Here is a 288,358-nt window from a genome sequence, read left to right as displayed (position 1 = left end):
GGTCCGTGACGATGCGAATGTTGAAACTAATAGGGCGTGTCAACACTTAGAGGTGATTTGTCGTCTACGGCGATTTCTCCCCATCGTTTGTTTTAAACAGGAAAGGACCAAGAGAGGGAAAGGGAGCTGTGGGGATTATTCGATGCTTACGCAACGTTGGGCGCAGCGGGTGAGCTCGTGGAGTAGGGGGCTCGCTCTGCGCGCACAGTTGGCCGTCCGAAGAGTTTTTAATGTCGACGTCGTCTTTAATGAATGTGCTTGAAGGTCCGAAATCATGTTCCGTCCAGGCCGTTCACTTTCACAGGTGCTGCTCCTGGTACCTTGTCGTTTGATCAACGGCTGCCTTTACTTTGTTCCTCTCCACGAAGGTCATCGTCCGACCTTTTATGCTTGGAACGAACCTCGCACGGTTTGCTCAGGGCAATGTCCTTGACCTGGTGCACATTTATGCTGTATGTTGGCAAGCGATCCGGGGAAAGCGCTGATTTTTGTGGGCTTGGATTATTTCCTCAATTATTTTTCAGCTACCGTGCCCTGTCGGAAAAACAAGCGTAAGACAGATTTTTTAGATAATTTTCGTGAAGAGCACCCGACAATCGACCATTTTCACACTAATAATGAAGCGATAGAGAAATGCGCAGTATGTAACCGAGCACTCATAGATTAGGAGAAAGCATTTGACTCAGTCGAAACCTCACCAGTCAAGCAGGCATTGCACAGTCAGGGTATGGAAGAGCTATATGTAAAAATAAAGGAATATATCTATTGCGGTTGCACAGCCACCAGAGTTCCCCATAAAGAAAGTAATAAGATCCCAATAAGAAAGGGCCTTAATCAGGGAGACGCGATCTCTCGAAAGATATTCACCGCTTGTTTACAGGAGGTATTTTTGGAGACTTGGATTGAGAACATTTGGGGATATGAGTTAGTTTAGAATACCTCAGTAATCTGCAATTCGCTGATGACATTTCCTTGCTTACTAAGTCAGGAGACGAATTGCAAAGTACGATAAATGACCTAGAAATCCAAAGCAAAACGGTGTGCCTAAACATTATTACGCAGAAAACTAGAGTAATGTTGAACAGTCTCGAAAGGGAACAACAGTTTGCGATGAGTAACGAGGTGCTGGAAGTGGTAAAGGAATACTTAGGGCAGGTACTGACTGCAGGTCCGGACCACGAGAGTGAAATAACAGAAGGATAAGAATGTGGAATGCAAAGACCTCGATATTCTTTTTCTATCCTAGCATTACTCCAAGAAAGCGGCTTCTTAAACTTGATTAGGAAATTTTTTTTTCGCACAATTTTGCACCACTAACAAGAATTTTATATTTTTGACACGAAGTGGCATCACTCTTCTGTGATTTTTTATTATAGATTTTTATTCAATTACCATTGCGTATATCTGTTGCGTTGCCACATCAAAGGGAAATATTGACGTGAACAACAGCAAAAAAAAAAAAAGAAATGGTATCTTAACCCCTAAAACTTTAACTATTATCGTGGCGTCGGTGGAAACTTATCCCAGTCTATTCAAGGTCAAGTCTGAGCGAAAGGAACTGCGAAGCGGAGTGCAGCGGAGAAACATGCATACCCGCAGGGTGCATATAAGAAGGAATGCATGTACAAGAGAACCAAGATTGGGCAGCGTTAATGCCTGCCGCCGGTGTCCGAAAAAAAAAAGGGGGGGGGGGGGGGTTCAGGTGCTGCCACAGGAGGACGCCGAAAAAACGAGTTCCGTTTTCACATCTCTCCATTCCTCGCGGCCCCTCTAATCAGAAGGCTGCATTAGGAAGGGGAAATGGCGGTGGACGGCGCCTCTGTATAGTAGGGTATGGTGGTCGGCATGAAGTTCGCGCATCGCGTAGTCGTTATCGCCGAATATCGGCGCTCGCCGCACATGCCGCACTCACAGTCCGTTACAAACATTCGTGTCGCGTCTCTCCTCGAAGGCGACTGCAGCAGCGGAGACGCACACGGGTCCAGCGCCAGTATCGTGGCTGTATGAAGTTGTTTTACAAGATTGTGGGGACCCGGGGACGCCGGGAAGCAACGTACGACGGCAGCAGCAGGAAGCAGTGGCCAACTAGCCGAGCCGAGCGGTGTTTCGCGTGAATGATTTGCGGCCCGAAGCCGACAATCCAGGAAGTGAATTCTGAAAGCAAAGCCTTCTTCGATAGTTCGCGCTTCTTTCCAGCCCTTCTTTTTCTTTTATTTCGCTTCCCTCTGGGCGTTTTTTTTTTTTGCTTCTTCGGTGTGCCTGCGCTTGTGTGCGACGCCAGCTCGTCGCCAAACGGGGTGCGAATTAGCTTTCAGTTCAGTGCGAGCCGAAACGATCGACCCTCGACGTTGTCGCGTTCCTGGCCGCCTGCATGCGTCGCCGTTAAACCGTCAAGACTCTCCACGCAGAGTGTTTGCGGATGGAGAGGACGTTCTCGGTGCTCCGGTGAATACACATCGAGTCTATTCCGGGTGTTCAGTGCTCTCGTTTTCTTCTATCTTTTTTTTTGATGCCCCTTCGTCGTTGCTTACGCTCTGCACTGCTTGTTTACGTCGCTGCAATTTAACGGCATTCGGCGACATCGGTACTCTTCTGACCCGCCGAGTGGTGGCGTGCCTTCGAAACGAATGAGGTGGAAGCAATAAACAAGTCGACTTGTAGAGAGACGCCCACACAACGCCGGGAAAAGCAAAGACGAAAATAATACGCAGAGGAAAGAAATACGTGGACGGAGAGGTCTTTGCCGAGGGCCGCTCGTTTTATTGCTGTCTCCTGAAGTAATGCGGCACAGTGCCAGGATGCAGTGGTCTGGATCGTGAGCTTTCTGCATGAGCTAGAGCACTTGCGCGTTGTTGGCTCCCTTGCCCTCTTTCTAAGCGACTCGAGCGGGTCATGAGAACAGGGTGAACTTGCTCCGGAGCATGCCTGCATTTCGGACTGATCTTTTATTGCGTCTGACAGTTGTCGCTTTATTCGTACGAGGGAGTTGCATTTCTCTGCGCGGTTATATGTTTCCTTCAAGTTTTCCCGGTGTAGGTGCCGCTCTTCGTAAGATAACTGTATGACCATTTGTACCGGTAGGTGCTCTCTGCTGACTCGGGTCTACTCGAGGTAATCAACGTCTTCACTGCTAGTGGTCACTTCCAGAAATATCAGATTAGTAAATAACTGCATAATAAAATCCCCGTGCTTTCAATGAAATAATTCCATGTATAACAGTACAGGATAGAAATTTTCACCGTACTTTTGGCACAGCGAGCAGCCAGACAGATCGCCACAAACGCTGGCGACGCTTCTGACAGCAATTATTGAAATTCTCCTCCGATGTAAGATTTCAGGTCTCGTAAAGGTTTTTTTAGGAAGAGTTCGTTTTGAATTCAGTATAACGACCCCCAGGACAAAATTACTGCGTTGAACCCCGAGCGCAAGGCTTGCACGCAGTCACGGGGCATCGGACACCCCGTCCCATGGAACACACTGCGCAGTGTGACGCCAGATCGTGGGACAAACCCAGGGAACTAAGCGGTCGGAGACCAAACTGACGACTGGGATTGCGTAACAAACAAATACGACGGGAACAAAAGAAACACCGGAAACAAACAAGAGATGGCGCCAGGGGACAAACGCATTCCGCGGCTTCCTCTTTCGTCTCGGCCACGCATCGGCTCACATCGGGGCGAGCGTACACACAAATCCAGCCACACACGTGGCTCGGTTCGCACGCGCACCAGATGCACCGCTGCCGTACACGCGCGCGCATGCCGACCTACAGAAGCGGAATCAGGTAATAACGACGCATGCATCGAGCTCGCCGACAAAAAGAGTAAGGAAGTGCGGAAAGAGCAACCACCACAAACACCCCCCCCCCCCCCCCCCGCCCCTCCCCTTCTTCCCCCAACGACACACACAAGGAGGCTGAAAGGGGTGAACCAGTGAAGCCTTGATTCGATGAGCTTCTCCTAGCAAGGAAAGGACGACAGAACTGTGAGAAAAAGGGGGAGGGGAAGGAAGAGGGTGTAACAAACTGGACCGTGACCTTCGGCACGTATGCGTATGCGCCCTGCTCGGATCGCTCGGCGCACTAATCGCGTGACGATACGTCTCCGCACGAGATGCTGCGTCTAGACCTCGCGGCGCCTCGCCGTCTCAAATCGGAAGGGCAGGCCTACTAACTACAAGTTGGGAAGCTCACTCACTGCGGGTGGTTTTCGTCAACAAGCGATTTATTTTGTATATCCAAGGCATGCCGCATCGTTCGGAAATCAATTGCTAATAAGGAAAAAAATACAGAATGATTGGCTGAGAGATAAGGGTCTAAAGGTAATGTTTGCTGTCGGACAACTTCATCATCTTTGATGCTTTGCATTGCACACTGCACGTCACTCATGGACATCGTGCTCTCATTCTCCGTGAGCTTCTTACGCCGCTACTCCTTATCGTTACTTTTTATTTTTTTGTGCAAAAAATAATTTGTAATGCTGCAAAAATGGAGAGCGGCGTCCCGACGAGCGTGTCGATGGCAATTTTTTTTTCAGTGACTCGTTTTGTTAAAGCAAATCTTTGACTTCTCGGAAGCGCTGCCAAGACATTAAACTTCTACCTATGCGGACATAGTCGACATACCGGTCTTTTATGTCCTCATGCAGACACTTCGATTGAACATTCTTCGATTCAAGTTGAAGACGTCAGTTTTCTTTTTAAAATCTGTCGTGATGGGTAGGTCCGGGAACCATAACAAAAAAAAAAGAGTTCAGAACGAAACAACCGGATGAGGAACGGAGCGAGTCGAACAGCGCTGGCTTAACTCATTCCGTCCGAATAGCATACCATTCTCTCTCAGATTCCAAAACTTATTTATATTTTCCTTTCCGCTGCTTGTTGTCCAGCTCGGAGCGTTCGTTCGCCTCGGGGTCGTAGGCAGTAATCAAACGACACCGCGGCGTCGCGGACGAACGGATGGAGGCTCGCTTCGCAGCCGGGCCAGCCCCGCTATTCCGACAGGCGCCGGAATCGGCTCAGTGAACCAGGCTCTGCGTCCACCATTTCGACTCTGCTGGCGATCAGTGTCGGTGGGAGGGAAGAGGAGAAAGTTTCGAGCGAGCGGTGGGCTGCAAAGAAAGAAAGAAGGAAAGAAAGAAAGAAAGAAGGAAGGAAAGAAAGAAAAAGGCAAGAAAGGAAGAAAGAAACAAAGAAGGAAAGAAAGGAAGAAGGAAGGAAGGAAAGAAAGAAAAAGGCAAGAAAGGAAGAATGGAAGAAAGGGAGAAATAAAGAAAGGAAGAGAGAAAGAATGGAAGAGATAAAGTGGGGAAGAAAGAGAAGGAAAGAAAGAAGGAATGGAAGAAATAGACAAAGAGGGGAAGGAAGAAAGAAAGAGCGAAAGAATGGAAGAAAGAAAGAGAGAAAGAAAGGAAGAACGAAAGAACGAAAGAAAGAAAGAAAGATAGAAAGAAAGAAAGAAGGAAAGAAAGAAATCCAGGGAGCAGAAATGCCTAAATAGCTAGGTGCGAAGGTGCCTGTACAGCTTCTAGCCTTCATCGGTGAACCGAAGAAGCACCTCGCGGCGTAAACCCTGGCGACAAAGGGGAAAGCGGTGCTTTGCTGAGACTGAGTTGCGCTTTCCTTAGTGTGCGTTCTTGTGTGCACTTGTATGCGCGTCTCGCAGTTCTATTCGTTCTGCTGTTTGTATTGAAGCCCTTATTTTCGTCTCTAATTGTGGATTCGGAGCACACCCACTTCCTGGCCGACGAGACAGAAGAGCAGGGCTGAGAAGAAAATGAAGGGGCGAGGCTCGAGAGCAGGAAATCGTTTCTCCTCATTTTATTTGCTCGGTTCTCGCGGTGGGTTGAACGAATTTTTGTTCATGGTTGAGAAGTCGGAAGTAGAGAGGCGAGGAGTTTTGTTTGAAGTTGCCTTAGCTGGTAAGGACGAAACAAGTGCAAACAGCACGAAGCTAGCGATGCGAATCAATAAATTTCATCCACGTGACGGGCAAAATGTAAATCCGACGTGTCAGTAAATGGCCCCAAGAAAAGAAGGAGTGATATTAGTTGCGAAGGTATGTATCATTCCAAAGGCTGCCGAGGCTGGCGCCTCCAATATTTCGATGAGAAAAATTGCCCTCGTTATTATTATTATTATTATTTATTAGTACCTCACAGGCCCCGAAGAGCATTGGGTGAGGGGGGCAAATACAGATGTACATAAAAAAAAAACCATAATATCGGTGCAAGAACGCGGTACAAGTCAAATACAAGAAAGGAACACGAAATTTATACAAAACCGAGTTAAAATAACATCAGACACGAAACAACGTTAAGAACAAATGAAACTTGTACATTTCGAACATCACTATGGCAATAAATGTATACATAGATGTTTTTTAAACTCACCAGGATCAATGAAAGAGGTTATGTTGTCAGGAAGATCATTCCAGAGTTTTATTGCTCTAGGTAATGCAGAGGAATTAAACGACAGGGTCTTCCCATATATCCGGTTGAAGCTGAGTTGATTGTGTAAGCGTTGTGAAGAGCGGAAAGGTGATGCCAGAGGTAACAACGAAAGACGGGTGTGAACATATTTATGGAATAAACACAGAAGTGAAATGGAGCGACGAATTTCAAGTATCTGTATGTCATTAAGGTATTTAAGCTGGGATACACTTGCGAGGGGACTATAATTGCTAAAAATGTACCGGGCAGCTCTGCTTTGAATGGACTCGAGCATATCTATGAGATATTTTTGATGGGGAGACCATATAGGTGAGATAAATTCCAGCTGTGGGCGAACAAATGTAAAATATGCAAGTTTTCGAACGGAGCTAGGTGAGTTTCGAAGGTTCCGGCGTATGAAACCTAATGTCCTCGACGCTTTGTTGCAGACTGCAGAAATATGAGAAGACCATGAAAGATTTGGTGTGAACTGAATTCCAAGGTATTCGTACGACGTAACCCTTGATAGAGAGGTATTATTTATAGAGTATATGAAGTTAGAAACAACATGCTTGTGGCTAAAAGTCATTGATTTACATTTATTAGGGTTAAGAATCATTTGCCAGTTTTGACACCAATCAACAATAGTGCCAAGGTCATTTTGAAGGGTCAGGTGGTCAGTCTCAGAAGCGATCTTACGGTAAACAACACAGTCGTCTGCGAAAAGGCGTAAACGGGATGAAATGTTAGTGGGAAGGTCGTTAATGTAGATTAGAAAAAGTAAGGGTCCAAGTACGCTTCCCTGTGGTACGCCTGAGGTTACGTCACATAGGGATGAGGAAGAGCCGTTGACAACTGTGAATTGCTGACGTAATGAGAGAAAGTTTCGAAGCCAAGATAATGTGAGGGAATCAAGGGAAAGGGTAGATAATTTTGTAAAAAGCCGGCCATGGTCAACTCTGTCAAATGCTTTTGAGAAATCTAAAAAAATGCAATCTGTTTGCTGGTTATCATCCATGTTGAAATGCAGGTCAGTAGTAAATTCAAATATCTGGGTATCACATGAGTAGCCTTTCCTAAAACCATGCTGATTTGAAAAGAAGAAGTCATTCCGTTCCAGATGGTTGTAAATGTGAGAAGCGATAATATGCTCAAGTAATTTACAGCATATGCATGTTAACGAAATAGGCCGATAGTTATCAGGAGAGTTTTTGTTACCCGTTTTGAAGACAGGGATGACTTTGGCTTTTTTCCAGTCAGTGGGCAGTTCTCCGGAGGATAATGATTGCTGAAATATATGACACAAAATCTGGCTGGAAATTGAAATGGTGCTTTTAAGTATCTTCGAGTTAATGTTGTCCACTCCGGCAGATGATGATAACTTTAGATTTTTAATTAGTGATGCGATACCCTCAGCACTAATAGTGATGGGCTCCATGAATGGGTAGTCAGACTCGAGAACAATTGGCATACTGGAATAATCTTCCTTAGTAAACACTGATGCAAAAAATCTGTTGAACGCGGTTGGACATTCAGTGTCAGCTAGCGGCAAGTCATCAGTATTGTGTAGTTGTATGAGGTCATGTTTACTTTCGGGAGATATAGTCTGCCAAAACTTCTTAGGATTAGTCTGCAAAAGTGACGGCAGATCATGAGTGAAGTATTTGTTTTTGGCAGCGGTAACAGCAGAACAGTACGCTTTCAAACACAGCTTATATCTTTCCAACGAGGTTGAAGAAGGAGCAGATCTAGCTTTTCTGTATAGGCGCTTCTTTTTATTCCGTAATCGACGGAGGGTCTTGTTGAACCATGGATTTTTTATGTCATTAGCTATTGTAATCAGAGGAACATGTTTCTCTATCAGTGCAGATAGTTTGTGTTTGAAGAGCAACCAGTTTTCTTCGGTAGATCGTTCGTTCCTTAGCGGGAAAAACACCTCATTGAAAAATGAGGCAAGTTCCGTGTTAATTTCATCATATCGTGCTTTACTATAATCTCTAATTTTTTTAGTTGTAATACCTGCAAACAAGCTCGGAACTAGAATATCAAACTGCAACATCTTATGATCGCTAAATCCGTCAAGATACATAACCGGCCCTATGGTATCGGGAGCAGTGGATAGAGCTAAATCAAGAATGTTAGAACCGCGCGTATTCTGGCTAATCACTTGAAATAAATTGAAATCTAGTGTTAGGTTGATGAATTCTGTTGCAGCATGACTAGTTGAAGACAAACAAGGCCAATCTATTTCAGGAAAATTAAAATCACCCAACAAGTAGATGTTGCTAGGTGAACTGTGTTCGACAGCGGCAGCAATGCTAGACCGAAGATCATGAATGAAAGAAGTCGTACAATCGGGCGGACGGTAACACACTCCAAAAAGTAAATTCGAAGATATAGTTTTGCAGGCAGCCCAAACTATTTCGAGGTCTGAGTTAGAATTGATAGCAGTGGATGGTAACGTTTTTTTAATACCAAGAAGCACCCCACCCCCTCTTTTATCTGCACGGTCATGTCTGTAGATATTGTAAGCATGGGCGTCTGGAAAGATTTCATTGTCTTTGATACCGGCGTGCAACCAAGTTTCAGTTAAAGCAACTATATCAGATTCACTGTCTTGCAGAAAAGAGCAGAGGTGATCACGTTTAGGCATCAAGCTTCGGATATTAGAAAACGAAAGGGACAGCGTCGGAGCCTGGGGGCATGACGTGGACTGAGGACAATCACGCAATCTAGGTGCATTGCCTAGCTATGGTGATACTAATATGACCGAATCAGTAAAGGTAAGCTCCACTGTCGAAACATTGGCATCGGACATGACGAGTGTTCAAGTTACTTTAAATCTGTGTGAAGTGTCTAATTAGAAACGTAACGTTTCGAGCCGCAGGGCTGAAAACAGGTCGCATGATGGAGCAGATCCTCGACAGCACTCATCTGGTCGCAGCAAAGTCGACTGTCCTGTTTTGATGCGTTGCGGTCTCATCTTTCATGATATAACTGTGTACGGCGTATGACTCGTTCCGTCCGCTCTCTTCTTTTTGTTATTAATACAAGCTCCATGATATCGAAATGCGTCGTCGGTCATAAAATTATCTTATTGGCAGGAGGGAAGTGGCGTCACTAGACCGGAGTATTCCCATTGGCCGGAAGGAAGTGACGTCACGAGACTCGAAGTGACGTCACTTCGGGTAATGGCATCAACAGCTGCTAATGATATCGTATTGCCAACGCATAATGGAATTAGGTGTCCCTGTTAGTTTTTCTCTTCTTTTAAGTAGATGTAAGCTAATCAGACACGCCACTTTAGATTTCTACTGCCAGCTTCCATGCGAGGTAAACAACGGTCGAGGTGAGCGTCGCCGCCAATGACGTCAGCGCCAAATTACGCGACGTGTTCAACAGTAAGCTACGGCTCATCATACTTTCAACGCAAAGCGGAGAAAGAAAGTTGATGCGACGACCACCGCCGCGTAGCCCCCGCTCATCAATCTCAGTTCCGCGTGCCCCTCGGCTTTCATCGCCGATTGCGCCTTCCTTCACAAAAAGGCGCGCGCGAGAGACATTGCCTCGCGGCAATTGTTCGCTTTTATCCTGCTGCTTCGGTGAATAGCAAAAAAAAAAAAAAAACTGGCAGTCATAAACGCGCATACGCGCCGAGGTAGCGCAAACTTAGAACTCTCAGCTTTTTCGCCGTGCTTCTGCCACTCTCTTTCCTTCCTCCTTCTTTCGCTTTCTCTTCCTCGTGCATCTATCTCTCTTGGCGGCGCCGGTAAATTTCGGGCCAACGCGCTTTCGTTTCTCCAAGACACGCACGCGCACGCCTCACATAAACGTTACGGTCTTTCTATCTTTGCTTCTTTCTTTTCTTTTCATTCTTCGGTGACCTTGTTTACCCACTCGTGGCTTGGCTACTAAGGCAGCGCGGAAGGCTCATCAACGCCAGGGAAGCTCGCGGGAACATTTGAGAAATGTGGCTATTTTCGCCTTTCCGCGTGTATATTGATGGGAACCGCTGGTCTTCCTGAAAGCGGACTGGCTCATGTACTATACGTGAGACAAGGCATTGTTCGTTTCGCGTGCGCTTTTCGGGTCTTAATAACAGCACGTTCAGATGAGACCTCGCGAACGCTGCAGGGAAGGCATTACAAGACGAATGGACTTTGGGGTACATCGGTTATGCAGGCAAGAAATGAGAGGTTCTACAACCGTGTATGAGTAACGTGCTTTCGCGCAAATTCTGCGATGCGGGCGCGCAGGTGCTCGCGGGCAGGGAAAAATAATTATGAGTTTTTGGCGGAAACGTCCAGGTTTCCGAAACGCTCACAAATTGATGCTATTTTGTTCGTTTGTTTGCTTGCTTGTACGCTGCCTCTTTACTCTTTGGTCATGCATGCTCCGAGGCACGAAGCACAGAAAAGTCGCGGAAGAGAAATTTTTTTTTGCTTTGTCCCGAATATTGTCTTTTTCATTTCCCAACAATTCTGGGGAAAAAAATTGAACGGGCGAGTTTTTATGAATGCAGTTTTCTCATATATTGTGAGATTTCACTATACCAATCAATATATCCTCTCTTCAACCACCGACAGGCTTGCATTTTTCTTTTTTTTTTTGCTATGAACGTTTTTGCTATCGTCAAAAGCGTTCCTCTTTGGTTTTATATGGCAGTGTTAACTCAATTCAAAAGGTAGAAAAACTTTAAAGGAAAGACTTTGCTACACATCAGAAGAATGGACCATTACCTTCAATATTTCCATAACTGTACTTTATAATTCTCCAGTATTCAAAATTTTTGCCCGAGAACGTTGAGAATGTTGCGCCGATAATGTGATTTCATGAAAGACGTGTGAACTTAAGGTTCGAACGCTGCGAAAAACGGTGTTCTGACTTTCCAAGAGCTTCATGCTACGACATCCCTGGCCAAGCCTCAGGTCAGAAGGCAGTGGTAAAAGTACGTGGTTTGCATGTGCACAACACTTTTGCGCGTAGTTTCACAAGTTTCTGAGAATTAATAATGTCAGAGACCATGCTTTCGAAGCATGGAATAGTCCTGCCGTTAAAATTTGTTAACCAAATGAGAAAAGAATACTACACTTGCAAGCGAACCTCATGCAGGTTTAACTCACACCGTGTGAAACATGCAGTTGTATGTACCCCCTTTGCCAAAAGTAACCGAGCAACAGGTTTTTGCTTCTCAACCGTATAACGGAGCCTTTATGGCACCCCAAAAGACTTAAAGGTGTCAGAACGTGAGGACAAGGGCTCACCTTATTGCATACAGATACGGAGCCGGTTACTTTTGGCAGACGGTACATTCATCAGAGGTTCTCAGACTGCATTCGTTGGACTTTCCTTTGGGGGCCGCAGCAGCCAATGGCCTGCCACTGTCACTTTTCATTCATTCATTCATTCATTCATTCATTCATTCATTCATTCATTCATTCATTCATTCATTCATTCATTCAAGTATCTGCCTATGTTTCATTTATGCACTTATCAAGTCGTCATGCTGGGACACTTCATGATTAAATGAATGAGTTGAGAGTCATTACAGCACATCGACGATATTTACAGTTAACAATTTGAAGTGTGCTAGATTAGTGCATGGAGAACAGCTTTCGCAGGGCGGCGATTCCATTCCTTGGCTGCCTGAACAAAAAAAGCTTTAAGCTTCATTGTGGGAACGGATCATGCCGTGATTCTTCACAAGTGACTGCTTGGACGCTACGGCTGATCATTTTAATTCATTTAGGACATTTTCGAGGGTTTCACTCGAATGCGCATCTTGCAGGAGGGGACAAAGGCAAGGGTGCAGAGGTTCCTTAACACCTTTCAAAAGCCGTTGGGGTTATAGAGACCTAGATGTCTGCCCCCCCCCCCCCCCCCTTGACGTGGGTCACAAAAACAAATATAATGGTCGTTTCGCCCATCCATGTCTGATGACTCATCATCGTCCGCTGACGCCATCAATATTCTTGTCAAGCAGCCTACAACCCTCTTGAAAGCTTTTTGCCGGCTACAGCCCGACGTTCACTTCGCACTGGGGACAAACAGTCTGCGACGCAGTTTCCAGCGGACGCATTAGTCATGAGCTGCGTTTTAAAAGCCAAAAAGAAAAGAAGGAAAGTCGAGTGAGTATCCGGAAACCCGAGCACACAAATCCGGCACCAAGCGCTGTTCGAGAAACGAACGAGCTTAATAGGGGCGCAGTGCGTCCTTCACGATCACAGAATGATCACGATCGAAATAAATAGGGAGGATACGCTCGAAGTGGCGTCGACGGCATGCCGTGCCTCAAGTGGTCCGAACAGGATGCCGCCGCGCTATGCGTGAACGTCGGCGATTGCGACATGGCCCGATTTGGTCGAGACCAATAATACTTATCACGCCTTTCTCGGCGATGACTTAAGTGCGCACCGAAGAAAGACCTCCTCCGCGCCGGAGCGTCTGCCCCTCCGGTGACCATACGCTTCGCTTCAAATACGAGTGTCGCGAGCAAATTAAAAATTACTGATCATTAGCCCTTTTTTGCCATAGAATAAAAGATGATGACTAATACTCGATTTTGTATGCGTGGTTTAACGTCCTGAAGCTACACATGGGCTATAAAGAAAGCCGTAGCGGAGAGCACTGATTTAATTTCGACCACTCTAGTTTCTTTGTTGGTATGCGCTGACATCGCGAAGGACCACACGGGATTTTTTGGATTTCATTGTTATTGAAATGTGGCTTCAGCGACTGGGATTTTATCGTGCGACCTTCGGTAGGAAACTTCCGCGTACGCGTGGAAAGGATTTTCATCGATTTGTGGCCTTCTACTTTCGTAGGTGAACTTTAAGAAAAAAAATTCTAAGCACGATTACGCCTTTCCCTAATGCGAAATTTGAGCGCAGCTCTGTCGGTGTCTGAGGCTCTGTAGGCTCATTGTTTTGCTTAGCTGGTTCGCCGGCACGTCAGGCGACGCTATCAGTTCGATGGTAGGATTAGTTGGTGAAGACGACGATCTGCAGCGCACAGCGCGAGAGTGTTTTGCAGTTTATCACGATACGGGATCGGCTGCAGCAATCATGCAATGGACATTAAAAAAAAGACAATATGACGCCGCATTCTGTACGATATCTCACTGCACTGCCATTTGTGGATGAATCCTTTTACATGCTATATTTAATTTAATTACACATCGTGTGGAAAACGAGCATGATGGACGGACATTGTGAATCTGTTGTTTCTGCCAGAGACCATTTCAGTAGAATGATTGTGCACCTAAAAGAATTGTATGCCCACACTGAGTTTTAAACGGAGTGGCACTCAATCTTAGTGCTGCGCTGTTCATTGCCTTTTTTTGTTCTTGGTAGCTTAAATGGGTCGCATTAAGACGTATTAGCTACGCATTCTGCATTGACTCTCTTATCGTGCTTCATTGCTTAGGCGTGTCGATTTGCCACCATGTTAAAAAAAAAAAAAAACCGGCGATAGCCTAGTGCTCGCATGCAGTGGCCACTGAAGCTGATCTGCTTGTATGCGCCGCGGGTTTTGAATTCCAGTATCGGTAGTATTTATTTATTTATTTATTTATTGGCTCGGTTACGCCGACGGCGGAGACACGGCTCAGCCCACAAACGGGCGCTTAAGAGCTCAGCTCTAAAACTGACGAGGTGGAGGCGACACACAGTGACAGGTACAGACACAAATGCATGTATGCTCTTTTTCTCCCTCTCACGCACACACGCTGTGTGGTTCTTGTCCATTTGACTCACACTGGTGCTGGGAAACTTTAATGTATTTGACTATATTTTGAGTGATTCTCTAGTCAATGGCCGTAGGAGGCTCACTTTAATTATCGAGGTCTGAACGCGCTCGCCGACATCCACCCATCTTCGGCCTTGATAATTGGCTGTTGGCGAAAGGAAATGGCGGCGCAGTATCTGTCCCATATATCGGCGGACACCTACACCGCGCCATAAGGGAGGGGATAAAGGAGGGAGTGAAGGAAGAATGGAAGAGAGAGGTGCCGTAGTGGAGGGCTCCGGAATAATTTCGACCACCTGGGGATATTTGACGTGCACTGACATCGCACAGCACACGGGCGCCTTAGCGTTTTGCCTCCATAAAAGCGCAGCCGCCTCGGTCGGTTTCGAACCCGGGACCATCTTCGACCTCCGAGTTAAGTTTCTGGAGACGCTTGCTCTGACATGAGATGAGGCACGGGCGAAATTACAATACCCAGCGCAGAAGACACACCTCGCATGATCCTTTGCTAGTGCGCACCGAGCCAACTAGTCTGTCTCACAGCCTGGCGGCTCCAGTAGTGTCAAATCAGAGGCTAAGTGCTCGAAGCTTTTCGCATGGGGAACTGGCGCGTGATTGACGCGCACTTTCAGTGTTGTACACAGGGCCAATCACGATTCTCGAAGAAACGAGAGCAGGGCAGCCGAGAACCATCCTTACACGTACAAGCACTCTTAAGTATTCAACCTCTCATTCGTTGACGCCAGCTGCATATCTTACACTGTTAAAAAACGCTGTCGAAACTTTGCGAGAGAGAGAGAGTGCAGGGATTATAAAGTCGACGCAAAGAGTCCTTCATCAAAGCTTCCGCCTCTTAAAACGCAGTGTGCTCCATTCATTAACGAATCCCCACATCACTTTCAACACAACGAGAAAGTAAAGAGACGCGGCTGCTTCACAAGCGTTCCTTTCTTTTTCTAACCAAGGGAGAAACAACCAAGCTGCTGCTAACGGCGGATTCGCCCTCACTTAAGCGCGCACACAGGAACGCACAGCGCACAAACGAACTGAGGGCGAAAGGTGACTCGTTATCAAAAGTGCGCGAAAATTCTCCGCCGCTGCTGTTGCGAATCGCTCCTAAGTGGCCGCGCGCCTTCCGCAAAGTAGCGGCGGATGAGCGGAGAACCAAACAGGCGCCACATTACGCCGGCCACGGTTATATGGGAGTTGATTACACTCTCATTTTCCTAGAATGACGCTGGCTCCTTCACGCAGCGTCTGGAACGCAACTGTGCGCAAGTATGAGGAGGAGGAGGAAGGGTAGTAAAGAGAGAGAGAGAGAGAGAGTTGGCGGACGGTGGTGGGCAATTCAGTGGTGAGGAACGCTGGTGACCGCGCGAGCGCAGGCACTCACCCGCGGAGAGAGACAACTGCCGTGCCAGTGGCGGCGTCACCTTCGTCCGCGGACGACTCGGAAGCGGACGACCAAGTGGAGGGGGGGGCGCAGTTCGCAGCCCGGGCCTAGTATATAAGTCGTAATTGCTCATCACACCGCGGGAGCCGAAGAGAATAATGGCGCCGCTCGAGACGCGACATCGGGCACTTTTCAAGGCCACCGGCTGTTGTTCCGGGAGCACGGCCGACCAGTGGCCCCTTCCGCGGTTGAAAACTTCTTTTTGTTGTGTACGTTGCAGCTGCTGCTGCTGTCATTGTTGATGATGATGATCATTATGTTAGTCTTGCCAGTTTTGTTGTCTTCACCGGTGGTGTCGCAAACAAAAACAAGTAGTGTTACTGATTCATTAAAAAAATAAGGAACGGCGGAGGGGTTTCTCCGCTAAAAGAACATAGCGGGTGTAATTATGTGGCTTGAATGATGTGTTACAGCCTGTGTGAGCTGGTGCTGAAGCACACCGTCCAAAACATAGTACTATCCTGCTCATGTGTTGCTACCTCATGCCTAGGGTATGCTGTGCAGGCAGTAGTTGACTTAAAGTATGCTCGCATGTTATGGTGCCACCTGGACCAAAAGTATTCTGCCGGAAGCATACTCCGCAGAAATTGAGCTGAAACTAGGCTTCGAAGTTGTTAATTTGACAACCTAAAGTGAAATTATGCTCCTGAAAGTACTTTCTACAGGGAGTAAATTGATAATTTGCTATGAAGTACGTGCCAGCCTTAGATGGCAGTTCCATGAGAACAAAACCCGCATGTATAGGACGGAACTTTGATCTGCTCGTCTTAATGGACGTGGTGTGAATCGCTGATGTTTTTGTGTCTTCTTAATCGCTTTGCTTTTTTTTACTCCGCGTAGAGGTTTAATGGCTTCGCCCACGGCCCTCAATTCCTGCGCCATCACCATCATGGTCTCCCTCGTCTCGAGGTGACAAACTTGGCCCGCGAGTGATTTTCTGCGAGCGGACAAGTTAGCGCGTGCGCGTGCCGCTCAATCCACCCAAGCGTTGAACCTGCAAAATGCCGCGGATTCCTAGGCAGGTAGCAAAAAAATAAGAGAAAAAAAGCTAATAAACGACCAGTAGGAGAAGCACCAGCCCTGCACACTGAGCAGAGTTGGCGGACGTTTCGTTTCCTCTTGTTACTCTTCTTCCTTCCCCCTCGACGGCGAAAATGTCCGCGTCGAAAAAAAAAACAAAGAAAATCCCCTCGCAGCCTTCTCCCAGTAGCGGCGTCTTGGGCGTCTCTCTGGCGTCTGGACGAGGTGGTTGTGAAATTCGCTCAATCGTCAAGACGTCAGGCAAGCCGGCCGGAGCAGAGACAGGTTGGGAAACGGGCTCGGCTCCCTTCCTATATAATCGCGGCAGAGGCACCTCCGGAATGCCGACTGCGGAACGCCAGCGAGCAAGTGAGCGAGCAAGCGCGAGCGCCGGCCGGATTGCATGCGAGACGCGTCTTCTCAATCCGTCCGTGGTGGTGAGGCCGTGCATGCGCCGGCACCAGTTCCCTGCATGAGCCAAGTGGCGCAGCTTGCGCTGCCCTGAAATGCGGAAGGCGCCGCGGCCCACTGCACTCTGTCTGGCGGCGCTGTGACTGGACAGTTCGGTGCACCGGAATACGGCAGCTGAGGGCGCGTTGGGGACTGGGTCTGCTGATGCTGCCGCTGCAGATGAAGGGTGGTAGAAGGTAGTTTGGTTTGGCTTACATGGGTTTAACGTCCCAAAGTGACTCAGGCTATGAGAAACGCCGTAGTGAAGGGCTCCGGAAATTTCGACCACCTGGGGTTCTTTGACGCGAACTGACGTCGCACAGTACACGGGGCTCTGGAATTTCGCCTCTATCGAAATTCGAGCGCCGCGGCAGGGATCGAACCCGCGTCTTTCAGGTAAGCACCCGAGCGCCATAGCCACTGAGCCAACGCAGTAGAAGATAGGAAGGAATGGTTGGTTATCAGGAAATGAAAGGCGCGGTAACTGTCTCGCTTCTCAGTGGGCACCTCAACCAAGCCGTGAGGGAAGGGAGGAAGGTGGGAGTGAAAGAGAAAGAGAGAGGGGATTACAGTAGTGGAGGGCTCCGGAATAATTTCGACCACTTAGGGGTCTTTAACTTACAGTCAATTGCAGAGCACACGGACGCATTTTGTATTTCGCCTCCATCGAAACGCGGCCTTGGCGGTCGTGTTCGAACCCTGGTACTCCGGATCAGTAGCCGAGCGCCTTAACCACTGAGCCGCCACGGAGGGTAATAGGAACGAATATGTCCACTCGTTGAAGCTCGTGCTTAGAGGACCATATAGGAAGGAATGTGGTCCTTGAAGCACGAACTTTAACCAGTGTAGGGGGGAAGCAAGCCTTGGGGGGTGGGGCGGAATTGCACTATGATCCCTTCAGTGACCCAAACATTTGCAGCACAAGCCGTCATCCAACCAATACAAGATGTCTCCCTCACGAACTGCCCAACGCTGTATGGTATATTACTGTATGATATATATCGAGCCCGGATGCGTAGAACCCGGATATATCGATTTATTGTTTATATAAAGCAGCCAGCACACCCTATTGAAAATCTCATGCAAATGTATAGCACTATTGTTAGCATTTATCGAACTTGCGTTTAGCGGCACATTCGTTGTATCGAGCGGCACGCTTTGCAAGTGGCGCTTCTCTATGGCGTTCTTCGATCCCTTTTCACGCGCTGCTGAGACAGGTCGGCTTCGCGACGTTGGTCACCTGCTGGCAGCGATAGTGCTGCGAAACCACGTAACGAGGTAAACATGGGGTGTGCTTGAGGCTGGCCGCCGGTCTTTTGTGCTCGTCTCTTGTACTCCGCCACATCTAAACACGCAACAATCCCGAATTATTCGTAGATTCGAAACCAATGTAGTCCTCATCACGCACAAACTTTATTTGTTCGGCTTCCGCGGTGACCAAAGCTGTCCCAGTTGTCCTCATCACATCGCAGACTCTGTGCATATTCTGTTTGCTTGCAGCCCAAACTACACCTTATTTTCCCTATGCACCACCCACAACCTGGAGCGCTTGGCTAAACTCAGAGTAGCTAGATAGACAGCAGGCTCTAGCCGAACAGGCGACCCACCTTCTGGGGTCTTAACATTATCCCAGACGTAAGTTATTTCGTCTTTACTTGGCCCCCTGGAGATCTTTAACGTGCACAGGCATCGCACATACATGGGCGCCTTATGAAAGGCGCCCAGGGAAGCGATGAAAGGAGTGAAAGAGGTGAGTTGGATAAAAGTGCAGTGGCTGCCTACCACGCAAGGCGATAGCTGTGTTAACTGCGCAATAACCGTAGTAGAGATTATTCTGTTCGTCATGATGTCGCGGTCATGTCGCTGCGTCGACACAAAACCAGGCAGAGTGAGGTAATTGCATTTACTATTTTGTACAGTGTTGAAGATGGACAACATACGCCGCAAACTCCGTAGACGGCAGCCGTAACATCTTGTAGGAATGAAATAAGGTCTTTTGATAAATCCCGCTGAAATGAGTGAACTACCGCAGTGGTGGCCCTGTGGGTTGAGCATTCGCCTCGCATGCGGGAGGTGCAGGGTTCGATACCCAGTGCCGCCGGGTATACCCACCGGTCGTACAATGGGTAGAAGCTTTCCCCTGGTCTGGTGCTCAGCTTATTTAGGGTGAAATTCTTGGGAAACGGGTCTTTGACCCCGCATTGAGTAGAAGAAAATACCTTGTGCCATGGCGCTCTTTCGCCACAGATGTCCTTGTGCCATAAAAATCTATCATCATCAATGAGTGAAACAGCACCTGTTAGCATTGACTGACAGATTGAGATAGCCGACGACACCATGTCAATGGTTTAGCGTCAACGTTTGGTGTTGAGAAGAATTAATTGAAATAAGCTCATTCCTCGGCACAGCCCAAATGATCAGCATGAAGATCCCAAGAATCAATCAATGAGAAGCAGGTTGCTAACTTGTGCAGGCCAGTGCGGAGGACATCCATATATAAATAATTCATTTCAAATGGGATGCGTACTTTCCCTGCATGTCCTGAAAGTTTGGCGCTACGAACTCAGCCTCGCCTTTCGTGCCTATCGTCCGGAAGGCAAGGCCAAGCTCGTAGCGCCAACCATTCGGTCACCCAAAACTTTTTAGAAGAATTACGGAGGTGGTACCGAATGTACCTTCACTTTCATCCCACGAACTCGACAAAGTAAGCTGGAGAAGTGTCATAAGACAAAGGTAACTCGTAGTCATCTTATTGCTGGCTGAGAGCACGCAAAAGTCCACTCTCTCTGGTTACCCGCTCTTCAAGGAAGGTTCCTGCCTCGAATATGAGAACACGTGCCCAGCATTTCCAAAATGCGCCGGCACCGCTGAACTGGTTAAGAGCTTTAGACCCTCTGCACATGCAAGCGTTCCCCAACTGTGACCTTTGCTCGGGAGTTTCTGGCAAGCGTGACGAAATGCGACGACTCCGGAAGGGGTCATACGAGTAACGCCGAGTGATATGCGTACAAGTTTCTTGCAAGCTTCTGTTAGTGTAGTCTTTCGGTGCCTGTTTATACCCTAGGTGGTCCTCCGGTGCCTCTGAAGAAACCAGTACATCTCTGCTTGCCAGTATCTTGAGCAATAATCGTTACTTACGGTTTTGTTAAGCCGAACTGTTGACACTTGGTAATGTAGGTTTGAGATATGATCCACATGATTCACAAACCATATCGCGTAAAGTATAGCTCTGTTCTTGGCCCAAGCAATAACGTAGCTAAAGCTCCCCGATACCTAGCGGTCAGGTCAAGGATCCATCCGGCTTTGTGACCCAACCGGCTCTGTGCCGAGGCGAACGATCTCGTGAGACAAGCTACATACACAATGGACTCTGGTAAAACGAAACAACACAAAACGTAACAAAGAAGCGCGCCGATGCGAACTTACGACTCTAGGCCGTTCGGCGCCGGGCCGATTAGATTCACTGCGCGCGTGACGTGAACAGTGAATCCGAGACAGTGGGCAATCGCAAACCGATTGCCCGCTGAGTGGTATCTGTCTTACCGCTAGAGGATTGGTGGTGGTGCGGTTCTCTTGTGCCTCGAGCTCGGAGAGGATGAATTGGTCGGCGAATAGGGGTTCGTTTTCATTCGCGGATGACGTGCCGCGGCTATTGAAATCATTTCCGCGCGTGCTCGGAGCGAGGCGCCGATCCTTAAACGATGTTGCAGGAAGTGGGCATGCGGTCGATTGGTTGCTTTCTCACCGCGAGCTAGCAGACAAACGCATCCGGACTGGCTACATGCATGTCGCCTTGTACCTCCATGTCGGCTGGTCTCACCTCCGGATCTTTTTTTGTTTTGGCCTGCACGTGCAGGCTTTTAGATCTGTTAGAACTTAAGTTTAGTCCAAGTGTTCAGTGCCCAAGGCAGCGGTCAACCTGCAAACGGTTAAAGGTTCTTTGAAGTGTGTTCATTAATTAATTAATTATCCTGCAAGAACGCTGTGAGCTTTGAGACCTGCCTAAGGAGAAGGTTCCGGATTGATTTCGACACCCCGCGGAACAAATTATTTTTAGTGCATGACAAAAATACCCAGGTTAACTGAATATTTCTAACGAAGTGGAGGTTAGACGCCTCAGGTGGTCAAAATTAATCCCTAGCCATCTACTACGGCGTACCTCGTAATCCATGCGTAGTTTCGAGACGTTAACCCCTACATACCATATATACCATACCATACCATAATATAATCACCAGAACAATCTTCTTCGTGATGTCTAGTCTGGTTAGAAAGTATTTCTCTTAATTATAATCATATCAGCCGGATCGCCTGAACCGGATCAATTAATCACATCAAGCGGGAAGCACACCGGATCAAGAAAGAGAAGGAGATAATAATATTATCAGACTTCACCATCTTCCTCTAGAATCGCATGACAAAGCATATATCAATGCTCACATCGGTCAGGCCGCAGTGTGACTGCACGAATGACATTTTCGAGAGCGTCCATCCCCCGTTCTTCCTCAGGAACAGGGCCTAAAAGATCTTGCTGCTAGATTAGTTGCTGTTCTTCCTCAATATTCAATGCACCACATATACGGAAAGGACTTCCGATGCACTGTCCAGGACAGGGCAAGAGGATAGCACGTCTTGTCCGTGCGTGTCCCTTTACATCGCTTGTGTGGCGCCTTTGATGGTCCGCATGCGAACACGCTAGTTTCTGGACATGAAATGCTGTTACGTCTTTCCGGTTACGCAGAGAAATTACTTCATACAGTACTCGCTCTAAAAATATTTGCAGGCATCACGCTAGTGTCACAAAAAAAAATCTGCTGTTGTTTTACCACGTCCACTCGGAGATATTGCCATCGACTAATTGCCATCAAATCGAGATATTGCCATCGACTACCCTTCCTTTGTTAGCACGGAACGGAAAGTGGGGACGCAAGATATACCGGAAAAGGGCTCCATTCTTCTTGCTGCAGCTCGACTTTATGGTGCACCGTGCACATCACTCTGAGACCGCGTCATCATCCATCTATCCGAAATGAACTTGCAGCTGCGGAACGGAGACGAAGACCTGCTGCTAGATGTACGGAAAGCGACGACCGGCTAGACGGGTACACCGCATGTACGGGATCAGGACAATAGAAATCGATGACCGCGAGCATCGTCAAGGAACATCGCTTCAAAGACACGTCCGCGGGACAATGGAGAACGAAAACGGCCGTAGCGTCATTCATGGCAACGATTTCCTCCAACGCCCCATCCCTATCGACCAGGGCACGTTAGGATCATCCGCATTCGCCAATGGCATCGAACAGCAGCAGGAGCATCAGCAGAGGCAGCAGCAGCCAGTTGCTTCTTCGTCGGTGGTCGGGCGCCCCGGCTCTCGCGAAAGAAAAAAAAAACGAAACACAAAACAAAACAAAGAAAGCGCCGCACAGTTCTCGCGTCGTCCCCACCCGACTTAAACCAAAGCAAGGATGCGCGCTTGCAAGGCATGCAGGCACGCAGAGCGTCGCACGCAGAGACTCGCCGAGCGGATTTGCGGCGGGGTCCTGTTATCCTTCCTTCCTCGTAGCGGCGGCGGCGGCGGCCTGCCTCTTAAAGTCGGGCAAGAGCATCTCTCACGTCGCATTCGAAGACAACGGCGGCGGCGACGCCAAGTTCAAGTTCGAGGTTAACGGCGGGCTAACTGGCTCCGCGGCGTCCGCCGCTCAATCGCTCTCGCTGCTCGACCCTCAAGCCGGAACTTTTCTTTTCGGCGGCCCGTTATCCGACCGGAAGTCTGGTGCGGCCAAGTTGCTCCCCCGGCCACTTCTTTTCTTCTCTCTAGCGAGATGTCGCCCTTTTGTTTTAAGTCGGCGCTGCGCGCGCTTTTGTACTCGCGCTATCGGCGCGACGGCGTATGCACCCTGCAGCCGCCGTGAATGCATGCGGCCCACCGGTCTGTGGCGGGGGTGCCGGGTCTATATTGCGGCGGTGATGCCGGCGCCATGCTCTGAAGAGTACCGAGTCGCCGAGGTCAGATTGCGTCTTAACGGATGATAAGCTGACTGTTTTCCGCGCTCATTTATTTCTTCTTTGGACGCTGCGCTGCCATGTCAGCATTTTATTTTTCAGCTTTCCCATGCTTTCTCCTCCTAAAGAGAAGCATGAACGACCAACGGCTCAGAATCGAGTGTTCTTTTTTTTTGTTTCCTTTTGTCTCAGCTAACGGGTTAGTTTCAAATCTTCCTTTCATTATGTTTTCACGCAGAAACGGAGGTGAATTGGGGAGGGGGGTGATGAAATACGAGCGACCCGGACAGCCTGGCCATAACTGAACTGAACTAAAGGTGAACTTTTCTTTCTTTTTTCTTTAAAACTCTAAACACAAGAAAGAGTCCCAGGGATGTTTTTTGTTTCTCTGCCTGTGAATCTCACATTTGAACGGTGAAGTGTTTGCGGTCGCTCTCTTCCCCCACAAGGAGTTGCATGGGCGGTGAATGACCAGCCACAGCTACTTAAGATAACGGACCGCCGGTCTGCTTCGCGGTGGCACGCGCTTGCATCGCTGAGCCTAGCATTGATATGTTGTGCGGCGAAGGGCTGGTGTTTGGTTAGAGGAAGTGGTTGCCTTTAACCCCTTGCGATGCCGGTCTAGCTGAAGACCAGTTTGCTCTTTAAACTGAGCGCTGAAAATGTTACTAATCGTGCGCACGCTTTCGCGTACAGCACATGTTATCGATTTGGAGATCGAGCAAGAGTAATACGTGTACGTGCGCCTCTTCCAATGCATGCAGTAACGCAGAAGGGTCACGACCGTGTGCCTATGAAGACAAATACCGTAGATTCTTTCATCGTCATCTTCCTTGTCGTTTTTAAGCACAAATAAAAGCGCGAAATGGGGCCTTTCTGTGTCAATTTCATTTTTGATCTCAGTGGAATTCATGGATACAAAGTTTCAGTAAAATATTTATTTTTCCTCACAAGAGGGCTCCACGGTAAAAAGGGTGAATGAATTATTTAACGAGAAATCAAACTTTCAGTCGTGTTTTAGGCTTCCTCATGCACAGTCTTTGCAAAAAGTAGCCAGGCTGCATGGCTTGCTTCTTGTTCGTAGAGTAGAGCCCTTACGGCTTCCCCGAATATCAAAAAAATTCTCGGAAGGTGAGGACAAGGGTTCTCCTCATCACATATCGATTTAGAGCTTGAAGGCTGGCATGAGAGCTTCAATATACGACTGAGAAGCAAACCGTGCAGCCTGGTTACTTTTGGCAAAGGCTGTACATGCAGGTACTAGAGACAAGGCGAGTGAGAGAGAGAGAGAGAGAGGATAAATTTTATTGAGAAACTTGTCTTGTGAATTTCTTGACGCTCAGATGGTTGGGATCCTCATTGCAGAACTCCAGTGGCCTTAGCTGCTTCACGGACCTGGTCGATGAGCTTTAGCTGACCTTCCAAGGATACGCAAGTCATTTCAGCCTTCCACTGCTCGTAAGACGTGTGTGTCGTCTTTGAAGGTTCGGGCTTGTCCTCACACCACCACTAAACGTGGAGAAGAGCGGGACTTGCGTTACACCAGGGCCAGGTGGCATGGTATTGAGTAGGATACAGTTTGCTGTATTTATATATAAGTTTCGGGATAAGTTTGTCTGCATTTGGCGCCAGGCTACAGCGTGTGGTGTGCTTAGCTTTTTGTGCGGTGTAGGGTATTCCCTACGGTTAAGACGTAGTGTTTCTAGTCGCTCGCTATATGTGGACGCAAGGGGTGTGAGGTGATGATAGGAAGGACCCGCTCGGTTAATGAGTGCTCTGGCTAGGTAATTAGCCACCTCGTTGCCCTCTTTAATCCGGCATGACCCGGTGTCCAAGTAATTCCGTGATCTTGTGAAGGGGTAACCGCAATGAGTTTTACTGCTCTTTTGGGGGGTCTGTCGGCCATATACTGTTATGGGCAATTATACTATTATAGGCTCTTGCAACATGTTCAGAACCAGAAACTTTACAGCGCAGCAAACCCCGCTGCAGCCTCGGAGTACTGCTTCCGCGCACATAGCAGAAAAATCTCTATAATCAGGACAAACTACAGTAGGCAACACGTACGTACAGTTCCAGATACCGTCTCTACTAAATCGCACTGAAAAGCTACTTGATTTCAGCAAGCCAATTCTCCAGAAGTTCCTTAAGAATGTAATATTTCAAGAAAACATTGAATTCATTTGATTTATTTCTCTTGTTTTTTTGCTAGCATTTATGGCATTTCAGTTGCTAGTTTTGTCCCTTTTGTCCCCTAAAGAGAAATCAGTTGTTAGCAATTGTAGTTCTATTTATAGTTCTATATGTAGTTCTTGTTTTTTTTTTTTTGCTACCATTTATTGCATTTCAGTGTTGCTTGTTTTATCCCGTTTGTCCCCTAAAAAGGGAACAAATTGTATGTTTCTGATGCCTGTCTGCTGACTGCATACGGAGCAGAGTCCTTTGCCAGGCTTCTTGCCTTTTGCCTTTGCTCCGGTTTCTGTAAATCAGATTGAAAAAAATAAACTGAAATATTATCACCGCAGACTTGCTTTGAGTCTCTGATAACGTGGGCCGTTTCACCGTGTCTGTCTTGACGTTTAATAGCAATAGCCACACCTACGGCTTCAGCTGTGGCGGGGCTTTCTGCTCTAATGAAGTCTGTTACTAGTGGTTTGTATGCGTGGTATACCGCAGCAGTCGCAAATACGCCCTGTCCGGATATGCCGCAACATCCACGTGGCATACATGTCATTCTGGAGTTTTTTTCGCAAATGCTCCACTCGTGCCTTGCTCCTCCCTACGTGCAATTCATGGTCCATATGTTTAGGTATTGTGCAACCATTAAGTCATCTCTAATGTGGTGCGGTAGCGTTTGTTTGGCTTCCTAAACTTCCCAATCCCCCGGGTGCTATTCCTGTGAAGGATGGCTCGGCCCGCTGCTGTGGATTGGATCTTTGTGTTCTGAGAGGCGAGAATCGCACCTCTGAGTTCTTGATAGGTGTTGTGAGCGCCGAGGACGTTTAACCGCTCGTTTCAAGTTGTGGTAGGCAGGCCCAGCGCTGTTTTGTTGGCTCCTCTGATGATAGCGCTAATTCCTTCTTCGCTTCTCTTGAGGGTGTGGTACGGTAGACCCTGCTAATAATTAAGGCTTTGACCAGTCTAAGAGTGTCCTCATCCCTCATGCCGTGGTTGTATCAAGTGATGCGAGCGATCTTGGTGGTAGCTGATTTGAGGGTTTTAACTGCATGCAAAGCCCGCATACTCCCCGCATCTAGAGCCCTAGCACCCGAACTTTGTCCGGTTTCATATTCTTCTGACCTTAATTATAGAGGTCAATAGGGCCGGGGAACTTGGAGCCACGGCCGCGGACTCTTATTACTTCGAATTTTTCGGGTGCACAATAGAGTCCACTCCTTGCTGCGGATTCCAGCGTTGTTGCTGCCGTTTGAGGGATTCTTTCTTTTGTTTTAAGGAGCCATAGTTGTTCAAATAGTGGTGTCATCTGCATACAAAGTGCAGCCGATATCCAGTAGTGTTTAGTCTCGGCCAAGGGTTAACATTGCAAGGTTAAAGAGGAGCAGATATATAACGGCCCCTCATGGAGTACCTCTGTTGCAGATGTTAAATTATCAGAGCGGGTCTCGCCAATTGCTGCCGTACTAGGAAGGCGTCGTGAGCTGGTGGGAAGCCGATGATGGTATGGAGTAACAAGTTGTTATCCTCAAGGTAACTTTGGAGGCGAGTCTGGACTATTCGTCCATAGAGCTTTACCAAGCAAGACGCGAGGGAGGTGGAGCGCAGGGTGTCAAGAACGGGGGGCTTCCCTGGTTTGGGGATATTGACGATCTCCGCGCGGCGCCAGTGGCGCAAGGCGAGGTTTTCTCGTGTGGAAGGTATGTGAGAAAGCCTGCTTGACGGGTAAGCAACGTCTCGCAGCTTTATACAGCGCTTGCAGGCTGTGGTGGCAGTCGCTGTGCAAAATACGACAATCCTCTAAATAGTTGAATGCTGGGGCGGGGGGTGCTTAGGTAAGGCAGTACTGGATCGAAAGTGGCACTTAAGCTTCTCGGCATTTCCTTTCTAGGCAGACGAATTTCCTTTCAAGGCATGAATTCCCGGGTTAAATCCCGGTCACCGCAGCCGCATTTCGATGGGGGGCGAAATGCAGAAATATAAAGAAAAAAAGTCTGTGTATTGAGATTTCAATGTTCGCTAAGGAAAACCAGGTGGTTGAAATAAATCTGGGCACGTCGACAACGCTGTGGTACATCGCCCACGGTAAAAAGAATTAAGGACATGAAAAGAACATTGTACTAATCAAGACGTACTGACCAAAGAGTGCCTCACTATCTTTCTTTTTCTACGGCTTTCTCTCTCGATACACGCACAGAGTATAAAGAGCAACAGACCCCAAATTCTTATCTCCTTTTTCTTTCAGCGAAAAAAATCCTTGCCTTCCGCGCCGTTCCTTCGGTGAGGAACGATCGCGCTTTGACACAGAGAAAGCAGGCTGCCTGCCGGCTTCGCAAATTTATTTTTTCTCCTTTCTCCTCAGCGTCGGTCAGCTGCGCGATACCGCTCCCATCGATCATGAGAACGCTCTCCTCCGAGCCACGGTTTCCCGCGGGCCAGCTTCCCGAAACGCGCAGCGAAGACTAATTTACGAATCACGACCGACCGACGAGGCATTCGTTCTCACCGAGGGTCATTGCTCACCGGTCACCGCGCAAAAGGGCGCGCGGTGAAATAATGCCGACAGGTCGACGAGCCACGCATATATGAGACCGGTGTCTGTGTGCGCGCGGATCGATTCCCGAGTCGTGAGCGCATACCTGCTTGCGCTAGAATAAGTGGGCTTCCCTCGCAACAACACGAAGTGCCCTTCTCCTGTGTGTCCTTCACTGCGTCTTGACTTAGGCGGGGGGAAATTAACAACAAAAATAATGGAAGCCACTCCGATGTTCGAAAGAGCGTGAAGCAAGTGAACACGGTCAGGAGGGAGCCAGAAAAGCGGGAAAGAATAAAGGATTCGTTGAAGTAACACAGAACTTCTGTAGCTCTCTCGCTTTCCACCTCCCCGCCCCTCTTCCACCGATATTCCGCCCTCAGTTTCCAACCTCCACCCAACCCCTTGCAATGCTTTCTACCGGGAAAGGGTTGCTGGGAGGACGCGCAGAGAAAGTGTACGGGCAGGCATCGACGACCGTGGGGTTAAGCTGGCGGGCTTCCCACCACCACCTGAGGGGGAGCCCCGCCCAGCGAAACGATGATTGCGCACGCTCGAAGGCGCAGCAAACAGATATCACTGCGCACTGTCTTTGCCACATATATCGGCCGCCGACCGACAAAGGGTGCGCAAACGGAGAACGCCTCTCGGAACGCGGCTGTTACTGGTTCACTGGCCTACAAATGGACACGATGCGCGCGGCTTGTACAAGTCGTTCGAAGGGTCTGCCGCTAGACCTACTTTGCATAACACAGCCACGCATTACGCACGGATGAACAAGCGGGAGCAAGTGTACGTGAGGGGGGATGCGTTGGTCGGATGGCGGGGCATCGGAACGTTTTATTGATGAGGTCAGGCGTTCTCTTCTTCTTTTCTTCGCGCTTTTTTTCTTCGGTGCTGGAAGAGGTAGCAGAACGTGTCCTGGGATCGTGACAAACAGCCCAACTTCCCTACTTGAACGTCGCCTTGTAGCTCGCGGCCACCTATCGCTGCGACACAAAAGTAATGGTTATTGATAAGCCTCACGCCTCCCGTGGGTTAGTGATACGAGATCGCACTGCAGCGGTCAGTGTACCAGGTCGATTTTGCCGTCTCAATGACCCCCTGTTCATAGGGTGTGGTCGCATGTGCGATGAGGTGAAGCGTGCGTGCGGGTGATGCTGCACCCGGAATTTCCAAATCCGTTCAAGCCCCAAAGGTCATCGACATCGCGTCCGTTTTCGCATTGAATTTTAGCTGTTTTCCGGAGCCGTTACTGCTCATGTCGAATGGCGTTAGTCTCATTAGCATGATGGTATAGATGCTTCAAATAGTGTCGTGCTGTCTTCACTTCCCATCAGCTTATCGCGCTTGGTTAAGGGTAGAAGAAAAAATTCACGGGGTCACTTCATTGTATTGTGCGTTGGCAGTGCCTTAGCAGTGTCTAATGCCTTTTGCCGGAAGTGGCGTCACTTCCGGTCCGGGGACGTCTCTTCTCTCCATCCAATGGGAATTCTCCCGTCTCGTGGAGTGACTTCCTTCCAGCCAATGGGAATGCTGCGGTCTTATGACGTGACCGACGACGCAATTTAAAAACATCTTTGTTCACAGGCGTACTTGCAGCTTGAATGCACGAAAGATTTCAGCCGACTGCATTGCAAGGCGACGGAAAGAGTGTTTTTTTTTTTCCTGCAGGAATCTCTTTTCGCTCTCCTGCACTAAGTGGCGAAAATAAGCAGTATTCTATCCTATTTCTTAACCTGAACTGAACACTAAGCGCAGTGCTGTAGAGTATCGGTGGCATGCATACGTTTAACGCAAATATGCTATTTGTTTTGTAAGTGTAATGAAAAGCCGTCGGCGTAGTACTAGTCGGCACCGCGTGTCGGAAATAATCGGGGGGCTGTGTAAAAAAATCGTATCACGGTAATTTGTAGCTTTAGTGATTGATGATTGATTGTGCATGATATGCAATGACGAGTTAATGAAATCATTGTATTGGTCAATTCAGTCATTAAAGGTACTAAAAAATGAGAAGAGGGGGGTCATAGGTGCCAACATGCTCAGAATGAAGAAGGGAATGTTTGATTATGGTAATTAAGAAAATTTAGTGTGTAATTGATCAGTTAATTATTTGAAACAATTGAAAAAATGAAAAAAAAATGCTTTCTAAGGTGCTTCCAACGTGCAAGGTGTCGCGCCGAACGGGCGATGGCGTTCCGTGGACTTCCTGGCAGCGCTGCAACACACTGTCTCGTTCCACTCGTAAAGGCGAAGCTTAAGCGTCCTCCAAATTTTATTCTTCCAGTTCTGATTTCCATTTTCGTTGAGCATGCACCACCCGGCTTTATCAAGCAGGTAATCAATTTTGCTGCATGTTTCCCTCTTTCGTCTACATCTCACTTCCGCTGTACTCTACCTGTCGTGCCTATTTATGCCAGTTAAAAAATAAAGCGATAGACAAGATGCACGCTGCATTGCCCGACGTTCGAAAGCCTGACCTGACCCGCGTTGCACCTGTCTAGTGCAATGTGGTGCACCAGCGTTGCAAGTTGGCCTTGTCTAGGCACTGAAGCAGAAGCGACCACGATACTTCAACAGATATACTTCGCGCGTATGCATGTCCTCAGCATCTTCGTTTTGTTTTTAATTTCTTACGAGATATCCCACCTTGTTATAACGGCTCAGACCGTTTCCCAAACCAGCCTACAGAGCGTTCGTTAAAAGGTTTTTCCAATGATCCCGCAGTATTTGCAGCGCGCGCGGTCAGAACCGGTGAAAACACGTCGCTGCGTTCAGGTTCCCCGCTAGTTTTATCTCACGAGCCTTCGTCCGCGACCTTCCGCTACGTGCTCAAATTTCGTTTACGTTTTCCTTTTTGCTTCTTTTAAAGGACCTCGTTGCTCCAAAGCCCGAAACCACGTGACCCGATCGAAACCGCGAAGCTGCGTAGCGTTCTCTGATAGAGCAGTTTTGATGTTTAATAAAAGCCTCGCAAGCAGAGATGCCCAGCGTTCGAAGCCACGCCGCCGCCGCCGCCGCGCCTACCTCTGGCACGTATCTCTCTACGAGGCGAACTAGGGAACAACGGCGGGTGTTTCGCGACGCGTTTTCAATCGCGCTCGGAGATTAACGCGGCCCGCTGCATGCAACGGACTCTCGCATGCGAACGTCTTCCGTGTTCGCGGTGATCCGTCATGGGCGCATTCAACATCGCGCCCCCTGCGTGCGCTCTGCTTGATGTTGTTGTTGTCGTTGATGATGATGAGGATGCTGCCGCAAGAAGGTCCCCCCCCCCCCCCCATACCTTGAAAAAGCATCGCGAGCATTTGTTCCCTGCTGTCTCCCCCCCCTCTCTATGTTTATTTTGCGTGGCCCTCACGCACGCATTGAGCATACCTCTGGAGAGAATCTCTCGGGGGTGCCGCTAAAGAGAAACGCTCCTTCCTCGCGCCGGGCGTTCAGGGCCCCGCTCACGTACGCCCGATGCCGATCCCGTTGGAGATCGCATGACGGAAGCGAGCAGTGTATTTCAAGGGCGCGGGCACGAACGCCGCCGCAACCGGCTTGCGGTCGGAGAATTCGTCGCGCCCATCGTTCCTCGAGAGCGATGGGAAGAAACGTAGAGCATTGTAGTCCCGGAAGAGTGCTTCAAGTATTTCGATCATTTATGGCACGACTAACGGCGCATGTACAACCGCGAGGTAGTATGGTTCAGTGCGTACGAGTAGGACTTGTCCGCGCGTCTGTGACCTATACTTCGCGATTGCTGTGAAGGCGCTTTAATTAATACGCGCCCGTCGCAATTTTTCCCTCACACCACTGAACATTGCAAAGGATTATGAATGGCATGTTTTTAATGCTGTAGCATTAGAAGCCCCATGGGCCATGCGTCGTCGGTCATAAAATTTGCTCTTTGGCTGGAAGAAGTGGCGTCACCAGACCGCAGCGTTCCCATTGGCTGGAGTAACGGACGTCACCAGACAGGAAGTGACACGTCACTTCCGGTAAATGCGTCAACAGCTGCTAATACTAATGCATTGCCAACACGCATTGGAAACGTCCCTGGGATTTTTTTTTTTGTATTGCAGTATGGTGAAGTTAACGGGTCTGGCTAAGTGCAGTGTAGATCAGTGCAGTTGCGCAGGATATTGTTGCCATGTCCATGAGATACGTGTCGCGTAATCTGCACATATGTATGTGCAGCAATTCTTTACAAGCCGTTAGTAAATACTTTCTTGTTTCTACAGAGCAAGATGCATACTACTTCGACAATGCAAACTTTTCTCAATACGTCACATATAAAGTTTTGTTCGTTTACTTCATTATCCTACAGCTGAGCAGCAAACTGACACTGAAATTGCATGAAGAGGTGAGAGGTACGAAGCATCACCATTTTGCTGCGCGAAAATACTTCTTTTGAAATCCTTGAATGCTTTCTATATATTGGATTCAAGCTGTTCCAAAAATTAATAATTACCAACAAGTCTCCCTGAGCGGAGCATTACGGCTACATAGAAAAAACTACGCTACGCAACATAGGAAAGCAATACCTTGGCATTTGTCTCAAATCTATGATACTTTAGATATTTTCGTTGAAACACATTAGGCGATGCTGGCACCATCGTTTCCGAAATATGCTCATTCAAAAATTTTTGGAAAGGTTCGTCAACAAGGGCGAAGTTACGTGTTCGGGCAACGCTAGAGACGCATCTCAGCGGCGGGGTAGAGGGCAGGTTTAGGCGCTGAAGCCCAAAGGTTATCGAAACTTTGAGCAGAAATAAAGGTAAAATTCTAGGCAAGAACTGTTATAAGATTTAATGAATGAACAAAACTTTATTGAAAGCGGATCTTAAGGATGCGGTTGAAATCCCTGTTCTAGGACTACATAAATACGAAAGCGCTGCTTCCCTGGGCCAAACCCAGCCAAGAATCTTGTGGCTTGCTTCAACTTGCGGGTGCAGAAATGAATAAACATTGCCGCGACTGGGATTCGAACCCGCGGCGGCTCGAACAGATCAGCTTCGCTGGCCACTGCACGAGAGCTATATATGCTATCGCCGCAGTGTGGGCATGTGCCATGTAACTAAGACAACAACATGAATCGATCGCGCCTCATGTTGCTGTCTTAGTGACGTGGCACGTACCCACGGTGGGGGGATTGACCAGAGTTTGGTGCAGATCCTCGAGTTAAACTAGTTGTTCTTGTTGTTAGCCTTTCAAAAGATGGCCCATACCCACACTGGGGGATCGGCCAAGAATCGGGGGGCATAGCTTAAACACACTTTGTTGTTGTTGTTGTTGCCTCAAAAACAATACCCATGGTGAGGGATTGGCCAGAGTTTGGTGCAGATCCAAACAGGAAAAAAATCATCCAGGTTTATCTCAAGCGGCTCATAACTAAGAGGAACTTAATAGAAAAAGAAAATCATGAATTCTGAGAGATCTTGAGGAAATCAGAATGAAAATCGAGGAAACAAAGCGCCGTGGGTTGAATAGCTAAATTTTAACACACTTTCACGCCGTGGATTGCACATCGTCGTCTTCATCAACTTTCATTTGAGAACAGATCATATGAGCTTAAATTCGATCAGAGCTTAACGTAAGTCTAATATCGTCGCCAGACGTGCTGCCGACTACCCAGCAAAGCAAAACCATGATCCAGTCAGGCTAAACACATGCTTTCGCATGTCTACTCGGTTTAACTGTGTTTAAAATCCTACAAATCTTTTTAAATATTGAAAAAAAAAAACCTAGACAGGCTGACGGCACTGAGTGTACACGTCTTTCCCATACACGAAAATCCATTAGTAAGATCAGTACAGCTTCTCCAAAAGCGACGTCTTTCTCACGCGCTGCCAGCGACCCGCACAAGGTCAGTGTCTCCGCCAGCACTGGCGGTGGAAATTCCAGCCGACCCTTTCTCTCTGCTCGCAGTCAAGGCAAAAACAAAACAAAAAATAAATAAAGAAGAGCGTCTGGCGCACCGACATTCCCCGCGCGGGCACCGGGAATATGATTGACCGAGTCTGCGATGCGCTCTGTTGTCTGCATACATGAGCGCGGTTTGTTCCCTTTCGATCCCTTTTCCGGGGCAGGGTGTCTCAAGGGCCGCCGCCGCCAAAAGTGACGTTGGGCGCGGGCCGCCAGAGGGCGCGTCGTTAAGAAAGCAGCGAGACGCTCATTTGGCTGTGATGAATTCCTCGCGCCCGGAGCGGCGAGGGAGGAAGCAAAAAACAAAGCGAAACAAAACGCGACGCATTCTCAGCAGCCGCTGGGATTCTCTATACGGCACTGCAAGCCTTCGCATGACCACGCCTTTACTAATAACCACGACATGAAACGCGGATGAACGGCTTGCACTGCAGAGACTGCCGCTCGCCGCATGACAAGGAACCCGTTTCCGGTTGGTATCAGACGGGTTTAGCATACCGTTAGGGCGTTATTATGCGTTGTAGCCGGCGTGTCATGCGAAGGTACAACCGCGTCATCCGTGCATAACTATGGCGGTCAGACACTGGCGGTGGCATTAGCGCGGAGATGGATATGCTACGCGGAATTAGTCACGCCATGTTATGCCACGCTATAGCGTACCCTGCTACGCACTACCAGTCTCCTGCACAGCTGTATATCGCGCTATAGACTATTCATTGCGGTGGAGTGGCTCACAAAAACGATATTGCGTGGCAGATTGGGGCTTGATATATGCCACGGCATGGTGTGCTTAAGTACGCAGTTCACCAGTGAGTACCACAAGGTATTATGGTGTGCATATTTATTTATTTATTTATTTATTTATTTCGCATACCCTCAATCGCCGCACCATTGTAGAGGGGAGTGGGTTAAAAAATCAAAAACAGAACATAAGACCAGCAGGTATGTAGCACAAAATTCAAAATAAATCAGATAGTGTGAAAGGTTAAAAAGCGAGAAAAGGAATATAATTGCTCTAGAAAAGTAGATCGAAAAGCAAAACAAGACATGAATAACAATAACAACAAAAAACGGCAGAAGAAAAAAAGGCATTAATAAACACTTAGGTGATATCCCAAAAAGGAATGTACAATGCTTGCCTGAAAAGAGCGTAATCTGATATAGATGCGATCTCTGTGGGAAGGTGGTTCCATTCTTTAGATGTGTTTGGCAAGAATGGATAATAAAAAGTGTTAGTGCAGCAATTAGGAACAGCAACCTTGTGACGATGGTTGACACGTGAGGAGTGGTAGCTAGGCGACATGATGAATTCACGATGTAGGGACTCATGGCAGTAAATTTTACGAAACAAGCAAATGCGAAAAATTTTACGGCGCAAAGACAGATACGGCAAACCGACATTACACCTCATTAACGTTATGCTGGCTGTTCGGTTATAATTAGAAAGTACAAATCGAATACCTTTATTTTGCACCATTTCAACAGCATGAGATAAAGTGTTTTGATTAGAATTCAAGATGGAGGCAGCATATTCAAGTTTGGGTCGGATGAGGGTTCTATAAAGAACAAGCTTTAATGAAGTAGGGGCTTTACTGAAATTACGTCCTAAGTATCATAAGGTGCGATTGGCGTTGCTAATAATTTGGTCAGTGTGCGCTTTCCACTGACCTTGATATTGTTACGTGACGGCAAGCCGAAGAACTAGACGTGACGACAGATGGCGATGATATGATTTAATGACGGTGGGCCTAGCGCGAGCGCTTCATGCCGCGCCACTGTCCATTTTGTCGTCTTCTAGTTTGTGACAGTACCATTCTACACCTCGAACATACTGTTGTCCTGTTTTGATAGGATGTCTGGAGATTGGGACATAAGCGCTACAGTTCATTCCACATGAGTCAATCGTCTGTCACAACTTGAAATAGAAAGGTTTCTCTATAATCGACTACGTCTTCCATCGAGCTTGCTGAAATTCGCCCGGTTCACTTTTGTTTAAATCATCAAGACTGTACGGGGATGCTCAGCAGGGTGCTACTTGTCAGGAACTTCGACACCCCTCGCAACATGACAGCTTACTATGCGTCCTCGCGAATGTTCAATTAGCTACATCAATTTGATTTCTGGGATGTTTCATGCAATTTTTCCATTCTTATTTTGTGCCATCCCTACTCTAACCTTCTATTGCTCGTGTCTACTGCTGACGCGTTAATGTTGCTTTCCTTATACATGAAACCCAAGGTCGCAAAAAGCCGACCATGCCGCCCTCGTCTTGACTTACAGTCTATGTTAATGTTTTCCACACTGGTCCCGCATGCTGCACATATATCGTCTCCCCGGTGCCCTGCCGCATATATCGTGTCCCTCAGGCAAATGCTCACGTGGTGAATCGAAGGCACATCATTCCGCCTCCGTGCCTCCTCTTGACCAGTTCAGACAGCGCCACGCTACGGAGGCCATCGACCTCACCACCGGACGACGGAACCCGCGTCACGAGCAGCGGCCGTCCATCCTAACGGGAAGACATAAAAGTGCCTCTCCCTGGGGCCGTCGAATCTTCTCCTCTCTGGACAAACATTGCTCGCCGCTTTCTACCTCGGCCACTGCGCCGGGGCCAATTCGCGAACGGCTGCGCACTCGGCAAGGTTTCGGAATGCCGTCGGAATTGGTCGTTGAGGCGACGGAGGCAGCACCCCCCCAACCTTCGGCCCCTGTCGACACCGCCTCCTTCTTCATTGCGCTATTCACTTTTCTGTTGTTCCGGGTGACGGCCGGGCACGCTGGTGCTCGTGTCTTTCGGGCGTGCACGTGCGCTGTGAATCCAGCGATGACCGCCCCGTAGCTCAAAGCCCTTCCGTCCGCACGCCGCAGTATGCACGGTGCGCACGAATTTTGCGTGCACTGCGGCTATGTGTGTATACGCGGCTGGAAGTACGCTCAGATGCAGTGCGCAGGCGGGACGAAAATGTACGGTTATTCGAGAGCAGAGCACGTCAACAACAACGTGAAGGGTAGTACGTTGGAGCGCCTCGAGGTCGAAGAGAAGACGGAGCAAGGCTGCCTGCCCTGACAACTGTTGCAACTCTGTGATGATTCGTGCATGTCAGCGTTGAAGAGTGCGCGCGCGGCCAGCTGCTGCTGCTCTCTGACGGCCGCCGCTCGCATTTCTGAAGTTCGTGATTTCTCGAATCGTTGAGGGTGTGCCGTCCGTGCTACTGCGCTTTCTTCCTCTCTGCCCCGAGAATCCGGAAAAGAAATCGGGGTTGTTATTACACGAATATCGATACGTTCACTCATGCTTTCTTTTCGTTTCGTCCTCTCTCTTTCTGTTTCTTACTCTCTATGAATGATTTAGCCTCTAATATGCGGGCCACGCCGCAAGATCACATGGCTGCTTTTTTTTTTCTTCAAGACTAGCGTCGTCTGTAACGGACTTCAAAGCAGACTGGCAAAGAGTGAACGGTGAACGGAATTAAAGGTGCATTAAGTACAACCCCATCAAATGTTTACCCTTAGTAAACATCGATTCTGCAATTGTTCGATGGCCTAGTGGTTTGAGCGTACGCTGCGTATGCTAGAGGTTCGGGGTTCGATCACCCGCGCCGCTGGTTGCGCACTGCTTTGCAACGGTGACAAATTTCTCCTTGGCCTGGTGCTCGGCTTCTCTGGGGCGAAATGCTTGGGAAATATATATTTGACTCAACCTTGTGTAGACCAAAAACACCCTATGTCATGGCACTCTTTTGCCAAAGCTGCTCTAGGGTCATTAGATTAATCATAAGCAATAATCACCATCGTACCCACCACCACCGCCGCCGCCGTCAGAAGTATATTCTGTTGCTCTTTCTGGCGATACTGATGTTTTTCCTGCAGCAAAAGGCACATTTAGTGGTGAGGAAATTGGATTTAAAAACGTAACTTTTCTTTTCCCCCACTCAATTGAAACTCGTGATGTCAAAAGAGAGAAGACCTCCGTGATCACCGTTTTGGAGTATACTGCACTGTGGCCTAGCCTCAGGGATTAGGGCCACAAACAATATTCGCGTTACAGTAGGTTTACAGCAAGTAGCTTGCAAAATTGGCAGGTGGTGGCGACATCTTTATGCCTAGGCCTTCTCTATAGGTGGCAAAAGCTCCGTTTTCGTTGAAAGTAGTCCGTCAGCAAAACGCAGCGATATTTCGATACAGGGCAACTTCAATTCGTTCTCAGTGCATATTTATATTCACCCAAGACGGTTCATAAGAATTTGCTGTTCATATATTTGGTTTTATTGCACCGTCATGTCTTTCATCATAAACGAATGAACAAGAGAGCAAGCGTACGCTGGACTTACGAAGAAAGTCTTGTACGCGTTTTACGGCGTAACAGCTCTACACGAAATGAATATGCCGCAAGAGGAGCGCTTCTATACTCTCTTGAATGCAAATAGTTGCTTCTTGATGTCTCCAAATTAGCCACCATCATCATATGAAGTAATTCACTGTCCAATTACTGATGTCATCTTCACCTGTCGATTATTGACCTTGAATATTTGCATTGCATCCCTCCAGCTAGCCCGTGAAGGTATTCTTATTGTACAAAAAATGCCCTGCCTTTGGTACGGTATACAGTGAACTTTTATATCAGTTGTAGCACAGGTGTTGACAAATATGGAGTGCAAGGCTGGGGGGGGGGGGGGGGGGGGGAGGGGGAGTGATTTTTGTTCTTGTTTTCAAAGCAGTGAGAGGCGCCTTGGCAGTTATTAAGGTGCTTAATTCGCCAGGGTCAGTACACCCTTTAGTACACATCATTATGGCATTATGGGTGCATTTTTTGAACACTCCCAAACTCCAATGAGACAAGGTGTAGCGAGGAAAATTACACGAAAGTTCTCCGCATTCCGCAGAGGCAGATTTACTGCTGTGAATGGAAATGACGCGTACTATACACACACGGCCCGCCAATCCAGACGAACACAACAAACTGAAGGAATGCTTCGTAATCCACTGCATTTTCTTCCAGGTTCAGGATCCGCGGGCCGAACAGCAGCCGCAGCGGCAGCGGCAGCAAGCTCTGCTGATGGGGCGGTCATCGTTTTCCGTGCGTGGTACGGACAACGCGTAGTACATGATCAAAATTTGTGAAACTCTCTTATTAAGCTCTCGCAGGGATGATGCATGGCGCATAACCACCTTGAGCACTAAACCAAAGCTATAGCCTCCCCTTTCGCTCTCTCCCATGGCCCGTCCCCGCTTCGCTTCTTTTCTGTATATTTTTTTTATTCTTCGTAGTTCATCTTCTATTCTGAGTTAAGGGGTCGAGAGGTAATAGCTGTCGGGGAACAACCTCTTTCACGTAATCATGCCCGGCGCTCGTTGTTTCTCGCCTTATTTCGTTCTTTCTTTTTCCTTCTTCCTTCCCGGGGCTGGCTTTGCCGCGACAGATGAATTATGCATCGCAGCCAACGGCTCGTGCGCGGCCTTTTATGGAAACTTTGCTCGGCGTGCGTCTCTCGGCCGCACGGGTGCCGCGTCGCGTCACGTGTACACAGTCGCGCGGGTTGCACCGCAGGCGAGAGGTAGACAGTGAAGGAGAGAGAGAAATGCAGAGCGGGCCGGGGCTACTGCGGCTACTGCTGCGGCTACCGCGCGCGCGCGCCGCTCGCGTCCAAAAGAATGGAGGGCTTTGTCTCACGCTTCCCTGATTCCGCCGCCGCGAACGCGGAGGGAGCTAGCAGCGCGCGGCCTGTCATCTTCACGTCGACGTAAAGAGAGAAGAAGAGGTGCTGGGCGAAAGCACTCGCTCTCGAGCCATGTGGGAGGGATCTGCATGCATGCGGTGGCGGAGCACTGTATACAAAGCGCGGTTTTTGTTCTGGCTGTCGTATACAACACGTGCTTTGTTCGCTGCCGGCTGGAAGCCGAGGAGCTGTCGTGGGTTGCGGCTGTACAGAGGGTAGAGGGTTATGCAGTAATGAAACAGGATGAGTGCTGATCAATCAGGGCTCATTAGCATGTTGCATAGCGCAGAGCTGACTTGGAAGGGAACACAGTAACACGCGTTGTCGGTTTGAGGTGGTTAATTCATCGAACATTAAGGCCGAAAAAAGAAACAGGCATCTCTAAAGCGGATGGAATGCCATGGAATGACTAGTTTGTGACAGAGAGAGATGAGAAGTGGCATCACGCGATAAAGATTGACGGAAAGTAGTAAACAAAAACTGAAAGGACGATCACTCAGCGACAACTGAGAAGGGGGCTCAGTGTCATGTGCGAGAGGTTTAGTCGGTTACATGACCCGTTAATCATGACCAGTGCGTGAAGTGACAGATTTTTGACGTCACCGATGTCGTACGATCACATGGTAATGACGTCATTTCTTGCTAACGACGCCCTCTCCGCACAAGTGCAGTGCACACGTCCCCAGTGATAGTTCAGCTCCAAGTAGGCAACATTGTTTTTGGTGGAAAGTTTTGACTCAGCAGTTACCGTCATGGGCGAAAGTTGGCGAAATGCGGATTTACAAAAAAAATTATTGCTGTGTGGTCAGCCACAGCATGTCAGTGATAAGAAGCACACGAGGAGACATGCATTTTCCACCTGCTAGGATAATGCCATATGACTGGCTAGCGAGATAACGTAGATATCATTTTTTTTCGCTAATCTGCATCCGCAAACTTTTGTCGAGGGCTTTATTATGCGAACGGCTATGCCGTCTACTAGGACAGTTCCCGTAATATGTGAATTTAATAATAATTGGTTTTTGGGGAAAGGAAATGGCGCAGTATCTGTCTCATATATCGTTGGACACCTGAACCGCGCCGTAAGGGAAGGGATAAAGGAGGGAGTGAAAGAAGAAAGGAAGAAGGAGGTGCCGTAGTGGAGGGCTCCGGAATAATTTCGACCACCTGGGGATCTTTAACGTGCACTGACATCGCACAGCACACGGGCGCCTTAGCGTTCTGCCTCCATAAAAACGCAGCCGCCGCGGTCGGGTTCGAACCCGGGAACTTCGGATCAGTAGCCGAGCGCCCTAACCACTGAGCCACCGCGGCGGGTCAAATGTGAATTTGCTGAATTAGCAGTTGTGATGCTTACTATAGTGACTGACCATTCGCTCGTTCGCACTTCGCTGCTATATTTTCGGCAGCTTATTGCTAATTAAGTGCTTATGTTGTATTAACTTCCAGCAAAATCCAAAACAAAGGAAGAGTTTTTAAAGTGAATTTTCCCACAGGGAAATAATACAAGGAGTCATATCCAGCAACCTCTCGCAATAGTTGCAAGAAATATTACACATCCATTTGGAGAGTATGATTTGTGTTAGGCAGTGAAGAGCTGCATATGACTTCACTTGTCACCTACTTTTGTAGTGTCTAGTGGTTTGGGCAATGGAAAACTGCATTTATAAACTAGCGAATGCACCAGCACTGAATTGCGGTCACCTTGCAATGCGGCGCTGTAAGTACGGCGTCTAGTCCACAACATGACGTCGCGTGCAGAGTAGGAAAACTCGATAGATGCTTGCATCTGTTTCCTTTGACGCACGAGAGTCCTGTCAACGGCGGTGTTACTTTTCTAGTCATCAAGCAACGCTTGATTTAAAAACAGATACGTTGGTTCTAGAAGCAACGATGGAGCCTTCCCACTTTAAATATCTAAGCAGTGTATCGTAACACACCGCTGCTTAGCTGCACTATATAAATTGTGAACATTTACTCGATGAAAACTGACCTTAAAAGGCAGTTGCACAGGTTTTAGAAATCGACGAGCTTAAAGGGGACTAATGTGTGAAACTTGAGCGTAAAGCATGCAGATTCCTCTTGGGCTAGCATTTGAAATGGTGGCGTAATCGACGAATAAAATCGTGTGTTGGGGGGGGGGGGGGGCGTGATGACGTCATCGAAGGTACCGGTGGATTTCCAACGCATAAACGCTTGCTTTGACAGAAAAAAAAAACAACGCCACCGGAGGCAATGCCCGCTGAGAATTGTTTGGCAGCATCAAAGGAGGCGCGGTGGGGTGTTGTTGACGGCAGCGATAATTTGATAACTTACATTCCGTGACGTCACACCGAGCTTGCTCGCAGTCTTCCGGTGCTTTGAGGAGAAGCCTAAAGTTCAGTCTCTGATTATGTCACTATTTTAAAAGCTAACACTAAAACATTTGACGTGCTTTACCTACAGCCTATGTAGATTTTAATGCTTGAATTTCGCAGTATCCTCGAAAAGTGGAGCAGTTGCCCTATAAAAGGAACAATCGGAGCACATGAATATTTCGAGGCTCTTTTGCCGCGCACAGCAAATTACGTGCCGCGTTCCTAGCCGCATACCGGCGAAGACACTGGGTCCGCTTCTCGCCGAACCTGCTTTGTAACCTCAAGTCCGCGATAAACTAGCGCTCGTCCAAAATTTAAGAAGTGCGCCGCAGACGCGTGAGGATCCCGAAAGCTTGGCGCCCCTCGGAACTGGAATATGCGCTCCAGATCCCCTGCCTCCGCCACGTGTCGAGGTACCGTACACCCTAATTTATGAAGTCTTGAGCTTTTTTCACATTTCTTTAAATATATATATATATTTCTTTCGGTCTCGAGCACGCCTTTTCTCCAACTGGGGTTGACAGTTGCCCGCAATTTTTTTTGTTTCAGAAGTGGAGGCGAATCAACAATCTTTTTTTTTTTTCAGCAATAGGAGTATCCTCCGCTTTTAAGCGCCAACATTTAGTTTATTTTAAGGCCAGAATGGTGGAGTCTACTGCAATGGCCGCACATTCTTCCAGCAAAAAGAATGCAAGCTGTGTTGAGCATCGCAAAATCATCCGGGTGCTCAATAAAATCATAAGTGTTACAGCATTCAGTGTTGTCACAATTGGCCATTCTGTGCGTTCGCGAATGTGTTTGGAGTAATCGATAGGCACCCGCCAACGTATCTGTTGTGAGAGCTAGATTTTAAATAAAATATTCCTGCTGCCTACAACCGCGCTTCTCTGGCGAATAATGACCCGCAGCGGTGGCTCAGTGGTTAGGGCGCTCGGCTACTGATCCAGAGTACCCGGGTTCGAACCCGACCGCGGCGGCTGCGTTTTTTTTGGAGGCAAAACGCTAAGGCGCCCGTGTGCTGTGCGCTGTCAGTGCACGTTAAAGATCCCCAGGTGATATAAATTATTCCGGAGCCCTCCACTACGGCACCTCTTTCTTCCTTTCTTCTTTCACTCCCTCCTTTATCCCTTCTCTTCCGGCGCGGTTCAGGTGTCCAAAGATATATGAGACAGATACTGCGCCATTTTCATTCCCCAAAAACCAAGTATTATTATTATTATTATTATTATTATTATTATTATTATTATTATTATTATTATTATTATTATTATTATTATTATTATTATTATTATTATTATTATTATTATTATTATTATTATTATTATTATTATTATTATTGTCGCATTGGTAGCAGGAAATTCGCACGTAGACCATACGTAAGCATTTCCTTTCCACGCCAATCGGCTGCTTATCAGTTTCCAGCCCTTTTGATTCCTTGCGCCACCCGCTGTTGCCCTTTACATTTCTTATTACTGAGCCCCAACCAATCTTGTAACCAGCAACCTTATCAGCCAATACACTTGAGAGCAATATTAGAGGGAACAAAGCTTGAGCACTCATTTATTGATTACTACGTAATTGTTGTTGTTGTTGTTGTTGTTGTTGTTACGTTCATACAATGGCACTTGGCCACATAGGGGGAATGGCCAAGAATTGGGTGCACAGAGAGTTCTTCAGGTAAATATTGCCTGGACGAAAATAAAATGAATAGAAAGGAAGGAAGAAGTAAACAAAAAGGAACAACGAAATGAAACGGGAAAGGCATAACGCACGCAGGAGATCGAGACTGATGTTTATAGCGGAGTTATTAAACAATCATGATAATTGTGAGAAGAAAAATATTATTGAGAAAAATAAAAAAAAATAAATCAACAAGGTAGTCGACTTGATTCCATTAAAAAAATTTGGACGGCGGTAAAAACAGACTTGTGGCTGTACCCAAGTAAGGTGGCTCCAAACAACAATATGACTGGGCTGCTCAAACAAAGGCCAAACTGTTGTAGAGATTTCTCTAAAAACCGTCTTCGTATCATGCTTTACCGGCTACAAAACAACAAAAAATGGTCTATGGTTTCGTGCTCATCACAGAATACACAGACGGGATTAAGCGCCAGCCCATACCTGTGTAAATAAAAATTCAAGGGTGGGATCCGGCAGCGGAGCCTTGATAGAAATATCTCAACCTGCCGTGAATGGCATGGTTGCCTGCTCCACGAATACTTCAGGTGCAGGTAATCATCAGATCTTAAAAGAGATCCAGCTGTCATTCTTCACAAATTCTGTCTCCGAAACCTAACTGTATGTAACAAGCGGACTACGGCACTTCTTTCATCTTTCGTTCTTTCGCTCCCTCCTCTATCCCATCCCTTACGGAGCCGTTCGGGTGTCTACCAAGATGTGAGACTATTACTGCCCCATTTCCGTTGCTCAAAAACCAAATTTTTTATTTAACAGGCGTAGTTTTTTATCTGTTTTCTAATTAGTTTTCATCTTGACATTTAATATAAAAATTAATTCTAAGATTTAGTGGTGAAATAATCGGAAAATTTGTAGTTTCGTGCAAAAACTTTGTTCCCTCTAATAATGCTCACGAATGCACTTATTCAGTCAATCACAATCTCCACTCGGTGTATCATATTAGTCCTTCCATTTTTTTTTTCAATATTGTTCTGGTGAATTTACAAACCTCTTGATTTCTCCTCCCTCACCATCTACGCCTTCATCTCAACTTTCTCCGCCCCGCACGTTCCCGCGGCGTTGCATCAAAATGAAAATCTGGGAGTGTTGGACGACGGGACAATCTCTCCAACCCCCTATGGTGTAGTTCTCTCAACAGAAGAGTGGAGTCCGATTGCACCTGGAATGGATATTTCGAATTCTCTCTCACACCGAACAGCGCTCGGGCCACTGCGTTGTTCTAAACCGATGTTCTTCAATACGGACTAAGTCAACTTAGTCGACCTGTTAGCCGGTCTTCTCTTTCCTTATTCTACGAAATCTCGAAGCTGGCGAGTTTGACTGCGCCGGCACATGCTCGGAAGGTGAGTTCCCTCCGGCAAATCACGATGCGTTTGTGCTTATACATACCCTGCCAGGTAGCGCAGGCGTGCATGGACAGCCGAAACCGATCCTTAGCTCTATTGGGAAATCTCCTGGAAAAAGCTCTCAAGGACGAGGCCGCTGCGGCTGCCACAGTCGGTCCCTCGGTGCGCGGCCTGCCGGATAGTGTTCCTCCCGTGCGCTCACTAACACTATAATTTGCATCCACGAGGGCGCATACCATGACGTCATGATCAGTCTCGCCGCTTTTCCATCATAATCTTGCGGCCTCCTCTGTCTGCGGATCGCGGTCTCTCTCCCCCCTCTTTTTATTTTTTCTCTGGCATATGCCGGTATTCCCCCCCCCCCCCCCCCTTTAATTCCGCCCTAGCCTCCTCACCCCATGCCAACATTCGGGCTCTTGCAGGACAAAAGCGCTGGAACTTTTCTTTTGCCACGTGTTTCTTCACGCGTCTGAGTTCCTTTTTTTTATCTTTGTTTGAACTGTTTTTCTTTCTGAATCCTTCAAGTAAGCTTTTCTGGAAAGGATTCTCTCTCGGGTTTCTCCGTTTTTGCTTAGCTTTCTCGAAAGGAAGGCGCGATGCGAAAACAGGAGAAAAAAAGGGTGTAGACTTCAAAGAAAAAGAAGCATGAATCGAAAGCAAGGCGAAAACAGGCCTCAAGACTGAGGCGCTGTGGACAATTGAAAGGATGTGTCTCGGGCGTTACTCCCGCCTTGACGAATGGAAAACCTGCTATTAGAAGAAGAGATCATTCGATGTTCTATGCTGTTTCGTTTCTCGAGCTTCCTTTCTGAGTGCTTGGTCCTCTTTCGTATAGGCCACGGCATCGCGGACATCAGTGTAGCCGCGGCTGGTTTCGCGGAATTTCGTGATTCCTCTAGACAGAACAGCTTGGGCTTGTGCGTGCGCGTCATTTTTTTTTTTTTGCGGATCACTCGAGCGTTCTCATATCACGTGATAACGCCATTCGGTACGCACTTTATTGGATCACATTCCGTACTAAGCTGTTTGTTTTTGCGTTTCGCTGGAGTCTTCTATAACACGGCAGCGGAACGGCGTTGTTATGCTCTATTTTGTTTACGGTTAAACCTGGCCACGACGGAGGTGTGATCGCCCGGTAGAGGGGAAAGTGTCCAAAGATATTCGGTTGGCTAATTAAGGTAATACCATTGTAACAGGTAAAAATTGTCATCGTCTATATTGATTTGCGCTTTTGTTCATTAATCGGCTCTTTTTTTACGTTGCTGAATTTTTCGTTTTGTAAATATTTTTTTACAAACACACCGGTACCAGTTACTTCCGTTATTGCATGCATTACTAAGAAGTCTGAAGCAACTCTACTGCGTTATAATGCAGTATGCAAAGCACATGTACACTGCGAATCAAAAAGTCAGCGTTCAGACACACCTAATCCTTATTTCAACCCTTGAAGGTCTCAGTACCATCACTAAATAGAGTCATCTTCAGCTCAGGAAAGCGAATTTCTTCAATACCTTTTATGCAAAAAGTGACGATTATCATCTTTTCATTATGACAATAAAGGTCTAAGTAGATGGTTAAAGCGAAAGCTAATTCCCACCAAGGAGCTCGTCCTCAGGGAAAGTACCTGCACAAAAGCTGCACCAGCGTATAATCTTCCATGGTTATTTCCATGGGTTCTCCTGCTTTTTTATTTCTTCTTGGCCACTTGCGTGTTTCGTTCCTTTTCTCATGCACTTGTCCCAGTGGGTAAACCCCAGCGACCGATCGATCAGGCACGTTATTTGCCTTCAGGCTGAGAGGAGAGTTGACCTGAGCTCTTCTTTCGAGCAAAAGTGTACGCGCAGAACGCGCTGTTAATGGGCGCCGCAGCGGTGGCTCAGTACGTGGTTAGAGCGCTCTGCTAACCAGGCCGTGGCTGCCCCCTTTCGATGGATGCGAAACGCAAAATGTGCCTGTGTGCTGTGCGATAATAATAATAATAATTGGTTTTCTGGGGAAAGGAAATGGCGCAGTATCTGTCTCATATATCGTTGGACACCTGAACCGCGCCGTAAGGGAAGGGTAAAGGAGGGAGTGAAAGAAGAAAGGAAGAGAGAGGTGCCGTAGTGGAGGGCTCCGGGATAATTTCGACCACCTGGGGATCTTTAACGTGCACTGACATCGCACAGCACACGGGCGCCTTAGCGTTTTTCCTCCATAAAAACGCAGCCGCCGCGGTCGGGTTCGAACCCGGGAACTCCGGATCAGTAGTCGAGCGCCCTAACCACTGAGCCACCGCGGCGGGTCACTGCTGTGCGATGTCAGCGCGCGTTTTAAAGATCCCCAGGTGGTCGAAATTACTCCGAAGCCCTCCACTATGTCGCCGCTCTCTTCCTTTCTTCGTTCACTCCCTCCTTTATCCCTTCGCTTACGGCGCGGTTGATGCGTTTACCGAGAAATGACACAGTTTCTGCGCCATTTCCTTTCCTCAAAACCACTACTTTTTATGAGCGTGGCGAGTAGGCGCCAGTCCAGGCAATGTCCGCCCACGTGAACACCTGCGTGACTTCTCATGTATCGGCGCGAACAGAGAAGCACAGCACATAGCTCGCGCTGAGCGGCGCATAAGCTTCTGCTCGGCATCTGTTTGGCTTGATGGTTAATTTGCAGTTAAAGTGTTAGATTTGCGAGAGGGAAGAAAATAAATGTGCGGCGGCAACGGGCGTGGTAGCGGGCCAGCTTATTAACCACTGCGCTTGAAACCGCGATGTAAGGTATGCTTTCGTGACGAATCATGAAATGGCTGAGGTAACCGGATAGACGTGCGCCTGCCATACCAGCGGAAGATGATGATGATGATGGCCTCTGGCTGAATGGTACCAGCGAAAGCCTTCTAGAGTTTCTTCTTCTTCTTCTTCTTCTTCTTCTTCTTCTTCTTCTTCTTCTTCTTCTTCTTCTTCTTCTTCTTCTTCTTCTTCTTCTTCTTCTTCTTCTTCTTCTTCTTCTTCTTCTTCTTCTTCCTCTTCTTCTTCTTCTTCTTCTTCTTCTTCATCACTGTTTATACGAAGTCCACCAGCTCCTACCCGCGAGCCACTTCATTACCGGTTCTGATGATCATCATCATCATCATCATCATCATCATCATCATCATCATCCTGACTACGCCCACTGCAGGGCAAAGGCCTCTCTTATGTTTCTGCAATTAGCCCTGTACTTTGCCAGCTGCGGCCGCCGTATCCCCGGAAACTTCTTAATCTCATCCGCCCACCTAACTTTCATTCAACCTAACTTTCCTGATCATTGGGAGGCTCTAATGCTCAACCCCGTACGGGGACACATATCAAGCTCCTCCAGCTGGCTGAAGAGGCCGCTGCTGCCCAAGGGATAGCGACCGTCGTTTAAGCGGGGAGCTGTTTCGGGTCGCTCCTCTATATATGCTGGTAATACAGTTACCACCTCCACCGTCATTGAATCGGGCAACGGCAAACAAAGAAAAAGAGGATTTGGAGCTAAACATGCATGTGGGTTTAGAATCGCACACATGTAGCTGTAGACGTAGCAGCTGTAGCTTACATATACTTACACCAGAAAACGCTTCAACTGTGGGTATAGGGCTGATACAATCTTGCTTCCTTTGAGAAAGGCGTACACGAGAGCAGTGATTTATCCCGTGATCAACGTGGTAGGAAGGTGAGGATATTATTAGGAAAGGAAAGGCTCGCTAAAAGCCTCCCTCTGAGTGGACGTATAAAAGTGAACCCCGTGATGAGGGAAGGAATGAAAGATGGTGTTGATGATGATGATTACTTTTAATGGCGCGAGGGCAGGTTAAGGCGCAAGGTGTTTTCGTCTACTCAAGGTGGGGTACCACGTACCGTCTAGGGCGTGCGCAGTTTACACTACCCTAGCGATCCGCTACACAAACTAAGCACGCTAGCAAAAAAAAAAATAAGGAATACAAGAAAAGACGCACCACGTACACGTATGTGTACCACAACGCGGACGTCTTGCCGTCCTAGGAGCAGAAGGGTTGGCGGGGGAGGGATACATATTCTGCAAAAAGGGGCGCAGGGCAGGCAGCCAACCGAGAGGCTGACCGGCAAAACGCAGTCGGCGAAAGTTTTGACGCGGACCTTCCTTCGAGCGAAGGCAGGCGCAGACAACGGGTGGCCGACGACGGTTTCGCCGCAGATGGGCTTGGCTGTCACGCAGATTACGCGATGCTCGACGCACCACGCATCAGCTCGTGCCTCGTGGCCCGTGAATCCCGTGCCTCTCTCCCCAGCTGGAGGCTTCTCTCTCTCTCTCTCCGCGCTGCGTCCGGGGCAGACCCGAGTGTTACAACCGCACGGGCAGTAAGTACGTCGACGGCTCCGCGCCGTCACGCCCTTCGAGTGACTGCGTGCGCCGGAGACGGAGCGACGGAAGAAAGAAAGAGTTGTCTTTCCTCCGCCCATAAGCCTCGCCGCGTATTATGCCTCGGCCTCTCGGTACGACTTGATCAAAGAGCGCAGCGTCGCCTAATAGCCGTGCGCAAAGCCGGCAGGCGGTCTGCCTCTACGAGATACAGTATGACCTCGACTACGCGGCGACCGTTCGCCTGTGCCGTATAGACTGAAAGGTAGATACATCCCGTGCATGTTCAACAGTGCCGCTCTCGGCACCAGGGCAGCGGATTTAGAGACCGCTGCGCCCGAAGATTTAATCTCGGCACTGTCAGCTAATCTTCGATGGTACAATGTGTACGGTGACCCTTACCGTTAATCCGCTGCGGCCTAAGCCTGCTGTTTATATTTTAGAACTCTAGCATTAAAGGCCCCATAGGGAAAAAAATTGGTGTTGCTCACAAAATTCGCTCATTGGCTGGAGGTAAATGACGTCTCCGGATCGGGTAATTCCATTTGGCTGAAAAAAAGCAATGTCGCTTCTTCTATAGCTATCGTCACATAAACGTCACAGCAGTATAAAGCAATTGGGTGTCCCTGTGAATTTGTTTATTTATTGGCTAGCAGACGAAGCAAATTCTACCCACAATGCACCTCGTGAGTGAAGCTCCACGACGTGTGCTATAGCTTCAACAATCAAAGAGTCGCGGAGTGATAATAATTGTTTTTTTGGGGGGGAAAGGAAATGGCGCTCTCAGCTAATCTTCGATGGTACAGTGTGTACGTTGACCCTTACCGTTAATCCGCTGCGGCCTAAGCCTGCTGTTTATATTTTAAAACTCTAACATTAAAGGCCTCATAGGGGAAAAAAATGCGGCGTTGCTCACAAAATTCGCTCATTGGCTGGAGGTAAATGACGTCTCCGGATCGGGTAATTCCATTTGGCTGAAAAAAAGCAATGTCGCTTCTTCTATAGCTATCGTCACATAAACGTCACAGCAGTATAAAGCAATTGGGTGTCCCTGTGAATTTGTTTATTTATTGGCTAGCAGAAGAAGCAAATTCTACCCACAATGCACCTCGTGAGTGAAGCTCCACGACGTGTGCTATAGCTTCAACAATCAAAGAGTCGCGGAGTGATAATTGTTTTTTGGGGGGAAAGGAAATGGCGCAGTATCTGTCTCATATATCGTTGGACACCTGAACCGCGCCGTAAGGGAAGGGATAAAGGAGGGAGTAAAAGAAGAAAGGAAGAGAGAGGTGCCGTAGTGGAGGGCTCCGTAATAATTTCGACCACCTGGGGATCTTTAACGTGCACTGACATCGCACAGCACACGGGCGCCTTAGCGTTTTTACTCCATAAAAACGCAGCCGTCGCGGTCGCGGAGTGCTCCGCTGAGAAACTAAAGACAATTCCTAGTCGAAACACACAACAGAACGCCGCCGCGGTGGCTAAGTGGTTATGGCGCTCGGCTGCGGGCCCGAAAGACGTGGGTTCGATCCCGGGCCGCAACAGTCGAATTTCGATGGAGGCGAAATTCGAGAGGCCCGTGTACTGTGCGATGTCAGTGCACGTTAAAGAACCCCAAGTGGTCGAAATTTCCGGAGCCCTCCACTGCGGCGTCCCTCATAGCCTTGAGTGGCTTTGGGACGTTAAATCCCCACAAACCATAAACCACACGACAGAAGTTTCTTTCGTCACAACATATTTTCTGTAATATTGCCGACCAAAAACTTGTAGTACCAACAGAAACTTTTGTAGTAACAAATGAATGTTGTATAGTCACTACATAAAATTACTACAGAACTATTAACTGCAGAAAATTACAACAGAACAACAGAAACAACTGTCGTTACGACGAAACTACAAAATGTTTTGTCGTACTTTTGCACGGCTTTGTCGTTTTTTTTTTTTTACTGCAAACCCACTGCGAATGCGCATCTTTCGGACGTAACATCCAGGCATGCTACACCGTGATGAGGCTGTCCCTCTGCAGTTCGCCTTTCTCCGTCGACGTATGCACTCGCACACGTGCTCACTACTGCTAAACGGGCTGGTCGCCTCCTGACGGTGACGTCATAGCCCGTGCAACAGCTGCACGTCAGTGCCTCGTCTAACCGACGTTCACTGCGCCTGTCAATCCTGGCAGAGTGCCCGTTATTGCGAAAGGGAAGGAGAAAGGGCTTCCAAGAAAGCGCCAGGCAGGGATCTTCAGTATGTGAAGACGAGGGCTCCGTTAAGAAAAAAAAAAAACGACGAATATCAGTGATTATAAGAAGGTGCAGAGGAAGAAAAATAGTGGTGCAAAGTGTGAAGCTTTTCGTTCTCAGTATGTTCGCGTGCAACACGATGTCACGAGAATAAGCTTGCTCCTTTCCTACACAGGTCGACGGCTTAGCATGACTTAGATCAAGTTCAGCTTATATCTCCTGTAGTTTGAACAGATTCTACAGGACCACGCGTTTATTTTTCGAAAGCATAAAACTCATCTCCGCATGCCTTGCTGCGCATTGGTGAGTTTGTTGTTGTTTATTTCTTCTTTTTATACAGAATTTCAAAAATGTGGCAAGACTTTTTACGTAGTTAAAACGAGCAGACGTACGAAAGCATGCGTTCATTCTTGCCCTCTTCTTTCAGGCATCTGCATGCGCACGCAACCACGTTTGTCGCTCTTCCTCTTCACACCTTCTCTCCACTCGGCTGCAGCTGGCGCGACGCCCTCCTCTCAATGGCTGCAGCTGGCGCGACACCCTTCTTCCATTAGCTGCAGCTGGCGCGACGCCCTTCTCCCATTGGCTGCAGCTGGCGCGACGCTCCTCCGAGCAAGAAATGTTGGGCTGATAATTATTCATTTCATACAATGTATGGACTCAGTCATCTCTTACAGTTATTAGTTTAGCCATTCGCCAAGTTCACCATTGTTCTTCCGATAAGGTTTTTGACGTCACCCACGTGACGCATTCGATCTCGCAGCTCTGTTTCGGTTACCTACTATTTCCTGCTTTAGAACTTATTTCTGTTTTATTTTGAGCAAAAGAAAAGAAACACTGGAACGGATAAAGGGAAGTCTAAGTACCACCATGAACCTGTAGCGATATAAAAAAAGAAAGCTCCAGGAGTTACCCTATAATATATTTAACAGTACGCAACCTTTTTCACCGTGTCTGCCTTTCAGCTTCATCCATTCCAAGAGAAAAGCGACTCCATTGAAACGCCCTCAGCAACCCGTGCCGAGTCTTGTTTCGTCTCTCATCGGCAACGAGCCGTAAGATTCGTAAAGCACGTTTCAGCCGATTCGGACATTCCCCGTCATCGAGCGGCCGCTACCGAGCCCAGAAGCCACCCGGACAGAAGCAAGCGGGCTGTCAAATCCGATAGGCGACAGGAATGCCTTGACATCTCGCTGACAGGTTCGTGCATAACCAGCGTTGCGAAAGCCCCGTTCCATACGGCGAGGGAGTTGAAAGTGTGTCCGCATGCTCGGACGGCGGTTTGCGCAATGGCGCCAGTGAGTCAGCTTGCCTGTTGTAGACAAGGAAGCTTCGATCCAGCCTCAGCTCCGCAAGGTCACGGCCATTCAACGCCTCGGCGCGCAGTCTTTCCCGCGCACGGGCGAGCATGCTTGCCACATTTTGAGAAGGACCTTGCAGCTAGGACGCCTCGATTTGTCGTCCCGCTTCCGGTTTGGTTTGTGAAAGCCGCTGGAAGACGGAGCGAAGCCATTCAGGCAGGAGAGGTTTGGTGTTGATTTCTAAATCACTGGGCATGATTTTGTGTCGTGCGTTATATAAATGGAACAAGAAAATGGCAAATATGCGAAAACGACAGTCGCCGTTACGAGAAAACGGTACAGTCTCAAAAACGAATAGCTCTACTTGTGAGTAAAAAGGGAGTAAAATGTCCTCTAGCACGCTCACTTTTGTAAAAGGGAGTGCGTTAGAGTACAGCTTACTCTCCTATTACTCCTTTCTGTTTAGAGTGTACCGTCATTCGCAGCTGGCGTTTTGGGTCCTTAGATGTGGTGAAATTTCTTAAAAAATCCTTTAACCGGGCCACAGTTTCACCTCTTACATCAAAACGTACTTCTCTCACCTGCTGACGAGGAACATGAGGTTGGCACCAATTTGGAGAACACGCCCATTACGCGTAAGCAGCGAAACGTTTAGCTCTCAGTGGAAGTCATTACTCAACAAAGGAAGCGAGCCAGCTTGTATCCGCTCTCGCTGTCGTTAAAGCGCTACTGCGCGCAAAATCACGAGCGCTGCTCTCGTAATCGGTACCCGCCGCGTGGCTCAGTGGTTAGGGCGCTCGACTACTGATCCAGAGTTCCCGGGTTCGAACCCAACCGCGGCGGCTGCGTTTTTATGGAGGAAAAACGCTAAGGCGCCCGTGTGCTGTGCGATGTCAGTGCACGTTAAAGACCCCAGGTGGTCGAAATTATTCCGGAGCCCTCCACTACGGCACCTCCTTCTTCCCTTCTTCTTTCACTTCCTCCCTTGTCCCTTCCCTTACGGCGCGGTTCAGGTGTCCAACGATATATGAGACAGATACTGCGCCATTTCCGTTCCCCAAAAACCAATTATCTATCAATTATCTCGTAATCGGTGGCTCAATCCCCGCGTGCCCGTGAAATGAGCTCTCGGCGTGCGCTACTAAACAGAGCAGCTATAAACTAGTTATGAGTTCCCTGTGAACTGGCTCTGCTATACTTCTATAGGGCGGGTGAACAGAGCTCGCACTAACAACCGGGGTGTCACGTAATGGTTTAGTAAGGAAAGAACAAAGTCGTGATTTTTTGTTCTAAAGTGAATGCGGTCTATGTGTGGTCGCAGCTTAAATTCATCCCATTATCGTGCACCTAAAAAAATTGGCAGACGCTTAACGAGCTTAACCTCCGCCTTAAGAGTGAAACGCGATAGCGTTCCCTCGTGGTCGAGCACCACCCGCTGATTTAGATGGCACATCATCATTCAGGGAAGTTGCTGACCCAGAAGATACGCGCGCCATCTGCCGGGCCAGGGCCTGCATGGAGAAGGGGGTTTCAGTGGGTGATACAGAATGGCGCTACGACTGCACGCGAAGCGCGAAGGAATTTTACTGGCGAGGCGTGGCACTAGCTTAATTCCGACATCTGTAATTTACATGCTCATAATTACTCATGTATTCCTCAGTATTGACCTCGCATATACGTTTCTAAGAAGCCCGTGCATTCACCAGACGGCCTTTATTCATGTTCGAACGTCGAGCTGTCGTGGCGGAGTGAAAGCATCTCCGTCTCGAACGCCAAAGGCCCTGGTTCGTTTCCCGGCTTGGATGCCGATTTTTTTTTTTGTCATGAGTGCGTGCCCTCCGATTTTTACGCAACCCCCGAATATCCCTTGCACCTGTTGTGTTGCGCATGCGCGGTAGAAGGCTGTGCCAGGCACAGCGAAATCAGCTTTACATGTCGTAGTGAAGCTATCGCATCGGAATCCTTTGTCAACGCAAATGCATGCGTTCTAGAACCAGCACGTAGCTGCGGTCAAGGAGGAACCCTAGATTTCGTGTCCGGCGTTTTGCCCATCAGGCCACTACCACGCAACTTGTCAGTTGTGCGCATTGGGAATCAGCAACCAGTTAGTCCCTGTTTCATAAAATGCACAGTTCACACCGGCCTCGCGACCGAATCATTTGAAACAAGATGGTGGTAACAACAGTATTTTAAAGCAAAAAAATATACGAAGACCCTTAAGGGTGGGCTCCTATATTAGTCCAAGAGTCTACGGGCCTGGGATTCAGGGAGAACTCTGTTCACTAGCCATGTTTGGCCAGCTGGTTGAGCAACTCGCACAGCGGCCTCCCACGAGGAAAGCGGAAGTGCTGGGAACTGCCATGGGCTGGGGGCATTCCCACAGCAAGAGGGATTAACTTGAACGTTTTTGTAAATGTCGTTTCAGAGAACAGACAGCAGAAGCTGTGCAGGGAACTACCGACACATTTCGGAGGACGCACTCAGGTGTGCCATCTGGCTCCAGACGTTTCTTATGTGCCCATTGTCGCCCTCAACAGAAAGCTTAAAACATGTCACTATTCAGAAAGTGCAGTTGTTGCTGCATGGCTCTGGCGCACTACACTAGAGGTTAACTAAATCAGACGACTAGCCAGCATGGTCGAAGGAGTTGAGAATGGGACATTGAGATTTTCCTACCTCCCCGATTGAACTCATGACAGAAGATGATGGCTACAAGTGCCATATGCACTACGGTTTGCGGGAGCTTGCTCAATGAGACCTCGGGCCCTCAAGCTTTCACTGCGCTCTCATTAACTTTTCATTAGTACCATCTTCCCCCGCCTTCGCTTGCTGAGAGCAATAAAATTATCCGGTTATATCTTGAAGCGATGTCGAGTTCAACCAGAAAGCGCTTTCAAATTTTGCAGCATTGCGTTCTTCTCCAAACGTTTCATGACTTTCCGTTTTCATTCCTCGAATTGGGTGGGTGCGTGAAGGTAGGCAGTGATGGGGTGGGTAGGTGGATATGGGGTGGGAGCGAAGAGGTGGGCAGCCCCCATCCAGGAAGGTGCACTGGAGAGGTGCATGATGGATCGTGCTTCAGGTGGATGGAGCCTTCACTGAACTGGCTTCACACACACAAATCCGACATATTCGCCAAGTGCCACTGATATTGAGTAAAGATATCTCTACGACAAAGGTTTTCAGACCAAATGGAGACGGCTTATAACAATGTGTTAGCGTGGAAAAAAGACATAAGTAGGGGCAAAAAAAGCTAACGTGGACGGCAAATTACTCACGTAGTTTCTCGTTTCTGAGTGCAGCTTTCAAGCATAGTTACCCCCAATCGCATTACTAATTATCCGTCGGAAATGGTCTGGGTCGGTGTAGACTTCTACCCGGGACTGCTACCAGGTGATAAGACTACCACTTGAGCTCCGCAACCACCCATCGCGAGTAAGTTTAGCCTTGGTTGCAGTGGACCCACTACCTTTATCACTGCACTCAAGGCATAGGCTGCGCTCAAAGAAAAGTCGCCATCTGAGCTGGCTCTATTCGCAATGGCTGTCGGCAAACATTCAATAGAAATCTCGTATAAGCACAACCACAACGTTCACGGGTGTCAGACAGTTTTCACTTAACTCACACAAGCGCAGTGCAAGACTGAGTGCGCCTACGTTGGTTGCCGGTTGCGACGTGTTTACAATCGTTCCATTACACGTACATGCCAACGGTCTTACCAAACTCTGAAGAGGCTATATCTAATTTCGTGCTCGCCTTCCTCCAAAATTTCCCAGAGAATCTATGCAACACACCGCAAAGGGAAGCTAAAATGCGGGCGATATTCCTTCTTCGCTGTGGTGCTGTTCAAGTATCTCTAAACAGGACAGAACAGGCAGGACCTATACACGAGGAAGTTATTTGTCATCTAGTTCGAAATCTCACATCCTCTCAGCCACTACAGCATAATGGATGTGCATCAAGTGACCTTGCTTTATCACTTGGACTCATGTATTTCCCTCGGAATCGAGAAATTCCTGTTCCTCGCCTGCTTCAGTTTGCAAACGACCAGGTCCTTTTTGGTTTCAAGGAAAACGAAACAGTCGCTGCCGCCCGTCGTCTTTAGACCACATGGGACGAAAGGATGACACGAAAGGCGAACCAAAGACCGGTAATTGGTGGCCTCCGCTCTGAGAGAGAGAGAAAGACATAGCGAGAGGTAGCACGGCAAGTGACAGGATCGCCAACATGCAACCCGAATGTTCATCACCACTCGGGCCCGCCTCTAGGCTGTAGAGAAGGATTACTGCCAAAGCTCCGTCCCACCATCCACCATCCGTGTAATTCCCTCTTTCACCCCAAAGAACTGCGTGCAGCATTCTTCGTGCTCTGCAGGCTATACTTTGGAGGCATATGATCCCTTTCTTTATCTTATCCTCCGCATGGGGCTTGCGACGCCGGTCAGGCGCCCCCCTCTTGCTCGCTTCATATGCGCACCGCCAAACAAGGCACCAGACGAAATAATCACAAGTTGGCGTCCTCGCCCTTTCTCTGTCTCGCAAACAGGAGCAGCCTGGGCGAGGTCAGGTTCACGGACAGTGGCCCTCCGGCCGGCCGGCCGATCCCGAGTGATCGCCGCTGCGGCACCGGTCGTTGTTCTTGCTGGTGCTGCGGCCGAAGCCGTTGCTGTCGATGAGAAATGCACGTCAGCGATGCCCGGGGCGCTGGGGATGCCTGCGGAGGAGACGCCGGGACGGGGCGAGGCTCAAGAGCCCCCGCCAGGGGTGAGGGGGAATGAGAGAGGCGAAGAGTGGGAAATATAGTGACCGCTTGTGGCAGTGTTGGGGCTCTGTCGGAAAACCCCGCGCTTGATAAAGCGAGTTTTTTTTCGAGTTCGGCGCATCTTCTTGGGGTTCGGGAAACAAGGTGTTACATGGCGGCCTGGCAACTTCCGCCGTCCTTCTGTGGACAAGCGTGTTGTGCGCTTAAGTGACCCCCAGCAGGGGGCGCTGAACGGTCAACAGGGTTCTTCCTGTTCTCTCTGCGGGCACCGTTTGCAAATGCTCCTAATTGACAGCATAACGATGGCGTTCCCCTTTCTGCAATGCTTTGGAAGGCCGCCGTCGTTTAGACCAACTGTGGTACGGCGCACCGGAGTGTAGTAGGAAGGGAGGCTTGGATAAGGGTGGGGCGGCCAATCCCATATGGGCACTACACCAAACGGCAACTACGTCGAGTGCCTTCAGTGACGTCACGGAAAAGTCAGTGCTCTGCAGCTCTCCTAGGAAAGCGTCTGGCCAACCTCTGGTCGCCTCCGGCGAAGAGTCGTGCCAAAGGTGTGACGTCGAACACGCGGCGGCGTCTTTGCTTTGTACTCTGCTCAGAAAAGGCGCTTTGTGTTGCCGCCGGCATGTCAGTTGTTTTGCTGTGACGTCGTCGGAATGGGTGAGGGAGTCCATCCTACTTGGAAAAGCGTCTCGCTTTCTCCCTTGCCTCCTCGCCCGCGAGCTGGACAGAAGGCAGCTGTGAGTCACTCAAGCGAACGGAAAATGTCCGGCGTCGGCGATGCGCAGGCAAGGTGAAAGGAGTTCCGGCTAAAAAGGAGTTGATCATGTCCCGCTGGTGGCGCACGCTAGCGGCCTCCGGCGAAAGCTCGGGGATGGAACGCGCCCGTTGCAGCGTCTCCTTATCGGCTTCTTCGATCACACCGGACACTGCCAAAGAGAAACAAACCTGCGTCTTTCATCCTGGCATACTTGCGTCGTAGTTTAGTGCGGCGCAGTTGACACTGGGACGAGCTTGAACACATAACCGCGGTGTGTACCGCAGGAAATGCCTCTATGCACGTCGGCACGCAATATTTGAGCAGATTCTGAACGTATACATCACAACCTGACGGCTCTTAGCGAGGCCTTGGATACCAACTTAGTGAGATACATTCTTTAACCTTGATGTCACATCCGTTTTCTGTACCCAAGCAGTCGAATTCGTGCAGTGTTTGCACTTGCCCTCACAAGCACAGACACCATTCTGTGACGTACACCTGTCTTTTCAAGTCAACATGCATGACTCAATATTGCTTGGCTTCAAGTTAGCATAACTCCACTTTTGATGCAAGTACATGCGAAAGATACATTCTTGTCCTCTTTTTTGGTTTCCGGCTAAAGGCAGTCAAATGTCTTTTCTGCTTCTAAGCTCTGAACTTCTGTGGAAGCGCTGAGCTTAAAAAACTCCTGATTCGCGAGCCTCGGATGATAGCAGCAATGATAAGCAGTTTTCTCTTCATCATCACTAAGCGTGGGTTTCTGCGGGTGATGTACGGCAATGACTGTCACCGTGACTGAGTGAAATGGTGGTTGGCTCTTAAAACATACCTTTAAACACGATTTTCAGACCGTTTGGCTTCGCCAAGCTAGCTAACGCGTACAAATTAAAAATAGATCATTGCTACCTGCGGTTGAAAGCTTTATTCATTGGCACATGGCACACCCCGTGGTAACTATATCTTAGCTCCCCAATTTTTTTTTTCACGTCACTGCTCGCTGACTCATTAACATAGTCACTTCACGAAACCCACAAGCATCGAAACGACCCGCTGATGCGCTGTCCATAGGCCTAAGTAAACAGCTAACGCTATGCTGCATGGAACTAGCGCAGTAGGCGTCATCGAAGGATCACGCGAGAAAAAAAAAAGATAGAAGGAAAAGCGCTGATGATAGGTGCACGGTTAGGCGGCCCTGCTCGCGTGTCGGCGTCGTTAGTGTGCGCGAAAACGTGCTGCGCCTCATTAATGATTATAAGGCCGGTGCGATGGACGCGTGGGCAAAGTGATCAATGCCCGGAGTTTAGTGGAAAGCACACATCCTGGCCTGAGTGAAGGCTACGCTTGTTCTTTCGCTCGACGGAGCGCGGGGATCGTGCAGACATGCTTGTTGCTGTTTTGATGGATAACCTGATGGATCACCATGGTGATTCCCACGCGCACCCGTCTTCGTCATGCCTGCGGGTCAACGGATGCGATCGCCGCCTTGGCGCACTGCTTTGCTATAGCCACGCTGTGAGGTAGGTTAGCTATGCGGGGTGTAACGCCCCTAAGATGCATGGGGGCTATGAAATTACGCTGCAGTGGAGGGCTCCGGCTTAATGTTGACCACCTGAGATTCATTAACGTGCCCTGACATGGCACAGTACACAGGCGCTTTTTGAATTTCGCCTGCATCGAAATGCGGCTGCAACGCCAAGGATTCTATCCCGCGACGTTGTGAATGAGCTGCCGAATGTTATAGCCACTGAGCCGCTGCGGCTGGTCTGTATATGCTAAGAGCCTGACAGGGCGTGGCTTTGGGCAAGTTGGTATAAGAGTAATGAAAGATTTAACAGCGTGTAACCGAGGAATGCAAAGAAACAAGAGAGGCAGCATGCACTCGAGAGCTGACATGCAGCTCAGCTAACTGGCCCGCTTAGGCAGTGAATCCGGGTTCGAACCCCGGACCAGGACAAATTTTTCTTGAAATGCTCAGCTTCTGTGAAAGCTGTATGGCTTTCCTCTGTAGCCGCATGGCTTCGCTTCGGTGGATGCTAATGACTAATTGCTCTTTTATCACAAATTCACTTACCTTGGGGGATTCCCCTAAACATGTTGGACTAACTCATTTTATAGCGGCACTTATTACTGGGACTACCAAATTGAATTCGCGGCGGCGGCGATGCAACGAGATACTCGCCGAATGCAGGGAGAAGGTGCAAATACACCGGCCCAGTGTGCGGGTATTAGACTCCGGTGGACGTACCCGACAATGGGTACGTCGACGTGGCCAAGCAAACTCGGCACACGCATGCCGGAGTTGTCATCTACGACTTCGTCAAAAAGGTGCGAGTGACGTCAAAGCGCAGCTCTTGAGAACCTGTACTTCACGCCTTCGCAAACGAAACCGTCGAGGGTGTAGTTCGTGACGTCCGCTTACGTCTCGCTCGACACCCCCTGCTCGAACGTTGAGAACTTCCTGCTCTATAGAAGATCGTAGTCGTTGCGTGCGCCCGTGAAGTGCCGCTACTGATCACCTTTTACCTAAATGTAAACTTCGTGCGTAGCGAAAGCGAGTGGATCTCGTCTTGTACTTCTTCAGCGCAGAACTCGGCTCGCTTGTACAACTCCCCAACGTCAATCAACCCACCACTCGTAACGACACGCGGGCACTCAGTTGCGCAACGAGTCCTATGCGCACCTTATGGTACCGCAAGGCCTTGCACAATATACTGACCGATGGGCAAAGTGGTGCAATGTTGGCTGATCGATCACGCCGCACCTGTTTAGGTTGGGCGTCTTAGTACTTATAATAGCCGGCTCGACACATTCGGCGAAGTGTTAAGAGAGGCCAGGTTGCCAGCTGCTTTAACGCAGCCACGATGCTGGTTCGCGGTGCGCTCTGAAGAACTAACATTCCCAATATGAAGTAAAGCTATAGATAGATAGAAAAGGCATTGACTGCGCGACGTATACCTGTTATAAGTAACAGCTCTCACGTGGCAGTAAAACAAGGTGCTTTGTTGTTGGAACATTGTCTTTTTTATGTATAAGTAATAAGCCACAATGCAAAAAAGCTTGAAAAACGCGAGCAATAATGACACAGCGTTGTCCAACATAATAGGCTCGCTCAAGTGGTGTGAATTTATGACGCCATGCCTGGCGTCAGAAATTCGCAAATTCAACCACTGTGGCCTCTATACCATCGCGATTTCTACAGCTAAAAAAAAAAGGAGGAAGTTTCTATGACTATCGAATGGACATAGCTGCGAGGATCTCAGTTGTTCGACTCCAAGAAGGAAATTGCGCTTTCAGAAGTTCAGTTTGGAATCCATCTTGTGTCTGGTGTGACGCCAGAGCTTTAGGATTTTGACAATTTCGACGGGGATAGCTTGGCACGCTTGGTTGGCTTCAGAAAATCTCAGTTTTCCCGAGCTTGCAGCCAGTCAGCGATGCGGACTCGCTAGAGGTAGTAATAGCGATATATTGATTCACAACTGAGCTGCAGAGGTGAAAACAAACCAGTATGCACAGTCCCATGGCTATGGGCATGACTGGGCAGTCTTGTAAAATGAGCACCTGAGTCAACCGTAACTGTAGCGAATACTAATATAAACGTTGTTTAATTACACGACGCGGTTAGCGATGGAGTGGAGGCTACGAGTGCGAGGCGATTGTTTTCACAAAAGCGCTATTCTTACGCGTTGGCAAGCCAACCAATACCGGTCGGGAAACCGTCTCCTAGCTCTCGCTCGTAACGTGGTGAGAGGGCCAGTATAAGCACTGCGTCGTTTATTTATGTTTTAGGCATTATGTGGTTTAACGTGGTTTAACGCCCCAAAGCGAATCACGCTATGAGGGACGCCGTAGAGGAGGGCTCCAGAAAATTTCGATCACCAGGGGTTCCTTAACATGCACTGACGTCGCACAGTAGACGGGTCTCTAGCATATCGCCTCCATCGAAATGCGACCGCCGCGGCCGGAATCGAACCCGCGTCTTTCGGGTTAGCAGCCGAGCATCATAACTACTGACTGAGCCACCGCGGCAGCACTGCGTCGTTTGTACAGATGAGTCGAAACGTCTGCTCTGTGCTGTTTTGCGGACACATCACAGAATGGCCGCGCTACTATGCATTTCCTCTGTTCTTGCCTACTGTGATGAAAACACAACGGTTTTCGCAATGTACTATATACAAGTACTTTATAGAGAGCCTCATAAATGCGAGGCACTCCGCTCATTCTCAAATTCAGTTTTCTTCAATGCATTTGACAAGCGTAGTGGCACAACTGCTCGTTTCGCAAGTTATAATTGTGACTTGGCTGCAGGCCCGGAACACCTGTGTGTCATGGAGGCGCTGTGTAACCTCTAGAAATGTGATACTCCCTTCCTGCGGGATCTCGTGCGTCAATTGCAATGGTTGCGAACATTCCTGAGGTGTTCCTCGCTTGCCTACGACGTCAGGTCCTGAATTAGATACTGTGTTAACAGCAGCGCACTGTAAGTACCCTTGCAGCTAACGCAAGATATTACTGTCGAGTGAACGGAAATCCGGCCTTGCTGCTCCTGATAGTATGCAAACACTGTCTTGAATTACCTAGTCACGAAAAAAAAAACAAGGAGAGTTGCAAGGCATCACTGCCTGCGATGATTGAAACAAACTCTCCATACATCCTCTCCATGCAAGCAGTTGGCTGAGCACACGTAGTAATCCAAGACGATGTCGCTTGTTTTAGTTTCCTTCGTCGGGCGCTGAAAATGACTCCTAGGATTCAGCTGTTAAAAAACTGCTGATTCCTTCACACTGAAGACTTGATCAGTGAACTAAACTCAAGCTGAACTAGAAGTGGACCGTTTTATGGCAATGCATTTGCAAAAAAAAAAAAAAATAAGTACGGTGTAGGAAGGGCCAGAATAACATGAGCAATCGGTGTGACTGTTATCCCATTGTTATGATTTGAATTTCGTCGTTCCTCACTGACTAAACCAAAGCCTCACCCTCGCTGTTGCCGGGATTTCCCAGTCTGGGCGGGGGATTACAAGAACAGAACAAAATCGGAAATGAAAGAATCGTTTAATTGAACCGAACCAATTGTACAGAATTTCTGGGAACGGACTTGTTCTTTCGCACCTTGTTTGTACGCTTGTGTAGGTATCTTTCATGGGCCTAAATATCAAGATGCCATACAATCCCTACACACACCGAGCCCACCGCTCCAATCCACAGCCGTCGAGTTGCTCGCAAGGGCGCCTCTGTCTCCTAAGAAGCGACTGGATTCATAGAACAATGCACAAAATTTGACTGAGTAGCGTCGACCTATTTGTTTACTGAGAATCACACGACTCACTGGCCGCTTTTCACCCCCGCTTCCCTCACTTCTCCCGCTATTTTTTCTTTCTTTTTGCCTATGTGGCACTGCGGCCACGGCGTTCCTCGCTCTTCCACGGGAGGAAAGCCTATTTCAGTGTCGTTTCTCAGTTTCGTGAACGCCACGAAATCACCTATCGCCGAGTCCTGGGCTTATTGGAAGGTGTTTCACTTCCTGCCCTCCAATTCCGCTCAGTGCTCCCAATACCACGACAACGACATTCGGCCAGGCATTGACACGAACTTTGAATCTGCCGTTTTGTTAAATTCATTAGCGCATAGCTGGCTCATACAGTAGGCATTTGCACCACATTTACCGCTCATTCCAAGTAAACTCAAAATTGAAACGCGCGCTCCTGCTACGCTTTAACGCGGGTCTTCCACATCAGTTATGAGAAAACATACGAGGCGCTTGAACTTGCTTGGACCAGATACTGAAGTCCCAGACAGTGCCATTGCAGATAAGGGAACCAATCCACACTGCAGGTCTCAGTACAACGTTTCTGTGAATAGAAATAGAGAGCATGAAACTTTCCACTTAACTCTTTTAAACTACAAAGCAACGTTTCGCTTGCTTTGAACTACTTTATTAACGCGATATACTTAAAGGTCCCGTTGCGCAGAAAATCTGGCGTTGGGGTTGTCGGCGTTGTGTGTGATAAATATGCTGGTTTGGTTTGGTTTGGTTTATGGGGGTTTAACGTCCCAAAGCAACTCAGGCTATGAGGGACGCCGTAGTGGAGGGCTCCGGAAATTTCGACCACCTGGGGTTCTTTAACGTGCACTGACATCGCACAGCACACGGGCCTCTAGAAAGGGTGGCGTAGATAGGGTGGCCCAGGCAGCCACCCACGGAGAAGCAACCTAAGTGGGCTACGTAGGTCACGTGACTTTCTGGTGACATCATAACCTACCCACAGGATTGTGAGCAAACTAACCATAAAGAGGTTGCTCAGGAAGAGCAACTTGGGTCTCACAAGACCCACCAGTGGCAGCACCTGTCATCGCAGGACAGTGGCACATCGCTTAACCGCTGCACCACTGCGCAAAGAGCACTATGACGACTCCCAGGGACATGTGAGTGTAAAGTTGAGAATGACCAATTCCGCATATATGGGCATTAACTTATTAACACTATCGCGTCATATCCTTAAGGCGGAGCTTAAGTGCCCCCCCCCCCCCCCCCCCCCCCAACTTTTTTCTCAGAGGCCACAAGCGCTATCTATTACGCCACATGTGTAAAGTGGCCAAGAAATCATCTGTGCGCATTTAACATGTGTGAGGCATAGCTAGCTGCTTGCTTTTTACCCGTGAACGCCCTGTGTGTAGATGAGACACCTTGTCACTTAGGTAGCTGCATGTCTATAAGTGTCAACGTGACGCGGCGCTCTTATTATTTCTGCAATCCAACGTGATGCGCGACAAAGCTTTGTAAGCTTTCGAATCCTCGAAGTAGCGGGCCTCTGATTATTATGTCCAATCTCATCTATACTAAAATAAATAATTTTTCCTCAGTCGTCATCATTATTTCTCCAATGTTCGCGAGAACACAAGTGAGTCTCCCTTTAAACAGCGTCTGTGTAAGTTAAGATCAATATCAACTTCTGCGTCTAAGTTTCGTTCAGGTGGCTAGTTAAGCTGGTTGTTGCGTACAAATTATATTATTGCAGCCGGGATACGCAAGTTGATTCATTCTCCACTAAACGGATAGACGACAGATAAGCTGGCAGATGTTGCGCTTGGTAGGTTTAAGACATGCCAGACGGTCAACTTCGGTGAACAGGAATTGCTCATCAAGATAGCTGAAATTCTAAAAATTCAAGGCTTTAAGATTCTGTTCTTGGTGACTAACGCGCCACTGTAAGCTTTTATAGTTTTAACGAAATCCTCCGCATTTGAATTTGCGCGTGAAAGGTTTGATCGTTTTTTTTTATCTTACGTTCGATACTACGCAGGTATTTCTTCGAGTGCCGGTCATTCCACAGTTTTAATGTAGGCTGATTCGAACAGCCTTTGGCCTTGATGAGTCGCTGCCTCACATGCTGCATCAGTCCACGAATCACCTGCGTTCATTAGTCATGCGCTTGGCTTCTCGGCTAGCGAGGAATCATCATATGTAAATGAGTTTATCTTTTCACTACATCATCGCCGGCGCAAAACCACAAACGTACGTGATGTTTGTGAGCTAGACGAAGCCGGCGAGTATGACTTGGCTGCCGTCCAGCATATCAGGAACGTGATGGGGCGTTAATGCGTTAATTACGGGTGCACCTACCGACGAAGCATTTCGACTGATTACTTGGTTCATTTTATCCAATTAATCGACTTAGCGCCTTTTAAGGGTTAATGTGTCATTTTATATTAGATGCGTAATTGAGGACATTTGTGTAGCGTCAATGGCGACGTCAGTTCGCGTGCCAAAGATGTTGCTACATGTTATTAACCTTAGTATGACTTAATACTCTGCTATCCACCGTAGCTGACGACGAAAAGAAAAGGGAAGTAGATAGCAATATTGAGGCTAAGTAGAGAGCTGCCAAGTGCCTTCTGAGCGAGCCAGCCAAGGCATGTACAATCTTTATCCTGTTCATTTTTTTTCGAGATCGGTCACAATAGCCAATTCGACTCCAGGAGGAAATTTTCTACGCGGGCACAAACGTTTTGGTGGATTCTTTTGGTATAAATATAACAAAGCAGCAACATTCAAGCCCAGGACAAACTGGGGGAGCATCGGTTTGCAAAAAAAAAAGAAAAACACCTAACTTTCTGTCCTTTCCTTTGGCTGAGAGTCGAAGTTGTACTTCAGCAAAAGAAGCAGCAAGAGGCGAGTACGCATAGCAATGACTGCTACTCATGCCCACATTAGAGCTACCGTTTAGGTAACAACAAGAGTTTCGAGTAGGTCTGCCCAGTTGCCGTAGAAAGCATCCAAGTTATGTGGCAAAGCCGCAGAGCGAGGCAAGCTTTCTGAGCCTTTTACTCGGTACAACTGTAGAAATCAGCACTGTTCACGAAAAATAAATATGAGGAATGGGATTGCCGAAGGTAATCGATCACTCGATGATTTCCCCGCCCGAGTTGCGTCGTATAACGCCTCCTGCAAGCGTGAAGTGGGGCTTGGCCGCATAACTTGTATGCTTTCTGCGGCGACTCGGCAGACTTGCGCGCAAATCTAGGTACTTACCTATGCAGTAACTCTGGCCCACATCAGCGACTAGCGCAGTCTGTTGGCCGCCATTGTAGCGAACGCAGTGCAACACAATGGGGAAATTTTCAACTTATTATTTTGAGAAAAATAGAAAGTCCCAAGAGATTGTGCTCGAACATTGCAAGTGTCGTCGTCGACTATTTCCCCTCGCTACAAAATATGACGTATAAAGTGCTACCTGCACCCACCCCAATTATTTCCAACGGCCATAGAAAGTCAATGGGATGTACCGTACAATCCAAATTCCCGCGGTGGTTTTGAGTGTTTAGCGACACTCCGCACCTGGTGGCAGCCGTGCGAACTAGAAGCGTGTGTTCAGATTTTCCTGGGCGTGGCTCAGCAATGTTTTCATGCCCTCGTCACAAATAGCTGCTGCTGAAGAAATAAGGAAGGACGATTTTCGTTACTCTGCACGCAGTTCCACAAGGTAGATGGAAATAAAATCAGTCAGCCGCAGAAGAACACTGTGGCACTCGAACTAATAATAATAATAATAATTGGTTTTTTGGGGAAAGGAAATGGCGCAGTATCTGTCTCATATATCGTTGGACACCTGAACCGCGCCGTAAGGGAAGGGATAAAGGAGGGAGTGAAAGCAGAAAGGAAAGAAGAGGTGCCACAGTGGAGGGCTCCGGAATAATTTCGACCACCTGGGGATCTTTAACGTGCACTGACATCGCACAGCACACGGGCGCCTTAGCGTTTTTCCTCCATAAAAACGCAGCCGCCGCGGTCGGGTTCGAACCCGGGAACTCCGGATCAGTAGTCGAGCGCCCTAACCAGTGAGCCACCGCGGCGGGTGCACTCGAACTACTGGAAACGTTTTCTATCCGAAAAAAGTCTGACACGTCTATCAGCGACAATTCAGTTTGCTTGAAATGAAAATAACATTTCTTGCCGACACGTGTGGAAGATTGTTAATATCTTGATATGATGAATGACTTTATGAGTGTATATATGTACGCGCATTCTTTCTGAATAAACAGTTGTGATTTACCACCTGTCTTGTCCCCTTTATGTGTAGCGCTAAAGAGTATTCCGCCTTGAAGCCTAGTCAAAATGCTGAAATAAAAAAAATGAAAATTGGTTGTTGGGGAAAGAAAATGGCGCAGTATCTGCCTCACATCTCGGCGGACACCTGAACCGCACCGTAAGGGAAAGCATAAAGGAAGGAGTGAAAGAAGGAAGAAAGAGGTGCCGTAGTGGAGGGCTCCGGGATAATTTCGACCGCCTGGGGATCTTTAACGTGCACTGACATCGCACAGCACACGGGAGCGTTTTCCGAAACGCGGCCGCCGCGGTCGTGTTCGAACCCGGGTACACCGGATCAGTAGCCTAGCGCCCTAACCACTGAGCCACCGAGGCGGGTCTGAAATAATACCTCCATTTGTCTTTTACGGTGCACTATACGCTAGGAAGGCACCGGATGCCTACTCGTTCCCTATTGTTTCTTCAGCGCGTCTATAGGCGACGTCCCTCAGCTGCAATAAAAAGCAGGAGTCAGCTGCATGCTTGGATTCCTCACGTGAGAGCAGTAAGTCCCAGAGCGGCGAGGTTATTATACTCCAGTACGCGTAGAACAAAGCGCCAACAGAGCGGCGAGGTGAGAACAGAAGCAAATCTATCAGCGTCGCGAATTCCTGAGCAGCGTAGCCGTGTGCACCTGTCAAGGTTAAGGACCGCTACGCAAGCGTGTCCTCACCTCTTTTTCTCCGTATAGACGAGCGGACGCATGGTGGTCAAGGCGCGCGCTGCTGCCGCCTCGGTCACTTTCTCAGGCCCGCACGGGTCAGCCAAGCGGGAGGCTACGAGGGAGGGCCGCGGCCTTGTTTATCTTACTGTCGGCAGTGTTGCTGCTTTCTTCCTTTCAATCGCTCATTTTCATCGAAGCTCTTCTCACCTTCGATGGAACCTGCCGACGAGCGATCAGAAGCACCGATACGGTCTTTCGCGTACAAAGGAGTGCCCGATTGTGCGCGCAGACGACGAGGAGCCCGGTCTGGAAAAAGCAGCAAAAAAATTAATAACAAAAAGGCATGTGGGCGTCCCGATGGCTCCTTCACGCCTGGCAGCCGCAGACGCCAGCCAGCGAGCAGCGGCGCAGATGACGGCGTCGAAGCGCCCTCTCGCCTCGGCGCCAGTAATAATTGCGAGCGCGGCAAACCCGTTCGCCCTAATTGCAACAGATAGCTGCAGCCGTGCGGGGCGTGGGCAACGCTGAGTCAAGACGCGAACGTTGTCCGAGCGGTCAGCACCGCGTCGCGCGAGAGAGTAACGTCCGAGCAATGAGGGCCCGCATTCCCGGAATGATCGCGACGCGTTCAACTGGCTGGCGTCTGCTGCGGCGACGTCGACTTCTGCGAGCCTCTGTAATGTGTGTCCGCGTCGTCGATGCGGGCGTCCCCCGAAGCGTGGATCATCGATTGCAGCTTCGCTATGAGCCGAAGCTATATAGCTGCAACCATTTCTCTCTCTCTCTCTCAACGAACCGGTATGCCATACGTTTCCAAGACGAACGTCAACGTTTCGTTGCTCGAGAGGATAATTTTTCCGGTGATGTTGAATACGTCTTCAAGCGGCTTCGACCGTTGCCTTGAAGCTCCCGTGCATAGTGCACGTGACTCCGGCCATTCTGCGAAAAACGCAACGCGCGTCAGGTTACTTACACGCTCATCAGGAATACAAGCTGCGTCGAGGCAGCGGTGATCGTGTGACGTCATTACAGTGTGGGTGCATTCGGACGAGCGTCACGTAAAACGGAAATCTGTAGCTTCATGCCTGCCCGTACGTCGCAATGCCGCAACGAGCGAGGCATCCTTGCAATTTTGCGTGCGTTCAAGTGTTCCCGTGTTCGTGTTAATGTGCTTGGCTTTTTGTCATGATAGCTGCATGAAAACGGGTAAAAGCACTGCTGTCGCTTGTCGGGACATACAGCACCCGGAGTCACTGTCACCTCTTACAACTGCTATCGAGCCTGTCAAAACCTGGAAGTACTTGTATTATGTTCTTTTAGTACGAAATCACTACTTCACAAGCTCTAACCGGCTCTAAGTTTTGTGTGAAGCTTGACCTTTCTGGTGACCTTGGACAAATCATAAATAAATAAATAAAATAAATACTACCGTGACTGGGATTTGAACCCGCGGCGGCGCGAACAGGTCAGCTTCGCTGGCCACTGCACGAAAGCACCATGCCATCACTGCAGCTGATCACGCCTCGTGATAAACTGCAACCATACCCAAAAATTCTGGACAAAAGCATTCTTAGACGGGAAAGCGTTTTTGAACGCACTTTTTTCATATATCGTAAGATTTCACTATAACAATCAATATACTCGCAGATCTCCCGTCGGCAGGCTTGCATTTTTTTGCTGTTAACATTTTGTGCTATCGTCAAAAGTGTCCCCCATTGGTTTTCTTTGGTAGTCTTAAATGCTCGATGCAAGCTATGGACATACTTTAAAAGAAATATATTGCTACATATGGGAATAATGGATTATTATCTTCAATATTTTCATATCAGTACGTTGCCGTTTTCCAATATCTCAAATTTTTGTTCAAGAATGTCGTATATGCGCACTAATGATGATGATTAATTTTTATGGCGCAAGGGCATCTGGGGTCTTGGCACAAGGTTTTTTCGTTTTACTCAAGCTGGGGTCAAAGACCCATTTCCCAAGCATTCCAGCCTAAAGAAGCCGAGCACCAGACCAGGGGAAAGGTTGTACCCATTTTATCACTGGTGGGTACCCGGCGGCACTGGGGATCGAACCCAGCACCTCTCGCATGCGAGGCGGATGTTCAAACAAGCAGGCCGCAGCTGCGGTGGTTGTTGTTGTTAGCCTATCAAAAGATGGCACATACCCACACTGGGGGATCGGCCAATTTTATCATGCCCCATCTACTCCGTTTAGGAGTAGTGGCGTGCTTCAGCCTTCCGCAGTGCAATGGCAGGCCTCGGCACGGGGCCCCGACCTTGATGATCGCCGGTGACCCAGCACCAGGTAAGTATATATATATACAACGCTACCGGCTTGGGGTCACTCCCTCCCGCCCGGGTCTTCGCCATTTGGAACATCTGGCGAAGGCCAACTTGGGCGACCTATTTGAACTCGGCCACCCGCCATAAGTATCTGGACTCTCTCGCACTATGCATTACACATCGTCATCTTCTTCAACTAAAACTACTATCGAACTTAATATACACAATCTCGCGCTGTGCATTGCACATCCTCGCCTTAATCAACTAATCCTACCATCGAACTGATATCGTCGCCGGACGTGCCGATGACCCATCAAAGCAAAACAATGAGCAGACCAGGCTCATGGCTTCGCACGTCGACTAGATTCAGCTACATACAAAACCCTACCACTTTTTTTTTTTTGTTGCGCATTCAGTCCATCGCATGTAAGTTTAGGCGGAATTCGCTCACAGGCACACTGACACTTCGCCACGCTGCTAGAGAGTTTTAGCGTAGCCGGTTAGCCGTGCGGCAAGTATGGTAACGCGGTGCCGTTGCTACCGTTGCCAGGCTTGCCAAGCCACATTTGCCGTACGGTAGCAATTGCCGTAGTTACCGTGTTTTAATGTACGGTAGAGCTAAAGCTCTCTGCTGTCGTGCGCTCCCTCAGCACAACGCAGCGGCTACTACTTTCCATAGGAAGGTTCCCGTAAGAAAGTCTTGTAATGGACAAGAAGGGAACGCATACGTCTATTATGCACCTGAAGACAAACATCTTGCCACTTCATATTTGTCTGTGAGTAATTTTTTTCCCTTCATTTAAACCGCCGTTCACACGCCAGAGGGCGGGAACAGCACCATAAATTGTAGTCCTGTCCTTTTTCAAGTCGCACAGCAGACCGCGCCGTCTTCCGGCTTCACTGTTGCGGCGGCAACAAAGGGCAATGACAAACGGTGTTCGTGCACACGGGCGACAAGAGGGACGATAAATTTGAACAGGGAAAGCGGAATAAAAACGTAATCGAGAACAAATGCGCGGGAAACAAGCGGATCGTGTTTACAGAGTCGCCAGTCCGGCGCTTTCGAAGCACGTTGCCCCCCGAGTCGCGACTTGGGGTAATTTTTATTACACGCTATTGTAAATTCAATTACGGTTCTTAAGCGACGCTAGGAAAGGCGCGAGCGAGCGTGACAATAGAGAAAATGAAACTGCCGGTGCATCGTCCGAGTTGGTTCCCACGGCATCGTGTTATATATATACAACTGCAAGCGGTCGACGCGGGACGATACGCGACTCTAAATGCCGTTATCAGCGACGAGAGCGGTGGGGGTGATCGCGAGGCAAGAACCGGCTTTTTTGTGAGAGCCACACCAGAGCGAGATTAATTGCACTTTTCGGACAAACGATCGCCAGGCGCGCCGCAAAAGAAACCACAGATAGCAACCCGCCCTTGTTACGTATTCAGGTGTTCGTGTCCCCAGGAATGGTTACATCCGACTATCTGCTTTCGAAAGCTAACAGTCACCGAAACCAAGGAGCATCGGGGATTTATTTTTTGTAATTTGCAGTTTTTCAATGTGAGATTAAAAAAAGCAGAAGAAAAGCAACTACTTGCTTCCAGTGGCATCCGAACTCACGACCTCCGAATTTCGCGTCCGGTGCTCTTCGGATAAATTCGGAGGTCGCGGGTTCGATCCCGGCCGCGACGGTCGAATTTCCATGGAGGCGAAACTCTATTCGCCCTTGTACTGTGCGATGTGAGAGCACGTTAAAAAACGCCAGGTGGTCGAAATTTCCGGAGCCCTCCACTACGGCGTCCCTCATAGCCTGATTTCGCTTACAAGCCAATAAACGAATCGTTCCGCATCGAGCACGTTAAGTCCGTTTCCGGTTAAGAGTCGGGCGGGAAAAGAACGCGGAGGGTTGGGTGCTCTGAAAGCGAAAGCATTATTTTTCATTTGTATTTTTTCTTTTCTTTCTAACGGCACCCGTACTCATTAGCTTGCCGTCGGAAGGCAACCCACACACTAGGTGCACTTATATTCGCCATGAAGCAACGCCGTTTTCTGGCCAATGGGTTGTGTGCTCGCCTCGCAATATGATGGTCCTTCGTTCGAATCCCCGCATCTTCGGGATGAATTTTTTTCCTTGATGATGACGTCATTGGGGGTTTTCTGGACCACTTTTCCTGGACGCCGACAATGACAACGGATTTCGTTCCTAATAGGCCATATAATTCGTTCGCCTTAAAACGAATTTCAGGACATAACGGTACCAGTGAATCTGCCAACGAATGAAAGTTCACTTTTTTCTTGAAAAAGAGAGGGGGGCGGGCGGTAGTTCAATGTCCTACTACCGCCACAACCAGGGTTATAGGTATGTATATAGAAATAGAGGCATATAAACACAGAAAGGGTGTTCCATGCTGTCGACACAATTAAGAGCGTCAGTTAAAACATCGCATATGTTTGTGCTGAAGCAGATCTCGATGGGCTCTCAGGAATCGTCGAGTGGTGCGACGAGTTATAATGAAAGGCCATAGCGTAACACGCAGTTGTCTTACGAGGAATTGGAATAAAACATTAGCACTTAGCTGTAAACCACTGGGAAAGCTTCATTCCAAATGTAGAGGAAACAACGCGAACCGAGGCAGAGGACGAGAAAGCAACACAGACGAGCGCTGACTATTACTAACTTTTTATTCAGAAAAATCTTCATTTTATTCTTTATAAAGGTTTATTAAGAAACTTTTCTCATTAACGTTAGTTGCGAGTCAGCGTTCGTCTGTGTTGCATCCTTGTCCTCTGCCTTGGTTCGCGCCCCGTCGTCCGCAGGCAACAGCTACTGGCTAGCCCAGCTTTTCGTCTGATATACTACAGTGTGTTTAGCTCTGTTTGTCGCCACGTTTATTCGCGCCATGGTTTTACTTCATATGACTCAAGACGTGACAGCCTTAGGACGAATTAAGTCTAAGTCAAAAGTTCCGAGGTCAAAATGGTAGCTTCTGGCCCCTGTCGCGCTGCTGCATCTCCACTCGCAACGTTACAGCTGCTGCGAGAATTGTGAAGCAGAGTATCTACTTTGACTGATTTTAACGCTCTAACAGGTGGCGTCTATGGTACTGTGTTGGCTGCACAGCAAGTTGCTAAAAATGTAAATTTGTAGATTTTAGACACTGTTTGTTGTTGTTGTCGTCAACGCGAGGGTCCAATTTGAAATCGTTGCTCTGATCAGCTTCCAACGTGGATCGATGAAGCAGTTTTCCCAATCAGAACGTTTCTGAGATCCATATGGTCGGAGAAGGCGTACCGAAGTTAGCACTGAAATTAAATTTCGCTCTTAACGGGCGTATAGTTTGTTGCAGAAAAAATTTGTCGCCAAGAGGCAATATACAGAATTTTGGTTAGACGACCACTCAATTCGTAGCAGAAGATAAAGGAAATTTAATTCTTTAACAACACTTGTGTTTGTCCTAGAAGATGTTTAGCAAGGTCCCTGCTTAAAAAAGTGCCATATGACAAGTCCCATAATGGCATGTTTTCCATATGGCTCATATGGAGTCCATACCATGTGGTCTATACAGACAGCGCATATCGAAACATACGGACACGAATGACGTCATGCACACCACATAGAAACTATACGGAAAGCATACGAACGCTATATCGAAGATGTATAGAAAGGATATAAATTTCTATATAGTTTTCTATATCTTATAGACTTCATATTCCTATAATTCTATATGACCTGCTCAAATGGAACGTTTCAGTAGGGGTTTCATTATATGTATAACTATATTCGCGTTCAGTTTAAAAATCTTCATGACCGGTGTCGGCTCACATGCCTTATCATGCGTCTAGAAGGCTGAAAACACCTCGCAGCACCGAAAACACCTGCGCCATTAAAACGAGTGCCAAAAAAGAAAATGAAAATCAGCTTTCCTTAATTTGTGCCACTGATAGCTAATTGAAGACAAGTGTAGCATACAGTAAGGGCCCGACATAGCGTCACATGGGGTCACAGCGACATAGGGTCACAGAAACCCTGGCCTTCTTCGCCTTCAGAGTTAATTGCTGTACAGTCCGACTTAATAAACTCCCCTGCGGCGAAGATATAAGCACGATTGAGGCCTCACATCACTTTAAGCATTCCGGAGGACCTTAACCTTTCCCGAGTAACTGTTCGCGCCTCCTTCGCACGGCACCTAACCAACCGACTGCGCGAGGCGCCGGGAAGACGTTCTTTTCCGTTAGCGGACAATTTCGACCGTCACGTTCTCCGCCCTGACAACTTCTCCAGGCGAGGTCAGCCTCGCCTTTTCATTCGGCCGGGCATTTTCTTTCCGAACGACGAGCACCCGTAACGGAGCACGACCAGAGTGGCAGCATCAACAACAGCACCGACAAAGACGAGTACGGTCACCGCCACTACTAACGGACACGCGCGGGGGCAACTTTCTCTCGATGGTGCAAGCAGAAGGCCGTAACGGAGCACGACCAGAGTGGCAGCATCACCAACAGCACCGACAAAGACGAGTACGGTCACCGCCACTACTAACGGACACGCGCGGGGGCAACTTTCTCTCGATGGTGCAAGCAGAAGGCTGTCGCTTTCATCTACCGCTTCTGGGCGCCGCTCGTACCTTCGTCTGCGAGGGACGTAGCACCCAAGCGCTTGCTCCCTCTAGCGCTCGCACCAGGAAGTCGAGGTGATTCGGAGCTCGCGCACAAAGCCGAAACGACGCCCGAAGGCGCGGATGGACGGCCGATCGAAAATCGCTCAGTTCACGGTCACGCTACGATTGACAGTGCACGGTTTCTTTTCACCCTCTCCTCCCTTTTCTTATTCTCTCTCTCTCTCTTTCTCTGGCGTCGCTGTGTGCGCTCTGCCGTTCGAAACTGGCGGCCGAAGAGGAACGTCTCTCTCGTAACCAGATTGCCTCCGCTGTCTGCGAACTTATTACCCGCGCGGGAGCCAACGGAACGTGTGTCCGCAGAAGGACCGCCGCGGGCGATGAAACGAAGAACGAAGAAGAAAACGCGAGTACTAGAAAAGAAAAAAAAATGGGGGGGGGGGGGGGGGGGGGCAGGGAAACGTCGAACTGCTCAAAAGGTTCCTTTCACTTCCGTGCTTTTCTTCGATTGTCCGACCGCTATGTACGCTGCGCCTCTGACGTCTTGCGTATAGCGCACGTGCGAAAGATACATAAGTGGAGCCGCCACCTCTCTCTCTCTCGCAGCGTGAGTAGCCGTAATGTTGTAATGGCTCGCTCTCCCTTCTGCCTCCTCTCTCTCTTTCGGAGGTGAAGGACCTGCCTTTCACTTTTGAGTGAGCTGGATGCTCCTGGCATCTTTTTTTTGTTTTTTTTTTCGTTGGTGAGAAATAACAGCGTTACAGGGTCGCTGTTTGGTGAACCATTTCGGACCACGACCAGGGAGCGGGCGTGATAGTGAAAACGTCGCCTTACCTTTGCCATTCCGCTTGAAAGGGTCAGCGAGGGATTAATCGCGTAGCTGAAGTAATTAGCACTGAGGCAGCGGAAGGCAGCCAGTAGGGATCCCGGATTACAGTAGGGCCCGGATTATCTGTCAAGCTCCCTACCTTACCTACCTGCAAAAGCACCCTTGGAACGCAGAACTGTGGCACGAATTGTGATCTTCTCCACCTAGCATTCAATTAAAGTATCATTTAAAGTATCATTTAAAGTATCGCTGCTAATGCAATGCAAAGATAAACCTGCCACCAGCCAGCAACAACATCAGCCTCCCTAATCACCAACTGTCTTCCTTGATCAGATACGCTTATTGTGCTAGTAACTAGTAAAGCGAAATCAGACACGGATTGTTCTAGCATGCAGGGGCTTCTTCATTAGCTGGTGCCGAAACGTGCCACAACAGGATCCTGAGCAGTTGTGTCTGTTCCTCATTCTCTTCACAGCGCTAATGTGGCCCCAGGCGTGGCGGCAGCGCTTGGATCGACGCTCCCTGTTAGCAAACAGCACGCGCAACCTCAAGTGTCCTGATGAAGGCGAATATAAATGCTCCATGAGAAACTTTCTAACGTTTTGCGCCGAGAAAGAAAGTAATACGTTGCGATGGTAATTAACGGCACTGAGTTACATCATTAATTGCTCTTTGGTTGCGCTCTTCGTTGTATTTTGTTTCTGCTTAGCGCTGGTCCCGATTCGCGGATATGGCCAGGCGCTTTTGTCTTGTATTTGTGCACACTGGCTACCTCTTGCAGTCTGTACCGTCGCTCGTCATAACCCTCTTTCCCCTCTCTCTGCCTATTTTCCAGTGGCGAGTAAGTACCATGCCAGATAATCGGCGTTCGGGCCAACCTGTCTGCCTTTCTTTGTTTATGAATCTTTCTCCCTCTACTAACTTTAAGATATGACCCAGGCGACCGTTGTTAAGCAGGCAAGCAATGCATCACACACAAAGTCATTACTCCTAACTCGTTACTTCCACCACACCCCTGGCTCAACGACGGTCCGGCCGAGAAGCCGTTAAAATTGAACCTATAAGCTTTCTCTCCGAATGCCGTTAACGCGACGGACCGCCCGCGGTCACGCAATGCACGGCCGTTCATACCTTAAGCTATAACCAGAAAAGGCATTAATTATCTCAGCGATCGTCTGCGCCTCATACGCTTGGCTGGAAAGCTGTAGCCGTCTCTTCGGCCCGTAAAACACTTCCGCAATCTTTAAGAACGTAAAAATCGAAAGAAGAAAGAAAGGGGTGAAAGACAAAGCAGATAACGGCACTAAAACAACGTGCGAATGATAATATGATGGTCGCCGCGCCCAGACGTGCCGCTGTACGGCTGGCGATTGATATAGACCTCGCATGAAGACGACCAGCAGACGACCAGCCACTCTCCTCTCCTGTCTCCGTCTGCTCCGCGATATCTCGCACGCACGCGCGGCCCGTCCAACGGCAGACCATTTTCGCTTTCTTATCCGCCTCGAAGGTCACGCTCTCTCACTGACCACGTCCGGCAGCGGGAACCGGCGTGAGAACGCTAGCTGTGTATAGCGTCTACTGGCGAGGACCGCGCAGGTCCGCGGTGTTATAACGGGACGTATCATATCATAGCAGGTTATGCGGTTCCCGCGCGCAATGCGTCCCGTTACGAAAAAGGCCGCCCTGATGAACTGGCCCCGGGAACGGAGCGGTAAAAACAAACTTTCCTCATGGGAACTCCGTGCGCCCCTTCATTTCCCCTTTCCTGCAGGCACCGTTACACTGAACCTTTCCCTCTCCTCTCACTATCCTTTCAATGATCAGAGCGCTATCACTCAGTTCAGGTAATCACAATACGGTGGCCGGGGCTAGATAGCGTGGCGTGCGGGAACAGTTGCGAGCACGTATACGCACTGCTGATGCGGATGAGTAGAGAGGGTTTTGCACAAGCAGCGTATCGCAATTTAGGAGTTACCGTTAACGAGGGAACGTATCCAAAATAGAGCGTTATAGCATATCGTTACCGTGTTACCGTGTTACCGGGCGCCGGACTTTCCGGTTAGTGCGGCGCACGACAGAAGATGTTTTAGCGTACCGTCTCTCCCGTAACTAGCGTACGTCCTGTGTATTTGTGTTCTTGTCCCTTGTGTTCACTAAGCGCTAGAAAATATGAGCTGAAACAATATCCAACTAGCCTAAGTTTCTGCCTTACTAAATATCACTCCCGTAAGAAGTTACCGTAAGGCTAAAACGAGTGATGATGATGGCAGATGCCCAGCTTTTATTGCGAACAAAAATACGGATGCATTACAATAACTTCTGTGAAGTGAGATGCTACATGCACTTCAATAATCTTTTTCTCTGCATATAAAGACGTACACACTACACTTCAGTTAAAAGCCGACTCAGCGGCTTTTCAAATGTTCCCGTGAAGCTAGACACCTTTGCCTACCCTGGCCAGTAGACCTCAGTAAGCTTGCATACGCAGCGCACGTTGAGTTGCGAGCGGTATAAAATGCTAACTACGACACCTCTTTGCCGTGACGCATCGTCGCTTCTTTATGTGTTTGGGTGTAAACACAGTGGCGCCATCTAGTGACAGTAAGTTGAAGCGCGCCAACTCCGGGCCGGAGAAACTTTTTATTTTCTGCAGTTACTGATGGATATAGTAAGGGAATTACCAGTCCTTTTTTTTTTTCAAGGAAAAAGTCATGAAAATATCGAAAAATCAGTGTAGTGGTTGCTATTTGGCTATGTACACGACATAGAGTTAGGCTTAACTGCTCAAAAATCGGAAAATTATCTCAAAAACATGGCCTGGTTGTCACTCAAACCTCGACGTATGAGTGAGAGTCTGCAAATTAAAGGCGAATGCCTTCATTTATAGCGAGAAATGGCGCTGAAGAACGCGGCGGCAGTGCTGTATTTGGTCCGAAGCGGCCGTGCAGTACGCCGCCATGTTTGTTTACGAGCGAACGCTAACTCTCCGCAACGCTAAAAGAGATTCCGTAAAGTGCTTGCGGACCGGTAAGTGGTGGCGCATGCGCAGATGTCGCTAGCCGGGCCCGGTAAACGGTAACGTAAACACGGTAACGATATGCTACAACTCTCTACTGACAACGCTGCTATAGTAGCTCATCGTTACCGTGTTTACGTTACCGATTACCGGGCCAGGCTAGCGACATCTGAGCGACATCATTAATTTCCTGGATCTATATGCCTTAACGACCCATTGTAACATGCGTATCTTATGGAATGCGCTATCAAATGGCATTTTAGGCGCCTAAAACCAAAACCCGTGCCCAGCAAAATGGATCATACGCGGAATTCCGCAAGCTGGCTTCCCCACACATCAAGGTGGGCCCAGCCATAATGAGCAACATCGCGCACGTCCACCTATAAAAAAAAAAAAAAACTCGTAGCATCGTGCTTCACACTCAAGTGAGTGGCACGCTGCTTCTATAGCCTGCACAACGCTTTGAGCGCAACTCCAATGTTGTTAATTGTGCCGTGTGAGGAAGACACCTTGCTGCATTTTTCACAGATCCCATTGTGACGGGGCATATAGGAGACTGCATTTCGATCTTCCTGTCGTAGCATGTGAGCTGAACCTACCAAAGCGGCAATGAATGTGAGATTACTCAGGAAAGTGGCATGTGTCATCAAGTTAACGTGACGTGCATAGAGTAGGCACCGCAGCAATGGCTGCGGGGCTACGTCATTTGGCTGCTGAGCGGGAGTTTGCGGTTTCAGTCCCGACAGCGGCGGCTTCGTTTCGGTGCAGGCAAAATGCAAAATGTCAATGCACATTACAAGAACACAAGGCTGTCGAAATTGACCCGTAGCCCACCACTACGGCGTGCCCACAGCCTCAAGTGTTGATTTGCCACTAAAATTCTGTTGACTAACCATCAGTGATTGAACAGCAGAGCATGTGTTTTGTGCAGCAATGCGTTGTGTTAAGCTTCGACGTTCCGGGGCTGGCGGTCGGAGCATGGTCTGTCTCTTGCTCTTCGCCAGGCTCCACAGGATGGTTAGAAATGTTGCTCTCCGTTGAGTGGATGTCGATGTATTTTGACAGTAGCGGCGCACGACTTCGACATAATTAAAGTGAGTTCACTTGTGGTGAGGGTGCCGCCGAAGTAAGCCTGTTCTCGCTAAAGCGATCGACGCGACAGATGCGAGTCAGCGCTGGTTCTCCTTGACTCCTCATGCTCTTGTTCTCGACTTAATTTTTTTTTACGAGCTGGCACCTTCGATAGCCTGCCATCGCAAAGCTGTATAGTCCCGCAAGTTGCCAGCAACGACCTCAGCTAAAACCTCAACGTCGTACAATGTCTGGTTTGACAAATAGATCGCCAAGCGATACAGTGCAAAGTAAGGACTTGTAACAATAAAAAAGAAGAAAGCAATCAAACTGCAGTTTGCACCCTTGCTGTCTCGAAGGCAATCACTGCCACTGAAATCCTTGGCCCTGTGATAACTGATTGCAGACAGGCTGTACAGCCTTCCTGATTTTTAATAATATAGCGCCAGCGTCGACCAAACCGCTGGTCAGCGCCTTATAACGGCGATAAGCGTGCAACACGGCGAGGGTTCGCGCGCGCGCACGAAGGGAGAGCGTCGTCTGCTACGCTGTTCCTATCCGAAGACACACGCCCTGCCACAATATCTGTTCGCAAAAAAAAAACCCGGCGGGCATTAGAGCACATGTGCATGACTAAGATGTGACACTCAGATGCAATTTCCCTTTTTTTTCCTATTACGGGAGGCCACGTTGGCGAAGCAAAGTTAAGATAAGAAAAACTAAAAGGAAAGAAATACAGCAGCACATGGAAACCACTGCCTGGAATGCGAACCTTCTGATTTGAGCAACCCTCTGCGAGATGAGAACACGATAAAAGGGGCACCAACCAGCTCTTTAATCAGTCTTTCAGCATCGCAGCTTTCAAACGTCTCAGTGGCACATCTCAGTAATGCGCATGTGCTCTAATGCCCGGCGTTTTTTGCGAACAGATATTGTGGCAGGGCGTGTGTCCTTGTGAACGGAACAGCGTAGCAGACGACGCTCTTCCTTCGTGCGCATGCGCGAACTCTCACCGTGTTGCACGCTTATTGCCGTTATAAGGCGCTCAGCAGCAGTTTGGTCGACGCTGGCTCAATGTTATTAAAAATCAGGAAGCCTGTACTCTGTAAACAGTGCCAAAGGCCAAGCGATGAAAAGGTTTATTACCAGTGAAATGCCGGCAGTTTAAGTTTCAGAATTCGTAACCTATAAATGTCAGAACTTGCAATAAAAGGAGATAAAGGGCTACATTTTTTTTTTTCAACGCGTTCGCATTACCACCCTCACTTTCGCAAAATCTGCCCGTCTGGTGCGTGATGCCGCCGTCACCCCACGGGGGGGCCTCCATCCACTACCCACCCACGTTGGCCCCCCACCCAAATCCACCCTTCAAAACCCCTCACACGCCACCAAAGAAACCACCTTCGTCCTCCAGAAGTTTCACACACCGCCAACCACCCATATTCCCACCCCTTAGACGCCTCCACCAAGCAGAGGAAGAAAAAGCAACGGCGAAATACAATTCAAAGACGCATAGAGAAGGCGATCATCGCCGAAGCTGAATGTTTACAACCATTACTGCTAGTGCAGATTTGTCGCATAACATCGTATGATCACCTGTGCATTTCTTTTTAGCCCCGGCGCTTGGCTCAGCGGTGTCTATAACCATAACAACAACAAGAAAAGCTAGCGGAAACCAACCCACAGTACAAGAAAGTGAACCAGCGCCTTCCTGTGAAGAGTCTGCGGGAGACGGTCATCTATCCGGATCAACCGTGGAACATTATCTTACCATCTGCCCTCCGCGTCAACCTTAATGGGGCTACACCAAGGGCGCCGAAAAAAAGAAATTCGCCGAAGCGCCGTGGCGGTGCGCGCAGCGCTCGCATAGCGATAACAATCGCTCCGAGAGCAACCCCAAAGGCGCTCACGGCGCGAGATCTTCCGGTGCGCATAAGATCACGGCTGGTTAGCCACGGCCGAGAGCCGCGCATGCAGTGTGCGCGTTTCTTCTCTGGAACATTTCTGCGGGGCTATGGGTTACGGTTATACGTGACTGCCGTTCTGCGGGTTATCAGTGGAGCTGCATTGTTACTAACCGCGGCAAGCTTTACCGGCACCACGATACAGTGCGCTCTTTTGCACGACCGGCGAATTCGCGCAGACGAACCAACGGAGCCGAGACTGGGCTAGCAGCGTCTCAGAGACTCCGGCTGGTCTTAGAACACTCCTTCTGTGCAGACGGTGTTTTCTCTTCCCATCTACCCTTCTTCTTTTTCTTCTTTTGCGTTCTTTCTTTCTCTCCCCCCCCCCTCTCTTTCTCTAGCTCTTTCTTTCCCGTCACGAACAGCCTGCGAACTGCTGTACGCGCTGCATCCCGGATCCAGGAACGCTCCGGCTCCACAGCGGGTTCCTTTCTCCGCTCCGCGAGAGCGTGTCTTGACCAGCGCGGCATCGGGCAACGGTGCACTGATTGCGTAATGGCGGGAACTGCTGCCGGGGGTCGACCGAGAGAGAGAGTGCAGCACCGTTATATCACTCACGGAAGTGCGTAAACGAGGGTCTAAAAAGCGGAGGGGGGGGGGGGGGGGCGTAGCGTTATGGCAAACAAAACAAAAAGCACCCTGGACGCGAAGAGGGCACGTGGTATCGGTCAGACTGCGTACATGGATCTCTGAGGCACGGCGCGCCAGGCGCGAGCGGCGTTTTCATTGATTTATAACGGAAGCGGACATTCGTGTAGCTGTGTTTTTGGTTGCTGCTTGCGTAGAAAATTATAACCTCTACGAAGCATATGGTGAAAGGTTCTTTCTGCTGTCTTCTTTAGTGGCAGTCACGAAACTAAAACAGGTTGTTCTTCAAAAATTTCTAATAAACGTAAAGCCGAGTAATATTGCGGAATCGAGGCAAATGTAAGGTCAAGAAGAAAAAAAGAACGAAAAATGTCGTAACATATGAATAGCTTGTACGGATGGACAGCGCCGGAGCTTGTAGCGCAGGGCAACCATCTCTGTGGCCCTGATTGGGCCATAATAATGTTTCGACTTGTCTTAACATTCACCTCGAATTCAATTACAGTGCAGTACCACTTGAACGACACTCAGGGGATCATCAGGAAATGCTCGCTGAACTGAAAGTTCGCTTAACTGAAATGAGAGCGCAGTCACTCATTTGATGAACAGATGCAAATTTCGAGCATTCGTATGGTGCCAAATGGCACTTATTTCACAATGCCGAGAATTCCCCTCATGTATAGTGCACTAGACGCTTTCAATAAAATATAGCTTTTGCTAACTTTTCTACTCACCTCTGCCCACTTCATAATCTAGGCAAGTTCGTCTGTTCTTGTGTGCGCCTTTTTTGATTCCAGGAGCTGCTGATGTTATTTTATTTGAAAGCAGGTTCTCCTCAACTTGTTTCTGAGATCTATAACGAGACAAGCTCGTCAGCCAACACGTTCACCCCCTGGCTAAGCTAGCTAGTAGATAAAGCCAGCTAGTAGATAAACCAGACTAGTGCAGATTGGGGGACTTTCGGAGTGCCGTATCCTTCCCTGCTGGCCGGCGAGGCGCGCCGTGGAGACGCAGGAAAGCAGACGCTTTCCTCCTTCCCCACGGGCGAGTAGCCAGAAGGTGAGCTCGAGAACGCTGCGCCGCCTCCTTCCTCAAGTCGGTCGCAAGAGCGCACCGCCAGGCGCCGCCGGAGCGATCGCTGACTGGCCGAAAGTGACAACGGGCAAGTGCGCCGAGATCGGCGGGTACCGGACGTGGCCGAGACTTCAGCGAGAGGGCGTCATGTAGCCTCCAATCTTCCCTCTGTTGTCGCCATCTTGCCCCGTCAGCCGCACGGCCAAGCCAGACGGCAAGGGTCGCAGATCAAGCATCCAGCAGCCAGCGATTTCGGGAGAACCCAATAAACGTTTGGCCCCGGGCAAAGCGTCCTGTTCCGTGTTGTGTTCTTATTTCGCATTTCCGCTGCGCCGCCGTGAGAACGGCCGCGCGTGGTGTGCGATGCCGGGAGATCGGAGTTCGCGGCCTAGACCTCAAAGGAGGCTCAACGGCCTAGTAAGAAACCCCCTCCCCCCAAGATGTGCATTCTCATTTTTTTTTTAAATTAAGGTGCTGTTAGATTTCGCAAACTAGCAGTAGTAGTAGAAGTAGTGGTTATTCAAAAATAAAAGGAAATACAAAACTCAAAAGGAAGGAAAAGATTATTGCTAGCCCCGGCATCCGCCATCACTACGGACGCACCTGAGCTGGGGCAGCAGGAATAAACGATAGCAGGCAGAATGAAGAAATGGAATAAAATAGGTGAGGGGACAGTAAGAAAGCATGGCAGGAGAGGTAATGTACACAAATGCACTATTTTCACATGGATGGATGGACGGATAAGGCTGAACCCTTTAAATAGGGCAGTGGTTCAAGCCACCTAGCCATGACTTGTGAAATTGTAGTAGTAGTAGTGGTTTATTTAAAATAACATAAAAGGAAGGTAAAAGATTTTTGCTAGCCCCGGCATCTGCCATCACGTGCGGCGGCACCTGAGCTGGGGCAGCGGAAAGGATAGCAGGCAGGTGGGAGAAATGAAATAAAAGAGGTGAGGGGACAGAAGAAAGACATGGGGGGAGGTAAATAGTACACTACATAAAATAGATATACACTGCATAAAAACATTAAAAGTGAACACTATAAATGCAAAATAAATATACTATATACATTATTTACACAAAGAGTCAAAAAGTCAGTTGTCTTCGCGGCGCGCGTGTGCTGATGACGGGAAACTCGGCAGTCAATGGTCACACGCGCGCCGCACTTTGCACGCAGCAGCTGGTGTGGGGCGCCCAGCGGTTAGAGCGTAAGAAATTGTACTCTTGTCTTGATTTTAGCCACCCATCAGATAACCTTCGCTTGGTTACTTCTACCCGTTTAAAATCTACTTTCCCTTCATGTTCTTAAACCCCAATGTCGTGGATAAATCAGCCCCGCTGCTTTCCACGGTAGGTTGAAGCCCTTTACAGAAAAGTATCAAGTGTTCAGCCGTTTCCTCCTCCTCTCCGCACGCAATGCACAACGTGTCTACCTCGTGGTACCAGACTCTACATGTCTTAGTCCGCAAAACTCCCGCCCTGGCCTCAAACAACTAAGAGCTTCCCCTACAATTATCATAGATATTTTCTTTGGCAATTTCCTACTTAAACAATCTGTATGTTCCCAGCGCCGATTTCGTCAGCATCCCTGGTTTCCACAGAGCTCTCTCTGTTTCTTTAACCTTTTTCTTAACCGATAATTGCTGATTTTCCCTCCTACTACTGTCCAGATATTTGCTTGTCAATTTTCTAGTTCGCTTTCTCCATTTCGTGTCAACATTCATTATGTACAGGCATCTGAAAACTTTCCTAGCCCACTGCTTTTCCCCCATTTTTCTCAATCGCTCCTCAAATGCTATCTTACTGCTAGCCTCTCTGCTCTCGAACGACGCCCATCCCATGTAACCATGTATCCCCTGATTTGGTGCATTGCCATGTGCTCTCAAAGCCAGCCTCCCTACGCCGCGTTGTTTGATTTCTAACCCTGCTTGAACATGCTTGAACATCTGGTCTCATGCACAGGACCGCAGGCTAGGAACCGTCACCACTTCCCAGATCCCGCTTACCACTTCATACCTATTGTAATTCCACAGTGCCCTATTTTTCATGACAGCTGCATTCCTACTAGCTTTATTCATTACATATTTTTCATGCTCGGTCAGATACACAGCACCGTTATTTATCCACACCCCAAGATACTTGTACTCATCCACTACTTCTAGCGTGAACTCCTGCATTCTGTGGTCGCCGCCCTCATCATTAAATATCATGACTGCAGATTTTTCCTTAATAAACTTGAAACCTAATCTATCTCCCTCTGTACCACAAATGTCTGTCAACTTCTGCAAATGTTCCTTGTTGTCAGCCATTAGCACTATATCATCCGCGTATATTAGTCCCGGTAATGACTGTTTAATCCATTCTCCTTGCTAGAAATAAGAAAGGTTGAAGCCTAGTCCGCTCCTCTCTAGTTTGATCTCTAACCCTTGCAGGTACAACATGAACAACAAAGGAGACAGAGGACATCCTTGCCTAAGCCCCCCTGTATCTCAATAGGCCCTGATACATTTTTCCCCATTTTATAAGCACTCTGTTACCTTTATATATATATATATATATATATATATATATATATATATATATATATATATATATATATATATATATATATATATATATATATATATATATATATATATATATATATATATATATATATATATATATATATATCTTAAAAGATTAATTACTCCATCTTCTACATCCAATGTGCCCAGTATGTCCCACAAATACTCTTGAATAACATTGTCATAGGCTCCCCTAATATCCAGAAATGCTAGCCATAGGGGCCTGCGTTCCTTTTCAGCAATCTCTATACACTTCGTCAATGAAAACAGATTGTTTTCCAACCTCCTTTGCTTCCGGAACCCATTTTGTAGCTCCTCTAGCACCCCCTCGTTCTCCACCCAAGCCTGCAGTCTGTCATTTATAATCTGCAACACCACCCTGTAAACCGCAGATGCCACTGCTATGGGACGGTAGTTACTAACGTCAGCTTTGTCCCACTTTCCCTTATATATCATGTTCATTCTACTTAATCGCCATTCATTGGGGGCTTTGCCATCCGCTATCATTTCATTCACTACCTCTATTAATGTTTGCTTAGATTTTGGTCCTAGCTTCTTTATTAACATAATCTGAGTACCATCTGGTCCTGTTGATGTGCCACTAGGAACCTTCTTATCTGCCCTTTCCCACTCTCTTTGCTCAAGTCAAGCAATTGCAGTAACCGGTCTATCCTCCTTCGATAATTTATGTGCAACATTTCTTTCTTTAAATTTTTCTATCATCCTTGTTCCTATGTGTTTCATTGCTTCATCCCCTTCTAGTCGAATACCCTGACCTGTAACAATAAACCTTTGCTCTAGCCTAGCCTTATTAATCATTGTATTTAGATGTTACTAGAATTTCTGAGCTGCTTTTCTATCCTTTTTATTTACTTTTAACATCCAATGGGCACCCTTTCTTCTAATGTTCTCACTAATCAAATAGTATGCTTCCCTTCTACATTTTATGAAGGTATCCCATTTTCTGTCTACTTCAGCTTCTGGTTCCCGCCTCTTCTTGGAATGTCTGTGTTCCCTGGACGCTTCCTGACGTTTCTCTATCGCCTTCTTGACCTCCTCATCCCACCAACTCTTGGGTTTGCGTCTATTCCCTTTTGGCTTTATTCGCACCTTAGCTAGCTCTAGCTCAAGTACTCGAGTTAATTTGGTATAAGTCCATTCTGTTTCACTATCCTCAAAAATTACTTTCTCAATTTGCTTGGCTGCTTCTTCCAATTGTTTTTCTGAGCAGAAATTTCCCTCTGATTGTTCATCTCGCTTCAGTCCTACATTAGTTTCTCTTCTGAAACTAAACTTGATACGCTTGTGGTCACTATCTAGAGTTCTGGAACCATGTTCATCTATGCTCATTACCCCTAATCTATTATGCATCCTATGTGACATAAGTGCATAATATATCGTCGAATGCAAACACCCTGCCTCTCAAATTATGAGGCCTTCCCATTCCTCGGTACATTTGCATACAGCTAAATCATGCCTGTCACACATATCCAGCAGCATGCTTCCTGTCTAATCTGTGCACCCATCCAGGTCTTCTATGTGTGCATTCATGTTGCCTAATATAATTATCTCGCCCTGTCCTCCTAGCTCATCAGTGCCGCTTGCAATACATTCTAACATTTTCCTGTTTTCCTCTTCGGCATTAGCTCCTGTCCACAGGTATACAAAGCCAAGAAGCGTTTACTCCCTTGCCACTTTTCCTTTTAGCCATAAATGTTCCTGGCATCCCAATTTAACCCTTTGAAAATTCATACTTTTATGAATGAATGCCCCAATTCCACCCCCCTTTCTGCTGCCCTCTGTTCTATTGCAATATTCTCATGCGTAGTCTGGGTTACAGGGTGGTTGCTCCATGCCTCTAAGATGCGTTTCCACTAAACCATTTACCATTAATTCCTCCTGCCTTAACTTTTCTTCTATTTCCTCCCATTTCAGTCTATTCATGCCACCTTGCATGTTAATGAAACCTATATCTGAATTAACTTGGCCCTGGCGCTTGTGTATATTTCTTCTCCTATGGTTTCATCGTCTCTTTGACCTTGGTTCTCCCTTGTCTACACTGGTTCCCTCAATGCTCTGGGTCACGCAAAAAAAAGCTGTTGCCTGACGACCTATCCTACTACCCACCCTCTTGCCAGTGGCACCACCGTAGTGAATGCCATCCTGTGCAAAAGGGTGGGGGCTGACCTCGTACACGTACCTGTTAACTTCCATTACCCGTGTCCTAGTCGCCGACTCATTAACACAATTACACGGTTAGTCTCAACGACCCTACTTTCCGTTTCGCTAGACTGCCTCTGAACTTCTAGGATTGTGCATATGGTCACAGGCACACTCTCAGAGGCGTCTCTAAGCCTACGCATCCCCACTTCTAACTGCTTCTCGAGATTCTGGCTCCTCCCCTTCAGCACATCGTTGAGACTAGCATGGATAACGACAAGGTGTCCGCCATCCATGTTGTTTCCCACCACCTCCTGGACTTTCGCCATTGCATCTACCATGCACTTCCCTGACTGGGCTTCCATCTGCACCCGCCTGTACGCCTTCACTGTCGTCAAAACGCCGCCCTCAAACCTCGCTACGTTCAAGTCACCGACTACCATAATCCTTCTTCGCTCTAACCGTTCACTTCCTGACCGCGACTGTTGCCCTCCGGATCGCGCTAGCTGTCTCTCCCACAGCCATACGCTACTGTCGCGCGTCACCGTGCCCGTTTTTACCTCGCTGTCTGCACCACTTAAAGCCTGCTGCGCTACAGCACTGTAGGATCGACGACCCTCGTCCCCCACCTGACACTGCTTCGAACCAGGGTGCCCTGCCGGCCGCGACTTGAGCGCTTCTACCTGCTCTTTTAGCTGGGCCCGCTTTTCCCGCTCCTCTTTCAGCTCGCCCACAATTCGCTCCAACAGGTCGGCATTAGCCCCCTCCGTCTTAAGTGACTCGGCGACCTGAGTTTCTAGCTTAATCCGTTCCTCTCGTTCCACCTTCAGGTCCCCTTTGGGTTCCTTAATCCTAGCTGCCCATTCCCCTTTCAACGTCCGAACGGCCTCCTCAAAACGCTTACATAGCTTGCACGCAAAGCTAGCCCCATCTGCCTCAGCTAAGCTCTTGAACTCGGTTTCGTCTAAATAGCACCAACGGTCGCACTCCTGGCACTGCACTGACTCCCCGTCCATTTGACTTTCCTAGTTTGCTAACCGATCGTCCGGCCGACTACGTAACGTAAAAGCCCGCCAAAATTCCTACACAAAACCTTCGGCACACACTCTTCCGCTAGCCTTCCTACCCTAAACACGGTTTAAAACTACCACCCCTACAGCATGTACAAAAGCAAATACCTAAAAGCCCTTAGCTTCGGACGAAGTTACAGTGGCCTAGAAGGGGAAGTGCAGCGGGCGCCACTCTCCAGGCGACCCTTGCAGCGTCGGCAGTAGCGGCGGCGCTGCGGTCGAACTATCTTCCAAGCTAGCAGGCGAAACTGCTGTAGCCAATGGCTCGCGTTTCACGGAGGCGTTCGCATGATCTTATCGCACGCAAGTGCCTTTCTTAAAAATTACCGTTTGTAAGAGTTTATTTCATATTCTTTGGTTACAGCAAAGAAATTAAACGCTAAGTGCATACGGTAGATACAAACCACCCGCTGAAACGAACTTGTGTCTGTATCCACCACTGAAATGTGGCTGCGGTAATAAACACGTTAAAAATGAAATTTTAGACTCGGCAGTAGCGCGGCGGTTTTAATTGCTTTTATCTAGTTAGTACTTACACTACACGCTTCCTTAAGTTTGGTACAACTTTTCACAAGGATATTGGAGAACTCAAAACTTGTGCAAATTATTAGCACCCAGGAGAACTGGATGGTATGACAAAAAGAAGCTAATTACTCACCTTGGATGGTAAATTCATGCAATAAACAAGTGCAGATTGAATCCATCCATGGAATAAACAAATATGAGTCCTGCAGTACTCCCACACAAGCAATTTATTCTCAAGAGCTTAACGCCGCCATATGAATCAGCTGCAGAAATGAACCAACACAAACAATGAAGCAGAAGGCAAAGAGGGAAACTTCAAACAAATGGCAGAACAACTGTTTTAGATCAAGAGACCATGCAAAGAAGGGGTGTTTGTAACGTTATGTTGCATGAAAGAAACACAAGGACGTAGCTTGTGCACATGCATTTATGTTAACAATCTGTATAGGCAAGCCCTCCATATTAGGTCAACCTGCTGAGCTTGAGGTGCTTGGTGGAGTTACGCTTCTTCAGGTGATTTGATGACGCCTTTCACACAAAAAAATTGAAGCCTCATGGTTACATAAAAGCCTACAATTCGCGGCGTTAGGCTATATACGTGGTCTTCGCATCCAACCTCTACTGGACCAGCTTTGTGAATAATCTGCAGAACATCCATAATACTTTCACAGTGCAGTTTCCGCGCGCTAAAGCAATTCGTAAAGACGCCTTCTAAACGTGTGATGAACCTGAACAGTTCGAGTGAGGGCTACACCAAGTCACCACGGTCGTTGTGCTTTATATATTCCGCTGCAGCTAAGCGGCACCCTTCCTGTACCGGGAGCAAAATACGGTCGGTGCAAGACGGACACTTGGCTGGCAATACACACTTCTTTGCCGCATAACCAGCAATGTGGCATATAAGCCTAGAGTCACTCCTCCTCACGGTGTAGGGATGGTCGACAGGTTCTCCTGAAGCTGATGAAGGTGCCGGCTTGTCTGTGTAAGATTTGACAATGTCCACCAGTTTCTGTTTTGCAGTTTTTTCTTGGTCTTCAACGCTGAGGAGAGAGCTGATAGTATCTCCGTCGGCATTGGCACCTGTAACACTTCGGGCCAGGTTGTAAAATGATAAGCAGTTAACTGTGAGCAGAAACTGCTGCGGCATTGGTTGCGCATTGCAACCTGACGACATCCTTACTATGCCGAAAAAATTCTCAATCTTGCCTTGGCTGAGCAGTCTTACATCAGGCAGTCTTACTTCTTTCAAGGAGGCAACTGTTACAACGGCGCCTTCGTTTGTCGTGGGCTCGTCCAAGACATCAGGCTCGTCTGTAGTAGACAGTCGTGGCTTCTTCCTGGGCACGACATCCTCTGCAGATTTCCTGTTCCTTTCATTCCTTTTAGCAGGCTAGCGCTCGCTTAAATATGAGGCAACGTCCGGTAGAATAGTTGGAACGGCGTCCGGTGTGAGCGTCGGGATCCCGCTCGGAATTCGCACCTTCGTGCCGTTAATATAATGAGCATAGTCCCTGGTGATGAAATGCTTCTCGAAATGCAACTCACAAACAGCACAATCAGGTGTGTGTCTCCTGTCGTCTCTGCGAAGGTTGCGTTCCCACACGCTTCTTCTCTTGGGTCGGCGGGTGCTTTGAATAACGAGAGTTTGGCCGTCTGCTTGATCTGGGAGTATCCTGCGTTGCACTCTGGTGCGAAACAATGGTCCAGGAGTTGCTTCTGAGCCATTCGGGCGTTGTAGTAGCCAACACACACACACACGCGCGCGCGCGCACGCACACACACACACACACGCACACACACACACACACGCGCGCGCACACACACACACACACACACACACACACACACACACACACACACACACACACACACACACACACACACACACACACACACACACACACACACACACACACACACACACACACACACACACACACACACACACACACACACACACACACACACACACACACACACACACGAGAAACACCGCCTAACAAGCACAGCGGATGTCCACTCCCACGTGCAGAACAGCGATCACATTCAAGATTGGTCGACTGCAGCGCCGCCGCTTCGTTCGCCACCAAGGACCCGTTCACACTTATCCAAAAATCCGGCGAGCGAAGCGGATTCGGCCGCTTTTGACGCCGAGCAAGGCGGAAAGCGGCGCGGCGAGGGCGATTGGGCTGGACCCAAATTTTTCGCGTTCGCCGCCGCGGCGAAAAACATGGCGGCGCCCTTCGACGCAGGACCCTCGCCTCGGAATGAATTCGTCGTTGTTGCGGCCTTGTTCAGCGCGTTCACTGGCCATAAATCGGACACCTGCACATCGCTTCGTCTCACCTCACCTATAAGCAAAAGTATAAGCGATAAATTTGCTTTATTTTTATTTTGAGCGACCATTCTGACGCTACTAGGCCTAAAAGGAGCGCCGGTTTTGTTGACAGTACTAGTTCCCGTCCTGACAAGCAGATGGCGCCACTAGACTGGGCGTTTCGTTGCGAGTCTGCATACGCTGAACTAAAAATGGGAATGTGCGTGCGTTTACGTACGCAAGCGCGCATACGGTTATGGTACACAGACAGCATCGATTTATGCTCTTTTCTAACCATATCTGTGTACGCCGCGAGCGGTGACGTGGTGGCCGGGAAGTGTGTGGAAAAGCGAGAAACAGCAGCGGCGCGGCGGCTCCGCCTCTCCCGGGCGTCAACAGATGAGAACAGGTCCTAGTTTTCCCGGGGAGCGAATCCACTTCGCTCGCCGGATTTTTGGACAAGTGTGAACGCGCCCTGAGGCTTCTCAATGCGCCGCCGCCTCCGCCCGCTGCACTGCCCCTTCTAGGCCACTGTAACGAAGTCGCTGGAGCTCCGAAAAAACGTCCTCCTCCAACGGCGCCATGAGTCAAAGCCCTACAATAATACATATGTAGCGCCCTCTCCTGGGTGGCGCAGGGAACCCGGATAGCGCGCGACAGCCGGCGAATACAATAAAGACGGCACCTGGCCATGCCTCGTGCAGCCACGGCTCGCAGTTCTGTTCCGATGTCGGTTCGCAGCAGTGGTATCGTTCCTTCGCTCCTGAGGAGTTAAGCCTACACATACATACAGGTTTCACGCCTGTAGTTCATAAAATAAGAGAAAGCACACGCGCACAACACTATGTACAGTCACGGCCATAATATTACGGAGCACGCTTCGGTGATTCGAACTCTCGCCCCACATTACCTAAAGAAAATTAGGAGGTACTTCTTACACAGCTTAGCGCACGTCACTGGCGCCTTCGCGTATGAACAGAAGACACACTCATATCTCCTCTACAGAACATGTGAGAAAAATTTCAAACGCCGAAGCATGCTCCGTATTATTTTGGTCGCACCTGTACGCTGCAGCTGGAGTGGGGCGCCCAGCTGCTAATCGTCCAAAGGTAGCACTCCCGAAGCGTTCGGTCACTGCACGTCACTGCCTGGCAGAGAAGAGACGGGACGTCAAGCCCATCTGTTTGAGAAATGCACACAGGCTCACCAAGGTTCGCTCACGGGTGCGCGCACTGCCATGCGGCCACAATAGCATCTTGAGGGAGTCTGGTCGTATGCCCAGCGCCCTGTAGGCCGCGAGCATATCACGACGAGCACCGGCGAACGCGGTACAGTGAAGGAGCAGGTGTTCTAGTGTTTCCACTGCCCCGCATCCATCACACACATCACTCATCGCGATTCCTTGACGCATCCATCGTTCCCAGGCAGCCGGTGATGCTGTCGATGCGCTCACCTCCTGCGATGCGTGGGTCGGGGTTGGTTGCAGAACGCCAACATGCCAAGAATATTCAAGCCACCGGGAGTCGTCAATCGACAGAGGCTTCACAGGGCCGTCGACGTGGTTGCGGCGCCACGAATGCAGGTGGCGGCGTCTACAAGGAGCCTACCTCCCCCCCCCCCCCCCCCCCCCCTGTTGTTTAAGGGGAGAAATGGCCATCCGTTGCCTGGCAACGTTTTTCGGGAGCATTGTTCTCGTTAGTTCACGACGCCGGACCCACCCGGGACATAACGACGTCGTTTTCCCCGAAGGGACGGCGGGGCAGCAGGCAGCGCGGGGCTGCAAATGAGCCGTGGCAGACGCGGCAGCGTTTGCCTAAGCCAACGACGTCGAAATGCTCGTGCTTCGAAAACGACCTCGTCTGACCCTAAGTGCCTTTCCTTACGTGGAACCATCTGTGCAAGTGCCGCGGCGGCCTTTCGTTCCCACGGAGCACTGTGAAGTGCAGGCGACTGACCATCGTCGCCGCTTGCGCCCCCATTCGGGCTTTTCATCACTGCTGCAGGGACAGCACGGGCCATATAACTTGCCAGAAGTGGCGAGAGTGTGGTGTTGGGGACGTCCTGGAAGGCGGATCCTAAAGACTGGACACGTGATCGACATCACAGTGATTGGACGCATTTTTAATGAACTAAATTCCCCAACTAGGGACCTGGGGACAGGGGACCTTATTTAAGCAGCGACCTGGCATGTGATCAAGCAGCTCCTGATCAACTCTTGAACTCTGTAAAAATGTAATTAAACCGTCTTCAGTCTCTTCTCCACCTCCCATCTCGTCTCTCCGTCCCTCCGTAACAGCAGTCTCCCGATCCGGAACCCGTGGACATCGACCTTGGCGAGAGACGGCCCAGGCGAACCAAGAAACCGCATCTAACAACTGGTGGCAGCTGTGGGATCGAAGCGCAATCCCCCAGCACTGGTTTCCTGCTATGGGATACAAGCCCCATCTCTAACAACTGGTTGACAGCGGTTGGGTCGACCATGCGGCGTGGTGTTGCGGCAGCGGGTGAGTGCTTGAACTTTGCTTGAGATTGCTTGAGGGGTTAAGATGAAAAAGTGGGACATTTGCACATTGCTCTTGGAAACCGCCGAGGAAGAAACAGTAAGCGATACGTGAGAACTCCTCAATGCGTAGCGAAAGAAAGAGGAAGATGAGCGAAAGAAAGACGAAGATGAGCGAAAGAAAGAAGAAGATGAGCGAAAGAACGAAGATGAGCGGAGAAAAATAGAGGAACAACGGCTAGCGGCAGAGAAAAAAGGAGCAGGAGCTCAGAAGGTAGCAGCTCGCGTATGAAAAAAAGAAACTGGAATATGAGATTTCGAGAGGCGCGACTCCAGAGAGAGCGAGTCAGGCCATTGTTTCAGTTGGACAGACGTGACGCTGTGAGACAGGATTGTGAAACGGCGCACAAGCCGCATGAGGATTGCGGAGCTGTACGTGTGTTAGTATCGAAAGCCACGCTGAGACAAAGTACGAGAGCTCCATTGCAGACGAGCAGGGCATTTCGGGGGCAAGCGCTCAGGCAGATAAGAGGGCGGTGGAGGACTGCCTTCAGGGAAGCGAACTGCCCAACTCGGGGGCAGCGGAAGGTCCGTCTGTCAGCAGTGTGGAGCTAACACGGAGCTGAGAAGTCAAAAGGCCCAGTTTAGACTTGGAGGGAGGTTCCCGAGCTGCGAGAGAAAAACTAGAAGAAGCTAGTTTTGATCAGGAGACGCGCACGGCACAGCCGAGACGGAAAAAAAAGTAAAAGGGCAAGGACCAAGATGAAACGGTTGAAATATCAGGCCCTAAAGTCAGCTGCGCAGACAGGTGCTAATGTAAGCACGCATGGAAATGCAGCAGAAGGAAAAGAAAAACCTTCCCATATTGGACCTTGTAATCTTGCAGCTACAGTTACTGGTCAGGGGACACGCGCAGGTGCTTCTAAAGGCGACCGCAGTAATGGAAAGGGAAGAGCGCGTCTTCCAAGCAGACCAGGACCGAGGTTTTTCAAAGGGCATCGGCTCACGGGAGGACCCAGACCACCCCGAGCTGACTGAAAGGCGGTAAGGAAGAAAGGAAATCTACCCGAAAGATCAGAAGGCGCTAGACTGCGGGACACCCAGCGCATGCGAGCGCAGGGGTCGGGCAACAGATACAGCGCATGCAGGCGTGTTCAGCGCGCGCTCTTGAGAAGGATGCGTCCTTCACTTTCCGCACTGTATTCGGCGAGGAAGCGCGCAAAGCGAAAGGGTGGCCGAGCTTGCTTCTGACGAGAACAAAGCGCAGCTTCTCGCGCTGGTCCGGGTCCGTCGATTGGACTTGGTTATCGGCACTGCATGGGCTACCAGGGCACCCTGAGCGCGTCGAGGGGCTGTAGTGAAGACATTAGTGAGCAGGGATGTCTTTCTTCAGTTGCCTTTTGTCATGCGGAGCTGGCCTCTCCGTTGCCAGAAACCGGCGCGTCGGTCGCCAGACGTGCACAGGCGAGTAGCATGATTCAGTGTAGCACGTGATCGCGAACGTGTAATCTCCACCCAAATGGAGCTGTGAAGTAGACACTAATTTAAGCTTACTCACTCGCGACATCTTTTCCTGTGACACATTATTGCGCACGTATCATCGCAACCAATGCTAAGCTTGAGAGCAGACACACAATGAAACCGACCAACTCGCGACACCATTCGCTGTGACACATTATCGTGCTTGCGTCCTCACAACCAATATGAAGCTGTGCAGCAGGCCCTCAGCGAAGCCGGGGCGGCATGTTCCCATGCGACACACGATCGCAAGCCACGTGGAGCTGACATTTATTTATTTATTATTTATTTATTTATAGATACTGCGATTTAGTACAGATCATAGCAGGGTGGGAAAAAACAAAACAAAATACAAGCATTAAACACACTCAAATTCATAACATTTGCAGGCACTTTTCAAACATCAGTGAAGAATTACGATTAACAGTCTCGCATTAAGTTAGTTCCATTCAGTAATTATCCTTGGAAAAAAATAATATTTAAAGCAGTTATTTCGCGCGTTCAAAGGTGGTGAATAAAACCGACCCGCTCGCGGCACGTTTCCTGTTACACAAGATAATCGCGCATGCGTCATCACAGACAGTATGGTTTGGGTTGGTTTTATGGGGTTTAACGTCCCAAAGAGACTCAGGCTATGAGGGACACCGTAGTGGAGTGCTCCGGATAATTTCGACCACCTGGGGTTCCTTAACGTGCACTCATATCTCAGAATACACGGACCTCTAGCATTTCGCCTACATGAATCTGTGGCGCAGGCACTGAATGAAGCCGACCTGCTCGAGACACGATTCCCTGTGGCACATAACCGCGCACGTGTCATCACAGGTAGATAAATTTAATGAAACGAAGGCAGAGTTGTCGGCCAGAGAGATTGAGATCTAGCCTGCTACTCTGCACTGGGGAAGGGGAGGAGGAGAAGAAAGAGGGTCGTGATGGGTGACGATGTGATGTGAAGTGAGATGGGAATATGTTCACGCACATCTGATGGCATCACAACCGCGAGTCGAGGCCCGTGTCGCTCAAAAAACGTGAAAACGCCCGCATTGCATGGGTTGCTTGCCAACACTGCGGCCAAGAGCCTAGCAGTAAGTCCTCAGAGAGTGGCCTGCTGTCCGAGCTTTTCAAGGAAGCAGCCAACGTTGCCATCATAAGTCATGTATGAATCTGTGGGGCAGACCTCGAATGAATCCAACCCGTCTTTGTCACCTTCTCTGGTATGGCACGGCTGCGCATATGTCATCAAACCAATACGGGGCTAAGTGACACAGACGCTGAATGAAGCCGGCAGCGGCGGCAGGAGCGGCGCGAGCGAGCGATCAAGAGCAGCCCGAGCGTCGGGCACGGAAGTGGAGCGGACTCGAACGCGGAAGTCCCCGCCTCGCCCTTGGCCTTCGCCGGTGTTTTTCCGACCAGGCCTGTCACAAGAAAGAAAAGCAGCCGGGGAGTGAGGCGGCCGCTGGTTTGGAAGCGGGCGCCCCCAAAGGTCAAGGAAGGTTCCGGAACAATTTTTTTGTGTGTGTGCGCGCATTCGCGTAATACCAGACCTGGATACCACCGCATTCCCTGCAGTCACTGTGCATGCGCCTGTACGGGGCGCCCTTTTACGACGACGAGCGCCGAGACGGAGACCAGAGGTCGCGCCGCTAACCCTCCTGTGGAGAGAGAAAAGGGAAGGAACGCCGCAGTGACCGAATCTTCCCGCCGAGTCACGTCGACATCTCGACGGGTGCGAGACGGACATCGTAGGCTGCGTGCCCTACCTAATACAAGGGCGCACGCTGGACGACTCAAAGCGAACCTTTGTTCTTCCAAAATTCTCTCTTTTATCGGCCAAACAACAGCGCGGACTCGGGACGCCCTCGTGGCTGTAATCGTGCGGTGGCGCGCCGAGGTATTCAGTGAAGAGAGAGAATCAAGAAAAATTCAGAGAAGAACGAAAAAAAAAGGCATCAAAAGAAAAACACCGGAGACGCACTGGGTTGTGTCGGCCTGTGCATTACTTGCGTGTTCACGCCGGCGCGTCCTAGTGTCGTGAGAATTCGCTACCATCTTCAGTCGTCCCGAGCGTCGCCGCAGTCCCACCCACCACACCCGCCTTTTCCCTTCTATTTATATATACGTATATATTTTTTCTTTCAATTCTGTCTGCCCTCCCGGTAGCTGAGAGGCCCACTCCCTGCGACCGCCGACTGCGAAACCCACATTTTCTTGTTCCGCGGAGGCTGCTAATTCCAACCATTACTTGCGACAGCGGGACAGTCGTACGGACGTAAGCAGAGTGCACGTGTTGTGCGTGCGCCCCCTCGCGACAGAGACCGCCACTGTGGAGCGCGCTTGTTTGGCCGCGGGTTCACTTTTTTCACGCTGCGCTGGTTTTTCCGCATTGTCTGCTTCCGGCTTCGTGGAAACAACGTCTGGTCGCAGGGAAGAAGAAAAAATAAAAATGCGATGAGCTATAATATTTGGGTTAGGAATGCAACCCAGAACGCAGTGCCTTGAGTTTTGCTTTTTCTCGGCTGTTTTAAACCCTTCCTTTTTTATATATTTGTTCTGTCTGGCGAAAGGGCGGGGCTGTTGGCTTCCGGGCTGCAGAGTGTGTAAAAAGCTGCATCTTCATGCGTGAAACTACTCCCACGGATCGTAAAGTACATTGCTACGGCGCGCTCCGGATTGGTTTTCGTCCACATTGAGTTCTCTAAAGTGTAGCGACACCACTCGGACGTTTTTATTTTTCACCTCCATATATTCGTTGCTGCTGATGCGGAATCGAACCCGCGACCTCGGGCCCGGTAGCGAGTCGCCGTACCTACCTCGCAGCACCGTCACACGTACCGGATAGGCGAGGGTGTTGAGTGCACGGCGTTTAGCACTGTCTGCGAATGTAGGAAGCAGTGATGTTGTCGCACCGAGGTATTTCATTGTTACACACGGCAACGTAGCACGCGCACTCTGAGCTCCTGCGGTTGTCTCTGTTGTTCCCCTTTACTAGGCTGTGCGCTCGAGTGAGCACGGCTTTAACCTTACTTGACTGCGACGCGCTTAAGCTCGCGTTCAATGGGTCAGGGCGTCTCTTACAAGAGAGTGCTCTATCTGTGTCCCCAATCAGAGATTAACAAGCAACGACAAAAAACTTTGTTGCAATGTACTGCTGTCTTTACCTCCCGCCCGGTGACCTTTTAGCCTCACATCGAAATTTAGTGGGCGCAGCCTTGTGAAGAGGGCGTTTGCTTTCTCACGCTGATATCTAACGAATGTGTTTGGGCGCAGACCGGCGAGAGAGCATGCGCAGTCGCCTCTCTCAGTCCGGTGTGGTGCTGTGCTCCTTATTCGCGAGGAAAAGTCCCCGAAAGTCACAGGTGAAGTGTTATGCTTCACAGCAGTGCGCGGCGTCTCTTAGAGCATCTGCAATCCCCATATTCGGCAGCGAAGATGAAGCTTAGGAAAACCGCCCTGATAACGAGGATTGAATGCTGCTGTGGATTGAGCAAACTGAGCATTGTGTGCATAATTATAAAAGTGTATAATCGAACTATATACAGGTCAGTGTGCCGCAGATATGCTGATAACTTTTCTTTTTCCCCTGAAGGCGGCCTAAATTAGCAGTGCGGGTTGTAAGCAAAGACGGGTGATGCGCGTCAAAATGCGCAGTACAGTTACGCACAATTTGATCAGCAACGCGGCAGTAGTACCGCTACCGGTAGGCTGCCGATTGCGTCTTATTGCCTTTGAACGTGCCGCTGTTTTAAGCGCCAGATCATGTGTGAACGCTACAAAGAACCCTACATACTCATTCGATTGGCAACAGATGGCGTCAATTTTATGCACTACCGGGGCACGCAGAATGGTTCCCGAAGTAAGGTGATCACTCTGCATGTGTTGCAGAACATGCTGCTGGCATTGCATGTGGCCTCCTTATTACAGGAGAGAAGAAAATGATCGGGCTACATAATAAGGAAGACGATGACATGACTCCAAGAAAATGCGTAGTTAGATTATAACGATGGATACTACAGCTGAAATTCATAGTAATTTGATGCAACCTTCTTTTGAGACTTCAGGATGGCGGCGATATATTTTTTAGGCTCTATGGGCTTTAAAGAGGTTCCAGCAGGAGAGTCTGCTGCAAATCTCTGACAGCTTAGACTTATTGACCTATAGCATTTGTGTATTCGCAGTTCTGAACACCAGTCTTTACACAAGAGTATATAAGTGCGTTGCAATTTTCTGCACAATACTTTAACTATAGGATCACGCGAAAGAACATGGAGCAGAGCTACAGAGAACGGTAACTAACGGCTCGCATATGTTGAGCCGTTCGTTTAAGAAATGTGAGCTTAATTGCTAGCATTGTTTTTTTTTTGCATAGTTGGGATACATTTTGCAGCATATGACTTTTCTCTCTAAAGAAATCTCAATCTTCCTGCACAACAATGCATTTTACGATAGTTGTAATGAGTGACCGTTATAACATAATAAAAGGATATTAGCGCAAAGACGTACTACGCACACAAAAAAAAGAAGACAACACTGGCGCTTGTGTGTAGTATACGTCTTGACGCTAAAATCAGTTTATTATGTCTGGCAACCAACTAGCCCAGCAGCTAAGTTTTAAATACCATTACAACCTACGTCACCGGCGCAGATGTGGCGACTCAGAAACGCGCGGGCACGTGTGCGAGGCAGGTGCAGACAGCAAAATGGGATTTTCTGCCCAAAAAGACACGCCCCTTCACGTCTCATTGTTTGCAGAGCAGTAGAGGTCTACTAACTGTTCGTTGCAAGCGCTTTCAATACCTCACATACTACCGCGCTATTTATGTGATGATGTAACTCATGGAAATACGGCATGCAAGCATAACGCCATACGAAAGGGCATACATAGCCTGCGGCTTCGCTACATTCTCATCGGCTGCAAACTCAATAACGTAAGCCGCAAATGCACGCAGGTATAAAAATGTGCCTGCGCAGGACACCTGAAAACAAATTGATTGAATGAACGTCCGGTAAGCGTCCCAAAACATGACCAATGGCCATGAAATGCTGTAAGTTTGTCACATAGCCCTCATTTGTTCGACATACAGCAGACCTTCTTCAAGTCCAGGAAATTTGGACAAGAACTTATAGCTTGTGCGGTTCCCACCACGTGATACACTGTTCTGAGCATCAAAAGTTACCCCAGGGATTTTTGTATGTTTGGTTCTCCCCATTGGTTCCCTATGGCCTTCAAACTCTTCGGTGCGAGCGCAAAAATTGGTGATGATGATGAATACGTATTTGTGGCGCAAGGGCTGCTTTGGCAAAACTGTGCCATGGCACAAAGTAGTTTTCATTGCACAAGGCTGGGTCAGAGACGCATTTCCCAAGAATTTCACCCTAAAGAAGCCGAGCACCAGACCAGGGGAAAGCTTGCGTCCATTGTATCGCCGGCGGGTACCCGGCGGTACTGGTAATCGAACCCCGCACCTCCCGCATGCGAGGCGGATGCTCAGACCACGAGGCCACCGCTGCGGTCATCGAGCGCAAGAAGCATTTTTTAAGTCACATTCTGCAGCGCGTAGGAAGATGAAGTCATCAGCATCAACATCTTCCCAAGCATTTCGCAGGAGGCTTTAATTTTCTCTTAGTTGTGTATGAAAATATTATTGGCGTCCAACAGGTGGCTCCAGTTGGTGATTCCCGGAAAAGCCGGGCATGGATTGCGCACAATTTACGTCCAGACTGTACGAGTTCACCCAGCAAAGACCCATAGACTGAAATGTTCCATATGAGCTGCTCGTATAGAATTATGGAAATATGGAGCCCCCAAAATAACGAAAAATGTATAGAAATCCATGTTTCCTGTACGGAGTCGATAAGCTTTTTAGATCATTTCTATGCGACTTCCATATAGTGAGCATCACGTCATATAGAGTCCATAAGCTTCCATACGTGCTTTCTGTATAGTCCACATCGACTCCGTAAGCTCCATACTGACTCTATATAATCCATATGGTAAATATGGAATTATGGGACTCGTCATATGGAACCTTTCAGCAGGGAGCCGCTTGGCATACATTCTTGTCTCTTAAAGGTCAACTGCACAAACTTTCGAATTCGGTGAGAGTAAAGGCGTCGAAAGTGTAAAACTTGCATGAATGTTGGGAAAAAGCATGCGAAGTCATTTGGGGGCTATAGCATTTGAAATAGCGACATAATCGCCGATTAAAATCGCGACGGCTTTCAAGCTTCGCCTTCAAGTTGAGCGCTGCGGAAAATTGAAAATTTACCGTCCATGACGCCACACTGAGCTTCTCCGCATCCTCCCGTGATGTGAGCAGAAGCCTAAATTTTAATCGTCGACTTAGTCATTATTTTAAACACTGGCTCAAGAAAGAACTTTGCATGCTTTGCCTATAGCCACTATGGATTTGAATCTTTGAACATTGGGGAATGCTCAAAAAGTGGTGCAGGTGCCCTTTAAAGCCCCATAAACCAAATTCCAGAACGATACAGTTGTACGGGCCGGTGGTAAGGTACGCACGAGTTCAATAGTATAACATCATTCAGCCTCCATTTCGTTTCCTTTCCCAAATTGCTTAAACCGGTAGAAGTTCGCGCGTACTGTTTCTCTCAGTTCTTTTTTTTTCTTTTCGCGCTCTGAGGAGCCAGCACTATTACACACCAAGTCTTGAATGTGAGGAAACGTCCTCTTTTCGTGCTAATTATTCAAATTCAAATTCAAATTCAAAGTCTTTATTATTGCACCCATCTCAGAGCAGCCGCCATGCTGATGAACCAGAAGCAGGGAAAGAACCTGTGCTTGTTTTTCTAATCCGTTTATTACCATCTTCACCGGCTAGCATCGCGAAAGCCATGTGTAGTAGTACATCATCAAGGGGCATGCTACGTCACGTGTAAGGCTTGGTTTGGTTTTATGGGGTTTAACGAGGTTTAACACAGTTGTAACTGGTCTTAATGGGGTCTAACGGAGTTTAACGGGGTTTAATGGGGAGTTATCTAACGAAAGGGGCCAGGTGCTACAGGGCAAAAAGCCGATGACTTCTGCATGACGAGGTCTCGACACCTGTACAGGGACAATTTGAGCTAACCATGTATACATAGAGCACTGCCTACGCAAAATTCACGCAAGCAACTCAACGAAAAATAACAGGGTAGACAGCACCGACCCCGCCATGGACGCGTTATGTCTGTCGCGGAATATGCTTACAAACATCAGGACTTAGCCGTTTGTCCAACACCGCTCATAAATTATTTGTTTTCCAGGGAAAACACTGACCGTTTTCTAAGTTCGCTTCCGGCCAAGTTTGGCCGCCGCGGCGGCTCAGTGGTTATGGCGCACGGCTGTTGACCCGAAAGACGCGGGTTTCGACCCCGGCCGCGGCGGTCGAATTTCAATGGGGGCGAAATTCTGGAGGCCCGTGTACTGTGCGATGTCAGTGCCCGTTAAAGAACCCCACGTGGTCGAAATTTCCGGAGCCCTTCACTACGGTGCCCCTCATAGCCTGAGTCGCTTTGGGACGTTAAACCCCCATAAACCAAACCATAAACCAGCTTCCGACCAAGTTCAGCCAGGGCGACTTCACAGCATTCCCCACATTCGGCGCAATAGTTTCGCAATGTCGGCCAAACGCGCTGTTCCTGCTTCGCATACGTTGTGGCCGAAGTGGAACGGGCGATTACTACAGGTGCCCATTCACACACTGTTCTACGCTGAGTTTTTGTGCAATTTTGTTGCTTTATTTTACGCGTTGTTCGAAGGTGCGCATGCAGACAGACGCACGTGCACGATCACGCATCGCACAGAGGTTCGCGAAGAACGTTACTTGGTTAGGCGCAAGCGCGCAATGCCGCGGACGGCGGCGGCTGCAGCAAAGTGCTTCCCTGGAAGCGCGCGTTCGCATCGCGGCGTCGTCACCGGCATTCGTCGAGACGCAATATTCTTTTTCTTCCCGGCAGCCGCGTAAACGCGAGAAAACCTTGTCCCGAACAAGACGACCTTCGTGTTCACACAAAACCAGAGGACAGCCGCCGCACGCGCCCAGAAGAGCAAAGCACAAGAAGTAGAAATAAAGAAAAAAAATATGGCGGCCGATCGAAACAAGCAAAACATGCGTGCCCCCTTCTCCTCCCCGTGTACACAAAAGTCGAGAGGGAGAGAGGGAACCAGGGAGGGAGAGGGGAGCTACAGTGGCGCGCTATGGGTTACTCATGGGTCATGAATAAACATGAAATAACCGCTCTTCCTGCAGGACCTCCAGCGCCGCCCGTTCGAGGAGCTCAGCATCAACAGGAGGGGCAGTACGTGCTTCGCCCAGTTTCGCAGGTGTAACGGCCGGAACTACAGTCGTGGCCTGAAGGAGCGAGACAGTCCTGCGTTCAAGGCAGAACGTTCATGTTATAAAGCTTCGCTTTGTCCTATACCACGCTTCTGCACGAAGTCGAATTCACAAAACCTACCTTAACCTGTCTTTTGTAGGAACAGTGCTACAGGCTATGTTGGTACACATGTGTGCCACTTGTTCGCTGTGCCTTAAGCGCTGGGGAACGGACAACGGTGTATCATATTTCTGAGTGCTGCCGTACACTGAACTATTTATCGAACCATTAAGCGTGTTTTTATCTTTCGCTAACTGGCTTCATTGGTGGTCTATGTTTTTGTTTTTTTACAAGCGCACGTGTCCAGTTCGACGCGGCTCGTTTTGGTATGAAAAAAAAAATTAGCTTTTGAGCCATTCCATCAGTGAACTGCTCATAATATATCTTAAAGCAACTTTCAGTACTGATGCAATTTCCTTAATACGTCGAAAGGAAAGCGGTACTAATACATACCGCATTTGAGTTCTCGTCATTGCTACAAATATAAATCAATTTTTTTTTACAAAACCAGTGATCGGAACCGTTTGAAAGTGATGTTATTCAATATCTAGAGTCATTCTCAACGCAATTTCACCATTTGTATGCAGGTGAGATTCAATAAAATTTCATGCCTCGAAACAGATGGTCGACTGTCATCAATGAGCTATCGCCTTGCTAGCAGCATAACTGGCTGGTACTTCTGTATTCGCTGGTCACGTAGTGCTCATACGTAACAGAAGTTTTGGTTTGGTTTATGGGTGTTTAACGTCCCAGAGCGACTCGCGCTATGAGAGACGCCGTAGTGAAGGGCTCCGGAAATTTAGACCACCTGGGGTTCTTTACCGTACACTGACATATCGCACAGTACACGGTCCTCTAGAATTCCACTTCCATCGAAATTCGACCGCCGCGACCGCGATCGAACCCACGTCTTTCTGATCAGCAGCCGAGCGCCATAACCACTCAGCCACCACGGCGGCGCACACAGAAGTTTTGTATAATACGGTTCCAGATAGACAACAAGGATATTACTACCATTTGCAATATTGTTTAAGATGCTGCGAACAGTCACCATAAACTTGTTTATGCCTGTAAGCATGCAGGCGTTGGGTGGCAAAGCCTGATCATCACGCACTGTTTGTATCGTTTGTAATGATATGCAGTCATATACCAGCGCTCTATTTTTATGAGCGTTCGGCTAACAACTGCCCCGTTCTATGCCCGTACTAGGGGCATTGATAATAATAAGGTTTCCACCGCCACCATCGGCTAATACCTGTACTACACGGGCGTTTCGAATGCCTTCCAAACGAATGTCATTCGACTCGACTGCCAAACCTGCGCTGCTACACGACGTTTTTGAACGGCGTTCGGTTCACATGACATTCCAGTCGACGGAGCTCCGCGGAGACATTCGAGATTTTGGAATGCCTTCGAGGCGCAAGCGCGACTACTCTCTACCGCAGCGTCTTCGCGCCTTAGGTGGCAGCATAAGTTTTGAAGAGCAAATACGTTCGTTAAACGATGAAATTCTAAATACTATTTATATACACTACACGGATCTTTTCCAGAAGTTTTGTTAGCAAGCAAATATTTACCGCATACTCTGGAACCCATCGTAGGAAAGAAAGGCAGCCATTTTGGCCCGGTGCCAGTTTTTTCACTTTGTGCTTTTGCTTTTACTGTGTTTTGTCTCTTTATTTTGTGTACGTGTGCGTCTGTGTACATTTTAAGTGTCCTTTTTTTATTCAGTGAAGTTTATTGCACTTTTTCGTTTTTTGCGACACACGCAGGAGATAGAGCCCAATGTAGCCAACAGACCGCACACAAAAAATGGCAGGGCTATGGGCTTGGGCCTCTGTTAGAACAGAGGCGTTTAGTAATGAATAGTAAAATTTATTAGAAATGACATATTACTTTTAAAAGTAGCAATTTTATAGCGGACTGTAACTATACAAATCAATTGTTGCTGCTATATTTGTTTAAAACAAAACTTGACTTCAGCAGCGCCCCTGTAGCATGGCGGCAGAATACTGAAGCTTTCGAATGCTTTTGGAATAGTCGTGTAGCGCCATGCGGGTCCGTCCAGTCCGAATGCCATTCGAAGTTTCGAATGCCGTTCGACTCGAATATCATTTAAACGTACCCGTGTAGCACAGGTATAATATGGCCATAGCCAACAGTGAGACTTCATAAGCCATCCTTGTAGTATTAATAAAGGTACGCACCGCAGCGATGGCCAAGTGGTTGAGCATCCGACTCGCATGCGGGAGGTGCAGGGTTCGACCCCCAGTGTCGCCGGGGTACCCACCGGTGATACAATGGGTACAAGCTTTCCCCTGGCTTATCTGGGGTTAAATTCTTGAAAAATGGGTATTTGACCTCATTAAAAACACCTTGTTCCATGGCTGTCTTTGGTCACAGATGCCCTTGTGCCATAAAAATTCATCATTATTTATATCTTTTAATAGAGACATGCTCAAAAATTTTTGCGTTTGTCGCTCTAAATTCTCAGCACATTGTCGGCAATGCGAAAGTCGAACGCAGTACAACTTCTAAGAGAAATTAACCGAACGTTTGTCCCTTGGAGTGAGCTTTGTTGGAAAACACAAACTTACTTTGGAACGCAAGACAAATTAAAATTGCTAGTTAACGCTTCCAACTTCGATAACCTGTTCAATACACATTTGTCAGCACATATGACGCTGTGAAACATAACGACTGTGCTTGAACAATTTTGGCGCTGTAACTGCATAAAGGAAATAATAACAGCAAGTAAATCGTGCGCATATTTTTTCTAATTGGTTAAATGTTTTTTTTTTCATCGTCAAACACCACCGTACTACCCCAAGCAGGTGCAGAAACAAAAATAATTCCGGAATAATTTCACGGCCGCAGGTCAACCCCTCAACTCTGCTTCACGAAATCGAAGCAGAGGCCATTTTCTCTGCTGACCAGTCATTTTTCTCTGAGGAGCTTTGAACTTTGTCCTTGCTATTTTCCCCTTGCGCGTCACTATACCCGCGATAATGCGTTTTTTTTTTTTAGCGGAGGCTTTTCCACGCAGAACACATCCTTATTGTTTGAACCCCCGTAGATCCCGCATCTCATGTTCAAACGGATACGCTCACCGATAGACTCCGTTCACCTTCACCTCCATGTCAGCCGACCTATTCAGTGAAATATGAACGACCACTAGCTCTGCCTGTGTCTATTTCTTTTCTTTTTTTCGGCACCTTTCAGTGAAGCGGCCCCGAGAACTGCTTGCGTTTTCCTCTTCATCTCCCTTAGCGTTTTTACCCAGTTTTGCTTATGCGCCTTTTTGGGCTACTAGTACGAAAAAAAATAAAAGTGGCGCCATAATTTGTGGTGACTCCTTCCTTGACTCATTCTTTTGTCATTGGTCATACTCGCACTGATGTTGCCTGCTAGGTGTCAGCCTTGACGTACTATCGCGAGGGACAAGAAGTGCGAACAACCCGGCTCATACGCGCTCCGCTGTTCGAATTTCTTTAGGTCGCGCCTTTACCTGGGTAGAAAGAAAAAGACGTTAGAGTTGTACTGGAATGAATCACGGACGACTCTAGCGTCCTTTTGGCTACCACCGAAGTAAAAGTGCCATGAAAAGAAATGCGAACAGTGGAGCGCCCAGGCTCCGTTCTGTTCGCGTTTATTTCCATCGCGATAGTATGTACGTCAGGCAACATCAGTGGAAGCTGCCAATGAAAAATAGGCAAATGAATGCAGCATCAAAAAGAATGGTTACGTTGTATAGTGGCGTTAGGTATAGTGGACTGGCCGAAATATCGCAAAAAAAAAATGGAAGTGCCACTCCACTCTTAGCATCACGATGCTCTACACCATACCATGATAATGAAGACTCCTCAGCGTCGTAGCTTGTGTGACGTGCTACCTTTAAGGGTGGCCGCGAAGATTCTGAAACTGCGCTGTCGAGTAGCGCCTATCGTTGCCAGTGGTAACGTTATAATGCAGAGCACCATGAATAATTGCTCGCTTTTCAATCAGAGTTTGACCTACTTCGCTGAGAATCTAAGCTAACCGACATAACGCAGCAAGTTTATCAGCTGTCGGACTTTTACAGCCTCAGCTGCTATGAGCACAGCTCATGTGAAAGGTCGCGTGTCTGAACCGCCGAACATATTCTCCTGACATATTCTCTCCCACATTTCCCTTACGCATAAAGCTGACGTTAAACTCTCATCACATTTTGCCAGAGCAGTTGAAATGTGTCGTATATGCTCATGCAATACGCAATGCAAGGTCGTTAAACAGTCGGGCCGGGTCAAGATGGAGAACCAAGGGATGTCTTAAGCACATGGTTAACGCCTGTCCGCCCCTCCCTTCTCCTTCACACCGTTGTGTTCTCATAGCGAGGCTGGAACTCTTAATATTGAGAACTAATAGTTGGAAGTTAGCGCATGTGTTGTGTCTGGGTACCTCTCACGCAGTTCGTTTCCCTGTGAGCATCTATTAACAGTCCCGAGAAGCATCTACGTACCATGAGGCCAACAAAGCGACAACGTAAAAACAAACGCAGTGAAACGCGAAAACCCGCCGCGGTGGCTCAGTGGTTAGGGCGCTCGGCTACTGATCCGGAGTTCCCGGGCTCGAGCCCTACCGCGGCGGCTGCATTTTTATGGAAACAAAACTCTAAGGCACCCGTGTGCTGTGCGATTTCAGTGCACGTTAAAGATCCTAAGGTGGTCGAAATTATTCCGGAGCCCTCCACTACGGCACCACTTTCTCCCTTTCTTCTTTCGCTCCCTCCTTTATCCCTTCGCTTACAGCGCGGTTCAGGTGTCCAACGATATATGAGACAGATACTGCGCCATTTCCTTTCCCCAAAAAACAATTATTATTATCATGACACGCGAAAGGCAACGTATCAAGAAACTAACGCCCCTAGGTCCCAACGTCTCTTCATTCTTGACGTCGCACGGGTTCCCCTCGTGCCAGTGCCTCTGCACACAACGCCACTCCGTACACAGTACGCCGTGAGCACGCCGCGCCGCCAAGGTGCGCCAGGGACCGTCCCGCTGGCCTAACACCTAACACCTGGCCTAACACCTAATACCTAACACCGCGCAGCGACTCCGTCACTGCGCCCCAACTTCGCGAGCCTTGAGCAGGCAGCTACCACCGTCACCAGGACAAGGCGCCGCTGTGGGCCGTTACAGAAAGACAGAGACGAAGGTGGCCCGGGCAGTGCTCGTTAGAATGGAGAGAAAGCACGGCTGGCTTCCTCCGATCGGGCTTTGAATGCGAGAGGAAGCGGGCGAGACGGACGTTCCGCTGGTCTGCGCTTGTCCACGTGACAACTCGACGACAAAACGCGGCGTCGAGGCAGGGGAAGCGAGGGTGCACCCTGGAGGATGTATACGTTCGCTGTTCACGAGACCGCCGCCTTTCCCGGCACGGGGACAAGACAGGCTACAGTCCCCCTAACAAGATGTTCGTTTGTCGCGCCCACATCCCATGACTTCAATGCCCGAAAGGGCCTGTCAGTGCCTCGCGACTGCACCCCACCCTTTGTTGCATGTTCTTTGCAATTTCAATTTTTTTTTCGTCGTGCGTATACAATGCGGCTTACTTAGCCGCCTGTCACGGCGCCGCAAGAAGAACAGAGAGGGCGTAGCAGATCACGAGGGATGACAGGCAACAGTCATAACAAGATGTCGCCTGTCCATAGCGCCTGGCACGACCCACGAAAGTAAGAGGAGAGAGGGAATGGTGAGGGGATACATAGAAAATGAAGCTGAGCATTCACACTGCCTTATATTCCTTTTGAGCGGAGTTGCAGGACTACGTTTTGCCTGCTAGGAGTGGTTAAATGTGCTTCCTGTTAAGATCTTTATTGGCGAGGTTTCAACGTCGGACTTGGTGTGAGGCCGTTATCCAGCGGTCTTAGCTCCAATGTAGTGCGTCACGGGAGAGACTGAGAAAGAAGCGTTCGTGCTGGGAATGCAGTTCTGAAGATACTATACTACACTCACCAGTCACCGAAGCACCGGTCACGAATCGAGATAATCTCCCCTGAAGCAAAAAAAAAAATCATTCGTGCGACGTTAATGTGTTAGAATACCCTTTATTCCCCCAAATAAAACCTGTAAACAGAGGTTGCAGACTTCTTTGGTTTATTGCTAATTTCATGGCTCAAATAACGTTCCTGCGTTACAAGACTGCCCGGGTTCGAACCCGACCGCGGCGGCTGCGTTTTTATGGAGGAAAAACGCTAAGGCGCTCGTGTGCTGTGCGATGTCAGTGCACGTTAAAGATCCCCCGGTGGTCGAAATTATTCCGGAGCCCTCCACTACGGCACCTCTTCTTCCTTTCTTCTTTCACTCCCTCCTTTATCCCTTCCCTTACAGCGCGGTTCAGGTGTCCAACGATATATGAGACAGATACTGCGCCATTTCCTTTCCCCCAAAAAACACAATTATTATTATTACAAGACTGACACAACACGAAAAGAAATGTCATTCCTGTACCACTGTAACGTTCTTCCAGTCATAAACCCACACCAGGTGGCCCAAATTGCTGCTTTACTAATATTGCTTATTTGCCTCCCACCTGTCCATGCTTCAGCTTTGACAGTTTCTCCGTAATTCGTGTAAGAAATTTTGGCTCCTCTTGACTGACTACGCGGCCTTCGGGTCAGGTATATCTGAGAAAGAGAGCAGTGCATCGTAAACCTTTTGGCTGCCGTCAGGCGGCTCAAAGTCAATGAGCTCGCGAATATCGATACGACCGAGGCGGTTTTGATGAACATGTAGCTAAGGTGCAGAAACTAGGGCGCCCTTTGCGACCACAACACATCGCTAGAGATTCTAGTCGAGCCTCGCGCCACAAGCATACTCTTAGCCTGGAACCTATTTTTGCACGTACAAATACGTACAAGTTTTCTTCCTTTCCAAGAACAGTTTCTGAATGGAATTCCCTACCACAGACCTCTCCGTTGCTTGCTAATCATTCTTGATATTTTCACTGCTGTATTGTAACTGCATTTTAATGTGTGCATTGTATATTTTGTGGCATATATATTGTTCGGTACTTGCTTTTCTTTCCCCTGTATGTATTTCCCTCTCCTGCCTGGACATACAGCATGTCCGCAGTATTCAATAAATAAATAAATAAATAAACCAGAAGCCCGTCTGTTTCTCGGAGTACCACACTAGGGGGGCTACCATGAATAGGTGATCCCCGGCTTACGGAAGTTGGTGGGATATGGTAGGAAATGTCTTTGAACGATTCCCAATGATTGACACAGACGCGTTAATCGGTTGTACCCCATACAAAAAAGTCTGTTTCGTGCAGAAGTGCGATCACCGTAATGCACCCTCATCGAACGTTGAAAGACTACGTCCATTGGTAGACGCGAAACTCGTGCGCGTGCCTGAATAAGCAATATACGCAATGTTTTGTAAGCACGAACCAACACAGACGTCGTTGTATTCTTCTACCTCCATGTGATTTTTTTTTTACCTGAATGACGCAAAGCCAAACTGCGCCGATGACCCAAACGCCACCAAACCATGCCATGGTCGCCGCGGGGGAAAAATTCCACCCTGTCTCGTCTCTTTTTCTCGCCAAACTGCGTCATACGTGCATACTCCTCTCCCGTTTTCCTCAAGCCCAGAGAAGAAGAAAATGCATGGACAGGTAAAAGCTCAGGCATGAGAGAAACGAGGCGAAGGGCGTTGAAGCCGTATATCGCCGTGAGTACACACACGCGAACGCGCGCGCCCGTACGCTGGACATGCAGTCACCGCGAACAACTTGAGCGGATGGCTCGTGTTACCGAAGCCCAGCCGTAGCTTTCGCATATGTATATACACTTTCGTTCCGGCGTCCAATGGGCCCGGCTCGTTCGTCCGTTTGATCAATCGCTGCGCAGGCACAGGATCTACCGCTCGCTAGCCGCACACCGGGTAAAGGGGGGGGGGGGGGGGGGGGGGGGTTCTATAAACAGTCGGTGCTTTATGGCCGCCTCGGCAGCGAAGTAAGCGATTAGCTGTACACCGTCTCCGGCGTCTTTTGTGTTTATTATCGGCGTCCGTCGGCGCTTGGAGGCCTCCTTCCCGGGAAGCGAGACTTTCACCCGGCCGCCGCCAGACCTTCACCCCCGGGGCTGTAATGAGCCACCTTGGCCGACTTGCAGGGGGCCGCGCTCCGGCGGCTGGGCTGCGAGCGGCGGTCGGGGTCGGCCCCGTTCTCGACAGTCCTCCCGCACGCGTGTAGTGCGTGGCCGAAGGGTCGAGACACGAGCCGGCCTCGCAGTCAAGACTATACGTGGTCGTAGTCGGTGGCGTAGCCGCAGATTGTCACGCTGTTCACGCGTTGATTGAGTCGTAGTCGGTGGCGCAGCCACAGAGTGTCACGTTGTTCAATCAGCAAGCATTTCCTTGCTCTCGTGGGTGAGGAAGCGTATCAAGTGACAACTGTCACGACCCCAATATAAGAAAAAAGAAGAGGTGCTTCTGATTATCATCTTATAACAATGGCACGACACTGGCCCGATAGACGCGGGTTCGATCCCGGCCCCGGCGGTCGAATTTCGATGGAGGCGAAATTCTAGAGGCCCATGTACTTTGCGATGGCAGTGCACATTAAAGAAACCCCAGTGGTCGAAATTTCCGGAGCCCTTCACTACGGCGTCTCTTATAGCCTGAGTCGCTTTGGGACGTTAAACCCCCATAAAAGCAAAACCAAACCAATGACACGACACACATGGGGCGAATTAGTACGCTTCTTGATTGAAGCTCATATTTTTACTGCGCAACGGCGCACAGCCAAAGAAAGGAAGAAGGAAGAGAAGAACTCATATTTTCTAGCGCTTAGTAAACACAAGGGACAAGAATACAAATACACAGGACTAGCGTACGTCCTGTGTATTTGTGTTCTTGTCCCGTGTGTTCACTAAGCGCTAGAAAATATGAGTTCAAACAATATCCAACTAGCCCAAGTTTCTGCCTTACTGAAGAGAAGAAATACGAACGCGCTGACTGACAACTGTACTCGACTGGGGCTCACTCTATCTATTCCGATCCTACTCTCCTCTGGGGCAAGCGCCAAGGGATATGCCTCGAAACCTGTGCGCGATTTTATTCACGGGTATATAATTGCATCAGGTTGATTCTTATGCTAAAATGTGAATTCACAGCTTTTTCATTTCCTTTTTTTTCACCTTTTTTCATCCAAATCTGCGTCTTCTTCGCAAAATTATCCAATTCCCCCACTCCTTACCCATGTGTGCGTTTGTATCAGCAATGTACCCTGGCCAATCCCCCACCTTGGGTACGTGCCATTCAGCCAGAGGCCATCATCATCATCAACTGTTTGTTCAGTAGTAGTAGTAGTAGTAAGTGGTTGACAGGGAAGAGGAAAGGAAAGTGCACGGGCCTGTGACTGATGTTAACGCACCACCACCACTGCCGGCGCGCAGATAGAGAGGAGAAGGATAGGTAGAGTATCAGAGGAAAGAGGGAGACGCACACACAGCTTAAATACTCTCAGACCAGCGCAGGCGCACACCGGGAAAGGAAAAAAAAAAGTATGTTTCTTGTATGGGGATTAGTGGGGCTCGGGGGCAAAAAAAAAAAAAAACGTCCCGGAAAAAAGTCCTCACTTTGAAGCAGGACAATGCCCCCCACAAGGGTGCCACTAAACCTCCCGCGGCCCCCAGCGATTTCAACACCAGCCCCGCATGCGTGAGGGGGGGGGGGGGGGGGGTTGATCCTCAGTGTCGCCGGGTAGCCACTGCTTTTGTGATGGGTACAAGCTTTCCCATAGCCTGGTGCTCGGCTTTTCTTACGTTTCGTGCAGTAACGCTACACAGCGCACTCTGAATTGGATTCTGATCCCCATACGGTGCGTTATTTATTTTCAGAACGGAGGCCATCAAGTCGAGCAGAGCAGGCATAAAGCTATGGCTTGTCGCTTATACGTGTAGGAGACAAAAAAAAAAGAGAAAGAAACAGCCTCTGGCACCCGCCGGTGCTGTGCTAAATCTAATGAACTATTTGCAGAAATATATAAGTCCGATCCTCCGCAGGGCTTGTTTTCCTAACAAAATGTCTCATTCCAAGATGACACTCGCATTCTTTGTGGAAGCGGATTGAGTAAAGTTCTTCCTTCTGAGTGAGGTCGGTAAAGTCGCCAATTTACTTCAACATGCCCCCGAGAGAGTACAATGGTACAGCATAGAAAAGGGGATTGCAGCCCACCTTCTGCGGCACTTGTATTCGAGACTGGGCAGGCAAAAAAAAAAGGGGGGGGGGAAATGGGCCTTTGTCCCTGTGCCCGCAGTAGTGAGGTACCTCATACTATGCTTATAAAAAATTTTCTGCTCGACAACCATCACTGCACAAGCTTCGTTTACCCCCAACTCTTGCTGTACCTCGCTTAGTCACTGCTGTTCGCCGAAATTCCGGGCACTCACGTAAGGGCATTGTCTGTCTCCCCCTCTCCACTCCCCCGTTGCCATCTTCATATTCCTTTCACCAGGCACCAACTAGCCGGAACAGGTTTTTTACTTACAAAATAAATGCTCGCAATGCGAATGCGGAAAAAGAAAAAAAAAGCGCAAGTAACACCCGCGATGTAGTAGTAGTAGTAGTAGTATTTTTATTTTTCGGCAGAATTGCAGTACATATAGGATTCACTTCGTGATTACATCTGCTGAGGTTCCCGAGGCAAAAGGCGTCATATGGCGCCTGACATGGCCTCGTGACCTTCACGTGCGCAGCGCGGCAGCGTACAGTGGCAGTAGATTCTAGATGGCGATAAACAGAACTGTCTGACATCAGTTTTACAGATCAAACGCGACAAGTTTCGAAAAGGAAAATATAATGGACAGCCAAAAAAAAACATATATATATATAAGTAATACAGGCAAGGCAGTATATCTGCACGAAAAAACGGACAACCAACAATACAATTGCACATTTTCTTTGACAACATCTACAGGAAGCATAAATAAATAGGGTTTGGTTTGCACAGGTGATAAGCGTATGGATTAGTAACAAGACTGCAAGTGAAAGCGAGACGTGGTTCCGTGTTAATTTGCGATATCAGCCGAATCGTTTTGGTTGCCTTTTTTGCTTCTTTCTTACAAGTGTGCCTTTTGCACTTCGAAACTGTGAACAACGCCCTCATGGCATAGTTTGGTGGCCATACTTGGTGTTACTGTGCGGCATTTCGCAATAGTACTTCTTTCACTCGCCTTTTAAAGGAGTATCGTGTTTTGCTCTCAGATGCGATGGTAACTATTTCTGGAAATGTGTTTAGTAATAATGGTAGCTGATAATCTATTGATTGTTCTTCGTACCAAGTTCTAGCCCCTTGTTTCACGTATTTTTCATCTCTCAAAGCATAACCACAGTCTGGTCGTTTGTATCTGTTAACAAAGCTTGTTCCATGGGATTTTATCTTAAGATACAGGTAATTCGCCATGCTTTGCTGGTAAACGTTCGTAATAGGCAAAATTTTATATTTAGGAAAAAGTGGGAACGCATGTTCATATCGCGATTTGTTTTCCATAAACCGAATGCATTTCTTTTGCAGAACATGCAGTTTTTCAAGATTGCTCTTACCTGCGCTGCCCCACACTAAAATGCAGTAGTATAAACGGGAGAAGGTCATCGCGTAATAGAGTTTCTGTTTAAATCATGCCGGAAGAATAAGCCTTAACTTGCTGAGGAGGCCAATAATTCTTGAAGCATTTATGCGCAGTTTTGATACATGTTGTGCCCAGCTCATGTGTTCATGGAAAAAATACACTCCCAAGAATTTTTGCACATCCACTCTATTTATATGAAGGTCCTGAAAAGGGAACTTTACACTACTGTCTATTGCCTTATTCCTCACTCTAAATATTACGTAACTGGTTTTTTATACGTTAAGGGTTAATTGTTTGATGATAACCAGGTTTCAAGAACTCGAAGCCACTCATTTGGCATATTCATTACATTCAAAAGATCGCCTCCACTAAAAAATACATTTGTATCATCTGCGTACAAGATAATATTTGGCGTCTGGGGTATCATCACAATATCATTTATGTACACAAGGAACAGTAAAGGTCCTAAAATTGAACCCTGTGGCACGCCGTATTTTATAATTTGCAGACGATTTGATGGTCCCAAATCCTACGTAGTGGAGACAATTCTGCAAATAACTCTTGATTAAACGAAGCGCACTGCCACGAATACCATATCTTTCAAGTTTATGGAAAAGAATGTCATGTTTTATGGAGTCGAAGGCCTTTTTGAAGTCTGAGAACATGCCTACAGTGTAAAGTCTATGTTCGATGTTAGAAATTATTTTTTCTTTTATGTTAACAAAGCAGATTCAACCGATTTACCTTTCTGGAACCGTATTGACTGTAATAAATCCCGTGTATTTAGCTACTCATTTGGTTTTGTCCGAATACGTTTTTCCGGACAGCTGACGAAACACGTGTAGGTTTCTCGACCTTCCCGAAAAACGCTTCCTGAGCGTCGCCATATTGCTTGCTCCGGGAGTGCTGCGCATGTGGCAGGTAGCTCAAGCACTTCGTACGCGTTCTCGCAACAGGCAAAAAAAAAAAAAGCACGCCTTTTTGCACCTAAGTGTGAACACAACAAGCGTATACCATCTGTTCAAAATTACGCTATCAAGGCATATTAAAAAGAAACGATGAACAATACGCGAATGCAGTACGTTTCTGCAGTGGCATCGAGCATGCGGACAGGAAGTGAACTGTCGCCGTATGTCTGCTAATTAACTAGCATCAACCACTAAGCTTTTTAGAGAACAATTAACTATTCCGCTATTTCTTTCGGTATAATTCTCCTAGCACGCCTGTTTTCCGAGATAGTTGGCCCCACATTTTACAGCCTCGGCAACGCGTATGAGACAGTGGGACGTTTTTTAAGGCTGCGATTTGGACGAGTTGCTAATTATTCATCGTGAAAAACAGATGTTTTCGGACGTGCCGTCTTCCCGCGCTGTTTTTCACAATGAACGCCTTTTCCCAGTGTGACGAAGCTCTTGCGTTACTTTCCTTAAACGAATCAAATAGACGCCGCACTCAACACCCCTATCACACCAAGAAGGAGTTTAGCGCCTGTCGTCACCTTCATGCATGCGTAATTAGGCGGTTTGAGTTGCAAATTCCTCCCAAGGTTTAAACTCAAACATGCGCGACAACTCAGGCGATCAAAATGTCTTCTTATTTATTGTAGATGGGAATTGGACTCCTCCCTTATTTTTAGAATAGATATAAGCATGAAATTTTCCAGTACTAGTAAAACAGAAGACTGGGCTATAGTTGGTTTGCCATAATTAAGGAGCAGGCTTGTCCGCTCAGCGCTTGTCAGCGCTTATCCCTTCTTTCTAACTGTGTTTTTCTGGTGCGCTGCTCCTTAATTATGTACCACCAAAATCACACTATGGTCATGTATTGCACGTCAGGCCAGAAAAGCCACTCCACAAATAACTTCTGCCGGTAACTTCGCTGAGCGACGAACAATCCAGAGACGCATTTGGCCTGGCCAATCTTTTTGAGTCGCCATTATTTTTTTTTTATGGACGCCCCACAGTGGGTCAGTGGTGGCGTAAATACACAGGGTGATTAGACATAAAGCAGCCCTTAGTCACTTAAATTACATTTAGCACAGCACCGGAGGGGACTAATATCCAGTTTAGAGCGCACCGCATACCGGTACTGCACGCAACGTAAGATGAGCTCAGCACCAGGCCAGGGTAAAGGTTATGTCCATTAGAAAACCTGTGGGTACCCGGCAGCACTGGGGATCGAACCCGACACCACCCGCATGCGTGGCGGATGCTCAAACCACTGGATGTCACGGGACGTTTGGTGGGACGTATTCCTACTTCCAAAATGTGGACGTTTTTTTAATAATAATAATAATAATAATAATAATAATAATAATAATAATAATAATAATAATAATAATAATAATAATAATAATAATAATAATAATAATAATAATAATTGGTTTTGGGGGAAAGGAAATGGCGCAGTATCTGTCTCATATATCGTTGGACACCTGAACCACGCCGTAAGCGAAGGGATAAAGGAGGGAGTGAAAGAAGAAAGGAAGAAGAGGTGCCGTAGTGGAGGGCTCCGGAATAATTTCGACCACCTTGGGATCTTTAACGTGCACTGACATCGCACAGCACACGGGCACCTTAGCGTTTTTCCTCCATAAAAACGCAGCAGCCGCGGTCGGGTTCGAGCCCGGGAACTCCGGATCAGTAGTCGAGCGCCCTAACCACTGAGCCACCGCGGCGGGTGACTTTTTTTTTTTTTGCGGGCGTATTTTTTCCAATGACATTTTATCCGGGGACGTTTATTTCCGGAGCCCGCATAGCCTATGTGCCAAAACAGCTTCGGTGTGCTACTCGTTCTTTGTTTATTTTTTTAAATCCTGAAAGTTCCATGACTTGCACATGCTCCATTCATTCCACGTGCTTTGATGCATGCAGCCGGGGCGCATGTTTCTCGCCTTGCATTGCTCATTCCAGAGCTGCACTCAACCAGACAGAAAACAAAAGGCCCGCTGCGGTGAGCGCAGAAAAGTTATGACGCTCGCTGTTTGCTTTTCTCCGTGTGTACGGAGGGCTCTCATTGACAGTGTAGCCAAATGGGCCAGGAGAACATCGCGGAAAGCAAGGCGGCAGGGAATCACCGCATCATCCTTATTTATCTCGTAAAGCCGTGCAATGCCTGCTTTTTGGGCAAGCAAGGCCAAACAATATATCTCAAATGACTTCTCCTAAAAAAGAATTCAAATATAATTGAAAATAACTATGAGCTGTATTTCTTACATAGGATTACAATTTCGTCACAAAGGCAATTGAATTCCTCGACAGTTGATTTCGATCTAAAATAGTGCATCGTATTAGTTTCATGCCTTCCTGCTCTAGGAAATGTTTCGGCTTAGAGAAGGTTGAAAAGTCGTTTCGGTAGTTCACGCTTTACAAAAACAAGGAGTAATTGCTTGCAAAAATTATTTTTCAAATGTAAATAATATTACACTAATAGCCAGTCTCGAAAAGCAATTCATAACTGATTGCTTCGAAAAATAACTTTTGCAATTTAGCTGCTACCATGCCTACTTTCGGGCTTTCAGCGTTAACCTAGCTGACGCAAGTACAAGTAACCACTCGTGAAATAGGTATACCTGATTAGACTTTTGAATATTAGTGTAATTTTAAACCAGTTGTTGCTATCTAGAAAGCAGTGCGCTCTGTTTATTAGACTAACTGCATGATGGTGATAGGACTGTGTTTTTTTTTTTAACGACGACTTAAGTACAAACTAGATACGCCTAGAAATTATATTCACAAGTTTTAGCTGCAAATAGACAAATACAGGTAATTAAATTTCAGAGTAGGATGCTTACAAGTGCAAATTATCTGAAAAGTAGACTTAGGAAAAATGCAGCGTGTACTTAAGCAAGATTAAAAGTTGGGCTGGTTGGTGCATGCACTGTTGTCCGGCGGCGGCCACAGCATCAGCACCAGCTGCGCTGTTCCTGCCACTAGCATCGTCGTTTCCCGCCTGCCCCTTCTTTGTCTCCTGCTGCCCTGTTCCTGACACTAGCTTGTACTGTCTCTCCACCAGAAAGGCTGGTGAGTCACGGCTAAGGCGACGGCCACTCTCATTTCCGGAACGACTTAACGCACATAACAACCCTCAGACTCCAAGTGCATGGGGTCAGGCATGAAATCGAGGGATGGCAGATTCCAACAGCAGAGGAGTGTGTATGCATTTTGGGCGTGGCGTAGAAAACGCCGAAGCGAGGCTGTTGAAAAATTTATTAGCAAGTTTTCCAAGAAACGCTTGGTTTCCAAGCAGCTGCACAGACAGATGTATTTTTGGTACTGAAAGCGGTGCTAAGGGATTCTCGGTGAATAATCCTGAGACCACTGTCATTGCTTCTCTGTTCAGAGTAAAGCCTTCCACCGGCGTACACTCCGGTTTACATCTACAAACGAGCAAAAGTATCATCGGTGTGCGAAACCTGCATCATTAACCTCACCACTGGGTCGGCTGAGGTCATTAACATCGGGCGAAATTAAGAGATGCGATCGAACTCGTTGTACTTGACCCTCAGTCTTGAACCTGACAACCAAGGCTGATATATCCTGCGTGAATGTACTCCCTCCCCCTCTCCCCTAAAATGCACTTATCTTTACGACACTCTTGAGAATTAGTCGGAAGGGAAGCTAGTGATTCATATGGAGAGAGTGAGTCTCCTTTTGTTGGCTTTGAGTGCAATAGCTAGACGAAAAGTATTGAAAGGTCAGGGGGAAGGAATCCCTGTCGGCTGGCGGTCAAGGCAAGACGAGTCATGACAAGCATTTAGAGGACAAAAGGAAGTGATCACAAAGCCAGGGTGCGGTGGAAGCGCTAAGGATTCGAGGAAGTCTTTCAAAAGTCCTCCTCCCTCTCTCTGTTAAGAAGTCGTGGTGGTGGTTGGTGCCAGGAATCTTTCTGTGAAGGGCGCACTGGTCCCGGATTATGTTCGCCCATGAGTGGCATCACAATTGGGGACGAGGGGAGTGTAAGCAAGGTGCGGTAGGGGTAAAGTGGTCGTCATCGCTGTGGAATAAGAATTCCCGCAGGTCTTTTGCCTTTGTTTGGTACAGGAAATGAGGGAAGTTCATCCTTTTCGCCTACCGACTACTACCCATCCTTTCGTTCTGCCGTTCAGTCCACTCGTCATTCGTCAATCCATTTCGGCTCCGCCCACTATTGTGAAGAATGCGGTGGCGCCCCCGTCGCTCCGTTTTCGCGCGCTTTTGGGGTTCGTCCGCATGTTAAAAAGGGGCTCAGGGCAGCCAGGCCAGCAGTGCGGTCTCGTCTGCCCCCTAGGACGCACCTTCCTGCAAAGTAGCGCACCGGGTTCGCCACTTGTTTCTAGGCCGGTCACCTCTACGCGGCAGACAACGTATCGGCGGCCGGGGTCATTCGTCTTTCGGCAGCGAGAGATGACCGCGTCGATCACAGCACCGACACTCCGCTGCTGCTGGTTCGCCGCCGCTCTGTTCCTGCTTGCCTTCTGCCTGGGTGCCGCCGCGCCAGCCGGCAACGCCAGCAGTCCGAGTCCTGTGTTTAACTCGTCCTACGTTGACAACCATGCATTTGCTGGGATTTCCATGGGGCCACAGCACAGCCGACGATACGGGAGAGTTCTCTCCCCCGGGGAGTCAGTCGCCATCGCTTCCGACGCCATCCGAGGAGGCCGACACGGGACACGGCAGAAGGTTCACGTAAGTCAACCGACAAACCTCGTACGAGTTCTGAACTTCGCGCTCGTCGTTTTCTGTAGTTTTACAGGCGCTGTCTGCTGAGAAGCCACGTAAGGTGGCGAAGCAGTGAGGGCAGCTAGGACTGCGGTGGAACGCGTAAAGAACGAAGCTTGTTCGAAGCGCAGGGAATGACTGCCAGCATGTAGTACGGATGTGCGAGGAATCACCGAGTTGTGCCCTGAATTTGTTGCGAGCAGTAATTTAGGCCTAGCACAAGTCCACCTTTCTCGGGCAAAAATTTTGAAAATTTTAAGACGCTCTAATGGAAATATTGAAGGTAATGGTTCATTCCTCTGATATGTAGCCGCTTCTTCCTTTTAACGAGTTTCTATCGATCGGATCGAGCAGTTAAGACTGCCATAGAAAACCAATGGGGAACGGTTTTGACGACAGTAAAAACGTGAACAGGAAAAAAAAAAAAATACGAGGCTTCCGTCGGGTCATCTGCCGATATATTGATTGTTGTAGTGAAAGCTTACATTACATGAAAAAAATTGCGTTCATAAACGCTTTTCCGCGCAAAACTGTTTTTATCCACAATTGCTGAGTATATCTTTCCCTGCGCGGACAAGCTGAGAAGGCACGAGAATGGTAGAAAGGTGCCCGCGTGAAGCGGGCTTGCGCTGTCTCAACATTTAGAACAGCGCCTTGTTAGCGGAGAGAAAGTTGTAACGGAAATAGTACTACTTGCAGTTCTCAATGGTATGTTTAACGCTTCTTCGGTAAATTTTCACAAGACAGAAGGCCGCACGTGACGCTATTGTAATGATAGCTAGGATGCGCGCGCCATTGGTACCCATATTCCCGCAGCTTGTATGGAGTCTGTTTATGCGCAATTTTTACGCCATCTTTGCTCTGTTGGGTCCTTAGAGAAAGGTACCGCGTTTGCGGGAGTCTTGAGGAGGAACCTCAGGAGCGAAAGCGTCTCGGAGTTTTTTTTTTTTTTCTATGCAGCCACAGTCGGATACTACTTAAAGAACCCAGCGGCTTTTCCCTGTCAAAGGTCCCCCTTTCAGCCACTGGCGTCGGCGATTATCATGACCCTGCTAGGGTAACAAAGCAGGGAGTGGCAGAAGGAAGGGGATAATCCCTTCCCCCTATGCTCGGGGATAGACCCCTTTCTCCATTGTGGCGCCGCTCTCTGCATTGTCACGCTAGCAGGGTCATGATAATCGCCGACGCCAGTGGCGGAAAGGGGGACCTTTGCCGGGGAAGAGCCCGACTATGGCATGCGGCACGCGTTGTAACTGGACCCTAAAGCGATTTTTTCCTGCCTTTGAGGTCGCTTGTGTGCTACTGGCAAATTATGCGCTTCGCAACCGGCGTATTGCGTCCAGCGTGGTACCATACCTGCGGATTCTCTCGATTTTTTCGTAAAATGCACGAATTTTGACCATTCTTACGATTTTACGAATCTTGCCTGAAATCTCACGGAAAATAACTTTTATTGGCGCACGCCATCATAGCGGCCTTAGTGCAGGGCTGCGTTGTAAATCTGCACACCGGTCTAACAAACCGTTTCTCACCGCGGAGACTGCACCGCAAGTCTTGTATTTCTTGTTCGCGTGTGCATGCCCTACACACATTTGTCGCCGGTTAAAGTGCGCACGCTAACGATGTCGTACCTACGCGACTCGCAGGTACGTCACCGACGGCATCACTTCCGGAGCCATCATCACCACTTCCACGGGCCTCACCACGATTCTCCCGGCCACGAGCCCTCGCCAGCCCACCAGTTCGACACGCACCTCTTCAGAGCCGTCGGTATCCTTGACGCCAATACGTGCGTCTCGAAGTTCGTCTGCGAGATCGTCGCGCGGCGGGGAGCGCACAGCTTCATCGGCTCGACGGTCGGCGACATCTTCAAGGGTCTGTCCCGAGCGCCGCACGGTAGCCCTGCTCATAGCCTCTGGCGAGCTGCCGCCATCGGCAAGCGTGGTTGGTTGCCAGTGTGTGGCAACGTCTACCCCGAATGCTCATCCCCAATCTCTACCTTCCTGTCGATTGCAAACGTGCTTGGAGGGTTTCTTTAAAGGCCGCCGGTACCAGTTCCCTTCTGATTAGAGCCCTGTACATGGCGTGTACATATAAGTTGCGTACGAATGATTTCTTATGGTACATAGTTGTGTTTTGAGGGGTTCTTTAGAGGCCGCCGGTACCAATTCCATTGGGATTAGAGCCCTGTACATAGCGTGTACATAGAAGTTGCGTACGAATGATTTCTTATGGTACATAGTTGTGTTTTGAGGGGTTCTTTAGAGGCCGCCGGTACCTATTCCCTTGTGATTAGAGCCCTGTACATAGCGTGTACATAGAAGTTGCGTACGAATGATTTCTTATGGTACATAGTTGTGTTTTGAGGGGTTCTTTAGAGGCCGCCGGTACCAATTCCCTTGTGATTAGACCCTTTACATAGCGTGTACATAGAAGTTGCGTACAAATGATTTCTTATGGTACATAGTTGTGTTTTGAGGGTTTCTTTAGAGGCCGCCGGTACCAATTCCCTTGTGATTAGAGCCCTGTACTTAGCGTGTACATATAAGTTGCGTACGAATGATTTCTTATTGTACATAGCTGTGTAAAATGGTGCTGTTCCGTTGATCATGCTTCAGCGGCTAGTCAGGAGGCAATAAAATTTGTGTGCCCACAATGAACCTGGCCGTTTCTTTGTCGGACTCGGGGCAGTCAGGAGGTACTACTTCTGCTGCCCACTTCTGAGTAGATTGTTATTGCGGTTCGCCAGTTAACCGTCTGACTATCACGCAGGATGCCACGTGAGCGGTTATAATGAAATAAAAGTACAGCATGTGCTACAGCCGGCCAAGTCTTCAGCTAGCGTGCGCGGCGGCTGCTTTTACGGCGCTTTGCGACGAAGAAAACTTGCGGAAAGGTAAGGGCATAGACTGTGCTCAGATTTGATACTATCGAAAGTTTGCTCCATCAAAAGCTCCAGGAGCACGGAAGACGTGGCCGTCATGCGCGCTAGCTAAGGTTCGGCCGGCTGTACCTTACTTGCCCAGCAAAAGGCTGCTGCCGTCTGCGGCGACTATCTAGCGAAGCCACGGAAACCAAGGAGCATTGGAGATTTTTTAAAAATTTGTGGTGTTGATAATTAATGAATATATATTGCTTAAAGATTAGAAAAGCCGAAGAAAAAACAACCACATGCCGGCGGTGGGAACCGAACCCAGGACTTACGAATCGAGAATTGACAAGGGAAGGAGTTTTTTTTCCCTGCACTGGATGGATGGAAGATAGAAGCGTCCCGTTTGAAACGGGGTGGTGGCAGTTGCCACCATGCTCGGCTTTTTTTCTTTATTTTTGTTTAACTGTGTCATAATTTACTATTAAAATTCGCATTTTCTTTAAATACGTTTTCAGTCCTACACATCTAAGCTGATGTCACCTGCCGCTCGCTCTGTGCTCTTGTTCGTGCTCTGAACCTGAGCCGCAAATGACTCCCCAGTGGGAGTCATACGATACAGAGGAAGGATCTTTTAATCTGTTTTTTTTTCTTCATAATGCACGTTTACGGCTATAGTCTGCTATAGCAGGTTAGGTACCTGCTTTGGTGCGGGGTTTCCGGCTCGCAAGAGCGTCAGCTCCCACACAGACTTCACTTTTCGATAATGGCTTAGAACGCTTATTGAGCCAATAACATGAGCCCGTGCTCTCCTGTCATCATCAGCCTGACTACGCCCACTGCAGGACAAAAGCCTCTCTCATATCTCTCCAGTTAACCCTGTCATGTGCCAGCCTTATAAAGATTTAAATCTCATCCGCACACCTAACTTAATTTCTGCCGCCCCTTGCTACGCTTGTCTACACTTAAATACAGTCTGCTCCAGCCGAATAGAGATGGCTTCACCATTATTCACCGCGATTGCAGGGAAATGTTTCACGTACACAGACTCCAGCGTTCTTATTTGGTTCAAGCCAACTGCCAGGCGATAACCTCAGGATCGGGAGAGCTAATCTTCTCTTGTCTATACCACCGTTTAGCAGCGGCTGGACTCTCCTTCTCTGCATGCATGTCAAACGTTGTGATACAGTCGCCCACTACATCTCCGCCTTTTATACGCAATCCTGCACATGCGACGCGGGGTTCGAGGGATACGGCGTGCGGCGGCGCAGCTGTGGGGTCTCTCGATCTGGTTACCATGGTATCGGCGCATGCGCACTACTGCTCATCCGCGATACATCACGCTCGACTTTGAGGGTGGAGCGGGCGAGCGGCCGCGACGAAGCGCACGCCGCAATTCAGGACCGGCGTACAGAATTCCTCCACAAAAATGTAGTCCGTTGTCAAAACTTGTCACCTGAAGAAGCTAATCACGAGAAAAAGTTAAGCTCTAGAATTGTGATACCTGGCTTGTTTAACGAAGTTGTTCAACATTAAAAGCCGATTTTCGTTTAGTTTTGCGACTGTCTAGCGGAGTAATGCAGCACGCCGCGGACCATGGTCCAATGTTAGCAACTGCTGTTTCGTAGCGAGAGCTACCCGTCTAGCATTTCGCGGTACATGAAAGAGGAAAGTTGTGCGCATGCGCCGTTGCCATGGCAACCGAAGAAGAGCAAAGTGAATGTGAGCGAAGCTGCACTGCATACTTAATTTGTATCTGACTATGGTTGCGGGAAGACGGCAGCGACACGCGCGCCGAGAGCAGACACGGATGGTACTCGCGGACGCCAGCAGCATTTCAAGATGAAGTGCGCGTTCACGCACGTGGTATGTGTACGCAGAGTACGAAGTCAGTGGCCGTTTCTTACCTCATTTCAGCACGTACACCATCGCGTCTGGCTGCCTTGACAAAAAAAAAAAAGTCTGAAGCGCGCATTTCAGGCCCTCTTTCTGTCGGAGCACCACAGTCGGACAATTTTTGCGGAAAGTTTTCTTCTCTACAATTATGCGGAAGACACTAATGCATCAATGACCACGCGGTGTTCGACTACGACAGCTAAATAATTGTAATATTTTTCTGTTTCGGTTTCAACAGCCGAACTATGACTGTGACGTCAGTGCGTGCTTACAGGTCACGTGAGGCAAAAAGAAACTGCAGATGACCCAGCTCTTCAGACAGGCTGCCTTTAGCGTTGTAGTTAATTAAAACGACGAAGCAGAGACCTAAAAGTTCGCAGTCTTTTTTTTACTTACCTTACTTACCTTTTACTTACCGCAGCGGGGGCCTAGTCGTGTGAGCATCCGCCTCGCATCCAGGAGGTACGGGGTTCGATCTCCTGTGCCGCCGGGTACCCACAGACGATACAATGGGTACAATCTTTCTCCTTTTCTGGTGCTTGGGTTCTTTAGGGTGGAATGCCTGGGAAACGGGTCTTTGACCCCACCTTGTGCAATGGCACCCTTTGGCCGCAGATGCCCTTGCGCCATAGAAATTCACAATCGTCATCCTTACATATTTTTCTTTTACCCCTTTGCTTCCCCGGTGCCACAGATGCTATTATCGGCTGCGGAGGTATCTCCACATAGCCGTAAACCTCAGTAGACTCCGAATTTAGTGTGCATCCGACGGCTACTGCTGCAAGCACTGCACATGATGAACCGGGCTGGAAACTTTTTCTTACACCGTACCTGTACGGTCAAGTGGCTGCTGAAAAATGTTGCCCTCTGGGAATGTCCAAACTCCCCAGGGAGGGCACTAAATATAATTTATAAAGAACCGTGGGCGACCCTGAGCTCCAGCTCCGCCTCGTCCGACTGGCTGAAGAGGCCACTAAAACACAACCCCAGCCAGCATCTAATGCGGTGCCTCCTGCCTCCTCGGCCTAGTGACGAGGGGGTGGGGAAATGCCATTTCTGTTGGATAATAAAGTTCTTTCCTCCTGTGCTCAGGGGAAGTTCACAATTCATGCCAGACAAGACCACTGCTCACCAATAGTGTTTAGAAGAAATCATTGGGGTCTCAGGTTTTCAATGCAAATCTGATTATGCTGCTGCTGAAGAAACACAAAAGCAAAAGGTCAGCCACAGTGCTACTGCAGTCGTTTTGTGTTCCTTGTTGCCCGTTTTATCTGGCCGCCTCAAATTTTCATCCTTTTTGAGCACCAAATCTAGAGGGAACGTATTCATTTTTATCTCGTCTTTGACTGCACAAACCCACTCTATACACAACAATATGCTAAAGGCGCTGGGCCACACAACTAAGAGCACAGATTTCGGCTGGAGACATCTGACGAAGATGTACGCCTTCCACCGATCCCTCTCTCCGGCAGTAGCACCGTACGTGCAACTTGTGAATAACAAATCAGCTTCTCCGCTAAGCAGTACTCCCGCAAGATGGCAGTCAAGCTGACCCCTATCACACCGAGTAATTTTCCGCCTTTTTAAAACGGACAAAACATTGCCTTCGTGACGTTAATTATATTGAGTTTAATAGCGGAAAAGCAACTAAGGCTATATATATATATATATATATATATATATATATATATATATATATATATATATATATATATATACCTTCATGATGGAAACAAGACGCGAGTGTACAGTCTGTGTCACCCTTGTGTAGAGCGCTCGATCAGTCTGCACGAAACCATAGAAAGTAAAATTAAGCAGCAGCCGATGGCTTTCGGGTAAAGTGCTGGCGCTAACATGGTTTGTAGCTTTATGCGGCTGCATTTGCTATCAAGTGTTGCCGGCGGAACCTAGTAGCTATGACGAGGTGTCCTCCTGTTTGTAGGGCAGTGCGCTGCTCGAGCGCTCTACACAAGGGTGATGCAGACTGTACATACGCACTATGTACTGAGACCTCATTTGGGTGACGAGTTATGCTATTAATGCCTGGACAGAAATGCGATGTGGCTCATGTTCTCTGTCTGAGAAAGGCCGCATGAAATCAGAGGCAGAGTATGAATGTTGCGTAAACGGTGGCTGTCACAAGCTTCCATGTGCATCCCAAGTTTCCCTATTTTCTTCCCGCTAGACTACTGCCCATTTTAGTTTGTAATCAAGAGAAGCTGACATAGTTATCGAACGTGCAATTCAATCACACCAGTATGCACAAAGCCACTCAAAAGAGTAATGGAATGGTGCAAGTAACTTCTGGCGTGCATATTCCTTATTCGTCACAGCTAAGCTTTACTCTGCCAGATGAGAACAAATTGGCAAACAAAGGAGCCAGTATGGTGCGAGAGTTCAAAAGTAAGGCCAGAGCAGGCGGAGCTTGTAATAGAAATTGTCAAACTTTAATGACCATCACATACGACCTGAATGTATTTGGATTTCATTGCTGGCAGGACCCACACACACATACACAGAGAAGAAATGGCAGCTTTGACATGTACACCAGGAAAAAACAGACTTAATTGGTATGGAGTAAAACTGGCAGGCAGCAGAAGAAAAGTAGGACATAGTATAACAGTTAAAAAACAAACACACCTTGTACTCTTCAGTGAACATGACAAATAACATCCAAAGCTAGCAGTACGACAAAAAGATACTTCAGAAGAAACCACGGCCGAATAAAACTGCCCACAATCTAGTTGTCCATAGTCACAAAGACTGCAGTAGTTGTATTGCAATGAGAAACTCCGACCATTTCTGCAGCAAGTGCAGTGCATGTTCACAGCAGCAAAGCTCAAAGGCAACTGTTAAGAATAATGCTTGCCTTGTTTTCAAGCAGTTCTCGCATGAAAACAATGTGTGAAAAAACTCCCCCTGAAAAAAATGCCTCAAAATTTAGAGCTCATAACAATGTTTCCTGGTATCACATTACCCTGACAAACATATCAGACCCTTTTATGGGTTTTTTTTAAACCAACAAAAGTGTCCATCAAAACTTGCCACATTTCCCTGGCAACATTTTGCAGTGAGAAGTTTTACGTGGCCTGAAAATCACTTCTAAGAGACAGTGAAGTATTACTGCATGTTTTTCCCCTTATTGTGGGCCACAGAAAAACGCAAGGTGCTAGTTTTTGCCCTTATTGCAAGGTGGTGTTGCATTAAATGAGTATAAAGTGCTCTGCACAACGATTTCGCTAAATCTCATGCCGACAGCTACCGGCAGGCTTTGCTTTTCTTACTGCGACATGGTAAAGGCAGTTGGTTGCAGCACCGCTCAAAATGCCAAAGTGAGGACAGTAAAACATAGAATTTTTATACAGGGAACACTTAACTAATAGCTCCAAGTTGTACATGCAGTATCTACTTGCACATCATCAGCAGCGACAAAAACAAACCGCATTTTCATCAATGCTTTTGCGCCACGTACTGCAATTGTTTTACCATCCTTGACGTGAGTATCGAAGGTAGAGGTCCCGTACAATGCTTGTCATTGAAAGACAGAAAAAGATAAAACAGCTCTGGGAAAAGTACAAGCAAACCATGACTGAAAGCGAACAGTGCAAAAGTTATGTCATGCAGAAAATATCCGAGATAGCCACTACAAGTATTACAACTTACCAGCAGTCAACATTTCATAACCAAAAAGTGGATGTGGATAAAAATACTGGGAAGTTCACAAAAAATGGTTCACGTTACTTCTTCCCAGCAATACTCAGTTGCGTCGTCAAAACTATGGCCTTAACCAGAAAGATAAATCCACTACCACCCAGAGCTCACTGTATTTAATAATAAAGAGGCACCCGACATTCAAAAACAGAAAATGATGCAAGTGGTGTAGTTATCGCAACCACCAAAGCCCGCTTTGATATTAATACTAATGTGGAAACCTGACGGCTACAATACCTGAAAAACAAAATTGCAAAATTCAAGCAGCCATGTGTGGCATGAAATCGTGGTGGTGTGCTACAGCTATGTTTACAACATGCTGATAACACAAGTGTGGATGAAATGACAAAACACAGGTCATAGCAGGTTTTGAGAGAGAAAGATGAGAGTAGTGCAAAACTGAGCTTTAAATATATTATGTGAAAGCAAAGAATGCCACATAGCCATTAGAAAAGAATACAAGCCAGTGGGTGCCCATCTTCAAAAGGAAAGAGAAAAGACAACAGTAATCGGAACTAGAGGCAGCAAAGGACAACAAGATTGAAGCACAAACAAAATCAGGTTTCCTGAACAGTGCATTATGAACATGACTTGTATCACAACCTCAATATGACTGCACAACAAAAAAATGCAACCATTCAAATCAAAACTGACAATATGGCACCATGGGGCACGAAACAATGAAGCATGTACACATGGGAATCTGTGTGCTGTGAAATCTTCAAAGATACACCTTTTCTTATCCCACTTTGAATGCATGCGTGAATCAACACTGACACACACATACACACCACTAATGCCTGCCAAATGAACGAGTGCTATGGCTAAGAACATTTTGCTTTATTTCACATGACAGCAGGAACCATAGAATCACAGGGCCAATACATTAAAAAATTCGAAGGCTTTCTTACATTGACAACACCAAATTCGCTGCATTAAAAGTCACTGAAAACAAATTTACTGAAACACAAATTGGACAGCTGAATAAGGAGCAGTTAGCCAGCCATCAAAGGCAGAAAGCCAAACGATGCATCTATGGCTAAGTTGCATTACTTTCCGATATGCTACAACTTTGCTGTCACAGGCAAACATGTTGCACTGTGTGCATATCCTAGTGCGAGTGTAAATGTGGTTCTGCGCAAGAAGAATTGTGAACTTCGTAGTGAACAGAGAGAAAGAGAGAGGCAAAACAGTGCGCCTTCATTCAGCGAAGCACTTTTGCCCCAAAGTGAACTGCTTTGACAATCTACTGCTCTTCGATGTTATTACCATGCCTTATTTCCCGTCACAAACCATTCTCTCATCATGTTCGAGAAAAAGGACAGCAAAAACATACTCAAGCATGCTCCACTCGCTGCACAACAAACCCAGATCTTCTTACAGCTCACCAGTGGCAAAAATAGAGCTCAATCTAGAGGCATCCTCATTTATAGCTTTTCCACATAAACATCATGTCTTGCGTATACTCCATGTGCAATGATTGTGCTGCTCCAGCAACAGGTCTCTTGCCAGACGCTTGCACCGGAGAAAAAGAAGAAACTTCAAGCACTAGTCACATACCATTCACCTTATCGCATTTGCCACAACAAGACACAGCCATGAGAGTGAGGTGAACTTACAATATCCATCCTCCCTGTACTTTAGCACCAGACAAGCTGCTTCTCAAAAGAGCTTGAAAAAAAAAAAGAAATGAACACGACTGTTTTCCCTCAAGTTTTTTATTCACGAGTAAAAAAAAAAAGAAGCTGCCAGCAGGGTTGGCTTTCGTTCCAGGTCCACAGTAGAGGAAAACAAAAATATGATGAAACTGAGGAAAGAGACAGAAAAAAAGAGAAGGAAATGAATCTGTGATGCTGCTTTTCTGCAGCCAGCAGAGGCATGTGCATGCCGTTGTTTGTGCTTCATGGAACACCTCAACCCTCCCCAATTCACTGGGCTAGTAGCGCACCCCCTTCCTGCTGAAGGGCATGGCCATTGCTGCTTCTTGTTCTCTTTTCACGACACCCCAGCAAAAGCAAAAGCAGTGCTCCCCCCTTCAGAAGTGTGGTGGTGGTGGTGTGGTTTGGGGTTTCATTAACCAGCCTGAGGCATGTGCTAGCATGGCTGTGGGGGAGGGGGGGGGGGGGGGGTGCACCTGCCACTAGGTGTCTGCAAAAACAGCCCTTATCCAGGGCAAAGGAGATCGTTTTGTACAGCTGCTGCTACAGCTGGAACAGTTTCTGTTCTCGCCTCAGTACTTTGCACTCGCACGCGAAGAAGCTTCTGACCGTGGTGCTCATGAGATGTTGGCCCAACGAAGAAAGGCTGGCAGGTCCCGCACAGGGACATTGTGTGTGAGGGCCTTTACGCACAGGTTCCGGTCCTCTGTTATGAGAACTGCCTCACGATACAGCTTCACTGGTGCATCTGTCAAAAACAAAGGGGGTAGAATGTCTTGGTAAGTACACAGGCAGCTTGCTAATTTAAGCAGGAAGCTTGAACTTTGGCTCTACTGAATGCATGCTGTCTTATTCGTGGTGACAAACTAAATTGAGCAGACCGTAGAGCTACATCTTACACCAGTTTACTTATTTTTTATTTTTCAGAGATGATAGGAGTTTGAGATCGAAATGAACAAAACATAGACAGACAGTTCTAGCACTTTCAGATTCTTAAATTTTCAGCAATTTTTTTCACAATGAAATAAGGGCCTCCGCCAGAAAGTTTAATTTTTCCTTCTGTGTACAACAAATTCCTTCCAAATGTCAATGTTTGTGCATTCCCACCAGGTTGAGAAACCATTGTTTGAATATGAGTTAAAGTTATACTGAAAGAAACCGGACAGAATGACCAGGGCAGCTTTCGTAATAGGCACCAATAAATTATGAGACGTATAACCATTCAGTGCTTCACCTCCTTGACAATAGCCAATTGTTCGTTCTGTACTCATCAAATCCTTTTAACTGATGTGAGAACCGAATCCGACTTCCCAAAATTGCTGCAACTGCTTACTGAAAAACAGCTAAATGAAAGTGCCAAAACATTCCTTTTGTGTGCGACCCTCTTCTATTGCTATGGCTCCCCACTGGAACTAAGCAATTAAATATACCCCTAAGAATCCGAGATAATTTACCAGACTCCGATAGCCCTCAGACAAACAAAGATGGTTAATTGAGTGCAAAGACAGAAGAACGTAACAATAAGCGCATATATCATTACAATATCTGCTCTACTGGCACAGAGTGCCCCCCATCACATGAAAAACTGCCGGAAGCTCACCAGGTTCCCTGGGCAAGGCATGTTCGGCCCGGTCTCTGCATAGCAGCAGGCAGCAAGTCAAAATTTGGTCGTCATTGGTCCCCTAGAAGCAAAAAGTCAGTTACGACTACAAGGTAAGCATCTAGCAAATTAAAGTAAGAACTGACGCAGAGAAAAAAAAAGTCAAGATGAGAATTTATACCACCTAGACAAAACAGAAAGTCTGCTCTGGCTGGTAATGATAACAGGCTCACTTCAGCCATGTGCTAATCAATGCAGAACAATCTATGGGTATGCTGCCATACCATAAACCATAGCTTGCTTATTAGCGCTAAAATTCCCTTGTCACTGGACTCAACTGTAGTAAAATAAAGTGACTGCGTACACCCTTTATGAGCCTGCAAGGGATTTCTGGTACTTCCAAACAGATGCCAATGGGGTGCATTGGGCAACAAGGCGGGAAAATGCTCAATGACGAAAGATGGCTCCATCTATTACTAACACTAAAGTATTCAATAGACACTAGCACAGAAAACGATTTTTTTACGTGGATCTTGATCTTGCCTCTTATCAGGCATTTCACCACATGCTAGATTTACTGGATGAAAGATCCCAAATTTTGTCCTCAGCCCACTTTCAGCTTGCTGAACACAAGTGTAATGGAAAACATGGAAAACAAGTGTAATATAGCACGCTTGTTAGATGCTATTTATTAATGAAGCTATTAATATTTTTATAATTAAACAATATCATTAACTATTATTATTAAACACTATTAAGTCTTTTGCAGCACCTGTAGCAAACTTCACAACAACAGTGAAAGTTTATCTAAAGTATACCAACTGGAGTTACGGTTGCCAATGCAAATGACTGTGCACACAGGTGCACTTTACAATTTTAAAAAGCAAGAAGCCCAGGTCCAGGCAGATACTATAGTAGCAGCGTTGTGCTGAGAGTCACTGACAGAGATTTTAAACTTTCAGGTATGTTGTAAGCTTCTCACTACACAGTTTAAATGAGAAGCAAACCGTGAGGTTTGAAGACTTTTGACCAAGGGTATACATCTGCACTTGGGTATAGCTGCTCTCTGCAAGGAATCTGGGAAAAGGCTTTCCTGCTGGCAATACCAAGTGAAGGCACCATTTCAACCAGGAAATACTCTGATAAACACAACAGCTCCAGCAGAGTGCAGATGGATTTAGACGCTGTGTTACAGCAGACAAAGTGGGCTCACTTAGAAAACTGGCTGCAGAAGTTATTGTCACTTCACTAATAGAGACATGCAAAAAATGCTGCATCTTAAACCACACATTCATTTGCACTCAAGCTGCCATAAAAGGTGGCACCTGGAGCGAGGATTTGTATAACACCTTACTTTTTCCCGCATATGACATTGCTAGCCTCTTTCTTGAAGTGACATTATTGGCTGTTGGCAGTGCTGACAGCTCAACACTTGGTCTTTATAAAATCCCACCAATAAGTACAGCCTGCAATTATTCTCTCCCCCTTCTGAATTAAAAGTGAATGCATATAAGTAAGTATAATTTAAACAAAATAAGCTTTCGCAGGTGTCCCGACCGGCACTGCACCAACGGCAGCATGCGATGTAGCCAATGTGAGTACCTTGTAGTCGCCGAGGTCCTCACTGCGGAAGTTGATGGTGTCCAGGACAGATCCTCGGATGGTGATGGTCCTTAGCTTTGGCTCACGCTGTCCGAACCGCTCCTCCAGATAGGCGAGGGCAGCCCTGGCGTTCGAGCCCACCTTCTCGTAGTGGTCTGCGCATCCTGTGCCCGGGCGAGAGCCACCTCGTGCCAGGCCGTGCAACTCATTTAAAACTGCGTGGGGAAGTTTAGAGAGGGAACACAACTTTTTTAATAATCTGTGAAGTGTGCCAAAAGGCATAAAAGAGAGAAGCGGAAAAAATTGTAAAGGAACAGAACACCTGTGGCACGCAATGCCACATGCCTTCACAGATATTTAGAGTGAAAGCTCTACTTCAAGACCACAGCTGAAAAAGCCGGGTCATCACTGATGCCTTGACCTTGAGTAACTAAACAAACAAATAAAATTATTGTCGCAACTAGGATTCGAACCCGCGACGGCGAGAACAGATCAGCTTCATTGGCCAGAGCAGGAGAGCACTATGCTATCGCTGTAGCTGATCACACCTTGCGTTAAACTGCAAGACTTCTCGCGCTGTGCATTGCACATCGTCATACTCATCAACTATCATCAGATGCACGAACAGATCAAATCAGCTTAACGTTAAGTCTAATATCGTCGTCAGAAGTGTTGACAACACAGCAAAGCAAAACCACGAGCCAATCAGGCTAAACACATGCTTTCGCACGTTTACCCAGTTTAACTACGTTAACCCCCCCCCTTTTTTCTCACGAGTGAGGGATTACTCCAACCACTTAATCCTCCTGGACTACCTATGCGTGGGAGAATATCACTGATGTCAGCAGAGATGACAAGATTTGACCCCTCGTGAGGCCTCAGGATAGCCTGATCTTAACAAGCTAAGCTCATTCTTCCTCAGGGGGGATGTCAATGCCACCAAAGTATATAAGCAGGAACAATATTGTAGGCCCTCAATATGTTTGCCTAGCAGCAGGGAAGTAGTCTCTGCCCAAAGTGAATACCTCTTTAACGAAATATTAAACACCATGCAGGGCGATCACTACAACTGGTGCATGCACTCTACGACTGTTCAGCAATTAAATGTGGGCCACAGAATGCTCCTTTCGGCTAAACTGGTTAATTGCTCAAGCCCAAATTCTGCACACAAACGGCCTTTGGTTGGCAAAATTGTTCGTTAGATTTGTTGGGTACTTGGCTGAACCGATCAAAAAAAGTTGGATATTCAAATTGTCTGTGGCAGCAACGAAACGAAACAATCAGTTACCTCAGCGATTGCACCGGTGGCGCCATCTCGTTTGTTGGTCGTGGGGATTCAGCAAAGGAGGGGTGGGGGCTGTCTTGCGGGAGGTTTGAAGACTTTTCCAACTGCTTTATCAATGATCACAAAAACTTAGTTTGGCCAAAACTCCACCAAATTTCAAGTTCTTCCGGAACAAGTGTCTTCAAACTTCCAGTAAAACACCCCCCACCTTTGCCAACTCTTCATGGCTGACAAACGAGATGGCACCACTGGTGCAATCGCTGAGGTAAATGCTTGTTTTGTCTCGTCATCGCCACAGATGATGCAAATATCGTTTTTTTTTATAGATTAAGGCAAATACTGAAAAGAAATGTAGCATAAAACAATTCTGCAAACCAAATGCCATTTCTGTGCAAAATTTGAGCTGGAACAATTCGCCAGTGTAGCTGAGAAAAGCATTCCACGGCACGCGGGAGCCTCCAACCAACCACACTGCTTGACTTGGTGATCACCCACAATGCATGCCACTGTTGTTTTGAAGTAGATATACTTAATAAAATGCAGCCCACACTCCACAAAGACCTACACAGGAAAACTGTTCTAAATATTGCACTTATGCCGCATACAGATGCAAGTAATAATTAGAGTTAAAGAATTAGTACCAAAAGATGTGACACATGGTCATTAGTAGAAAAGTGGTTAAAAAACTACCGACAAAAAAGAAAGAAACTAAGCTCCAGCACACTTTGCACACGTATAAACACATCCCTGGCAGTGCAGTAATAAAATGAATTAAGAACAGATAATGTTAACAGTAGATTGTTGAATGGTACAGTTACATATTTAGCAAAAAACCATTCAATAAGTGAAAAACGCCGCTAGATACTTAACATATACGAATAAATGACAAGCTGTGTTCAAAATTATACAAGAGTGATGCAAAGAAATAAGTTGGGCCAGCAGTGCATTAGGACTGCATCTACTTTTCCACATGACAGGTGAGAGATGAACTAAGCCCTTACATGTGGAAAAAAAAAAAAAAAAATGTGCTGCCTCTGTGAAGTTAAGAACATTTATGCTAACATGATCTCCTTACGAGCATTCGACTAAATGAGGCCTAATCTAAAATGCTGCAGGAAATTAGAGATGAAAACAGCACTGAACTTCTAGAGGAAAATGCAACTGCCGGGCGGCACAGCTTTGTTCAGCTGCTATGGTTGAGGCTGGCATAGAATAAGGATAACAGGAGACGGTTATAAGGAGTATCTATGCTGCATTGACCAAAGTAGGGCTGATTATGGCAAGAGAACTGATAAGGTGTAATCGAAGAGTTGTCACCGCTGCTGCTTAAGTGTTTCACTATCCATGCATCCATAACTGACAAATCTACATATGATATGAAGCACAGTTCAGCTCCAACACCCCTGTTGTGTATTCTGAACCGGCACACAGACGCTGTCAAAGTAATACAGAGTACGCTTCGGCATTTTGAGCTTTCCTCATGCATTCTGTAGAGAAGATATAAAAGCTTTTGCCTTTATATGTGATCGCAATGGAGTCATTAGCTAGTATATCTATAATCTATCACCTAAATTTTACTAGGTAAGAGATAAGAGCAGTTTGGTCGTCAAAATGTGCTTCATACTATTATTACCATGATTGTATATGCAATAACCAACATGATCTTCTGTGCTTTTAGTGTGAAAGCATTATTTCGATGCGTATACTCTGAGCAAGATCTTGTGATGTTTGTGGGCTGGTGCCAAGTGAAATAGATAAAATAAATAAATATATATCCCCAACTGGGTTTCGAAACCGCAGCAACGTGAATATATCTGCTTTGCTGGCCACTGCGCGAGAACACTGGCTATCGCTGCAGCCGAACACGCCTCGTGTTAAACTGCAACACACTCGCGTGCTGTGCACTTAACATAGTCTTCTTCATCAACTAATACTATTATCAAACTAATACTCGCGCTTTGAGTTATGTGGCAGCAGTGACGGAGAGATGTGAACTGCGCGCTTTGGCGTAGACAACGTTGTCGCAGAAGCATGGCACTGGATCACAGGCCGCCGGCGTACATCAGGTGAATTGGCATTGACGATGAAAAAGTTGAAGACTTGCATAACTGGCTCCCTAAGTCAGCTAGTGGACACCTCAATCGCGCTTTCTGGTACGTGGCGGTGGTGTCCACCTGCAAAAAACTGTGCTTACGCACAATATTCTGTGCTTAGCCATGCTAAACCACATTTTTTAAAAAAATTTGTTACTCTCCTTCACCGCAAAGCGGGGCGCGGCCTCGCCTGACCAAATCGCCCGCCACGTGGGCTGACCCGCAATACTCGAGTGCCAGCGGTCAAGCCCACCTCCCGCTGGCACCGACAGGAGAGAACTCTGCGGGTCGGCCTGCACTTTCCCAAAGGCGTCACACCAGGACCAGAAACCGGCAGTACGCAAGGAGCGTTGTGAAAGAAACTGAACGGGGAGGAAGAGGGGGGGGGTAGCACGAGGAGGGGCAGCACAAGCAATGCCGGCGCGCTCAGCAAGCAAGCAAGCAAGTCAGCTCGACTGCAAAGGGGGGCCTCTATATATTCCTCCTCTTCCCATTACCACGAGGGTCATCATGAGCGGGCAAACAAGACGAGCCGCGTTCCGTGAACCCGTGCACACGCACCCTCCCTCTCTCACCTCCGCCCCCTTTCTCTCCTTGCGGCCCTTGTTCCTTTTGCCGACACCCTGTGGCGAATAACAAGCGCGCGCTCACCGCGGCGGCTTCATTTAATTTGCGCCAGCACTGGGCAACGAAGAGAGACAAGCCACCACAGGCCGCCGCCTTAAGAGGGACCAACAAACGGTGCGCGCCACAGAAAAAAAAAAAAAAAACGGGAGAGAGGGAGAGCGTGAAGAGGAGGAGGAGGGCCCGGGCTTCGTTAGCCGCTTGCAGAGGCAGCCGTAGTCGTAAAAGAGCGCTCGCACCGTACGCTCGGGGCACGCGCACGAACACACACGGACACCGGCCCCCAATGAATAAAACCGCCTCGCTCCAACGGCACCGGGCAGGAGCGGATCGCAACAGATGCCATTGCCCCTGGGCTCCGGTTAATGCGGACAGCCGGCCGCGACGCAATAGGCGGCGGCGCGAACCGTGCGAATTTCGGTGCGGACGTCGACGCGATGCGATGCAAAGTCCGACTTCGTCTCGCTCACGCGTGAGAACAAACGAACGCGTTTCTAACGGCCTGATACAGGGGAGGGGGGGGGGGGGGGGGGCAATTGATGAAGCGGCCGTGACAATGCAGCATTTCGCCTTCGTTCAAAGGCGGCGTTAGGAAAGCTAAAGAAGAAACAGCAGCCAGTCTCGCGACAATCAGATACGATCTCCCTTCGCGCGTAGCAGTGCAGGAGAGCGGAGAAAGCTCGCGCCGGCGACTTTCGGTCTCACGGCGACCGTATATACAGGTACACCGTATATTCACGAAGCGGCCTCGGCGCCACATGGGTCAGACGCCCGAAAACAGGTTCATGGCCGGTGGAGAGAATAACAGAAAAAGAATTATGAGATCATTGCGGCACCCGCACTGGAGGAATGCGTAAGCATTGACGCCTCCTCGCCCATCTTTGTCCAAATTCACCAAGTTCCATCACTGCCCATTTTGAGTTTCCAAACTTGGCGCTACGCTTCGTTTTCAAATTTGGCGCCACGCTTTAGCTCCTTCCACTTCCGGTGTGTTCAAATTTGGCGCCACTTTTGCTCCGGCCCCGCTCACTTTTTGGACATTTTTGGCTACAATTAATTAACTAATTACCCCACATGCACCTCATGATTTCCCCTGCGAGATTTTTTGATGCTCTACCTAATGCAACCATTCCTGTTCTTATAACTCAATTCGTTCGAACGTTATCGTGATAAGCTCGTGATGACACGGAACCGCAAACATAGCCACACAATGCTTACGCGGTAATACGCAGCTCCGTAACACAACGACAAAGCGTGTTGGTAAACACTACACACTAAGGCTGCGCGCCGATCAAAGCGACGTGCGAGAACAGTACGAAGTGCGAGCCACACGGAAAAGAAATGAAAGACTGAGTTCGCGTTCAGTATACAAGGGAGCATTTCGCACGGGGTTACGCGGGGCTTAACGTCCCAAATCAACACATGGGCTTTGAAGGACACCACAGCGGTGGACTTCGTTTCATTCATTTAGACCACCTGGGAGGGTTCTTTAACGTTCGCTGACGTCGAACTGCACACGGCAGTTTTTGCACTCCGCCTCCAACGAAACGCTGCCACCGCAGCTGGGATTCCATCCCGCGACCTTGACGCATTACGCGGCCGCAAACGGCTGTATGAACGACGAGAAGTCGCAAGTAAGACCGCTACTCGCATTAAAATTCTCCTCACAATTCGGCCCCCGAAAACAGCACGATTAACACGCGTAGCTCAAAACACGACACGCCATGCTGCCGTAGGTATATAAGACAAGGATAGACGACGACGACTTCGGACTTACAAAATTTTTTTAGACAGTCTATAGGCGGTCTATAGACTTCTGTCTATTAAGTCCACAGACTCGCTGTAGACAAACCCTAGAAAACAGTCCACAGGCAATACAAATCCTATAGACAGTCCACAGACAATGTAGATTTATGGCCGTACACTTTTAGTGGACTTTTGTCCACAGACACTACAGGAAGGCAATAGAGACTAAAAAAGTCTATAGACTCTCTGTAGACCATTTTTTATAAAGGGTGACGTCCAACTCGTGCTCCGTTCTCGTCTTTCGGTGGTGGCTCATCGCGATCCAAAGCAAGCAACTGCACAGCGCCCCAGCACTGCACGGTGCTGCGCCGGCGACCCGAACGACGGGCCGAGACAATAGCGGGAGATTCGAAAAAGAAAACAAACCAACGAGTCTTTGGTCGTCCGCCGGGCGAAAAAAAAAATGATACCGACAGACTCCACCACATCAGCTAACCTAAGCTAACCTGAGTCGCAAACCACGGATGGAATATCACTGCGACCGCCCACTGCGCAGAGGCAGGTCGCAAGGGCGAGCGCGGGAGTCTTCGGACGGCTGTAACACACGACGGTGAACTACACAGATAGAGCTATAAATAAATAAAAAAGAACGGCAAATTGACGGCCAAAGCTCAGCCTTATCGTCTGAAGCTGGGCTAGTTGGTGCAACGTTCGACAACACACCTTGCCGGCTGAGTTGGTAACTGTATTCCATAACTACAGTTAACTACAGCGCAATTGACGAGACAGAGTAGGGAGGGCACGGCAGAATACTACACAGCCTCCCTACTGTGTCCTCGTCAGTCGCGCTGTAGTTACGGAAAGGGTGCAACGTTGGCGATTTCGATAACGGCGCGAATTGCATGGACGAAGAGGAGCTATATCAACACAAGCGTTGTTTTTGTGGCTTCTCTTTTTTTTCGTCCCCGCAGCCGCGCTGTTTTGCCGGCGACAAAAAAAAAATGACAGAAAACTTCGCCTCCACGATGCCCGACGACACTTCGTCCTCGTTGATCCGGGCGACGAGGTTCGGGGAGCACCTTTGCCACCCCACTCCTGGGTCCTCGGCGCGATAAAAAAAAAAGAAAGAGAAGAGGAGGAGACGACTTCCTCAAAACGAGCACGCACATCTCTTGCGGCCGGCCGGATATCAAGCAGGCAGGCGAGGCGATGCTCCGAAGGAGAGTTTCGCGGGCCACTTAATTCGACCGCGTACGCGGGGCGAGGTAGTAAGGGGGAGGCTAAGGTCGCTTTAATTCGGACCGCGCACCTTCGCTCGCGTAGTAGCCAGGCGCCAGGAGCACGCACGAACAAAGCCCCTCAGTCACACAGCGGCCTCTCTGGTCCGACAAAAGGAGAGATGGCAGATACGCTCGCATAACGAAGGCACGCGGAAGTCGGCCGCTCGGACAACGTAGTCGTCCAAGGTGAGGGGGGTCTGATCTCTCCCCTCATTACGCGAGCGAGAGCGGCAGCTAGCACACCGCGAGCCTGCCCCCCCTCCCCCTCGTTTTCACCGACGTGTGCGTGAGCCTGGCTGCCTAGCCCTTCAACAGCAGCCAGCGAGAAGGGAGACGCGGAGCGCATCTTCAGTGGTTCTGCGCACGGTCGCCGCGACATCGCCCAGCGCACCCCACAACCGTTGGACGGCGTCGCGTGCGGGCTCACCCCGGGAGAGAGAGAGAGAGAGACGGATGGAAGAGCGAGATAGAGAGAGATCCAGCAGCACAAGCTGCTCCGGACACGTGTGCTGCACGGTAAAAGGGTTTATTAGTACGCACTACACTGCGGCATCGATCAGCAGCTCATTTCAAGCTGCACGCGCGGACACGGTATCGACACACCTTGCGACCACTGCCGCCACCGGAAGCTGGGGGAGAGTTCGCCTCCGACACCCATAACTCGGGGCCCGGCGGAAAGCAGTGCACGGGGCGAGAGATGCTCCACGGGTTCGGCGAGGAGAAAGGGAGCGGGCGAGGAAGCGGAGGCGACGCGCCGTGTGCGTAATAACCGGAGGGAAGAGAGGGGAGAGGGAGGAGGGGGAGAAAATTTCAATCGGTCCCAATCCCGAAACGGAGCCCCAGCAAGCAGCACAGTAGAGAGATCGCGTGTGCGCCTGCATGCGGTCTCTCTCCCCTCATCCATCACCATCACATACACACACAGAGACGCTGCCGCTGCACGGCCGTCCGGATGGTGCGAAAGCTCTTCGCACTTCTCGCTGCTGTGGGACTCCCGCTTGTTTCGGCCGTTTATTTACCTATTTATTTATTATCATTACCCCCTGCCTTTACAGGCCAAACAGTGAAAAAAAAAAAAGGAAAATGAGACTGGAAGCGACCGTGCGGCGTTTAGGGGCGGGGCGGTTCGTTTCGGTGGTGCCCGGGGGTGGGGGGGAGGGGATGCACCAAGGTTGTTGCCTCGGTGCACCTCCTGGTATAGCGGCACTGGCGGAGGCCGCATGCGCGACGCCTTGCTCGGAAAAGAGGAAGTACCCTGGACAGCGGCGCACTAGGAAAGAGATGATGAGAGAAAAAACAAAACCAAAAAAGGAAAAGAAGCACAGTGACACCTGCAAACACACACGCACACGAGGGTCCAGACAAAGCGAGAATGGATGCCACCGAAAGCGGGAAGGCGCTAAAGACAGACGGCGGCATCGCGTGATCCAGCACGCGCCGAGCACACAGGAAGAAGAAAGACCACCACCACCAGCAAGCCGGCCGGGAGGGCGTCTCCCTCCTTCCCAGTGGCCTCTCCTTCGTCACAGCTGTCTTTAAGCGCGCGGACCGACCGCAGCGTTTGGCCTTACAAAGAGAAGGGCGAAGCCCAGCGCGGTGGGAGGTATTTATATAAGGAGGCGGCCGAGCATTTAAAAATAAATAAACGTATAAGCGCGCCCTCTTGCGGACAGCGGCGGAGACACGTCATCGGGTCCACTCCGCGAGTCAAGGTCGCCGTCCCCTTCCTTTGTGTACGGGGCCCGGGCCGGAGAGCTCGGCGCTGGTGTGCGTTGAGCCCGCGATGAGTGGTGACAAATTGCACCCCGCACACGGCCTCTCCGAGTTCGCCTATCCGGGGAGAGATGATGGCAAAGTGGCTGATGAAGCCAGGCGGCGCTCGCTGCTAAAAAAAAGCCAAGTAGCCGAGAACGGAGGCTCCGTTTCAGGCGCGCTATGTGGAACGATGTCACGCCTAGCTGGCCAGGCAGCTCGAGCTTTCTCTGCACCCATGGACATCAGCTACACTTCCGCGCGGGACATCGCATCTCCGACCGTAACAAAGGCAACGAGAAACAGTGACGAAATGCTAGGGCTCCGAAACATGCGCTCGCGTCGCTTTCTGGAAGCAGGAAGAAGTCTTCGTGCTTATGTAAAAAAAAGGCCTACTTTGGTCTACGACTCGTATCTGTAGGCACTGAACCCTGGCTGGCCCTGTCCCGGCCTCACCGACAAAACCAGCTTCCCTTTTCTTGTCGGCCAGAAAAGAAAACCTTCTCTACTTTCGTCAAGCCCAGCCTGCTCTATTGGCGCGTAAAGCCACAGCGCTACAGCACGGAGGTAGAACTACAGAAGGGAGAAACTTGAAGGCTGCTCTGCTCAATTGCTCAACGCGGAATGGCCGAATGGTCCAAGCAGGAACAAGAAAAGGTAAAAAAAAAAAGCACTGGCTTTCTTTCATACCATTTGAAGTGAGAAATCTGCGTTAACAGCCTTAGTTGTAAATTTCGCCCTCACAATGATCGACTCCCCATTTGAGTTTGATTTCGCCGTTGCTTTTTCGTTTCACTGCTGGGTACATTTCCGGTGGGTGGAGGATCGTAGGTGGGAGATGGATTTTTACCGGTGGGTGTCCGAGTTGCCCCCCCCCCCCCCCCCTTCCACACACACACACACGCGCGCGCGTCTTTTTCGCGGAGTGAGGACTATAGTGATAAAAAGCGGTAAACAAAAAGTAAAAACAAGAGCAAGCCGACAAAAGCCCACGTCGCTACGCTACTAGCCAAGCCTGCTCCACTGACCGACTCGTCCTGGCCGCAGCCGCGTTGAACGCTGCACTCTAGAACACGCGAGGAATTAAGTGAGTGAGCTGTCATCTTAGATTTGAGGTAGACATCCATCAGTGAAAATGCGGAATACTTTCGGCTGGCAACGGACACAAATTCCTTCTTCAAAACATGTTAAGTTCTAAAAGATACGAAGATTTTAATCCACGTTTCAATCTCCTTTATTCGCTAACCTCAGAACCTGCAGCGCCGCGTTTAAAATCCTTCTTCCATTGCAAAGTGCATCAAGTTGCTATGCTTTGCAGTGGGAATGCACCTCAGTTGCAAAGGGTAAAACTTAATGACCGAAATCTACTCCGGAACTTGGGCAGCATACTCACTTTTTACTCCGTATAAGATTATGCGTGTTTAGAGCGTGCGGCCGCAACTGTTACTATACTGCGCTCAGTTTGCACACCGCTAGCTTGACGTATCGGCGAAAAGACTAAGAAACGCCGGGTCTATGTACGGCACGAACTGTTTTCGCGACCTCAATCTCGGAAAGCGTGGATTATCCTTCGCGCTTCGCGGAACCGCGCGAGCATAACGTCGGAGCGTGAAAGAAAACGTTGCGCAGCTGTGCGGGAGTCAGACCCTGCAGACAAACAGCCAGAGTGACGGTGCGCCTCATCCGCAGACACGTTAGGCACGTGGAGATAACTGCGTGTCAATGCAAGCATAGTGTCCAGTTCGTTTGGACACACACCCAGTGGATGATACAGTAAGCGTTACAAAACCTACACTACATCACATAACATGGGCATGTCAAAACGTCGACGTCGTTCCCATTACACCAAACCCAAGTGCGGAACAATGGGAGGGTATGCTCTAGATTGGTCTAAATAAGGCGAGCTCAGCTGACGGCAGCAACCAGCGCAGCCTTGGAATAGGGGCAACCGACCGTTGCGGAGATGAACTCATCTGAACCACATAAAAGGACCTGCGCTAGAGCTCAATAAAGTTTATCCTATCCTATAAAGCGTCCCACAGCTTCTTCCTGTTGTAATTCAGGCAGTCTCCCGAGCGGAACCGCCACAAATGAATGAACTCCGCCCGATTTCGGTCAACTGCATGCAAGTAGTTCAAATAAAAACAACACCACCTAGGGAAAACAGGGAGGTTGCGTTCGGAGAGAGCATTGCCGTCGCACAAACTAACTTTAAAATATCCCAACGACATCGAAAGTACGGGCTAAAAACGCAATATACTGAAAATGCGCGCCCTCACCCACCTGACCTGTACTCTTAGAAGCCAGTGCACCTTTAGACACTTACTAGATACCCCCCCCCCCCCCCCCCCTCTCTCTCTCTCTCTCTCTACGGACCTCGCTTTCCCGTTTCCCGTTAAGTGCTTAAATTAACGCCAGTGCCGATAAGCACCACAACACCACGAGCAGCACTTGCAGCCACTATTTCAGGTAGCAACTGGAGGGGAGGTTGGGAGTGCGGAGGGGGGGGGGGGGGGGGGGGGGGGGGGGAGGAGGCTGTGCCGCAGCACCAACGCCGACATTCCGAACGCGTAGTATATACAGTCGCAAAATGAACATCCAGTTCATATTATCTATTCCCGAGAGCGGCTCCGGGCGAAAAGCAGTCCCCTTCCCCCCCTACCTCCACCTGTCGTGTTTTACGGTGCGACCCCGAACCGATAGCCGATAACCGCGGCACGCGAAAGTACGCGCAGCTACTACCCCACGGGTGTCCAGTCGTGAAGTTTTCGCTGCCGAGGCGCCCGTGCGGCGCACTGCACACAAAACACCTCCGCGCAAGCCGAGAGGAGGAGGAGGAGGACTTTCTTCTCGAGCGCCGCCGCGCTTTGCGGCGAACAAAAGCGGCGGCGGCAGGCAGCAAGCAACGTGGCCACCACCACATTCAAGCCCCCCACCCGCCCCCTCCCGTTTAACGCTTCCGGTGTGAATGGCCCCGCCGCCGAAGAGAGAAGAGCCGGCGGCGGCAGGAGCGGCTATTCCTCGGGCGATAATAATGGCCGATGCACGGCTGTTCACTTCGCGCGCCGCCGGGATGCGCCCACCGAGCTGAGGAGAAGAGCGTGCGTGTATCGGGTTCCGTGGGTAACGGCCTCGATTTCACTGCCAAGGTGAAAGTACCTCCATTTTCCCCTCTCTCTCTCTCTCTCCTTTCATTTCTCTTTGTATTTATACACTACGCCCTTCCTCCACGCTTCACTGCTACCGCCCCATCTCTCTCTCTCTTCTATTCAAGGTGATCCGAATCTTTGGTGGACGCTCTGCATTTGCCCCCCCCCCCCCCCCCAAAAAAAAAATTATTAAAAAAATCCACGACTTATGAACGAGAAGTAGGTATCGCGTAACAACAGCAATCTTCTGGCGTTAGCAACGCAATCTGACCGCGCGATGTCTCCCAAGTTGTGCACGTGACGGCGCATTCCCGGACCTTCCGACGCCGCGAAAGGTGCTACGAAACTGAGAGAATGTTGACACACAGCGTATTTACCGTAACGTAAAAACGACACGGAAATAACGCTGCTAACGCGTAAGATGTATGACAACAGCGACCATACACCATCGGTCACGTCACTACAGAAGAGGCACATTTTCGAGCGCGCCGGTTGCTTACCTTGACCCGATTTCGGTAACGAATCTTCACTGCCCAGCACACGTGACAGCAATGGCAAACGTCACCACGAGTCAAGGACACGTATACGAAAGCAACCGAGAAGCACAGTGTTTAAACTGGGGAAACATCATCCGCGGTCTCCTAGAGCGGGCAGCAGTACTTGTACTGCATGTGCATGGAGGCATGACCATTTGTGGAAATTCCACCAGCAGTGGATTTAAGGAGGAGCCCCCCCCCCCCCCCCCCCCCCCCTCCCGAGTTTTAAGTTTTAGGAGCGACCCCCTAAATCTGGCCCCAATTCAACTCTTCAACTGCCGTATGTACGCAAAGTCAATTTGCGATCACGCCTCGTGTTAAACTGTTGTTGTTGTTGTTAGCCTATCAAACGATGGCACATACCCACACTGGGGGATCGGCCAATAATCGGGTGGCTATTCACCTGAACCCAGTTAATAAAAAGGAAAAGCACGTGGTAGCGCAACACCGGTGAATTCTTCAACACACTCGCGCTGTGCATTGCACATCGTCTTCCTCTACTAATACTACCATCGAACTAATAACCACACTCTCGCGTTGTGCATTGCACGCCTTCGTCTTCATCAACTAATACTACCATCGAACGAACCATCATCGTCGCCAGACGTGCCGACGACCCAGCAAAACAAAACCACGAGCCAACCATGCTAAACAGATGCTTTCGCACGTCCACAGGCTACAGCTACGTTGAAACCCTACTACTATTTTTTTCGTTGTTCCTTGATCAAAACGCGCAAGCGATGCTCAGAAAAAAATAAATACAAAAGCTATATGTTGTGGAACTGCGCCATTTCTGGCCTCACTGGCACTCCCCAACATTACAACTGAAAAGTATAACCTCTTAAAATTGCCAGACCACTTCACACGCCGGTAACATCGAAAGCAGATAGGCCGGTACTTTCGCATAGACTCAGACGCGCGTAGGTCAGGTTCCAACGGGCACAGCGCGTCCTCACTCCGGCCCGGCTTCAAAGCCGGAAATCGGACACCGAAAGGCCCGCTACACCGCTACGGCTACGTTTGGTTTGGTTTATAGGGGTTTAACGTCCCAAAGCGACACATGCTACGGGGGACGCCGCAGTGGAGGGCTCGGGAAATTTCGACCACCTGGGGTTCTTTAACGTGCACTGACATCGCACAGTACACGGCCCTCTAGCATTTCGCCTTCGTCGAAATGCGACCGCCGTGGTCCAGATCGAACGCGCGTCTTTCGGGCCAGCAGCCGAGAGCCATAACCACTAAAGCGCAAACCGCATGAGGCGAAAATTCGCGGCGACACGCTGCCCGATGGGCTGAGGGCCGCCGAAGCACTGTCGCTCATCGCGTCGCCCAGGTTCTGGGCTTGCAGAAAATTTCGCCCATCGCCCGGAAGTGCCGTGCGAGACTAGCCAATGACGGTAGGCCTTGCGGGTGAGTTACTTCCGATCCGTCTTGCGCGCGAAAGTCTTTTTTTTTTTTTCAGTGGGCTTTCCGAGCGGAGCAACAGCCGACGCATCCCTCACCATGGCAGCTATGCAAGAATTTAATGAAAGGCTCATTAATGAAGTAAATGAAGTAATGAAGTAAAGGGTGTTGTGGGTATGTCCTACACGCACTGTAAGTCGCAAGAGCGCAGGAATGTCGCCTGGCGCCTCATCGCAGCGTCCCTCGGGCGCGCTTTTCTGCGTCACGTGACTTTGTGTAGTCGACTAAAAATAAAGTTATTGCCTATATATATTTTTCAATGTTTTTATTGTGTTTTATCTTGTATGAAGCCTTAAGAGCGTTGTTCTACTCGTTAATTAACGCAAAATGACTGAACGCTGAAGCTGCCGCAATCGAGCAACACTGAAAAGGCGCCGCTCCGACGCCGAGTCCCGTCGCTTCGTGCGGTTTGCTTGCGCCAGCGGCAGCGATGGGCGACGGCGGCGTCATCGCGCGACGTGTATCGCGAAGGAATATCACCTCATGCGGTTACCGCTTAAGGCAGCGGCTTACTGCTACGGTTACGACTATGGCTACTACCACTACCACCCACAGTAAAACCACCCGCAACTAGACCCCTCGCCGGGCCCACGCTAACAACCCCGGCATTCCCCGACTCGCCCGTATCACGAGCCGATAAACGGTCGACGATCCCTCCACTTCGCGCCTCTGGAAGATGAAACAGGCCCTGCGTGGCCACCGACCACCGCGAGGAGCAGCCACACATTCGAGGGGAGCGCGTCCCGTCACTATCAAAGCCGTTCGGAGGCTCGACTTCGTGCCGTCAGAGAATCGTCAAAAACCAAGAAGGGGAAACGGATTCAGGTGCGAGCCACGGGCCATTATCGGGCCCGCTCCGAAAGTTATCACAAAGAACAGGAGGCGCCGTCAAGCGGGGCACGCTTTGTTTTAATGGTTCCGGTAGCTGCCTACCACCACCACCTCCGGAAGGAGCGGGCGACACTCATCTCTCTCTCTCTCTCTCCTGGGAGAACCATAAAACCCGAGCGCGACTTCCACAGCGCGGGCCCCGCGCGAGCGTGATAAACCTCACCCCTTCAAAGCTTTCTCTCAGCGAAGGGCGGCCACTTTCTGTTCGCCTTGAGACGCTGGGGAAACGCGACGGCGGAGACTATGGAAAAACAAGGGTTAAAGAATAAAATAAAAAGACAAGGAGAACGGGAGAGGAGGAGATGCTAGAGAAAAAAGGGACAGTGATAGGCTGAAGTATAAAGAATGACAAAGTTTGCCCCGAATGTGAATCTTGATCCCGGACACACGACTTGCGCGATTCCCCCACCCCCCCTTCGCCTCCCCCTTTCCGGCCAAACGGCCCCTATATGGAACGAAGTTCCCTTTCTATCTGCATACTTTGCGTAACGCGCGGCGGCAACCGGTAGTTCTTCACGCTTGTCGTGCGTCAACAGCGGCCGGTGGCGGCTGACGCGTTCGCGGTACAGCCATTCGCAGCTTTGGCAGAGGTGTCGTTTGCAGCGACGCATTGCGATATACTGCGTGCGCAATCTCTCTTCTCGATTTGAATAGATGGAGGTGAAAAAAAAATGAAAGAGAAGGCAGAGAAGTCCAACAATAAAAAGAAAAAGGCGGCTTTTGTTTCTGCCTTTGTCGCCTCCCTCGGACAGCCGAGATAAAAGAAAGGGAAAGAAAGAAAGAAAGAAGGAAAGAAAGAAAGAGAGAGAGAGAGAGAAAGAAAGATGCGGCGGAAAGGTCGGCTACGGCGGCGTTCGGAAAGGCCGCATAGGAGGACCCCAGATTGGAGCAAATTGGGAAGCGATTACGGCTGGATGCTTTTCGCACCGACAGAGGGCGCGATAAGCGGCACGAAGGCCGCAGACGGTAAAAAAAAAAAAACGAAAATGGAGCTGCGTTGACAACGCGTACCCCGTTGCCCGCACTGCGTCGGCTCTATTAATTTATGTCACGCTCTTGCATAAACAGGACGCACCTTCCCCTGGCGCGTTAGGAGCAGCAGCAGCAGCAAGTTCATTACGAGAACGACACCGCATACCGGACGAAATAAAATTAATCGACACGGACGCGCAACACACCGAGAGAGCAAGAACCAAAAACAGACGCAGGTTATGCGGAGTTAATTAAAAAGGGGCGGCGATTTCCGGAAATACCCGAACAACGCCCGACACAAGAAAGAGGGCCGAGAGAATGCGGCATCCTTCGAAGATACCGCCGCAATAGTTACAGACCACTAATCTCGCGAGCTCGGAGGTGTCACCGGCGCAAGCGGAGGGCCAGTTGTTGCGCCTCGATTCGTGGCGCGGCCCAGCGGTTAATTTGTGGTCGGTCTGCCGCCGCTACCACAAATTCTCTGTTCCACCTTCGCGAGGCAGAATCGAAGTCGGCCGGGGGGGGGGGGGGGGGGGGGGGGAATAAATATCGACGCATGAGGGAGGAGGAGGCGCGAGGGATGCTCGATTTTGGGAGGCAAAACCAGACAGGCTGAAATAAACCGGAGAAATAAATCTCTACACGGGGCTCGCTCACACGCTACCGAACAGTTTCAGTGATAGCGTTTGCTCGTTTTGCGTGCGCCGCGCACGAAAACAAGTTGCGGCCGCTGTGTTCGAGCCCGTCCGCTGCGGCTGCAACATTGTCCATCGCACAGGAACCGCCTTGTTGCCGTCCGGAGAAGACGAGCGGTGTGCGGGGTTTAACGTCTCAGGGTTGTACATGGGCTATGCGGGACGCCGCCGTAGGGGAGGGCTCCGGGTTAATTTCGGCGACCTGCAGGGTTCCTTAACAACGTGCACTGATATCGCACAGCACGCGCGTGCGTTTTTGCATTTCGCCTGCACCAAAACGCGACCTCCGGGGCAGAGATTAGATCCTGCGTCCATCATAGCCACTAAAAGTGTAGTGGGTCTATAACGAAAAGGTCATCGAAATACTACGTAAAATAGCTTCAACTTGTGCAATACGAAGCCATGTAGAAAACGCGTCCCCCGGCAATTATAAAATATTCTGCTGAACGTAAAAGCGCAAAAAAACAAGGACGAGAATAAGACACACAACACGAGTCTTATTCTCGTCCTTGTTTTTTGCGCTTTTACGTTCAGCATGTTAAACCAACTCGTCCAAACTCGGCCTTTATAAAATATTGCCACGAATCTTTGTAACGTATTTCTTCATTCTTTAAAGCTGCTGCCACGCCGCTTTATCACTTTATTTGTGGATGCAAGACGCGACCAGATTTATCTCGACTGATCGCGTCCAGGCAGAGCCGATTCAACCTTATCCCCGAATGTTCTCGTAGCTTGGCACGCTTTATCTCGAAAGTTCGACATTAGCTTTAAACTGAGCACGGCCGAGAGCGGCGGGAATTCTGTTCGACGACCGCCGAGCACGCTTGTTGCCCCCTGCTTCGATGACTACGGGACAATATTGCTGAGACCATAGACAGAATTAGAAAGGAATAAAAACTCGCGTTTTTGCCTTTCTTTTTCCAGGTTAAAAGGTGACATCAAGAAGCAGTATCCCCCCCCCCCCCTTTTTTTTTCTATGTAAAGGATGGACAGCTCCCTTACCACCGTTGACCGGGCCCTCCGCGATCACACTGGCGCGTACGATGAGTCGACCAATGAACGCGTCGACGTCACACCTACAACGGACGAGCCGCACTGAGGTCGGCGACGCAGATTCAGGGGGTATGCCGTTAGCCCTTAAGCAAGCGGACCTATCTCTGCAGCAGGGCCAACGGTCGAACAATTTGACGGAGACGGACTCGCGAGCTGGAGCACTGGCTCACTTCATGGCACCGGTACTTCCAACTTGGTTGATCAGCGTACGAAAAACGCGGCCGTCTCAAGACACCCAGGGTATTTTAGCGATTCCACTCGAGCATAACCAACTACGCCGCTACCTCCGTCCTGGCCACCCTTGCCCTACCGACGGACGATAAAGATAGCTTCACGTTCGATATAGAGCAATAATAACACCATATTTGCACCTAAAGCGCTAAAAATTGGCTAAGCACATATCTGAGCCGAGATCATTCGCTACCCTTTGAACGTCTCGCGACGGCAGAGTAACATCGTCCCACGAACAGTAAACGGGCACGCTGAATAATCGCCACAGCGTCGGTGCCTTAACAACGAGCTCAATTCTGCCGAAATCAGCGTTGTACCGGCGGCGTAAACGACGCCCGCGATTGCCCGGCGGCTGGACCGCGCGAGAGCTATAGCACGGACCCTCGAACCAGGGAATCGTCACGCGATAGGGTACACTCGCACGGCGCGCACAAAGGCGGCGAAAACACGCCAGCACCGCGCGATCCACCACCCATCTGTGATCTGCCGAAGTCAGCCCTCGCACAAGACTCCCATCTCGCTCGCTCCCCCTGGAACATCCGATGCGGGTACAGCCGGTGCGCAGCACGCATGAACGACGGCGGTTCAATGGCAGGCAGAGATCGAACCCTTCCAGCACGCACGCACACAGGCACGCGCGCTGATGCCGCCGCTCGAGGCTACTCGTTAAGCCGAGCTGATTGCGTCCGGCGATGGGCAAAAAAGAGGAAAGTATGAGGGGGGGGGATAGCGAAAGCTACACGCAGCAAGGAGCAGCGAAAGTGACAACGATCTCATTTTCGTCGAAAAACATGAATTAGCGGGGCCAGAGCCCGGAAGCTATTCATCACCGGCTACGATCGGCTGGTTGCACCGCCGAAGTAATACATGGTCCGTCCGCCGAGGATAAGCCCTGGCGGCCGTATACAAGCCGCCGTCGCATGCGCCCGCCGAACGTGATCGCGTCTACTCGGATCGGCACATGCCCACTGCAAAGCCCGCGCGCCTACGTGCGTGTGTACACTACGCACACGTGGTGTGGGGGAGGAGGAAAGAGCGAAGACACCTCGGCGCAGCCGACCGAATCTAAGCGAGCAAAGGGTTGCTCGGTGCGTGCGCCGCGCGCTTTTCTTACGCTCCTCTTTCTGTACTTTCGTTCATTCCCCGCACGCCCACGAAGGGGACCGAAGGAGCGGGGAACGATCTTTCTTCCTGAAGAACGGCACCAGCCGCCTGACACCGATGGCTGGCTGCGCCGGCAGGGGGTGCGACCAGCAAGGGGAGCCATATTTCGCGACAGCCCTTCAGCAAACACTCTCCCGCTCTGAGAACATAATTCACACGGAGATCGCAGCGGGCTTGAGGCTTACGGTTGATCCGAAATGAATCACGGAGAGAGCCCCGACGAAGAGGTTTCGCTTTTCAACGTCGATCGCAAGTCACGGCTGCGAGCGGCGCCGACACTTGGCGCCCTCTTTCGCCAGCTACGAAAGCGATAAAAGCGGGCGCTGCTGCACGCTGTTGCAGACGCTGCTAGTCGGAGCAAGTTTGACACTTTGGAAATCACATCTTAGCCGCCTCTTTTGAACCTAATGGTGTCCCCAAATGAAGGACTGCCTGACTTTGCTTCGGTTTATGGTTCATGGGTGTTTAACGTCCCAAAGCGACTCATGCTATGAGGGTCACCTTAGGGGGCTCCTGAAATTCCGACCACCTGGGGTTCTTTAACGTGCACTGACATCGCACAATACATGGCCCTCTAGGCTTTCGCCACTATCGAAATTCGACCTCCGCAGCCGGGATCGAGCCCGCGTCTTTTTCGGGACAGCGCCCGAATGCCGCAACTAGTGAGCCGCCGCGGGACCTTCGGCGAGACCGTCGCTCTATGGGGAACTTGCGCTGAAGTTTGCGGTGCCGATTGCAGCGCCATAACACACTGCCTAGCGAGAAGAGCAAGCAGTTTTGGATAGTACTATTAGTACTACTTCGCGCCACCTTCAGGCGCTTATTGGCGTCAGCCTCCACGCTCTGTCGCAGGCGCACGTGCCGTGCGTCAGCTATATGGGCTACGCCGAGAGAAGCTAGGCAATGAATGCTGTCAGCCAAACGCGGGTATCTAATCGCGCAGAACGTGTTCTCGCGTTTGCAGCCGCCCAAGCAGCTGACAAAAACAGTTTGAGTCACCGAATGGAACAACTGCAGTGCAACCTTGGCAGCGCCGGTTCCCCATAGAAGGACGGCAGACGAGGCGAGTTGGTGCTCCGTGACAAGAACTAATTTTCTACAGGGGGTTAGACAACAGGAGCAGACAGCGCCGTGTTTGTATCTTCGTCTGCCTGGTCCCGTTGTCTGGCGCTGTTGAAATTTTAATTCTTGTCATGTTTAGCGCAGGTAGATGGGTATAGATAGGCCTTGCTAGCTCACCGACGATGGGCACGTAGACATAGAAGTGTCCGTCCGCGACCAGCTTCTGCACGAGCGGCAGGTGGTCGATGAAGCAGTTGGTGTCCGGGATGAGGTACCGCGGCCGGATCTCCAGCACGGCCGCCTGCTTGCTCCGATGCTCCTGGAGCACAGCCTGCGCAAGGGTGGCACGCACATCGTCAGCAATGGACATCAATGAGAGCGCCGTCACTGCATGAAGAAGAGACAGGAGTACGCCTACCAAAGCTGGTGGCGCACTGAAGACCGAACGGTTCGTGGCCTGGCTTACACACGCCACTTCGGCTATGGATGGATGGATAAGGCTGAACCCTTTAAATCGGGCGGTGGTTCAAGCCACCTAACCATGACTTGCGAAATTTTACTCTTGATTTTAGCCACCAACCAGATAAGCTTCGCTTGGTTTCTTCTACCTGCTTAAAATCTGCTTTCCCTTCACTATCCCTAAACCCCAATGCCTTGGATAAATCAGCCCAGCTGCTTTCCACTGTAGGGTGAATCCCTTTGCAGAAAAGTACCAAGTGTTCAGCCGTTTCCTCCTCCTCTCCGCACTATCTCGTGGTATCTGACTCTATTTGTCTTAGTCCGCAAAACTCCAGTCCTGCCTCAAACAACAAGGAGCTTCCCCTACAATTATCACAGGTATTTCCTTTGGCATTTCCTGCTTAAAGATCGTGCATGTCCCCTGTGCCGATTTCGTCAGCATCACTGTTTTCCACACAGCTCTCTCTATTGTGACGCTACTGTGACAGCTCGTCAGCGCCTTATAACGGCGATAAGCGCGCAACACAGCGAGAGTTCGCGCACGCGCACGAAGGGAGAGCGTCGTCTGCTACGCTGTTCCGTTGACGAGGACAGATGCCCTGCCACAATATTTCTTTCCTTGCATTTTTATTACCTTAACTCTGCTTCGCCAACACGGCCTCCCGTAATAGGAAAGAAAGGGGGGGGGGGAGAGCACATCTCAGTGTCACATCTTAGTCATGTACATGTGCGCTAATGCCCGCCGTTTTTTTTTTTTTTGCGAAACGGATGTTGTGGCAGGGCGCGTGTCCTCGCGATCAGAACAGCGTAGCAGACGACGCTTTCCCTTCGTGCGCACACGCGAACTCTCGCCGTGTCGCACGCTTATCGCCGTTATAAGGCGCTGACCAGCAGTTTGGTCGACGCTCGCGCTATATTATTAAAAATCACGAAGGCTCTACGTGCGAAAGCACGCGTGTTAACCTAGTTGGCCCATAGTTTTGCTTTGCTGGGTCACCGGCACGTCTGGCGACGATAAGACTCAGGTTAAAGCTGTTACCAAGGTTAAGCTGATCTAATCTGATCGCGCTGCAGATGGCAGTTGAAGATGACGACGTGCAATGCACAGTGCGAGAGTGTGTTGCAGTTTAACACGAGGCGCGGTCGGTTGTGGCGATACAGCGCCCTCGTGCAGTGGCCTGCGAAGCTGATATGTTCGCGCTGCCACGGGTTCGAAACCCAGTCATGGCAATATTTACTTTATTTCTTCACCCTCAAGGTCCGGCACTCCACAAAGTTCTTGGCTGCGTTTTCCCTGTTCCGCTAAGCTCCGTCTTAAGGGTAATGGGTCGCGATAGCGCAATGGGTCAGTTCCTGTATATGCAGAAGGTCATTCTACATTCATAGACCCCCATGAGTCCTCACACCCTTCCTGGCGCAGTGGTGCAGCGGTTAAGCTATGCAGGTGGCCCCAGCGGTGGGCCTTGCGCGGCCCAGGTTATCTGGCGCTTCCCAAGCGACCAATCGCTAATTTAAATGCCACGGTGGGTAGGATGACGCAGCGAGGTCACGTGACCTACGTGGCCCACATGCCTCCTAGGTTGCTCTCTGGAACCACCCGTCAGAGCCATGCCCGCGATTTTTCCCTCACGACGCCGACACCGAATTTTCCGGTGGACGGCGCCTTTAACGCGGTTTAAAATTTCTGACAGTTTAATTCAGTAACGATTTAAGCAAGTTTGCCAACCTCTTCAAGCACAGCAGATTTGCGTACACCGTTTTCAAGTCAAACTTGGCTCCAGCGTAGAAGACGAAGACATATTGTCACGTAGTGGTGACGGCAGTCGAAGCAGCGATGAAGACGGACGAAAGGGTCTTCTAAAAGAACTGTTTATTGGGCTGACTTGCACCCAAAATGGACTGAATCACTCGGCGGCGGCGAAGCGACAAGCGTGCTCGGCGGTCGTCGAACAGAATGCCCGCCGCTGTCGGCCGTGCTCAATTTAAAGCTGATAGCGAACATTCGAGATAAAGGGCGCAAAGTTACTAGAACATTCCGGAACAACGTAGAATCAGCTTTGCCTGGCTGCGATCAATCGAGATAAATCTAGTCGCGTCTTGCGTCGCAAACAAAGCGATAAGGTGGTGTCGCGGCAGATTTGAAAAACGAACAAACACTGGAAATATTCGCGGCATTACTCCCCTCTCAAAGAAGCATCGACCCGATGCATTAAAACAAATAATGCGACTAGTAAGGGAAAAAAACGGATCTTGCGAAAATAGAGCATGGAAATGCAGCGGCCTTTAGCGCGCATAATACGGCTTCAGACGGACTACATGGACAACTGGTCGTACGCGGCGTCGCTGGGATGCAGTCATTGCGTCAGGGATGACTTCATAATCCAGTTCACCCAGCCGACGAAGAACCTTGTACGGGCCGAAATAGCGGCGCAAAAGCTTTTCACTCAATCCACGGCGGCGAATGGGTGTCCACACCCAGACTTGGTCTCCTGGCTTTTATTCCGCGTTGCGTCTTCGTAGGTTGTAGCGTCTGGCGTCGGACCGCTGCTGATCTTTGATCCGTAATCGGGCAAGCCTTCGAGCTTCTTCTGCGCGTTGAAGGTAGGCGGCAACGTCGACGTTCTCTTCTGTAACGTTGGGCAGCATGGCGTCTAGCGTGGTCGTGGCATCCCTGCCATGGACGAGCCTAAAAGGCGTCATCTGGGTGGTCTCCTGCACTGCGGTGTTGTAGGCGAAGACGACGTAAGGCAGGATGACATCCCAGGTTTTATGTTCGGCATCGACATACATAGCGAGCATATCGGCGATGGTTTTGTTCAGGCGCTCGGTCAGTCCGTTGGTCTGCGGATGGTATGCAGTTGTCCTCCGGTGGCTGGTTTGGCTGTAGCGCAGGATGGCTTGCGTGAGTTCCGCCGTAAATGCTGTTCCTCTGTCCGTGATGAGCACATCGGGGGCGCCGTGTCGAAGAAGAATGCACTCCACGAAAAATTTGGCCACTTCTGCTGCTGTTCCGTTCGGTAGGGCTTTCGCCTCGGCGTAGCGGGTCAGGTAGTCGGTCGCTATGATGATCCACTTATTTCCAGATGTTGACGTTGGAAAAGGGCCAAGCAAGTCCATGCCAATCTGCTGAAAGGGTCTTGAGGGGGGTTCAATGGGGTTCAGAAATCCTGCTGGTCGTGTGGGAGGAGTCTTTCGTCGCTGACAATCTCGGCATGTTTTCACATAGTGTGCGACATCGGCAGACAGTCGGGGCCAGTAATACTTGTCTTGAATGCGGCGGAGGGTGCGAGTAAACCCGAGATGTCCAGCTGTCGGCTCGTCGTGTGAAGCCTGTAGAACTTCTTCGCGGAGACAAGTAGGTACAACAAGGAGGTAGGCTGTTTTGTTCGCTGTAAAGTTCTTCACAAGGACCTCATTCTGCACACAGAAAGAAGACAGTCCTCGCTTGAATGAAGCGGGGGGTGAAGAAACCTTGCCTTCCAGGTACTCGATGAGGCCTTTTAGGTTGGGGTCCGAGCGTTGCTGCTGAGCAAAAGAGCTTGCGCTGATGGGTCCCAGGAAGGAGTCTTCATCGTCGTCCAGCGGCGGTGCATCTACAGGGGCTCGTGAGAGGCAATCGGCGTCAGTGTGCTTGCGTCCGGACTTGTAAACGACGGTGACGTCAAACTCCTGGAGACGCAGACTCCATCGAGCGAGTCGGCCAGAGGGATCCTTCAAATTGGCAAGCCAGCAGAGCGCGTGGTGGTCGCTGACCACCTTGAACGGCCGTCCGTAGAGGTAGGGGCGGAATTTAGACGTAGCCCAGATGATGGCAAGGCACTCCTTCTCAGTGGTCGAATAGTTAGCCTCGGCCTTGGAAAGGGAACGGCTAGCGTATGCGATGACCTTCTCCAGCCCGTCACTTTTTTGAACGAGAACGGCGCCTAGTCCCACGCTGCTTGCGTCGGTATGAACTTCAGTATCGGCGTTTTCATCAAAATGCGCAAGGATCGGTGGGGACTGTAAACGACGCTGAAGTTCCTTGAAGGCTTCTGCTTGCGGCGCTTCCCATTTAAACGGCACGTCTGCCTTCGTCAGTTGGGTCAGGGGCTCGGCGATGCGCGAAAAGTTTTTCACAAATCGTCGGTAATATGCGCATAGTCCGAGAAATCTGCGCACTGCTTTCTTATCGGCCAGCGGTTGAAACTGTTCAATAGCAGCTGTTTTCTGCGGGTCTGGGCGTACTCCTTCCTTGCTAACGATGTGGCCTAGAAAAAGCAGCTCTTCGTAGGCAAAGTGGCATTTCTCTGCTTTCAAGGTTAGGCCAGACGACTTGATTGCGTCTAGTACTGTTCGAAGTCTTTTGAGGTGCTCTTCAAACTTCGAGGCGAAGACAACGACGTCATCTAAATATACCAGACAAATTTTCCACTTCAGGCCTGCCAGCACTGTATCCATTACTCGCTGAAACGTCGCTGGTGCGGAACAGAGACGAAATGGCATCACCTTGAACTCAAACAGCCCATCCGGAGTTATGAATGCTGTCTTCTCGCGATCTCTTTCGTCGACCTCAATTTGCCAGTAGCCGCTCTTGAGGTCCATCGATGAGAAATATTTGGCGTTGCAGAGGCGGTCCAGTGTGTCGTCGATGCGGGGGAGGGGGTAGACGTCCTTCTTTGTTATGTTATTCAAGCGGCGGTAATCCACGCAGAATCGAAGTGCGCCGTCTTTCTTTCTCACTAGAACAACCGGTGCCGCCCATGGGCTGTTTGAAGGCTGGATGACTTCGTCGCGAAGCATTTCTTCGACTTGGTCCCGGATGGCTTGTCGTTCTCGCGGAGACACACGGTAGGGGCTTTGACGGAGAGGTCGGACGTGTTGATCCGTTATAATGCGATGCTTGGCAATTGGCGTCTGTCGCACCTTCGACGATGTCGAAAAGCACTCACTGTAGTTTTGAAGCAGATTGCGGATCTGGTCTTGTCTGTTCCGGTGCAGGGCAGGGTTGATGTCGAAAGTGGGCGAGTTCTCTTGGTCAGGCGGATCTTCTGCGGAGGGGTCGGAGAGGGCGAAGGAATCTCGTACGTCAGATATTTCGTCGTAGAAAGCAATCGTCGTTCCTCTGTTAATATGCCGGTATTCTTCGCTGAAGTTAGTCAGCAGTACTTCGGCCTGGCCATTGCGGAAATGTGCGATGCCTCTTGCGATGCTGATTCCTCGGTCTAGTAGCAACTGCATGTTCCCCTCGAAGATGGCTTCAGTGTTTATGGCTTTCGTGGCGCCTACGGTCACGATAACGCTTGAACGGGGTGGGACGCTCACTTCTTCCTCCAGGACACTTAGGGCAACGTGATTTTCCCGAGTTTTCATCGAAGCGATGGCTTCGTCTGTCGAAAGCGTGATCAGCTTGGATCGCAGGTCGATGATCGCCTGATGCTCATTAAGGAAATCCATACCCAAGATCACTTCGCGGGAGCATTGCGGTAGCACAACAAAGGTCGCCGAATAAGTATGTCCTTTGACAGTGCATCGTCCTGATGGCGTAATGAGGTGGCCCCCAGCGGTGTGAATTTGTGGGCCATCCCAAGCCGTTGTGACTTTTCTGAGCTGCGCAGCGAATGTTCCATTCATCACCGAGTAATCGGCTCCTGTGTCGACTAGAGCGGTAACTTTCCGGCCGTCGATAGTCACTTCTAGGTCGGAGGTCCTGGCACTTGCATTGCATGTCGCTCTCGGCGTCGGGTCACGGCTTCGTCGCGTATGCGAGTCACGGGTTGGGCGTGTGGTCGAAGCTCCTCTGGGTGGCGGCGCCGATTTCAAGGTAGCTTGCGTCGTGGTCGAGGTTCTCATTGTGTGCGGCGTCGGTGCAGCGAGTGTCTGTTCTTCATGCGGCGTCGCGGGTGCAGCGTCTTCATGGGGCGTGGTTGGTGGAGGATCTTCGGCGTTTAGCTCGTGAGCAACCTCACCTCCAGAGGTTGCTGCCTTTAGTTTCCCCTACGGGGGCTGGGCGACCTTCCTCGTACCGCGGCTGCGTAGCTGCGGCGTGGCGACGCAAAGCGCGAGGTTGACGGCGATGGTGAGCGCGAAAAGCGGTTCGGCGTGTACTCTTCTCGACGCAGGTACTCGTCGATTTCGTGCGGACGTTGTCCGAAGCGTGGTCGTGGGGCGTTAACGGCAAATCCTCGAAGACAGATACATCGGTACGGGCAGTGACGAAGAATATGGCCGGCCTCACCGCAATGGAAGCACAACGGCCGGTTGTCGGAAGTCCTCCAGGCGTCGCATTTCCTGGGGCTTGAGCGTCGGTCATACGCTGGGCGGGCGGGGGCTGGGAGGCGGCGTTGTGGAACGATTGGCTCATCTCGGGGAGGACGTGGGGGTTGTCGCTGGGGCTGAGCAGTACTTACTGCAGCGGCGTAGGTCATGGCTTGGGGTTCTGTGGCCGTCGGGGTGCCAAGTGCCTGTTGCACTTCTTCCCGTACCACATCCATCAGAGTCGCTGCTTGTGGCTGTGGGGAAGATGGCAGTAATCGGCGTAGCTCCTCTCGGACGATTTCGCGGATAACTTCCCGCAAGCTGTCGCTGGTGGTGGCCGGCGTGTCCGAACGGATTGCACAGGCAGAGGAAGGGCGATTGTACTGCCGAGCTCGAACGTCGAGGGTCTTCTCAATCGTGCAGGCTTCTTGCACAAACTCCTCGACTGTTTTTGGCGGCTGGCGGACGAGGCTTGCAAAGAGTTGTTCTTTTACGCCACGAATTAAAAACTGAACTTTCTTTTCCTCGGTCATCCCGGGATCGGAGCGGCGAAATAGGCGCTTCATCTCCTCGACGTAACTGCGGACGGGCTCATTCGGAAGCTGGATCCTGGACTCGAGGAGTCGTTCGGCTCTTTCTTTCCTCACGACACTGGTGAATACCTTCAATAGTTCTCTCTTGAATAGCTCCCATGTCGTGAGGGACGACTCGTAGTTTTCGTACCACGTGCGTGCGGAGCCATCCAGTGAGAAAAAAACGTGTCCAATCTTTGCCGCATCATCCCACTGGTTGAATGACGCCACGCGCTCAAATTGGTCCAACCATTCTTCAGGGTCTTCGCCTAGGGATCCATTGAAAGTTGGCGGCACCCGCGGCTGCTGCAGTATGATCGGTGTCGACATCTTTGGCGAGGTTGCAGTGCTGGTAGCAGCGTCTTTTCGCTCTCTGGTGCGGTCCGGCAGTTTCCCGAACTCAGGCTCCTCTCCCTGGAGACGTCGGCTGGCTCGCTGAGCTGCTGGTTCGTCCTCGGGTGTGAAGCGCTTAGGGCTGGGTTCACGACTTGAAGGGGGCGTCCGGAACATGGAAGTTACCCAGCACCTCCACCAGATGTCACGTAGTGGTGACGGCAATCGAAGCAGCGATGAAGACGGACGAAAGGGTCTTCTAAAAGAACTGTTTATTGGGCTGACTTGCACCCAAAATGGACTGAATCACTCGGCGGCGGCGAAGCGACAAGCGTGCTCGGCGGTCGTCGAACAGAATGCCCGCCGCTGTCGGCCGTGCTCAATTTATAGCTGATAGCGAACATTCGAGATAAAGAGCGCAAAGTTACTAGAACATTCCGGAACAACGTAGAATCAGCTTTGCCTGGCTGCGATCAATCGAGATAAATCTAGTCGCGTCTTGCGTCGCAAACAAAGCGATAAGGTGGTGTCGCGGCAGATTTGAAAAACGAACAAACACTGGAAATATTCGCGGCAATATAGAAGAAGCACGCAGGGCAACCGCAGGACGTCAACTAGTTCTTCCCTGCAGAAACACTTGCGCAGAAATACAAAGGGGGCGGCATAAAATGAAAGGCAACATGGGTGGGTGTTAGTGCGCGTGTACACAGCCTGAAAAGGCATGCAAGTAACCAATTTCCTTCCCTGATAAAACCAAATAAGAAGTGCTCACACACTTATCACCTTTCTTTTCAATGCAGTAGGCATTTATAATATCCCTACAAATCTTTTTTTTTTTTCAGGAAAGGATAAGAGCAGAAGGCCTATGGCATTGAAAAAAAAGGCGATAACTGTGTGACCACCCCTTATTTCGCTTTATCAAGGAACGAAACTGCCGACTAGGGTGCCTGTTCACGTGGTGTACCCGTGCACTAACACCCACCCATGTAGCCTTTAATTTCATGCTGCCCCCTTTGTAGTTCTGCGCAAATGTGTCTTTCTGAAGTAAAAGGACTAGTTGACGTCCAGGCGGTTGATCTGTGTGCCTCTCCTATCCCTCCGTCTTCTCCGCTGATGCCAACTTCCAAGTCTAACACGACGAATCAGCAACTCGCCAAACTTTCTGCATTACACTGTTTCACCACTTTGGCGCCCCTTCTGGGATCCCGTGCCTCTGTTCACGGCACGCTTTTCGAAAGCTACCGTGGGCAATAAGTAACAACAGCGAGGTTATCGATATTCGAAGGAAGACACGAGTACTCGCGATACCGGCTTATAGTATACGCGAAGGTATCCGATGGCACAGCGATCGGCGTTTCCATATCACCTTAACTCTGGCGCTTAAGGTGTTCTACCGGTACGTCAACGCCTGCTTTTAAAATTTACGGAAAGAAGACGCACCGCGGCTCCTACATGAACTGAACAGTGTTTACCCGAGTTTGAAGTTTACGGTAACAAAACCGCCTTCCCTTCTCGGTGTGCAGAAAGCCAACGCACACAGCCCGGCACTTGGGATTTTAATTCAAACCCACCGTTTGCGCACAAAGCCTCCGTCAAAATTAAATCGATTTTAGCGCCAAGACGTACTACACACAAGAAAGAAGACAACATGGGCGCTTCTTTCTTGTGTGTAGTACCGCAGCGGCGGCCTAGTCGTTTGAGCATCCGCCTCGCATGCGGGAGGTGTGGGGGGTTCGATCCCCAGCGCCGCCGGGTACACACCGGTGATACAACGGGTACAAGCCTGGTGCTCGGCTTCTTTAGGGTGAAATGTTTGGGAAATGGGTCGTTAACCCCATCTTGAGTAGAAGGAACAACACTGTTCCATGGCGCTGTTCGGTCACAGATGCACTCGCGCCATAAAAATCCATAAAAATTGGCGCTAAAATCCCTTTATTATGTCTGACAACCAACTAGCCCCAGTACGCAGCTAGAGTCACTAAATAAAGACTTAGAGTACCGGCACTCTTTTCTCCTATTGTTCTGTGCCGCCGCCACGATCATTGGTCAGTTTGCATCACGTGATATTTGTTTACACTGCGACGGTTCATGGGGGCTGCCATTTTGTGGCTTATGCGTTTTCAGTCGGGCAACTGTGGTAGTCCTAGTGCTGCGACGCTGCGAGTGTTGCCGGTGACCGACTCCGCACGACGAAAGCATAAACTGAAGGCAACAGCTGTACCGTTTGCATCTGAGCGGCTCCACGCCGTACGGCTACGATCCCCGCCGCAGCGCAGGGTGGCTAACAGCGTTGTTTACAAAATGGCCGGGCCAAAGTTAGCGGCGAGGTCGCCGAAGCGGCAATCTGGCAACAATGATAAACAACAAAATGGCCGCCCCTGCTTACCGCCGTGCTGCAGTGACGGTACTCTAAGTCTTTATTTAGTGACTCTATACGCAGCTTCTTTAAAGCCTCCGTCGTCGCCTCGGTCCCTAAGCGTGCGACACGCGTCTGCAAGGAGCAGAAAGACTCGCTAAATGAGTTAAGACAAGAGCAACGTAAACATTCAGCCAGCGGTTGTCCAAGCAACTTCATAACGAATATGCAAAAGTACTCTCTGCACTTGTAGGATACTGGCAAGCTGCTATTCGTGAGCGCACTCCAATCTCATTATCCCTATTCACTACCCGCCGCATCCGGCGGCCACTGATCGTAGGAATTTTCGAGCACGAGCAGGCATCCCATACGCGCGTGGCATCAGCGAAGCGCTGTCTCGACTGTTTTCAAGCCCCGCCGCGGTGGCTCAGTGGTTAGGGCGCTCGACCACTGATCCGGAGTTCCCGGGTTCGAACCTGACCGCGGCGGCTGCGTTTTTATGGAGGAAAAACGCTAAGGCGCCCGTGTGCTGTGCGATTAAAGATCCCCAGGTGGTCGAAATTATTCCGGAGCCCTCCACTACGGCACCTCCTTCTTCCTTTCTTCTTTCACTCCCTCTCTTATCCCTTCCCTTACGGCGCGGTTCAGGTGTCCAACGATATATGAGACAGATACTGTGCCATTTCCTTTCCCCCAAAACCAATTATTATTATTATTGTTTTCAAGACATCGACGGAACAAATAGAAACAGCTAGTTCGCATACGGACACCGGCAACCTCCTTGGTCAAGTAATTACTTTCCGTACCAACGGTCAAAGAAATCGGTAACGTTAATACACACGACTCTTCCAGCTCGTACGCGTTCCAAAAAAAGCCTATCGTTTCCCGCTTTTAAGCGTCCTCGCTCGCTGTGCGATCATTCCTGGCGACAGGTAACGCAGGATTTTATGTCTGCACATTCGAAACGACGCGCTGCTGCGTACGGCCCCCCTCTATAGACACGCGACGCGACGTTACATCCGCACGTCAACCAGCGCTCGACCGGCAGGCACAGGGAGCAAAAAAAGCGATAAGGTAACGATCGGCATTAGGCTCGTCTCTCCCTAACGCCCAAGTTACACTCTCCATCCCCGGAGTACAGTTGACTGCTCTCGCCCGACTTCGATCCCCATAACGACAGTGGCGGGGCAAACCCTTAACTAAGACGAACGTCATCGGGACCCTCCAGACACGTGGCGGGGTACGGTTACTGCACTACTCGCGCACGCGCGTGAGATCGAGGACCATCAACTCTCTGGCGACCCGGAGCAGGAAGACGGCGAAAACGCACCGAGCACGCGCAACACCGGACGTCACGCCCCGGACGTCAACAATGGCGCGCGGGGAACAGAGAGACAAACAAAGAGACGGAGACCCCTTTCTTCCCCCGGAACACACCGCTGCAACAGTCCTCGCAGAGAAGTGGCGGCGGGAGTAGCAGGCTGCGCGGACGGACACCAGGGAGCGGAAAGCCGGAAGCGCGACCCCTTTTCCCCGAATCCGCAACGAAGAGGAGGGAGACGAGACGCATCCGTCTCCCGGGTGACCCCGTACATCTCCTCCCGGAGGCAGCCCACAGACAGATGAGAGGGGCGCAACAGTAGCTAGCCCAAGGGTCCCCAATCTCCCAACCTTGTCGCACAAAAAGGGGAAGCGGACTCCCTGTCCGGCGCGCACTGAGTCACATTTATTTAGAAGCAGCCCGCACTGGCGGACAACGCTGCAGGAACGCGCATCTGGACCAACCGACGCGTCATTGGGCACCGCCGCAGCGGAGACCCTGTCAACGCGCCGGACAGCAGCCAGCGCACCACCGCCGCTGACCGCTCCGAGAACCCCCCTCAAGCGCCGGCGGGGCGGCAGCAGTGACTCAGTCACCTGACCGTGACTCAGCACTTATTTGGGCGCCCACGCAGGACCCCCCGCTGCGCTGGGTCCTCCACAGACGGCGGTGCGCGAGAGAGTGAAGGGCGAGCGAGGGGACCCGGGCACTCCGTGCAAAACAGCACGTGCGGCGGCTGAGTTAATTCGCAGGGAAGTGACGAACGCCGATTGGAACGCAGTCTCCCTCTCATTCCCAACCTCCCGCTCCATCCATTCTTTCCCGCGCGCGAGCAAGCACCCGACCCAATACTGGGCCCCCGAAACGTCGATATCGGTTTTATTCGATACACCTCCGTCCGCCCCGATGCCGCGGCGTGTTCGGCGCGCTCGGAGCAAACTCCGCTTGACAGGTGCACCGACTTGGACATAAGCCCGACACCGACGCGTAGAATGGGCGTGCAAGAGCTCCCGTGGTGCAAGCGAGCAGATACGCGGGGAGGTTTACAACAGAGAAGAGCCGATATATGGCCTGCGGCATTACACAGTTTGGGGGCGCCTGGACAACGTAGCCGGCAGGCTGACACCTAATTCCAAGCGGCCACGCTTCCCCAATCCCGAACAAAAAGAGGGCCCTCCACCCCCTCCCAATAAAAAGGGGGAAAAAAGGTAAAAACAAGCGCAGGATTGCCAGCAGTACCGCGACGTGACGAAACAAAGCACATGCGCTCCATGGGGCTACCTAAAACAACCCTCGCAAAAATGGTCTATAGAGAGCCTATAGACTTCTTATAGACTCTATTGCCTTCCTGTAGATATTTTTTTGTCTATTCATAGTCTATATATAGACAAAAGTCTACTAAAAGTGTATGGCCATAAATCTGTAGATTGTCTACAGACTGTTCTCTGGGGTTTGTCTATACAGTCTATAAAATTTATAGACAGAAGTCTATGAACAGTCTATAGGCTGTCCAAATAAATTTTTGTTAGGGAAGCAACTACTTTGCGCGTAAACGTGCAGACATCAGAAGTAAATCCAGTGTACAGGCCAGACCACGCCTTGGCCGAGCTCCTGAGGAATCCTGACAGCTCCGGAGCAGACACCGCGGACAGACCGACCGCGACCCACGAAGGCACCAACCAAGGCTCGCAAACTTTGATTCGCACGGCTTCATGCGGCGTGCAGCAACTTACGCGTATACGGGGAAGATAAACACGCGGCAACGTTTCGATTCCTACACGCATCCGATTGCTGGCTGTCAGTAGTCGTCACTTCTTAGTTCTAGACACCGCTTTTAACCGCCCTCTCGCTGTGTTCGACACAAGACGCCGCCAAACTGAAGCAATAAGCGCCAAGCAAACGAGTGATTAAGTAAGCAAGAAAAAAAAAAGGGGGAACCCAAAGCTCTCCGCATTACACGCCGAGGGTCTGAGAGAAATCAATGTTCCCCTTGGGTAACGTTAGCCCGCCGGACCCCGGCAGACTACACTTTAGCATCGGCTGACGCGTCATCGCTCATTGCGTACGGCCGGCAATGCGGCTGCACTGTTTTACACCCGCAGAACCGCGTGGCGGCGGGTCAACGCTCCATGGCCGGCGCGCACGAAGTCATCGAGCCGCCCGCGGCGAACACGAGGCGCAGCCGAGCAGCTAGCGAAGAAATTGAGAAAACAAAAACAGAGACACCCTCCCTCGGCGAGCTTAACTACATTTTCGGCCGACGCAACGACGGCGGCGCCAGTGTCGCACAGTGTACATCGGCCGCCGGCACAGGAAGTCCCGCTCCGTCGCCAGTCCGGCTCAATCCGAGTCGATCCATTAACGACTTTCCTTGCTGTTCTCGAGTCGTGTAAGTTGATATAAGCCGCGCACCTCTTCCTCCCAACACGACCTAATCGATTCCAAAACCCGGAGGAGGGGGGACGAAGGGCCGACTACTAATGCACGTTAAAGCCGCGCGGACCGTTTCGTATAAATCACCGCGAAGGAAGCCGACCAATTAACTTATTCCCGCCGCGTCCCCGTAGATTCTTTTTTTCTCCGATTTGAAGCACGCGCACTCGAGATGCAAGGATTGGGATCGCAGACATTGAGCCGGGGAAGAAGCGAGACGGGACGAGAGAAGAGGCATCGAGTTGAAAAAAAAAAAAAACGCAATGCCCGCGACTACAACGACTACAACACGCACAAACACGAGTGAAAAGGCGATGGCGAAAACGCAAACGAAAGAGACTGGCGACGAAGGAGAGAGAGAGAGAGAGCGAACCGCCGCGGGGCACGAAGCTCCCGGCCGGCGATGGCCGCAGGCTCTTCGTGAGCGCCGACCAGAGTCGCCAAACGGGAACCCAACAGAGCAAGAGAGCGGGCACACACACACACAGACGCGCCGCAGGCGAGTGACCCGCGCACAGCACACGCCCGCCATTCCGTGAAGAACTCATCAGGGCCGAGAATCGGCAGCAGCAGCAGCAGGGGCGGCGGCATCCGCAGGCACGCACGCACACAGGGGTGGATAGAAGAAAGCTACGCGAGCACGCATTTGGACTAATGCGCAATTTGGCCGATTGATTTGAGCGCGAGAGAAGTCATGCTCAGCCGGCCAGGCAGAGAGATAGACGGGGCTCCGGGAGGTGGATGTAGAGGAAGGGGGGAGGGGGGTAGACGGGATCGGATGGAAATGACAGGAGGAAAAGCAAACGCTTATAAATCATTATACGTTCCCCCCGCCTGTACGCTCGGACTCGAAGAAGCGGTCCTCCGATAATTGAATACCGCGAAGAGCCAGCGGTAGCGGGAGCGCCCGCAGAGCCAGCGGAAGCAACAGCCGGTGCTACCTATACGAGTCCCCACAAGAAACGAAATGAACAGACACGCGTGCATGCCGTGTGAAAAGCAGAGGCAATGCGCTACGGCCGCATACGCGAAGCGTCGGCGAATGCTGCTCAGCTATACGCGGTGCCCGTGTACGCAGACGAGGGAGCGGCAGAGTTTAACGTCCTAGCAGCGACCAAGAACGCGCACCTACCCCGCATTGACGCCGCTCGTTCAGAGCACACGGACCACACCTGCTGTTGCACGGGCAGTTCCAAACTCGGCTTTCCGTGGTACGGCCAATTCAGCTTTCCGACTGCCGCTGAACCGAACTGCAGCAGTCGGGTGCAGTCACGCGCCACGTTCGCTGACACTCGGCTCGATCTTATGGTCACGTGAGCATGCCATGTGTGCCCAATTCGCGAAAAAAAGATAACGTTACAGTCGGACACGAGCCAGGAAAAAAAGCGTTTTTTCTCCATCAAAGGACTCCGTTCCAGCCAATGGCGTCGGCCCATTCTCATGAACCTGCTAGCGTGACATATGCGGGGAGTGGCGCGACAAAGCAGGGAGGCGACTATGTCCCCGACAGTGCAGAGAGGGGACTATCCCCATTCATCTGCCACTCCCTGCACTGTCGCGCTAGCAGGACCATGAGAATCGACCGACGCCACTGGCTGGATGGGGGTCCCTTGACGGGAAAAAGCCGCTGTTTTGTCTTCTTGTATCCCACTATAGTGTACCGCGGCATTTCAAATTTTAAACATTCATTCCTTATTTCAATTTCCGCGCAAGTGCTTTGCGTACGCCGCAGCGTGGTCTCCCTCCCCCGTGAGCTCTGCAAAGCGGATGCAAACGTGGTGCTGCCAAAAGTCTCGCACGAAGGCCCTACAATGCATTTTTGCAATAAAAGAAAAACAAAAAAGGCAAGAAAGAAAAGACCCACGCACGGCTTCCGTCCTTGGCTGGCTGCGTTTCGAGGAACGCGCCAGCGATGTGCGCCTCGAAATGGGCTTCACAGCGAGGCTAACTAACAACCAAGTGGCGGCAGTTTTCACCGCCACTGTAACAGCCACACGCGACTGATGAGTGAGCGCTCCAGCGCTGAACACAGCTTGCCGCTTTCACCGGCGTCCGTCACGCGCCCGTGGTCTCGCTAACCACGCTCCCCCCTCTCCCTTCACACGCCAGCTGCCTGCAGAGATGCGGGGAGGCGATTAACCGCCTCACGCTCGGGAGCGAAGAAAACAACAGCAACACACCGAGATGCCCGCACGTACGCGCAAGCGAAAGAACAATGACAACGTTGAAAAGCTATAGCCTGGAAGAACCAATCTCGAACGCAATGACTGCCACGACCGAAAGGAGGCTGATTCCCCAAGTCTGTACACGTGATGACCATTTCTTAGACGCTCCTCGATTAAAGTTCGAGTTCTATTTTCTCCGGCATTACACGCCCGGGAATCAGTTTAACGTGTGGCGATCGAACGCGAGTTTGCGGCTGTATACTTACGACTCCTCTGGGCACACGGTTTCAACTGTACGAAGTACACTAAACGGCATATCTGTCGGACCTTCCAGTCGTGGTCATCAGTTCAATTACGCCCAGTGCCTCTCCCACTGACCTTCAGTTAACCCTGTCCCAATAAAGGCATTTGACCTAAAGGCCTTCACCATGGCCATTGTCGTTTATGGCCCTCATCATTATTTAGTAACGCCCTTTACCATTCCAAAGCTATCACTAACAGCAACTGTCTCTTTTAGCCTCTCTGCTTCATTGTCCACGATCATCCACTGTTATCTACCTAAAGGTCTACTGCTGACGTCACGCGAGACCATGGTGACGTCACGAGGTTTTCGGAGCGCTGCTGCCGGACAACAACGCCGAGTTTCGTTGCCATGAGCTATATATTAATGCATTAAAAGCTCCGCAGCAAGGCACGCCTGATCGCCATCTCATCACGCTGTGAGGCCTGAGACCAAGACGTAACTCTGAGGTCAGGACCGCGAAACCAAGTCCGTTGGCCCCGAGCGAGACGACGGGTCGCCGAATGTTCCAAGCCAGTCGGCGTTCCTTTTGCCGGCGACGCGACGGCGCCCAGAGACCACTGGCACCGCCCGCACGCCGGGCGCATAATCCCAAAGCACACACGCTTACTGCTCGCCCGAAGCGATATGATTAATGGACGCAATGCCACCGGACGGGAGGCGCAGCTGCAGCGCCGCCTCCATTACTCGCCGCCGATGGTCGAGACGAGACGGGCGCTGACTTCAGGCGGTAAAGTTAGCTTAGGATGTATCTCCGCGTGTTTCTTTTCACATTCTCGCCCGCGGTGGCATAACGACCCGAAAGTGTCAACTTCCAAGGACGCAACCCCCTGCCTCCACGGCGGCCTTGCGCCTACGGGAGTGGGTATACAAATCGATGCGAGCCCATACGTGGTGCGTCTCGGTACACCGCGCCGAGGCATTTTTCACCGGGGCTGTGGGGTTGCGCGCCCAAACAGTCCACTCGCCCAGACACCGCTTAGGAAGGCATGAACAGAAAGAAAGAGAGAGAGAGAGAGGTTGGCGAGTACGAAATAGCCGCCGCCGTGAGAAACGCACGCTTGCAAGGCTGCAGAGCCAGCGAGGGCGGCAACCCGAACAGCCGCCCCCCATTGCGGCATGATACTGCGGGAGCGGGTGGAGGGAGTCGGAAAGCGATTTTGATTTACGGCTGTTGACACAGGTTGTGACGCAGGTGCGAGACGTGACCGCGGTCATGCCCGCGCGTGCACGCAAGGAATGCGACACCACTCGCCGCATTTTCATTTTCTCCCGAGGCCCCAGCGTCGGCCCCTACGGCTGTGCGATGCCAGGCCTTTCTCCGAACGATGGTGCGGCTAAACAACGACGCGCCAACGAAATTGATTAGGCCGTTCTTGTGTACAAAGCGGACAGAAACACGGTGTTTACGTCGAAGACGCGTGGCCAGTTTAGCGACAAACGTTTGAGCAGCCATCCGCGTTATATGGTCAGATATTATACCGACAGCTCAAACGTCACGGGCCTGCCGGAACAACACTAGCACGGCGCGTCACGTGTCACAAGGGCGGGAGAGTGGTTGCCCAGCAGTGAGCTGCACCACAGGAAGCTGCAGCGTCAAGACGCGTACATATACGTCACCCAGCTAATGCACACCACAATGGTGAATACATTCTGTGAAATGGAGTCGTTAGTGGCACCACGTCCCTCTTTGATGCTCGACTTGCTCACAGCGTAGTTCCATTTCTTCGCGGACAAGAAAGCGTCAGCTAACCTCATAAACGCTGCTCAATGCGGGCCAGTTTATGAGACCACCTATATGGCTGCTGACGTGCCTCGAATAGATGAACCCTGTCGCACCAGTCAGGCACGGCAAACAAACCATCCACGGTCAATGGGTCAGGAAGAGTAAAGAAACAACGGGCCAATCTGAGGTCAGTCAGCCAGCCCTGAAAAAAAAGCGCGTACCGACGTCACGGTTCCAACATTTATACCGTCAACATTAGAAGCTCTCCCGGCAATATTATACTCACCGCTCGAGGCGCCCTCACCCACCGAAGACAACTACATAGGTGGCGCCGTTCCATCAACGGCTGCCGACACACGCGAAGAGGCAACCCTAAGGGCGAACAACGTAATCGATCATGTCGGTAAAAATTGCCGCAATTTACGCCCTGTACAGAACTCGGGCGCACCATCAGTGGTCCTTAAAACGTACCGAAGAGAAGCGGGGGGGGGGGGGGGATAATCAGTCCGACGACCTTCAAGAATGACCTTTCCACACCACTACGTGCTGCTGCTGCACAGATGAAAGAAGCCGTTTAGAGAGCTACGCACAATCTATCTCTTCGTGAAATGAAAACAGTCTTCCCTCGCGAAAACGACGCAGCTAGTCGGTCTGGGAGGGCAGGGCGCCCGAGCAAAAGCCGTAAACACACACACTCTGTTGCAAGCACGTATAGACCCGAATTACGAAAGAGAAACAGAGCGAGGTTAACGAAAGCGAAAGCGTTTCGTGCGCGTAGCGGCCCCGATGATGGCGGCGTTTTTTTTTTTTTTTTTTCCTCTACACTTCCTCCTCCGCTGCCGCTAACTACTACATGGGGGCGCAATTATCTAGCCGAATGGCGCTCTCGCATGATGAAGGTTTCGGAACAAGATGCGCTCGATTTCGACAGTTTACGGGGCGGTCATAGTTAAGACAACACAAGCGGCCGTCGGGAAGACCGCGCTGTACATACAGCAGCGAGTTGAGGGGAGGGGGGAGATGCAAAACAGACGAGGCGCGCCACAGCGGGCCTGCGCTCTCGGAGTGAAAAATGATCGGTCGCCGAGGCATCGCGCTCACGCAGATAATGCAGACCCCCCCAAAGGAATACGGAGCAGCCCCGCTTTAGTTTCCCCAGAGATATACACATTTCTCCCCTCTAGACGACAGATATACCCATCACGAAACAGCAACGCGCGATGGGCCGAGCGCCCAAATTTCGACGAGTGGCGTGGGTCCGACGTAACCAGCTGCCAAGAGCGAGCGGGCAATTTCGGGTGCGCATCGCCTAAACGACGCAACACCGAAAACGAAACAAAACAAAAATAACAAAAGAAATGAGGGCATGTTTTATTTTACACTCGCACCAGGCGGCGCTGGCAACGCCGCGCGCCCACGTAGCTCGGTCGGGGCCGATATGGGAGCAACACTCCATCCGGAAGATGACTTCGCTTCGGCCCCAGGCACATATATAACGCCCTCTGGGAGACCCAATAAGCGACCGCTCGAAGCACCCTTACGACTGCAGAGAAGACAGCCCCAGGAACCAACACCACCACCGCGGCAATAATAAATGCGCCGCCCAGCATTTGCGAAAAAAAAAGAAAACCGATATGAAGGAAGAACACAACGGATGACGTCTAGAGAACGGGGCACAGTGCAGGGGGGCGCCCCACACGGCCGCGCCTTTAAACGCCCTTGTCTCGACCGGTCCCTTCTCCTTGGCGCCCCCGCGGACGTGCAAAATGCCGGTCGCAGCCATTATATAAGTCTCGCGCAGACAGAGACGTCGCGGGCTGCCAGAACCATTCGTCATTGTTGTAGCTGAGGTGAGGAGGAGGAGGCGAGAGAGAGAGGTGCGATCGCTACCGTAATCGCCGACGCCCTCCGCAGCACGGATGGCGGAAACAAGAGCGCGCTGCCCATCCCGCGTCCGTCAGCCCCGTCTCGTCTCGGAGAAGCGCGGGTCGGCAGACGCCGGAAACGGCCTCGCGTCAGGATCACCAGGTTGAGCGGTGGTGACCCCCCCTCTCTTTCCATCGCGTCCACAGTGGGCAGGTCAGGAGCAAGCGAGGAACAACCAGCACGGACAGAGATGATAAGTGGCAGACGGTCAGGGCATCCGCCGCCGCCGCCCGTGTGATCGATATATCCCCCGAGTGGGGCCTTGACACGGAGCCCCAGAGCAACCCGGCCGCCGTCCGATCGTACCGAAGCGTGCTGACGCCCACGGCACCCCTCCCCGGCATATTCATACAGTCAGCAGGGGAGGGGGTCACGGCGAGAGCACTGGGAATGCACGCGCGATGCGTGCCGCCAGACCGCGCATTACCGCACACAGCAGTTCCCGCCGCTGGCAAAAGAGGAGTGCCCATGGCGTCTGCGAGACGAAGTGGGATGAACAAGAGAGAAAAACGCGCCGAGATCAAGGTGTACAATACGAACAACGTCGACGCGCAGGGGGGGGGGGGGGGGGGGGGCGCACACATACGATGGCGAGCATGCATGGGAGCGGTTTGTTCGAACCGGCCGTGGACAACAACAGAGAGATCCACACGCACGCACAAACGTAGATAGAGCCGTCGGTCGGGCCGCGCTCGCATATTCCCAACGCTGCTGCTTCCCCCTTCCCAGCGATACTCCTCTGGCGGATGACCCTACGGGGAACGACGCACCGCAGCGCACGAGTTCAATCGAACGATAATCATACACGAAATCCCTCCTCCTCGTTGCTCGCGCGGTATCGTAAAGCGCGGAGTTTATAGGGCCGGCCGGCCCGAGTCCCCCCTTCTCGTTGCTCACGCGCAAAATATCTTTCGGAAGCATTTGTCTCCAACAACCGAATCAGGGAAGACGAGATATATACGACGAAGACGGGGGGGGGGGGGGGGGGGGGGCAGCAGCGGGGCACAACGAGCCCAGCGATGAGAACACCGCGGACCGGACTTGCGCGGTCGCTAACTGTCGCGGCGGGCAATAAAACGAGATACGCGAACACACACACGCGCGCGCATTCGATGTAAGCATACGCGTGCGTACACACACTTACGGTCGCTCGGACACACATACCGCGCGATCGCCGCACGGAAGCAACCGGAGTGGAGAGCGTGCGCCGGTGACCTTGCCGTGCCGTTCCCAAGCGCCCCCTCCCAACTGCGGCTTCTTCCGCGTGCGGAAATCGGAAGACGACGAAACGGCGGGGCGCATACGTAAACGAAGGGACGGGCCACCGATCGAAGGGCAAGGACGGACGTACGACTGCCGTTACGCCACACGTGTGCGTACACGAAGCAGCATACGCGGACGGAAGGTTCCAAGCGGAGCTTGGCACGCGCTCCAGTTTGCGCTACGGCTTCGATCGGTGTCGTTTGGGAAAGGCCTGACCCCTTTCGCAATGCCCTCGAAGGAGAACTCTCGCCTCAAAGAGCAGGGGAGGGGGGGGGCGGCTACAGGTCCGGTCGGCGCCCGCCTACTAATGATATCGCATAACGTATTGTCGGAAGACAACTGCCGAGCACTTCGCTTAGCCAGATGGAGGGGCCTAGGCAACAGATGAGGGGGATACAAGCAAGCAGACACGAACAACGAGTTCGATGAATGCGTCAGTTCGGACGGACCCTGCCGTGGTGCACACGTCAGACCGGCATCTTTTCCGGCGATGATTCGATTATTGGTTCCATTCTATTATCTCGGTCCGGCAGGGCCGACTAGTCAATCCTGGTAGTAACACCCTGCCAAAGAGGCGTCTAACAAATGATAAAAAAACAAGCCTATCACGTATCCCAGCCCCCGACATTCTGACAGCCGTACAACGCAGATATCGCGCTCGCATCTGCGGCGCACGCTCATAAAACAAACCCGATCCATGACCATCTTAAGTTGCGTGGCCAATCCTTTGTCTTCACAGGGTCTTCCATTGTGCTTCTGTTGGGCTTCTCAATTACCTGCACGGGCCCTCGAGGCGTCCCTAACAACGGGCTAAGAATTGCCGCACTCTACACACGACTCTGGAGGTAATGATCTAACACCTGAAGTTGCAGCACACGCGCGATAATTCAAACTCGGATAACTCGCATTTTCTGTTAATTCAAACAAATTTCGACATCTTTGCAGGCCGGCTTTATTTTCATTGCACTCTAAAGCTACTTAATTCGTACCGCGATTACGCATAATTCAAATTTATTTCGTCTTGGCTCCAATTCTCCCGGCGCGCAAAAGAGCGGCGGCCGACGTCGATGCATCAGGTTAGCGGCGCCGCGGCAACTGAAAATTCGACACTCGTATACCTCGAGACGCCATGAGATCGTTCAAACGTCCCTCCTCACGCCTGAACTGCGCGGTGGCACATTGTTGCCTGCGCCAGCCCTCACGTGCGCGCATCGCCAGGCTCGACGACAATCGGAGGGCCCTCGCCCACATGTAGTTTCGTTTTCTGAGCTTCGCTACCAGCCCAGTGATCTATTTATCGAATTTTACAGCGATAGCTGTCAAGCGCCAACTCCCAGGGCCCTTCCTGGGCCCGCTCTTTACGCCGGAACGGGCGCTGAAAAGGGGCATGCATCTCCATGTTCCTGGTGCTGGCTGGCTTCCCCTAGCCGACTGAGAGAGTTTCAAGCCGTGAAGAGAAGGGGTTTGGGGGGGGGGGGGGGGATGAAAGGACAACTTAAACCGCGAAGAAAAGTTCGGGGGGGGGGGGGGGGGGGGGGGGGGGGGGGGGGGGGGGGGGAACCTGAAAGAGCTTCAAGCCATAAAGCAATGAGCCAGGGAGAGCTGATCCTCCCATTGTTATAAACCACACCATTCTTCTGACGGGACCCTATATCTAGCACAGACATCGGTGCCTCACCAAGGCTCGCTGGCGTCTCCTGCAGTGCGCATGCGCAGACCGGTTTTGGCGTACCCCAAGAGCGCCAACGCTCCAAGGGCCGTTAATGAAAGCGGTGGGTGCGTTAATGACGTCCCCACCCCCCTTCCCCTTGGTGGGTGGATGTTCCCCCCCCCCCCCCACCAAGGAGGGGGGCGTCAATAACGCACTCACGTTATATCATGGTCAACCTCGGTCGCATAAGCCAACGGGTGGCGCTGTTTGGAACAGCCGCCTGCCAGTGCAGGGGTGCATCACTTGACCACTACACCAGTGCCATATGAGGTCACTATCTTTTCTACCTCAAACTATCCCCAAAACGAAACGAGTAAACAGCTTCCGGTGAATCTTACATACCGTATTTACTCGAATCTAGGCCGGGCACGATTCTAAGCCGAGACCCGAAAGTTGAAGGCCACAGAAAAAAAAAAACTTACCTCGATTGTAGGCCGGCCGAAAAAACAACACTGTTTATACCTCCTTATCACAATTACTTTTATGACGCGACACGACTGTTCTTACGTCGCCGCGCACGTGAAAGTGCGTGGCGCGAAACGACTGCACCATGTGTCTGCGCATAGGCGACTTGGTGTAGAGAGAGGAACTCGAGTGAGACACAGCGGGAAGCATCGTGCCTGCATGCTCTGCCGAAGCGCGATTGGTGGCCCCCAGAGGGACCGTTGAAAAAAAAAAGCTGCCAAAGGAGCTTTGAGAGAAGAGGAGGAGGAGAGGCGGCGTTGGGCGAGGAGACATATGCAACGCCAGCCCGGGATCAGCCCCCGCTCATTCGTCATCATCATCGCTGACTTCTTTATCGCTGGCCTCCTCGAACAGTGCACTATCTTCACTGCCATCAAGTGCATTAGAGATGCAGCCTTGCGGAATGAGCGTGCAACCAAGCTTTCTGGGATGTCATCCCAGGCTGCAGCTATCCAAGTGGCTACAACTCCCAGTGAGGCGCGCTTTATTCGGCCTGTTGGTGTAAGCTCGCGCCGCTCTTCACTAAGCCAGTCCACGTAGTACTTGCGCAGCCGATCCTTGAAAGGCTTATTGAGGCACACATCAAGAGGCTGCAGCTGGCCTGTCATGCCGCCGGGTATGATGGCGACGTCGGTACCGGCTTCGGAAAGCGCAGCTTTTACGCCGTCAGTGAGGTGTCCACGGTAAGAGTCCAGGACGAGGAGGGAACGTTTGGGCCAAGAGGGCCCCTGGACGCCGCTGCCAAACCATTCTGATCCACTGCTCAACCATATCGCTCGCCATCCATCCATTTTCGTTGGCGCGGACGATCACATTTCTTGGAAACACTTCCCGAGCTGGTAGAGTCTTCCTCTTAAAAATTATATACGCCGGCAGCTTGTGGCCATCCGCCGTGCAGGCCAGCATTACAGTCATGCGCTGCTTTTCGTATCCGGCCGAGCGCACTTTCACTTCCTTGGCACCTTTTTCGTTCACGGTGCACGCCACTGGCATGTCAAACCATACCGGCGTCTGGTCAGCGTTTCCCATTTGTCCTACGGCGTAGCCGTGCTCCATCCTCTTCCTTATTACGAATCGCTGAAATGAGATCAGCTTCTCTTCGAAGTCGCCCGGCAGCTTTTGACAAATGGACGTGCGACGTCGGAGGCTGAAGCCAAAGCGCTTCATGAACTTCTGCAACAGCCCCGGCTGGCTTTGAACAGTTTCCCGGGGGACGCCTCGCTCTCATCGCCAGCTCTCTTGCTTTGGCTTGCAGCACTTCCGTGGTCACTGGAAGTGCTGCTGACCTCTGCGTCTCCACAAACTCGGCCAGAGCTACCTCCACTTCTGGATGGCGGCCTTTCTTGGGGCCCGTGAAAGTTGTTCTCGTTGCCGCGCAAGCAAAAATTTCGTTACGCTGCCCCCTCCAACGGCGAACATTCTTCTCATCCACGCCGAAGTCCCGCCCGGCTTGAAGATTTGACGACTGCTCTGCAGCGACTATAACTTTCCGCTTGAAGGCGGCACTATAATGGCACCGCCTGTTTGGTGCCATGGTGTTGGTGATAAAAACTACGCACGAAAACTTCACTGCTGCGAATGTGCTCACGCCACCGCACGTGAACAGAACAAGGCCAAAATGGCAGCCAGTGCTCATGTGTGCTTTGATCAGTATCGGCTACGGATAGCAACGGCTACGGATAGCAACGGCTACAGTGCTGTCTTTCGTTGGCGTTTTGTGGGGGCGCCACCTGCGTGCTACATTTATTCGTATTTTACGAATACGAAACCTCGAAACGAAATCCTCGAATCTAAGCCGACATAAGAGTTCTACATCTCGTTTTTTTGAAAAAACTATCGGCCTAGATTCGAATAAGTCGTAACCGTCCAGTGAGTTTTTTCCCCTTTTTCAAGGATTCGGAAATGTAAGAGTTTCAGAGAATTTTGAGTAACAAGACTGCTTCCTTTTTGTCCCCAAATTGTCAGTCTTGAAATTATGGCATGGAACATGCGCTCTACCAGCCCGTAGCAACGCCAACTATACGGGCCACTAGTTGGCACGAGAGAACTCCCTCCCGTGCTAGTTGGCGCGTCGCTGGTATTCTTTAGTTAAAACACTCTTAGCCAAAATTAGTCCCGTGGCAGCAATAGCAGCCGTTAGTCCCAGTAAGCAGCGCAAAAGGAGCAACTGCGACCGCGTGCGTGAAGTGTGCAGACTTCACGGACCCAATGCTTAGTCCTTGGACTGAAAAAGACTAACTGAAGGACGAACGACAGAATTTTCTCCCTCTGCTTCGCCGCCGTTACTCACCAAACAAACATGGCAGCACCCTTCAAAGCAGGACCCCTCGCTTCAGGCTGGTTTTGTCGTTGTTACTGCCTTTTCAGTGCATTCACTGGACATAAATGGAGCATCGGTTTTTCGCTTCGTCTTATTTGACCTATAACAAAACGTATAAGTGATATTTTTCATTGAGAGTGACGATTCTGCCGCTGCTGGGGCTAAGAGGTGCGTCGGTTTGTTGACAAAAATGTCTGCCGTCCTAACAACCAGATGGTGCCACTAGTCTGTGCTTATCGTTGATTCTCTGTCTGCACATGCTGAGTGGTATTGTGAATATGGTGTAAAGTCCTGCAAAATAGCTGTGTTTAACGTATGGAAGCTTGCATACGCATATGGTACAGCGACAGCGTCGAGATGGTCACTGGGAAGTGTGAATGAGGCAGCATTTTGGTGGCAGCGGATTTCGCTTGCTCTCGCCGCCGAATGCCCAAGTGTAATGCACCATAAGGCCAGTGACAGCACCGCCGCTCGTCCGTGCCAAACAGGATGGAATTTTTCGCGTAAGAAAAGGCTTTGTAGAATCAAAGCGAAGAGAGGTGAATGACTGTGTTTTAGTGAATTAGCACATAAGCCCGCATCTACCGATTTTGCGGATCTTTGTCTGAAGACTGCTTGGCCTTGACACAACCTAGGTGGCCCCCCCTAGGTGGCAAGTGGTCCACCTAGGTCATATGACCTTGTGACATCATAATCTGCCCAGCGGACTGTGAGCAAACTGCCCACCGTGGCAGGTGGCAATTCAATTCATGACTGGTCGCGAGAGGTTGCTCGCTCAGGAAGAACAATCTGGGTCTCGCATGCACCGGTGTAGCACCTGCCATCGCAGGGCAGGGGCTCATTGCTTTACCACTGCACCAATGCACCAGGAGTGGTATGAGGACTCCTAGCAATCCATGAATGTAAAGTAGAGAATGGCCAACTCAGCATATATGGGCATTAACCCATTAACGCTATCTTGTCATACCCATCAGGCAGAGCTGTAGCGTCCCCTTCAGTTTCTACTGCGCGAGCACTAAGGCCTCCCTCACCGATTTCACAAATCTCTGCCTGAAAATTGAGCCTTGAACTGAAGCCAAAACTGTAAAAACTGACGTGCTAGTGCACCTAATCTGCATTTGGTCTAACTATGCTAAATCATCCGTTATTCCCCCCCCCCCCCCCCCCCCCCCCCCCCCCCCCCCCCAACCCCCTTCAAACCGATGACCCAAATGACTGCTGACACAACAGGTGACAACTGAAAATAATGCCACAATATCCAATTGAGGCAACATTTTTTTTATACAGCCATGGATTTATAAGAGGAAGGTAAAAGTGAATTATTTTCTAGGATTACAGGTACCCTCCCTAAAGCACTGCTAGGTTACAACATTGGGCAGCATTTCTTTTTACTTTTTGCCCACATCTTCAGCGCTGCTTTGCGAAAGTGACACTGGCAGCGACTCACTTGGACGCAGGCGTGCTGGCGCTCGTGCTGCTCCTTGGCCCGACGCAGCTGCTCCTTCTTGGTCCACAGCTTCTGGATCTCGTTCTCCTCCTCGCTGGACTTGAACGGGGTCTCCTGGTCGTCCAGGGAGTCGCCCAGCTCCAGCTCCTCGTCTGACTGCAACCGTGAAGTCAGGCATGCGCCGCTGCTCGAGCCTTTTGCCACTCCCCCATCATCACCACCACCACCCTACAACGACGATAAAGAGTGTTTTCACTGTCGTTTGCACTTGGCAAGGAAAAGGAAAAAGAAAACAAAAGCCTCCTAACAGATGTGTTTCGCTTTCTACAGTGCACTAATATGTTGCTTGTGTTATTTTGAGCTCTTTCAGATCCAAATTGAAGGGTGTCTGCCTTCATGTTTTGGGACAAAAAGAACATCCCGAGGCGACACTTGAAACAAATTCCACTGCCCGATACAGTGAAACTTTCCTTGAACAAACTTCAAGAGACCCCAGGGAAAAGTTTGTTAAAGTGAAAGTTCACTCAACTGAAATAAGTGTGCGGCAGCTTGTTGCCATGAGGCGAAAAAATCAGGTGGTCAAATCGTATATCAACCCATTTATTTGTCACTCTGCTCAAGTTCTCCTAATTAGCACCTTGCAAAGAACGCTGTAATCTTCTGCTGCACTTTTCCATTTAGGACTGCAGCAGTTGTGAACTGGGTCACTATGTCTAAGCGCTCGTGAACCTTCTCTGGCACAACGGCCTGCTGGGCAGCAAAGGCTTTAACTTTTTCCAGGGCGATTAGTGCTTCTTTGGCAGATTTTTTTGGCACTTCACCGTGACTGGTCGAATCTCTCTCATCTTCGCCTTCTTCAGGTACTGAACTCTCTACAATATCTTCCGTAGTGAGTGCAGCATTTGTCTTCCCCAGGGAGTCACAGGCGGCATTCTCCCCAAAAGACAAACGGCTATCTGCACCTAGTCTTTCTGACAATTCCTGCCAGCCACCTGGCTCACTGTTTTCTTCATCAGTGCCATGGTCCTCCGCTTCGAGATTGGTGTCCACAGCAATCCAGTTTGCTGCATGCAGATCTGCTTTTTGCCAGCAATTCACTATCGTTGCTGGTTTTACACTCCACCAAGCTCCTGTGAGCATGCCTGCTGCCTGCCGCACATTGATCGCTTCAGGCTTCTGCATTCTTAAATTTACCACAATGTGCTGCATAAGCCACTTCCTGTAGTTTCGTAACGCGCTAATGGAGCGCGGTCGGCGCGGTTCTCAGCGTAAAAAAGTGCAGCAAAAAGGGTGGGTTGTACTTCAAGTCCTCAGTATTACCTAGGAGACATGGGATGGCGCGTTGGAAACTGTCCATAGAACTGAAATGCATACTGCACTGAATTTCGGTAAACTGAAGGGCGTTTGCATTGGGTTCAATGGTGCAACGGTGGGGGGTTTAAAAGAGTTTGTACAACTGAATACTTCGTTTAAATGAAATTCGTTCAAGTGATATTTTACTGTACACATATTTGTCCTGCTGTAAACAGATTGAGAAAGGAGATTGATAATCCAGCAAAAGTCAATGAAATCCAAAAGAAGCTATTGAAACTGCAGAAAGCCGATTAGATGCTCAACGACAATAATACTGCCTTCAATATATCAAAGAATGAATACTTCCCCCATGCCATGATAGGAAATGACTTCCTACCACACCGCGACCTGATTCTTGACATTGCTGTGAAAGATTTCAATGCAGAAATCTGCAATCCAACAGCAGTAAATAAAGTACATAAATGCGAATGAAATTCCATATGCTTGCCATAAAACACACAACGTAGGGGGTTTACATGCTGCACTGCGTGTGTCAGGCTTTCCTGCCTGCACCACTCCTATGACCAAGAAACTCACAACTGTGTGGCTTGCATGTTATGCCGCAGCCAACAAGCAAGCCTCTCATAGAGTGCTGCAATGCACGACCCTCGACGCTACTCCGTATTGAATTTCAGTGCCGTATTAATAGGAGACGCACGTCGCCCCAGCTCCCGGTTTAGAACAGCTAAGCCTGGATATATCGACTTAATGTTTATGTCGAAAGGTCAGAACATCCCCTTGAAAATCTCATGCAAAAGTACAGCATTACTGGCTGATTATACTGAGCTCGCGTTCAGCAGAACACTCAATAAATCACACTGCCGCTTTTTCGAACGGTCCTCTTAGACCCTTTTCGCATGTGGAGACAGATCAACTGCATAGCCTTGGGCAGCTGCTGGCAGTGCTGGCGATGTGAACCGCGTGACGAGGTGAACGTGAGGAGTATTTGAAGGGGACCTCCGGTCATACTCATTTTTCATGCCACACCACTGTCAAGCAGTGAATCCAAGCTAACCAAGCCCTTCTATCCCCCTCCTCCTTGCGCAGTAGCGGAAGCGGACACCTTATCAGCAGGATTGCATTCTCAAAGCAGGTGCACTTCTTTGCTTGACCGTGTTTTGTGTGCTGCGTACTGGTACACGGGACTCTATTTATTATAATTAAGTTCCCCGAATGCTTAACAGAGTACGGTCTTCAAAATAATGCTTCAGGGAAGGGTTAAAACTTTACCATTCATGACCAGTACGCTGAAAATCTGGATAATTCGCTTATCTCAGAACTTCATTCATTGAAACATTTCACTGTTTTTGAAAGCTACCGAGGGATAATTGTACATGCAAGAAAGCCCGCCAACATGTGGAGCTGCAGTGCATCAGAAGGCATCAACTATTACAAATTTAAACAGCTTTTTCTTCAGCTAATAAACTGGCGCTTGTGCTTATAGCCTTCTTTAGTGAAAGTTGTACTCAGTGAGCAACAGCATCAAAGTAGGGTCAGATTAGTAAATAATGAAAACACAGTACCCTGTTTAATATAAGAGACCTCTCATGTAAGATATAGAAACTGCTTTCCGGTACATTTTCTTTATAAAGGGGATCAACCATAATGCCGCAGAATTGAGTGCCCCGCCTCAACACCACGACAGTGCTCCTTTCGAGGCCCACCAGATCCCGTTCTCATTATCTAACACGTAACCGATAACTCAGCAGTTATCGGTACTCAAGAGTTATCGATAACTGCAGAGTTATCGATAACCCAAAAGTTATCGGTTAGGACGGCCTACAATGCTGAAACGCATGTCGGAAAAGGTGCTCAAAAGAGCAACCGGATACATGTCACTGCACAGCTCAACAATGGGGCACTCACCGAATCGTAGGTGACCTCTTTCTCCGAGTCCGACTCGACGTCACAGACTGCGATCAGTGAGACGAAGCGCTTGCGCTCAACATTGAACTCCAGGTATGGTGGCGAGATGCCACACAGGTAGTCTCCAAAGAACTGGATGCGGCTTATGCGTAGATAGCTGCGGGCCCGTTCCTGCATGAGAACAACCCGCCCCGGTCAGACAGCTGTGTCTATTTGCTTACCCTCAAGGTCACCTATAAGAAAGTAAAACCGAAGTCGGATAAAAAAAACAAAAATGCAAAACCAGTACCAATGAAATGAATGCAATACCAATACAAGCAGTAACAACAAGCACAGGAATCAAAGCGCAATGTTAATAACAGTTTACATCAAAAGCTTGCGATGGCAGATGAAAGAGATGTAAAAACATGATACAATAAAAGCTCGTTAATTCGAACTGATGCCCGAGTCCCGGCACAGCCCTGCGTATTTCAATGGGGGAAAACTCCTGATAATTTGAAAAAGTCGGCATCTGCTATGGTTAATTAGAACTAGGAGCCACTAGCTGACACCACTCCTCGTAGTTAGAAGTTGACCCATAGCGAGTAAAACACGCTCCAAATTTACGAGAGACGTAAAACAATGGAAAAGAAAAGAAAGCCGAGAGCATGAGCCTCATGGAGCCCGTGTGCCGGTGCATGCCGTAGCAGGTTTTCGTTGTGTCGCGTCGCTCGGTCGCGATCACGTGGCGTAAACAACGTAGCATGGTGGTTCGGGCGATGCCAGCTTTTGTTAGTGCCGCGAGCGCGAGCTACGTGGACAGCAGCATGGACACATTGGAGCCCTTGAGTGATGCCGATATAATCGAGGCTGCATGCTCCCAGCAGACGTCACAGGGCTCACGTGCGGTGAGAACAGCCGACAGTGGCGAGTTCGACAGCGGCGATGAGACTATGCCAACGCCAAGTGCACATGAAGTAGCGCCGGTGCACGATGTTGCAGCATGCCACTTCTCTGTCAATGAGAACTCTATAACGTTGCGCAGGAGCTTTGGGCAAGCTGCAAATGATGCTGATGGAGTTTCGGCAGAAGAAACGCAAGCAAATGCACTTCGCCGATTACATTTAATTTTGGCAGCCCTTCCCCGTAAATAAATACGTTTTGGAGCATAAATATGTCATACCTTCCAGAACAAAAGCTCTCTGCTCACACGAATGCATTCCAGTGCTTGTTTCTGGCGCATAGCTGGCCAATCAATTTATTTTATTTGGCACTAGGACCGGGTGAATTTAATTCTCAGAATATGCCCACCACAAACGTGTTGCGCCTAGCTCGCGATAACGAGTCTAGATAAGACTGCTTCGGGTTCTGCCTGCACGGCGGGACGCTATGACCGCTCATTCTAGCCTCCATTCGATAATTCGAACGTTGCTTAAGGGGGGGATGAGGGGATCGGAGCAATCTTTTTTACTTTTTGACTTAAGAGTGATGAAATTTGGCAGAATGGCTTGAAATAGCATTAAACAGACAGCTACGAAGTTTCACAATGATATCTTCAGTAGTACTTATTTTATCATGGTTTATAGGTGGTCACATGTTGCTTGCTCGTGGAAAGCCTAGCATGACAGCAAAATGGGTTATGGATCTGTAAATGTCTGTAATAGTTATAAGAAGTATGGCCCAAATCAAGATTCTCTTAATAATTTCTTTTATTGCGAAGCAATACTACTTTAGGTCGCACTTCAGCCCGTTCCGTGGCGAGGCGGTGGTAGGCACCATTGACCTTTAGCGTGACCTCGCTGCGTGACGTCACACCACGTGACCTAGAGTGACGTCACACCAGCTGTGTAAAAACGGGGCCCCATCTCACGCCGTCGCGAGGCGAGGCGGTAGCCACCAACGGCGGCCTAACTCCCGCTCCTCTCACCAGGGGCGCTACAGTCAGTGACGTCACACCAGCTGTATAAAACAGCTCCGCTCCTCTCGCCAAGGCAGTCATACAGCCAGATGCTACGATGGTGCCTACGAACAAGGCAGCTCGGCAGAACGCAAAGAGGAAGCATCAGCGAGCTACGGAGACGGAAGAAGAACGAGAAGCTTCGCAATCACCAGGCTTAACCAAACTAAGCCACGGCCGTTTTTTAAATTTCTCTGCTCTTTTTCTAAACAACATATTGTGCACCTTCTCTTTATGTTTTGAATGTATCTTGCTCCAATTATTGTGTAATAAAAAATGGTGAGCCCAAACGATAAATCTGGGACTGTCTTGAGGTAAGGCACATTTTCAGCAATAACAACAAAACAAACGGGATTAACGCTTCTGGCGCAGGGTGGCACAGAAAATCGCATTTGCATTAAAACAGTGCAATTGGTGCAGCTGTCCCACAGCTGGCTGTGTAAAAAACGTGGATTGATGCAGGTATGCAGGTAGTTGTACCCTTGCTAACATCTGACCTTATGGGGACTTCTTTTTCGCTGATGTAGTGCTAGTCCCGCAGTAGAAACGGGAACTTGAAAGTACAAAAGTGAGGCACACGATTATGAACTTTGAAATGTGTGATTCTACACCTGAATTCCAGACAACAAATGCTACATATAGAAGTTCAAAATCTGATCATGTGAGGAAGCTTAGAAGAACTCAGAAACGTGGCCTCTTGCAAGTACATGCTAGGGCACTTCACCTATAATTCATGTCAGCACGCCCTACCATTGATGCCATCGAAATGACAAGCCACCGCGGTGGCTCAGTGGTTATGGTGCTTGGCTGCTGGCCTAATTGACGCAGGTTCGATCCTGGCTGTGGTGGTTGCATTTCAATGGAGGCGAAATCCTAGGGACCCATGTACTGTGCGATGCCAAGTTCATGTTAACGAACCTCAGGTGGTCGAAATTTTTGGAGCTCTTCACTACGGCGTCCCTTATAGCCCGAGTTGCTTTGGGACGTTAAACCCCCCCTCCCTCCCCCAAACCATAAATGAAATGGCATCAAAAGAATGCATGCCTGCCCACTATTTTTTTTTTCTCGACATGCCTTGTTGTGCTGCTGAAACTTGTCTTTAATGAAAAAACAAAATCAAGAAAACTTCCAGATACATCGCCCAAATTGCCGGGTGCAACTGCTACAGAAATGCATTCTCTCCGATAGCGCTCAGAAATGAGGATGTATTACCGATAGTTTTATTTAAGCCCCCATTCTTTCTACACAACCTCCCACAGAGCCCACACATTCTACTGAAGCTGTCTTCTTTGTTTAAGAGTTCGTCTTCCTCTTCTTCCAAGCCAGCTAGGACAACATGTAAAACCTGTCCTCCTAAATGCATAGCCATGTACAGAGTGTATGCCTGCAAACATATGAAAGCTCTTTGGTGTCACCCAAGGAAGCCTGGACATGAACTTCCATTGTTTGCAAGGTCTGCGCACAAGCCTTGGAATGCATTTTTGAATTAACAGTGTCGACAAAAACTACTGCTTCAAGGAGTGACCAGACCATGCCTTCACAGCCTAACCAACCCGAGACTCACCCGATCACAAGGCAACTGGACGTAGAATGCCTCCTGAGGGGCGCCGAGCAGGGGCACGAAGCTGGCTAGAGTGGCATCTTCAGGTAGCGTCACCAGCTCACGATCTGCAATGCAAACACCAGGGCAAGAGACACTGCCTAACTGCTGCAGCATCGACAACTGCAACAGACTCGCGCTGGTTTTTACTTCTCGTGTCTCGATCTGTGTTTCAATTGCTAGAAGCCGAACTGCACTCAGACAAGCTTGTGATTCAGCGCTTCAGTGGGGTATTCAAAGCACATTTTCCGCCTTCAAAGGCTTCTTAACTACCGCAATCACTGAGAGTGTGCTTCAGGTTATGTCGTCCCACTGACATGACGCACTTCTCAAATGCCTACCAGCTGAATTACAGCTGTGAAACCAACAATATTCAAAAGTTGCACATCCAGGACAGAATAAGTGTACCATGTCATTGTACTTAACAACTGCAAATTGCTCAGAGCAAGCAGAAAGTGCCTACCTTCCCCAGGCTCCTTGTAAAATGTCACGTCGCTCAAGTTCAACTTTCGCAGAACTGTCAACAGGTCTGCAAGCGTTGTCCAGACATTTCCTTTTACACTAAAAAAAGGAAAGAAAAAAGAGCAAGCCAAGCATTTCATTAGCTGCACACATGCAACTTATTAAACAACACAGCATGCCTGCTTCCAAAGTTGTGCCTTTGCATTCCAGCAGCCAAAAAATAAGGCATTACAATGCGACATGATTCCCTTCAGTGTAGCGCACACTATCGACTCAAGAGCCATATTACAATGCAGCAACTAACAATAGATCCCTTTCACAATTATTTAAGCTGCCCTTTTCCCTACTCACGGTGTTACCAGCCGTTGCCAAAGCAAGACTAAACTACTGAACACGCCGACCACTACACAGCTACATGTTGTGTTGTCACTGGAATCACACTGACATAATCCACCTCACAAACAGACAAAAAATGCGTTATTGTCCTTTTAAAATTTTGCCCATCCAGCATTAGTTGGCCATGCAACACTGAGGTTGAAGCCAATCTAACAGAAAGCAGTCCATTTTGCATACCCAGGCACAAAGCCCTCAAGCTCTACACAAAACAACGGCATGAGAATACAGCTCCAGCTGTGAATGCCAAAATGCCTACAACCCATTAAGTTTTACGGAACATTTCAATAGTATCTGCATACAGAAGAATCTCAGTGATATGAATTTCATGGGGTTGCAAAGAAACTCGTATGCAGAAGCACAGAAAATGCATTCCCGCAAATTTGTTTACCACTGACAAGATATCCACGGCTGCGTGGCCACAGCTCGATACAGCGTGACTGGCAAGCACGACATCGGCGATGTGCGGGCCGCGCACTGCCGCTTACTGATGCTCGCAATGCATACCACACAACTAGCTATCGCGGCATTGGTGATTCATGAGCTGCTGTTAGTGCTTGAGGGTGCAGTCGCGGCTCGCGCATCCGTATCATCCGTAGCGGCGCGGGAGAGACTTCAGAACATCCGAGACATCTGGAATTCCACATACAGTGCACAATGCACTCCGGCCGGGGAATGCTACGAATTCACATCATTGCGAAATTCATATCAATCGTGTTCAAATCAGAGATTCTACTGTATAACTTTGCAACACAGCTGACCACTTGTTGGAACATGGAAACAGGGTTGTGACACATGAGTAAGTAGCCCAGGCTATCATGCGCCAAACAGGAGGCTGAAAAGAATATGAAAACGTTGTAACTGGGCGCCTTTCATGCAGTGACCTTTTCCTCCACGAAACATTTAGAAGAAAATACTAATCTTCCCAATGAAGCCAACCCGGTGCGGTACTTCAGTGGTTAGGGTGCTCGGCTACTGAGCCCACTTGGGTTCGAACCTGACCGCGGCGGCCACGTTTTGATGGAGGCGAGACACAAAAGGCGCCCCTGTGCTGTAGGATGTCAGTGCACTTTAAAGATTCCCAGGTGGTCAAAATTATTCGAAAGCCGTCCACTGTGGCTAATCTTTCTTCCTTTCTTCTTTCACTCCCTCCTTTATCCCTTCCTTACCTCGTGGTTCAGTTGTCCACTAATACACGCTACAGTTACTGCCTTATTTCCTCTTCTCAAAAACCAATTTTCATTTCATTTTTCCCAATGTAATCCTTCTGTTAGCCAGCCATTAAACAGCAGATGAAGCTTGTCATTTTTCTGCCTTGAGCTAGCCCACAATTTTTTCTTTAAACTGTGAGAGCAGCACTGGTGTCACAATGCAAAAATGCCAGCATCTGCCTGTCTGTCCCAGACACCCAACTCGACACTACTCTAGAAGTTCCACCCACCACCAACCCACCTACCTCCACCCACTAGAAGCTCACACAGCAGCGAAACAAAAAAGCAACTGAAATGCCCGCACAAGTACCTGGTGTTGTAGTCGCAGGGTGAGGGCGGAGGCATCCACAGCCGCTTCTGACAGGACATCCAGTCGGTCCACACCTTGAGGGCGGGCAGCAGGTCGGCCAGGTCATCCGACAGGGCGACGCGCGGGGAAGAGGACCCCGGTGTGGAAGACGGGGAGGAAGACGGGGAGCCCTGCTGCAGCAGCTGTGTGGCCCTCTCCAGCATGATGGCCACATGGGTGAGCACCACCTGTAGGCTCTGTTCTTGGAGCAGCGACCGACAGTCAGGGTCCAGGCTGCCCACTGCAGACAAGAAAAGAACAAGGGAAAAGAATTTGACCCTGCATCATCTCCTGAACCCCGAAGGACTAGGGCAAAAGAGTAAAGACGGTGCATGCGCTGCCATTGTCAAGTAAGTGCTTAGTGAAAGAAGCATGTCTAAATTTACCGATAACAAAAGATTTAAACAAGACAAACGGTTCGATGTGTGCTCATAAAAATGGCCCTTCAGCTGCTTGTAATGCTATGCACAGTTTGCCATGCATCTTTACTCATTTCGGAGAGGTCAGGAATGCTTCGACTATCTCACGGCAAAGCTGATCAGTGCCAACTTGGCCAATTTTCTATTTTGCTGACAAGAATTAAGATGCAGCGCGGACTACTAAAGACCAAGTAATTACTCCACTATAATTGGTCAGCAAGTCAAATGACAAAAACAAAACCATTTCTGTGGTTTAACTCATAACTCATGCCCCCGAGACAGAACTCAGTGTCTCAAAAGGTAGCCGGCAAAGTCAACAATCGCTAAATTTGAGTGACTTGCAGCCATCATCTCTACACGTCAGCACACAATCTAACTGGCTCGGTGAATGTCACAACAGATGCATTTTCTATAACTGCTGTGCACCAACACATAAAAGCATTCTGACGCGTCGCCACGCATAAGCCATCATAAATTTCAATTGTGCAACAATTGTGATGTACTGATCATGTAGCACCACCTCAGGCAGGGTTAATTGATGATGATAATGGTGATGCACCACGTAGGAAAACCATGTGCACGAGGAACACAGTACATTTCCGTTTCTACAGCACTCCATGCTTTTTATTTCAAATTAAGATCTGAAACTGAGCTAGTTGGCACAATTTAATGATCACAAACGGCATGAAAAACAGGATGCAAAAGATACAAGACAAATGAGACAAGTTATAAATTTCGGGTACTCGGACACGATGCTAGACCACAATAGAGAGGACCTCGCATTTCCTTTAGATCACTGTGATTGCAGGCATACGCTAAATAGAAGAGAGAAAGAAACAAGTGCAAAGACAAGTGGACACCTGGCAGCAGCCACTGGCACCCACCTTTCAGTGAAGTATTGGCCACAGTGAACATATTGATGGCGAGCAATTGCAGATGCCGGGTGTGGGTGATGGCCGCAGGCGTCCTCTGAAGCAGGCACCGGAACTCCATCAGCATGCGCCGAGCAGTCTCGGGGAACGTCTCCATGCTGTGTCAAAAGAGGGCGCCAAGTTGCACATGAGCGTCATGACACATAATCGTACGATACACTACAAAAAGTTGATAGAGCTCGTGTGAATACAGCCTCAATGGTTATGAATACTTCAGAATCTGCGAACACACAATAGACAGTTTTGGCTGTGTTTACTCAAGTACTTGCGTACGCAAAGCGCTACGGCGCCGCGTGCGTTACACTGTCCGCTCCGAAGTATAGTTTTAGCTGGCCGAGCCGTAGCGTCCCTCAGGAGCATGTAGCGCCATCTAGTGACAAGACGTCAAAGCACATCAACGCTCGGTTGAAGAAAATTTAATCCGTGATTACTGATAACTAGTAAGAGTGCATTGGGAGCCTTTTTTGTTCCAAGAAAAACTATGCAAACCGAAGAAAATGTAAGAACTGGCTAAAAGCTAGAGAACTGCTTCGCCAGGTGTCGTTGCTACGAGGAAAACCCACTACATTTAGTTAGGCCTAGGAGCTTGAAAATCGCCAAATTATCTGAAAAACAGGGGCTAGTTATCGCTTATACCACTACGTGTGGGCAAGAGTAGGCGAAATAAAAGCGAACCGCTACCATTTGAGCAAGCTATTGCGTCAGAGAATCCAGCGGCAACATGTATTTATTCCGAAGCGGGCGAGCAGGGCGCCGCCATCTTGTCAACGTTAGCGTACGCAAGCCACGCAAGCGCTGCAAAGCAAAGTCCGCTGGCTAGCGTACGCACGCAAGACTTGTGCTTGCATACTGCGCATGCGCACTACCGTCCCCACAAACTCCTTGCGTACGCTAAGCCATTGCGTATGCACAGCTAAAACTGTCCAATGGGCGGGGGGGGGAGCAACCTGATTACAAAATCCTTACTGTTCCAGCAAAAGGGTGATTCCAAACTAGAGCTCTAAACTGGGAACAATTTTTCTCCAAATTTAAAGAAGCTTTACAGCTTTCCTCTGCAGTCCATGGCTGTACGCATGTGGAACTTGACAATTGCTGCTGCCTCAGAAAGCCATTTCCTCTTTAACACAGGGACTGCCCCCAAATATAGAAGGTGCACTTACCCAACCCTGGTGAAGAGCTTCCCGTGGACGTGCAGGAAACTCAAGATGTACCGTTTGTTGAGCTGCAAAGGTAAGAAATTGCCAAAAATTATAAAGAAAGAAAATATCCCGTCAAGCCATAACCTATACACAGAAAAGAAAAGTTTCATATGCAACGCTTTATAACCACTGAATTGTTGCGTTGACATAAGGCACCCCAGAACACAATGCAAGGCAGCGGTTCTAGAACTGGTCTTTCACAGCGTTAACTGCATCCGCTAATTTCTCTGCAGTAAAACAGTATGTCACAGCGGAAAAATAGAGAAAGGAGAAAGGAAGGCAGGAAGCGTTAACCAGTAAATGGGTTCCAGTGGCTAGTCTGCAATGGAGGCTAAGAAAGAGGGGAGTGTGGGGAAAATAGAGAGATGAATTTCTGTACATCGCAATTTACACCCAAAAGAGGTATGCCACAGCCCCCCCTCCCTCAAGTACAAGACTGTCACAGCCTTTGACTTTTTGAGGCCCATCCTCTGGAAGGCAGTAACTGCCCTGCACCCCAACAACCCTAGGGTTGCCGTAGGCACACGGTTTTACTGCCTTCCACAGAGGTTAACCGAACACGAGCAGCGCCTCCTGCTGCAACAACTTCACACCGGGTGCTGCTGGACGGGCTCTCGCTGTCATTACCATGGCCACTCATCATCTCCGCCTGCTCTTCCTGTGGAGATGACAAGACTGTAAAGCACCAGACAGCACCTGCTGCCTGGACCAGGCCTAGCGGACCTTGGTGGATGGCTATCATCTACTTGGTCTACTGCCGGGCTCTTCCCAGCCCGACATCAGCACCTGCTGGAGTTCCTGCGGGCAATGGGCCTGGAATCCCAGCTATGAGTCACTGCCCGACCATGGCCTCAAGGACGGATCCTTGCGGACCCGGCACCCTCCCCTGCTAACCATTCCCTGCCAACTCCTCCCAGACCAAATGTGTGTATCGCGCTTATGCCCGCCCCCCAATGGACAGACAAGAGCTGTAACAAAAGCCAGCTTTCTCTTCGCTTACTCTTAATGTCACCTCTCCTGACATACTTACATCGATGGTGGAGAGCTGCACAAGCTGCTCCAGTTCCCGTGACGCTTGGTCCGCATGGCGGCAGCTGCTTCGGTGTGAACTGGATCCGTCGGGTCGAATCCAGATTTCCAGCCGCTCCTCATCCCATGGGCTCTCCAGGGCTGGCTGCTGATTGGTGCCTTCTTCTTCCAGTCGCTTGCGCTCCAAGTGCTCATACTGTGTGGGTGAAAATACAAAGGCCATCTTGCATGTCATTGCAATATCTTGCATGCCAGAATATTTTTGTGGTCCTTAGATATTTAATCGCATGAAGTGTTTAAAAGCTGCCTCTTTCTAGGTGGAAAGTGTACAGTGGAATTTCATTAATTTAAACGCACTTAATTCGAACATCCAGTTTATTCAAATTGCCGCTTTGGATCCGTTGAAATAATCAAATTTTCATCCAATGCAATTTGAATTATCAAGAGCTGACTGTATATATCACAAAATGCAGCAAACAAAATTTAAATCAGCGCAGCTCCCATCCTTAATCTTAATCACAAAAAAATCACAGCAGTATCTCTATGATATGAACCTCACTGGGTCCCGAAAAACTATTTGTATCATCCAAAATTTGTATCAACCAAAGCAAACAAAATCTGTATGCAAAAGCACAGTAACTGAATTTATATAGTTGAACTTCTTTTCGCCATTCTCAACGCGCTGGATTACTTCCAATTACGCGGCGAATGTCAGGGACGTCTGCTTCTTTGATTTGCAGCCATCACAACACCAACCACATCACGACAGGCCTAAGCCATAGAATAAAGAACCACCAAAGTGATCACAGCAACCACACACGATAACAAAGATGGGCGTAGCAAAGCAGCAGCACCGAGGAGTCAGTGTGGCAAAAGTGGTTGATATTGTCCTATGACGTTGTCAAACTAGCCAAGCCGCCACATGCATATGCACGCCGCTACGTTCAAATGGCGCCCTCGGCGCGATCAATGCGTGCAGCTTGTGGGATACACTGGTATTCCCTCTCGTCCCCCGCGCCAGCGGTGACCGTGACTTCCACGCATGCACGCTGCCAGGAATGTGAAGAGAAGGCCCCCCTGCGACTCTGCTCATTTACGCCTAGCACTGACGTGACGTCACGGTAGCGCGGTGCCTTTTGCGGAGAGGGTTGCATGCCTGAGCATGACGGCTACGATTTGCTGATAGGGAGGCAATGTCCGAGCGGATAAAAGGAGGAACTCGCGGCGGGAAACGCTCTCTCGCTGCCGGACCTGACCTGAGTACCCCGAGGAACCCTTTCGCTGGTTGCCGGCCCCCGAACCCAACGCCGGTCGACGTCAACAACTTCGTGAGCTACTGAACATCTATTTTAAGGATAGAACATTCTTCCGCAGTGTGCTTTGCCTCGCGTAAAGATAATAAACTATTTCCTAGCATGCCCTGCTGCTGCCTATTTCGTCCGGACCTGCCGTGGCTGCGGCTCTGCGCCACGGGTTGGGGAAATGTGTTGCGTACTTGAATAACGCCTCTGTGTAGCAAGCATGGAAGCATGCGTTCCCGGCCGGCGGGACGAGCGCACGCACTCAAGCACGTGCACGCACACACACACACTCTTCCTAGTCCAGTTTCTCGGCATTTGTTTTCATCGTGTTCTCTTATCAGCAATTTGCCCAAATACAAACTATTATCGAGCAATTCATAAGCAGATGTGACACTTTGGCAAAAACCAGTCTTGTCGTGGTTTGACCTGAAGGCCGTACCTTTTTCCTGGCATCATCGAAGAGGGCAAGCAGGCTCTCCCTTGCCGTCAGAAAAGGATTGCTTGCCGCAAGGCTCCGCATGTAGTAATAAACAGCGTCAAGCTTCCGCCTCTACATAGAACAAACAACAAAAGAGCACAAATTAAAAAAAATTCTCAGAGGATTTCTCCCCATCTACAAGTTAACTATGCCAACCAATAAATCAGAGGTAGAAAATTTCACACCGCTCCAATAGGGGCTAAACCAAAACAAACTATGCACCCTATATATGGAAGTAACATGGAAGTAACATGGAATGTTTCTGGTTTGGTGTATGAGGGTTGAACGTCCCAAAGCAGCTAAGGCTATGAGGGACGCTTTAGTGAAGGGCTCCGGAAATTTCGACCACCTGCGGTTCTTTAACGTGCAGTGACATCGCACAGGACACGGGCCTCTAGAATTTCGCCTCCATCGAAATTCAACCGCCGCTACCGGGATCGAACCCGCACCTTTCGGGTCAGCAGTCGAGCACCATAACCACTGAGCCACCGCACCCTATATATACTGTAATGCCATTTACTTCTGTAAGCCCTACATTACTCCAAATTAAAAATGAGGACTAAATGATCTTGAAAAACGGCAGATCAGCCAAAATTCAATTTCTCTAGCTGTATAGCCTGCAGGTCTCAGAACATATGTGCAACCCAAATGCTTTGCAGCACTAACTTCTGTTGTATATTTCTAGAACATGGCACACACTGCATAACTGGCTCACCAGAAAATGAGGATATGCCAAGTAGTTTACAGTGGCCATCAAATTCACTTCGACATCTCACTGCTTTCTGCCAGCTCTGTGATGAAATCAATCCAAAACTGCAAGACTACCTGCAGTGTCTCAACATCTTACGAAAAATGTAGTTCTATACTCCATTCTATAGACACATCCTCAGCCAATCAGGAGAGCGCATTAGAAGTGTTACTCTGCGCCTAGCCGTCTCCGTGTCGTCTTCTCGCGGAGCACACAGATATGGTTAGAAAAGAGTACAAACCAACGCTGTCGACGTATCATCTCCCTATGCACGCTTACGTTTGCTAAACGCAAGCATTTTGCATGATGTTACGCCATTTCTGATATTCGTGCTTTTAGTTCAGCGCATGAAAACGGAGATAGAACGATAGGGTCAGCCTAGTGGTGCCATCTGGCGGTTAGAACTGGAAGAGTTTTTGTCACAAATCGGTGCTCTTTTTAGGACTAAAAGTGGCAGAAAGATTCACTCTAAGCAAAAAATAAAACAAATTTATCGTTAATACGCTTTATTATAGGCGACATTAGACGAAGCAAAAGCCAGGTGTCCAATTTATGGCCAGTGAATGTACTGAAAACGGCAGCAACAACAACGAATTCAGTCCGAGGCGAGAAGTCCTGCTTCGAAGGGTGTAGCCATTTTGTTAACGACGTTTCAGGGCACGCAAGAGTCACGCACACAAAACTCGGGAAATAGCCTATGTAATGCCAGTTACATTAAGTGTCGGTATGAAATAGCGTTTGGTACATGCGCTTTGAAACAGGCTATCCCATATGCCCATATGCATATTTTATATTGGCACTACATTCCTCAGCGTCAAAATGTTGCCTGTGCACTCATCGCAGCTTTGGTAGTGCCGCGAGGAACTAATAGGATGGAGTATAACAGTAAACAAGCTATGGTCACGTGCCAATACCGTATTTACTCGAATGTAACGCGAGTTTTTTTACCGAAAGTAGAAAGGAAATGTCAGCCCCCGCATTACAATCGAATACAAGGTTTAAAAACGCTATGAACAGCACCAAACACACACTATTAAAATCATTTCATGTGTCAAACGTGTGCGTTGATCGTACTGGTCATTCGAAATCACGCACCCCAACTCGCCGGTCAACCAGTACGTGAACCACAGGTCACAACTACTAGGACAAAGCGGCAACCTAATCGCAAACGCAAAAAAAAAAACGACGCCAGTGAGAACAAGCCAACAAGAGTCAACTCGACGCCAGCTAGAGTCACTGGCGCGATGAGAGGGCGCCACCTCTTGACGAATGCTCGCAACCTGTAGCGAGGTTGTGTGGCCTCCGTGACCACATAATGAAACAGCCATCTCGGAGGCACCGAGCGCTCGCAATTGCCGCCAAGACGCCAGCAAAGGAGCGAGCGATCCCACCGCCATCTGTCCGTTAATCCTTGCAACTGATGCAAAAACGTGGCCACATGACTAACAGGCAGCAGGGCATGGAGCAGCGCGCTTTGTTTGCTCTTTCTCGTGTTTGGTGCCAGTGCGTGTAGTTGTGCGTTCCGTGCTTCGAGTCTTAGGCCTATCCCCATCAGACGATCGAGTTGTCTTCAAGTGGAATGGCGTGCTCACGCGCTCAGTATACAGCTGGCTTCAAGCGCAACGCTATTCTGCTTGCTGAGAAAGTGAGAAATTCAGCAGCTGCAAGACGTCTGGACGTCAACGAATCGACGATCAGGGGATGGAGGAAACATCGCGAGGAATTTAACTGCAACAGCCTGCGAAAAGGCTTTCGGGGGCCCAAAAAAGGCCGCTTCCCGGAGTTGGAGCGTCGCCTTGCAGAGTTCATTAGCGAGCAACGCTCCCAACTACTTGGAGTAAGCATTGAAATGCTTCAGTGCAAAGCACAGGAGCTTGCGTGGGACACGGGGTTTGACCCAAAACCAGTTTAAGGCATCACGAGGCTGGGTGCAGAAGTTTAAGCGAAGGGCCGGGTTCTCCCTTCGACGCACGACTTCTATTTGCCAGAAGCTGGCCGGGGACTTCGAATCAAAACTTCCGAGAGTTCCAGCGCTACGTCATCGATCTTCGTCGCTCTACCAACATGCCACTTGGACATATCGGCAATGCCGACCAGACCCCGTGTATCTGGACATGCCTATTTCCAGAACAGTGCACAAGTCTGGTGAGCATGAAGTTCGCCTTAGAAGCACAGGCAACAAAAAAAAAATTCGATTACAGTTATGCTGGCATGACTTTCCTGAAAGACGTTATCGTGCGCTGTCACGAAAAAGGTTGGATGGACTCGAATCTTGTCATAGATTGGATTCAAAGCGTGTGGGACCGAAGGCCAGGCGCATTGCTGCATTCGGAAGCAATACCGGTTCTGGACTCTTTCAGAGGTCGCCTGACACCCGGCGTCAAACAAAAGCTACAGCGTGGCCGAACGCATCTCGTTGTTATACCGGGTGGCATGACCTCCGTTCTCCAGCCTCTGGACGTTTGCATGAACAAGCCCTTCGAGGATTGCTTGCAACAATTATACCGGGAGTGGATTGAAAGCGGATCAACAACAACACCTGCAGGTGGGCTGAAATGCCCAAGCGCATCTACCATTGCCCACTGGGTTTCAGCAGCCTGGTACGGGGCTGCTTCATGATTTGGGCTATTGCGCATTTAAGAAATGCTCAACTTCAAATGCTCTAGACGGCAGCGAGGACGACCTGCTGTGGGAGGCAGCTAGTGACAAAGAAGAGTCAAGCTGTGATGATGACAGTGACGGCGACAACTGCTGTGAGGATGAAGGTGTATAGGAATGCCTGTTTGGCTTGTATTTCAATAAAGTTGTCTTTGACCCTCAGAACTGTGCGATGTCGGTTCCTCGCGTCACATTCGGGTTCTTTCGGTTTTTCTGTCGCATGCCTGAAGTCTACCCTCGCGTTACAATCGTAGTTTTTTTTTTTTCCCCCTTTTCACACCCGAAAAGTCGACCCTCGCGTTACAATTGTGGTCGCGTTAATTTAAGTAAATACGGTAGTTTCTTGCTGTGGAAAATTACTTTAACCATCTATTATACTGAGTGCGTGCACAAGAAAGAAAAAAAAAGATCTCACTGGCTGTTTTCACTCAATTTAGCACAGAACTATAAGAAATGTTTAAGGAACAATGTGCCTCTTCCAAGAAAAAAAAACGGGTGCCATTACCACAGAAGACAAAACACTATAAACACGACAATACACTTACCGCATAAAGCGCAAGAATGGCAAGCTGGTTATATGGACGGCCATTCTTGGGAGCTATCTGCTGAGCCTTCAGGTACCAGCTGTAAAGAGAAAAAAAAAAGACACTGTGAGAGCCACAAAAAACACTACAACCATTGTAGTTCACAAACAAACCAGAGAGATGAATACCCCAAAGCCAAAGCACATAATGAAGGCCAGTTCTAATAACTGTAATGTGTATATTTGTCACTTCCGAAAATTTGAAGACCACCTCAGAAAGCATTAACTTATTACGAGTGCTAGTGTCATCTGCAAGTTATGTGAAATATCCAAGTGGCACTTACTGCAAAATGCACTTTCTTGGTCCACCCCCCCTCCTCTTTTTCATGCCTGTATCATGCTCAAGTTCACCATGAACTCTATCCGTGTAATACAATTCTCCGTCCCCAATTATGTAATGCTCGATGAGCCTTCCAGTGTATGTGAATGATAACAATGATGATGATGAGTCCATTCAACAATTCTGCCTTGTGCACATCCTTCTCCTCCCTCAACGATGCCCAACTTTCTTACACACACTAAACCAGTGTTTGAAAAACAACACTACTTGCCTGCGTGCCTTGCCGTAGTTGGTGGTACCCATAGCCTGCTCCCGGTACCGTGCCAGGTCCCCAAGGCAGATGTAGATCTTCTGCACTGAGATGAGCACCAGCCTGACCGAGTCTGGGAGGGATCGGCCGCCAGCGGCACCTGTCCCACCTGACGAGGGGGAGGACCCCGTCCCCAGCGAGCCACACAGTTCAGGCTCAAGGAACTGGTTCAGGCTGAAACCATACGTCTCCTGGAACTTGTCCAGGAGGTTCTCATAGAAGATGGTGCCCTGGGGAGGGAGAAAACACACTGCAGCCGCGCTAGCACTGACTGGCAGGAACGTTGGAACATGTTTGATGATGCTAACTGCTGCTGTCTCTAAAGGCACAAAGCTGTGCAAAAAAACCTGATCACGCACCAGCTACAATTCTAGTCCTAGGTACTGAGCTTAAGCAAACATGGCAGCAAGCGTCATTTCGTGATGTCACAGAACACCACAATCCAGGAGTCATCACCTTAAGCACAGGCTTGCAACTAACAATTTCAACTGTTGGCTACTGAGCAGACCTTATATTTCATCACTGCACTCTAGCTTGAACTGTTGACTGCATGCTCACTGAGCCCTTGATTATAGCACATCCTCCCTTCATCCTTCATACCACGTCTGCCAAAAAAATTGCTGAGGGCACTTAAGTCTGCTTACGTGCAGGAATGCGAAAGCATAAAAGTTTCTATAACGTGGGTTTTTTCCCACCGCGCCTGTAGCCATTGCGTTTTTTTTAATTGTCCAACTCTTTACTTCTATTTTATTTAGTTATTTCCAGTGTTATTTTTCAACGTTTTTATCTTTATTTCAACTAATTACTAATTAAAGACTAATTACTAAAAAAACATTACTTAGTAATTGCTAAGAGTATATGGGTTATAGCAATTATGCCATTGATGACATCATAGTGTGACAGATTTCGCGGACGGAGGGACAACGATGAGCCATTAAAGGCTATCGCCTTAAAAGCACCCGAAACCCCACAATAGAGGCCCCCATTTGTTCACCTCAGAGGTTCCCATTCTGCTTAGTACTGCTGATGTGGTGGTGCATGCAATACTCTTGATGCCTGACCAATCATTGGTCACCAAAATGAACTTTTCTTAAAGGGGATCTCAAACACCTTTCGAGGAGTGCACACCAACTCGCTCAATCACTGCACTGTGCTGTCACGAAAACTTGAGCTAAATAATACACCTCTACACGAAACACAGGACCCACAATCATGCAATAAGTTGGCGAGCCCATCCCGGCGAGTTTTTCACGCTCGCAGCCTTCTCTGTCACTCGCACCTGCATATACAAGTTTAGAGGTGGCTATTAGCTCGATTCTTTCAAACGTCAAGCGGCTACCATGGCCGCAGCCAATAAGCCGCATAGCTCCGACGGGTCAGGAAGCTCGGCTCCCAAGGGTGGGGCCGGGGGACGAGCGCCAACCTTCCAGCGTGCATAAAGTGGCGAATGGAGACAGAAAGGTGCGAAGACGCTGAAGTTCAAATTTTGACTACAGATAACTCAGCTTCTAAAAAGCGCATTTAAAAATTCTTGCTGGCATGCTTTAACATCCCAAGCATAATGCAACTTCATTAGAGCCCCTTTCAGAGCCCCTTTAAACTCTCTTTTCACAATGCACACATGTACATACTTATCTGCCCTCTTTAAACAAACAAAAAACCCCGTAAACAAACACGCCTTCTTTTCAATGATGGAATAGCAGCAGATATCTCCGTGCACCAGAATCAGTAAAGAGCAGCGACTAACTGAAACATAGGAAAAGTACACCCAGAGTATTCCAAGGGCTGCCTTGTAAGATTCTGTAAAGCCAGCCAAAGCTAAGTTCCTCCTTACCTCATCAACCAGGTTGAGAAGCTGCATTTTGGCCTCTTCCTGAAAGTCGGGACACTCATCCATGACACGACGGAATGTCTCGATTCCCTGGTAGAATGCGGACTTCCACAGGCAGTTCTCTATGTTCCGCTCGGCACAGTACCTCGGGTCGGCTAGGATCACATTTTCGTACCGGAGCTGTAGCTTCCACCTGTGGCAGTGAAACACACGAAGCAGCTTTCAGCTTTTGTGATCCCACCCACACTACCAGGAGCAACGGACACACAAATGCCTCCATCTTCTAAGCCTGGAATGCCCAAAAGTGGACTTGTGCAAGATTAGAGAAGACAAACCCCTTAAAACCACAGCAAACTTTGAAGCAAAACTCTAGCACTGCCCATCCTTGGCTACTAAAACTTTGCTAAAAAAAAAAAAAGGTGGTGAGTAGCAGCGTTCCCGAAAAGAAAAGTCATGGGAATTCGAAATGTCTAACAGCTTACGGAAGCAATCTGAAAATATGGCATGTTTTTATGGCTAAAATTTTTGTGGTGCAGGCACCTTCACGCAAAGCAAAAGCTTCAAGCATCTTTTGTTTGCCGTGAACGTGACAGAGAGTGGCGGCAAGGACGAATCGCTGGTAAAGCGAGAGGCCGCCCTCCAACGAGCGCCGCCACGTTGCCTGAATGTGGAGCTATTCTTGGCTAAAGTGCCCCCAGGGGAGCGCATGTATGCCATTCGCAAAATCGGGTGGAGCGATCTCCGCCAGAGCTACGCGCTCCGTTTGTGATCCAACGGAGCGCTCGCAATCTGCCACTGGAATTCAACATTTGACATCACTTGCACTGCCTAGAAGCTAGCTCAAGTGCCTACAAGTGGGAGGTCCCCACTGTGACTGATTCTTGCTCCATGACCGATTCTTATGCAGTAAGAGGAAGATGTGAGTAGCATGTCTCCGCGGAAGGCTTACCTGCAGTGTCCCATTGCTTTTGTGTCAATGTTCTGGATCCCTTTGGAAAGATATGTGGCGAGTTCTCGCTCCAAAAGAGCTGCATCATGCATGTTCTTCTCCACAAGTGGCTTTACCCGGCTGCACCACAGGTTTGAAAAGAAAACAGTAAAATTATGCTGCTGGGATTCAACACAAGGTGAATTTCCCAACTCCAATGAAAAAAAAAAAATAAAGCACAGAACTAGAAATTCTCTGTCACAATGAATCAAAATGCTAGCTAGCACAGCACCTTCAATAGCCCCCACAACTTTCATCTATATGAAATGTTACTGCAAGCTGCAATCAGTAACACAAATGAGAATGAGGCCTGCTATCGTGCTCCAGAGAGTGCAGTTTTATTGGTAGTACCGATCGAAATGCCATCTCATAGTCAGTGTTACTGATTAGAGCAGGGCAAAAGCATGCAATGCTGCATCCTGCTTTTACCTTTTGACGAAGTCTGGACAGCATGCTAGGTCATGTGATGAAGGCTCATTAAATATGCATACAAAACTGGAGTCAAAACTGAAGCTTTTCAACAATGAAATCTGGTGGCACGTACCACTTTGGAGACATGATCAGTGAATTTTGGACACGCCCTTTTCATAGACATGCTCTCAAACTTAATCAAATAAATGATCAACTCTTGTACGAAACACTTGATATCAGTTTACTACTTTATTTGCATGCAGCTTGCTAAGTTCAAGATTGCCTCAAACATGGTGCGATGCCTATGAGGCAGGCCCTGTAAGCCGGAGAACGTGGGCCAGGTTCTCTCCAAGTCCTCGTCCCAATTCGCATCAGTGGTGTCCCGCTATCCACGACGTCGGCAATGACATCTTCGTCTGCAAGCTCTTCCGCAGTCTCAATGTCACAGTCCGCGAAGAAAAGTACCTTATGGTTGCCCCATCACAAATAGCACCAGGAAATTCGGACAACTGGTTCTACGTATCAGGGTCCGCAACAGCTTCGTCGAGATCACCTGACAAAGAACTTGCTGTGTCTTCTCCGGAAATGCAAAGACCAGAATGTTAGAAGTAGTTTTGTATAGTTTGATTTTTGATGTCATTCCACGGCCCCCTCAGCATGAACAGGGTGCCTAAGAGGTTGCTCTGCAGGTCTCTTCCAGTCTTCAGATTCTGCAGGAGCCGTTCAATCAGACATTTTCTACAACCAAACTTCACAGCATGGATTATCCACTGGGCTGAAGCACCAACATAGTGGTCGGAAGCAAGAAGCGAAGTGCAATGTTGCTGAAACTAGCACTGCAGCGGTGGGCACAGCCGTTTCCTATGATGAGGCAGACACCGCAATCTTGGCATCAGGTCGTCATTCCAAGATTTCAGCTACTTGGCAAAAAGTCTGCAGGTCATTCACTCTCTTCAATTGGACCTGAGGTAATCGGAACTGAAAGTGCATTCTACAAGCATCGCAGAGACTTGCCCATAGACCACGGTATCATAAAAGCTTCGTTCGATTCAGAACTGGTTCCCAGCACCAATTCTGAAAAAATGCCGCTGGTGCCGGCCAGGTGCCGCGTGGTGCAGTTCCAGTTCTGTGGTGCAGGTGCAAAGCGTGAGCAGCGCCACACCTCACTGGTGCAGCAATATTCAATTGGGGGCGCACGCAAAGGCCTTGTTGTCTGCTCGCCGCAGCTCGTGGCCTTGTTCGTTGTGCTGTCAGTTCTTGCGGTGCGTCTGTTTTTGTGCCTTGTGAGACCATGGACGAAAACATCACCGAAGTCATTTTTATGGAGTTTCTGGAGTCCTCCGACAGTGAGGATGAGGAAGCCGATGCAGTGCTTTCCTTCGCAGAAATGCAGTTGGTTTGGACAGACCGCAACCGAATTTCCAATTACTATGAAAGCGTTGTAGCTAGATATTTCAGCTTTGGATTCGTGAGACTATTAAGGTGGTCACGAGATATGTTTCAGGAACTTTTCAGTGCGCTTCGAGGCATCTGCGCATTTTCCGACACCTCGAGGAGGGCGCCCACAAATCTCCGCCGAGAAGCCATGCATCACTGCCCTCAGCTACCTAGGCACGCAGTACAGCATGTATAGGATTGTCGACATGCTCGATGTGTCCGAGTCATCAGTTTCGCTGTGCCTGAAAAGAGTTCTGGACTTCCTATTCGACATCAGTGGAGCTGTCATCGTGTGGGCAGCACAGTTGTTGCCCCGCCTGAAAAAAAACATTGTTTGAACTCGCGCATGTATATAAGCGGCCTGTCACAACGCTTCGCAGCTAAAAGTCGGAAGAGTACGTCGTGTTAAGTAGATTTCTCCGCCATTCTCACGGAAAATGACGCCGGATCTGTCAACGACGGGGAAAACTTCTGTAAGTTGTCCATCGATATTGACGAGCATTGCGATCGTCGGCTGCAAACGTCGCCTGCTAAGGCCGTCAACACGTGCACAACTTTCCTGCACCTCTTTCGCAGACGGTGCGAAGATTCCTTGCACCAAGCGACACCACGGCTGCACCCAAATCAATCATGGACAGTGGTGCAGGGGGCGCTGTGAATCGAGGTCTTTGGTGCAGCTCACCGTGAACCAGTGCCGGCAGTGCAGAGAATCACGGTTGAATCAAACAAAGCTAAAAGCTTTCAAGGTAGGCTTCAGAAGGCGACTTGTTTAGCAGCTCCTAGTAAACCTCTGCATGCAGCAGTGGCTGCGCATTCTACAAGCATCGCAGAGACTTGCTTTTTTCTGCCAGGTCTCTCCTCCGCTTTAGCCCGAAAGTCAGCCTTGCTCTTCAAAGTGCTGCTCAGCGTGCTTTTAGGAATCTTGTAAGCTGCGGTGACTTCAGATTTCTTCACGCCTCAGTCAACTCACCTGATAATTTCCAGTTCCATAGAAAAGGGGAGGTTCTGCAGTTTCGTGGCTACCAATGCACGCACACAGAGACAATGAAAACCATGCAAAATTGCCGATGCTAGCACGATGCACTGTAAGTGCGGAATGTGTGATAACGTAGGCACAACTAGCGCAACGCCCTAAAAACGCATATAGTCGAACCCGGATACAACGAATTCTAAGAGGATCGGAAAATAGTTCGACATAGCGAAATTCGATATACAGATAGAGGCTTAAGCTGCACTCGAAATCATGACAAATTGTGGCTTACCGATCGAAGAGTCATGAGCCGCAAAGTCCAGGCACACAACGTGAAAGCACTCTTATTTCACGGAAAAAAAATCGCTGATTTTCGACTGCTGTTTGCTGAGTAATGAAGTTGAAAACGCTAGTCTCGATCTTCTTGGAGACTGTCCAGGTGCGACAGCCCAGTAACTTCCATTTTGCTGCAACAACACCGAATGAGGCTGAACACTGACACCAGTTCAGCGGTTGTGCACGGGCGCATTTCTTCTGAAACACAGTTGTCCTCGTTGTCGCTGGAATCGCCTTCTTGGGCGCCAGCTATTCCGGCCACAATCTCCTCAGCAGCGAGGCAAGCTACAGCCTGAACTTCGCTATCGGCATTGATGAAATCCTCAACGGTGAGTTCCAATGTGATGACGCGTGAAAAATGGGACAATTCGCGAAACGCATCCTCCAGGCATTCATCGTCGTCATCCAAAGCTTCAGGAAATTGATCTCCAGCCACTTCAAGGCCTGCCTTACCAAAACAGCGGCTATCGTGGCCCATTTTACATCGTTCCAAACACCGGTAATCATCTGGATGGCGCCAAGCAGGTCCATCTTGATATCAGTTCCCATGCAGCGACTTACGAGGAGCTGCTGAACAAGTCACCTTCTGAAGCCTACTTTGAAAGCCTTTACGATACCCTGGTCCATGGGCTGCAGTCTCGCTGCGGTGTTTGGTGGGAGAAACTTCAGTGTTTTGAAGCTTGCAAGTCGTTTGATGGGACGAGCAGTTATCTAACAGAAGGCATACTTGGCAGCCCGACCTGCCCAACTCGGTGTCCCAAGCCTGCAGCCATTCAACAAAATTGGTTTGTCATCCAGCCACAGCGGACAGGAAGCTGCTTGAAATTCTTGAAGCAGCGTGCTGACGTGCTTTTTCTGATAACAAACGGACGCAGCTTGCACGAGCCATCTATATTAGCCGCAAGCAGAACCGTCAAACGCACTTTGCTCATTTTCCTGCCGTGACATGAGCTCCAAAGGAGGTCGAGTGCCCTATTCGGACATTTACAAAAGAGATTAGTCTCGTTTGCACTGAAGACTTCGGCAGGAGAAAACTTTGCAGAGATCTTCGGACACTTCTCTGAAAGCTACTGCTGCATTTCCTGGCTGCTGACAGCCCAACTTTCGCCTGAAATAGCTTTTCCCTGAATGCCATGGTGGTGTTTAAGCCGTTGCAGCCACTCAGTGCCACCGAGAAAGTTATCTTTGCCAAAAGCCGTGGCAAACCATTCGGAGGAGGAGGAGGAAGAAGAGGAAAGGCAGGGAGGTTAACCTGAAGTATAATCGGTTTGCTACCCTACATGGGGGGAAAGGGGTGAGGGGATATAGAATGGAAGAGAAAGGAGAGTCACAGTCTATCGTGCAACAAACCATTTGGCCTTCTCCATTAACATGGGGCCATCCACAGGGATGTTTTTTGCTCGGACTTCGAGAAACCACGCATACAGCACCTTCTCAACTTTGTCGAAAGCAGTAGGGCGCACACGACAAGCTCACGAGCGACTTTACTCACCTGCTTTGAGCGTGATGTCCTGCTTGTTTTTTAACAGCGTACTTAGAGTGCTCCGTGGAATGTCGAATGAGTGTGCCATGGAGAACTTTTTTTTGTCATTCTCGATGCTCCGGATCACTTCGAGCTTTGTTCCGAAGTCCAGATTCTTTCTTTTTTTACATCCGTAGATGCCATAGCTCACTAGATGACAGCAGCCATACACGGTACAATCGGCGCGTTGAAACAAAGATACGCACAAGAAAAATGAGACAGCCCCGCACTGGCCGATGGAGCCGACTGGCGTCAGTCGAATAAAGGAGTCAGCAGAGTAAGCCAAGGAATGACAAAGGCACAAAGAGAAATGAAGGAGAGAGGGGGAGAAAACTCAGTGGAAATGTGCCATTGGTGCTAGCTGTGCCAGTCGTGGGGCGCTTCAGGCGCAAACACCGCTTGGCTCTTTCCAGTTCTCTCTCTCGTCTTCCTCACCAATGAGGAGCCACTGCCCTCGTGACCGGTTTGATCAGTTTTCTCTCTCTCTCTTTCCCGAGGAAATATGGCTTGCAAATGTCGCCGCTCGCCTCCGTGCCGTGCATTGTGTGACTGGAGATGCGAGTGTCTTCGGGGAAAGTACACCTTCCAGGGGCCCAGCGCGGCATTCGAAATATCGAACGGCTGGAGAAACTGGAGCTCGACATATACTACGCAACTGTCCTATACTTTTACATAGTATTTTCTGTTCAATATAGCCAATAATTCAAAATATGCGGGTTCAATATATCCAGGTTCGACTGTATTCTGGTTGGCTGGCTGCATGCCTGCTGCCACGTCATAGAAAATCCACGTCATAATTGGTCTGTGCTCTACATAGCACCAATAGCACCAGCAGGTCCATGCCGAAAAGCTAACCTCCGGAGATGTGCTGAGGGAAAGCCAGCTTCTTGAGTCAACAGGTGTTGTCCGAAGTTCAATAGGACCTGTGGGGAAGCTAATCCCTCGAATGTGCCAAGGGAAAGAAAGCTTCTTGATTCACCCACTGTTCCCCGAAGCTCGAACTATCGGACGTGACAGTCAATTTTTGTACGACATAGCCGTACATTTTCCTATACATCGACGTAGTAGCTTTACGGTGCTCAGGAATTGCTTGATATAAAGGATAATTCAATCTAACCGAGTTCAATATAATCAGGTTCAACTATAATGCTGATTTCAGAAACAATTGCATTTTATTTCACATACAGCCGCACCACACAAGTCCTAGCCTTTAGCCTTTAGGTATTGGTTACCAAATAAGAGGGAATGATGGCCATAGCACACATGTCCCTTTAACAAGCTATGTAATATAATTGTTTACAGTACCTTTTTACACCATAACAAGAAGCATTTCAAATAGCTGGTCATGCAAAACAGCAGCAGCACACACAAAATAAAAACTGCTTACCTTCGGCTGTACACGTCTGATGAAGGTGAAATCAGCTGGTCCCCATGATACACTGGTGACAACCCGTGAGCAGGCAGAAGGCCCGAAAATGGCCCTGCAGGCACAGCAGCTGGATATGGCGGCGTCACTACTGGAGATGACACCACGGGCGGCGATGCCTCAAACTGGCATGTGAAACTGGATTCCGGTGTTATCGGCACTGCTGTTCTGCTGTACACAGTGTCCACTGGAACAGGCGGTAGTGGCTTCACAGCAATGAGAGGCTTATCTTGGCCCGCGCTACATGGGGGAGCAGAGACAGCACTCCTCTCTTCACAATGCTCAGAGGAAACACCGGGAGAGCTAACAAGGCTTACGTTGCCCGGGATGCGGATGAGTCCACCTTTGGCTGCTGACGATGCTGCCATAAAGTTCTCGGAAGATGTAGGTCTATTTCGTTTCTGGAAACGGGGAGGGAGCTGGGACTCGTGGGTCTTTGGTGGCGAGGTTTTCTGGACGGAAGTGGCTTCGTTCTTGCGATTCTTCCGACGCACCTCCATTAGCGTCGAGTGACAGCTGGGTGAGTTGCCGCTGGCCCCACTCCTCGGGTTGTCAGCCTTTTGACTGAGCATGCGCCGTTGTCGCCGTTGCTGTTCTTCTTCTTCCACGACAGCCGCACTCCAATCCTTGACGAAAGGAGTAGGCAGCAGGCCATTGTGAGTGTGTGCCGCCGATCCACGGTCCCTTTCCTCCTCAGAGAGAGACCCACGACGAAGCTTGTTGATGTACCGGGGCGTTAAGAAATACGAATCTGGGGAAGAGCTCTGGTAGCTGTCATTCCTTTCTTGTTTTGGTACACTGCTATTTTTGACCGTGTTCTCTTGGCTGCAAGTCCCTGGGCGTACAGAAGATTCTACTATGAGCTCCCCACTCCAGTCTTCCTCTGGGGTTGCATTGCCGTCCGAGCGATGCCCACCTGTTGAGAGCCCATTCATAGCCGAGCTTGCTGGTTTTTCTTCTTCCCTTGGCTTACTTCTCCTCTTTTTCATTTTCTTTTTCACACCTCTTCGACGCATGTCCTGTTCAATTTCATCAGCATCATCAGAGCCACTCTGTCTTGTTGCACTTTCTGAGAAGCTGCTCCTTAGATGAGGTGACGATGTTCGTCTTGGTCGGCCTGCAGTCCTTGCAGGCGCTCCTTGTTGTGGCCTCTCGAGATTTGTTTGACGCTCGCTGGAGTTCCAGTTCTCTTGGCCCCGAGTCTCCAGAAAGGGGCCGCTCCTCCTCCCACTTCCCCTACCCCGTCTCCCACCCCTGGAAAAAGACCTATCAGACTTCATTTCACTGTCCTTCAGTGCATTCAATGTGCTGCCGGCCCCCCCAGGACCACAAGGTTCGTGGGTGATGATTTGCTGCTTCGAAGCTGGTCTATTCATCTCAGGAGACTTCACCATCTCCCTGGTGTGCTCCGTGCAATTTTCCGGCGCTTTCATTTCTACCTGCTTAGGATGTCTCTCCTTCCATCGTGGTTCAGGGGGAGGCTGTGTTTTCTTCGCACCATTTTCAACATTCTTATCTGCCACTTCAATGGCCACAGTCTTCTCGCTTTCAGTGGGAAAGGGCTTGGCCGAAGATGGAGGACCCCTCGAGTCCACCACAACTGTTTCACGTCGCCCTTCAAATGGAGGAGGTGGACGCTCCGATGATGGTTTGACCTGCCTTGGCATGTAAACAGGCTGGTCAGGACGCTTTGCACGACTTCCTGCCCACTTCCCATTGGCACCATCCTTCAGGGAGAGGTCCTTGAGGGCCGGCACAGGATCCTGCTGTTCCTTGGTGTCGGCAACCACTGGGGAAGCATCGGCTTTGCAGCTTCCACTGTTCTTCTGGGGAAGCCCCATGCCTGGCCGGTAGATGGCCATCTCGGGCTTCGACCTCCTGCCTTCACGTTTGCCATTGCCATCCCTCTCAGGGGCAGCATCTGCACAACATAAGCATGAGTTATGATAAGGAATGCAACGACTATACCTCTTTGGCTTAGAGGGATGGTGAAAGGGGATATCAATGAAACAGTCAGCGAGGCAAGACTGATGGGTTACTATTCTGGAAAACTGCCAGCACTTTTTATGCACCAAAAAGGTAAACACTTAGCTGAGAAAATCGAAAAAAATCTCCCTATACACAGGTGTCGTTGCGTCACTTTATAAGTATGTGCAACCAGCAACTCTGACTTTGTGTTCCTTTGAGATATTATAAGTCTTAAATGTTTCAGCATTCAAAGCACATTATGCAAGGAACCACATGTAAAAGTGCTTCTTGCAGTTACCACATAGAGCTGAGCACCATAATTCAGAAGGTTCAGAAGAAAAGTTCGGCCATAACAAAAATAAGGTTGATATAGTAACCTTACAAATGGTACTAATGGATTCAACGTGCACCAATGGGTTGCAGTGCAGTAAGAACAGACCTAAAAAAATGCGGACAGCATCTGAGAGCACCTAAACAACCATGAGAACACCACATATGCACCACAAATTCATGTTGCGTAACAAGCAATGCAGTGAATTACCTGTGATTTCGCATGATCACCTATAGGTTTTAACAAAATGGGACAAAGAAACTTTTGTAATCCCTTAGTAAACAATAAGTAAGGCACTAACACAAAATCACAAGTTAAATTTATCCCTTGTTTTTTCCCAGAAAACAATCGCAAACATTATTTGCTTTGAAATGACATATTCTTACCATGCATTTATCATAACGATGTCAACGATGTTAACTCTCTCATATTTGTGAGTTTCAGTGCATTCTTTTCCATTGTGCACTTTCCCACCCTTCACTGCATTGAATAAATGGTGTTTTCAGGCCAAAATTCTCAGGTGGTAAAACCAGACACTTCCAACCCTGCACCTTGTAGCTTGCTGCCTCAAGGGTATAACACAATAGCATTGATCGGTTAATGCACATACGTGCAGAATCGATCATTCTCGACTTTATACCCACAGAACGCGGGGACACCCCATTCCACTCCTGGTGCAGTGGTGCAGCGGTTAAGCGATGCACCACTGCTCCAGCAGGTGGGGCTTGCAAGACCAAGGTTGCTCTTCCCGAGCAACCTCTAACGAGCGATCACGAATTGGTCGCCACATGACACCTAGGTTGCTCGCCTGAGGTCTCTTCACTCAAGCCGCCACTGGCACCAGTTTTTCCCCTGAACAGGACCCTTAACTCTATTTCTTTGGAACACGGAAAAAATGTTTGCGTAATACATAAAAGCTACCAGTAGCTGGAGTCATGTTATTTATAGGCACTGCTCATGCAGAACAGCTCTAAATTTGATTACCATGAAGGAACACTCATGGCACCAACAATGAACACAGTTTTCAGAATAATCCACTGCACACATTTGTAGGTTTTTTTCTTCTATGCTCATGCATTAAAATATGAAAGTACAGTGCAGTAGCGCTATTCTTTGTTCCTTCACTTGTCTTGAAATCTTATCAGTTCATGAGAGCATACAAAGGAAGTGGCCTTCAGTTGTGAGCGCTCTAAACAGTACTTTATATCAGGCTCTCGTGTGCAAAGCACTACTGCCAGCCCTTCTGCCTCCTTCAACCTTACATCTAATATTGAAGAAAACATGAGTCTCCTTCCCTTATTTTGTACCCTGAACAATTGAAACTTATAAGTAAAACTACTAGCTTATGCAATGCATAAAAACATTTCACTTTCTGCCCTTTTATAACTAATTTCGAAAATGTCCTTCCTGTATAAACATGCTTCAGAACGTGCAGCTACTGAAAGATAATTATAACCTCTACACTGGTACACAATGGCTTACATAAAATCACAACCCCTACAATGGTTACAAATATTTACAATTTTGTTGTTTTGCATACTAAAGGCACCTCCAATTACGAAACTATAAATATGTAGAGTTTCTTAGGTGCAAATTAGAGAACACATTTAACTGCATATGGCTGCCATCCCTTAAATATCTAACCCTAATTTTTTTATTTTGGAAATGGTACCAAAATGGTCATTTAGCACCTATGCTGCCACCTGTGTTTTGGATGAGCCCTGCTTGCCTAAACTGGACAAAGAATGCCAGAAAAAGCATGGCAAGCTGGACTCGTCAGGAGCCAGAAATGATAGTCTCCTTACGATGAGCCTGGCACGTCCAAGTCCACTAGGGGATATATCTTGTTGCTCACAGCCCAAAACTACAACCTTAGCAACCAAATGATGATGTCATTCCTGCAGGGAGGACGATGGCACAGACATAAAATATTGCACAGCTTCCACAACAGCTACAGATGCCTTGCAAGTTGCATCAAGGCTGCAGTGACAGAGCATCAGGCATAGCTTCTATGGCGCAGGTTAAAGGCATGTGGCGACAAGATCAGGCAAGCATGCAGATTTTCACTGCGCACGTGTCTCCAACAGGGCAGCAATTATGACGGTGCAAATTACCAATCTTTTTTTATGCGCTACCAAGATTTATTGTACACTAGTGCAGTCCCTAGATGCGTTCTTGTAAAATCTACGCATGCAGATTTAAGGCAAATGATTTCCAAGGAGCTGCACCTATAATCACTACAAGACGAAATCCAGAGGTGCTTGGGTAGGCATAGTACAGTTATGCTTGTAAAGTTTAAGTTCCAGCTGTATCCTTTCTAAAAGTCCAATAAGACATCCACTAGTAACTGTGAAACATCCAAGGCAGGCATTATGCACCCTTTGCAAATCTCTGGAAGTCAGCTCCTCTGCACAGCACAAATCCCTTCGCCATGGTGGTAAAACTGGTTATGGGGGAAAAGATAGGGTGCAGCAATGGAGACATCTATTGTCAGACTGATGCTGCACACCTTTCCTGCATGCTTCTGCCTTTTGCTGCTTTTGTGACAAAGGAATTAAGCGCCCAAGCCGTTGCTTGGGAGTTTGACTTGGGAGTGTGCGCAGAACATAAAACATGGAATAGTAGTCTTTAGTGCTGCATGCACCTTCTCCCCAAGGGGTTTTTGCTACGCAGGAAATCTGACTTAGAATTTTGCAATGGGTCTATACCCTGTAATACAAAACAAAAGAAAACTCATTTAAATCATATGCATGAAAGAGCCCATCATACTATTTGTTTATGTGTCGTGTTCGGCTTTATGGCAAATAAGCAGCTAACACCCCAGTCACACGGGCACCGCAAAGGCCTTTGAGAATCGGGTACTTATATCCAAAGGCGTAATGAGTGCAGCTACACGGCACAAATGTTGCGCCTTTGCTGCTGAGGGCCTTGGAGGCGAAGGCGCCCGTCAGAGACCTTTGGAGCCTAAAGGCGCGGCCTTTGAGAACCTGCGATCGCAGTTTCACCCAACGTCAGAAAGTAAAAGCAATAAAAAAATAGATACAGCCAACAATGTTTGAAAACATCTTTTTTAAATACGAAAGGTGTGTTTGGCTTTGCTTTTTGTACGGCTGTTTATATTTTATGCCCAGATTTCAAAATAGTGAAAGTGTTGCAGCGACACCGAGTGCCCCTGGTGGCCAAGGCAATACACAAGACCTGCTGCTGCTGATGAGAGTAGCTGTTGCAGTTCTTTCAAGGAAGCAGTTAGAATGAAAAAATTGTCTGAGCTCAACAAATGAACAGAATACACCACTTTAATCTAAACACTCACTTCAGCCGCCTCGAGCACAGGACCGGGTGCTAAGCCTGAAAGGCAGTTTCACCTTTGGGCTGCACCGTGTAGCTGCGTCACTGCTCCTTTAAGCTTTCACTCCTTTGGTGAAAAATGGTGCCTTTGCTGGCAAGGCTTTAGAGGAATGCCGTGTGACAGGGGTATAAGGCTATCATGTGCCAAAAACAGGGCTCGAAAAATCTCACTTTAGTGCTGACAAACTGCTGGTTTTTAAAATGTTGGTTTGCTCGTAACATTTCCTCTTTCAACAACCCACAGTAAGCCTACTATAGCATTTTCTCCTGAAAGAAAGTTGAGTGGAAAGGAGTCTTCGTTGTAAAGTGCTTTTTTCTTTGTTTGACTTTTCTGCATGAAAATAAAATGCAATTCATTGTAATCACTCTATCATGTAGTTCATGAAGAGGCTTTCCTTGTTTCATGAGAATGAATTTTGGTGTAAGGTGGGCCTCTGTGAAGGCATGAAATAACTTCAATGCCAACAGCTCCCCAATATGTTAAAGGGGCCCCGAAACACATTTTCAGTGCATTGTTTTGACTGTTGGTTGCACAGAATGAGTTATAGTGATGCTATTAGCATCAGTCGTACCACATACACTGTGGTTTTTGTCGTACCACATACACTGTGGTTTTTAATATTTTAATTAGCTCGCAAAAACAAATTCGTGGCGCTGACGGTGTCACCATACAGTGGCGCTTTTTCAGCAGCGGATATGACATTACTTAGTGGGAGCTTGATGATTGGACAAAGAGTAAATATACTGCAAATTGTGTTAATAACTAGAGATACGTTTTGTGAAGTTTTTGTGTTTTATATTACATTAACAAAACCAACTTTTTTGCCCTAGATAAAAACACTGTAAAGCAAGTAACACAAATATACATCACCAGAGGTTTTGGCTACTTTTTGCATCCAAGGAATTTGCGCCTCTCTGTAAACATCCTACGACCTAGCACTCAACACTTATGGCTACTCTCTATGTATCTGAGAGCGGCTTTGTGGAATTGATCCGATCGAGCCATTACACTCTATAAGCATTTGTTTCGGTCCCAAGGAAGGATGCATTCGTTTCACATTTAGCAGGCAGTGCGCATCGTCAGCTTGTGGAGAATCACCGGGCGGCGGCACCAGGTGGCAACACGTTCCCGTCAACAGCGCGCGTTCCTTGCTCGCCATGACCAACCAGCGCACTAGGAGCGACGGGCAATGGTTGGCGGTAAGCAGTAGCGGTACATGCTATGCTAAATGTGTCTGTTATCTTGCGCAGGCTGTCACACCGTCACAGTATCTTGCGCTCGAGTTCGGATCCATAAGTAAGGGAACGCCACTGATCAGTGTTCCCTTCTGCGCCGTCGACGTGACAATGAAGCATCGCTGGGTCAGCTGGGTGTTTACACGGTTGTTGTAACCATGCAAACAGCGCTGCCAACATTGGCATGAACAAGTTACAGAGAACAGGCAACCATGGAGTGCAAACTTCCGCCACATGCTCAGATAGGCCCTTCTGATTGGTTGCACTAAGTGTCGTCATTGGGAGAGTGAAATGGGAATGAGAAGCTGTGCGAAAATCGAGTTGAGGGCAGCATTTTGTTTGCTTGTATTTTGAAATTTCTCCGCTGAAGAACACCCGTTCCTATGCATTGATTCTCGTAATTCTTTTTGAGTCAGCATCAGTGTGACATAAAGAACCCATCTGAAGTGTAACCGGCATCCGTTCAAGCGGTGTTTCGCAGCCCTTTTAAACATGGCTCCGCTTTAAAATCTGCCCTTTTATAGTGAATAGTTCACCCCTTATTCTCCAGGTGTCTTTCACAGTAGCCTCTGGTGGAATCGGAGCGCCTACTTATCGACTCGCACGTTTTTTTCAACTTATCTCGGACACAAAACTGAGAAAACTTCTGCATAAGACATTTTGAGGCTCAATCATCACCAACAAAGTGGAATCGACTTGTGCGTCTATATATGCATATATAACCTGCACAAGAAAATTTGAGGAACGGTTGATAAGGTGCGTGCGCACAAGCCTTTCGTTATTTCATCCGGATGAAATCACACTTCGCTCAGTACAGTTGACGGTTCATATCAGCCTATGCCTTGTGCGGGACAACGGCCTCTCCCGTATCGCTCCCATTCATATTCATGGCGAAATGTACAGGAAAGACAGGAAGCGCAAGTTTTGCGCGCAAAATACGCTGTAACTACAGCTTGACGCTGATAATAGCAGGCTGCTGAACTGCCAACAAAGACAGGTTCCATGCAACAAAATCTGCATGTTCCACTGCGCCCAAGGTATCGATCACAATATACAGGTAGCTCTTGTTGTAAGGTCACGTAAAAGTAGTCGAAACAGAACGTCAAGATGAATAAGCGGCACAACCGCACGCTACAGATCGCCATCACAGATCACCATGTTGACAAAGGAAAACAACGCCTCGCGACCGAACACAAGCGCATGCGTTCAATTCAACGCTACTGCAAAAGCTTCCAAAATATGGCGTCTATGAAAGCAAAAGAGTAATACACAAAGTGGTAAAGCTCGAATGCGCGACGCAACTTGAAAGGTAGCTGCACGCCGCGGCAAGTTCAACGCACGGAGCAGTGCGCAGAGATCGAAATGCAATTTGCATCCCCAAGAACGCGCACAGCACGAAAGAGGTTTGCTGCATCAGTGATCATTAACGGGGGTGTTTTAAACTAAGCATTACTTATGCCTCGGGCGCAAGAGATGACAAGGTACAGGACGATTTTGTTTACTGCGTCTCCAAGACGAGCAGTGTTTACTAACAAAACTCGTATAGAAACGGCGCGCTAACACCGCGCTCGAAGAAGCACAAATTATTGCGTTCTCGGCATTCTCCATACCTTCATGACTATGTTCCATCGCCTGTCGCTTGGAAGCACAGCTTCGGTCCATGTGCGAAACCTTTTGTATGTTTCGAGGTGCTTTGGACATTCTATCCGCCATTTCTCTAATCAAAGGAGGAAGGGAACGAGAGAGAGGGGGGGGGGGGGGTCAAAGGAGATTTCCGACGCCTGGTGTTGGTTCTTCTATTTAACACACAAAAGTACAAATAAGAACAAAGTGTAATAACTTAAATAATTACACGCAGTCAGATGTTTTTATTATAATACAAATTTTTGATGATTTTGTGAGTTTTGTAGCGTTTATTCTTTTGTTGGTTGTGACAGCGCCTTCTTTATAAAGTTTTATGAAGGAAGCGCTGGTTGTGAAGAAAAAAAAAACAATATGGCTGCTCCCAAAAAGTACGTTGCTTTTTCGTTAGCTGCAACTAGCAGAAACTCGAAGCTCTCGAACTCCTCGTTCACTTTACCTCAGCATATAAAGCTCATGGATACCTAAAATAAAGATTTCGTTTTTTTTTTTCTTTTCGAGACGCAGTGGTAGCGCAAAGCTTGACGCATGTTCAACTCGCGGTTCACGTCTCCGGTACTTGGGTGCCTCTCCGATCCGCTTCGTACGAGTTTCGTTTTACACTTTGGCGCTGCGCTTTTAATGCGTCTTTGCTTACAATGCGTGTCAAGTGGCTCAACGAGCAGAGCCCTGCTGAACTCTCCTTTCCTCTAGATTTGTGTAAACTAGTTGGTGTTTGAGAATGTTCGCTGTAATTCGAGTTTTTGTTGTAACTGAATATTTGCCGACATTTAAGTGCAGTGTGAAAATTTTATGTGCGTGATGAAGCAGTCACATATTAACACATATTTCTCCAGGTATGGGCTTATCTTGCCGAAAAAAAGCAACAAGCCTGCGCTTTCCTCAAGCAGCGTTTTCGGGGAAGACAGTGACGATGAGGTTAGTGATGCACCCAGTGTGGGTATGTGCCATCTTTTGTTAGGCTAACAACAACAACAACAACATATCTGTGTAGGGGTACTGAGTTATAGGGCAGCTGACTACGATTTCTTTGTTTTGTTTCCCAGTCATGTCCAGGAAAGAGGTGCTGTGCTAACTGTAATGTGGCTTTTAACTATATAGTAGAGGCTACACTGTGTTTTGCCTGCCAATTAGTTGCAAAGGTGCTGTATTTCCGATGACAATCCTGGTTGTTCAAGAGTTGAGAGTCTGTCGGCTTACAGTAAGTTGATTAAAGTGTTGCCTGTGTCAGGTATTGCACGTATGCCTCATCTGCTTTATTCCATTTGCAGCATGACAAAGCGACCATCGAGCGATCAATGCGGAAAGAGTCAATGCGCAACCTCAAGAAAATTCAGGTATTCAGCTAGTTTTGGGAATTTAAAGTGAAACTGGCTTTTGCGGTTAACTGCTGTTTTCTCTGCATTGTGACTATTCACTGTCTTGTTCTCGAACTATAATGTTTCTGAGAGCTTACAAGCACCTGTGGTTCTGACAAGTGCCCAACACATCAAATTGCACATTATGACTGAGCTTGAGTAGTCTTGGGCACAGTTGGATATGTGTTGGTATGCCTGCTGTAGTGAATATGGGATCTGGTGCCACTTGTAAATGTTATGAGCCTGCATACCGATACTGATGGCCTTGAGTGTTTGAACACCGTCATTTGGTGCACTCCAGAAATTTAAGTGTGCTGGTAAATTTGATGGCTCTGCTTTGTTGATGTGGCCGTTCCGTCATTTTTTAGCTCTTGCGGTTCTCAGAATTGCTGAGACAAAAGAGACTTATGCCAAGTAATGTTGGCATGATTTTGTATCTGGCCCCATTCAAAAAATAAAAACTGTATAGCTTTGATGCCAGTTTTATACCTTTTTGCACTACTTGTTCTTCAATCTACAGACACAGCTTGTGCTCCAGAAAGCGATGGCGGAAGACCCGTCAGTGTTTGAATACGATGAAGTTTATGATGAGTTGAAGAAAACGAAGGAAGATAAGAAACAAGAAGTTGGAAAGGACAGGAAGGTATGCATATTAAAGGCCATTTTTCAAGATTTTTTATCTTCTTTATTGCTTGGCTTGCTTGTTTCATGGTGTCCTCATGGGTGTTCCTAGTATCAAGCAGTGTTTTTGATGGAGAATGTCTTGTTTTACAGTACAGTACCTATGGAGGAACTGGGCAAGGGGGTGGTTGTGTACAAAGGTGCAGTAAATGTCTCATTCACGATAGACATCTATACTGTGTCGTGAAAGAAGAGATGATGGAACGGGTGAGAAGGCCACAGTGGTGAAGGGCTCTGGAATAATTTCAGCCAATGGGGGTTCTTTAATGTGCACTGATGTTGCACATTAAACTTAACATAACATAACACAGGCATTTTTGCATTTCACCTCCTCCTAAATTCGGTCGGGCCCAGCAGCTGAATTCCGTAGTCATTGAGCCTTCACAATCAAGTCTTCCCACATGAAAGGCAGCTTAAAACTGCATGACATAACTTTTCTCCTTTTCGTTCTTTTTTTTTTCTGAACCTCGCTAGTGTTTTTGACGGAGGAAGTGTTGCAATACTTTTGGAGGAGCCAGTGTGGCAGCCATGTGACCGTTTTTCTTCCTCTGGCTTCCCTGCATACAGCCGCGGTACATCGAGCAGCTGCTCAAGTCTGCTGAGAACCGCAAGCGTGAAAGTGACCGTCGGATGCAACGCAAAATCCAGAAGGAGCGCGAGACTGAAGGCGAGGCCTTCGGAGACAAAGAGGCTTACGTAACGTCGGCCTACAAGCGCAAGATGCTGGAGTTTCAAGAAGAAGAAGAGCGTGAAATGCGGCGGGACCAGATAGACCGTGAGTCTCTTTGTCTGCTGCCTAACCACTTAAAGTGTCGGGTGTGTAGGAGCGAACCTGCATAGCATGTCGAGGTACGAAGTTCAGGCAAGCAAAAGATCGTGTTTTGCTGCCAAGATCATATTTACTTATGTGAGAGCTACTCTTTTTTTTTTTTTCCGGAGCCTGGACAGGGTGCAGCTTTTAGATGAGGCAGGCGTGGGGCCGCGTGTTAAAACCAGGTGCTGCACCTTAACTGCTGCCTCTAACGTTGTTACAACTGAGGGCTCATTACGTAGAGATTTGTTCACTAATGTTCATCACTGTCACATGACGAGCAGATGTCATTTGTGTCCTTCCAAAAAATATTGCCTGGTGGTGTTCGATATTCTGGTCACTTTGAAGCTATTCACGATTGTGTCAACTGACACCAAGCACTACGCAGTAACATTCTGGCTCTCAGCAGCTAACTAACATTAGACATCGTTGGTGCATATCGCTACAGTGACACAAATAATTTTCAAGAGCTAATCCACGGTGTCAATGACATCTAACTAAACCCACAGTCCTAGCACGTGCCATCCTTTTTTCCATTCTTTTTCTTTTTTTTCCTGGAGTGGAAGTTCAAACCGGTTACGCACCGGACTGAAGGAGGAGCACAGTTGCAGGACCTCTTTTTAGAAGTTTAGCAGTGGCATTGAACATAATGCAGTTGAGCTTCTCTCCGTGGCGCCAAGTCTCACTAAGCTGTCTACTATATAGCACATGTTCTACACTGATGCAACAGCCTATATTTTCTCGCTCTCCTATATTTCAGCTTTACAAGTGGCATGTTAAAGTTCTCACTTGTGAATTTGTCTCGGCATTGAGAATAGTGGAAGGAGCTATGAGGTGCATAGGAGAAAAATGCTGCCCTACAATATTAAAATAAAGTTCTAACCATTTGTAATTACACTGTAATACCCCTGTCACACGGGCATCTCGAAGGCCCTCGAACCACTAGTCTATCAACTCAAAGGCCACTGAGTGCTGCTACACAGGCAGTTTCAGTGACCATCAAGTCAGTAGTCTATCAAGTCAGCGGAGCAGCGTGGAACTCTATATAGAGATTTCGAAGGCCTTTGAGCATTGCCCAAGGTGCTACCGTTGCTTCGAGTGGTGCCAGCATGCACTTTCGACATTGTTCACGGTACAAAAGCATGAACAAACATTATTCTCTCAAAATTTAATGCAAGCAGCAAAATATTAGTCTGTACAATTATTTAAAAGTTGTATCGGTGTAGTTTAAAGTGCAATAATTTTATAATCTCCATCGCAGAAGACTGAAATGGCAGCGGATGTCCAGGGGTATCAGTGTTGCCAGAGCGTTACAAAACTGCAGCAGCAAATCGTACAAAAGGCAGTGTCTTTGAAGACAACGCAAATGGTTTTTAGTAATAATGAAAACCTCCTATGCCTCCAAAAAAGTGTATTTCAGCATTTAGTTTAGATCTGTAAATATATATTTGTTATTTGTGCAATACTGAAAGTAGCGATTGTGGTGCCAGACAAGCTTGGTGTGAGAGACGGGAACAATTTCAATGGCTATTGCGATTAGCCATATAGCAGCAACACAATTCCTTCGAGTTCAATAGCAATTGAGAATCTAGAAGTCTGTCGACTCGATGGCAATTAAAACTGGCCGTGCGACAGAGGTATTAGTGTAGCATTATCTACTTCAATGGCTGCTTAAAAATTGTAGAGGATATTAGACTTTTTATGTTTACAGTGGCAAGACATTTACCCTATTAGGAACTGACAACTGAGTGAGGAAATTATAATCTTCTTTTTTTCTTTTTGCAAATCTCGCAGAAATGATGGACGTCACACGACAGAAGGACCTGAGCGGGTTCTATCGCCATTTGCTAAAGCAAGAGGTTGGAGAGGAGAAGATTCCACTGAACACTGACAAGCCTATGGATGTGCCAGAGAACAAAGAGCCCCAGCCATCTTCCAGCAGCTTTAAGGAGCCTGCAAAATCTCACCATCGTTCACAGGAAAGTTGTACAGGATCATCACCAACCTCATCTGATCAGCACGACAGGGACAGCACAGACAGTGATCGCAGTGTGCCACAAAGTTCTGCCAAAAGCTCCGGTAGCAAAAATGCATCAAGACAAGACAGAAAAAATTACAGAATGAGAAAGGCTAGTGAGCCTTCTGAAGACGAAGCCACACCAGTTGCTAAACCTTCAACAACAAATGAGAATGTAGACAGGGACCTTGACGCAGACAGTGACTTTGAAGTGGACTCTGAAGACTCCTCCAGTGAAGAAGAAAGTTGTCAGGCCAGGGAAGAGAAGAGAAAAGTGTCTAAAGGGACTAAAGAGAAAGACAGCGGCAAACCGATTAAGGAGGAAGAGATGGAAGCAAGTGACACGGATGAAAAGCATCCGGCAGAGCAGCCTCCTGCAAAAGTCATCCAGAAAGACTGGAAGCTCCTTTTCCAGAAGAGGACAGTCGGGGAAAAGCTCGAAGCGGCAACAGCACGCTACTTCGAGCGCAAAGCAGAAATGGATGCCTACAGGTCAGCGCATGGCAGTGTCCAGTAGGAGAAATGGTGTGTCCGTCTTCCTCTTCCAGTTCATGCTCTGCCAGTGTGTGTCCAAATGTTTTCCTGCAGCAGTGCCGTGGTGAGAAGTGGCAGAACTTCTAAAGCAGCGTCATATGCATATGCACATCAGTGACAGTGCGCCATCTTAAATAAATGTACAGCTGGCCAAACAAAGTTTTCACAACGTGAAAGTGGTGAAGAGTCTAATCTTGTAGTGCAGAAACACTGCGAGTTATTGAGGGCTCCATTCCACCATTCCAGCTTTATTGGTCATGTGCAACACTCATCTCATTTTTAGGGTGTGTCTGGAGCTACAAGAAAACTTGGCTTTTCTTTGTAGCATTTTTTTTGTGCATGTGAACTCGGAAATTGAATACCACATTTACTTGCGTAATTTGCACACTTCTTTTTCTTTAAACCAAGTCTTCAAAAAAAGGGGGTGCACAAATTACGTGGAGATTTTGTGAACGTGTCCTAAAAAGTCCACAAAGGTCATAACATGCAATATATACCGTATATTGCTGCTTATAGCATGTCAGACCCCCAACTCGCACTCTTCGGTGGCCAAAAAAAGTTGACTCCAAATGTGCACATGTGCAACTCGAAGCAATAAACGCACGATGATACAATTGCAAAGCCAGCAGTCAGAGGCAAATGGAGAGAAGGTGATAAAACAGCGCCCTGTGGTGCGGCCCGGCTGACTAGCAGCAAACCGAACAGCAAATGTTTCAGTAGTTTCGGTTTCCGGCACACACCGGAGGTTACTCGAAGTTTGTTCTTGCAACTGTTCTTCCGGGAAACTGACCACCAGCACAAGCAATTCCAGTAAGCTGTGTGAAATTCATCCCCTTGGCACTCGCACCTTTCAGCGCTAATGCGGCCATGCCGGTTTTAATAATAATAATAATTGGTTTTTGAGGAAAAGAAATGGCGCAGTACCTGTCTCATATATCGTTGGAACCGCGCCAAGGGAAGGGATAAAAGAGGGACTGAGAGAAGAAAGGAAGAAAGAGGTGCCGAATAATTTCAACCACCTGGGGAGTGCATCGCACAGCACACGGGCACCTTAGCGTTTTTCGTCCATAAAAACGCAGCCGCCGCAGTCGGGTTCGAACCCGGGAACTCCGGATCAGTAGTCGAGCGCCACGTTGGTTTTCCCAAATCTGCCTTGTGTGCGCCCGCGTGCATGCTGGTGACCTGCCACAGTGGTGAGTGAAAAAGTACGAGGAAAAGTTTTTCTTTTTTAGAAACCCAAATTATAAATTGGAGATGCACAAATCATACAAGTAAATACAGTATTTGCAGTGCTCTGTGGGGGATGAAAGCATGCAAAAAAAAATGGTTTGTGCATCTGTTGGCTGCACCACTAATGACGATGCAAAAGTATTTCTTGAATATGCTACTGCACTACCCAATTAGCTCCATTATTGATCGCAGTAATAATGTCATTCTAATATAGAAACCATTATGGCGTGACCATACTAAAACCACTAGGGCAGAATAATGTCATATCATGACCGAACACTGATATGTCATAAGACTGCAATATAGTGTTTACCAGCATCTTCAGAATGCTAAGCACGTTTCATTTTAACTTTACTGAAATTCAAAACTTGGACATGCCTATGAAGCTTGGTACTAGAATGATTTGGTAAGTTAGAGGGCAATTAAAAACAAACACCACCGTTCCTTTAACTACTGAATGCTTTCAATCTGGATCAAGTTTACATTGCTGATCCAGCAGAAACAAGGAGGCGAAGGCTTTCGCATACTCCTTGCAAACAAGGTGCAAAAATGCAAGTAGCTAGTTGCACAATCTTATCAGTAGAATTGCCTTATGATAACTTCCACTTGCTGGAGAAGAAGAATGTTCATGTAGAAAAGGTGCTAACGAGTCATGACATATTTCAGCACAACTTCCTTGAGTACCGCATCACAGTTGAAGAGAGAAACGACGTCCAAAGCTGACGCAACACTGTTTATTTCATTTAGTATGTAAAAACGGTACACTCAGTCAGAAAAGTGCACATGCAGTACAATTGCTTGTACGCACAGATATGTTGGTGATTAAGCCACATTATTTTGTTTTTCTTTAAATTCTGCACAAAAACGGGCCACAGTAACATCAACATTTGTGAGGAAAATGGGCGTTTGAGCACTACTTTTGAAAGCCTTGGATGAAAGTTGAGCCACCAAGATACAGCCCTGAAATGAAGAATGCATGCAAAAAAGCAGCTCGTTTTACAAGAATGTCCGAGAAAGCTGCACTAAAATGCAGCGAAGGCTCTAGTAGATTTTAATAAAGCGATGAGCTGTTTCTTGTTTGTTTTGCAAGGAGTCCCTTCCTTTGTTTGTCTATGTATACAGCTACCTGTTGTCATTACTGTACCACAGAGTTAAGAAAAGTGATCTCTATGTTGGGAGTAACTACACAGCTTCAAGTTAGTATTCAGGACACACATTACATGACACAGCCCAAATCAACATCAAGATTTAATGCCATACACAGTGTTATAGTTGTAATTTATGGTCATTCTAATGAAAATGTCTCGAAACTAGTTATGCACTGTACAAGAAAATCTACTCAAGTAACAGATACAACTTTAATAATGAAAGTTTTTTGGAAGTTAGTTTCAGGTCCATGCAAAGTGCACTGTTCCAGTTAATTCTATGATATCTAATGCTCTGGTGATGAAGGAAATTGCAAACATTATGCAAAATTCCTTCACAAATGTGTGTAGTCATAAATTCAGCTATTGGTACAAATATGTTGAAATGCACATCAGCATGCAAGTCAATTCAAATGCTAGAAGCAGCATACATTTGTCATCATCTGCACTACAGCTAAGCAGTCTCCAAATAGAGATTCAGTCAAACATGTTTAAAGTGCACAAGCAGTACTCTGCGATAAAAAGGGATGGGTTGAAGGTACAATTTTCATGTCCACATCGCTTCTGCAGCGTTGCAAAAAATGCATGCAAGTATGGAACGAGAAAGTCTCCATTTTCAATGGCCTTACGCCAACCACAGTGACGGACATTACAAAAGTGCCTTAATAAGTTAATTTAGTTCAGCCGACTAGCTAGTGCACTGTATTAAAGTAGTGCACATGAGCCAATTATAATTTGAAAGTTGCGACCATGCCGCATAAATCTATATTGCTATTTTTTTATTTTCAAAAAAGCTGTGCCTGGTACTGTGGCTTGGTAGATTTGACTAATTTCAGGTGCAAAACCAAAGTTGAGCAAGCAGGGACCCTGGACACCATGCACAGGGGAGACCTATCACTAATGCAACTCTGTCGTTCTAGGCAGCAGTAGGCCCAGCCATTATGCCAATATAATCGTGGACAGATTTTAACAAGTTGCAATCCAGAGGCACGTCTTCCATGGATGGAGTTGTGCTCCCTGACAGCTCAAATTTTGTTTCACACCACAAATTAATGAAACTACAATACACAGTGGCACCACCTAAGTGACCTTGCAAGTGAAAAAAAAAACCGGTTATGAATTTTACTTGGTGGCACATTACTTCAGATAGAACTGCTCAAAAAGTTGGTTGCAAAATTTTTGGTTAATCAACCAATTTGTTCATAAGGCATTTTAATAACGTCCTTCCCATCGTTGCAGCAAATCCAATGAGCATCCTTATGCAGACCAAAAGTCGTATTTGCGAGCATATTCAGGAAGCTCATCTGAAATGCCCTGTATGTACACTTACACAACTACACTTTCAAAACTGGCAGCAATGATCAGACATCCCCTGTTATGCTCTGCTGTTCACAGCCTGTGTACTCTAGACAAGCATGACTGGGTCTCTCAATTTCAGGAGCAAATGAAGCTTTAATGGTAGAAAGTGTGCGCTTACACCCACAGACACCACAAGGTGAAACAACAAGCAGGCAAGAGGGCCACTTTGTCACAATCAAGATGAGAAAGACAAGTCTCTGGTCGTTCAATAAACGATTCCACCATTCCACACCAGGTAACAATTAAGCTAGGAACCGCTCGCATGCAAGAATTTTTGTTGAGCTTCTAACGCCTCAACAAAAGTAGTGCAACAACTTGCAACAATTTCTGCAAACGATGGTCTATCACACTGGCACATGTTCTTTGTGTAACGGGCAGAGCACATTAACGGACGGCAGGTTGGCTACACAATTTCATACTGATCCTTCCTGCTGTGAAATATGGCAGTCAATCTTACACCCTACACACATGATATCATGGTGGCCTAACACATGAAGCTCAAGCAGCTGCTAATGCAATGAGCTTTCAACAATCAAAATTCATGCACTACAAAAAATTTATTTCGCTGCAGCCTTGTTTACATATGCTTCAACAATTGCGAAAACTCGCCATTCAATAAAATGTACAGATGCACATAAGCTGTATAACTGCTTGTTCAGTGTAGAAAAAAGTAAACTAAAAACACTTTGTACGCTTAACCAAAAGGTTCACACAATGCAGGTAAATGCTGCAATTCAATATGCAAGTTAAACGAACTGAGTAAAAATAAAAGAAGAAGCATTACAACGTGGGGGAAATTTGTAAAACACAACAGAACCGGGGCTGCTGGCAGCTTTAGTGCCTCAGAGCTTCCCATAGGTGACTCCCAGCGAGTCCTGAAGCCCCATCAAGAAGTCCCTGCACAAGCAACACGTAAAGTTTATGTTAATAAAAGCATACGACCCACAGAGATATTGAAGTAGTAAAAGAACTGAAGACTCACCCAATGCTGGCACTCCCACTTTCATCTCCATTCTTGAACAGTCCTTGAAGTTCTGTACAGGCCAAAAAGAAAGGAAGAAAGCAGGTGTCTTTCGTGATGCTTAGCCATTTTTTTTTTTTTTTTTCCGTATATACATTCAAACCCGGTTATAATGAACCCATGTAGAGGGAAGTTGTATGCACAGGATTACTCCTGTGCATACCTCTCAGAGTAAGAGGTTTCCTGCTACTGATTAAGAGGTTGCCTGCTATCCTAACCTAGCCAATTGTATTTACTCCCAAGCATACAGCTTCTACTCCTCCATGCAGTATCTATATACCATACTGGTATAAGAACCTGAAAAACTTGCTGCTGGTTGTCCCCTGCTTTATCACATGTACAAATTTTTTGCCAGATTCCATGCATACAACAAAATTTGCAAATGCTGGGCCTAGCGCCAGAGCATCTTTTCAGATTCCTTGAATCACTTCACATTTATTGTGCACCCGAAGAGCATTATGTTTCATGGCAGCTACGTTTAATATCAATTTGTAACATCTTCCCTGTGATCTTACAAGTGTAGTCCCACTATCATTTGTCCATATACCATTGTGCTTGGCATCATCATGCACACTTTGCAATGAGCTGCTTGGCACTAGAAAAAAAAACAAAACAGAAAAGCAAGCCACACTATATTCATTCTATCTAAAACCACAGGCTCCAAAAGCCTTTAAGGTCCTTTTAATGTCCTTTTAAAATCCTTTATAAGGTCCATTGACTAAGTTCTTGGGTTGTAGAAGACCTTCCTGGGTTCCCTAAAGCTCTTTATCGGTGTTGAACCCTCCCTAATTTTTTCAGCTGGATGAGAAAGTCCAGTGGAGCTGTGTGTACCTGTTCAAGTTAAATTGAGACATACCTATTCAAGGACTCATGCAACCATCTGTGACTACAAATGGGATGCAAAAAAATACGTAATAGTTTAGGAAGTATCCCACTACTGTAGTTTATTTTGCTTGCTGAATCAGGTTTTGTGCTGCTGCTCTCCAACAGTGGAATTTTTTTTTTAAATGTGTCCTTAAAATAGATAGCACAATGTACCCAAATGAACCGGCAAAATAAACTAGAGGAATGCTTTGCATCCGATTTCTGGTCAAAGATGGTTACATAACCTCTCCTCCTGTCATAGCTACATCCCAGCTATGCTGGGATAGACCAATTTTGTGTTTAAATGATTGCTCACTTCGGCTTCATTAATGTGCTGCCTCTGAGCAGCTTGAAGCTTCTGCTAGCACTGAACACCTTGAATCCATACCTTCAGTCTCCCTCTGGTGAAATTCTGAAGTGGAGGCTTCGATAAGTTTGGCTGCCTGCTCCAACTGCCGGTCAATGGAACGACGACTTTTCGGAGCTGGCACTGAAGCACTCTTTGTGACCTCATCTCCGCTGCTACCTTCGTCACTTTTTTTCTTATCAGATATCTGTAGCCGGGCAGTCACTTGCATTAACTCTGTTGGAGTTATCTGGAGGCAAAACAATGTTCAACGTAAGCTTGGTTTCACAATAACAGGACCACAGGAAATATTGGTGCACCTCCATAATTTAGCTGCCAGGGCCTCTGGCATAGTTTTTACGAAATAATAATAACATGCATCACAATCACAAAAGGCGCTTTACATAACTGCGAATATAATTAAAAATTGGCTAGGAGAATAGTCTTAAGAGAGCCACGAGCATGAATATAAACAGGCGGGAAACCACGCCACTGAGGCCAGTGTGTGCAGACAACTACAACACTCCATGAAAACTTTTCTTGGCAATGAAGGAAATAGGGGTGTCTGTAGCTATGTCACTCTGCTTTGATTGCGTTGCCAAGAAAAGTCATGGAATATCATGTTGCATCAAAAGCAATGCCATTACACGGACATGAATATCTGCTGGTTCAGAATGCAGGCTCCATCAGTTGCTTGGTTTGGTTTATTGTGGTTTAACGTCCCAAAGCGACTCAGGCCATGTGAGACGCCGTAGTGAAGGGCTCCGGGAATTTCGACCACCTGGGGATCTTTAATGTGCACTGACATCGCACAGTACACGGGCCTCTAGAATTTCGCCTCCATTGAAATGCGACCGCCGTGGCCGTGATCGAACCCGCGTCTTTCGGGCCAGCAGCCGAGCGCCATAAGCACTGAGCCACCGCGGCGGCTGCTCCCTCAGTTGCATTGGATGGAAGCAACTACAAGACGAATTACTGGCAATGTTTTGAAATTACTGCACAGGCTCAAGACCTTTAAATCAATGCCTCATGATAAACATGAGCACCATAAAGAGATATGACAGGTTGGTGCACGGGAGTGGTTATGTTCTTTAGCCACTAGATGCCACAGTGAGTGACTGGCTTTAAACAAATTTTTAAGCTCTAGCAGCAATGTTCGCCATGCAGAAAAAAAAGTTTTTCTTCTTGTCTTCATCATCATCATCATCAGCCTTACTACACCCACTGCAGGGCAAAGGCCTCTCCCGTGTCTCTCCAATTAACCCTATCCTTTGCCATCTGCATCCACCCTTTGCCTGCAAACTTCTTAATCTCATCCGCCCACCTAACCTTCTGCCGCCCCCTGCTACGCTTACTTTCTCTTGGAGCCCACTCCGTTACCCTTAAAGACCAGCGGTTACCTTGCCTTCGCATTACATGCCCTGCCCAAGCCCATTTCTTTCTCTTGATTTCGACCAGGATGTCATTAACCCGTGTTTGTTCCCTCGCCCACTCTGCCCGCTTCCGATCTCTTAACGTTACACCTATCATTTTTCTTTCCATGGCTCGCTGCGTTGTCCTTAACTTAAGCTGAACTCTTTTCGTTAGCCTCCACGTTTCTGCCCCGTAGGTGAGTACCGGTAAGATTATGCTGTTGTACACTTTCCTCTTGAGGGAAATTGGTAAACTGCCACTCATGATCTGCGAGAATTTGCCATATGCGCTCCACCCCATTGTTATCCTTCTAGTTATCTCCCTCTCATGATCCGGATCAGCTGTCACTACCTGCCCTAAGTAGACGTATTCCGGCACAATTTCTAGGCTCTCGCTGCCAATTGTGAACTGTTGTTCCCTTGCTAGGCTGTTGAACATTACCTTGGTTTTCTGCATGTTAATTTTTAGACCCATCGATCTGCTCTGCCTGTCTAACTCGTTGATCATGATTTGCAGTTCACCTCCTGAGTGACTCAGCAAGGCAATGTCATCAGCAAATCGCAGATTATTTAGGTATTCTCCATTTATTCTTATTCCCAACTGTTCCCAATTCAGGCCTCGAAAAACCTTCTTGTACATGCTTGCATTGTGAACACAGTGCAGTATCAAAACCATGAGCAAAAAAAGTGCCCCTCTTGTCTCTGCTCAATACCGCATCATGTTACTGTGCTCTGTAACATCACTTGAAATGTGGAAATAAAAGTAGAGGCACAACTTTATTCGCTGCTCAGGCATTAGTTAGTTAAAGTTAGTGAAAATTAAGGCAGCTAAGAAACATGCACAAATTCCACACCTCCCGCTTCAGGCCCGTATCCGATGGCTTTAGGTGTGAAGTATCCTGCAACCTCAGAAACTCTTTAGCAGCTTGGAAGGAGACCAGGGTGTACCTGAACAAAAAAAAAACGAAAAAGAAATGGCCACTTTGTGTTTAGGCACAGCTCTAAATGGTGATGCAAAATCTGAAGAAAACCTTTCATGATTACTTTCAGTGAGTGCCGCAGACTGCAGCTCACCGATTATCACACACAAAGCCTGCAATGGGTGCAAAATGTGCAGCTAGCATGCAGAGCACATTTCTGTAGCAACATCGTTTGAGCAAAGGGACTGCATAAAACTTGGACTATTCAAAGCATCTTCTGTGTGTATATAAAAAGAGCCAGATGCATAAAACTAGTTTCCTCTTTTGCATGGATTTTCATAACTGGGTGCTGTTCACACAGCAGTTGCTGAATGCAGTTTTGGGTATTCATAGCAACGGCAGGCCTAGGAACACATGTAGCTCAAGCTTGACCACAGTGTAAGCTTAAAGTAAATGAGTGTAACACTCTGGTACGTCTCCTGTATAGGAAATTCAAAAGGATATTTTACAGCGCCAGCTGTTAAGTGCCTATTCCTGGGTTTCATGTCGTAGTTGTAGCTGTCGGCACAACCAATGGGTGCGTTACCTTGGGAACCACTTAGAGGGTGGCTACTGTGGAAGGAAGGCGGCATGTGTAACAGGTGGGTGGTTACCACTGGAGCCATCTGCAGGGGGGGTTACTGTGGAAGGTGGAGGGTATTGTGAGTGAAGGAATCCCCAACCGGAGATTACCATGGAAAGAGCATGAGGGTTACAGTGGAAAGAGGGTATGGCAAGAGCGTGGGAAGGCGTGGGAAGGCATAACCGGAGAGTGATTACCACGAGAGGCATCCGGAAGCTGGTTACCAAGGATGTAGGAGGGTGCGACGAGAGCAAAGGAATCCCCAACCGGAGGAGGGCATGGCGAGAGCATAAGAAGGCGCAACAGGTGGATGGTTGCCACAAGCACTACTAGTTGGAGGGCAGTTACCCTGAAAGGGGGAAGAGAGTTGCTATGGAAGGGGGAAAGTATAGAGAGAATGTACGAAGGTGTAAAATGATGGTTGGAACCATCCAGAAGGCAGTTACTGCGGAAGGAGGAGAATGTGGCAAGAACGAAGGGATCCCCAACCAGAGGATGGTTACTTCTAAGGTATGGGGAGAGTATGAGGAGCAAAAGGAGGGTGGTTGCAAGGGGGACCACCATGAACTACCCTGGATGGAGGAAGAGGGCATGGCAGGAGGTTAGGAATGCATAACTGGAGGGTGGTTACCGTGGAAGGGGGAGGGAGAGTATGGTGAAAGCGAAGGAATGTAGCACAGTCCATCTGCTGCGGTGCCAGTGCAAGCCTGGAGAGACTGACTGGACAGGAGAGCTGGTCGAAAAACTAGTATGCGTGGAAAACTAAAAAGAGGGCTCTAGAACTAGTATATGGATTTGTGAAGTCACTCTCATATTCTCTATCTCAAGGTATTGTAAAATATAAATAAGTTGACAACTGTCGCTGTATTTTACATTACACAGTGTTAACCGTCCTGTCAATTTTTTACCCTTTCGATTTAAACAACAATGCGGAACGCCTATATTTCATGAAAGCAAGTCTGATTTTAGTACTTAAGGCAGTGACGACCACTTGCGGAAAGCCGAAACGAACACATCTTAAAGCTTTGCAATTCTTTGGGCAAAAGAGTTTCTCCCATGTACACAAACTCTGGCTGAAACAATGTGCTCACACAGAGCGGTGTAAACCCAACAATGCACCATCACCATAGCCATCTCACAGAAAAATATATGATGATTACCCCAGCATGTCTTTTTCCGGAAGATTCCAGCTGAAGTTTTGGATGTAGTAGAGGTTGCTCTCCAAATAGGGTAGCTTGCATTTGACGATCAAACACGCCAGGATAGGTATCAGATCATCGGATGTCAAGTGCAGCTGTTCTGTATTGAACCAAAATCCGTGTTGTAAATGCCACTGGAAAAATTTCCTTTTTTATTGCTTTCGTTACGACAATTTATGTCTTTTAATGCAGTACTGTAAGCCTAAGGCTGCGATATTACAGAACGAGACAGTGCAAGGGAAAGAGGGCTGCGAGAAGAAAATACACAAGAACAAATACTCTTTCTCCTTTTTCCTCCACGCCAGACCACTTATTTCCTTCACTGTGCTACAAAAAAATCTAATGGCATATATTGATGGCAAAGCTTGGAGTGAGTGTAAAATGCTTGAGTGCTCACAAGTAAGGCTTGCCTCACGCAGGAAGGATTAAATGCCGAACGCATTTCCTTATTTTGCTACATTTGTTCATGAACGAAATTTGCCACTCCGTCATAAGCGTTGGCTTCTAACTGTCACTGAACCCTGCGACAAATAAGAGGCCCACAGCTTTACCAATGTGTTTGTCACACTCAGCACTTTTCACATGTGCTGCACTTATACTCAACTTTATAATGCTCCACATGCACCAACATGGCCTCCACCAAAGACTGATGCTAGCATTACATATCAGACTCCTGACACTAATTAAAGTTTCCTACACCTAACTGCTCCTCTCCCACTTGATTTGTTTTATGAAGGTCATACTTTATGTCTAGGTAAGTTCACAAAGACAGATTTGTAAGTTTCTCTTTACAACTCATAAATTTTGAAAACTGGACATCAAATTCCATCAACAAAGATGGTGCAGGACAGGCATCCCTTTTAATGTGCAGTAGGGAAGTGAGCAGATCTGAAGTTTATGCTGGCAAGTGAAAGTGATAACTTGTTTAAGAGAAGGAGTAGCACATCACAGCGACTACATAAATCCACAGTATGAATTTCTGATGGTTCCATCTATTTCTTTTATTAGACTCCAATGACATGCATAGCACTGAAGGGACCTGTGTTCAACTTCAGAGTACTCCTTCTCAAACAACAAAAAAAGAGCTTGCTGAAACCACTTCCACCCTTGTTAATGAAGCTCTACACTAACTAGTCGGTCTGTTACGGCACTAAAGATGGCTATTATCCCATGAGGTACCATGCTCAGAACATTCTTGAATAACAAGTAAAGCTAGCACTGCAAGTTATAATTGGCTGAGACAAACGAGTCATGCTGAGAAGGGCAGTCAGCTTTACAAGAAGCCCTTAATCCTTTTTGCTCCAGACTCTGCTCCCACTGTCATGCTCTATGCAACTGCAAACGAAGTTACACTTATACTAGTACATATTTTACACATTCTAGTGTGGCAAAACACAGGAGGAGGGCCCTACCATGTGGATTCTTCAGACGAGCACAACTGTATGCAGTGGAGTCGTAAATCTCTTCCGACAGCATTTTCTGAAATGAAAACAACAGACTATGCTCTACATTTCAGAGAGCGCTAAAGGCGTCGCCTTGGTCAGCTTTCTGCACTTTCCCTATCCCATTCAGGAAAGAGTATGCGCAACTGACTGTTTTGTTTGCAGTTTTCAAATGAAAGCCCCAAAAAAGAGCTTAAATGCAAGAGCAATTTTAATAAAATGTGCCATCACTATTGGCAACAGCACAGAATATACATCAGCAGCAGGAAGAAGGAACCTCCACATACTTTCCAACTGCTCCCACACCACATATGCTTTTAGTCAGTTCTTTCCCCTTTTCTTAAGCCTAGTAACATAGCATCTATCTACTTCTTTTCTGTGGCTCTTTACCCTCACCTAACCATTTCTAAAAGTGGTTTCTGAGGCCCTATTTTCATCTCAATAAAAGAAAATCTGTAGCATGTTCTAGCCGCACATTTTTCTTTTTTAAAGGACAGTATACAACCAACACAGCATGCTCCTTCAAAGGCTTCCATGACTGCAGTTCCCCCCGCAAGTTGATAGCAACTGCACCTGTGCCAGCTTCAGTGTTTCAGTGCACAGCGAAAGAATGACATGTCGCCAGAACAGACATCCATGCTGCAGACATTTTCTTTTTCGCATGCTTTGTTTAAAATTGGCAAAAAAAAGACACACAACTGTAATTGGGGGTTTCTTCGACTTAGAATTTTGCAAGACAATTAAAACTTCTGACACAACTCCAACAACTTAAAATAGTTGACTAATAATCACAATTAGTTAATCAAGGAATAAAAGGTAAGTTCCAGCTGCACTACACAGCCACCAATAACACAGCTTCAGTTTGTAATCCTGTGAAACGAATCGCCTTATTGAAACTTTAGACTGATTCATATTGTTACGGGGATGTTGCGGCGGTAAGTCTATATGGCGGCTGCTCTGAGAAGGCCAGCACTCAGCTCAGAACCGAGCGCCCAGCTACCAACTGTCAACGTCGTCGTCGTTCCGCGCACCGCCACTTCTTCGTTCATGATTCGTCCACTTGTAACACTATCCCCCTCGGCTGAAGGCAACGTCCCGGTGCGTGTTAGGCGTGCGATGTCGATGGTGGGTGATAGGGCTTGAGGCGAGCTACATGAACGACTTCGGACTTCAGTGGAGCGGACGTCGACTTTGGGTGCAGCGGCGTGATTTCATACGTTACGTCGGTCACTGCCCGTAATACACGATAGGGACCTGTGTAGCGCGGCAGAAGTTTTTCACATAACCCCACACGACGGGATGGGAGCCACAGCAGGACGAGAGATCCGGCAGGGTATCGCACATCACGGTGCAGGCCATCGTACCGGTGTTTTTGAGCCTCTTGGGAGGCGGAGAGCTTGTGTCGAGCAACCTGGCGGGCAGCGTCTGCTCGGGCGATAGCGTCACGCGCATATGTAGTGACAGGGCCAGCTGTGGGCAGCAGAGTGTCGAAGGGCAGTAAGGGGTCTCGTCCAAAGAGAAGATAGAAGGGCGAGTAACCAGCGGTATCATGGCGCGAAGAGTTGTAGGCGAAGGTGACAAAAGGCAAGATTATGTCCCAGTCCCGGTGGTCGTCGGATACGTACATGGCGAGCATGTCTGTCAGCGTGCGGTTGAGACGCTCCGTAAGGCCGTTCGTCTGAGGATGATAAGCAGTGGTGAACTTGAGACGAACGGAGCACGAACGAAGGATTTCGTCAACAACTCGGGAAAGGAAGCAGCGGCCACGGTCGGTAAGGAGTTACAAGTGGACGAATCATGAACGAAGAAGTGGCGGTGCTATTCTTGGTGACGGTCACGATGAGGTGCGGAAGAACAACATTGCGGGAGAGAACGACATCGGCGAGTGGACAGGCAAGATAATCCCCATCAGGAACCGCAGGAAATGGGGACATAGGCAGATAAACGGCAGAGTCGGGGGGCAGGCGAGCGTACTCGGTGGAGCGAAGGCGGGGCGTGGAGCTTGAGGGTGTGTCGGCTGAGGACCAAGGATCACATTGTGAGGGCAGTGTTCGAGGACGGTGAACAAAACTGGGATGTGGCAATCGGCAAGAGTGACGCGGGCAGTGCACATGCCAGTGACGGCAGCAGTGCTGCCATCGGCAACGCGAACGGTGGGCGAAGCGGCAGGGGTCTGAACTTTTTTGAGGCGACGGCAAAAGGATGAGCTAAGAACCGAGACTTGGGCACCAGTGTCAATGAGGGCAGAAACAGGAACACCGTCCACAAAAACGTCGAGCAGATTACAGGGCGAAGGCTGGGTCAGTAGAGGATTTTCAGGTCGGGGCACCAATGCAGCATCACCTCCGGGAGCTGCACTGGCTAGTTTCCCGCGAAGCGGCCTGCAGAGGACGGTGAGTAACTGCGGTGCGGAAGAGGTGAGCGGGAACGGTGGGCTGTTGGGGAGGGAGAGCGGCTGGTTCTACGAGGAGGCGGTGTGGACTCGGCGCTGGGTGGGTCATTCCGAGGCGTGAAGCGGCGGGGTCCATAGTCATAACGGCGGTCAACGTAGGGCAAAGGTCAGGGAGGTGCGGACCAACGGCTGCGGCAGTGGCGGGAGATGTGGCCTACGCGCGAGCACGTAAAGCAGATCGGCCGGTCGTCAGGAGTACGCCACTCATCCGGATTGCGATACCTTGTGTAACGTGGGACGAAGGTGTTGCGGGCCGTAGCAGTAGCGACCACGGGAGAGATGGGGCTCGCACTCCGAGGTTCGACGGGACGATGGCTGGAGGGCATGCCCAAGTTGGCGACCTCCTGGCGAACGACAGCTTGAATAAGGGATATTGTGGCCAGGGTGTTGTCCGACAAGGGCGCGTTGGGCGTAACAGGAGCCAGCGCCTCCAGTTCACGGCGCACGATGCGAGTCACGTTGTCGGGTTTGGAAGGCTGCCTTAGTGTCGGCAGATCCTCGCACGTGGAACTGGCAGCTGTGTTAGGCAGGCGGTCGAAGCGGTGTGCAATGCGCCGGTGCTTGGCCTGCTCGAAGCGTCGACACACCTGCAGAACGGAGTCAACCGTAGAGCAGTCCCGGCAGAGAAGAAGGTGGAAGGCATCGTCGGCAATGCCTTTAAGAATGTGGCCTACTTTATCGTCTTCGGTCATGTTGGGATCGACCTTTCGGCACAGTGCCAAGACGTCCTGGATGTATGTAATATATGATTCAGTGGCCGTTTGGGCGCGAGCTGCAAGTTCTTTTTTGGCAGCAAGCTGACGGCCAACTGGTTTTCCAAACAGGTCGCGGAGCTTTTGCTTGCAGGCATCCCACGTGGCAATCTCTTCTTCGTGGGTTTCGAACCAGACGCGTGCGGTGCCGGCGAGATAAAATATTACATTGGCCAGCATCAGCGTGGCGTCCCACCTGTTGTGCTGGCTAACACGCTCATAAAGCGAGAGCCAGTCCTCGACGTTCACGCCATCTGTACCGCAGAATGTGCCCGGGTCGCGAGGGTGGGCTACGACGACAGTTGGCGTGGCAGGCGCAGACGGAGGGGCCGGGTCGGTAGTCATCCCGTCGTCTCGTCGGGTCGTCGGCATGTCGGCTCGAACCCGCGACCTCCACCAAAGATGTTACGGGGATGTTGCGACGCTAAGTCTATATGGCGGCTGCTCTGAGAAGGCCAGCACTCAGCTCAGAACCGAGCGCCCAGCTACCAACTGCCAACGTCGTCGTCGTTCCGCGCACCGCCACTTCTTCGTTCATGATTCGTCCACTTGTAACAATATGAAGCACCTGCAAACTTGGCTATACATACACTACTATTTTCACCAAATAATTTTCTGGACTCGAAGCAGACAGGCAAAAGTGAATAACCATGTAGCCTGAAAAACAAAACAAAACAAAAAACCTAGACCCTGCCGCGCATGCAGTTTTGCAAATGGCTCCATGAAACTGTCCGCATCATTAACACTATGTCTCAACTTATGCACTATATGTAACCATAGCTCAACAAGGGAATGTTGCTTACCAGAGTGGTCTTCAAGCACCAAAGCTTCTCCAGAGGAGTAATCTTTGAATCCAGTGATGCAAGCTCCACAACCTAAAATGAAGAAAAAAGAAAGAATAAAAGAATAACTTAATGGTCACTCAGCAAGTTTTATGCAGAAAAGAAATATAATGAAACCTTAAACGACCTTTTCAAAACATGTTTACCATCCTATTCAACAATCACTGATCTGCATGCCAACATGACACCGAAGCCAATGCTAAAAAATGCTTGTGTACCAACCTTTTACCGCAAGTTTCAACCAAACAAAGTGTTATAACATTGAGGAAACAAGCTGCAAGTCCAAAGCATGAAAGCCATGTTTAGGAACTTCAAACTGAGCTAGCAGTCATTCTCTGCAATGAAACTGAAGAGACGACCCTCCCAAAGTAAGAATTACTGAAGCATTTTTGCACACTTTTATCTTTTCTTTCTTGATCACACACTGCGAATTAGATTACAGAAGCCAACAGAATTTTCGGATTCCAATAATTCGGACTTGCGCGATATTTCGGACCTCAATGAGGAACAGTCACGCACCTCATAAGAACATGTACATTTTCATGACCAATATTTCGGACTGTGTGGAGTCCAAAAGTGATTTTTCGACTAAAATAGACACTATGAAGACCGTTTTTCAACCTAAAATTTGTTTTTTTTTGTTTTTTGGCTTAATATTGACAAGAGCGGGCATCGCTGTCGCAACCAACCGGTTCTCCGCTGCTGTGAAAGGTGCCATCTTGGATTTAAACACTCATTCCAACGGGCTGGCTTGGATAGGCTTGGCTATTTGAGCATCATGGCTGCCATTTGATATAACGGCACACTCTTGGCTGCCATCGAGATGGCATACAAAGCACACCATCGCAATGAAAACCGAACAGCTGCAGCATCCACCGCTGCTTGGACGACGCCGCCCGCAGTAACCGAGGGCTCCAGATAATTTCAACCCCTTGGGGTTCTTTAATGTGCAGTGACACTGCACAGCACACAGGCCACTAGCATTTTGCCTCCATCGAAATGCAACCGCCGCGGCCGGGATCGAACCCACATCTTTCGGGTCAGCAGCTCAACACCATAACCACTGAGCCACCATGGCGGCGAGTTTTCAAAGAGAGAAGCCTCTAATGAAAAGCAGAGATTTTAGCCGGCAAGTAAAATTTGTTGACATGCTACTCTGCGTGCGGAAGGGAATTGGGGATAGAAAGATGGAGAGACAGAGGCACACAAAATGATAAAGTGAAGAAGTAAAAGAAGACAATAATAATAAAAAAATGGGCATTGAATTTGGGCTAAGGTGCATCAATGAGTAATGCTACAAGGTATTAAATGACGAAGTGCAATGTCTTACAAAGGGGCTGACAAAGTTTACTGCACAAAGGCAACATAATGGTGAGACGTAAGGAGACATTAGAGCTTGTTGGATAGACCAACGCGATCTAAACAGGCAAATAAAAAGTTAGTTGCATGTCTCTGCTACGTAAAGCAGGCTAAGAGACCTAACACGCGGTCCACTGTTAGAGGCACTTGGGTGAGCGACTCCATACAACGTTCACAGTATGCATGTTGTCAGACTACCCTGGGAATTCAAATGGAATATGTTGTACTGTTTCTACTAAGAAGCAGGTGTCGCAATGCAGACTGTTCACTTTTCCTAAAGAGTACCGGAAGCTGTTTGTAAATGCGGCACTCAGACAGAGACAATGATGAACAGTTTGTAGATGGCGTGGCAGACTCTGTGAGTGGTGGCCACATTGCAAGACCGTAAGAAGAAGGCCTGGATACTGCTTTGGTGAACTGCAAAGCAAGTTTGAATACTTTAGTAGCATCAGAGTGTACATGTATTTACTTTGTGGTTAATTCGACCATCTTGTACTTCTGTTAATCATTTATATTAGCTAAAGATCTTTCTCTTCTTTTAATGTTTCTTTTGCTCAATGCCTGATATGTAGGCAATCAAATATAAATGGCTCCCAAAACATGTACTTATATGAAAAAAGAAACTGCTTTCTCTCAAAAGCCGCCGCGGTGGCTGAGTGGTTATGGCGCTCGACTGCCGGCCCGAAAGACGCGGGTTCGATCCCGGCCGCGGCGGTTGAATTTCGATGGAGGCGAAATTCTAGAGGCCCGTGTGCTGTGAGATGTCAGTGCACGTTAAAGAACCCCAGGTGGTCGAAATTTCCAGAGCCCTTCACTACGGCGTCTCTCATAGCCTGAGTCGCTTTGGGACGTTAAACCACCCCAAATCAAATCAAATGCTTTCTCTCAAAGAATTTGTTTTCGATAAGGTAAAAGAGCATGTCTTTGAAAATGCAGCACTCCCTTCTTTTTCAGCTTTTGCCACATTTTGAATCGATGCTCTATTACCAACTTACCATGCTCTGCACCTGCTGGTACTAATACAAACCTCAGTACAGTTTTCTGCAATCAAAGGTAATGTGCTCCAACTCTGTAGTCTCAACAAGACATTTGTTGTTAATAACAGTCGACCAGCACTCACAGAAAGCAGCACACTGTCTACTATTCAAAGTCATGGACATTTTGCAATGCACAGCAGAGCCATTGCATTTGAACTGAGATGATCATGAGCTCTGAATGATGACGGCTCTGCGATGATGACCATGGCTCTCTGAAACCGACTAGCATTTTCAGGACACCTACGCAATCTAAGGTACCATTTAACAACTCTGATATCGCATTTCACTCTTGAGTACTTTGCACAGGAAGGTGAACTTACTGATCGAGGCAGCGGGCAGCAGAAGGACTCGCGAACCCCAAACTGGTCAGGACTGAAGCCAGCCAAATGTAGCTGCCGCAGCTTCTCAACAAGCACTGCATCTTCTTGTCGACAGAACTGCTTCACAGCAGCAAACACTTTCTGGTGAACCACACCCATCACATAGCTGCATGAGCAAAAATAGAAAGCACGTAACACACCCCAGCTCTACTCAGTTGAAAAGCTGAAAGATGGCTCTTCAACGGCAAGGCTTCACCAACACTTATCCGCCTTTTTTTACATAACTGCATGGCAGAGGCATGCCTCTCCTCTATGAAGCCAGAGGCTCCAGGAAAAAAAGACATTTAACACCTTTGCGACTTCTAGTGACTGCTGTCAGCACGACGGCACTGGAACTTTGCACTAATATTTAATGGCGTGCATACGCCTGTTTTAACTTAAGAACCTATGTAAAAAGCTGCAGTCAGACTTCTGCTTTCCAATGTTGTCTTTCTAGCCAAATGCCTTTACATGTACCGTATTATAAGCTCCAGCATTAACTGTACGGAAGCCATGGGTAGGCCAAGAGTGAGCTCATCGGTTGTTACATAACAAGTCATAACTAAAAAAAGGCTCTACTATCAGCACGACATAATAAAAGGAAGGCCAGCGAAACAAAAGCATTAAAGATAAACACATAAAATCTACTCTGATTGCAATGATAACCTATATGTCATAGTTAATTAAATCCCCAACAACTGATACAGCCCTGAGCTCTCTACCCTATTTCGCTCAAGTACTCCAGTTCAGTGAAATTTTACCACAATTGTAATGGCACTGATTTGGCAAATGGCTCAAAGTTTACTTCATTCCACACTGGTATTTGATTTTAGCATTTTGGCAACACAAAACATAGACACACAAAGCCAACTGTTGCATTATGAAGAATCACCCGGATGTGACGAAATTGTCTTCTAAACACAAAACACGCGTTGTTCATTCATGCACTGAAATAGACATGATGAGGCCTTTGTACCTTTCTGTGGCCAGAGATATCCTTTGGAATGTAGCGCCATAGCTGCTTACAGGTGGTTCTTGAGACCTTTGGAATGCCTAAGAACAAATACAAAGCAAAATAACGATAAGGAAAGAATTTACTACCAAGGGTAAGCCTATCTTATATAACAAGGTTATTAATGTGCAGGTGCACTTTGATTTTCTGTGCAGCAGGCATAAAAGTGCACTGACATTTAGCATAACACCTAGTAGTCAGATTACTTCAGGACGTTTCGAAGAATAAAAATTGCAAATATAAGCTGCCACAAAGCTGTACATAAGTAGCCGCACACCAAAACAATGCCAACAATCTTATGTGCCCAGTTATCTCTATTAGTAAATATCACCCATCGCAGAGGACACCTGCAAAAACTACGGAGATAATTGGAGAGACCAAGAACAAAATCAAAACAGCTCCAAAGATAAAATATTTTTAATGCGCCTAATTTCAGAAGCTGATGGAGCCACTAGGGCAGCTAAGAATTGTGAGGACATCACCCCTGAACCTCTAGACATAATCTCTAAATCTAACAGGCTGTTTCAGGGCATCAGTGATGAAACTGTGACAGTAGCCATGAATGCAATGACAGCAAGTTACTTTTTTTCTAGTATAATAAAATAACCTCTACAGCTTAAACCAAAGATCTGCAGCCTTCCTGGTGCTTGAAGGCATTATAGTACACAACAAAGACAATTCCATGCTTTAATGGAGAGCATCACAAGCTGACAAGGAGCAACTGGCTAAAACCTGAAAGATAAAGGCGCATGCATGCATGCACCTTTATCCAATAACAATGTCACAAAATTACATGGCATCACAAACAAACATCACACCATTACAAAAAATATTATGTTCACTCTGGTCGTCACAGTCAAATAGCGTTGCCCTGGCATGTAAGAATCAATTTAACAAATGACTATTTCTTAACCTTTTGAAGGTTTTTGCACACATATGTACAGTGGCGGTTTTTCTGTCCCGCAAGGTTTTTGCCGTACGAAAACGGTTTAAACCCTCAGTCTGAAATTTCGCACCATAATGGCAACGCATGCTCACTGGGACGTGCTGCCGCCTCCTAGGACTTACAAGAAGCGTTTTGAAATTTGATTGCGCTTCTTTCTAGCGGAGATAAACAGATCTGATTTCTGGCTTCAGTGTGTCGCGCGGTCTGCGCAACACCTTTTTGTGGTTTCAGTTTCGCCGCGTGATCGCAACAGAGGTGCTATTGGCACTACCCTGCAGGGGCCGAGGAAGCTGATTTCCATCTTTATTGGCGCTGCTCTTAGCTTGCTTATCACCGACACTGTGTTCTCACTCTCCTTGTTTACTGTGTTTCCTTAGAGTTCTTCAGATGCACGGCAAAGCTGCGATGTGGCCGAGCGCAGTTCCCACTCTCTTGACACCGACAGCGATGACTCTTTCGCGTCTTATGTGTGTATACTGCGATAAAGTGCTGTGCGTAGACCAGTGTTTCTTCAAGAAATACCGCAACACACTATTGAAATACTATTGAACATTTCGCAGTGCTGAGTGATGCTGACATCAAAATACTGTTACTAATTTTTAGTTTACTATTTCTTCCCGACCTTACACATTTTTTACATTCAAATCTGCAATAAAGTAATTTGACCATCTGGGAAAGTTTTAAAACAAATTCGACCCTCATAGGGGTAACAAGAGTGTTGCAATCAAACATTAGGTGAGGTTGCAAGGGAGGACGAAACATTGACTCCACTCACGTCTACGGCCCAAAGGACAATATCCTTAAGCTTCTGTGCCGTGTCGTGCAGGTAGGCAGGTAAGATCATGTAGGTGCCACAAAAGCTCTCCAGCTTTTTATCCAGTTCCTTGAGAAGTGATGCATGCTGGGGCAGGCCCCGAAGGTATACCAGGGACCTTAACAAGAACAGGACACGAATGAAGGATAAGCACCATAACAGAATGTATGGAGACACAGGGTGGCAAAAAAGTGGGGGTGAAATGAGGTTTGACAATGACTTGTGGCAGCATAAGCAGTGACACCTCATCAATGAAAACTGACAGTTTTACTGTCACTTTCACAAAAGCAGAGCATACACAAGGATACGGATTCAGTCAAACAAAGCAGCAAACTGAGCTGCTCAAACAGAAGTTCAGTCACCTTTCCTTAAGCAGTTCAATACATAGGGCATGATGGACAATCTGAAAACAGGCAAAGCATCTTGCAGCCTTATTAGGTATGCACAAACCTGCTAATGCAGTAGTACACAGCAATAAAATAATTTCTGCATTAACACCTCACTTCTTTAACAATAAAAATTCATTTCATATAGATTTTGTTCGTTTCAGCACACTTTGTAGCAAACATTGTTTAATCTGTCTTTGAAGAGTGGTGTATCACCTGCTGTTGAACCCTGACATGATTACAGCCCTTGTTATGAGAGTTGAGTTTTTTTTCCCAAGTTGTACGTTTGTTTTTCTGTTTGTTATGCATGTTCACATCGCTTTTTGCCGTTGCAAACCAATATGCCCCCCTTTATGTAATGCCTTCAGTCCTTTAAGGAAACAATAAATGAAATGAAAATGAAATACTATCTGCACTACTGACAACTACTTAGTGAAGTAGTAGCATGAACTTCTCAGCATGTACAAGCAGCATGCATGATCAACAAGCATAGCTTTCTCAGAACTGGGTGAAATCAATTGAAGCAAATTCAACTAGAGAACATGCACTGTATCGTCTTTTCCCCAGAGTCTAACAGAAGCTGCTTAGAACAGGCTTCAATAAGGGCATGCCTTTCCAGGCTCAGCAGGCTGGGCAAACCCAGGTGTACACACTTACTCTTTGTAGGAAAGACACTTCTCCAAATCTGCAGGGCTGAGCGAGCCATTTGTGTCCTGGAAAAAGATGTGCGACAATTCAAGAGACATCTTACGACAAAAAAACCTCGCCTTTTACTCTCTGTCTAGAATCCGAGACACGGAATGCTTACCACATCCAAATCTGATGAAGCTCCCTCGAAAGGCTTGCTTATTGTAAGAACCCTGTACTGCTTGAACTTCTGCAACAAACAGAATGCGAAACACGCACACTCAGTTCCACACCTTGCAAGAACAATGTAAGCAAAGAGAAAGCCAGCAGAACAAATGGAGCAAAAGTGCATGGCTTGCTGCATCACATTCAGACTTCTCACAGAACAGCCGAGCAGTTTTTCCTGTTTTGTGGGCACTCACACAATACTAGTAATTTAAACCACTGTCATTTTTTGATGCACAAACTTCACACTGCGAGAGCCTCCACTCAAAGAGTATAAAAAGGACATTTCATTTTCGTGTAAAACCCAACTAAAATCCAATTTTATCAGACTCTAGAAGTTTGAACAGACTTTTTAAACATCCGGCAATCTCAAAATGAAACTTTTTATTACAAATATCATAATGAAATTATTTGAGTATATGTATTAATAATAATAATAATAATTAATTTTGGGGGAAAGAAAATGGCGCAGTATCTGTCTCATATATAGTTGGACACCTGAACCGTGCGCCGCAAGGGAAGGAATAAAGGAGGGAGTGAAAGAAGAAAGGAAGTAAGAGGTGCATTCGACCATCTGGGGATCTTTAACATGCACAGACACCCCACAGCACAGGAGCACCTTTGCATTTCTTCCCCTGTTTTCAGGAGCATAATTAGTTTCAGTATATCTTAGCGTTTTGCCTCCATAAAAACACGTAGCCGCCGCGATCGGGTTCAAACCCGGGAACTCCGGATCAGTAGCCGAGTGCCCTAACCACTGAGCCACTGCGGCAGGTTGTATATGTACTAGAAAATTGGTTTTGGGGAAAGGAAATGGCACAGTAACTGTCTCACATCTCTGCAGACACCTGAACTGTGGAGGGGATAAAGGAGGGACTCAGAGATGAAAGGAAGAAAGAGGTGCTGTAGTGGAGAGCTGGCTCCTGAATAATTTCGACCACCTGGGGATCTTTAACATGCACAGACACCCCACAGCACATGGGCGCTTTTCATATTATAGAAGAATAACAGAAGACTAATTGGGTGATTTCTTATGGGTCATTAAGACACTTTCAATATTTTTTGGTTCTTAGTGAAATGAAACTGTAGCTAAAAACCTGCCATATGAAACTATGCTACTTATATTGTTATTGAGCTACACCATCTGATAGAAATGTTCAATTATGGAAACGAAAACAAAGAGCCCTAGGTATAAGATGACTCTTGAGTAATATCAAAACCGAATTTAGAGTAGAAGAATGAAAAACACCTTATTTGCAACCGTAATTGCCCAGTCATAATTATTTCATGAAAACACCACAGACTACTCTCACAATAGAAAAGAAACACATCAGATAATCGTGAATCAATGAGCTTCGGTGCTATTGTTTCTGAAACACAGATGTGTTCTCTAATTGACCTTGAGTCTATGTCCACTCTTTCCTTTATTGTGGATAATGAACAAATGGAAATTAATCACAATAACTGGGATTAGTCTTAATACTCCTAAACTGAAATCAACATTAAACAGCTTCTATCAAAGAATGATGGCTTTTGCCAAGAAGAATTTCACAACAGTGACATCATATAATAAGTTAAATTCCAATATGAAGATAATAAATCTGAAATCACTGTAGGCAGCATAAAAATATCTGATAAAAATAAGTGACCGTCTAAGGCTGCTTTTAACAATTACACAAAGCCCAGCCATCTGCAATGTCTCAGCACGAAGCAGCACGTGCAGCGGAAAAGGCTTTCAGATGACAAGACAACATGATGGTGACTCATGTCTCAAGTATCTGAAAAACACAGCTGTTATGGCCTGCACTACTTGCATGCTTTCCTTATTACAAGAGCAAGGCGTGTTTTTTTGGCAGAAGTTGTGCAGACGCTGACTCAGTAGAAAAGTATTTGCAGCATTGTCTGAACGCCTGTAGTTATCTACCACAGATGACACAAATACTCTATCAATCAAAAAGGGCATGTACCCCAGGAATGAGGAGTTGCACATCAATATAAAAAAGTAACCTTCCACATAATGGTAGCAACAAGCATGCCAACCCCAACTACTAGAATGAATTCATATCAGTGCTTGTTCACCAGCATACATCATTTTCGTCGCTCATATCGCGAGTCATAATAAACATGACTGCAAACGCAGCCGTTAACCAATGACGGTAACCACTTCTGAAAATGTACATGCTCTTAATATGCAGTGTTAGAGTGCTCCTGCCCAAAAAGAACAGTTCCTCTGCTGCCGTGTGCACACGACAATGTGCAGCCTTTGTCAAAAATACACAGCCCACTGATTTGCTTTACGACTGTGCCATGTGGCCCGCTTAGCATCATCGATATCCCAAACCTCTCAAGGAATACAAAACTTTCGTCCTTACCCTTCAGAAGCTTAGGACTTATAAAGTGCTAGAGAAACCCACTGCACAGCTTAGAAGCAAGCCCCATGAGCTGAGTATTTTTGACAAAGTTTGTACATCGCACACCAAAAATTTGCAGAGCATGACACTGACAAAAAAAGCTCCATTTTCTCACTGCCCAAGCAGGCAGCATGGAATGGTATGAACAGCACAGGCATCACTTTGCAAACAGTGTAATGTGCCCTGAATCATAGGCACTGCACCTCAGATGCAATGTAGTTTGATTTTTTTTTTTTTTCCATGAGCTCATGCTCCGTAAAATTTTGGTCCCAGATGTACACATTCAATTCAGCCACAAAATTTTTGAAGATTGGTGCTACACGGTTCATAAGCAAAAGATGTCAAGGGCTATGCTACACTAAAAAAAACGACAGGCTCGAAAATCAAATTTTGTTTCCCAATAAAATGCGCAGTCAAAGCCTAGTATTAAACATGCACTCTGATAAAAGGTATTATACCCTGTTGTAGCAAAGCTCTTCACCAAGAATCTTGATATTAAACTCGTTAGGAAAGCCTGGAAAGAAAAAAAAGATATAAAATGTGATCAATGCTAAAAGCATGTGCATGCAACCAGCCTGAGCATATTTCGATGCTTCAGTTTCCTCCAATTGACTGTGAGCTGACTTCTGGGACATAAACATTTCATCTACTATATTACTATACCAATTTACTGGTACTAAAGTATCATTAAATTCCCTAAATGAGCAACAAAGAAAAGCCTAGATAGTGCTATAGTGCATGTGACAGGTAGCCTCAGACTTCATATGTACAGAATAGTTATCAATGGTACAACACTGCATTTCCCTGAGCTCCAAGAAATTTTACCAAATACTTGATAAAAAAAAGTCTCTGAAAGTGAAACTTGGCTCTCTGTTTTCACCACCAAAAACAAACGTTCGAGCCTGCCTAAGCCCTCAGAATTCTTTAATAAAATCTCACCGATGTTTAAAGACTGCAGCCTAATTTACAGCATGTAATGAACCAGATTTAAGCATTCTGGCAATACGTGCTAAAGCAGATCTCAGACTATGCTTCGGCTGTATCATGCAACTAACAAAAATGACAACAGATCAGCACTGAGTTTATTTTCACCGGTAACTAGCTAGGCAGTGCTTCGAGTAGTTGCCAGAGATTTAGTTCATGTGTCAAAAAGTATGTGGAGTTGAACGTTGCAAAACTGCATGTGGGATGAGAGATGCCGTAGTGCAGGGCTCCAAATCAATTGCGACTACCCAAGATTCTTTACCATACACTGACATCCCACAATGCAAAGGCGCTTTTTAATTTTGCTCCTATCAAAATGTGGTCACCTTGGGCCAGATTCAATTCCACAACCTTAGCCTCAGAATCAAATGCCAAACCCACTTAGCCACTGCAATGGGCAGGCATTTGGTGTTTACTTACTTTGAACTCGAAACTGTACACATGCATGGAATTGATGCCCCTGTTTTGAGGTGGCATTTTCTCGGCAAAATCGTTGAATACAAAGCAGCGAAAGCATAATCTTCAACACCCACTTGAAGAACCCAGGTATAAACAACTTAACAATGAAGCACCATCATACAAGTACTAATTGTGAACATCAAAAACAAGTTGTTAAGCATTTAATACATGCGCCCACTAAAAGAAAACACTAATGCCTCGCTTACATGGCCAGCCCATTGGCAACATTACATGCGACCGTCGAATTCATCAAATACATACCTGAAACTGCTCGGATGTGCGTGCCATCCACTTCAACACTCTTCTGTAAATTGTTCCCACAGGATGTGTACTGCCTACGATGAGAATAGCAGACTCGGAAAATGTACTTATTTGGCGCGAAAAACCTACACTAACGTGCATCCGACAAAAAAAAAAAAAATCACCACTACATAAAAAAGTGGAAAACAATAGCAGTAGAGCCTTGTTCTCACCCTTTGAAAAGCGGCGATGGCTTCAAGATATGAGCATCTAGAGAAAGCACAGAAAGAAAAAAAATTATTTATAGACGATAAATCATGCAGTGCTCTTAAATCAATGTTCTTTGTGCTGCAGGGTTTTCTGCCCATTCCCTGAAAACATGCATGCTCATGATGCAGATAAAAAGAGAGCTTTTAACCTGACTGCCAGAAAAATGGCATAGCTGAGCCACCAGTCATGATGGCAGCTATATATGCCCTAATTAGGATTCTGGTCTTGTTCATCGGTACATAGCAATAACCTGCGATCAACCCTTCTTGATACGAGCTCCGAGAAAACAACATTCAGAGGTGTTACTGGCAGGACAAACTTATTTTTCACCAACTTACCGACAAATCTCGAGTTGATTTTCACCCCTTTCAGCGACGGTGCGTGTGGCACACATATCAGCCAGCAATGTGTTTGAGCTTCTTCATATTTTGATCGGTACGTTGTCTGCGGAGGAAGGTAGAGCCGAAAAAAGGAAATACGTGATGGTCTCTGTTCGCAGACACAAACACAGGAAACGTGCTAGACTGAGCGACAGATATAATTAACGAAACAGGCGCGATTCTCATGAAATGATCTAGCAAAGTAATTCAAGCTGCTCTAAATAGGGCGTCGTCACCACCGCAGTGATAGTATCAAAAAATTGCAAGTAAAGTGCTCCACAGCACTCAGGTGCAAACACTGCCGTACCAGTTCTAATTGACAACACTTTGTCATGCTGAAAATATGCCAAGACACTATACCTGCAAGAGCTTGTAGAAGGGGTTAGAATCCAAGTCGTCAGCGGACATCCTTTAGCGAGGTGCAACTTCACAGATTTCCTTGTTTCTTCCCTGCTTGTCGAGCGGTCAACACCAGGCTGCACACAAACAAATCACGCAACGACTTAGCGCTTTACGCCAGCGTCAAACAGAAACGTAGGCTCGTAATCTGACGTAGGATGCCTGAGCGGCGTGAGTCAAGGCGGCGGCGAACGACATGCGCTGATAACGTTATACATTTGTCCGGGAGTGATGAACGCTGATGATAAGCTTTCCGGTGAATTTATTTCAGCGTCGACTGCACTCGCTGCGCCCCGGCAAACAGCGGGAAAGTGATGCAGCACACACAATGAAACTAGTGCGTCGGAAAAACTACCGACATTCCGAGAGCTTAAACATCTGTTACGGATTGCGTCGACCGCGAAACATGTGGAGAAGTTGACGTGGTGACGTCAACGCAGGAGTCGTTCCGTCGCCTCTATGTCTATGTACTCTCAAGTGGCGCTGGCTACCTCCTAAATTCAGGCAGTTGCCCACTCGTTGCCAACCAGTATTAAAAAGCTGTCGGTTCTCTCATATTTTACAGTGTGGTAATGCAACAGTATTCAGGCTAAGTTCTTAGTTAAAAATCCAAAGACACTAATTTTTTTTTAAGAGATATGCTACCCATTAAAGTACATTGTTCACCACTTGGTATTCGGCCTACGACCACTATGTTTTTTCCTGTTTCGGTTTCATCGACAAAACGATGGCTCTGACGTACAGTTGGTGGTTAGGTCACGGATACGTAGTTTAATTCACTACTCAAGTGGGCCTGCTTAGTAGTAAGAATTGCAATAAACGACGAATCATCAGTTATAAATAAACCCGCCGCGGTAGCTCAGTGGTTAGGGCTCTCGGCTACTGATCCGGAGTTCCCGGGCTCGAAACCGACCGCGGCGACTGCGCTTCGATGGAGGCGAAACGCTAAGGCGCACGTGTGTTGTGCGATGTCAGCGCACGTTAAAGATCCCCGGGTGTTCGAAATTATTCCGGAGCCCTCCACGACAGCACCTATCTTTCTTCCTTTCTTCTTTCACTCTCTCCTTTATCCCTTCCCTTACGGCGCGATTCACTGGGTGTCCGCCGATATGTGAGACAGATACTGCGCCAATTCCTTTCCCCAGAAACCAATTTTCAATTTTCAGTTACAAATAAGCGTCATGTTACAAACATGACGCAGACAAACACGACGCAAACAAAGGTGACGCAGCAGTCGACAGCGATGCGGGGTGAAGCGTGCTTAGCATGCCTCCGTCAAGCTATCTGGAGGTTTTGCGTCAAACGAAGTTGCCGACGCCTCTTCTTTATTCACCGTATTGTATGAATGGCTGTGAAGAAAACTGTCTACAATTTGCGCTACGCGGAAAGCCTTTTTCATTGGCTGTCAGTCTACTGAGACGGGAGGTCGTGGGATGTGAACAGTCGTCGCAGGAGGTCGGTCCTTCAGCCGTGAGCTTCATCAAGTATATCATGCACAGATCACTAGGCCCCTAAATCTGCATCACATTACATCAAGCATAATTTCGAGCATATTACTGGCGCTTGGGGCTCCCAAAATTGTGTCTCGTTGGAAGTTCAGTGACCACCACTATCTACAGAAGCAGACCCTAATCATAGCGTTTTTTTTCTACTGAATATTTTTTTCATCGTGATTCGTTATTACGGACGCCTCGCCTTATATGGACAAAGGGCCTATATTAAAGAGTCATGAAGCACTTCCTGGGGGAAAAAAAAGAAAGTCCTTACACGAACAGCGCAGCCGCTCAACACATGCAAGCTTGTGGTTGTTGCAACTTTACGTTTGACCTTCCGCCTTATTCGATCTCTGGAGAGCGCTTGTAGCACTGTCGCGCTACGTCGGTAATGGTCGATATATGTAATACATGAAGCTTCTATTCTTCAACCAACTTCGTGGCTTGAAGCAAAGCTAACATCACGAAGCTGGGAGGTTGTGTGTGCTATATCGCTCAACCGAGAGGATATGTGGCCCAGGTTGGCTTCTCGTCACCTGAGGGTGGCGGGCCCGTGACTGCGACCCCTTCAAGTTGATGGGCCCTTCAAGCCAGGGCCGGAACCTAGCAAAGTCAGGTGCAAGATCCGTTGTGGATGCGGCCTTAGGCATTGATCTGACCCGTTGCGCCTGACAGGGTGAATGGGTGGGCTAGGACAGGTGCTGAAGTATCCTAGATGTCAGGTTGGGTTCCACACAGTCCTTGTAGTCTCAATGAATGAGACAATAACTATATATTGGTTAATGCGGCAGGGTGATTTCTTTCACCGGGCCAGAGAATGAGGATAATTTTTTGGGCAAATTATTTTCTATCATTAAAAAAAATTGTCTGTGGTTTAGCTCTGGTTAAACCTGAAGTGACGCGAGAGCTATAGATCTGGCCGAGTGGAACTCGCTCCGAGTGGAATTGCAAAGTCAGTCTTTCGCCGCTCCGTTTCGCTGGGCGTTCCTTCTTTACCTTTGTCCCTGGACGTGGATTCACTCTCTCCCCCTCTCCCCCTCTACTCCTCCACTCGGCACGGCGCTTGCGCACAGCTGTTACAGCTCGGTTTTGCCGGCGCGCCGCGCCGCCGGCAGCATCATCTGCTCCGCACCACGTTACCAACCACGTGACCAAGGCCACGGCGCCGCCACGGAGCTCAAGGGGTGCCACGCTGAAGGCTCGAAGAGCTGGCGTAGTGTAGCTCTCGCTACAAGACTGGTAGGGACGCTCAAGCTCCAAACGAACTGCTGGACTTGTTGGTGCTTGATGCTTACATTCACACAACGCGACGAGAGGGATCCCTCTCGTCGCGTTGTGTGAATGGTGGCAGTGGTGTGTCGACACACCACTGCGCTTTGCGGTGCCTGTGTGCCTGTATTCACGCCTCGTTGAACTAATTGACTTCAGTGAGGGGCATATAACCCTCCTTTCAGTCACGCCTAACAGCTTTCTGAATGGCGGTATCGACAGGAAGGCGTCTAAGAATGTCATCAAAAGTTGAACACATGCCCATGTCGCGACCGTAAATAGCGGAAGAAAAAAGTTATTTCGAGCGAAAATGTTCGAAGTGGGTTTTTGAGGTGGTGAGAACTGGCCGTACTATGCATCCATATGCGTCCAAAACAGCAATACCTCCACAATACCGAGACGCCCGCGTGCTTTTCGTTGTGCCATCCGTTCTCGGAAAACTTCCCAGAAACCAACTCTATACCATACTGCGCGGTAATGCCAGGCAAACCCGGAAATCTCATCGATGACCTTTCCTACCCCTTCCCATTGGGTGGCCGCGGTACGCAGCTCAGACCAGGGGGACCGGCTGAAGCTGGTGTAGCGGGCTCGCCTTGCGTTAAAGTCGCAGGGGCACTGGGCTGACGGAAGAAAGGAAGACAACCCGAAGCATCGTACAAAACTTACATTTCTTAGGATCAATAAAAATTACTGCTCTACCACCTTCTCTGTTTGCCCATAAGTCTCGGTCTGTGAACGTTGCAAAGGGAGTGGTCTATACGTCATCACGATTATTGTGGCTATTTGCCTTTGTGAGAACGGACCCGTGCACTTAGTTGTTTTTGCCAACCTATGAACGAAGAAGCGGGTATAGCTGACTTACCCAAAGCACCACCATTAATTTGCACCAGTTTACTCTCTTCTCTTGGCCCTCCTCACTGAACCCTGGCCAATCCTCCGTCGTGGGTATGTGCCATGTAGCTAAGCCAACAACAACAAAAAAATGGCTGTGGTTTAGCTTTGGTTAAACATGGAGTGACGCGATAGCTACAGCTGGCCGAGTGGAACTCGCTGAGTCGAATTGCAACGTCAGTCTTTCGCCGCTCCGTTTCGCTGGGCGTTCCTTCCAGGAAGGAAGGAAGGAAGGAAGGCCTCAGACGTTGCTGGCACATACCCACTACGGGGGAGTGGCCAAGACACAGGCGGTTAATTGCTGGATACAAGAAAGTTTTGACAGGAAAAGGAGTGGTAGTAGTATGTAGTCTGAGAGATTGGAAGAGGGAAGGACAGGGGTCCTGTTAACTTGGAGATCAAAGACGGGACACTTGCTTAATGTGCATAATAGTACACAATGCCTGTAATGTTGCAATGTCGTACTGACTGAGGGCGGGAAAAATAAATTGGAATGGGAGTCGCTGCGTTTCTTGAAGAAAATTTTGCACAGCAGAGCGCACACTCCTGTCGCTTCGTCCAAGCAAAGAAGCGCCAATGGAAAGAACAACCGCGGAAGACACAGGCAAGCCCAGTTGATGAAATGGAATTTGCAAAAGACGCTTCCTCAAATGAGAAAAGCGGCGGCAAAACAGCAGGAAGTGATCTATTGTCTCAGGTTCGGCACAGAAAGGGCACAGTGGGGAAGCTGCCAGGCCAGATCTGTGAAGGTAGAAATTTAGAAGGGGAACCCGGCAACGCAAGCGCGTGAAAGAGACCTCTAGTCTGAGTGAGCGCCAGTCTTTGCTACTCCAAGGATTCAGAAGATGCTGATATTCGGGAGATGATGTAAGAGCCAAGGCAGCAAATTCTTGAAATATTGTGTAGCTGCGAAACCTCGCCGCAGCTGTATATGCACACGATGGCAGGACAGCAACAATTGGGCCGCTGAGAGAGGCTCTTGCTAAGGAATCTGCAACCTCATTTAAGTGAAAGCCCATGTGACCGGGTACCCAAAGCAACCTTACCGAATTTAGATGGAGCGGAATCAGGAACTTAAAGAGGCGTAATGGCCGAGAGTCAGTGGGTGAGGATAAGGAAGAGCAAATGGACAGAGAGTCTGTCATAACCACGACCTGGGAAACGGTAGATTATAATTTTCGTAAGGCTAAGATTACTGCTAATAATTCAGCCAGAAAAATTGGAGTGAAGTCAGGAAGACGGAGAGAAAAAGACCAATCCAGTGAAGGCGAAAAAATTCCCATCCTGCGAGGCATCGGTAGCAATAAGAACATGGGAGTTAAAGGACCTTAGGTGGTCCTGCAATAGACCCTGAAGAAGCGGGAAGGGCTGCAGCTTTGCATTCGATGGGAAAATGTCATCGAATTCAATCTGGACAGATGAGGAGTTGTTATATATTTGGCGGACATCTGTGAAGTGAATATTTATGCGATCAAGGAGGGACTGCACGTAACATATCTGCGGGGTAACATATCTGCGTTCCTTCTTCATCTTCGTCCCTGGACGTGGATTCACTTTCTCTTCCCCTCTCCCCCTCTCTACTCACCCCCCCCCCCCCCCCCCCCACTTGGTTTCGCCGACACGCCGCGCCGCCGGCAGCTGCTCCGCACCACGTGACCAACCACTTGACCAGCCACGGCGCCGTCACGATGGCCACGGGTTGGCCATGAACCACGGGGTGGTCGCGCTGAAGGCTCGCAATGCTAGCGTAATGTAGCTATCGCTACAAAAGCTGACTTCTCCATTGAGGCCACACCTTCACTGCGCCCTTTGCGCGCTCCAGGAGCGCTTACATAAAGCCTCCATTTTTCAAGTTCATGGATAGGCTAACGAAATCTGAGCACGTAGTCCTTCCGGACGTATCTAGCCACGCGACGTTGAGAACGAGATCGCTTAATTCTCAGCAACGTCTACACCTCTGCCGTCAAACTTTGCGATCAGCTCTGCAGCACAGCCAGCGGAACAGTTTCCACGAGGACCTCCACTTGAACGCAAACATGGAAAGCGCAATGCGCGTCGAAATGCGTCTCGTTTTAAGTTGTTATTAAAAAAAAAAAGACCAAGAGTGAAAAATCGAGACGCCGTAGTAGTAGTAGCAGCAGCAGCAGCGGTTTATTTTCGAAAATAATAATAAAAGGAAGGAAAATATTTTTGCTTGCCCCCGCATCTGCCATCGCTACGGAAGCACCTGAGCTGGGGCAGCGGAAATAATGGGATAGCAGGCAGACTGGAGAAATGAAGTTAAAATGGTGAGGGGAGAGGCAGAAAGAATAGGGGGGAGAGAGGTACTAAATACAAGTATTCTAGTTATACTATAACATATATAGAGGTCGGGCGCTTGTGATGGCCATAATCAGAGAAGAAGAGCACGCGAGCACAGCACAATGTCAACTACAGCTGGAGTGGGGCGTCACGCTGATAATCGTTCAAGGTAGCACACGCGGAGCGTTCGGTCACTGCGCGTCCCTACCGACGGGACAGAATGGATGGGAGGTAAATCCCGTCTGTTCGAAGAATGCACAGAATTTCACCATCGTTCGCTCACGGGTGCGCGCACTGCCCGGCGGCCATATTAGCGTCGTGAGGGCGTCGTGGAGTATGCCCTGCGCCCTGTAGGCCGCGAGCATGTTATGCCGTTTAAGGAATGCGCGATTGTCACGAATGCTTTGTAGGTTAAGCTGATGACGTACTGTGGACGTCAGTTTAGGCGACATTTTCGGAAGCGCCGTGGCGATATTGTCGGCTGGAGGGCGGCACTACCTCTGTACCTGAACTTTATTTAATTGCGAAAAAAACACAAAGTTTCCAGGCAGTTGCATATTATTGTTGAATAGAATGACGTGCTTTCCACGAATGTCATCATCATCATGGCATCAGCCCTGCGACGTCAAATGCAGCGCAAAAGCTACTCCAAATGGTCTCGAATTAACTTTACCCAGAGCCAGCTACGACCAGCCAATCTCCGAAAACTTCCTAATCTTACCTGCTCACCTGACTCTCTGGCCCCCTTTCTAAATTTATTTTCCTTTAGAATCCACTCCCTTATCCCCTTATCCTAATGTACCGCTGACTTCAGCTTGGATATTATTATCCTCCGTGTGCTGTCTGACTCTCCTGCTTTATTAAGGTGAAAGCCTTTAATGCCTCATGCTCCGTCCATCCGTCCGGCCGTCCGATACACTTTTGCGCCCATGGCCTCCGAGATCACATGCACCGATCCAGGTGGCAGTGTTGGTGGTTCACTGCGCATGCGAGAGGTGGCGCCACCGGCGCGCGCCACGTCCGCGCCAGACGCCACGCAGTTGTCGACGGCCGAGTCAGGTGCCGCGCAGCCTCCCTCCTAGTGCTCGTTTCAATGGAGTCTCAGAATGCGGGCAAACGCAAGTACTTAACATCTTAACCATACATCAGTAACACAAGCAGCAACTCCGCGTTAAAGGCTTCTTTCTGTGTTACAATTGAGTCCCGAAATGGATAGGGAAGCGTTTTGCTTTTTCCAAACGCACAGCGGCGGCTTCACCCCCGCTCGGCCAGACCTGCCCCAGCAGCAGAGCACCTGCGCCTGCGGTGCATCGGCCGAATCACCTCGACGCTTTTCCTGCTTGTGTTTCTATCCATCGCCCTGCTCCATCTCGTGCTGTGCTGCGGATGAAAGTGGCGTGACAGAACGCTCGTCCATGGACGAATAACTGAATGAAGCTCGAGCGGTTTTCGGCCAACCTGCGCTCATCTGTACTCATAGGAGTGGCTTACTCGCGATTTTGCGTTTCTTCCCGTTACAGCCCGCTAAGATAAATAACTCTACAGCTGCTAGTGGATGCATGATGCTAAATAAGATCTCTCTACGAAACGTTGAGTCACCGTGGTGAAACCTAGACGCGAATATAAGCTTCCAGCTAGCCAAGAACCATTCGTTTGCTGCCAATTGTTTCTCATGATGAGAGCAGAAAAAAAAAAAGATTTTCCGGTTGTGGAATTAGGGTAACAAAACGACAGAAAAGCGAAGTTCAGCTCGTTTCAAGATTTTATTTACCGCTGAAACCGCCTTCAACTGCGCTGTATTATTTATTTGAACATGTATCTGACTATAGTTTTTGTGAGCTCCAATTTAATGCGCTGAAATTAAAGGTGTGAACAGGCGAAGTGCACAGGCGGGGCCATTAGGAAGCGAAAAAACAAAGAAGGAGCAGCCTCTGCAGAAAAAAAAAGCAAATGTTTTGGAGACTCCCCACAAGTGCATTGGGCAAGGCACGTTGCACAGACGTGTGAAAACAGTGCGTTTATGTAACAATGTAAAACGCACAGCTATGCTGTTATAGAGCTTGGAAAAAGTCATTGCAGAAACAATCATGCAGGATATGAGTGGTATATCGAAAAATGCAAGCTTTTGCCAATAAGCAAATAAGTAGGCATTGCTTTGTATTCTTACTGCTGATTGTCCCGCGCTTGTCATACAGAAAAATGTCATAAAAGTTTAACTTGTCTTCCTAAGCGTGAGGCGTATCAGGCGGCAATACTGTGGCCACACTCCCCGGGATGTCAGCGTTTGCGCTGCTTTCAAGATGAACCAGGTCATTGAACTCTATGCATGTTTGCAAACAAACGAGGTGGCGCTGCAGTCGCTAGCGGGCTCGCGGTAGGCAAAAGGCTAGGGAGTGGCGTCCCGGAGAGGTGTTGATCACGGGTTTTCAAGGCTTGTAGGCGCGTTTGCAGTTTTTTCGAATCACTGCGATGGTTGATGCTTCCAACTTAGGGATTTCTCGAAGTACAAGAGCTCGTGCTGGCCACGTGCAGTGTATTCAGAGAAATAGTTTGCCACTGTGTATTGTATATATGGTTAGTAGTAAACACGTAGAAAGCGTTTCTGCCGTTGATTTATAAGCTAGGCATTGAATAAAATAAATTTTGACACTCTGCACTAGCCGGAATGATTTCACTTCGGGACAGTAGTGAGGCGAAGTGCTGGCGTTGTTTCGGCGGAGCAGACGTGCGCTCACCGTCTGTTGATACACGTGTCGCGCTGTGCGAAAAGTGGACAGCGTCGCGTCCCCGATCTCCTCTGTCTCGCTTAAGTGCTGCTTTTAGCCGCATGATCACGCACCAGCCAGGCCGACTTTTCCCCTTGTTAAACTGGTCAATTTGGTGTAAATTTTTGATTTCTGGAATTATTTTCTTCCCTAGCCCTGGAGTCTTGTTTCGTGACGAAAAATTATAGCAAAATATTCAGTACAAATTTATAAATTACGTTTTTCAGATGTGTGGTCGTCGAAAATTGTGAGGCAATTTCTTTGATCTCAGTGCCGCATTTCTTTGATCAAAGCGAAAGCGAAGAGGCCATAAACGAGGGAATAAACTTTAAGGTTCGTTTTCTGACCTCTGACTTTTTCTACGACTGGCATCACTCACACCTTCGTAATTCCGTAACGCATGAAAATAAAATGATTCATTTGTCGCAAACTATTCCTGAGACGTTGAGGAGCGCAATAAATCTCTCGATTTTTTTCCTGCACGTGCAGTACTATGTTATTTTTGTAAGAAATGTTTTCATGCAACTATGCATGCATAAGTACTGATTATCTAAAAAAAAAGAACTAGTCGCGTCATCATACAGAACAGGGCTTTGTGTACATGCTGGCATAAAAAAATTTGCACACCTTCTACTCAATTATTTAAGACCTTGGGGTGACTTGACGAGGGTGTTAATTATAATTACCCAGAACTGCACCAGGCATAGCTAAAAATAAAAGGCATTACTGAAACTAGAGCAGCAATTTCATATTTGCACCAAGTTTAGTTACATATCGCATGCATAAATAACGAAAACACTTTTCATTGCCGCGTCTCCTGTCAATCTCGCCACGTGTCTGTTTTGGTAGCACGCCTGCGGCTGCTTCTTTCCAAACAGGCTTCGCGATCATGTACTACCTTATGAAACATGACACATGCATGATGCAATGAAAAAGAATGTGGCGTTTGGCACACTTAAGGTACACTATTCCAAGCACACCAACGCGACCGCGCAAGATTGACACAACTTACCAGACTTCTTTCTACTCGAATCAAATAATTCCGTCGGTCATATTAAAAAACTGTTTCAAATAAATATTAAATGTCATAAAACGCGCCATTAAAACATGGTGTGCTATTAACAATAAAACGCATTCCTTGGGGGCGCGTGAACCTGCCGGCGCCCCGTGCACTCCGGCTCAAGGTGATAAATACGTGTGCAGCTACATATGTGCGTTTTTTTCCTTGCGCAATTATCAGACTACTATCCTGATGTTCAAGTAAATGAACGCAGTAACTTGCATGCTATTAAGTGCACTGAGTGGCAGTGCCAATCGACTCCCAGACTTCGCGCTTTAGTACTGCGGCCCATTGCCTGTTAGCCCGTTTACTAATGCGGTATTTATGTGCGAGAAATATATCGAGGCTAATTTAAATTTCCTTTTATGCTACTAAGCGGATCTAACAGTGACGCGGCTGGTCAATACATGCTGCTTCTGCAGTGCACAGGCATGATGCAGCCGCCGGTAGCTGCGGCAGCTGCGGTAGGCACGGGCAGGCGGAACCTGTTTTGCCCACCATGCGAAAGTCTCCGCTGACATCAGCGCCACGGCATCTTCGTGACCTCGCGGTGTGAAGGAGGTCTATAAGATGTTGAGTCAGGTTCTTGGGCAGAGTGGCTTCAGCTTTCTGAGCACTGACATCCCTGTGGCACGGGATTCATTCTCCGGTAGCTTATGTACTTAGAATACAGTTGTTATTGCCAGACACCTATAGTGGCACATATCCAAACGGCGTGAATCGCATGGGTTGTTATCGCTGTTGTTGGTTGTTCTTTTTGTCCACTGTTAGAGTGGCACATACCCACAGTACGGGATTGGCCAGGGTGCCTTGCACACTCAGACAATTGCGAAACATTGACTGATTTAAGGTAGTCGAGGTTGGATTTTGTGTTAAAAAATAATTGTGAAAATTATAACTAAAAAAGAGTCTGCATGACGCAATGATGAAATTATGCAGATAATCGCACATTGGTTCTAGGACATATCCCCTAGCGCTTGCCCCAAAGGAGAGAAGAACAAGAATAGATAGAGGAAGCCCTAATCGAGCGAGTGGAGTATGCAGACAAACCGCCGACAGGAGAGGAGAAAGTGATCAAGCGATTAAATTTCGCCACATGCTTCACTAAGGTTGGACAGAGAGAACTCCAATCGGCACAAATAAAGATTTAGTTGCGATATTCTGCACCACAAGAGGGTCATGGGCACCTCGCATTGGCGTGAACTACATAGTCGCACACTCGAATGGAATGTCAAATGCGGAAAATCCGCTGTAGCAAGGAGATGCTCCTGACTGAAAGAATGCAGTTGCAGCAAACGTTGAAAGCGGGCTGCTGTAAAATGCACAGTGGTTGGAATAAATGGTACCCCACATCCGCAAAGGGCAGACCTTGCTATAAAATCGGCCATCACATTAGCATCAATGCCGCAATACAGGCACGTATCTAAGGGGGGGGGGGGGGGGGGGGCGGGGGGGGGGGGGCAGGCCCTTTCAAAATCTCGCTCAACACCCCCCTCCCCCAACAGTGTTCTTGTTAGTCATGGGCCTAGCACCCCCCCCCCCCCCTCCCTCCTTCCCCCGGGCTTCGCCCTATACAACTGCCTCGGGCCGCTCCCGAAAAAAAATTCTGGCTACGTGCCTGCCGAATTAATGTAATGTGCGTGCGCTTGCATCTGCCTTTTCTTGACAAGACTATCGGAGTCTCAAAAAATTGCCTCAAGCATTAAACAAATATCAGACTTCAACAGATAAAAATTAAATTCCGTGTGAATTGCCATCATAAGCCTGGATTTTTTCACCACGTCTCATTACGGCTAAGGCTGTCAGATGCACATTAGTCGCGGGACCAACAAACTGGCCCGCTCTGTCCGCAGCAGTTCTATGAGAGAATGTAAGTGCTCTTGCAGGATCTGCACACTCTGACGTATCGTTCTGTATATGTCCTTGTAAGGGTCTTTGAAATTTCCTTTCAACTCTCATCCCTTCTTATTTTCCGTGCTCGCACTGTGGCTGTTATTGCGTCGGTTTGGAAACTGACACCTTTTATTTTTTTTTGTTCGCCCTTAGTCTGCATTTCAGTGCTAGTCTTTACATTTTTCTCAGTGCGTTCTTACCGTCTCTCTTTTTCAAGCGGGTGTGCGCGAGTTGCGAAGGCAGAACTACGGTTTTCATTAGTGAAAGAAGAAGACAAAAAGAAAAAAGTGCCTATGAAGAGCCTTTAGGTAGTCTGAAGTTCTCCAGCTTTAATTTCAGCCTCGCTTCTCTCCGCAAATTTTTACTCGAGAGGAATAGCTTCATGAAGTCTGACAGCGCCCTCCTTTCGGATGGTCCGGAACTTGGAGAGGTCGAAGGCGAAGCTGCTGACTTCCGAACCATGCCCACTGCTGCGATGGGCACCGCGGAGGTTCGAGCCAGTGGGGACGTAGCCTCATCCTTCCCTGGTGAACACGGTGGCGCCCGCTCCGAGCCTGAGGACCCTGGCAGAAACGGATCATTACGGCACTCCGATAACTGGCCTCGTCGGGGACCTGCTTCTGAGCTACAGCAAGGCAAGAAATATCCGCCCTCAAATGATTGAGCATTGAGAATGAATGCTTCCATACACAGTAGCAGAAATATTTGTTAATGAATATATCCGGGTGACCATAGCGCCCTTCACGAATTTAATGATGGTCGAGTAGTGACTGTACCCTGTGAAATCTGGGGGCACAATTCGCCAGTCACCTGGCAAGAGTGCAAAAGAATGAGACACTAAAAAGATATCCTGCGCAACAAGGGCATGCACGCACATTCTAAACAATACACCAATACGGGAGTAAAAAGTAAGCTGTCTTCTAGCTCATTCCCTTTTATGATATGGGTTGCGTATAGGGCAGTTTACTGCCTTTCTAGTCCTTTCTGTTTAGAGTGTAGAGAAATACTGCGGCACACGGCGCTTTCGGCAATATGTATATTCGGCGCAGAGAGATGTTCTCATTAAGACAGCCGTCTTTGGGAGAGCAGGAGCTAAGCACCTGCTCGCTGATGTGGCTAGTTTAACCCCTTCGTTCAATGAGTCCGCATATGTCAACGTGACTTTTTGTGCTTTTCGGCGGCAGCTGTGTCAAAAGGAACCGCAGCCGGTTGCAGCTGACATTTCGAACTCCTTCCGACAAGCTGTGAGAAGTACCACAAGCCTAGATTGAGAAATAAATGTAGACAACCGCTTTTAAGATTAAGGCCCGCGGGTTTCACGTTTCAGGGAAATCCTGTGTTTTGTTGACTCCTTTTGCGTGCATAAACGTTTTGAAAGACCTAAAATTCTCTGAATTGGTTACAGAACGAGTTCATTCAGCAATTAGAGACTGAAAGCAGCCTCCAGCTACGGTATGCATCAATGAGGATCCGACAGAAATTGCATCGTTATTCACCAGGAAGGTAGTATATACCTTCCTCTGCAGTCCAGGCATATTCCTTGCAAAAAAAAAAAAAAATGGAGGGGACACCTAAGCTCCGCCCCATGAGTATGACGTGATAGCATAATCTGTTCAGTCCGAAATGTGCAGGTCATTCTCTACTTTACAATCATAGACGCTTGGGAGTCTTCATACCACTCCTGGCGGAGTGGTGCAGCGGTTAAGCGGTGCGCCACTGCCCTGCGATGGCAGGTGCTCCTAACGGTGGGCCTTTTGCGGCTCAGGTTTCTTCTCCCGAGCACCAATTATTAATTCAACTGCCACCTGCCACAGCGGGCAGCATGCTCACTGTCCGGTTGGCAGGTTGTGGCGACGCCGCAAGGTCACGTGACCCAGGTGGTATACCTGCCTCCTAGGTTGATCTCTGGGGACCACCTGCCAGAGCAATGCTCGTGATTTGTCGCTCACAACGCCGATGCCAACAACGCCGACACGGGATTTTCTGGGGAACGGGGCGTTATTCAGCGCTATCGCGTTTGTATAAGATCGTCAGACTCTACCTCTCAGAGGATAACGACGAATGGATGTAGTGTTAGCAAGGTTAACAAAGTCGATATATACATAGTTGGTGCACTTTCAGGTTCTTGTATAATACCGATACCTGTAAAGAAAAGAGCGATACGTTAGCCGTAAGCTTAAGATATGCCTTGCGCGGGTGACCACGCTTACAAGTTTACTTTTGGCGTAATGTAGGCATTTCCATGCCTAAATAACTTAACGAAAGATATGCGTTGCGACTCAGTTGGATTTGTTAGCGTAACGTCTCAAAAACGTGGTAGAAGCTAGGAAGCGAAGTTACAGTGATGAATAGATTTTTCGCTCACCTGGTGGCCAAATTGTTGTGTCGCTGCGTGATGAATTTTTGATGCCTCAGCTGCAACAGACAAAAATAAAGGTTTAGCAGCACAGAGTAGAACTGCGAGTAGCAATATAGAGTGCACTGCATTTCTGGGCCCCCTTTTCTGCCCAAATGTTTGGTGGCCCCAAGACTAGGTCCTGTTTCGGACCATGTCGCGGCAAAAAGAAAAAAGAAAAGCTATTATATAGGAGCTGAAATTACTGCGAAAACACTATTTAGATTGGTAAATCCCGAACAAGATCTTGCGATGTTTGTATGCTTGCGGTGTTTGTGAGATTATGCGAAGTGAAATTAATTAATAAAAATAAAACAAACGAATATTCGCGACTGGGATTCGAACCAGTGGCGGCGCGAACAGATCAGCTTCCCACAGGCCACTGCGCGAGAGCATGCTCTAGCTATATCGCCGCAGCCTAAGACGCCTCGTGTTAAACTGCAACACACTCTCCCGCTCATTGTTTGCAGATCGCCGTCTTTATTACCTAACACTACTACCAAACTAATATTCGCTCTTTGAGCTAGGTGGCGGTAGTGGCAGAAAGAAGTGTGCAGCATGCGTTGGCGTGAACAATGTTGTGGCAGAAACATGGCACTAGAGCAAAAGATGTTGGCGTTGGCAACACTGCTGCATAAACACGACACTCGAGCATAGGCCGCCGGCGTGCATTGGGTAAATTGGCAATGACGATGAAAAAGTTGAAGACGCGCATAACTGGCTGCCTGCAAAAAAAAAAAAAAACTCTGCTTTCACACAATATTTTGTGATTAGCAGCGCTAAACCACCAGCCATTTTTTTTTTTCGTCTCCAGCTAAGATGTAGCCAGAAGCTGACAAGTTTATCGTCCCGGCGGTCTTGCGATGCGCAGAGGCACCAGTTACGACTCCACGTGGAAGAGGATCTGCGCTCTTCCACGGCCTCCGCCGCTTCTCCAGTTTCGCGCCGATTCTTGTGCTGCTGATGCTGCTGATGATGACGATGGTTCACCTCCTGATGCAAGTGTGGCGTATTAAGACGCTGTTCGATCAGCACATGGCCTGATGGAAGGATTGAACTAAGGCGGTCTGAGATCATCCCTCTCAGCACAGGGCACTCTGCGAACTACTGGAGATCATTCCCTACCTCTTTTCATACGAAATGGTTTTAGAGGGCGAGTGTACGCGCGAAGTGGTTCATGTGCGAGTCACGTTGCATTTCTCCTCTCGAATATGTTTTTTGACACTCAGCCGTTATGTAACGAAAATAAACTTGTATTCGTTATTGTATTAGAGCAGTAACAAGTTGTCCAGCGATCAAAAGGACACCGAAATTGTGATGATCAATTCGAAGCTTAATCTTCATTACACTGACGCAAACGTTGTCAAAGTGTCCTATGACTGCCTGGCGAAGTAATAACGGAGATATTGAAGCACTCACTCACAGAGAGTTAAGAGATCTAAGAATGACTAATCAAATTCACTAAACTATATAGTACTTCCCAAGGATGCCGTTGTCCTCAAGAAAGATATCAACGCCACAAGTGCTCGCTTTTGCAAGTCTCTCTTCAATCGTGCCCTGAAGTTTATCTGTAACGTCTCCTAATGAATACCAGCATATTTTCTGCGCACTTAACGCAATCTGTTGCCAGGTTTCGAATTTCTCCGAAGCCGCAAACACAGTCGTCTCCATTTACTTTAAATGTCGCATCATGGATATGCGATATAAATGTAGCGAGTATAACTCGCAGTGGAAATACGGTGCATGGTTTAGACGAGTCTCTCCTACGTATAATCTTCGGAGAAAAGCGCAGCAAATGGAAGTGGCCCGTTATCATCGCGTGCAACTTCAGACCCTGGCGTAGCCACCCAACTATCTATCGCGTGAGCGAAGAGCGTGACTCACTACCCATAAGCCGTGACTGTTCCGGGTTGTTGTTTTTCTTCCCCGTTGGCGGTGCCGTTGCCACCGCTGTTGCAATCGCGATGCGCTCCGCTCCCCGCTATCTTCACGAAATCCTGAAGTGCTCTTGAAAGGAGGCTTCTGTTGGGCTGGGCGCTTACTTCCTTCTACGTGCCGACTGAGTTTTTACAAGGTGCACACTCGTGCAAAGAAACCTTTTATGTGTTTAAAACTCCCTAACACCCGTGTTAATGATGGCGGCGAACCGCTAACTTGACGATGAACTTTTTTCTTTCTTCACCGTGCTACCAATTTACCATTTCTTTTTTGAATGGGCATCGAGGACAAATTGAATGGTTTTATTGAATTTCTGTTTGATGGCTTAGGTTTGAGCCAACTATATGTTTTTTTCTTTATCTATAAGTGATGTCCCTGCCGCTGCTGCCGCTGAAGATAGGGTTTAAGTCCAGTAAAGTTGCTCTGAGGAGCTTTTTCCTTAAATTACCCATAAGCTCCTTAGAGCAACTTGATGGGTCTTAAACCCGGTCTGGCGGCAGCAGCGGCAGGGACATCACTTATACATAAAGAAAAACATATAGCTGGCTCAAACTTAAGCCATCAAATAGAAATTCAATAGATGAATTCAATTTGCCCTCGATGTCCCTTAAAAAAAAAACAAATGGTAAAAGGTAGCATGGTCAAGGCAATTCAATTCAAAATGGAAGTTCACTAGTGTCGAGCTAAGAAAGGAAAAAAAAGAACAAATATAGACCGGCCGATTTCAAAAGTAAACTGCGTGCGTAAACACTGAATCCGCGGTGTGGATCCCGGAGGCTAGGCGAACCGCCATTCACTTCGAAGTTGCGGTGATCACAGAGTTCTTCTACGTGCCGTCGCTACGAGTTTGAATCGAGTGGCCTGAAAATTTTTAAATTCAATCCTCTCAGCCCTACATGGATTTCTTTTTGGTGCCAGACAAGCGCCAGCATACCCAGAAAGAGTCAGATAGCCAACTCTCACTGGGATAAGCAATTGAACAGATTCGCTGTCAATGTCCCTGTACTGCAGACATGCTTTCTGCAGGCCTTGGACGCTAGGCTTTAGCCTTTAACATATTCACTTCGCGGTAACTATCTTACGTGCTCACTTCGCGGCAACAGCATTGCGGTCGCAGTCTGAAAGGCTTACAAGAAAGCAGTCCAGGTCCAAGCTCACCTAAGTAACCACAGAAACCACCCATGCCTTTAAAAGCGCACACTGTATACGCATGGTTACAGCACGCTGTAAACAGGGCCTGTATGCAAGCTAGAGAAAAGGCTTAGAACTGACAAGAACACTGCACGTCTTAGTTTAACTGAGGACAGCGTGACGAGCTACGAAAACGAAATCGGTGTAGCATAACGTTAAGAGACAAGGAGAGAGCCGAGTGAGTCTGGGAACGAATTCGAATAAAGTGCAATCCTATAGTTGCATCATGGGCAGTGCGCGTAGTGCCTAATCCGATTGTCTCTTATTGTAACGGAGCGGATTCCAAGAGAAGGCCAACGCGACATGGAACGGGCCCCGCCGCGGTGGCTCAGTGGTTAGGGCGCTCGACTACTGATCCGGAGTTCCCGGGTTCGAACCCGACCGCGGCGGCTGCGTTTTTATGGAGGAAAAACGCTAAGGCGCCCGTGTGCTGTGCGATGTCAGTGCACGTTAAAAATCCCCAGGTGGTCGAAATTAGTCCGGAGCCCTCCACTACGGCACCTCCTTATTCCTTTCTTCTTTCACTCCCTTCCTTATCCCTTCCCTTACGGCGCGGTTCAGGTGTCCAACGATATATGAGACAGATACTGCGCCATTTCCTTTCCCCAAAAGCCAATTATTATTATTATTATTATTATTATTATTATTATTATTATTATTATTATTATTATTATTATTATTATTATTATTATTATTATATGGAACGGCAGTGTGTGAGATGCTGGGATGAGATTAGGACACTTGGAGGGATAAAGTGACTGCGACTTGGGGCAGAACATAGTCTACTGAAGGTCAGTGGGAGAGGTCTCTGACCAGCAGTAGACATAGTTAGCCTGGTGGCGATGACGCTGGAAAGTTCATTCTAAGCAAATCACGTCGACGAAATACTGTAGTTTGTATTAAGGCTTGAGGCCGATTGTTTAACGAACGTTCAGGTGGAAAATACAAAATTTGCTATGATTTTGTAATTTGAACATGCAAATTGTGAAAAGGATAGTGTGAACTCCTCTGAGCGAAGTTATGCCATGGAATCAAAAGTAACTTTCGGAAGGTTCATTGAGCATCAGGACGATGTTTTTTTCTTTTTTCTCTCTTTCTTACTTTCTCTCCTTCTTCTACTATTACTGCTCCTTTCCCCATCAAAACGTTCTTGTTCCAAGCAATTAACCGCCAGTGTCTTGGCGACTCCCCCGTAGCGGGTGTGTACCAGCTTTATTAGAGGCCAACCAAGCAACTCTCTACCTCTCTTGCTCCCTTTTTCCTTGCTTTTTACTTTCTTACTTTTATCCTTTCTTTATCTTCCTTCTCTTATTTCTTTCCTATTCATTTCTTTCGTTTTCTCATAGCTTAACAACTCACACGGTATTTCATCAGAATTAACCGTTTCCCGTTTCAGCGCGCCCTTGGCAAGAAGAGAGAAAAAAAAAACTGGAGGAGACACTTAAGCTCCTCCTTAAGGGTATGACGGGATAGCGTAATGGGTTAATTCTCACATATGCTTAAGGTCGTTCTCTACTTTACATTCGTAGATCCCTGGGAGTCCTCATACCTCTCCTAGTGCAGTGCATCGTGCTACGGTTAAGCGATGCGCCACTGCCCGGCGATGGTAGGTGCTGCTCCCAGCGGTGGGCCTTGTGCGGCGCAGGTTGGTCTTCCCAAGCGAAATATCATTAACTTAACTGCCACCTGTCATGGTAAGTAGTTTGCTTACTATCCGGTCGGCGGGTGTAATGACGCCGCAAGGTCACGTGACCTAGCTGGCCCACCTGCCTCCTAGGTTGCTTTGTGGACACCACCTGCCAGAGCCATATGCCCCCGAATTTTCGCCCACAACGCCGCCGCCCACAAAGCCGACAGCGGATTTTCTGGTTAACGGCCGCCTTAAAGGGGCTCTAGAAACAAATTCCGAGGAGGGAACATAAACTCGCTCAATCACTGCATTGTGTTTTCGCGATCATCTGAGCCAAAAAATTCCCTGCTACGCGCAGAAGAGAACTCACAATCACGCGCGAAAGTTAGCGAGCCCTTCCCGCGACTTTTTATTGTCCGCACTCTCCTCCGTCGCTCGAACCTGCGTATACAAGTTGTGAGATGGCTATTGGTTAGATTATTTCAGACGTCAGGCAGCTACCATGTCCGCGGCCAATAAGCCGCGTTGCTCCGGGGGGTCAGGAAGCTCTGCCCCCGGAGGTGGGGCCGGCCAAAAAGTGGCGAGAAGAGAGGGAATGGCGCGCAGACGCAGAAATTAAGATTATGAGTACATATAACTCAGCTTCTACAATGCCCATTAAAAAAATTCTTCCCGGAGAATATTTGTGAAGCAGCGTGCCTTAAAATCCTAGGCATACCGCAACTTTATTAGGACCCGTTTCAGAGCCCCTTTAAAGCTGTCGCGATAGCTTGCACGCGTCCACATTAACGAGAGTGCAATGTCAGCGATTTCTTAAGATTAAAATTGTAGTCCTAATGAGTTGAATTGAGTTGAGGTGTTGAATGCTACAGGTTGGATTAGCCTTGCTCATTCTGCCGGCAATTGCTCCACCGTAGCGTCCCTTCTATGTTAATAGCCTCCTAAAACCTGTCGCTTCTACGCCGCTATGCTCACAGTCTCTTATAATAGCACACATTCTCTCCCGCAGTCACCGTCTATGCACACAATCACTCCACACAGTCCACATCACAGTCCACTCCAGAAGTCACCATCTATGCACATATTCAGTCACAGTAGAACATAGGCCATTGTAGTGCCACAATACATACACACAATCACTTACAGTATAATGTAGTCCACTCCGGAAGACACCATCTACGCACACATTCAATCACAGTAGGCCATAGCCCGTTCCTGCTGTCACCGTTTAGAAACAAGATCAGCGTCCTGCAGAAATTTTAAAAAGAAGGCGTGCAGCCTCCCTTCTGCATGTCTGGTTTCCACTCGGGTAGACACTGTCCTGAACTGTACTGTGAAGGGTTCCTGTCTTCTTGAAGGAAACGAGCATCACATACCTTTCCGCATTGTACTTTGAGCAGTGCATAATATAATGTTCGATATCCCCGCACATACCACATAAAGAACTTAGATACTGTGCCCGTATTATGCATCCAGGCAGAAGTGCGAGCAGAGGCAGTGCGAATTCGATGTAGTAGAGTCGCCTGGGATTTTCTCAGTCCCTTTGTCACACATGTCTTGTGGAGCGCACTCCACAGGGCACAGAAATGATCGAGCACCGTTATCCTGTAGAGACTTTTTCCATCTTGAGGTACTTTTTTTGATGGATTCCTTGACAGAGCTTTATGGGCAAGATAGCCTGTCACCTCATTGCCGTTGACTCCTATGTGAGAAGGCACCCATTGGAAATATAGAGTAAAACCTATGCTGTGCAGATTCTGCACCAAGCGCAGAGAGCTTATAGACAAGTCATCAGTAGGGAATCCGCGCTCTAGCCTCTGAAGGGCAGATTTTGAATCAGTTATGATGACAACAGGTTGAGCCGGACAAGACCCTAACTTCCGTAAAGCCGCCTCAATAGCAACCATTTCGGCCGTTGGGGAGGATACGACAGCAGTAAAGCGTACAGACCACTTACAGTCCAAAGAAGGAATGTAAACAGCCGCTGCGCTAGCTTGTTGAACCTTGTCCACAGAACCATCCATGAAAATTTTAAGATGGCGTGTATACTCTGTTTCCAAATGTTCAAATACGAGCGAACGCGTTGCTTCCAAAGGAGAGCTGCGCTTTGCGCTCACGTGGGGAATTTTGACCTTACAGTCGAGGGTCGGAAAAGACCAGGGAGTTTCAACCGTTTCCCTTGCCTTCGAACATCAAGGCCTAAAGAACTAAGGGTATTAAGTACCAAGTAGTCCTTCGACTCATATCTCTTGCAGAGCCGCTGGAGAAGGGATCGCCCAGCTCTTAGGCGACCAAGATGCATTAGCAGTGTCTGAGAAGCGACAAGGCTAAGAGGTTTCGATAGAGACTCATGAAGTACTGCCTTATTCGCAGCCGCATGAGGAACTCCAATGGCTCTTCTTAGGCCCTTTCTGTGGACAACTTCGAGACACTGAAACATTAGGCGACTGACCACCAACGCTTCATGAAGTTTGGCCATTGAAGAAGGATGGCTTCCTCATTGCTCACATGCAATTCTACGGATCACATTGAAACCCGAAGATATAGATGAAACAATCGCGTCGACAACTTTTCGCCACTGTAGACGGGAGTCAATAATGACGCCCAGGAAACGCGTCTGGTTGAATTGACGGATGCAAGAGTGACCGAGGTCTATCTTCAACCGCGCTTGACGTCTTCCTACACCTGGAAACAGAACAAAGCCGGATTTTTCTACTGATAGAGACAATCCCACACCTTTAAGGTAAGCTTGTACCGAAAGTAGAGCCTGTCGAGCTATCAGGGCTAATCGCTTGTGTTGGTAGCCAGTAATCCAAATACAGATGTCGTCAGCATATATTGACATACGCACTTGTCTGCAATTTATTTGCAACGAATGGGGAAGGCCAGCCATTACGACGTTAAAAAGCATCGGGGAAACAACACTTCCTTGAGGCACACCTCGTGATAGAACCCTTTCGGTGCTTAAGGTACTCCCTAACCGTACACGATCCGCACGATCACCTATAAACTTGTAAATGAATCTTAACATATGGCCCTGTACGCCCATGCCTTGCAAACTGTAGAATTGAGCTCTGAAGCACGTTGCCGTTAACTTTCGCAACGCCAAGGAAAATGGCTAAAATTTCCACCTTAGCCGAAAGCTCTCTGGTGTTCACTGTGACTCACCAAGTCTAAGACGCTATCTTGGGCACTAAGACCTCGGCGGAATCCTGTCATACATGTTGGCAATGCCTTGCTGTCCTCAAGAAACTACGATAATGCTTCATTTACCAGCTTCTTCATCGACTTAGCTGCACAGGAGGCCAACAACACAGGGCGATACGAGGCAAGGTACGTCATGTCATTGCCAGGCTTCAGTACTGGAACTACATGTGCCACCTTCCATGACGGAGGAACATCGCCAGTCTCCCAAACTCGATTGATGAAGTTGAAGACCTCTTTCCTGAATTCCAAGGGCAGGTTATTCAGCTTTGGATTTGTGATGCCGTCGGGACCTGGTGCACATCGGCGCCGCAGGCCACTGAGCGCAGTCTGACGCTCTTGAAACGTGAACTGGACGTCCATGATAGACCTGGAGGAAGCAGGTGGTGTATATATACCTATTCCAGAATTAGCACGTACGAGTGCGTCTGCAAATTCCTCTGCCAAGCACAAAACAGGTTTTTCCTTGCGTATTGCAAGAGCTTTAAAAGGCTTTCAAGGGCGAGATTCTTCAGCAAGGCTGCCAATAACTCGCCATATTCTCGTCATCGATGAGAACGCAGTCAAACTAGCGCAGAATGAGTCCCATTGCAACCTGTAGAGCTTGTTCGTGTGCCGTCTAATGGCAGAATTCAGCCTATCGAAGGTCGTCTTCAGTTCCCCGTCGTCCTTCTTCCGCATGAGTTGGCGCTCCGCCCTTCTCGCTGCACAAATGTTCCGGAGTTTTAAATCCAGGGCCGGAAAAGGATCACGTAACTTGACCTGCGTAGATGCTGCCAGCTTACCAGAAATCATTTTGTCATTAACATCACCACAAACACGTTCTAGATGCTCTCTGTACTTGTCCCAGTTTTCCACATTGCTAATTTTAGGACCACGCATACGAAAATTGGCAGCAAACACAAAAATCGGTTAGTGATCACCTCCCATGCGGTCAGGCGCTGTTGACCACCTCACGCGGACGTCAGGTGAATGCAGTGTCAGGTCTATAGCTGTCGCTGAGGCTGGACGCCGGAATAAAGTGGGGCTTCCGTCATTGGCAACACACAGGTCCAAACTGTCAATAACGTCTACGAGTTTGCGTCCACGGGAATCCGTGTTCCTCTCACCACAGACGGCATGATGGGCGTTGAAATCACCGCAGATGATTCGAGGAGCTGGGCAGCGGTCGCAGAGCTGCTGCAGAAACAAATCCAATGCGACCTTCTTCCGCGGGGACACGTACATGGATGTAATAGAAAGGGCTCGAAAGCCGAGCTGTATTCTCAAAGCCGATCCGTGCAAAGATCAGCAACGCTTAGAGAAACATGTAGAATTTCCCTTCTTATGTAAAGCGCGGCACTTTCTGCAGGAAATGACTTTATGCTGCTGTTTTTATGGGCGAAATATCCAGTCAAACATATCCTGCTTGGCAGGCAAGCTTCTGACTGGGCCAATACTGGAACACAAGTCTCTTTCAAGAATAGTTTTAGTTCAGCTAACCGACTTAAAATCCCAGCGCAGTTCCAGTGCAATATAAACGGCACTTTTCGGTGAATATTAGGTCCACGAGGTTGAACCCCATTCATATTAGATCGCACGGAAGTTCGCTGCGAAGGTTGTAATTAGGGACTCAAAAGAAAGCAACAGCTGTAGGAAGTTCTTCAGGTTACCAGGCGCCATCGCTGGGACATGTGAACGCCGGGCCCCAAACAAAACATGAAGAAGGTCAGACATACCTTGATTTTTGAGCTCCTTATTAGACAGTTTTAGCTGTGCGTACGCAACGGCTTAGCGTACGCAAGGAGTTTGCGGGGACGGTAGTGCGCATGCGCAGAACGCAAGCGCAAGCCCTGCGTCTTGCGTGCGTACGCTAGCCAGCGGACTTTGCGTTGCGGCGCTTGCGTGGCTTGCGTAAGCTAACTTTGACAAGATGGCGGCGCCCTGCTCGCCCGCTTCGGAATAAATACACGTCGCCGCTGGATTCTTCGACGCAACAGCTCACTCAAATGGTAGCGGTTCGCTTTTATTTCGCCTAATCTTGCCCACACGTAGCGGTATAAGCGATAACTAGCCCCTGTTCTTCAGATAATTTGGTGATTTTCAAGCTCCTAGGCCTAACTATATGCAGTGTGTTTTCCTCGTAGCAACGACACCTGGCGAAGCAGTTTTCTAGCTTTTAGCCAGTTCTTACATTTTCTTCGGTTTGCATAGTTTTTCTTCTTGGAACAAAAAAAAAGGCTCCCAATGCACTCACACTAGTTATCAGTAATCACGGATTTAATTTCTTCAACCGAGCGTTGATGTGGTTTGACGCCTTGTCACTAGATGGCGCCACGTGCGCCTGAGGGACGCTACGGCACGGCCAGCTAAAACTTCGGAGCGGACAGCGTAACGTACGCAGCGCCGTAGCGCTTTGCGTACGCAAGCACTTGCGTACGCACAGCTAAAACTGTCTATTTTGCGCCACGCACTCACTTACAACATCGACAAAATATGCCGACGGGGACACACTCATGGCCGCAGTAGCTGTTTTTTTTTTGTCACTTGTGCATATGAGAGCCCCCCTTGCCGTCGAGTCTGGCTGCGATCCGGTCGCTCAGGAACATGGACACTTTTTGCTCGAGGTTGAACAACCGACTCGCCCGCAATGGATCTTGGCGTCTTGATGGACTCAAGTCTCATGGGACATTGTTGGATAACGCAACAACATCTGACTCCAACACTGGGAACTCGTCTAACCCTGGGACAGGCGTCTCAGTCGGTTAGGTTTTGGGACCAGCAATAAAGGATATTCGACGGTGCAGAGCGCTCACACGGAAAGGGGCAGACTCCGAAACTCGCTGGATGATCACCACCGCAATTGGCACAGGCAAAATCGGCCTTGCAGATTTTAAAGTCGTGGTCGCCTCCGCACCGCTTACAGCGTCGGTCCTTTGTGCAAACTTTGGCCACGTGCCTAAACTGTTGGCATCTAAAACACCGCGGAGGAGCTTCAGTGAAATCAGCAACTGCGTGTTTTGTGAATCCCAGATCAATTTTTTCGGGGCTCTCTGAGTTGGGAGCGAATGTCAGGACGATGGAGTTCGTAGGTTTCGCAGCCCACTCTTTTTCTGGAGATTCCACACGACGCACGAGTCGTTTCACGTGCAGAACACTTAGTGGTTTCAGATAATCAAGTAGGTCGCGTTCTGAACACCACTTTGGTATAGCCTTAATAACACAGGAGTTCTTAATGTAGGAATGGGGCAACCGCACGTTAACTTTGATGTCGCCAATCTGAGAGCACTGCAGCAGCTTGTCAACCTGCTCTTCCGTCGAGACATCCAGCAGAAGACCCCCGTGCATGATGAGCCGACTACGAATCGGAGCTGATCCCAACAGTGATTGAATGGCCAAGAAAAGTAAGGTGGGATTCCTCTCAAATCAACCCCTTTCTGTGTGGGCTCAACCACTACCGGGATCCCGACCGTTCGTTGCTTGCGATGACTCACCAACTTGAAGCCCTCATTGTCCACTTCAGCCTTATCGGCCACTGACTCGTCACCGTTCACAATCGTTGACTCAGCCCCACTGAACGATGAGGTCTCGCTGGACGGGTGGCCGTACTCATGTTCTGGTCGCTGGACAGCCTGGGAAGCCATGGCCGCCTCTTCCGATCCAGGCTCCTCAGATTGGCGTGGTCCCTTTAGGCTTGCCGGCGCCGGAGCAGCCGTACTCTTCCCACAGGGACAGTACCGCCTCGAAGATGCTGCCGTCCTCGAATATTTCAATAAAACTATGCAAATTAGGAAAAAATAGGTAAAGTGACAGAGCTGTGGCGAAATTAGGTCGAAAAACGTTTTCGTCTTCCCATTCCATCTGGAGTCCTAATCTCTGAATAGTCCGCAGTCTTTCCTAATGTAGTTAGTTTCAACGGGGTCTATTCAAAATTGGTCGAGAGTTTCACGAGTTTGCAGTTGGAGAGCTCAGAACATAACAAGTGTGGTTATTTCGGTAGGTTGGTAAATACTTTCACGAACAAGGAATGGCGCAAAAATGTAAGTGGAACACACGCACAAACGCGCGCGCACGCACGCACGCACGCACACACACGCACACGCACGCACGCACACACACACACACACACACACACACACACACACACACACACACACACACACACACACACACACACACACACACACACACACACACACACACACACACACACACACACACACACACACACACACACACACACACACACACGCACACCGACTGACTGACTGACCGACTGACTGACCGACCAATTGACTGATTCACTGATTGCTTGCTTGATTGATTGGTCGATTGATTCGTCCATTCACTTAAGGCCTCTGCGGGTCAATTCTGAAATATAGATTATATAAGGCAGATCTCTTAGTGGAGGGCCTCTTAATTACGACAGCGTAGGGTTCTTTGCCGTGCACCAAAAATCCGCTGAAGCTAAAAAACGCCAGCTGGTCAGATGTAATCAGAAGTGCTCCGCTATGGCTGGCGCCTCACAACCTAGGATGTTGCTTAGTAAAAGTTTGTTGTTAACCACTAAACATTTGAGCATTTCTTGTCAGCTTCTAACCACCTCAGGTTTCTTTTTTTTTGCGCGTTATAGAGTTTACAGTGAAACAGCTAGTCGCCCGCTTTCCTCGTGACCGCTGATTCACGCGCCGACACACCTATTTTTCACCATTGGAGCGAGCCCAGGCGGAAAAGAGGAAGGGATAAAGAAACAAGAACAGCAGAATTGAAACGGAGCTGTTTATGGTGCTTTCTGAGAACACGAGTGGACAAAGTGTCGATAAGGGTTCTTTATCCGGGCATCTGTCCGCGGCAGCGCCGTCGTCAAAAGCTGCCTGCCGGCAGAGCTGTGCAGCATATCCTTTTCTTCAGGCTTTCCGACGTGACGGTAGTTGACGGTGTTTGCGGTCTAAGTGAAGCAAAGGAAGAGCATGGAGCATATCAAAAGGGAGAAAATCTACCGGGTAAGCTTCATGTCCGCGGCTTATGAATTTTCATTTCCGCGATGCATCTAGTTTGCTCTAATTTACCCGTCACTAATATTCTTAGTTTCTACCGGACTTCGAGGCTTATTGTTTGCCCCTTTTTTATTGTGTGTACGTGTGAAAATCCTCCATTATCAAGCCGCTTCACTGATTTAATGCTGCTACATTTATTCGTTTCTTCAATTTTTTTTGGTCTCATTTGCGTAACTACTCGCGTTCAGATTTTTATAAATAATTTACGCTGAGGTGTGTCAGTGCTGGATGTACGGAAAGTGTTAAGAAAACGTCATTTGGCGAGGATGCGAAATTGTGCTCATCTAACGCGAAGCTGCTGGAGTCACCCAAGGTGTGCAAGCTTAGTTTTTTTTTTTTTATTGGCTAGGAGCAGGGCCCAAGCACACGTTCTCAGGACAAATGGCTAGCGATCCAATGCGTACGCGAAGCGCTGCTCGCGATACCGGCGTTATACACAGTTTCCCGCCATTCCAATTGACCACGTGCTCTCTTCTCATGCTTTAGGAGAAACGGTTCCAATACCCTCGTGATGAATAGCCTTTGTCTAAAATATACTTCCCATCGGCTTATCTTCAGGAACATGAAGTGTGGCTCGTTGCACATCAGTGGAAAATAACTCTCGTTCTCAGACATACAATGCATTGGTCTTCCATGGTTGTAACAATAGCCACACTACCCGACCGTACAGTTAACGCCCCCGCGTCGGGGCGGGAATGCTGAAAGAAAACCTCAGACAACCGCACTAAGTCCAACACACAAAATCTTCTTGTTTAATACCAAAGGTACCGACATATACCCAGCACCACCAGGACACGAGGCCGAAGTGCTGGCTAGATTGACGTAGGCTACTTCATCAATTGCAGGTCTTTAAGAGGCGATCGCATTACTTCGCAACACAAGATAAGAAAGGCGCAAAAGAGGAAGTGCAACACGGCCTGAAAGGCTCGTGCAATAGAGGAGCAGATATTGAAGAGTTCGTATGCCCAGTGACTCACCGCCATAGTGAAAAAACAAGGAATGGTTTTAGAAGTTGATGAAAGAGGGGAGATATCAATGAGAAGTTGATCTGCGCTCGAACACCTTCCATAGAAACAATTCTATGTGTTGGAAGCATTTATTGCTTATCGACATCAGAGCCGACCTGAGTAGCAGCACATTAGTTGGCAGTGCTCTGCTCTGATTCTTGCCTTTCGCCGGGTCCTTGTCGCCGTGTTAGTAGAAATGTACCAGATCAGCCGAAACATCACATTTGCTAAATATGAAGGCTTAAGCCTTCAATGGCTCATTTTCAAGGTCATCTGCCGTTAGCAGCAATTGCCAGAGCTTTCCGGCCTGCCGATTGGTCTCTTCTGTGTCGTGACGTCACTGTCGCTAGGCGCATGTGTGCGCCTCCTGATTGGCTCGCGTGCGTGACGTCCCTGTCGTCAAGTGCGGGTGTCAGTGTGGTTCGGCACCACGCGGGATGACTCATCACATCGGCACGCGTGGCGGCCGTGTGTTCGACGGTGCGCCCTGACGTCGCTGTCGTCAGGTGTTTGAGGTGGCCTCCCGATTGGGTGCTGTGTGACCTGACGTCACTGTTGTGGGGCGCGCGTGGCGACCGCTTGCTTGGGGGTGGTGTGGTGGCAGTTTACTTTGCAGTATCGTGTGGGAAGGATGCTTCATTTCGCCACACCAGTGTCTCTTAACTCGAGACGTGCGGCAGCCGCTGACCGCAAGCGGCGCTCAAGAGAGGCTGAGCGTATACGTCGCATGCAAATCGCCATTGTCAATGGTGTCAGGCTTCCGCCGTTTCAATCTTTAGTCTCGACAAAGTGTCTTCCGTAATTTTTGTATTGGAAGGAGGGTCGGCAGGTGCTCTCTATATCTCCCTCACCTCCACTACTGTCGCCCAGCCGACTTTGCGGTTAGCTTCGCCATGCAGTAGGATTTTTGCTCCTTTAATTTCCGTACTGCCTCGAACACAATGATAAATCGTTCACAATCTCAGAAAGGCGGCACTTGGGCTAGTTGGTGTGACTTGCGAACAGGGACAGCTTCGTCCACATCAATGCCCACAACACCTCGAGGCCAACCTGTGCCCACATTTTCTCCAGAAGCGCTCTCATGCTGGAAAAAGAGAAAAACTTGTATGTTTAAAAGCAGCGTGGGGATTGCTGGCATGCGTGGAGCAGTGCAAAGGAAATGCACGTCGTCACCGCCCAGCAAAATATGGGACGAGGGGTGTATACTGGCAGGCTGCACGTGGCGCACCCCAGGAACCCGCAGGCAATGGTCGGAACTGCAGTCCTCGAACAATTCTGCGAGTGGCCGCTTGGACGTCGGCCATCCCAGCAGCAGAATTTCAGAGTCGGCTGACCTTTACAGCACTTTGGGGCAGCCAGCGAGTCGCGGTTGATCTGTTTTTGATGCGCAGACACAGGCTGCCTAAACGTACACTGATCTGACTGACAGCAAGTTAGTTGCTGACGTCTGCGGCTGTAAACAGAGCATTTCTTTCTTGTCTAAACAGAGGACGCGACTCCTACGTCACCTCTATTCCGCGTAAAAGTCTGGTGCGTCAATTGCATCCTATGGAGCAGCCTTGCAAGGCCCTAGCGACACGATATTACCTGCAATTGCTACACTTAGCGACAGCATCCCACTGCCTGCCCAGCAAGCAGTGTTGCAGGTCCAAATTGCCGTAGTTGTTTTAGTCTCCACTTGGAATCCGAAATTCAACGCTTTCAAAACTGCGTAATGCTCATAATCTTTTTTTGCGTTCGTGGCATAGCTCTATCGTTGCTGTTAAATGAGATTTTTCTTCTACTGAATAGATTATTATATCGCTTAGCTTAAGAGTTCGTTATTAACATATGCGCCCTGGTGCGCAGTTCGGCGAACGCTTTTCAGGAACCGAGAGGGAAAACGGCGAGCTTCAAGACTACGACTCATTGCTGCAGCATTGTTTGAACAGGGGGAACCTCTTCGAAGATCCAGAGTTCCCCTGCACTGATGACAGCGCATTTGGCGCCGAAGATCCCCCGTTCAGTGTTGTGTGGAAAAGGCCTTGGGTAAGAACCCGTGAGACAATGACTTCCTTGTTTCGTTTTTTTTTTTCTCGAAAAATGAGAAGCTTGCAAATAAGCGCGCCGATGGCTTGCACCACCACACCTAGCGTAACAGTAGCAAAAACAGGTCGACTTCTTCAAAGCGAACGTCGGAAGCACGATTAAAAAAAATGACTGACGGTTTAGCATTGCTAAGCCCGAAGTACAGTGCGAAAGCATAGTTTTTGCAGGTGGACACCACTGCCACGTACACGTGAAAAGAGGGTCTGAGGTGTCCTCTGACCCAAGGATCCAGTTATGCGCGTCTTTAACTTTTTCATCGGCAGTGCCAACTTACCCAGTGTTCGCCGGCAGGCTCCAGTGTCGCCGCGTTTCTGCAGCAGCGTGTTGGCGTGCAGCGCACATCTCTCTATCACTACCGCCGCATAGCTCAAAGCGCGAATACTGGCTTGATAGTAGTACCAGTTGACGAACAAGGCGATGAGTGCAATGCACAGCGAGAGAGAGAGTTGAAGTTTAAGACGAGGCGTGTTCGGCTCCGGCGATAGCCTCGTGCTCTCTCGCGCAGCGGACAGCGAAGCTGATCTGTTCGCGCCGCGTCGGGTCGGAACCCAGCCGTTGTTGTTTACTTGATTTATTTTTGCTTATTCATTTTACTCGGCGCATACCCACAAACATCGCAAGATCTTGCAAGGAGTTTACCCATCGGAATAGTGCTTCCACACTAAAAAGGAAAACGCCCAGGATGTTCCAGTCCCTGTATCTTTTCAAGATCACTCCGAAAAAGGCGACGCTAACAGGAACAGAGATTAAAAGATGCGCTTTAGGTATACGCCGACAACGAGCGAACCACGCATGTGCAAAGCAGCACGTTATGTGAATGGAGGAGGAAATGGGAGGGGGGTGGGAGATCACCACGGGATATATTACGGTCCGAAGTTAGGAGCGGCCAGCAAGCGGCAGTCGGTTGAAACATCCTGTACTGAAGAAAGGCGTTGGGATAGCAAGCATGTTTTCGTTCATGGAATCGTCCTGTTTTATTCTTATTCCCTAATATAATAAACAGAGCATGAAAAGAAAAGTTCCGTTCGCCAAGAATTTCATGCGTTATACATATTTACGTTGCGGTGCTGGTGAGGGTCAGCGCACCGACGGTGCTGATTGGGTGAGTGCCACCAGAGTAAAAAAAAAAATAAACAAAGGAAGCCAGTAAGGACTATCGAGTGGCAGTTTTCAAGCCTTGTTGTGAAAAAAAAAAAATAAAATGAAATCGGCCCGACTTGTCGACTCGTGACGGACTTTACCGGCCAGGGCCGAGTCCTAGCTTTTACGTGGGGCCGACTTTGGCAAGCCGGGAAGGCGAAAAAGGAAACAGAACACCTTGATGAGAGCTTGGCCTGTGGAGGCCGGCTGCATGCGGTCACGATTCCCCTTATTTCCGTTGTTTTATCCTCCTTGCTTTTGGTACCAAATGCGTGGGGGGGGGGGGGGGGGGCACTAGCCATAGCCGTAGCCGTGTTCGTAGCAACTAGAGATAACTGGAGTGATGAGAAAAAATATCGTTGCGGGAAAGAGCAGTGGATAGTTTTTTTGTTTTTGTTTAAGAAGGGCAAGAAATTGTGCATGTGTTCCGTTCAACGGTCACAATGAAGAATCATGCACATCAAAATTTGAGTGTTCATTGTCAGGTTTTCATGCAACATTAGGCTTGATATGTTTCTCGGTTTTCGAAGTGCAGATACCGAAATTTTCGCTGTACAGTCCTCACTCAGTGCATAATGCGCAGGGCTCAATTATCGCAGAAAAAAAATGTTTTTTTTATTACATGATCTATACACAGCACATAGCGGGCAGCAGCCAGGCGCGAAAAATATATGTTTGCCTATAGCGCCGTCACGAGAAAACCTCATTACAGAATAAGCGTTGAAAATTTTATCCGACATTCGGCAATGTGAAAGAAATTACTCTAAAACTCGCACCGATGCATAGTGCGGTAAGCGCTAAATTTCACCTTCTAAATACGTATGACCCATTAACTGTATAGCGGAAATTGCACCTCGTTGCATATGCATGAGGTGCAACGCGTTTAAAGGTACGGAAGTAGTCCGCGCGAAAAAATAAAGGGAGAGATGTTGCGCCGCGCATATTCTGTGGACGAGTTATCTACGGACGATAAGCGACAGCTTGTCGTCAGCAATAAAAGCGCATTTACTGAAGATCGAGACGAATGTATCATGTAATAAGCCCGCAAGCAAAGCATTTGCTGGTTTTTGCTCACCACAAGCAACGCACTACTTTTTGATCGCATACGAAAACAGCGCAAACAAGGGCGCTATAGCTTTGACAGCGTTGCACCTGATGTATGAAACGGAGTATAGGGTACATTCATCCTCTCTGTTCGACGTCTTTTGTTGGCCATCTTTGGCTAAAGACCACACAAGTGGCGCTCAACTTCAACATCAAGTATTCGCGCCAAGGTAACTAAGTAAATGTATGTGGGTGTGCGTCTGGGATGGTGGGATGAAACGATTATACTCCAGTTTCAGTCAGCACGCTGCAAAATAGCCCAAATGGCCCAAAATAGCCCAAAGTCATAATCGAGGAAATCCTTGTGGCTTAAGGCGGTTTGGCAGGCTCGTTTATTGGGAAGTATCGTGAACCCACACAGCATGACCGGAGACACAGTGAAGGACAGAGCGCTATAGAGACAATGGAAAGCACCATGTATCTTTTCTTGTTCTTAGTCCTTGGCTGCATGTCTCCGTTGGCGTTGGATGTTTCATGTTTGTGGTACTGCGCACTCATAAAATCCTGTTCGAAAATTCCCAAGCGATCAGGCTTGCTCATGGCACATGCATTGCCGCTTGCATAACATTTTAACCACTCAAAATGTATGCAGGATGAGAACAACTGGGAACTTTTCAAAAGGGCATTACCTTTTCACTGAAGGTGCTTTACCGTAAGCTCTGCGCGGGCTTAGTAACATTCACGAATTGTTTCATCGTACTGGCAGGAAATCATCGACAACCCGGAGTTCATGACGGAAGGCTTCAGTCGTTTTGACGTCGCTCAAGGATCGCTGGGTGAGTACATTGCAAACTGTCCTTTAGCGTACCCGCAGTTCGCTTTCACCGCAACCGTTTCGGAGTGACAAAGGCCATAGTTATTAGCGACATCCTTAACCCTAATCGGTGAAATTCCAGGAAACTGCTGGGCGGCTGCTGCCATCGCCACTCTAACGATGCACCCGAGGCTGCTGGAGAATGTTGTGCCCCCGAGACAGAGCTTCCAGGAAGGAGAGTACGCAGGCATCTTCCACTTCCGCCTTTGGAGGTTCAACAGGTGGATCGACGTGCCCGTCGATGATCGTCTTCCGGTGCGGGAGGAAAATGGCCGCCTGGTCTTCATGACCTCCAGCACCGCAGGAGAGTTCTGGAGCGCGCTACTCGAGAAGGCCTACGCCAAGTGAGCAGATGCCGCTATAGGGACTGAACATTATGGAGCTCAGCATTCAGTTTCACTCAAATGGTGTATTAACGTGGCGCTGAAACGCGGCATTCTCCGCAGAAGTGTGCCGCTGTTTTGGTGTTTTCCAAATGAGCTTTGTGGCTGGGTTTTTACTTGCCAGGCGTGGAGTAGGGGTAAACAGATTCTACTAGAAACCCTGCTCTGGCTCGGTGTAAGGAAAAATATCATAAATAAAAATCGCGTTGCGTTATGCGTGTACCTCGAGGGAATGCAAGTTCTAGCAGTGAAGCACGAAAGCACCTCATTGCTTTATATGTTTTGTTCTGATCCGCGATGCGAAGTACCTCTTACGCGAGTAAATGGCAGGCGCAAAGTGTGGAGCGCTTCTTGGATTGCCTTCTGTGTTGAACAGCGTCCATTTCCTTTTACTCCCTCATAATACTGATGACACATAAGGATGAATCCTCTATGCTCTTTTGCAGTAAGGTACAGATCTACTGTATGAGCTTCGGTGAAGCATAGCCGTAAACAGCTGGTCTGAACTCCCCTATCGTGCCCCTACAGAACGATCCAAAAAGATGTCCAGATGATCATAAAATCACTTGTCCTCTTGCGCATTCCCTGATAGCAGTTCACGTTATTCCTTCAGAAGGGAATGAAGAATTGATTGTCGCCCGAAGGGGTTTTCTTTCGGGCGCAGTGAGAATATTTATCCTTTTCATGGATCAGGTGCGGGCTGCTGAGGGAATGTTTTTCATGCCCTAAGGGAGTATAAATTTCTGGGAGACCTGAATCAGGAAACTATGGGAGGTCATTTTGCTTACTCAGGAAGGAATGTTTTGTGCGTCCTCTGCTCTCGCCGGAGCTTTTCTTGAACCTGCCACAGACTGGGAGCCTTTTGGAAGGACCTGGAGTGGTAGTGTGCCAATAGTTTTATTACAGTGCACATGTTGAACTGTACAGTAACTACAGTCCACCTTAGAGCCACACGGCACAGTAACCCATTTCGGACGCTCAGGGGAATGGGGATGGAGGAAGAACTAGGAGTTCCGCAGCACTATAACTGTGCCTACCCGAGCCACCGCAACGACATTGCGCCGTGGGATGGGAGTTAGATGATAGGAGAGAGATAGTACGTCTAGTGTGGGTAGGCGGTCATGCATGGAAAGAAGATATCGCGTCCACCGAAGATGTTGGCGTGGACTGCTGACTGATGAGAATGAGCAAAAAAGGACGGAGATGTCGCCGAAAATATCAGGCGTCATAATACAGGTTGGTAGGTCCGCGCAGGACGGCAGCACTGGACACCACGCCACGGCCAGGGCGACCCTGCGTTCGTTAGCCACGGCGCAGGGATTATCCACTAGCACGTAGCTGTAGCGACAGGAGCTTGTGGCATCCGAAGTACCCAGGCCGGTAGACACGTCTGCACATACTGCCGCCCCAAGAGAACTCATTTCCATCTCTAGAGCTAAAAACAATCACTGTGGATATGGCTGGATGCAACAGCCATCCCAAGCCTTGATCGCCGCCGCTCTCGGAATACCCAAGGAGATGCTTGAAAAGGTCCGGTAACACATAAAGTGGGCGCCCTGATCTACTATCGCGCTCAAAATGACTTGCAAGCAACGTGGCGTCATCGACCGTAGCTGGCTCCCTCGTCTACATCCTCCAACAATCGCTCGGAATTCTGGAAAGAACTGCCATTCCAGGAAACGACCACACTCCCTCTCAGGAAACAGCTTGGTATAACTGAAATGCATTCTATTTGACTGCGGTACTCTGCTGCATCCCAACTACCATCGATAAGTTCATTATATATTTACTCTTATTGGCCAAATTAAAAACAAGACGAAATATTTGAAACTGAATTTAAAATCATGCAAGCAAATTCCGTGAACACATTTCACTATAGTAAAACGTGTTCACAGAATTTGCTTGCAAGAAATTGAATTCAGTTTCAAATATTTCGCCTTGATTTCTTAATTGGGCTAATAACAGGAAATATATAACGACCTTATCGATGGTAGTTGGGATGCAGTAGAGTACCGCAGTCAAATAGAATGCATTTCAGTTATACCAAGCTGTTTCCTGATAGGGAGTGTGGTCGTTTCCTGGAATGGCAGTTATTCCCAGAATTCCGAGTGATTGTTGGAGGATGTAGACGAGGGAGCCAGCTCCGGTCGACGACGGCGCGTTGCAACTCGTATTGAGCGCGATAGTACATGCGAAACGGAGAGGGGCGCGAACTGATTATAGTCCTTCCCAGGTCCAACCAGCTCCCAGGACGAGTGGTGATGGCCGTAGCGTAGCAGGCGCACAGCGCAGCGCGCCAACACCAAGAGGAGCGGGAAGTAACCCGAGCGCTTCTCGGGGCGCTGGTCGTGCCCGCCGCGGAGTTGAGTAGCACGGCGGGGACAGGTTGATGGGTCGCTGCAGAATCCGCTCAAGCTGAGCAGGGGACGATGGTTGGGCTCCACGAGAGTGGCCGTAATAGTTAGCGCTATTAGGGTAGAGGACAAGATGGCAGACCCTATATAAATTCCCGCCTCCCCCCATCGGCCCGCCGGCGACGACAAGACCACGGACTCGTTGCGAGAAACACATGCCGCCGTAGCGTGCACCCCATGACGGTTCGAACGAGGCTACCTTGCGGCACCACTCTTGTAAACGGTGA

At 48.5% G+C, this 288,358-nt stretch overlaps 4 protein-coding genes, 1 long non-coding RNA gene and 1 pseudogene across 8 annotated transcripts in view; 2 read left to right on the top strand and 4 right to left on the bottom strand.

The window, feature by feature from the left end:
- Positions 1 to 70,654: 70,654 nt before the first annotated feature.
- LOC144122267 (U1 spliceosomal RNA) lies at positions 70,655 to 70,806 on the bottom strand (annotated as a pseudogene).
- A 58,667-nt stretch (positions 70,807 to 129,473) lies between these two features.
- LOC144120943 (telomerase-binding protein EST1A-like) lies at positions 129,474 to 219,293 on the bottom strand. Of its 4 annotated transcripts, none has more exons than XM_077653769.1 (20): positions 219,170 to 219,293; positions 210,638 to 212,597; positions 204,536 to 204,655; positions 203,590 to 203,779; positions 201,717 to 201,985; positions 201,128 to 201,206; positions 197,138 to 197,248; positions 195,399 to 195,593; positions 194,330 to 194,391; positions 193,122 to 193,267; positions 191,780 to 192,059; positions 189,867 to 189,964; positions 189,368 to 189,471; positions 185,868 to 186,038; positions 182,649 to 182,804; positions 155,794 to 155,947; positions 135,620 to 135,834; positions 134,018 to 134,099; positions 133,027 to 133,165; positions 129,474 to 132,566 (listed from the first exon to the last, which is right to left on the bottom strand). In XM_077653769.1, exons 1-19 carry the CDS (start codon positions 219,270 to 219,272, stop codon positions 133,035 to 133,037), a joined length of 4,626 nt encoding a protein of 1,541 aa, XP_077509895.1. In that variant the 5' UTR covers positions 219,273 to 219,293; the 3' UTR covers positions 129,474 to 132,566; positions 133,027 to 133,034. The 4 variants fall into 4 exon arrangements, with proteins under 4 accessions (XP_077509895.1, XP_077509892.1, XP_077509894.1 ...); XM_077653767.1 differs by having other exon boundaries at positions 132,432 to 132,566; positions 182,649 to 182,876; XM_077653766.1 differs by having other exon boundaries at positions 129,474 to 133,165; positions 182,649 to 182,876.
- Positions 219,294 to 219,499: 206 nt separating this feature from the next.
- Positions 219,500 to 226,907, top strand: LOC144120942 (uncharacterized). The gene is made up of 7 exons (XM_077653765.1): positions 219,500 to 219,571; positions 220,037 to 220,118; positions 220,472 to 220,537; positions 221,079 to 221,201; positions 221,807 to 222,014; positions 223,845 to 225,474; positions 225,728 to 226,907. The coding sequence occupies exons 1-6, from the start codon at positions 219,555 to 219,557 to the stop codon at positions 224,582 to 224,584; spliced, it is 1,236 nt and encodes a 411-aa protein (XP_077509891.1). The 5' UTR covers positions 219,500 to 219,554; the 3' UTR covers positions 224,585 to 225,474; positions 225,728 to 226,907.
- Positions 226,546 to 252,525, bottom strand: LOC144120941 (ankyrin repeat domain-containing protein 27-like). The gene is made up of 17 exons (XM_077653764.1): positions 252,077 to 252,525; positions 251,675 to 251,780; positions 251,300 to 251,336; positions 251,088 to 251,161; positions 249,842 to 249,897; positions 246,929 to 246,997; positions 246,778 to 246,833; positions 245,696 to 245,852; positions 243,939 to 244,015; positions 242,924 to 243,089; positions 240,169 to 240,240; positions 236,132 to 236,198; positions 234,681 to 234,819; positions 232,833 to 232,926; positions 230,609 to 230,816; positions 229,318 to 229,369; positions 226,546 to 229,232 (listed from the first exon to the last, which is right to left on the bottom strand). Exons 1-17 carry the CDS (start codon positions 252,122 to 252,124, stop codon positions 229,178 to 229,180), a joined length of 1,533 nt encoding a protein of 510 aa, XP_077509890.1. The 5' UTR covers positions 252,125 to 252,525; the 3' UTR covers positions 226,546 to 229,177.
- An 11,581-nt stretch (positions 252,526 to 264,106) lies between these two features.
- Positions 264,107 to 288,358, bottom strand: part of LOC144120940 (uncharacterized) — a 173,891-nt gene continuing 149,639 nt past the window's right edge. Inside the window, exons 2-3 of the long non-coding RNA XR_013312502.1 lie at positions 266,153 to 266,202; positions 264,107 to 264,350 (exon numbers count right to left, since the gene is read on the bottom strand). This is a non-coding gene — a long non-coding RNA (uncharacterized LOC144120940). The remainder of the gene's footprint in view (positions 264,351 to 266,152; positions 266,203 to 288,358) is intronic.
- Positions 278,970 to 288,358, top strand: part of LOC144120937 (calpain-9-like) — a 52,951-nt gene continuing 43,562 nt past the window's right edge. The window contains exons 1-4 of the mRNA XM_077653759.1: positions 278,970 to 279,127; positions 282,037 to 282,216; positions 285,227 to 285,296; positions 285,417 to 285,678. Coding sequence (XP_077509885.1) covers positions 279,095 to 279,127; positions 282,037 to 282,216; positions 285,227 to 285,296; positions 285,417 to 285,678 — 545 coding nt within the window. The 5' untranslated portion in view covers positions 278,970 to 279,094. The remainder of the gene's footprint in view (positions 279,128 to 282,036; positions 282,217 to 285,226; positions 285,297 to 285,416; positions 285,679 to 288,358) is intronic.

Source organism: Amblyomma americanum, chromosome 2 (genome assembly GCF_052857255.1).
Source record: "Amblyomma americanum isolate KBUSLIRL-KWMA chromosome 2, ASM5285725v1, whole genome shotgun sequence".
In the NCBI taxonomy this organism is placed as follows: Eukaryota; Metazoa; Arthropoda; class Arachnida; order Ixodida; family Ixodidae; genus Amblyomma; species Amblyomma americanum.
The sequence above is the reverse complement of the archived record's forward strand: the minus strand, read 5'-3'. Positions and strand labels throughout refer to the sequence as shown.

Bases quoted from the DNA above. Each gene is read 5' to 3' on its own strand.
- LOC144120943 (XM_077653766.1), bottom strand. From the start codon at position 219,272: ATGGCGGATAGAATGTCCAAAGCACCTCGAAACATACAAAAGGTTTCG. The intron at 195,594-197,137 runs GTACGGCCTTCA...TCACCCACACAG, and splicing joins TCGATGATGCCAGGAAAAAG to TATGAGCACTTGGAGCGCAA. The intron at 193,268-194,329 runs GTAAGTGCACCT...CTTTTGACACAG, and splicing joins AAGCTCTTCACCAGGGTTGG to CATGGAGACGTTCCCCGAGA.
- LOC144120941 (XM_077653764.1), bottom strand. From the start codon at position 252,124: ATGTCCGCTGACGACTTGGATTCTAACCCCTTCTACAAGCTCTTGCAG. The intron at 244,016-245,695 runs GTGAGTGGAGTC...ATTTGTTCTTAG, and splicing joins TTGTCCTTTGGGCCGTAGAC to GCATTCCAAAGGTCTCAAGA. The intron at 229,370-230,608 runs GTATGGATTCAA...TGGCCTGTACAG, and splicing joins TCACCAGAGGGAGACTGAAG to AACTTCAAGGACTGTTCAAG.
- LOC144120942 (XM_077653765.1), top strand. The intron at 220,119-220,471 runs GTTAGTGATGCA...TTCCATTTGCAG, and splicing joins GGGAAGACAGTGACGATGAG to CATGACAAAGCGACCATCGA. The intron at 221,202-221,806 runs GTATGCATATTA...CCCTGCATACAG, and splicing joins AAGTTGGAAAGGACAGGAAG to CCGCGGTACATCGAGCAGCT.